Below are 239,876 nucleotides of genomic sequence, written 5' to 3'. Positions count from 1 at the left end.
CTACTCCAAATAAAAGACTCTTATATCCCAGTGCCAAGTTCACAAAGAAACAGAAGTGGTTGTCACAAATTGATCACGCAGTTGACAGCATTGTGTTTATGTTATTTCCACATCCTTCTGCCTTTGTATGTGTGGAGCCCTACAGTGGAAGTTGTCTTTTTTGTTTGCGAACGAGAGTGGTTTCATAGAATTTAAGCTGTAGGCCACATTTAACAGACATCCCACGGTATAAAGTAAAAATCATTTAATTAGCATACGTCTAACAAACAAAGCAGCAGTGTGGCTCCCTCACAGTATACATAAGCTTCTTACAATCAAGGCTCAAAGAGGGTTGATGAAATGTAAATCAACAAGACTAAGAGTCTGCAGCCATGCTAGCCACTCTGTGGGGCTGTACTTAGGCACAGTTTTGCTTTGAGTTAAACAGTAATGTCAGCTCGCTTACATGCTCACAATGACAATGCTAAGATGCTAATGTTTAGCAAAAGTAGACAAATTTAAATCTTGACCTAATGTTGGCAGGAAAAGTCAGGGGATGACCAACATCAGTAGGATTCATCATCTGGAAACCATGAATGTCTGCATGAACATTTGTGCCATACCATCTATAAGATGTTGAGATATTTCACTGGGTAAGTTTGGGAAATTTTGACCTGACTGAGGTGCTAGATGAAAAGTTAAGAGATCACAAAAGTTATTATAATTCATTCTGACTGGAAATTGAATGTGTGTGCCAGATCCAATCCAAATCCAATTCAATCAAATGATTGTCAAGGAATTACCAAAGTCATTAGCATTCATCATCTGGGAACCATGACAGTTTGCACAATATTACATGGGAATCCATCTGACAGGTGTTGAGATATTTCAGTGGTGGACCGACCGACTGTCATTGTCTTTCTGCTCCTTTCACTAAAAACTGTAAAGAAGAAGAAACATTTGAATAAAAACAAAAAGTAAAGTTATTGACTGAATCTGAATAATAATACTGTTGGCATTGAAATTCTATGCTTACTGTTTGTATATTCTGTCCCTATAATTATTGTATCTGCAGGGCCTCTACAAGCATGCATTCACTGAAACAAACATGGCACAGAATCACATACACACACATAGAAACTCTGGTTAATTTGTTGAGAAAGCATTCATTACACTCACCTTGGGCATTAAAGTAAAAATAGCCTGCTTCAATAATTTATGACAAACATTCTTGATTGTTCTCCACAGGCCTTTCTCCTTTTAGACAGCCAGTCTCGGAAAACACAGGTGTAGCAATTGACATTAATAATGGCAGCGTTCCATTTAGTTGTGCTAGTGCCGAGGCTAGAGCAAGTTACAGCAAAGTCTCACAATGAAGTACCTCACAGTCTTTATATCAGTAGCAGCAAAGGCAGTAAAGCATAAGGGACGAAAGAAGAGGGGAATGTATTCAATTCTGTTGTGATAGATTCTCCTCAAAAGTCCAGATTGCATTTTTATTATGCTATCTGCAGTGCAAAAAATCCATAGGCATTGGGTATTTTATAGGCGAGCATCAAAAATTTACCATTCAGCTGGGATGGTCACAGAAGCACAGAAGAACCGATCGCCATCTCCCCCGCTAATAGCTTCTTGTATTGGAAGTTAATTCTCCAATGGAATTAAATTATAAACCATGTCCAAACAAATTACCGTCAAGCCGCAAGCAGGTGCGTTTTTTTGACAGGCTGAGGGCATTAGTAATCTTACGCATGAGCCCTCTCTCCTCTTAGCTCGGGGGGCCCCTGCTTCTAAGTAATACTGCCCCCCCCCCACCCCTCAAATTCCTATTCCAGAAGCCATCGGTGTAGAGGAACACAGGGCAGAGAGGTACTACACTGCAGAGGGATAGATTAATGTGCCATCTGAATGTGGATCTGTAGAGAGCGGGTTTCATCCCTGTCCCAAAAGTCAAAGCAGGAAATATTATCAAACACATCTCACGGGGGGGGATTTACCTGTTAAAACATTTATTCTCACTTTCAATTACAATTTGGTTTCTCATCACAGAGAAGAAAATTACCATGTATGATATTGCCATGGGATATAAAGATAAATTGTACCTGATATCCAGTTTGATATTGCTGAGAAAATAATCCTGATATGAGTAAAAATGTTCAGTGCGCTCTTTTTCCAGTCTTACAGTATTGAGTTTAAGCTCGCCGCATGCGCGAGAGCTACATGATGAATGTAGATTGATAGCAGTCCTTTCCTTCATAGTTCAGATGGAGACAGACTAGTCCTTGCGTTTTCTCCTCTGGGACAACACGCTCCCCAGACATTAACTATTGATCCAGCAGGTTGAAATCAGGAGGAATAAGTGTTTAACTGATAGTCAATGGAACAAGATTCCAGGGGACTCATATGCAAGTCACTCCAATTGGATGTTTTAGTCACAAGCACATGTTTACAAGCTGCTCGTTTTGCACTGTTAATAAAATATACATGTGCTGCTCACTTCACATGCCTGGTCTTAGCTGCTGACTGCTCATGTGACAATCATTATATTGGCTATTTTTGACAACAGTTGGGAAATAAGCCAGATATTTAAGCCTAATGTTCTTTTTGAGGTCCCGGGGAGCCTTTTTAATGGGTTAATGTTGTTTTATCAGCTTGGTACTTCAACATCTTTCCTAATTTTATGAGAATTGCTTATAAACATGATTTTTAATAAATGACATGTTTCAAAAGTCTACAGAAAATAACGTGTTACTTTTGTTTGGAGTCTCAGGGACTCCAGTTGTAAAACATGGCTAAATAAATTGGATTTTCTTATGTTCTATATCTATGACATGATAAATTTTACACAGCACTACCTCTCCAAAATCCAGCTCAATCACAAGAGATCTGAGAGGAAAATCTGTTTGCAGTTTAATTGACCCCAAAGACAAACTTTTGTCAACGTGCAAGCCAAGTTTCAGGCAAAGGGAGCTGTTAACATTTCAATACTTTTTTTGCATTTTGTGTTTTAATGAGGTCAGAAGAAAAGAGAAAAATGTTTCAAGGGAAGAATAAAAACAGTTGAATTAGCAATTAAAAAAAAACATACAGTGGAGTCTGTGGGATCCAACAATAAAGCCAATCTAAAAAAAAAAAAGGGTTAAATATATTCTTATTTCTCCTGCATATGGTCTGAGACATAGCAGAAGGTCTGTAGTCTTGCATCATCTCACTAATGAGCAGAACCCTTTGCAGAGGAATATTTAAAAAAATTCAGGTCATAAGGAATTACATAAGAAAAATCCAACCTTGTCACACAACTATTCCAGGTTAGACAAGTGAATATTAGAGAGATTTTTTTCATCCTTTCTGTATTTTTCAATAAAAAGCAAAAAGCCAACTGTGGAGAGCCACATGAATGCCGGAAGAGGCTCTCATTGAAACAGTACTTTCAGGAGGTGGGGAGAGGTCAATGAAGGCTTTTTTAATTATGATGAACAAAGCTCAGCTTGTCAAGTAAATAAAACATAATGAAAGTGGAAACAGGAGATTCCCTCATGGTCTAATGGAGGCTTGATCCGACTCCATCTGAGAGTTTAAATATTTTTATTTTTTTTCAGACTAATTAGGCTGTGTTGTAAAAGTTTTCAGACAAAATGCATTAGCAGCCAACAGACAAGCATGGAGGAGAGGAAATTTAACATCTCTATTGTTATTCAAAACATGATTCATTTGGTATTTCTCCCGCTCAGCCCCTCTTCTTCAAACAAAACCGACATGTTTGCTCTGCCTCACTGTGATCTTCCATGTAAATATTGTTGTCAGCTAAGCTTGAGCACATTTGCATTCTCACATCCCTCTCATATGTGGCCTTCAGCAATCACAGGAACCCTCCGTCGACTTTGAACTTCATACGGATGCACATGCATACAGTTGCAGGAGAGAAAAGGGGCAAAAGAGAAGCAGAGCGTACATAGTAAACATACTGTATACTCTCCTCCTGGTTGAACCAGTAGACATAATGTACAGTTGGAGGAGGTCAGCGCTAATACTGGCAGACACTGAGAGAAGGAGAAGATTGAACCAGTCAAGGCTTGAACAGGTGGTTATCAGTGGCAGAATCACTTGTGAAAGGAGCTTTTGCCCTTTGATAGAGAGAAGATGAAGGGTGAGGATAAGAAATGGTTATTGATCGATGGTTGCTTTATCTGCCTCAACCCTGATGACCAGACAATGCAATCTTACTTGGTCCAGAAAGGTGCAAAGGTGCTGATGGGTTTTCAGAGTACTTTATTCTCATTTGTACAGTTTATATCATCTCAATTTGGTCTCCGAGATTAGTATTAGTATTCCACCTCATGCCTTTTCTTGCTCTGTGGTTTCACTGGAAAATTAAAATTGTAAGGTATTACTAAAAAAGAGAAACCAAGTGGCCTTGTTAACCTTGAAAAATGGATTGCCTTGTTTTAATTACTTGCAATCATTAAAGCTGCACCAACCAATATTTTGATAGTAAAAACTGAACAGGACAGGAGTTGCTCATACTTACAAACACACAGAATTATCATCCAACTCTGCAGGTCCCCTCAGCTCCACTGAGCATTTTAGCTTCTTTAATTGCGCATTGTTTTGGTTTTGCAGCCCACAACTTCACTGTTTTGGTTCAGTTTCACTGCTCTCATCAACGGTCTCCAGCCTGTTGTTTCCAGCACCACCAAGCAGCTGTTTTCAGCAAGAAAAGCTTTGGTAAACACAACATGCCCAACATACCAAACTAGCTGGTGAACATAGTGGAGCCTTGAGGTGCTTAACAGAGATATCTTTCAGGAGTAGCGGTCTAATAGACCTAACAGGAGAGTGAATATTGGAATTCCTTTCATCAGGTTACCAGAATCGTGACGACAATTGGTAAATCAACTATTTGCTACTTGTTTGTCATATCAGCTTTATGAGTTGATAATATGTCAGTGTTGTGTTTCCAGCTTGTTGCACAGTTCTCAAGGGACCAAAAATAAATGAATACAGGCTTAAACAATTTATCTCCTTAATGAACAAATCTGAGTACAATTTATCTTGTGTAACTTCCCATGGTTGTTTCTCTAATGCAGCACCCTGAACATCTTGTGAGTTGCAGTGCATGAAACATATTTTCTGTTTCATGGATTTACTTTAGCTTCACTGATAAGGACCTGAATCAAAAATATCCTTATTGCCTGGTTGCACTCAGCTATAGCTTAATAAGTGTGATTGCGTGAGCAAAATGCACGGGGCGGATTGCATTTGCATCCCCTAACACATTACCATTCAATAAATAGAAAGCATTGGTATCATGGGAGATGTGTGCTTTATAATGAGAAGCCTCACCGCTGTTCTCAAACGTCCCTATAGCTCACAAAATGCACAAATCTAGATATATACAATCAAGCAGCAGAGACGCACACATGTACATGCACGCACACACACACACACACACACACACACACACACACACACACACACACACACACATACACACATACACAGTCAATGAGTGTGCTGCAATAAAAAGACTCCACTCTCACTTCTCCTCTCTTCAAACAAAGATCATTTTGGGAGCGCTGATGGAATACCCTGAGCCCATGTGGCTTGAGGTGGATATCAATTAAAATGATGTATGGCCCCAGTGTTTTCTAATTGGGACATGGTGATGTATTTAATAACACACATTAGAACCCTAATTAGAAGTAAATTGAGCTGCATCCCATTGTCTACTAATCAACATAGTGGATTGGGTGGATAAATGCCTTCAGTTGGAGGGTCTCTGTGGTCTATAATGCTTACATTTCAAGAGACATCTATTTGTTTTCTCAAGCTCAGCCTGTGCAGCTTGTGCTTCAGCGATGCATTTATTAAGCACTGGGTTGAGCAATTTGTTAGTCACTGAAAAATAATGCTGCATCCTGTGCTCCCTGCGATGCTAAAACTTTATTGGGTTACTTTAAATCACTTTAATACATTTAGAAATAAATAATCATTTCTTTAACAGATGCTGAAATAGATTAATCACCGTTAATCATAACACTCTGTCAGTGTTAAAGCTTAAACACAGTTCTCCTTTAATGATTCAACATGCTGGACTTCTCAGTGTCTGCAGAAGGATTTAGGAAAAAAAAAAAAAAAAAGAAAGAAACACTCCTGATTATGATCATCCCCTCCGTGAAAATCATTTCCACTTGTGTAACCAGGTGATTGCCAATTGTGACTTCATCTGAGAGCGAGAAACAGAGAAGTCAAATCAATCACATTATTAGTCCCAATAAAGCAACAAAACCTTTTCTCTTGGCAGGAAGCGTCTTCCATCACGGATAATTGGAATATGTATACAAAGGATGTCCAAGTAAAAAGGACCATATAACCTTTCCAATGATTTGCAAGTATATGTGCTATTTGAACAAAGGCGGTATTGTAGAATTAGTATGGAAAGTGTCATCATATTTATTTCATACTTGGACAAACACAATCTCTCTTTGTGCTCATTGTACCCCTGAAGGGATCATTGTGAGGAAGAAAATGTCCACTGGAGGTAAAATAAATACCCATATCGCTGGTTTTTGGATAAATAAATGCTTTTGTTCCGTCACAGTAGGACTGTTGCGGACTGGGGAGGTCAGCATACTGTAAATAGTAGTCATACATCCATGCTGACTACAGTGTAAAAATCCCTCTGAGCACATTTTATGGATCGGAGAAACATTTGACAAGCTCTCTGCAATCGGATGTGTCAGTGTAAAGGATTATGTGTTTTATGGGGTCTGGCCCAAGCAGCGGATCTCCTCCTATAAACATGCACTACAATTTAGCCTAAGGTGTGCACTGGAAAGGTTATCCAATCACCCCTTTGAAAGTGCCTCTCAAAATGACTGAATGCCTTGGCCAATGCAACACATGGAGCAGTGCAAACCACAGAGCTTCTATCAGCGACAAAACTGAATGGAACTTTGCATTAAAATATTCCTGGTCATTCCTTATTTCTATGTCTTCTTACACTTTTGTTTTCCCCTCCAAAGCAAAATAACCCACTCTGCATTTCCTCACTTATTCAAGAACGTGAGACAACACACCCACGTATTGATCGCAAATTCACTTGTACTGTATTGGTTATCTATATGGTAATGTAGGGCTGCATGTCTCATTTTATTATTTCATCTTTCTCTGTCTCCTCATTACAACAGTACAGAGCTGTGAACACCTCCTGCGTATCTAGATAAGGCTATTTGAATGGATAACACATTCTCCTCTACATACAAAGGGTTATCTTTAAAAGAGCAAGCCCACCTGCTCCAACAAAGCCATTCATCATTTTGGCTCTGTATTCCTTTGTCTTGGGTGGATAATTAGCATAACTTTGCCAAAGAATCATTTATTTCGAGGCAGAGAGATAGATAGATGGATATTATCTGTCTGACCAGTTAAAATGTCAGGAGCTGTACCATCACCAGATCTGTTTAAAGAGCCACTTAAACATTGAACCACAAAAAGGGGGGCCTCTTTGATTTTGGCCCAATCTTCAGTACCAATTATACTGAAGTCCACAATAGTAGGTTGGCCCTGTACTGTGTTGACATACAGTGTAACCACAGCCAGAATACTCACTGGATGCTTTCTCCCAGCTTTGATTGCCTTCCAGCAACAGTTTTCCTTCCTTCCAGCAATGCAAAAATATTCTGTTGCAAGTACAAGTTCTGTATTCAAAATGCATTTTAATAAAACTGCTTAAAGGATTTGGCTGGTGATTTCCTATATATTTTTTTTACTGTCAAGTAATCTCATCTGCAGAGCCAAACCAATGATTAACTGATCCTACTTACAAGTATTGTGTGTGTATCCAAAGCCTGATATATCTTATTCCTCTGTGCCATGGACCTCCGTTGTTATCCAACTATTAAAAACAAGTCAATGAGCCACACCGCTGTATTGAGTGACATGTTCCTTCACCACAAAGAGTGTGATTATGGTTGTTTGTTTAGAAATGGCTCCATGGAGAAATAAAAGCAATCATGTTTTCATTCTCCAGATTGCATTTTCTGTAAGGCAGACACCACTATGCACATGCGAGAATGTGGTTCTGTTTATAGAGCTTTGCTAGCTTGTTGTGTTACATATCACAACCTCTTGACTTTGTGCTACATTGTAAATTTCTCAAAGAACTTCAGTACAAAGTTGAGAGGTTGTGAAATAGCTCTGTAAATGGAACCGTGTTCCTGCATATGCACAGTGGCGTCTGTCTTACAGGAATTGCTCTCTGGAGAATGAAAATGTGATTATTTTTTATAGTTTTTGGACAACAATAGAGGTCTATGGCAAAGAGGAATGAGATATATCAGGCTTTGGATACACACACAGTACTTGTAAGTAGAATGAGTTCATTGTTGGCTTGGCTCTGCACATGAGATTTAAACTCTTTCTGTTGAAGTATAAAATACCCTGTAATGGAAATACTCAAGTGAAGTACAAGTACCTCAGAACTGTACTTAAATGGCTGCAGTTATATAGCGCTTTCATCCAAAGTGCTTTACAAAGTTTCTGCGGCACCATGAGGTGTCAAACGATTCAGCCAAATAACGTCAAACACCTTACTAGTGCCTACTGAAGACATCTAACATCTGACTAAACCTCTCAACACATGCGAACAATTTACATAGACTCACAATGGAGACACAGGCGTTACACACAGACATAAGTGTTGCGCCTGCAGTGGTTGTTCCATATAGATGTGGCGTTCAAATGAATTGACAGGGTGAATTCACATAACATATGCTGCATCTGATTTGGTGCAACATACTCCACACCTATAGCTGTACATGTAATCTCATATGCACACAAACGCCACATCAACACACTGCACCGTACAGTTTGATAGATAATTAGGCATGCGTATAGGTACACGTTGTGAGTGGAGCGCATGTTACATTTGGCGCACTGCAGCAAATGCCAACACGCCAACACACCTAACTTAGAACTTATATCAAGAAAGCTCATTGGGTTTTCACCACTATTCCACTAAGGAACAGCTCCTCTCTCTCTGTGGCACATAGATGGCAATCATAAACTAATCCGGTAAGATACTGTAAGATACTAAATGAGCAATTCATGGTGGACAGATACATAGTTCTACATAGTTCATTTCCCTGCTACATTCACATTGTATAGCAATTCCTTGAATGCACATGCACTGGCTGGAAGAACTGTACATTAAGTGATAATTATGACTCAATTTGCCTGGATATTTTAACCTTTTAACATCCACTGGCGACCCGCTTAAGCCAGTTGTAAGCAGTAGCATCACACAGTAATGAGTCAAAGCAATTGGCACAATTTGGCCAATTGGAGATAATTGGAGAGGTTCAGGGACAACAGTGACACCACAAACTAAAAACTCCCTAGCTCCCATGAGGTTAGGCCTAGAGGTCTGGAATTTTATACAGATTGAAAAGATGTAGAAGGTATATGGTGTTCTGCATAGTTCTGGCATAAAGCATGTCCTAATTATTGTTATTCAAATATGACTCATTATAGACGAGGACCAAAAATGCTTTTTTGAGCCTTATTTGAACTGATGTAGTTTTGTTTGTGTTTTAGCCACATGCTAAACAAACACATTTCCAGAAACTAGAAGATGTCACTTGTCAAATGAAGCCTAATGCATGCATCATGGCCTTACAGTTCTTCTGTTATAAGCTTTTCCATTTGGGTATGCCAAATAGGCAAAAATTCTATAAAAAGGGTGGATGTTAAAGGGTTAAATGACAAACCAACAAAGACCCCTGCACATTGTCAAGTTAGAGAGACCAACAATATTTATAAACACTGTATTTTAATTTTTCTGGGCATCTCAAACAGAGGACAAGAGCTATTGTGCCCTATTATCTCCAAAGCGGTGGACAACTGTGTTTCCCAGTATAGGTGTGCAGTTGTACATGCACTGTGTCCGCATGCTACATGAGAGTGAGCACCTTTCACAAAAAAGACAAATGCCCCTGTGGAATAGTGCAATAGTGGTGAAAATGCAATGAGCTTTCTTGATATAGGTTAGGCGTGTTGGTGTGTAGGCGTTTGCTGCAGCACAACAAATGTAACATGCACTCCACTGACAACGTGTACCTACAGTATACACATGCCTAGATATCTTTTTCAACAGAGGTGTAGTGTGTTGATGTGGTGTATGCGGTGCAGGTATTGTGTGTTAGTTGGCTTAATCGTTTGACACCTCATATGGCACAACCATCAGGAGAAATTTGGGGTTCAGTATCTTGACCAAGGACTCTTCCACATATGAAGTTGGGGATCGAACCAACGACCTTCTAATTAGTGGACAATCCGCTCTACCTCCTGAGCCACAGCCTCCCAGTATTCTACTTAAGTACAGTAGTTGAGTAAACGCGCTTAGTTACTTTCCACCACTGCTTGAATAAACATGCACTGCACTACACCACAAATCAAGTACAACAGAGCTATTAATGTCAGGCTTGGCCCAGATTTGTGGGTGTAGATTTACACTGAAGTGATAATTCATGCAAAATCACCCAAAGTCTATTACGTATGAGCCCTGTGGACTTGAAAGATGGTTGTATAAAGTTTGTAGATGCTTCTTCTCATAGATTGGAAACTGTGGTCAACTTACATGGTTGAAGAAAACAAAATGTCCAAAGAAACTTCTCAAACAATTCCCGCTGCATAATCCATTTCTTCACTGTCCATCTGTGTGCTCAATGCGTTCCCAACTGTCATGTTTTTGGCTTAATACGCAGCTTCTGTCAGTTCTCACATATGACCTGATGAAGATTATGAGCAGGTGTGTTTGTCAGTTTGAGCACATTATAGAACCCTCCTTCTGCTCCTCGTTTGTCATAACCATTTTATCCCAGCTCACTGTTTTGACATTTTGATACCTTCTTTTCTGCTATAAACTCTCTCTAAACAATTGCAACCACAAATGCAAACTGTACACCCTCCATTCTCTATGAAGACGAAAACTACAAACTTTTTTACAGCAAACTTTCAAGCTCAAAAGACAGATTCTGGCTTGAGCATCACCCCAGCTGTATTGACGATAGCAGCAGGTGATGTCAGTACCTTTCAAAAGGAGCAGGAGAATAATTCCAATGAGTAAAGACACAGCAGTGAACATCCACACAGTTCTGCTTTCTCTGCACATATCTGCATTTTGTGCTCACCTTAGGATTTCGCCTATGGTCAGATGAACGTAATGAGGAGGCAGGTGTAATTACTGAGTTGTGACACAGTCAGTCTTTCTGTGCTTCAGGCCTTGTGCTGGCGGCGGTAAATATAGCTAATTACATCCTCTGCTCCACAGCCTCTTTATCTAAACTCAGCAAGACACAGACCTGCCCACCCAGCACTTCATTACTGTGCACCAACCTAATAGGGACCTGATGTTTTTAACCACCCTCACAAATTGCTCTATAATAGTTGGCAGCATGTTACAAAATGGACAGATGTGCCCTATTTCAATCAGACTTATGTCTCAGAAAACGCAGATAGAAGTACTACATGTTACAACTATTTGTTCAAGGATATCATTGATCTTAGAGGAAAATATCAGTAAGTCTTCATACCAAATATATAAGCATTTTTTTTGATCTGCCACCTCTAAAGTTCAAGGCTTGGTTACGTTTGAGCGATTAAAACTACTTGGTTAAAGTTAGGTTTAAAGTTTAAGTTTGTCTTTGCTTTTTATGGAGGACAGTCATTATTTGCACGCCTACAAAAGGTTGCCGTTCAGGAGAATAAACACATAGGTCATCAACCCTGTCTATTCAGAATTTTATTAATATACTGCTAATTTGCAACAACAAATACATGCCGGCAGGACTATGTTTTTTAATCAACATGATGAGGAAACTTTAATTAATGTATCCAGCAGGTCACAAAATGTTGATACTGAACACATCTGTAAAAAGATTCAGTGACAGTTTATTTTGTTTACTTTTTCTACAATATCCGCTCTTGCAATACGATATCCATTCATAGTAACTAAAGGATATGGTTATGTTTAGGCAACACAAAGCACTTGTTTAAGGTTGGGGAAAGATCATGGTCTTCATTAAATACTTGTCCGTCACTTGAAGCACAAGACCAAATTTGTTTACTTTGTCAATATTTGACAAAAACAATGATATTTCCTTAATTACCTTAAGCAAAGTGTTTTTTGGTATCTAAACCTAACAACACACAGGACTCAGGATGCAAACTCTGGTCTCTGGTGAGAGACGCCCATGATCAAGCCCAAACAGGCTTCCTGTACAGTACAAACATAGCATTCCAGTTGAACATAATATGGCAAAACAAATTAGCATTATATAAACATAATTTCTAGGAGACAGGGTTGAAGTCATAAACAAAAATGACCGATTTCTGTTGAGAACAGTCCAAAAAAATCATCTGCAAAGATAATCATGTATGTTTGAAATGACTGTATAGGAGTGAATTTGCTGAATAAATTAATTGAAAAGTTGCATTTCGAAAAAGCCATTCAAAATGGAATAATAGCTTGCTAGTGAAAGCAAATGTTGTTTAGTCCAGTTTTAGTCCTTAGCTTGATGGTATATTTGCTAGTTTGCTCTTTCTAATGTAAGTGACTGGATATAAATCAAGATGATTCATTTAACTGAAACTCAAACATTTAGTTTCAGGTCATTGCACTGTGCCTCAGAAATCTCACTTATGAATTCAACTTTTCAAAATGACCATATTTTTAAATGAACACACCGATATACGCCTCGCAAATGTATGTGGTTCAAACATACAAAACACCGCCGGTAATGCTGTTCAAATCTGAACCACACAAAATGTCACAAGGTGTAAAATTCTTTCAAAAGACTGCACCAACATTTCCTTGCTTGATAAATGATTTAGCTGACATCACTGGACTCAAGAAACAAGAAAAAAATATCTTGAGTGGCTGACAGGAAATGAATGAAAGGGAAAAAGTCGTGTCTGCCGTCAGCTCTTTTACAGCCCGTCCCAAGGTCAATAGTTCTGCACACAAGGGAGCGCGAGAATGAGGCGGACTGAATTTCACACAGTTCAACTTCTTCATTCTGGCTCACATTATACTGTATGAAAGGAGGATCATCAGGATGACATGGAATTCATTCCCCATAATTCCTCTGTCATATCTGTGATAGAGCACATCTCATTTACAGGAGCTGAGAGAATTAATTTCCGTCTTGATTCAAACCCGGCTGTTGCCTATTTCACACACTTGACTTTTCAACTGAGCCTGAATCCACACAGGCTGGCATTTAATTAAATGGCCATCCAGTACATATGAATTTGCAATGTATATTCAAATTAATCATAAAACTCTCACATACTTTATTTTCCATTACTCGTGTTAAGCAATAATCCATTAATCACATTATTACAGCAATCTAATTACATGTGACAGAGGCGAGCAATGTGTTAATTCAGCAGCTTGGAGGTGTTTGTGTTTAAAGGTCAGGTGTAAACTCGGGCGCCCGCGGGGAGCAAACGCCAGATTTTGCAACTAGAGAGCAACTTTCACAGCCAAGATGTGCAGTACAGTACTCACTGCCTGGCTACTCAAACATGCACCCATGTCATGTTAACGTCAGCGTGTTTGACAGGTTAGGTTGTACAGACTGAGGAGCTCATTGATCGCACTGCGGACACATCTGTGCTGCCAAGTCCACAGATGTGAAGGCTGAGGAGGCATTAGAGAGGTAAACAGGTCCATGGGCAAACAGCGCTCACCGAGCACATGGAAGAAGTGGAACAATAATGAATGGGCACATTTGTAGTCATTGTGTGAAACATCCTCATTTCTCACTCCCTGTGTCATGCTCATTCACATTCCAGCCACACACACACACACACATACATACGTATACCTCTGTGTCTCACACACACTGCTCTATCCCTGCTCTTTCTCTCTTTCTCATTTTCCCTCTCAGCCCTGCCTGACTCCCCGTGGAAACTGGAGGTCATTGGTGTTAGGAGGGGGAGCCGCAGGTTTCAGTGCAAGGGATAGAGAGAGAGAAAGAGAAAAGATACAGGTTCTAACCTTGGAGAATCTCTTTACAGCCCTCACATCAACATACAGCCTAGAGAGCAGCGTTGGTCCTATATGTCTCCTGAAACATATAGAGGAAATGCCACTCACGGTATAATAAAAGCAGCAGGAAAATTACCATTGCTTATCCATATGCAACCATGTCTCCTACAAAATCCATTTTTATACCACTGTTTTGCTTCGATTACATACACTGGCAACATTTTTTGCAGTCCATGATGTGGGACATTCTTACACCAGTGAGGAGTCATAAGGAAGAGATAGGGGAGGGTGGTTGTGTGGAAACCTGGGTTTTTGTCCTGCAAGTTTTGTTAGATTTAACCTCCAAAAACTATCGATTAAGGGTTCAGTAAAGATCACGGTTACAGCACAAGAGTCAGATGTGCTACCACCATCCCGACCTCCACACTCTTACTTTCCATCTTGCTATAGGGCACACTAGTCTCTGCACTTCCAGCACGGCATGTTGATATTGGGTGTAAATCATGGATTCGTATGGATGAATACTGGGCTTGTTTATAATCAACATAAAAAGGAAAAATGTATCTGTGAACTGTTCACTACATTAAAAAAAACTCAAAACATTGTCATTGAAAGTTTGTTTTTTTCAGAATGGTCCAATATCGAAGTCTGGCAACGGCGTAAAAAAACATGAACTGGGTGACATTATGTTGCTTACAAGCATATTCGCCATTGCAAATTACTAGGTGTTAGGGTTGCCATATGGAATAATCATTTTTGGAATACAAAACCTTACTTCATGTAATAGAAAATAAAATAGGGAATTGAGTCTGGAAAGCCGACATTTTAAGCTGCCCACAGTTCTTTCAGAAATGCTGTTTTTTTCTCTTAATCAATGAAACAAAAATCTCCTACTCATTTCACAGTCACAGATCTACATCATTTTATGCTGCGCAGTTGCCGTCTACGAGCACAATGAGTTTGCTTTCCGCTCAAGCAAACACAGACCGGCTTCTTTTACTATTTACTGCGTTTTCACCATTTTCCTCTCTCTCTCTCTCTCTCTCTCTCTCTCTCTCTCTCTCTCTCTGTCTCTCTGTCTCTCTGTCTCTATCCCTCCAGACAGTTGCATTGGTCCCTGCCTCATCTTCATTTGGATCACCCTGTTTGGAAATAAATCACATTCATAGAACACCTGAGCTTGCGATGGGAGCCGGGTGGGATTAGGGTCCCAGGTGGACCAATTCAAATAGCATTCAGTTCCTGCGGTGGGAACACACACTCACACACACACACACACACACACACACACACACACACACACACACACACACACACACACACACACAAACACAAAGGTTATGGTCAATCAAACCCCATGTGCTCATGGGTCACACATACAAACTATAAGCTCCTGCGCACACACACATACATACATACATATTCTCTCTCTCTGTCTCTATCACTCTGTTTCTTTGTTTTGTCTCTCTCTCTCTCTCTCACACACACACACACACATACACGCACTCGCTGTCTCTCTGCCATTCATTAACTGACAGCTCGAGACTCTCCCAGGTGGAATTGGGAGGCAGAGGATTTGCATTTGTATTTCTCCAATATCTCCTCTGCAAGGAGGATCATGGGATCATGGGAGAGGAAAGAAGTGGGCAGGACTGCAGCCGACTGACATTTGTTAAAGACATTAATCTCCTCTTATCTTATTCTTTTTTTGCAATTTGAGAGACAGCTCTTCTACTGTACCTGTTGTCAGTGGCTGTGGGGAAGGGCATTGTTGTTGAGGGGATGATATGTTTGCTCTACCCCATCACATACTGGGAGCAAAACATGCAGTTCAAACCTGAGGTCACACGCATGTGAATAAAGCTGTCCTGGTTAGCTTGGAGCTCACTAGAGACAAAGGGCTGCTGCTGTCACTGTGTTACTGGATATGACTAAGACTAAGATCTCATAGATGCTGGAATTTCTAGTTTGGGAATAAGAGTGCAATGAGCATGAACTTCTATCTGTGAATTTCACTGCTGAGTCATAGTCTGGAGAGAAATCCGACTGTGAGTAAAACCAAAGTTAAAAGATAGATGTTAGACAGGAAGCCAATCTTTATTTTGATCCTCTCTTGCCAAGTTTCTTTTCCCACAGTAAAAACCCCAGCACACTGATCAGAGTCAAACAGTATCTATTGCCTTCAGCAGGTTATACATTAGTTATACAACACCTCAACTTTTGATAGTTGTCCATTTCTGTTACACCGGGTCTATCCGTCTTGGGAAAGTGTATGACTAGTACACACACACACACACATCCATGCATCATTTATCTCCACACCTACGGGACAATAAAAACAAACTTTACAGAGCCTGGCGGGTAAATTTGCATTCACCCTGTCTGCGTACAAAATAATATTAATCAAGGTTACAAACCCAGTATCTCTCTCTCACAGTGCAGCTGTGTAAAATAACTCACCGTACCGCTCTACTGCTTGGCCTTCCTCCTCTGCACATCATTCATACCTTGTGGCCAACAAATACTCAGAGCACCTCACCAAACTTTCAGACAAGTGATTCAAGCTTTGGTTTTGTCTCACCCCATCTAAACAAACAAACAAATCTATCTGTAAATGACCCATGACATGATCCGTGCCAGTTTTTCAAATTAAACAAGTACCATCCGATTCCAGACTGAGCACACCTACACTGTTGAGAGTAATGTGTGGAGGAAATGACCGTCTAGTTATGAGATGACACATCATTTATTGGATTATACCAATAAATGATGACCAGAAAACTTGAAATGTGAATATTTGTGAGTGTGACTTAGAATATAAGACAAGGTTTCACTTATCTGCTTGTAATGAATGCAGGATGGAAGAGGAAAACTGGAAAGATGTGGCTTTTATGCTGTAGGATGGAGATACTGTAACAGTCATAGTTAGATTTCTGTGCAGAACAGAACAGCGCAGAGACAAATAACCTGTGGTCAAGAAACGTACAAGAGCAGCCAGGAGTTAAATAGGAATTTTTCAGTTGGAAGATCTATTCTTGATTTGACACCAAGCTCTACTGAACTGATTTATTCTGTCTGGCACAGGTACAGGAGCTCAAACCCTTGGTGCCACAGCTCAGTTACAGCTGCCATTAATGCTAAAGTGACTCCATTAAGTGACTGGTGTCAGTCTATGGTAAGATTGTTTACTATTCCAGTTGGACCTTTAAGGGGTTTCATTGAGAGTATGGTAGTTAGGAGCCACTGGGAGACATTCAGTGTTCCACAGTCTAACCATATCAACCTCTGATTCATTGCAACTCTGTAGTTTTGTCATTCAGATGATGATAAAAAAAAACACTGACATGATCTAATCTCTAATTTTATGTTTAGGCCCTAACAAGCGCTTAAACACACTCTTATGCTTAAAAATATTGAATGAAATGAGCATATTTTTCACAACATTGAGACCTGACTGGCCAGTAAACACACAAAAAAGCTACTGCCGTCTTAGTGTACAATATGGGATGTGATATGAGACTAGATATTGTCTGGGATTTTGGTTATTTCTCTAAATCCTGATATGGCTTAAATGTTGTCTTTCCTGACCTTGAAGGTTACATTCCGGCTATGTGATGCACTTATCTGAAGCTGAAATGAACTTTAAATTCCTCTGCTTGCTTGTCCTTTTATCCACATTGCTATTTTTTTCTCAGATACAATAACAACCTCCCCGAATATTGTGTGAAAGCATCAATAGTCATTCCCCAAAATAGCATCACATTATCAACATCGAGGTATTGAATCAGAGATGTTGTGTGATATTAATCTCTGCCAGTCGTAAGCCTGGAAGGAGATACTGGAGTGTGTGTCCGTGTGTGTGTGTGTGTGTGGGTGTTCGTGTGTGTATCTGTCCGCAGCTAATCTTGCTTACCACTGGACCCACCAGTCTAATACTTTTTGTGCACATTTATGCTCAAGGACCTCTCGTGGTTGCGGTGATTAACGGGTTTTTTTAAAACCTATTTTATAAAGAGCCAATAGACATTTGCCTAGGTATTTGTCTTTTCATCAGTCCTTGCCCTTTGACAATATGTGTTACAACATAGCAAAATGCATTTCCAGCAATCGGCTAGGCTAAAAACAAGCCTTACCTAGTCTGTTGCAGGCCATATTTTGGCCTTTGTTGTGGTTCAAACATTGACATCCATAGAAAAGTTTGGTCTCATCTGAAACTAGAGCATCTGCAGATTAATTCTATACCCGATATTTTATGATCCACGAAAGTTAGGCACATTATGAGATGAATAACATCCTGTTTTTGCTGGCTTCGACGCCATCTTGTATGTAAAGGAGCCGGTAGGGACAGTAGGAGTGAGATTCAACCATTGGCTGTATATAAATATGTTATATGTTAAATATGTTGTACATTTATGTACAGTCAATGGATTCAACTCTTCTTTGTTTGGGAGGGGAGAGGGAGGTAGGTTTTATTTTGTGTAGTGTGTTATAGATAAGTAACAATGTTTAAGTTGAGAAGTTTGGACTCATCATCCTGTTTATTGTTTCCTTATTAAGTTTATACACTGAGGCAAACCCAGGACGCTTGATTATGATACCATCACACTATTCTATGCATCTTAAAGAAAACTGAGACTTTACAGAAAACACTTCATTAAAAACTTTTCTATTCAGACTGTTTCGAACATGGAATGCCTTATTTTATATTATAGTTAACTGGGATTTTTGATATATATGTTTGCTGATGACTTGTTTGTCTTGTTGTCTTGCTTATATATTTTATTGTTTTTTTTCTTTTACCATGTTTGAAATAAATTAAATAAAAATAGATTGAAATGAATACTATACTATACTATAGAAAAGAAAAAAAAACTTTTCTCAAAACTTTGCAAACTCTGCTGGTTGCATCTGGCAGTTGTAGTGGTATCACAGTAGGTACTTCACCACCCACATGCTTCCAGACACACCTGGCAGAGATTTGCACTCTACTGATTGCACTCTTCTAGTTGATGCTTCTCTGAAATGATGAGACCTTTTTCTCATTCTCTCTCTGCACCCATATTTTCCCCACCATGCCCTTGGTCAAACCTGCCCTGGATATTCAATACAATGTGAATAAGGTTATGCATGTTCAATCATTATGCAGATGCAGTTTCATCATTCACGCAGTGCAATAATTTTCAGGTTAGGAACACAGGTGAACAAGGTGTTGCACCATTTGATGCAACAGGGCTGACGCCTCTCAAAAGAAGTCAGTGCTGAGGGCAAGCTCGCATTCATTAGATGAGGATATTTTCCATCTGTATCAACCTCGTAGCCTTGTATGGAGTCACATTAAGGCTTATTGCGAGGATCACGCTGACACCGCATTAGCTGACAACCGACACAAGGTTAATTGTGAAGACTCAAAACAGAGATAGAATTTTAAAAAAAGATATACTTTAATGGGTGCAACCAGTTGTGTTCCAACAAAAAGGTGTGAAATGTTTTCTTATAGTTTAAGGTACATATTAGTACTTCATAGTTCCCAACATATCAAAACAACACATCATGAGGCGATGAAAGTTGTCTGATCTGTTGTGTTTAGGTTTGGTTAAATTTTGCCTTGCACTCACAAAAAATAAGAAAGTGAAACCTGCACAAACCCAATTCAACAATTGCATGCAAAGGGAGAAATAGAATATGTGTTCTTATTGGAATATTTTCTAATTTGGGGGATTCTGTGAAGTGTGAACTCTCTGAGATGGATTCCTGCAGACAGACAAAACAATCCACTTGTATCCATGTGTTCACCGTCCTTTTCTCTCCTATTTTTAGTTGGATTTTGTTTGAAAATGTTCAAAGTTGCATTGAGTTGTAAAAGGGGGGTACAGCCATCCACAACCACATTACCAGCATGAAGAAGCCGGAGGGGAGAAGCTATTGATTGTGTCACCTTTCCACACGCCCGAGGCTGTGAGGGCTCTTTGTGGGTCCGGCTTTCAGTGGAGGACTCAGGCACTTGTACATGAAAAGATTCAGTGTATAAAGCAGCTGAGGCTTAAGGGGAAAGCTGCACATTGCTACAAACTCTTCTTTTATATCCTGCTGTCTCTCTCCCACTGCTTGTCTCACTCTCTCCATCACTCCTGCCTGTCTCTTACTCATTCTCCTCTACTCACAGTGTTTTTATTAGTTCAGGCCAACAATGTCTGATCCATTTTTTAATTCTTTAATTTGGCAATACTTCTGAGGAATTCTGTCTAAATTCACACACTTGTGGTCATGTAATAGTACAGATAGAAGTGTGTTTTTGGCAATAACACAGAAGGCTGCTGTATATTTTTCTGGGAAGATATGAAGGCAGGGGTTGGCGCTGGTTTCTGTGGCAACAACAGTGCAGCCGATACTGGCCAGATGGAGCTTCAATGGTGCAGTTTTACTGTGAGCAGCAGTGCTGAAGTGGTGCACTCTCACTTCAATTTGCTTTAGGATTGGACCTGTATTGTTCAAAAAATTCCTTTTGTCTATTTCCCTATTACCCTATTGTCAGAGAGGCTAATTGGCTCACTCGAACATGTTTTGCAAAAGCTGGGCAGGTGGTTTCAGGAAAAAAAATGGGGATGAAGCCCATGAGGCCATGTTTATCCTGCCGAGGCTCGAGTCTGCGTTAAAGGCCAGCAATCAGCCTGCAATTATAGTGTAACCTCAGCTAATGGTTCTGAAGAGTCCACTCAAATGCTGTTTACATTGTACACACACTCAGTCAGGTGCCGTGATGTCCGGGTCAAGCTCAATTATGATAGAGACAAATAAAAATGCCAAAACATCCAATCACATGCTGGTAGGTAGGCAATGCAAGTATTTCGGTCTAAAATGGTAGAATTACAGTTTTTTGGGAAAAGAAAAGTCAACTTAATGGCAGATATGCTACTGTCTAACTGTTATTAAAGGAGGTAAAGACTTGACCTGAAGCAAACAGTAGATTTTTTTGCATGTTTTGATGACCTAAAATCAAACATTTTAATGCAAATTATTTCTTTTTCTAATCCCTGACCTGCCTGTGGGCATACAGTCAAAGCAAAAATCCTACTGTGCAGAACTTTATTATTATTCTTGTGAAGATCTATCTTAAAGTTTCTAAAGATGACAACTAAGTCAGGAATTTTGGGAAAATGTGTAGAAAATGACGCATGATGGAATGGTGTATTCATAGAAAACACGCTGATACAGAACATATAATAGGTGATACTGTCAGATAGTGTGGAATAAGATGACTTTTCCAAACTTAAAGATGCTTAAGGGTGGAAAAAACTATGTTGGTCCTCATTCATGCTAATGTCTCAAAGAGAGGAACAAATCAATATGAACTCAAAAAAGCACTGAATCAATGGGGGGAACTGTGGAGCAAAAGATTCAGTCTGCATGTTAAGGAAGGAGATACATGTTAATCCTGGATTGCCGTTGTTTAAATTCTGTTGGACTAATTGGAAATGTTGAAATAACATCACAGACACATGATCAAAGCCATCTGGGATGTTTACTCTGAGCATTATTGGACCCATGGTTCAACCAATTACTTATTATTCTCACTACCTGCTGCAGTTATACAATATTTACACCTTTTTCTTTGTACCTCAGCTAAAATTTGTCTCTACAGTATCACCTCTGCAGAGTCAAAGTGAAAGAGTCTTACTCTGACTCTGCTGATAAGGATTATATTCATCACAGCAATGGATAGCTCATTAATTTTTTTTAGAAATACCATCTGGGGACAACATCAGACCGCAGTGCTACTTGAACAAGGCCAACACACCATAAACTTCCTAATCAACCCAGCGTACACACTCCAACAAAAAACAAACTGTGCTCACATTCGCTTCTATCCTCGTTGGGGCGACGCTGTGAACTCACAAAGCCACTTAAAGTCACAGAGGAAAAGGTCAAGCTGATTGAAGGGAAAACGACCTGGCTCAATGGTACGTGGCTGTGGTAACAAGAGCATTCAGCTGCCTTCTGAGCGTACTGAATTGCATTAGCCACCTTGTCAGGTTGGAGACACAGTCAGTCCACCCACTGACCTGTTGTGTGAGATGTAATTATCCGCTGCAGTTCTTCTGCTGCGTTACAGGTAATTGATGCTTATTTCCTCAGGAAGGGTTGAAATCTGTATTGATTGTCAACTTAAGTAGGCCAAGTTTATCACCTGGCCCCCTTCTTCCTCCCAGAGGGATCAATACAAATTTCACCCAACAACCTCCTTCACCCATCTTCACCGTTCTAAGAACTGAAGGTCCCTCTCATGCTTATCTACTCTCTAATTCACAATGCCTTCATAGCATAGTGCCGCGCCACAAAGCTCTGCTTTAGCTTCTTAACTCGCTGCTCATGAAATCTAATTACAGCCTCACTCACTAATCTGGAATTAATTCACTTTAGATGAAGGTGATTGATAATGGCCCATGGAAAGTCACCTAGGTCGCTCGTCAACAGTCTGACTTCACAGTGAATAAAGGGTTGAACTTGACTGATCAGACCTATATTCCAGAAAACAGTGGATCTACGGGAAATGACTGCGGTGAACCAAAATTATATATTTACAGTATATTTCAGTTTTTTTATATTTAGTTTTCAAAATCCATGTGAAATCCTTTCCTGTCACAGTCCTTGGAGAGTCCAGCCATCCAAACACTACAGCTTTCACATGGTTTCCAGCAGCTTAGCAGCTCTTCCCATCAGTGACTGATAGTGACAGAGATACAATGGAACACACTGAATGTGGGCCATATCCTTTCAGAGAGCCGACAACAATCTAAGATGTAGTATGTGGTTGATGAACACCTCCTCCCCTGTAGAGTAATAACACGCACTGAGCCAGAACCTCAGAGGAAAAAGCCGCAGGGGTGGAGGGTTGAGCATCCCTGTCTGTCTCCAGAATAGAGCCCAAACCAACTGGCTCCATGGGACAGCCTGAGTGCTAAATTATGAGGTAATGATAGCTGGCCTCTCCATTGCTCTGCTCTCCAACATGTGATGCACCTTTTTAAACGTTCTGTTTACCGAAACCTATTTTCTTACTTACCTCCAGTGGTACTGAGCCACACATAGTTTTAGTCTTATTTGTCCAAGTTTTGTGTAATCCATTTCTAAGATTTCTGGCTCCAACTCAATACAGAACAACATGGAGGTGGTGGAACAAAAAAAAAACAATATTGCAACATATCACAATATTTCCACTTGCAATATGTTATTGATACACTGGCGCCAAGTATTGATACATTTTTTTACATAGGTCCACTCAGAATAAATTCAGCTACTTTGGTTTACCACTACCAGAGTGCCACTACCCTCCTCCTCCTCCTCCTCATGGAGGCGTTGAACAGACTGGTGATGGTCAGATGGACGGCAATTGTAGGTGACAACGAAGAAGAAATGCAAGCAAAATAACCAGCCATGAGAAGCTGATGTCAGACTCTCCGTGTCCACCGGAGCTTTGACTGTCACTAGAAGCACATTCATGGCCCTTTGTAAGAGTTTCTTTGTGGTATCCGTGTTGTAGCTCATCTAGTGGCTCTACTACAAGAGGCTCTCTGGTGTGTGTGTTGCTGTGGGGGACTGTCAGTACGTAGCCATAGCCCTGCTGTTTATCATGTTAGCCTGAATATCTTGTAAAGCTCTGAATATAGCACAATTAGTTTTTGCTGGGTCATGTGTTGTGTTTACTGCTAGAGAAAATTAATAAATCTTTGGGTTATCAGCACCACGCCACCTCTCTGAATCTCTTATCAGACTTATTAACACTACCAGCAACTCTGTGAGAGGCACAAACTGAGGCCACAATTAGCAGTGTTGTTATATTTATTCTTGGCGGCACTTCTTTTCTGTGAAACTAATTAACTGTTAATAAACGTTGTACTTATCTGACTATTTCCTGCTCTTTGAAATATTTGTTTTCTTTCTTCTTCAGTTACAGACATTGTGATATATCTTAGATTATTTCTTTATTATATATCATGAATCACAGAATCACCTTTGTTGTGATACATTGTTATAGTGGGAATATCCTGATAGTATTGTATCATGAGTTCATCTGAGATTACCCCCCCATAGTGGAGATGATTGGAATTTCATTTGTTGTGCTCACAGCATTAAATTATATTTTAACAAATTCAACAGCTGCATGTCTTTCAAGAAAGAGTGTCCCTGTTGCTCTAGATAAACCACAAAAAATATGCTTTCATCAGAACTACTTTCTCCTCAAGAAATAGTCCCTTTAGAAACTGTATTGTGAATTATCCTGAGCAACAGGAAGACAGAAACAAGCTGCTATTTAGTTTTCTGAACGTATCCTCATTATAATTATATACAGCCACATAGTTCTCATCAGAGGTAAGACAATTCCAGCCCAATATCATTAGGAATTACATTCATTTTGGACAATTCACACCTCTCGATTTACATCCAATGTCAATGTTCATTCTCAATGGAGGAAGTAACATGCCATAGAGTATATGAAGCAAGGCGTAATGTAAAAGGGCCAGTATGGTTCAACAGAAGGGCTTGTCAGATAATCGAATAGCTTCAGAAATCCCCTCCCCCCACACCTCCTCGATGTCAGAATTGGGGGCGCTATGTCTGACAATTTCTATAACTTACTCAATCCGACATTTACACCCACTTCACGCAGTGATTGGGTTTGAACTCCTCCTTTAAGCCCTTTTTTTTTTTAAAATTCTTTACATAATTATTTTTGTCACATTTTGTGTGTAGGAACAAGTGCAACACTGTAAATGTCTTCCAGGAGATTTGTGCTGTTATCCACGTACCCCCAATTATTGCGTCTCGTCCCTCTCTTTTATAACAGGCTTCTCACTCCACCACAGTGTGGTCATTTGTAACAGTTGTGGAGACCAGGCTTGAGGATGGGGGCCAAATGCCAAATCTGACTTTCATGCAGGAGACCGAAGTTCATGTCCCGTCACAGACCTGCAATTAATGCTGACATTTTTATTAACCCCTAACCTTGACCTAACCCTTCCAAACTTTATCTGCCACAACTGCGATCCCTTCCTAATCTTACCATAATCTTAACCTTAACTGTAGTTGCCAAGTACACATAATGCAGAAAGGTAAAGTCTTAAAAACATTAGCATTGGATGCAGAAAAACGTCATTGAACAGGCTTTTGCAGAATTATCCAATATTGACGTTCTTGCCTGGCGATAGGGTTGACAGTCCAGGTTCAAATCCCACTTTTGGAATTTGCTCATTGGCAACACAAAGTCAACATAAGCACTGATAATGAAACATTATGATTTATCTCTAAATTGTACATTTCAGGTGAAGTTCATAAAACTAATCTTAACTGAGCAATCATGTCTTGATAAACCTAGAAATCTCAATATGTTATAATTGTATGTGTTGTTATTGTCTTGAACTAAACTAACTAAAATCTGTCAACAGAGGCTGTGAAGGTTTGGACTGTAACAGAGAGTTATACTCAGAGCTATCGCCCCCACAGGAAAATTTCTACCTGGAAGCCAAACAACAATCACATACACTCACATACTCTGGCTTTGTCCTGTTCTTGTGCAGATACATATGAGTTTGACAGCCCAACAATGTGCTACACTGCTGTAATCGAAGCCTCAGAGGACCAACATGCTCTTCAGTCAAGAACAGCTCAGGAATTAAAACAGAAAAAAATTACAAAGATAGAAAGATAATGGGAGAAAGGCACCACGTCACACTTCAGATTTAATGGACTCTAATGACTCCATTTAGACACTTCATTTTGCCTCGTTGAATGAATAAAACACAAACTATTTTGGTAAGAGCTTTGAGCAAAGGAGACAAAGCCCAATCACAGCCAATAACAGAGCAGTAACTTCATGACAGTGTAATTACTTTAAAGAGGAAAATGACACTAAAGCAGATGCTTGTGAGGCTAATATCTTTATACAGATGTCCCTGTACAGCCGTATGACCGTTTATTGCAATATTCTGGACAACTATATTAATTTGTCTCAGCAATCATAGTAAAGGGTATTCTGTATAGGTTTTCACTGTTTTAAGGATAAGCATGAATGGATAATGAATGGGTGTTGTGAATGTGTAATTCAATAGGAGGATAAAAGCTGTGATGTCGGCACACTCGGGTTACTTTCAGCTGCTCATTCTGGCCTGACATACATTTGTATTTTTCATCTCTGGAACAAAGACGTGCACTCGATCTCAGGTGTCCTGGGTGAGAATGAGTCAGTATCGCTCTGTCTTCTGTGACAGTGGCAGAAAGGGCTGGAGGGAGGAGAACAAACGCAGGAGTCAGGTGTGACATCTGCAAGATAACAATGATGCGGAGGTATTTTTTAAGAACGACTTCAGGAGTCTCAAATTACAGTCATGTAACTTTGTAGAAAATGAATGAGTTATGAAGCGTGCACACAAAGAAAACCTCTTTTCAAACTAATACAGCACCCCATGCTGAGCAGCACTGTCATGATTTACATGTGTCTCCATTCATATGACTGTGACTGATGAATATGCTTCATTTTCTTTTTTGTTCTCCTTGAGAGTGATCTCTTTGTAATAAATAACGTTTGATTTTTCATCCATAAAAAGTTTTGACTTTTAAAACTTCATGTGGCAGATCCATGTAGATATAATTTAATAAGAAAGATCGGACATCTTCTTGAAGTCAATGAGAGATTCTTGATGTTGAGGGCTTAAAGATCAGAAAAAAGACAGGATCACAGTAATGCTGGGAAGTTTGAGTGTTTTGCCCTGGTATATCCCAGGTAGGGCCTTTAAATTTATAACTTTTGAGTTTTTCACAAGTGTGTATGTTGACAATAGCAGAAATAAAACATGAAGAGATAATTTAATTACTTAAATCAACACACAAAACAATTATTAACAAAGTAGTAGCAAACAAACAAACAAAGTAGCCTAAGCTTTTCTATACAGAAGGTGTTCCAGCTGTGTTTTTCTGTCTCACACAGTTGAGATAGATCTTTCAGATACACATTTTTCAAATCAATACAGCTTTCTGCTGTGGCTGTGTAACAGTTTGCACTGCAAGTAGATTTTCTTTCAGTTCAGTCTTATGCACAGCACTATAGTGATTGTGTGTCACAAAACACAAGTTTGTAGTGCTGAGCACAAAGAGAAAAAACATGTTAGTCACCAACTACACTGCTTAAGGCAAGCTAAACTTTGTCACAGTACTTGAGTGAGTTTGTAACAACATACAGTTGTTATGCTTCAATTTGTATCGCTTGCAGTGTAGATTGTTAACATATAAGTGAAATGGGAGAAGACATTAGTGTCAGACTCAGACTGCGAGGTTGTGGCTATTTCCTTGAAGCAGAACACACCAGTGCAGATCTGGTAAATACCAAACTCGAAATAGTCGCAGCAGAAAAGATTTGCTGACAGATTTGCTGAAAGATTTGATTTTTTGCTAACACTTAACCACTGTGATGTTTGACATTGGAGTGAATCTCTGCTGAACTCTGGAGTTTAGTGTTTATCTGTTTATTTAATCTTGAACTCAAATTGAATCTGCAAAAGAAACATCAAGCTTACCAAGTGGGCATTACAGTGCAGTCTGTATGAGAGGTGGCTACCCTGGGATCTGCGGGAGATTGAATGATTGAGAAGCTTCCTGCTTTCACCTCTTTTTGTCAGTAATGAGGCGAGGGACTCGTCGAGCTGGCAGCCCACTCGGGGTGTGCTGGTGGGCAGGCACCCTTTGATGGCTGCTGATGAGTGGGGAGCGTCCTGAGCCACTGGGGTGAGAGTTGGCAGGATGCAAGGTCTGTCCAGATGGGGTCTCATCTGGCCCTTGCTACCCCCCTCCCCCTAAAGACCGGCTCCCCTCACACAATGGGACAGACCAGCAACAGACTCTCCATCTCAAATCACTCCAAATGAAGATGAGAGGTGCCTGGTACATCTAAAGTATCCCTGATTGCCAGGCATCTCAGAGAGAGATCCATCACTGACATTTAGAGTTTGTCTGATGGCCAGAGATGGAAAGGTTACATTTTAGATGTTTGAAGATGAACTACACAGCAGGGGTGCAGCAGACATAGGAGGGGTAGCAGAATATGAATTGGTGAATATCAACAGACAAATAAAAAGGAGCAAACAAAGACTGAATTCATAGAGAGCTGTGGAAAAGTTATATTCTAGCAGGACAGCACAATGCTAATGGAATATTTCCTTCCCCTCCTGTGCACTGAATATGTCAATTTCCTTATCACCACCTTCTAAATCCCCAAGCTGAAGGTGGAGCTTAAATGCTGGGTGGAAAAAGTGGAATTCCACGACTATAGCCGGCAGCAAGTAATTTTCCTCATCTGGCTGGAGAATAATAAACTACAGAAGAGAAAAAAAACGATCTTAGCATTTTGTTCAAGCCCCATTTGTAAATCTCTCCTCAGACTGGTCTCCCATTTTGCGCATGATAACATCACCAAACAATAGTTGCTGTTTATCAAATTGAGTTTTCTTCACTCACAGTGAAGGGAAAACATCCTCTTCCAGAGGACACTATCATTTCAGCATAAATTGCTGGACAAAAAGCAATTATTGATATGGAAATGTTTTGACCAGTCACAGTAATTGAATTCACAGCTGCAGTGTTTCTTTCCATCATTTACAGTTTTACACTTATAGATCTGGATCCTGGCTTCAACAACTGTCAGAGTAAAGTGGGAAACATCTATTTAGAGGAAACAACACCAGAACTCTCACTGTTAATCTAACTCTTGCTATCGGGGATCGTGATCTCTCAGTCAGAGCTTCATTCTCATCAAAATGTGTTTTCAGCAAACTGTTACATACATTGTCTGGAGATTTGGTGTATTTCAGGATGAAATACCTCCTGAATATAAAGAACAACTGTCTAATTGATATGACATCCAGCATCACTCCCTGAGTGACCAAACATAAAACACAAATGATAATATGAATGCTAAAACAACTCTGGAAAAAAATCACAAAACAAACCTTTATGACATGCTCCATCCATGTCCTTCCCCACCCACTGTGTTTACAAATCAGCACTGCCTCTGTCCACTGGGAACTGCTAGCAGCAATGATTTCCGATGCATAGCAGATCCCTCCACCATCCCTCCTTTGAAAGCCCACACTAATTCCCCTTCCCTGTGCACACTGAGCTAAGCAGGGTTCCCAATGGACCAGGTCTGTGCAGAGCGAGGTTACAGCTGAGCTGACTGGCCAAGCATGGGAGTCAATCAATACAAATCATTGAGAAACCTCCACGAAGAACATGAGGGAAACGCAATCGTAACTGCAGTGTGTGCTTGACTATTATTCCATCCAGTTCAACCGGTTCATCACTCGTGGACACATCACAAACCACAGCATCAAAGATTGTGAAATCAGCTGGTAAAACCCTTAAAGTCTTTAGGTCACACTTTATTTTAGGGTACGCTAATGAGATGTAATAACCCGTACTTTGTATCAAATTAGACAAAAACTAGAAATTTTCTTTAGTAGACAGTAAACAAACAGTTATACCGCAATTAGCACCATACACCTAAATTATGCTGTAATTAGAAACCGCATATAATGCTATATTAGACCCAAAATATACTATACTTAGACACTATTATACCAAATTATACTCTAATTAGAAACCAAATAGGAGGGAAAACACACCCGTGTCTCGTGAGAATACACAACAGTTTCCCTGCAAGAGTTGAGAGCTGGGAATGCTGCTCATAACAGGACCAAGAGGACAGAAACAGTGCAGAAATAGTGCTGTTTGCTTTTAAAGTTTGCTTTTATGTTGGTGTGTATGTTCTATAATGCCCATGTTCATGAAGAGTTAAGTGATTAAGAGCCTCTATTATCCTCACAGAGTTCTGAAGAGGACTGTCAGTGGCTGTTTACATCCTGGAGTTAGCATTAGCATTAGCATTGGGCTGCTTCAGTGCCTCGATGGAAACTGGAGAAAAGTGCATCAGATGGAATTAAAAGAGTTAAGAATTCAAATTGTTAATTATGTACAAGAAGCTGTACTTTTGATGATCATGTTTTTCTGTGTTGTGTATCCAAATAAAATACTGTTGCACATCATCTTAACTAAGATTTGTTTGGTTATATATTATTTATTATCAGGATTATCTTGAAAGTGACACATTGTTAAGATGTATAACAGACATCCGGGTCAGACAGGACGTTGGTTGGACCATTTTAGAACGTAAACCATATTAAAGCAATATCACACTCAAGATCATGCTGTTATACTGAATATCAGCACAGCTGCTGATATTCAGTATAACAGCATGATCTTGAGTGTGATATTGCTTTTATACAACACTTCTACAAGTGCCATTTTTTAGTTAACAGTAATAAGAGACAACAGATTATGATTTGATTGTTTATTTAATCATTTACTTGGCTCCACCGACACAAATAGTTCCGCAACTGGACTGGGACTGGACTGTTGCCAAGCAACACGTAAACATTTTCCCACACACTAGCTTGTATCATGTACATTGATCTATAGGTTTCCATTTATTGTGCAACCAGTGAAATAAGAGTCTGTTGAGAGTATCTTTGGTGGCATGTGTGATCTCGATGACTTAAGAGCTTGATCAGCAACTTTTTAGAGAGTTACTGATGAAGTTTTTTTGCGATTCATTATAAATCACAATTCACATCGTAGTCTCTGTATGTTTATATAAAACATTTCACCTATGATTGCCATGATCTCCACCGCCTCGAGTCCTGTATCAGACAGTTTCTGTATGGCAGTTCCTCTCAGGTTGTGGTTGGCATAAAACATGTGTGTCCCTGTCTCTTTGCACTTCCTAGGTAACATCTGTGACAGCTGGTTTACTCCCAAGGGAACAGCGCTATATCAGAAGCTGTCTGTCACAGCTGTTACCCTCCTGAGCAGCAGAGCGCTTTTGCACCAAGCGGAATTTTGCTCAGGAATTTTTCTAGAGATGCTACTGGGCAGCAGGGAATTTCCTCGCTCCACAAAATATAGCGCCCCTCCGATTTTATCTGTCTCTGCTCAGTGGGTCTTCATGATTTTTTGTGTCTTTGTTGAATGTCATGGTGAAATACTTTGCTCCATTCTCATCACATTTTGGGATGAGTAATTGGTTGAAATAAACCATTACCAAATCTCAGTATTATTTATAAAATAATTTTTCTTTCTCCTTTGGAAGAAATCCATTATTGAAATGTTTCAACAGCGACACCTGCAGGGTATGCAAGAGGGGAAAGGACAGTGTGTGTGAAGTGGTGAGAGAAGAGCAGAGGAGGAAGGGCTCCTGCTGTCCTCCTTAGGACGGGATCTCTTACATCAATTCAATGTGCTTCATTTTTTTCATGCTAATCTGTTATTGGCCAAATCACGTAAAATGACGTTCCAACGGAGGATGTCCTCCCTAACCAATCAACCAGAATACAATATTGAAATCACTTTGGTCCAGTGACTGTTTCCAAATTTCATCTTCAGTTCTCTACCACTGTATGCGGTAAAGCAATGGATAGATTCACACAGTAGCATATTAGAAAAGAAATTATAATGTGCAAATCGTGAACTACTTCGTGAACACATCACTAAAAAATTACATTTCATTTTGAGTCCAGAAATGTGGACTCTTTTCAGAGTCCACATTTCCTTTTTTCAAATTTACGTTTCCCTTTTTTTTTAATAGAACAGTAGATAGGCACTTGCGTTAGCCAACACAACAATTAGCTTGTTGTAGCAGCCCTGAAGGACTATTGAGGGCTGTTGAACTAACAGTAAGAATGGATCTGGACTGGGGGTGCAGCAGCGGCAGGACGCCACCAGGGACTGGATAGAGAGTCCCACTCTGCTGGCGCAGCCTCAGGCCTCACTACCTCAGCTGTCTGGGCTGGACCAATGGCAGAACAACAGTAACGTGCGGAGGCCCAATGTGCTGCTGCTCTGAATTGAACTCCTCTTATCAACAACAGAAAGTTAACAACATAATTTAAATGAAACAACTGGTAGAGTTAGCTTGTTTGTCATTGTTGCTAATGATATCATACTGGTTAACCAGCAGTGACAAAGTTCTGTTAACAAAACAAACAAGATGACCAACAGCTACAAATGCAGTGGGACATTATGAAATGGATACTTCATCTCCATGAAAGAAAGAAGACATCATATAACGTTGGTCAGATACACCTTCTCTCTCTCTGTAACTTTAGTCGCTAATTTCTTTGGGTTTGTTTTCCTCCTGTCCTCCTCAATTTTTTGAGTCACCAGCTGCCACCGTACCAGACCTTGTTCAGTAACCTTTTAAATTATCTGGATTTAGTGTTGCAGAATATTTAAAGATGACCTCGTCTTCAGGTGAAATCGGGGGATTGTGTGTTGTTTAGTCTTTCCCTGCCTTTCTAATATCTTTTACAACAGCTTTGAAAACATTAATAGTTGATATGAATTCTGGGTCCTACATTAAATTCAATGAACGGCTAACTGGCGACTCATTGATATGACAATTTAAACCAGCCTGAAGCCCAAGGTAGCAGCTTATGCTGTAGAGCTCCCCTTTAGTTGTCCGGATGGATCCATAAAACTGCCTCAAGACTGTATTCAGCTCAGTCTTCTTAACAGATGAATGTCGATGTTTATATTTTTGAGACTTAGTCAAGTCTGAAAGCAGTTCAAAGCCCGTGTTGTTTGCCTCAATTGTTAACTCAATTGTTATTTGTGGAAATATGTTCATCTTCACGGTGCAAAGTTTGTTACAATCTAAGATAGATAACGACCATTAATGTAATTAACAGTGTAATGAGAACACCTGTAAAGTGGAGTGATACATCTATAGTTTAAAGTCCCAGTGCTGTTATAGTCTATATCAGCACTCATGGAATGCCTTTTGTTCAAATTACTTGGTCGGAACTAACTGTTGTAAAATAAATTGTTAATCTGGACATATAGGATGTATAAAGCTGCAGAATGCACACTGTGTACATAAACTTCAGCAGAATAGCTGAATGGGCCTGTTTATGATAGTAACGACATATTTCGATATTGCTGTGACGCCCAAAAAGAACGTCCAGCATGGGACCAGCTGAAGAAGGTGCAGCCAAGTAGCAGATATGGGATTTCACTTTATTGTACAGTACAGTTCTGTTGTAATGTGTTGCAAATTACCCTCTAAGAAAGTCCAATAAGGGTTTAACAATGGGAAATAAAGATGCAATGTCCTGACAGCCTACATAGCCTAATGTTTCTGGGGTTGGATAGTGACATGGCATTAAATGGTCTGATGTCTTAACTATTATGGGAGTAAAGTGTCAAGGAAGCGTGTATTAGGCTATTTATTACTACCACAAACTCTACGGGACTCTGGAGAACATCCAGGCTACGAGGGACGTGTGAAGTAGCAGCCAGATGTGACTCAATGTGACCCGATGTGGTTTGACTTTAGTTTACAGTACAGTTTTCTTCTAATGAGCAATAAACGACCCTGTAAGAAAGTGAAACTATGTTACATAAAAGGCCAAATAAATGTATTGTTCTCTGATGGCTCAGTGTTTTGTCAGACTATTATAAAGGATATGCCCGATATAATATGGCATTAAATTTGTCTAATTACAGCCTGTGTTGTTTAAGTCTAAGAAAGCTATGATAGGTCCATATTAGTACAGTATGTGGTTTCTAATTAGAGCATAATTTAGGTGTATGGTGTCTAATTTGGGTATAACTGTGCTTGTTATAAGAACATATTTTTTTCTGGTTTTTGTCTAATTTGATAAAAGTCCGGCTTATTACATCTTATTAGTGTACCATAAAATAAAGTGTGACCAGTCTTTAAATAATAAAGAGCATGTTTAGCACATGATATCGTGATGGTAAAAGTGCCAAAGTAGCAAACGCGTCACTCTTTGATAACAGAACCTCATTATATTATTCACACAAGTAATGACACAAGTCCACAGTGTTGCGGAACTGAGCTCACACAATTAACCTGCTGCCAGAGAATGAAAGTAATCAACCCCAGCGAATCAAAATGTATAATTAAAATGCAAATCCTCAGAGCTCTCTACAACTCTAAATGGATTATTTCAAATTACCTGTCACAAAAAAGTGGCATTAATATTACATCTGCTGCTAACAGTTCTGACATAGAGGGGAGCATGAGTGAGTAAATATTAGACTCTGGAGGAGAATTGTGGATTTCAGGAAGCAATGATTGTGTAGTATATCCATGTATTTATGAATCGCTGCCTATGTGAGCTGAATCTGCTATATTTAGAGTCATTTATTTACTATCTATTGAGAGTTCGACTACTGGAAAACAGATCGTATTTTTAGCACCTAATAATATCAAATAACTATTTAGTATTTGAGAAAAACTACAGTACAGAGAAAAACATTTGATATAAGGCATGTTTAGCATGATAATTGAACTTTAACTGATACAAATTCACCTTGAATATGGTGCTAGTTTTAAACACAATGCTTCAAAAAACAAATTGACTGTTCACCAGCCAAAACATTGATCATTCCACGCTTTGTGTCCCCGCATGTAATGAAAACTAAACAGCACATTAAGTCAGCGACGGACTTCTCAGCCATCTGCTGGTGCTGCGAGTGAATCTGTAGTTTAAACAGAGCAGTGTGGCAGAGCTCGTGTGTCTGTTGTCTCACTGTCTCATGGTGATGATGGGGGAGGGCTGTCTCTTGTGTCATCAATGTCACCGCCGAATTGAAATGAAGCGTGTCTGGGCTTTTGGGGGGGTGGGGGGGTGGCGGGGGGTAGAAAAATTGGGGCATTGCTCATTTTGCTTAGCAGATTATCAAGGGGGGGGGCATTGGAAGGTATTATGAAGAGTGATGAGCAGGAGTAGGAGGATCACTAAGATGTAAAGTGCTTCATCTTGTGCCTCACTGAGCAGTGAAGAGATGGAGGCCAAACAGGTGGTATAACTCTCCATCAGAGACTTCACACAGTCTGAGCATCTTGACTAAAGTCAAGATTCAGACTGTGTGGGCAAGCGTGTATCCACTGATTAGTTCCGCTTGTTCTGTCCATACTGAACTTGAGATGTTGGATACATATCTTGAAATTGCTCAAATTAATTATCATATTACTTTGGACAGCAGAAGTCCAGGGGCGGATTTAGTGATTTGGACATCCCAGGCAGAACACTGTCTTGCTTTATTTTCACCCTTTCTCTAACTGGGAATGTTGGTATTGGCAGTGATAGAAGAAGTACTCAACTATTAATACTGTACAGTAAAAGTAAAAGTCCTGCATTCAAATTTTTACTTAAAAGTGAAGAGTGAAAGAGATGTAATATTAGCACAATATACTTAAATTTAATTAACGTCTGTCAAACTTTTTATATAATGCTGGATAGTTTAATGAATAATATTGCATCATATTGTAATTGTTATATTTTGTGAGTAAAATCTGAATCTGCAACATAACCAGTAACATTTATCTGTCCGGTAAAAGTAGTGGTACAGTGTTTTCCTCTGAAGTAGAATTAAACAGTTGCATCTTTTTTTAAGTGCTTTGGGGACCTTTTTTGGGGTATAAGTTAGAACAGTAACATAATACAAAATTTTTCATATCTAAATATCATAATAAATTAATAGCTGTTTGGGGCCCTTTTAGAAGGAGGCCCCAGGCAGCTGCCTACCTTGCCTAATGGTAAAGTCCTCCCCTGCAGATGTATTGTTTAAGAGGAAAGAATACAAAGAAATGAGAGAATATACCTTTGAAATATACAAAGGGGGACAACTTATCAGTTCTTGGATTCTCTGTTGAATAACTCAGCATTAAGCCACAAAACTTCCTGATCAGAATTTTTAGATAGCGCTTTATGAACAAAATGTGTGTACGGGACAAGAGAGCAGCTACAACACTTAATATTAAGAGAACAAGATTGGACAAACAGCTCGATTCTGTTGGAGGTTGTACACACAGAACATAAATAATATTCTAAAAACTAACAAGTGTGTCATGTGTGCTAACTAACACTGTAAGGCACAAGGCAGTGTTGCCAGTGTTGAATTATAATTATCATATTTTATGTTAATTTAGCACTTTGTATGATCATTTTAAAAACTCAGTGTACAATACTGTAATTGCGAATTGTCATATTTTCATTTTTTTACATATTTTTCCATAATTTTGAGCTGATTTGGAACCTTGCTTATTATTCATTGTATGTCAACTATGTTAATAACATGTTACGGAAGCTAACAACTAATTATCCTAACCCATCCATGCAGAGATATTGTAAGACAGCCACAGTTGTCACTCACAAACTCTTTGTGACTCTTTGTGTATTTCATAACTTTTGTCTTATAGGGTTTAAGTGTAAAACTGTATCCTCAAGTTTTGTTTAGTTTTTTTTCTGATCAAAAATACTACAATTGTAACCTATTAGCTTACATGCTAGGATACATACACGGTGTGTCCTGTAGGCTGTTGTAAAACAAACACTGGTCTGCAGTTCTCAATGTGATGCAGTCTGGATTTCAGTGTACGGCAGTTTGCCCTGAAATACAATAAGTCTGAAGTTTTGTATAGACATTTGTTTCTGAAGCATGTCATCATCTTTAAATGGTTCCTCCCAGCCTGATAAACACTCATGTGTTTTAAACTCTGGCTTTCTGTTAAAAATGTTCAGTCTCCAGGCCCAAGCCAAGAAAGCACTGAGGAAAGGGGACTTTGGATAGCTCCTCCACAGAAAACTCTGTGCTCTTCATGACTGATTTTGCTGTGTAAAATCAGTGGAGTGGTTGTTTAAAGCCCAAATAGGACTTGCAAATTTCTGACTTTGGCAACTCTTTGTGGTTATATCAAAAAAAAAAAAAAAAAAAAAAACGCTGCTCACACTCCAAACTCCATGGATCCAATCTGGGGACACTGAGATGAGTGGACTGAAAAAAACACAAAGACTGTACCAATTTATGATTTTTCTACAAACTAAAATATATGCCATCAGAATAATGAAAAATTCTATAATCACAAAAACATTCTCGGGAACTGTGGGTATTACAGGGGAATAGAGTTTGAAGAAGCTATTAGTGGATTCTCAGAGTCACGGTGCAGCGTTACATGAGAGAGCTGTCTCCTGATGTCTTCTTCATGGGTCCTATACAAAAATCTCCTGCCCTCTTTAATTACTAACCCATCAGGTACAGTGCAGACCTAAAGCATTCTTCACGCCAATCATTATTCCCACTAAATCTACTGGCATTTTAAAGTGCCAGTAATAATTGCCAAGACAGCTCTTGAGATGAAGTGAGTAAATATAGCTAGTGTATGAGTCGACCCGTGAAAGTCTAAGGCTGACAGTGATGTGTGGAACTGTATAACCACGGGCTACTTTTTTTTTTTCCACTGACGACTGAGTCACTAACGATTCAACATCCTCAAGCAAATTGGAATGACTGAAAGAATGACTTATCTATGTATGGGCATGGCTCTCACACCTCGGGGAAGTGAGTCTGCATTAAATTGTTAGTTGTGATTGAAAATAATGCAGTGACTATAAGACACTTCTCTCTGGACAGATGGGTTTTTTTCTTCACCAAGGGCTAACTTGCTACTGCCAAGCAAAGAAGAGGGACACTGTGTACCGTTTGTCTTGCAATGTGTTGTATCTTGTAGAGTTGGAAATCCAGACTATGTTGTAAAGGGAGGCAGGCATGTGTACAGATAAACAGTCAGGCACGGGTGCTAAAATTTGTCTCCTCCAGGCTCTAGTGTGGATTAAAACTGGAGGATGTTATCTTCCTGATGTCCAGACAGGTGGCAAGCAAAGCCTAGAGTTACTCAGCCCCCCACCTGCTTTCGGTAGCCTACTTCAACAGCCTGAGGCAGACTGGAGGACAATGGGCACTTAAGAGCCTGACAGTGACCTGCAGCACCATGTGAGGACAGCAATGAAGGTAAACACACACAAACACACACACACACACACAGACAAGCAAACAAAACCCTCAAGGTTAGCGACCTTATCTTTCTGTGAACAGAGCTGTCCATCTGAGTCCAGCTGTGACGTTGTTTGTCAAGCATTCACTGCTGCTCATATGTTATACTGATCTCTGCATGTATGTTTCATCAATTCCCCTCCCCCAACACACACACACATACACACACACACACACCTTCCTCTATCTGCCCACAACCCCCTGTGGGAGCAAAGATAAGTGAAAGATCTGCACTGCTTATGCTGAAAGCGTTGCCATTTTAGTTTGCATTCAAAGTGATGTTCTCTGCCTCACTGTTTCTCGGCTCTGACATTGAATTAGTTGCCTGAACAGATTGCCTGAACATGGTGATTGGAGCAGCCAACAGTTGGAGATTTCTTCAGCTCTGGCCACATGCATTTCCAGATTTTTGGTACCAAAATTTGTCTTCATGCTGTTACCTATTTCTGGTTCAAAATGGACTTTAAACTGCAATAATTAAGGTCCTGCGGGACAGTTGGAGTTTGACCCTCTTTGGGGTAATGTATGCACATGTTCAGTCAGCCAGATGAAAATGAGGTAGGGGGCCAGCCAGTATGTGCAGCTCATGTCTCCATGTCCCACTGCTAGACTTGCCTCCAGCTGAAGCACTTCCACAGCGCCACTGACATGAAAGTGCTCACTGCCGGGCTGGCAGGGAAGATTATGTTATTACACTGTGTTGATCATTAGTTATGGAGAGGGAGGGATAAGATAAATTAAATGCCGTAAAAATGGATTGAGCGTGCTGCTGTGTAGTGTGTGCAAGGTTTTAATGAGTAATATAGATTATCATAAAGGTAACGATATAGTGTTGATGTAATTAATATTTTATTGAGATTTGAGCAAGAGCCAGAGAAGCAGAACAACCTCATGAATGCAACATGTTAGGCTAAGAAATAATTAGACAGAAATTTAAATATAAGGATACAATGACAAAAAATACATAGTAATAAACCGCAACATCCGTTCCAAATTCAAAAAAATTGCCCAAACAAAAAGTATGAGACTGTCTCAAATTAGTTACTGAGCCACAGATATCCTGATGCCACTTCCTGTGTGCAGCCGTCGTTCCACTAGGTTCTGTAACACAATGCAATCTCTCATTGAGCATTTCTTACATGTTCCAGTCTGCATTACAAGATAAATAAGAATCCACTACAGTGCCTGCTATTAGACACAACAACATTTAAACACAAAAAACTACAGCTCCCATAAAAAAATACCAGAATAGCAGCATATGTACTTACATCATCCTAACTGGGTTTCTTCAACATACATGATAACCACCAACCACCTCTTGTAATGACATTTTTCCACCTTTTTACTGTGGTTGTCATCTCTGCTGTTGACACTGTTGGGTCCTCTCATCTGTTCTGCTGTTATTACAGAAATGTCTGAACTAGCCGTGGCTACTCACCTTATTCAGTCGAACTGCTGACATTTAGCCCACAAGGGTGTGGAAAATGGTGTTTGTTAAAGGCGTCTCAAAAGAGAAATATTTCTAAACTGTACAACTTACTGATGAATAAAGGCACTTTCAGACCGTGAGTGGTTACCATTGCGTGTACTACTTGATTTAGCTCTTTGATTGGATAGCAACGGTGTGTAACTCCACCACCGCCACTACCAGCTATATCTGATTCTAACAACCTGGAACATACGAACCAGGTTGCTACTATCTACCTACCACATTCTCATCCTGCAGCCAAAGAGAGCAGGTTGTAGCTTAAAGCAGTGGCAATGGTTAGTGATATGACACAATTAGTATTTTTGTTTGTTCACTGCTGGTGAAGACGTGTATAGGCTAAGCAGGGAGCTTAAATACCAGCAAAATTAGCTTCTCCATCTTTCGCCCCAGTATTCTTTCTTTGGCTGGCATGGTCACACAGGGAGACATGGAGGCAGGTTGAAAAAAGTCTAGAGAGACACCTGCTCTCTTCTTACTGCCGCCAACCTGGATGTCTTTCCAACTGAAATGAAATTATAAATCCCAACTCAAATCTAAACTTCAGCATCTGAGCAAAAAATGACCAATTTTGCAACGGCTACCTCCTAACTACTTAAAACAAATGTTTGCTGTATAGTAGTCCACCAGGATTTTAATGCTGGACATGACACACACAAACACACTCTACTCCCCTGTCCCCCTGTGGGAGAGTTGGTAATGTTTTACAATAAGGTACACAAAATTGTGCATAGTTATTATTGTCACAGATATTGTCCTTGATAAATTCTGTACATGCTCTCTGTCTTCACTTTATCAGCAACAGTCCTAAATGCTCTTTATGGATTTTATTCATGTGATAAAAGTGAAGTATAACCACGTCACATGTCCAGACTAATGAATTTACAGAAGTAATTACAGTAAGTTTTTAGTAAAGCCAGAGCCTTTGTACCTGAGTTGATCCACATGAAAAGATCTGTGAGGCAAATGTGAAGTGCAAACGGAGGATAAAAGACGTCTGTATTTGCTATACAGTAACCTGCAGGGTGACTTTTTAATACCACCACTCCTCTGCAGTGGATCAGTGGAGATCAAAGGAGAATCTATTAGAATGGGAGTCTAAGAGCAGGAGAAATAGTCCCTGATCAGGACCAGGATCAGAATTATCTTCACTTGACAAGTATATTTCCACTGGTAACAGCCCCTTTATCAGAGGCACTCACCTTTTTGTTCCCAAAGAATGTTAATTTGCAGTTGGTGCAGAAAGAAAGTGGTACAGCAGTCTAACTCTGTGATACACATTGTTAAAGATACAATCAAGAAAACAAAATGACAAAATATTTGAATTTAGGTTGTAGAAAGGACAGTTATTACACCACTTTGGACCAGGATGTGACTGCTGAGATAAATGACTGTAACCACAGTGATGGCATGTAAGATAAATGCTTTGAGATGACAATTTGTGTTTGTTTCAATGTGCTGTTCACAAAGATGACTTTTGATATAAGTGGTTACCAAGGTGGCCAGACCTGCTGCGACCGTCTCTTAAATAGAAGCTGCCATGTACAGACTTTGATGAGAAGATGTGGAAATGAATTAAATAATGAAGTTTTGTCAGTGGAAAATTTTATGTTGGCATGCAGCTGATTTTCATCAGCACTCAGTTTACATATGAGCAAACAATAATAGTGTGATAAATATTTGCAAAATGTTTAAATGTAACCTGCAGATTCACTTATGCACCTTACTAATGTTCATTTCCTAAATCGAGTGATCAGTTAAAACGTCACTAGGTCAAAACAATAGGTTACCTTATTTATTCCTTAAAATTATGAACAATCCAAACCACATTATGCAGTATAAAGCTTCAAATGGACATGGGCAAATATTTCAGGTCATGCAATAATACATACAGATGATCTATTAATGTAGGCGGTGTCAGTTATTAAAATGGACTTTAAAAATATTTTACAGAGGTGCAGCATCATTCTGAAGGTTTAGGATTGTTTGTAGATATCCCATTCAAAACATGTGCTTCAATTCCTTAGTTAAATCATACACACTGTTATATAGGAGCATGTTGATCTGATGGACTTGTCAATGTTGGCTGATAAGACCCCTGAGGTTGGTATCTGTCATCTCTAAGCTGCACTTAAAGATAGAAAGAAGAGACAGATATAGGCCAACGCACTACAGACAGTTCATTGTATCTTCTATTTCTCAAGTAAAAAGAACATCATTCTGCATTTGTCCCAGAAGTTTATAGTCCGTCTAAGCACACAGAGAATAACCGCAGAACAGTTTAAATAGAACAAATGGACAAAATGTAAATAAATCATAACCTCTGTTTTGTACATATTTCATTACATCATGAAGAAGAAAAGCGCCAAAAGTCTGAGCTGCTGAAAATCGTCTACCAAAAAAAAAATCATATCAAGCCCTACTTTTACACATAAAAGGAGCAGAAAAACCTCAAAAGACTGTGAAACTGAAACGCGTACAGAAAAACTATCACAGCTCAGCAAAGCAGACATTTTCCTCTTAAACCAGACACAACAGTTGGCCTCTAAAATGTCATCTGCCTTGAGAGTAAGAACAGACCCAGACATTACAGCATAATTACAATGTCATCTGTCACACATCACTCCGATTGAATCAGTTAATTTCATTGCATTGCACTTATGTACTTTCCTATCAAACCATTAGAAATGTATTGTTTCTGTGTGTAACACTTGATGTCATGGTCACCGCATAGCACAGACAGTAGAAAAACATGGATGTCACCTTATCAAATCACATTCTGAAAGGTATTTTTGAAGCTTCAACACCATTTAAGCTCTTCACAATGTGTAGCATGAGGTAAATAACACAGACCGAAAACAACACTAAAACCTTTACAATGCATAAAATGCAGAAAAACACAATTGTTTTTTGTTTAAAAGGTGTTTAAATGCCACTTATGTTGGAGCTGGAAGTTTTAAATTTGAGCAAAAGAGTAGAGTCTGAACTGAAGTGCCATTTAGAGATTTATAATTAAGTAGCAGAACTTTTAAAAGACACTGGGGTCCAGTCCAGCCAGGCTAGAACTGGCCTAACGTGCTCCATTTTTTTGTTTCAGTTAGCAATCTCATAACTTAGTTTGGGAGACCTGTGAGTGACGCATCACAATAGCCTGTTTTAAATGAAGATGTGGATTTGTTTTTCTGTATTATTCTGGATCATAAAGGGTCAAACTTTGTTTCTCAGATGGAAGAAAGCTGTTTTAGTGACAGTGTTGATGGGAGTTTTGAAAGTTATAGGAGCCTAATTCCTATTTTACAGTTTTTCTTTATTTTTATTTATATGTTGATATTTCATCATATTTGCTTTTATTCCTCATAAATCAAATTTTGTGTGTCTACTCTGAGTAATTAAATCTTATTCATGTGTGTTACTCGTACTGGCAGTTTTACAGCTCTAAACAGGCACTTTAATTTAGCTGCTCGCATATAAAAAAGTCAAAATCAAGTTTATTTGTTAATGGGACAGTGGATTAATAAAGCCTTTTTTAGGAATCAGCAGTTTATCCGTATAAGAAACACAAGTCCACTCAAGCTTTACACTCTACCACATTTGAAACCAACTAAATTTATATCAGAATCCAGAATAACTCCTCATTTCTGATTTGATCTGAGTTGACAGACTGTTTACTTGTTGAGAAAGTACCTTATAATTAGTCTTGGGGTCAAGTACAAGAATTTACATCTAGTCTTTGTTCAGCTTTAAAAGAATGTCAATTATCCAAATCTTAATAGCAGATAAGCAGATTGCAAGTGAGGTCTAGATCTTGAAGTCAATTGACATATAGCTAACTAGAGTAACTAGAGTAATACAATATAGTTTTAAAGATAATAGATTGTGATAGGATTAAAGTTGCTTTAGTAATGTAATATACTGTGTTTTGGTCTGATAAATTTTGAATGACAATTTTATTTGTGACTTCTGCCACGCTAGTGGAGCTTCAATAGATTAGGCTCCATAAACTAAAATCTGTCATTATAATGGAGGGCTTTATGTGTTAATTGTTATCAGCTTACTGATGTGACTATAAGTTATGGGGGTGTGGTAATGAATGGATGTTTCTCTTTACAGGTTTAATTTAGCCCCCCTAAAACTATAAGGGTCATTAAGTCTGAGATCAGGGCAGCGGTCATTAAAGTCATGGGACCCATTAAAGTGGAGAGAGAACCTTTATCAGAATCTCCTTCTCCGCCCTCCCTCCTTCTGCTGCGTGCTCAATGCAGCATGAAGGGAAAACAGTGCTTTATGTGAGCAGCAAGGGCGGCATCATGCATCCTTGCCTTCCGTGGACCTTTTACGGCAACTTCCCCAATTAACTTTAATGGCCAATAATATAATTTTATGTTTTTCACTCTATTTTCTCTATTCCGACTCCTCCATGAATCCATATTACGCTCCTCCGTTCCCTCAGCCTCACGTCCTGCACAGCCAGCTCCTCCGCCTTCATTCTTCTCCTCTTTTTCACCTCTCCAGACCTGCAGTGTCAATGGTTTAAACGGATTGCTCACGCAGCCAGTTAACCTTCTCATCCCATAAAAAGTATAATTGGTTTACTATAGAAAGGAGCCTTTTCCATGCTAGGGATAATCCCTCAGCTTGATTAATGCTTCTCTAATCAATTGGTGTCTGGGAGACCCGCCTCTTCAGTCACATCCTGTAAAGGGGAACAGCTGGCCTTTCTAAAGGTCAGGGAGAGGGGGGTCACCTGGGGTCAGAGGGGCTGATGGATCAAGCAGGGGGTGTCAAACCACTTACACACATTATCAAAACTCCTATGCTATTTTTAGGGAGTTGTCAAGAGTGTGTAAAGTAATCACAGGGTTTATGTTGCATTTCTGTGTGTGTGCATGTGTGTGTGTGTGTGTGCGAGTGTGTGTGTGTGTGTATGCGTGATGTGAATGCATATGCTTTCCCAGTTTTTATGACTCAAAATGGCTCATTGAAAAGCAGCCATTCTGCCAAAGGATTATGATTACAAGGGCAATTGTTAGATTTTTAAGCTGCAGGGGTTTAAGAGTAAGGTTCAGAATTAGAAATTGGTTCATGGGGGGTAAAGGTTAAGTTTAGGTGTAGCGTTGAGGGTGAAGGTTAAGGTCGCAGGGTCAAGGATTGTAATAGGATCTCCTGAAAAGTATATTGCAAGTGTGTATCTATGTGTGTATGTTTACCATGCAGGCACTCCCATGCGAGTTCATGCACATGTGTCAAGTGATAGGAATCTACTCAATCCCTATGTGCCGCACAAAAAAACAATAACAACAACAACGACAAAAAAAAAAAAAAAAGATGGAGGAAAATGCTTTATTGGGATGGAATTGCTCCAAGATGTCTTTTGCAGTGACATCACGCAAAATGAGAAAAGATCCCCGGGTGTATTGCTCTTGTAATTTTCTCTTCAAACAGGACGGGCTATCATCCTCGCAGCCAGCAGTGCTGAGGGGTTTGTGCTCCATTCAGAAGAGATTTGAATAAGACTTGGAAATTGACACAGAGCCCGCTGTGATGTATGAATATCAATGTCACCTCTGACAGAGTAGAATGGCAGACCGGGAAAAATATCAATTCATTATGAGTTTTGGATTGGTGCAAACTATTTTACTTTGAACATACCTGATGTTATTTCCCCCTATGTGCATGATTAGTCTGCATATTCTCTGTGGAACAAACCTGGTGACAATGAAGTTATCTTCACCAAACACTGTAATCAATACACAATTTTACCACTGACAGACACTTAAAGATGACCACGCTGAACAAGATGTCACCCCGAGGACTTTGAATAGTAAATAATGAATCACTACATTAGTACAATGTCTGTTGTATACATTAGCATTCAAAGTGGACATCTAAATTACTTTGAATCTATAAGTGTCACTTGTCACACAGAGAAGATGAATGCTTTTGTCTCGGTAACTCCTGACATTTTTCTCGTGACTTAAAAGAGAAAAAAAACTGACCTTAACTACTGTATGGTGCGCTTTGATAGACTGTTAGGTAAACCAAGAAATGAATGGTACATTAATCTCTTAGGAACCTTGATGCTAATGACTGTAGACTCAAGATGTAACGGAGGCAGTGATGAATTATCGCACCAATCATTTGCCACAGATGTTTTGCAGCTATCAGTTTTCCGCCTATCTCTTATTCTCTGCCTTTCCTACTTTTCAGCCTTTCAACTTTCCTTGGGGTGTCACAGCTGATCGACTGCTGATTTAGTTAAACTTGTAAACAACAGCAGCCATCTGTCTCCATCAACTTTAATAACAGCTCAATGCTTATTCCCTTATTTATAAGAATCCGGAGCTCAGGCAGCAGGCGCTCTGTGTTGGCATAGGGGAAATCGCAGCGCGGCCCATGTTAGTATGCACATACATGCCTCTCCTACACACAGACTCACTGCGACAACACTGCAGTCAGAGATGGGGGGAGATGGTGAAAAGCGAGTGGGGGATGGATAAAGGGTTTGGGGGGGGGGGGGGGTAAGGGGAATAGGAAGAGAGATCTGTTTCTGAATACTCTCAGCATCTCCTTGATGTCAGTGGTTTGGACTCTTATATACAGAAAGAGAGGCATAAATACACACGCCCGACCACACAGCAGATCTTTAATTGGAGAACAGCAAGGTGCACAAAAACAAATATTTCACCCACACACAGGAAAATACAATTGATTTGTAATGGATCTGCAGTGAACTAGTAAGCGAGCCTCTCATTGTGTTGTTTTATTATTAATACTCTTGAGCCAATGGGCTGTGGAATATGCATCGAGTGACCTGCCCTTTCCTCTTCTTATGCTAATCGTCATTGACATTTCCCGCACACAGCACACCCGTCCTGGCCCCTCTGCAGTGGACCAGAAAACCACTGAACATTAGCAACAATAAAATCCCTCAAACGGTGCAATAATCCACCCTGAGACATTACCATACTGGAATTACAGCCGCCCATATGCTGCGACGTTGATCCGGTATCTTTGAAAAGATTTTGTTGTCATCCTAAAGGTTTGACGGTCAGGTATTCTTTGTATGTGAAAGGCTACAGCATTCATCTTCTGCCCATTTATCATCCCTGTCTACTTTTCTCCAGTCCTCCATTCATCTATCCATCCATTCATCTATCCATCCATCAGTTCATATAGCCTTTGTTCCATATGTGGATCCATCTGTCATGGCCTCTGTGATGCCTGTGCTTCTTATATATAGACATCTCATTCCAACCATCCACTTTTTTCAGATTGCTCAAAATACACAATTTTGGTGCAGATGCTATTTTTGTGGAGGGGGGTGGGTTAATGTCAGGGTGCAGAAATGCTTTTGACTGAATTGTCTTTGTAAACCATAATTTTGTGCTTCACTATTACAAAAACCAAGTGGAAAACAATTTGTGCTCCCTGGCTTGCAATTCAGGTAATTCCTCTGATTATATTCGCAGTGCACTTTGTCACCGTGAGTCGAGTCACAAGTTAGCTTGACTGAGGAGTCTCTGTTGGAATTAGAGCCACATTACGTCACTCAGATTGTGTCTGGTGTCTGTTCTCCTGCATCACCAGGAAGCCTGCATCTTGTGGGATGAAAAAAAGCAGAATCATGTGATCAGGTGAGGAACTGTGATTTTCTGGTTCAGAGATCCCACTCCCATCCCATCCACCCCTGCTCCTTTATTTCCTCACTTTGCTGCCAACTCACTGTCTGTTTCTGTAGGTTGAACTTTTAACCAACTAGAATTGGTCTTCTGAGATTTAAAGACTTTCACAGTGAATTTAAATTAAGCTGCTAAGGCAGCAAAACGTGTTAAGTTTCTATGTTGTCAAGGTTTGTCTGCACCAAGTAATACAGCTGCCACAGCCACTGTGTCATTCTTGATCTTATTTGTAAAAACTATTATTTTGTGATCAAAACAAGGGGATCAATGAGTAGACGGAGATGGAATAACAACCGAGCTAATTGGATTTCCTGGCTCCAATACAAGCCAATTAACCTTACACTGAGGCAATTAACAGTGAATGGAGTGGTTCAATATCACAAAAGTGAGGCCCCCAGAAGTTATTTGCAGAATAGTTTATCTCTATTGAGCTGCATGGTGCCAGTCTTATAGCAGGCAATCCACTCAGCCAACGCTGTAACCACCTCTGTACTAACCAGTAAATGTGACCCTGTGCCATGTCATCTTTTAATGATGATTCATGCCGGGCTTTCTGCCCCTGCAGTTGAATACTCCTAACCTCTTTGCATGTTAATGATGACTTTCCTTTCAACTGGGTGCTGTAGGTTCATCTAGGACAAAGAGTAGCGCAAGGGTTTCTACATGCCTCACTGGAGACTCTCTGCAGACCTAGCCGTGATAAACACATGATTAGGGAGACAAATGATATTAGGGCCAATCATCTCCCGCCCACTGTGGCCATTAAAACACCACACAGCAACAATAGATCAGTACTAATTGGATGCAGAATATGACCATAACAACACATTACTCCCATCAATCACTGAGTCTGTCTTTGAGGAGAACTTGAGTTGACCTAATGATTTACATTGTGGCTGTTTCTTGGGGTATTTTTTACAAGTATAAAAGTCATCTTGTCTTTGTATTTTGATTTCTTGGCCTCATATATTGTTTTTTTTTCCGGGTATTTACTTGATATTTAATTTGTATGTGTATGTATGTGTTACATTAGACTAGTGACTTGAAAGTTTTAACTTGAAACATTGATATGCTATTTTGTGGAATATCAGACCATAAATTTCATGTTTTCTGAAAGGGGACATATCATGCTTTTTGTGATTTTCTGTCATTTTTATATTGTTACGCTGTTGAATGTCTGTTAAACATAGTCAAACTTCCAAAACTTGAGGTGAACGTATGTAAAACTGCTCTCTGAAAGTCAAAAGACAGGGCTTCAGCCTGCTCTCAACACTTCATTTGTCACCTCTACTTCCTCCTCGTGATGACATCAGATTGTTTGCGCATGCTCACAAACGGCAAATTTGATTGGATTCAGGCTCAAACATGTGCGGATGTATTTGAGAAGTTTCCATTTTGAGTAAAGAAGAAGTGAAATCCGACCACGACTGTTTACGTAGCCTCCCGAGCCATCTGAAGTCTGCCAAGAGGCAGCTTCCGAGAGCTAACCACTCCGAATAGAGTGGTCTCATTGGGAGGGGGGCATTAAAGCTGCAGAGTGTAGAATTTAGTGGCATCTATTGGAACGGACCTGGCAGAAATGAAATATAATAAATATAAGTATGTTTTCATTAGTGTATAATCCCATGAAAATAAGAATCATTGTGTTTTGTTAAAGGCTGAACTGAGGGGCTGCATAAAGAGCCTGTATATAAATAAGGAGTTTTTTGATTTGTAAATGATGCGAAGATATTCCAGTAGAGCCTCAAAATAAAGATATAGACTTGAAAATGTTAATAATATGTACATATATTGATAGAAACTGATCCTATTGTCAATGTCAGCATTAATAAATTTACAATTTGTTTTTGCTCAAGGTTATGAGGATATTCCCGGTTTGGATAGGAGGCTTGAACTGGTTATAGGCAGGTTTGTATCAACTTTTCTTGTTGATAAAAATCACTTATTTTGGGGTTTGAGATGTGGCTCCCCTTTTTGCTGGTTGATACAGCCTGTGACTTTTGTGCTAAGATATGTTGTTTCATATTGTGAATTTAATGTCCATAACAGAACAGTTATGTCTCTAATAAACTAACAGTGTGCAAAAATTAAACTTCTTCTTTGTCTTGGAATTATCATAAAAACACATTTTTAAACGCCTCAAAAACATTTTTAAAATATACAGCATTGGGCTTTCCAAAAGGATCTGAGTGTGTAGGTGCCTTTGGCAAATCCATCTGTAATCTCTTTCACATTGTGCTGTCTCTCATTAATAACATATCATTTACCACAACACCTTGGTTGATCAAGATGGGATGCGCTCCTTTTGCACTGAGTGGAGACATGCAGTCTGCGTCCTCTGCACTCACTTTTTTTTATTTATTTATTTATTTTTACAGTCAATAAGCTACTTTCTCTTGGAAAATCAATTTGGGTATGCTTGTCACAATCCAAGGCAGGCCAAGGTAAAATGGAAATGATTTGGTGCCAATTGCATATTAATAACTGTATGATACATGTTATAATTTTCAATGCCTACTTGAGACCATTATTACCTAATTATATTTATGTTTCCTTGGATCATTTTATATAAGCTACTAAACCTTCTAACCTTGTAATCATTTATTATAGTTCTTCTAACACTCCCACATGAAGCTGTTCCTGGAAGTTGGTTCGCATCACACCAATTTTGCATCAAAGGAAAATCACACTTTCAGGCATTTGGGGTAGTGATAAGGCTAGAATTGTTTCACAGGTTATTATCAATATAAGGGGCGGGCAGTCTCTAACCCTCAAATGACCTTCTGGTCCCGCAGGAGCGAGGGGGCACTGCCCTCATACCTGCTTCAGTCCATCCACAGACACTATCATCAGGTCACAGGTATAGAGCAATCACCCATCAAATGGAATTGACCAGTGGAGAAAGTATGGGAATTCGATGGCTACACATTGTGATGATGCGTTCACACTTGTGTCAAAAACTTGACAGTCAATTGAGCAGAATCCAATAAAGGTTGAGTCAAGGATGCAATGGCCGCACTGGTTCAGGGGTCAAATAAGAAGTCAAAGTTCCGAGACAGAGGGATTAAAACCTGGATGTGTGTGAAGCAGAAACAAATTGCCATTGGATTATTGACAGGAGAGACCCAGGTTTTCTTATGATTGCTTTGGTGATGGAAGATGGACAAGTCTATTCAGACTGTGCACTGCTGAGTAAAGACTAATGTCAGGAAACAAATCTGGAAGCCATCTGATAGAGGAGGAAGAAACTCATTGACAAACAGCTCAGCAGTAAGACTTTGCAGCAACGACGTGATCTCAGATAAGAGTATCTTAGATTTCACATTTATTACACAGAGACATGAGACTAGCCAACCTTTATTTCCCATGGCATATTTTCACTTGTAGCATCACAAACAATTGTGTGATATCCTGTAAATCTATAAGAGATTTAACAGAAGACATGATGATTTATGATTTGAAATGATTAATTAGTAAAATATAATATGACATGCATGTATTTGGCAGTGTTAGAATAATGTTAACTGTCAATTAATGAGAATCCTATATATACACTGTAAGACCCATAGAGTGATATGTTGATAAGTACCTGACAAAGGCCTGCATGACTTATTATAGGGTCCTATTCATGTACATTTTAGATGTTTATTACATTCTTATACCTTATATCTATAGCTTATATAATACGCGTGTTTAACTTATTTGCAGAATCAGAAATCTCAAAAGATCTTTTTCCAGTTTAAGGGAGCAAAAGAGAGGAAGGGCAGATGGATGAATAGATGGATAGATACTCATAATGGAAAGACTACATTCTCCTGACATATGCCATTTACATGATGTCACTCTTCATGTCTTCAAATAACCAATTATTGGAACATGCCAATGTAAAACTGATATACCTTTTTTGACAGTTATGTAATATATTTCTTTTCAGGCTGCAAGTAATGATTAATTGAAAGAAAATCAACAGTGAAAAAAATGATTAATCATTTACTGTAGTCTATGACATGTCAGAAAATATTGAAAAATGCCCATCACAATTTCCTAGACCCCAAAGTGATGTCTCCAGTTCTCTTGTTTTCTCCAACCAACAGTTCAAAACCAAGAGATACTCTGTTTACAATTATGCAAAACAGAAAAAAAAGAAGAAAATCCTCACATTTGAGAAGCTTGAACCAGGGTTACACTTTACTAAGTCCCTCTATTTAGCATTTATAATCAGTAAGTGGTTTATAACACACTATAGTGTAGTTGTAAGCAGATTAAGTGTTTATTAAACTATAATTAATTAACTATAATTCCTCCTATGGGCACACATGGAGGCTAGTGTGTAATGAATGACAGTTGTATGAATACAATAAACAGTTGTAATAATACAAAATATGTCTTCATAGGAGAAGTTGTACTTGTTGACATATAATGTATATTAATAAACAGCACATTAATCAAATATTATTATATTTGCTTATAACTACATTATAATGTGTTATAAACCATTTATTAAATGCTTATATACTGCTTATAGATACTGAATAGGGGGATTTTCTGTTTATTGACTAATCGGCTCAGCACTATTTCTTTAATTACAGGCAAAACAGTTGTCGGTTAGTTTTTTTTACATTTTTATGACATCATGACTGGATGAAATAAAAAAGAGCAGTCATGTGCACATCCACAAAACCTCAGTGGTATAGGTGCTGGATACAAAAGTCAAAAACCAGCACACTAAATTAAAGATTCCTTTAACTTTTTTTTGCAACATTTTGACAAACTACAGGTCTTTCACAGGCAAAGATCAGATCATTACTGCATGAAACACACGTGTGAGTATATATTTAAATTAACCTGTCCAAGTATGTCCCAGAACATATGACCAAATAAGTCCAATTAATAAAAGGTGACGTGGTCATTACTTTTACTAATTCTATACATGATACATGTTATTTAAAAAAAAACTCTGAAGGAAAAGATGCCATGCAGGAGATGTCCACATTGAAAAGCCAGAGTGTGATACATGTGGTGCAAACAGAATGACTGATAGGATGTCTGCAGGTATGGTGTCAAATTAGATTGGAAGTGTCCATTAATTTGTATGACAGAATGCTCTCCTAGATTGTCAGCATGATCTCACCTATTAGATGACCCACATGAGAAGGGCTGACAGGGGTTGGTTCACTCTTCCATTAACAACTATGTCACATTGAGTAACACAGGATAATACGGCACACAGTTTTACAAAGGAGTCGTACGCTCATGAAATCTTATGGTGTTTAAAAAGCCCTCAGAGTTCTGGCATGCAAAAGTGCTGATCTGGATTCAGTGATGGCTGCCAAATACATCAGTCACTATGCCAAGTCCCAATCCAGCCAAGAGACATACTGTACAAACGATGTTTAGTTAAAAGGAAAAATAAAAGACCATTCTGGGGTTCACTCCTGTTTTAGACAATTAACTGCAAATTGCCAACCATTTTCCAAAACAGTGAGTACTTATATACAGATACAGTCAGTATCCCATAACCCATTTTGTTGCCAGTATTTGTTCGTCAGAGTTACAGTAATGTTTTATGAAAATGCAGTTGCAAGCAGGGATGTTTCCTCAGTAGTTTGGGATCCTTTAATGTGACATGACAACGTTTTAAGGTCATTTATAGAAAGGATTTAGACTTTTTGTGTCATGTGTTGGTTTGTTGCACGAAGAAGGGTTTTAAGAATGAACTAAAGCACATAAAACACTTGTTTTCTGACTTCAATTAACCAAATTATAAATTTTACATTTTATAATATACAAAATAATGTTGCTGATTTGTAGACTGTACTTTTTGTTCCACTGTTCTTTTGTTGATTCAAGCAGATATTTCCAGTTTCTGACTTATAGTGCTGTCCTCACTTTGAAGTGTTGGTAGTACAAGGAGGTTAAGTCTGAAAAGTGAGTTTCTGAAATCTTGAAATCCCAGCAGTGGGCAAAGTAACTGCTGAGTCATTGCTGATGACTTTATCAAATCCCTACTGATTTATTACAGCCATTTGTGCTATAGGACAGTAAAATCTTACTTAATGCACCTTTAAGGTACAACAGTGCTGTAAAAACACCTTAGGGCAATGTTAAATCTTTTATGTGTGTGATTGGGGCACATCCAGCCTCTGCTTTTTCCCCTCGCCTCTCTCAGTCTCACCTTCTGCAGCTATGATTGTGATGACCGTATTTGAAGGGCACTCTCGATGAGTTTATTAGAAACTATCATCAAACAGCACTTAGCTCCAACATCTGACAACTCGCAGGTGAGTAACTCCCTTTAAAATAATAGTTTGTCCTTCAAAAACTAATGCCAAAGGCAGAGATATAGTGCATTATAGTCCAGTGGCATAAAATGTTTTAGTACCCTTCATAAAACAGCGCTTTCTTGTGTGTCCCTCTTTGAAACATCTATTTTTCTTTGGGATCTAATGGGTCTTGTTGGAACTCCTAATTGGCAGTCACTGTACTCACTGTCCTTTGAGCTGCTGCTGCTATAGGGGGGATTTTGAGCGCTCAAACCAGCTTTGAAGTCCTCAAAAGTGAATTCTCTCTTCACTGCTGTGACAGCAGAAACAGCAATGACCAGATGGGATGTATAATTGAATGGGAGAGGTATAAATGGAGCCAGTGTCATAAGTCTACAACACTGTGCTGCGAGTCCACAGGAGTGGCTTCTCATTATTACCGTGGCTAAACTAGCGCCAAAGCCTCCACAAAGACCTACCATGTCACTCAGCTCCTATTCCATATGGACCTTCATGCCTTTGTTAGGGGGTCTGAGCTCTTGATGTTCATAGAGAGAGAGAGACAGAGAGGGAGAGAGAGAGAGGTCTTTCATGTCTTCCCTTCTCATTTCCTTTAAACAAATTCAAATTGTTAATTACTTCTTTTTTTATGCACCACTGGACCACCTTCACAAATTCCAACATTTGACTACCTCAGAGACCTCTGCTAGGGATATGAGTGAGGCTTCCCCCATGTCATCCAATTCTGGCCCCTCCATAGAGGGCATGTCTGTCGGGTTTAGGAGATCCTCAAAGTGTCCCTTCCTCTGCCCGATAATGTCCCCACTCGAGTTGCCTGTTGGTTTGCCAGAACTTCTTTGAGGCCAAACGAAAGTCCCTCTGCACAGCCTCCCTGAACTTCAGCAGCCACCTGAGCTGCCGCGCTTTCGGCTCTATGGTACCCATCTGCTGTTTCAGGAGACCCCTAGGCCAGCCAGGTGCAAAAGGCCTCCTTCACTGCTGGTGTCCACTGGCGTGTTCTTGTGTTGGCACCCCAACAGGCACTGATTACCTTCCGGCCACAACTCTGAGCAGCCGCCTCCACAACTGAGGTCCTGAACAGGGCCCACTCAGATTCCATGTCCTGCACCTCCCCCGGGATGCAGGAGAAATTCCTCCAGAAGCGGGAGTTGAAGACCTCATTAACAGGGGCTTTTGCTATACATTCCCAGTCCACCCTCACTACTCGTTTGGGTCTCCCAGGTGTGTCCGGCAGCCTCCCCTGCCGCCTGATCCAATTCACACCCGCCTGATGCCTCTTACTCTGGGCAACTCCAGAAAAGAAGAGACGATCGATGAAGTGATGATTCTCGGAGGGAATGTTACATTTAAATTTTACATTTTACACAACATTTTAACAAATACAAGTAACTTCACGAAACACAAACTCAGTTGCCTGCAACAGATTCAACCTTCTACATTATGTTCAGGGGGGTTGAAAGAGGCTGTAGTTGGTGGTGCTGTTGAATTATGTTGCATTATACTAAGAAGTACTTTTAATTTTTTGTGTATATGAGAAATAGGTGCAATAAATTACTTTATTTTTAGTTGCACTATACTTTATAAACTGGCAACTTAGTGTATGTAATTGCATCACTGTTTCACTCTAAGAAATGTGATAAATCCTTTGCAACTAATATGTCAAAACATACTGAGGATAACAAAAGACTACAGAGAGTAAGATGCAGGTTGTCTAGTATCTACTGCACATTTTTCACTACTTGACAGCAAACTATGCTCAGGATTACTGTTATTACCAAGGGTCAATGTGCAAACAAAGCATATTCAGCTACGAATGTTCTGTTTAATGCCATCAACAAAAACGTTCACATTTCTCTGCCCTCTACAATATGAATCCATTGACCCTCTTGCTGCGTCTCCTGCAGGAGTAGGTCTTGAGAGTCTGAGAAACAAAAGCTGAGGCGTAGATGGCGGTTCAGCAGATAGGATTAGGCTGCAAGTCTTCAAAGAGGTCCCTCTCCGCCAAAGCTCTTCACTTCAGTCATGCTAATGCTGTTTATTTTTCCTCATTCGTTTCTCTCTCTCTCTCTGTCTCTCTCTCTGTCTCTGTCTCTCTCTCTCTCTCACCTGCCAATAGCGAGGAGGGGTAAAACATCATTTCAACACTAACACTTCACTGAACATACACTGACAGGTGCATATTTACAGAGGGGTTGTTTAATACTGGCCCTCAGAGGGGGCTAGCTTTAATGCAGCATCTTTGCCTGAGGCGAGGCCAAGGAGCCTTCATCCTGACAGTGAACCCCTCCTCTCTGCCTGCAATAAGAGTTTTTTTCCCCTCCATTTCATGTGGGCTTTTATGCTGAAAAACTACCCATGGATTAAAGCAAAAAAAATCTTTAGACTGATTTTTTTTTCAGCCAAGCCATATTCCCCATCTGCAATTTGTAAAACACGTTACAGGTTACATTACTTGATGCCTGCTAAACAAATAACACACTGTAAAATGATGAGATTTCAGCACCACTTCCCACACAACCATTGCTGCTGTTCTCTAATGCAGCCATCTCAAGTTTAAATACTCTAGACCAATAGTGACGCAACTGCAAACTGTCACGATTCTTCACTGCTGAAATAAAATTTCCTTGTGGATTATTCTCAGACAGAAGATACTGTAGCCCGTTGGTCATTGCAAAGTGATTGCTTTCTTCTTCATCCGAGGCTTCTCACTCCTTCCTTGTGAAGTTTGATTTTGATTATACAATCTTGATTAACTTTTTCTATTGCTAATACTATTTCTATAGATTGCTGGACATTAAGAATCTCATAATTTGGGGGATTTTGTCACATTTATAAATCTATATTTTGGTGTTAATCCAATGTCGTAGGCCACTAATATGAATGTGTGCGCGTCTGTCGAGATTTGATTCATCGATCTTCATTCATCTTTAATACATAGTGGGGCTATATTACCATATTACCTTCTTTGGTTGTTTATTGTACATATTATTGTTAAATTGTCAAGAAATTATGTGTATGATTTTCAGTTTGTGGCTTTAATTAGTAACCTAAGAGAACTAGTCTTATAGCAAGAGTAGGATAGACTATTAGGCCAAGTATCAGGTTATCCAATCCATCTCCATTAAAACATAAAGAATTGATAGTAGGCTATGGCACGATTTGTAAACTAATTTAGCTTAAATAAAAGATTATGCCATTATAGCCAATAGCCAACCATATCTGAATTGGACATAGAGAACATCTGTAGACTCTACTAAACTTTGCATTTTGGGATGAAAAGCCAAAGTATGACTACACAAGAGGTAGGGCTGTTATTATCAGAGGATGTTACCACAGAGGTTGTTAAACATAGCCTATAAAGTTATCTGCACAGCTGTCCCCCCCTCCCTTCTTCGGACCAACACTGATCTCATAAATGGACTCTATGGACTCCAAATGACAGAAATCTGTCGTAGCGACAAAGAACTTTAACCCCTGACTACTTCTCTCTCTGTCTCCTTTGCCCTCTCGCGGTCTTTCATGTGAACATGCATTCATACAGGACTCTGGGGAAAATAAACATTTAATCAAAGCCTTTTTTAATACCAATTTATGTCTGTGCTGTCTTCATGAAGCGTTCAGGGAGCTGTTGTCACAAATCAGTCAAATGTGCTCTCTATTACAGTAAATCTAAGAGAGGTTATACGTGTATTATTTTCCTGGTGTCTGTCTCATGACCAGTCGTTTAAAGTTCCACTTGTACATCAATATGAATGTTATTGATCTCTATCTGGGTGCTGAATTTTTTAGCATGTGTTAGCAAATTAATCAACTACCATAAGTCAGTCACTCACAGTGCAGTTTGGGCAGTGAAGTTTCCAGTTAGTCCACCGAGCTGTCAGGCATAGAGAATTGAATGCAAGGCAGCTGACAAGCAATTAATATCAATTACAGGAAGAAAGTGTGTGAATGTGACTTCACCAGACGACTGTAGTTTCCACAGCTATACGTTAGAATACCACATGGCCTCCCTGGCAAATGGAACCCATATATAATCGAGTCCAATGCGCTGTATTTCACACTCCACTAAAGGCGCTTAAAAGCAGGATTTAAGAGTCTCGAAGCCTTAAGTCCCAGCGCAAAAAGCCATCACATGGTTGCCACTGCTATTGCTCTCCTCTTGCAGTCGTGGGCTTTTCTCTTTCAGGAGCACGGTGAATGGGTAAGAGTGACTGGCTTTGTGCACACCGTCTGATAATGGCAACAAAGGGAGGGAAGCAGCCGAGTGAACAAAGCATTATGTAATCAATATCGCTGGTCAGTTGGAACAGAAAGGGGTGTTGATCTGTTGACTGAAGTACTGTTTACATAGATTTTCTTTTCTCACGCTGCAGGTGTCAAAGGAAAAAGTAAGCCAGGAGGAAAATAAGAAGCAACAAAAATGAGAAATATAGTCCAAAGAAAACTCTGAGTTGATTGAAGACACCTTGGAAGGTGCAGGGGCAGCGATCCATGTCACAACAGAGCCAGGTCAAAGCCAATCTTGCTTATCTCTGTAAATTAAAACTGTCGTCTTGAACAATGGGTGGATGATTTCAATTAAATTGTGCAGTGCATGTGGGGAAGATCTCAGGAGTCACTGAAGAACAAACACATGGCTTTATTGCTTTCATATTATTCCCTGCTGAGACTAAAACCTCTGCTGTCCCTGAGGGTCGAGCTAATGCCCTCTGGGCAGAAACAAATGACAAGTCACTGAAATTTGCCAAATACATTGGATATTGTTTTGATCATATAGTGCTTGTGGAAAACCTCTAATTATTAATAATTACAGGTTTAACAGGTTTTTGTATTTGCACTTTTTTTGATTGCGAATATGTGAGGCAGGTAGCATGAAGGTTGACAGTAATGAGTTTTAAAACATAAAACTGAACACATCAGTTGCATTATTAGATCGTAATTTAGTATATGTTTACAGTATATAATGTTTTCATAATACTTTAAACTAAATAACCTTTTCACCTTTTGACTTCCACATTAGTGCACAGGGTGAAATGATAAAATCATCCTTTAAGATCTGATGGTTGGATTGTTGAGTGTTTACCAGTAAATCCTTCCTTACTAATTCAGAGGGCTTCACGCCACTCTTCATACATTGTGTTGACATTACGTTATTAATTTCTGTGATTAATAGTGACATTTTTGCCCTCCATGCTATGAAGGCGATATCTGTGTTGACACACAGAGATACAGGAGAAGGAATTTCTTTTCCATTGTGACTGTAATGATGCCGTTTGCAAACATTTGGAGATGAAAATTAAAATTGGATTGCTGATTTTAAAATGTTGTCACACATTATGTGCACAAATGTTGGGAATGAAATTGCAATTTGATTAACAATTTCAATGGAATGATATCAGCTTTGCACTTAAAATAAAAAGACAAAGATTAACAGTTGAATTTAGGATTTGTTAAAGATGGAAGTAGTGCTTTGTGTGATTACTAATTAAAGCAGCCTTAGTTTTTAGCTGAATAAACCGCTCACCCAAAGATTGACTTAATGAACATTTGGGAGACAAAAAGGCCTCAAACATGTGGTGTGCAAACATGCATACAAATATGTGTGCATGTCGGCAATTATTACTAAGAGCTGAGATCTGATGGTGTGATCTGATGGACTGACCTTTGCTCAGAAAGTGGCAGCTGTCACTCTCTCCAATCATCGGTAACAACTTGACCTTCACAAGATGTCTGTTGTTTAACCACCAGCCCTCCGCTGCTGAGGTTATTTACACGGAAACTATCCTCCGATTTCTTTAAAATTAACCTAAAACTTAAAAAGGTAATCATATCCAAAGGGATGTCATTCTTAAAACTAAGCTCTGCAGTATTTCTAAACTCTTAAATTGCCCTTTCCAGCTGCATTTCTTTAAGTCTAAATGACTGTAAAGGTGATTGGTTTGTTTTCATCCCCATTAGGGTCCAGTGTGTTTGGAGACTTCAATGGATTGTCAGCTGGCCTAATTAAAAGTGATTTCATGGTTGCCACACTTTGGGGGGATTTTAATCTGAAATGCTCCACTGTGCTTATGCAAACGTTCAAAATTAAAAGCATATCCCTTAAAATTAGCTTCATTCGGTTTTTCTCCCCCAAGTTTGAAAGCCTTGCCTTAGGTAAACTGATGTGCCACCCTCTAGTGGAGCTGAACGTTAGCATTTATTCTTCATAATCACATTTGGTTAAAACCTAATTGGCAGAGGCAAGGAGGCATAAATTGAGGGACAACAAAAGCTACAACACATATAATTAGATCAATGCACGCAAAATGAGTCCATGCTATCAGAAATGCATTGAAATAGGATGAAGAGGGTGAAAGAAATTCGAAAAAAAAAAAAAAGTACAAGGTGAGATCAATAACTGGACAAAGAATGAAGACCCCCTAATGTGTCCCACCCTTATGTTAGGTGGAATAACATGTTACATGCCAAGACGAGACGCAGCTCCCATGAAGCATTGCACTTCAGGCTCCTTTTCTCCCATCGCAATTACAAAATAGCACATCAGTTAACTTGCATACATATTCATATCCCATCATGAGGCAGATTCATGACTTTGTGCATCTCTGCAGTGTCTGTGCGGCATACAAGACTGAGTTCCTCCACTGAGGAGGCCTCACACCCTGCAGGCACCATCCCGAACAGAGGAGAAAGAGGAGAAGTGTTGTTGGTGCTTGAGGCCAAGACCCATTTCAGATATCCCAGCTTTGTTTTGAGTGTCACCTGTGTCTCCCTCTGACAATGCCAAGGCCCTTTATAATGAATCCAGACTGCTTATTCTGCCCAGCAAGCCCTTTGATATTGTCCACAGGAGCCTTATACAATAGCTTGATGTTAATTGTGGCTAATAAATCCAGCACCTCCCTCGCGTGTCCATCCTCTCACGCCCAGGCCCGATCTGTGCTTGGAACTTCTTGGATCGCTGCCAGGGAGCAGAGACGCAGCAGTGCAATGAAAAAGCACAGTGGAAGACACACGTACACACTCACACACTCATGTTAATTATTTGTTTAATAAATATGCAATAACTACAGCTCCTAGGGCAATAACAGATCCATCTCGGTGCTGCATGTCTGCACAGCAGTCAGACTGAGTCGGTGTATCCACCCCGTGCAGCACACATACTTTTCCTGAAACTTCTGCAGTAGTTATATTCTCCACTGACTCGATGTTCACATTAGTTACAGACTCTGATGAGAAGCTGGTCTCTTTTTTTTCTGTATTGTTTTGTGGGTTAGCCTAATCCTGATTATCCATGTCCACACATAGCACTGCAGCAGCCCTCTCTCCCTGTCTGTCTGCTCTGCAAATAGCTCAGTTTTTTATCGCCCAAGTCTTTAATCACCCACCAGAGCTTAGATCAAGGGTTTTACAAGGGTGATTATGAAAGTTGGTGAGCAAAAGTACTCCAAAGATGACAGAGATATAGTATATCCCTGATCCTCTATTATAGTGAAACAAGACTATTAAACTCACTTTTTCATCTCTGTTGGTTGATGACACTGCAAATCATCAACAAATATGAGTGAGTGAAAAAAGGGAACTCAAAAATGTGTTTTGTACCTTTGTAAAACTGAGTTTGAAGCACGAAAACTGAATCCCTTGCTGAAATTCACATGCCACTGACAAGTAGTTGATAGATGACAAATAAAAGGTTGAATCCTGTTAGCCAGATGGTCCTTGGACAAAATTCTGCATACCTCCCCTCTAACAGCGGCTGACTTATTTAAAGAAAGTGCTGATTGGGATGTTGGGAAAAGTCTTTATTCACTTCTTGCAGCAAATTGTTTATAGATGTGGTTCAGATTCTCTTCAGCTCATTCCTCACACAACTACTTCTTGCACTGTGCTGACTGTTCAACCACTCGGAGGAAAAGTCTGTTGAGTGGGTGTTTTCGCCTTATCCTGTTAACTCCTGTACAATTTGCTGTGGTTTAGAGTGTCATATTGTACATCGACATAGTTTTCTGTTCAACTTCCATTTGTCAGCAAACACTGATCAACAATTCCTGCAGCTGCTCACAGTAAAACGTCTTCCAGCTAGCAAAATCTCCATTTTTTAAAGTTGTTTCATTGCTGTGCACACAAAAATCACCTACAACCAAACATGAAACATGAACCAAACATAATTTAACAAAGACCATGAAGCATGGAGGTGCCCCTGGAATACTTGTACTGTGAAACTTGCTGCACAGATTGATGCACTTTTCCACCAAGGTTAGCCCCCGAGGGCTAGCTCCAATCAAGCCTGATAAAAGTTGATATCAGGTGCATAACAAGTACTTGAAAAGGAAGCAAGAGCACTAAAACCCTTTGAGGTTTTGAGCGTGTAAGCTACACAATGAAAAGTTGATGTAAATCTCGATTTTTCACTTCATTAGAGGTCAGAAAAACATTCCATCTGTGAGATTCATAGCAAAAAAGACTAAAAATAACTCTAAATAATGGTAAAAGCTACAAACACCATATGTAGCAACATATGTAGCTCTCATCCTGATTCCAAGATTAGCTTGTGGTTTATAGGACTCAACAACTCGGCAGATGACACCTTTTTTCCAGCATGCAGAAGCCATAAGATCAGAGCAGGGCGTGAACTCACCTTTGAGGTGGTGGAAGCTCGTTCTTCCCTCTGCTCAGACGTACATGAGCAGATGTGAAAGGTTGAGCCTTTCAAATGTCAATATTGTTGATGAATTCTGTTTCCTGATTCACAGGTCATGTACTAATACACTGCAACCCAGTGCTGGGCATGCTTGAGATACACTCAGTATAGACTACACCAGATAACTTCTTGTTTCACAATCCCTGAATTGTATTCACCCTCACAGTCCTGCACCTTCAAATGGACACCCTGTGGGTTTGTATTTTCCACTGTTAGACGCTGCCTAAGGTTACTGTTTGCCCTTCGTCTTAGAAGATCCTACACCACAGACATTCATGCAGCTCTTTGTCACAGCGTGATTGAAGAAAATATTTGGGATCTCTCACACATTCTTCTTTCAGGTTGTGCTTTTTTTCCTCCTTCTTTTGGCCATCCACCTCTCTCCAATAACTGCCTATTTTTTTGTGAAGCTCAAACAACCTGAGACTGAGTGCCTGGAGCACCAACTCATCTGGAGTCAGGCCAGAGAGAGACTGAAAGACGGAGAGAAAAGGGAGAAGGAGATAGAAAGAGATGAAGGCAGAGGGAGGGAGTCAGAAAGAGAAAGCGAGAAAGAGAGAGAGGCTGAGTGATGGTTCATTCCCCTTTAGCAGAGCAACTGGGACTGAACCAACATGTTTTACTCCTATTTCTGCAGTGCCTCCTAGTGCAGAAAAACAAATTGCCACAGAGAACCAGGGACAAAAAGAGACAGAAGTCCCTTATTTAGATAATAGAGCGCTTTCAACGATGTGGCAATATGTAAAGCCTGTTCCATGCATGAAGCAAGATCTATAAAGAAATCGTTTTACCCAGTTTGGTGTGGAAGAACATGACTGGCCTACAGAGAGCGCCGACCTCACCTCCATCCAACACCTTTGGGATGAATTTTTGAACACCGTCTGCTATCCAGGCCTTATCACCCATCATCAGTGCCTGACCTCATTAATGCTCATATGGCTGAATGGGAGCAAATCCCTGCAGCCAGGTTCCAAAATCTTGTTGAAAGAAGAGTGGAGGCTGATACAGCAGCAGATTAATACCTCTGGTTTGGGAATGAGATGTTCAACAGCCACATATGGGTGTGATGTTCAGGTGTGTTCATACTTTGTTTGGGCGTGCTCAACATACATTTCCGAATGAACGTGTGTCTAAGTGTTATTAATAAGATTCATCACAAGAAAATGTTTCCATAAAATTATGTTTTCACCATATTAGTCATAACTGCTTATTTCTTTTTCATTACAATTAAATAAGCCACTTCATCCTAAACTCCATGAATGTGGACTGATGAATCATTCCAAATTATAGTGATTTAGCTGTGATTTCTGAGAAAATCTAGTTAGTTAAGGTTCTAGTAATTTGATGATTCATTCAGCTTTAAGCTGAATGAAATCAAAAGGTCCATCCAAAGGTGGTGGAAGGAAGTGAAGTCGGCCCTTAAATTTACCTGAAAAATAATTAATTGGGCTTATTTTAAATGGCATGGTGGATTGTGTATAAATGTCAAACTCTTACCATAATTAATGATGTAACTATCAATTTTATTTGACGAAGGTGAGTTTGGGAGGTGGCTGCTCTCTCTCTAGCATCAGATGAGTCAATGCTTCAGGCACACAGAATCTCAGGTTGTCTGAGCCACAGAAGGAAACTGCGGTGGTATTAGGGAGGGGTATATGAACAACCGGCGAGAGGAAGACAAGAAAGAGGTATGTCTGCGAGACCTCCAAATATTTTCTTCACTCATGCTGCGACAAAAAGCTGCATGAGGATCAGTGGTGTAACAGCTTCTAAGGCAAAGGGCAATCAGAAACTCAGGGCAACCTTGGACAGTGTCTGACAGGAGAAAAAACAAAACCGCAGGGTGTCTGTTTGAAGCTGGAGGAAAGTCAGGACAAATACGCTCCTGCAGAAAAAAAATTTGCAGCTCGTTTATTCTGGACTGAGTTTAACTCAAGTGTGAATAGAGTTACTGTGTGGGTCTGACAAAGGAGTGGATGTTAGCATGTTACCAGGTAGGAAGATGAGGTTCTCGATTAAAGCCACTGTGAGTAGAATTTGAACATTTCTGACTTTGGTGCCCCCCACTGGTCGTTTCAAAAAGGATATTGAGGCAGACAGCAATGCACGCCGCTACTCCCAAAGATCTGACCAGGAGACACAAAATGAATGAGCTTAAAGGGACACTCCAGCAATTTTACACATCAAGATCAGCTTACAGTTGTATATTGTCCTCTGTGTCTTGATATGGAGCTTTCTAAAGTAAGCTTTCGAAAATACCCCTGATGATATAATCAGGGTTATCTGGGTCTTTTTCTACTTTTTAACAGAAAACCTCCATTACAAGCTGGGCGCATGGAGAAAGGCATTCAGGCTTTCCAATGAAAGTTGCTACTGAATTGCATTATGGGAATTGTAGGATGGTTTTGGAGCTTGACCCATACTAGGGACTAAAAGTTAAATCACTGGAGTAGTTCTTTAAAGCAACACAGACTACACAAATTTTCACTGGGGATGTTAAATTTTTTACACATCTGAATATGAATATGAGTAAAAAGGCCACTTTATCAATCAAACAAAGGAACATAATGTTTTTGCTTTTTGTTATACAAAAGATAAACAGCCTATACTTTGCACTTTTCTTCCAAGTTTATCCACTGATGGGACAGAGCTACAAGTCGGAGATGATAAAAGTCAGAAGTTATTGTCACTAAAAGCCTGGAGGAACTGCAGCTTTCTTTGTTTGATCTCAGCTAAGAAATAGTTCAAACATTACTCAGTTACAGAGATGAAACATCACTGACTTCAGTTTAACTGTAGGCCGAACCACATCTCCATGGCAGCAAATTCTATTCATTCAGCAGTTTTAAAGATGTTTTCACGAATGTAACGGCTTTTTGCAGAGCTGATTTTCTCTCTTCAGAGTTGATGTTAGATGTTACATTTGAATTGATGATCAAAAACAAACAACATTAAGGATTTTTCCACAGATCATTTCAGGTTTTACACATTTTTGCAGCCAAAGTGTTTAAGCTGTAGAGAAATACATTTATTTTATATATTCTTGGTTCATTGGTTTGATTGATATTACCATATGGACATTATTGGAAATCAATTTTTACTGTGACAGGACAAAAACAAAGTATCCTCCACAGAATTAGCACTGAATAATTTTAATTAAGCCGGAGCAATTATTTCATTTATGTGATTGGCAGCCTCTCATTAAACAGCACTTAGGACAAACTATTTCATCTGCAGGGGAAGGATCTTTCTTTCTTCCTTTATTTCTGCACACAGCAGCTATTTTTCATTCCAGTAAGTGATGACAGCATGCAGTCATTCGCTGACACAAGGCACAGAGCCTCTCTCACTGACAAAGTGCACCACAACCTTTTACCTCTGCATGTAATTATGCCTCTGGACATGCAACACATTCACTTAACCTAATTAAAGGACGACAAAGACAAATTGTACAATCATGTGCTGACATTTTGTCAGCTGGAAGTACAGTTTAATATTTTCCTGAACAAATATTCTAAAATATGTTGAAGGGCAAATAGTCGTTTCCCTTTGGTCCACTGTTGCATTCTTCAGACTTGTAGCGTCAGCTAATCCAGCTCACTGCTCCAGACTCTGTCAGCACAAGAATGAACCAAGAGGCATTTCTGTCAGCTCCAAAAGCTGGATTACAGTAACAAGAAGATTACCCTTCCAACAACTCCAACAAGCACAAAAACAAAGCTATCACAATGTCACTCAGTGTGTGGTGATTAAGTGTATTCTCTGCTCTCTTGTATTAATACAGTCCTGTGGTTTACATGCCCAAATAACAAAGAATCCCTGTAGTGCAAATTAAGTATATGCTCAGAATACTGCTCTGATTTGTTTCAGAGAAAACCTCCGGACAATTATTTGTTTTCCATCTAATTCCACTGTCTGCTCCGGATGAAGGGAGAGTATTAAACAAACACAGATCTTTTACATTATACAACGGTGTTTCTTCAGGGCGGTGCTGTAATAATGTGATAGCGGACTGTGCACATAGAGGTAGCTACTCTGTCTAACAAACCCCCGGCTGAAGCCCTGTGAGGTGGTGAGAGTGATCGGCTGCTGCTTTCTTCTTCTAGCCACTCATAAATCAAATAATTACATTGTGGTTCTTGAGGGAAGAGAAAAGTTTTCCCATTAGCCAGCACTCATTAACCCACTTCCAAAATGTGCAAATGACTAACTTGAGGGGGCTGTATGGTTATATTTTCTTATCACACTGCCTATTCAAATGTAATACATATTCACCAAAAAGCGTGGTTTACATGCATAATACGAGATCCTGCTCACTGAGAGCAGTAAGCGATCATTTTGTTATCAATATTTTATGGTGTACATCAATTAACCTTGAACTGTCTGCGAATGACAGACAAACGCTCCCTGGTGACTGTGTCAGAGGAAGCACTGTCAAGTCCAGCATGCACTGAGCTGCCATGATTGACAGCATTTTAAGAGCTGCTTTTGAGGGAGTGATCCCACTTCTCTTCTGCAGAAAAAGCGAAACGTCATTCATTTTATAGATACGCTTTTACCAAAGCAGTGAAAGTGATTAGGAGTCGAAGTGAAGGGTCTGCCATATAATAATGATGATTACTACTCAGTGTCTGTGTTTTTTGGGCCATCTATTATATAGTTTTGTTCATGTGATGTATCTTTAAGGATTTTTCTTTCCAAGAAAAAGCTCATACTTGTGCATATTGAAATACCTTGATATTAAAATGAGATCTGGCAGTAAAATCCCAAGGCCAAAAGAGTTGAGGCACTTAATCTTTCATCCTCATCATTTGAAAGACGTTCCTAAGGAAAGCCAGAGGGTACGAGGCACATGAGGTGGTTGCTTGTAGGTCTAACTCCTCAATTTCAAAGATAAATATCACGCTGGGACAAAGCCCTCGTCTCTGCCCTGCCATCACAGGACTGTCAGAAATGTCAGAAGGAATACTTTGGTCCTGTAAAACATGAGACGAAGACAGGACAGGCGGGTGTCTCTGATCACATCCCACCGCTGATTACTGAGGAAGGCAGAGGGATAAGAGCAAAGCCAAGGGTCCCATTGATCACACAGATGCATCATGGACTGGTAAGAGCAAGCAGGGACAGTAAAGTGCCTTCATCTGCTGTTACATACAGCACAACACAGCCTTGTTTACAGCCTGTCACAGCCTGTGCCTGAGGGCTGCACCTCAGGTAGACACACTCTTACTGTATTAGCCTCAAGTCTCACAAAAGCTAAAATATCATCACTTTTATTCGGGGTTAATTTTGGCACCTCATTTAGGCATGTTAGTCATACTTTAGTCATCACTGTGAGTTCTTGTCTAGTTTTAGGCAACAAAAACTTTTTATTTGAATCTCGTATTCTTTGTGTATTTGTATTTTTTTTTATTTCTTCTAAGCATTGTGAGGCTACAGCTGGGGCAATCTTTGATTTGTAACTCTTCAGTAAATACAGTTCATTCCCAAACCATTGTTGTTTGAAGTGAGTGAGCAGAAAAACTCTCTCAATTCTCATTCAAGAAGCTGTATTCATTTGTACTCACTCATTTGTTTAACTAAAATACTATTCACTGTCTGGGTTTAGCAGCTAAAACTAGATGACATCAATATTATTCCTTCAGCAACCATCTAGAGGAAGATTCCCTCAGATAGCCTAAATATGAAAGACAGAAAGTAACATTAATTTAATCTAGTAAAGTAATATGTTAATTAATGGGTTTTATAGTTGGTGTTTTGTTTTGTTTTTTTTGTCTATTTTGCTACCTTTGGACAGAGCAAAGCTAGCTCTCTTTCCACATATTTCCTGTCTTTATACGAAGCTAAGCTAACCAGCTGCTGGTTCTAGTTTCATATTTATCATACAGACATGAGAATGTTATCTATCTTATCATTCAACTCTCTGCAAGAAAGTACATTTTACAGTTAACATGATAATGATATATTAGCTCTAACTTCCCTGTTTGTAAAAGTCGCCTTGCTAGCCTACCTGTTCTCACGGTTTTGTCCCAGGTGTTTTGTTGTCGTGTCTTGTCTAATTTTCAGTGGGACTGTAGATGAATTTAGTCTAATATTTTGTTACCTCCATCCCCTCCAACAACCGGTAATGCCACCTAGGCTTACTGGCAGTGACAAACATTACTGAAATGCAAGATACTGCTTCTTAATGCAAGTTTTGTTTTACTAGTCAGGAGCTAAATTTAATGACTTTGCAGTGTATGCAGGTTGTGGAACAAGACTGTGCATTAAAACAATAATAAGTTCATTCGTCAATTCATCTATCTTTCAGTTTGTTTATTCATTGATATTCATACATTCCATCATAGTTTTTCTTTTCAAATGTTTTTAGTTTTTGTCTCATCTTTGTTGTGGAAACAAACTATTCAAACTAAGCTCAAGCTCTAAGCTGTTTATACAAAACTTTCTTTTTTCAATGCACACATTTGAATGTGGGTACATTTTTATTGTGTAATGTATGAAATCAACCAATTTACAGTTTACAGGTGATGAAATAGAATTTTCTCTTGATATTCTTTCAATTAATCTAAAGTTAAAAACTCAGCTGCTTCATCTGCACTTTGAGTTGTCTGAGCAACGACTTCCAACATTTTTTTTGTGAACTATAAAGCTGAAACCAAACACCTAACAGCAGCACGATTAATAAGATCACAACATTTCTGTGGCTGTTTTAGTGAGTCAGTAAAGGTCCAGAGTGAAGAAAGCCGAATTCTTGGCCAAAAACAGTGAACAGAAGAGCAACTAAGCGAAGTGATATTTCTTAAAGCCTTGAACCCTTTCCAATATCACTCAATTCATGTGACCTTTTCTAGTCGGGGAATAGTTTGCAGAAAATTCCCACGGATTAAGTACAAAATCATTAAAATGGCCACGCTGGCAGGCAGACTGGACACATCAAAATGAGAGCCAAATGTTAAAGCACCTTATGGAGTGTGAAAGGTTAACTGGGGAGGCAGCGGAGAGAGGAAAAACTCAAGCCAGGAAACAAGTAAGTGAGTAACATATTCAGTGTTACACTTGTATTTCTGCACGTATTATTCTGGGGCATCAATATGAAAAGCAAATCAACTGTATGAACTGAATGTACTGCCATGTTTAATTATTATCAAGACCTTCTGACTTAAAACTGCTAAACCATACTAAATTAATAAAAGCACCTGGACTGAGAACCAGTCCAACAGAAAAGGATGATATTTCACAGGCAGCCCTCTGCCTCTCATCTCCACCTGCCTCCTCCAATGGGAACTGACTCCAGTTGCGCGTCTGTGGTCTTGCATCCTGTTTTCCTTGCAGTGAAGTCAGGAGCAGATCCAGATGGTGGCTCCATTAGTGGGAGCAGTGGAGCCACTCTGGCAATGTAAATACCCATGTCACACACCCAATAATTGAAATGGATGATTACAAACTCTCCCTCACTCATTGGCTCCCAGGAAAAAGAACCAGGAATATTTCTATAATTGTCAATGAAGGATGCACTCTGACTGCAGGTCATCATTTTTCCACCAGCAGGTTCCAGTATTTCCCTGAGTTTTCTGAGCTCCAAAATATCACATTCGGCCCTGGAAACTGGGGTTAATACTAGTGTACTGACTCTGGACAGCTCACAGCACTGCTATCAATTTTTCATTTCAGACGACTGACAAGTAGCTCAGTGCTAAAACTACAAACCTCAGCTGTATCTCCCAATGTTAAGCGTAGATCTTCGATCAGATCTGAAAATCATAGATTGCCCGTTTATTTTACTGCAGGAATAAGAAAGAAAAATGTGAGATGAAAAAAAAAAGCCCTTGAAGGATCATAACATAAGTTAGGAAAAACTTTTTATTGCTGAGCTGGAACCAAGTGACTGTAAATGTATATTATCTGTTATTACTTCCCTATTGTGATGCTGCTTGCACAGACATTATAATAAACTTCATAAAGAGGCGCACTGGCCAGACTGCAGCACAGTCAGGACTTTAATATGCTCCACAAATATATAAAACTTCTAAACCGCCTAAAACTTAAAATTGATGACTCATGCGACTGTAAACACATGGGCCTTTATTAAGCGCAGTTAATATTTTAAACAAAGAATATAGGCTAATTTGTTATAAAGGATACAGCTCTCCATTCCTATTTCACAGGGCAACAAAGCAGACCATAACAGATACTAAAGCACAACAAATGTAGTAATTTACTGTTTAAGACATTGTAAGATATCATACTCAGTTATGCAATTTAAGATACATTGGAATGGCCTTTAATGGCCATATTTGTAGAAACAGTGTCTAAGCTTAGATGCAGCAAGATTCTTCTCTTTTTCTTGTTAAAAAAAAAAAAAAAAACAAGAACAAAAAAACAAACAAATGTTGATCTAAGCCATTGTTGATCAGCTGTTACAAGCGTATCTGCTGTTGAACTGCAGATGCCAACATCACATGTAAACTTGCTCAGCAAAGATTAAATTGGCAACAGTAGTATTGGGAGATTAAATATAACACATTCAAAAGAATTCAATATTCAGTGTAATGACCGATACACCTCAGCTGCTGTTTCTTGAACCTCTAAATAACCAACTTTGTTAGCCAATAAAGGGTTGAGTGTGAACTTTCTGAATGCAGGTTTAGTATTCTATTCTACATCTGTTTCCAAAGCAATCAAATTAGAGAGTGGAGCCCTGAAAGGTTTGGTAGTCCACCGTCCCTAAACAACTACTATTTAGGTGCCCACAGGCAAGATGGCCAATAATCATGTTGTAACTATAATATAGTCAAAACATTGTAGTTTTCATACCTAAAATGCAGCCTGGAGTTTGTTCAGATACAGAAACCAGCCTCACACAATTATACATAGGATATATATGTATAGGATTTAATGGCATCTCGGGGTGAGGTTGCAGATTGGAACCAACTGAATACCCCTCCAAGTGTGTCGGAGAACCTACAGTGACTGTGAAACTCACGAAAAATGCAAAAGGCCCTCTCTGGAGCCAGTGTTTGGTTTGTCCGTTCTGGGCTACTGTAGAAACATGGCAGTGCAACATGGCAGGCTCCATGGAAGAGGACCCACTCCCCATGTAGATAGAAAGGGCTCATTCTAAGGTAACAAAATCACAACAATTCTTATTTTCGGTTGATTATGCACTAATGTAAACATAGTCATGAATATTAGATTCCATTTCTGCCAATAGAGCTCCCTAAATCTTACACACTGGTCATTTAACCTTCAGTTATGTTTGTTTCTGCTCTACTGTTGGTCATATGCTCCATCTGTTTACAATTATCACTCTAATGAATGTATGTGATTAAATGAATCAATAAAACAACTGTAGATTACAGTTAAATATACATTCAGGACACTGTATGGCGACATATTTTGTGAATACAACCACAAATTGAGCATAAAATAAACCCCAGAACATTTTTGAAAATGTTGTAATTGGGGACAAATCACTTTGAAAGATATTTTCATGCTTTAGTTTAGTTGTTGTTTAAGTTGGGCACAAAGTCTGCTTTTTTGCTAAAGTTTTTAATCGTGGGTCAAATGGTTGTTTTATGAAGCATAAAAATAGCAGTTTATACAAGCTAAATGAGTTGGATTTCCATTTTAAGTTCTTATCATTTGGCATGTTTTTGGCTTTCTGAGCAGCTAAAATCCAATGATCCTGCACGCTGCTGATGCATGGAGGAAAAGAGGCTATTAATCCTAGCAGAACCTGTCAAGATAAAGCAGAGCTGTGGTGGATTGTGCAGTGCGCTCCCTAAAACTAGAAATTTATTGTTATGGCAATGATTGCTCCCCACGAATCCATCTCCACATTACTTTGAAAGTCACTCAGTTTATATGGTTTAACAGCTTCTGCAGTCAATACACTCAAAGCTCTGCTGCTCACTCTCACCTAGGACAATGAAATACATTTTATCCTTCAAAGTCTGTAAACAAATACATCTTATATAATAAACCTTTGCTGCACTGTTCAGACTGTTTACAAAAAGACAAAAATAGTTTCATTCACACATGCAATTTACAGCAGTACACTGAACGCCACTGCTGACTGGTACAGTAGCACACAGTTAAGGTTTCACTATGCTTCAAACAAACTAGATGGTAAGATGTAAATGGTAAATGGCTGCATTTATATAGCGCTTTTAATGTTTCTGCTGCTCATTTCCACTCATGCACACTTGTTGGGGAGCAATTTGGGGTTCAGTATCTATAAGACGTTAGCATTGTACGTTTCTGCAGCGTTGAATGTCTACATTTCATTGTTGGCCATTATCAGTTGAATAATGATTTTTTATGATGTGACAATGCTGTGGTTAAGGTCTGGTTAGTTATAGGCACAAAAACCACTTGGTTAGGGTTAGGTAAAGATCATGGTTTGGATTAAAATAAGAAAAAAATTTAAAAAATAAAAATGGCTGCAAATGTCTTGAGGTCTCACAAAAAACACCCGGTTTTGTTGGTTGAAATGGGAAGCGGGCATTGGTTTTGAGGTGGTCTTGAACCGTGCTCTCTGCTGATTTCCACCTCCTCCTAATGAGAAAGTCAGCTTATATAGATCTCATGTGAACAACGTCACCCTAGAAATGTTGATATGACAAGAAAAATTACTGACCCCTTAAAAATGCTCACAAGACTGCAAGTGCACTAAAAAGCTACTCAGTCATAATTCAGTCACTACTTTGCAGTCTTAACTTAGTTAGTTCCACCTTTGCTCTGTGTTATAATGTCCCTGATATCTCAGCATACGTGTAACTTCGAATGTGAAACCACCTGCACTTGTATGACCGAGCGTGGTGTTGATTTGACCTTTTCAAAAATGTGACTAGCAATCCCTCTGCGTGACCCCAGCACCAAAAGATCCCTGGACTGGGATTTGTTACCTTGGATACCTGAGCACACACGTTAGATTGACTTCCTGTCATATATTCGGTGTCATGTACCATGTAGTCAAAGATCTCTGTTGAATTCTGTTGATAATATTGTGGCAGAACGCTGCTTAAAGCCACTGCTACGCACGACTATAATGCTTCATATGAGACAATTTATATGATTCTCAACCCATCTATAGTCTTCTGTTGCTGTAATCAAAGTGGTCACAGTTGTGAGGTATTGTGCACCTCCGGTCAGGACGGGTCTGCTTTGTTCTACCTTCTGCTCCTCTGAGCTTCGAGTTTCCATCTGAATCCAGAGCAACTGACGCTCCTCATCCCTGGAACCTCACAGTCAATGACTCCATCAAAGGCCTGACAAAATACAGACAGGCCCCTCTCCATCACTCTCTGCTGTGGTGAAATGAGCTTTGTATCTGTTTGTTCAAGGCGAAGGGGCTTCATGGGCAGTGATGGGACACAAAAGCCGGCCTGTCCCCAGAAACAAATGGCTTGCAACACACCTCATTTTCTTGTCTTTTTTAGTATTATTGAGATTTCTTACACATAAGACAGCCATCAATCATTGTCAAGACTGCATATATTTTCTTTAAACCTGTCAGTTTCACAGACCAAACTAGCAGTGGACTGAAATGGTTCTCAAGATTTTAGTGATTTCTTGAGACTGTCCTTCCAAGAGAAATTACATCAGTTGTTTCAGCAAATGCCCCAAAAGCAACATTTGTTTATGTTCAAGTGACAAAGCCTTCCAGTGGCTATCTAACTTGTTGTGCAATACTTTTTTATTATCTTGTTTTTCTCTTGTTATTTTGTTTTTATCTTGTTTTCTATTGCTGCAGGTCTCTTAGAGTTACCAAACATGATCTTGTTGTATGCCTGCAATGACAAATAAAGTACCTTATCTTATCTTATCTTATCTTATCTTACACTGTAAGAGCATTATGAAGGGATCCCTTAATATGCCAGTATGAACAGGAGGGATAATTACAGCAAGAAAAACCCATTTCAATGTTTATTTGGGCACCTATTTTAAGACAGACATGACAAATTATGAACCTGTCCTTTAACAAAGAAGTAATTTTGACCCAAAGTCATTTTTGTGCCCAAACCTAAACCCTAGTTGTGTCAGATCAGTAAATGTTATTTTACAACAATGATTTGTAATGATTTTGGAGGGCATTGACAAATGATGTAATCCTGTAGACAGGGGTGTCAGATCAGAAAGCAATTACAGAGCAAGTATTTTGTTGTTTGATTAGGAAGTTAGTGGTCTGGTAAATGTCAGGATTGAATGACCTACTTCCTTCATAGACAGTTTTCTTCTACTTTGGAAGAAACTTGTTCTTGTTCTTGCAAGAGCTATCATTCGTCTAAAGCCATCATGTCCATTTCTTTTAGTATATGATTACCAAAATGTAAGTTTATGTAAGAAATTGATTATTTCCAAATATACCCCAAAAGGCCTGTACTCTCAGCATGTAACATGACTCAGTCAATGTTTACCCCTGGACTGGACTGCTTACATTATTCTGTTTGTTTGTCGTATTTTGTGGATGGTTGTGCAACCAGTCTGAAATAGAAGAAACAATCTGCTGCTGCTGTTATGGTTCAGAGAATGAATTATCAAGATTTTTCCACAAAGATGACATCATTTCTCACTCAAACAGGATTAGCTGGCCACTCCAACTCCTTACCCTAATGTTCATGGCAAAGACTGCAATAAAGCACTTCAAATATACTGATAGTGCACTTAAACACACATTGTCTTGTTTGTTTTTCCTGTGAAATGTAAAACCCACTAATGTTTACTTACCAATTACAATAGCCACAACTCCAGGTGGGCACACTTAAACTGAAGAGTGTGATGTTAATTGCCATTTAAATGGCCTCTTTTGCCTGCTAAATTGTTAGACTGCTTATATTCTCTTTAACAAGACTGGTCGTTTGGAAAAGGAGAAATTATTCCACGGTGAGATGTTGCTGAGAGAGAAAGGGCACAATTAGTTTCCCAATCAATTTGCCAGGAAGGGGAGGGAAAAATCAATACTCTGATTATGCATGAGGACGTCATCCGCTTACATTGAGATCAAAGCATCAATGATCTAAGCTGAAGCAACCAGGGATCCATCTATACATGATCCATAAGTCTTGCATGGGGAGGAGAGGATGACGGTGAGACATGTATACAAAAGGATAAATCACAACATGATATGTAAATGGAGACAACTTATCTTTACCCCAGAGCCTATGAAATGATGTTGGCTTTTATTATCTCATTTGTAATCAATATTGTGGAAATTCTCTGTGGAGGCACTTAGAGGTGTCCTTCGGGAGTTCTCGTGTTGGGAAAAGCAAACAGGAAAAAGAGGGAGTGGCCAGGTTTTATCGAAACGACTCTGGGTCAGAGGCAGCTGGTTATAGTGATGTGTTCAAAATGCTAAATACGTACAAAACATACGTCTGCTCCTGAAACTGGGAGTGAACTTGGTCATGTCATTTTCTGGATGGTCAGCTGGGATTCTGGCTATAAGTGAAAGCCACACAAGACTAACATTTACAGAGCAAGCAATCAAAAAGCAGAGACAGACATTCAAATATTCATGAGTTTCAAGAAATCCTGGTCTTGTCTTCTCTCCTTTGAGGTCAAAGGATTAGGATAAAGCCTTAAGATGATGCTCATATCTCTGGATTGTTGCTTTAGCCATTGTTACCCACACGTATGGCATTCAAAATGATAAGCAAAGAAGCACAATAAAACCATGAAAACAATATTTATCTGAGCTTTTTAAATATAAATTACATACCACAGTCAAAATCATTCGGTGCGTTCTGAATGGAGTATCAGAAATCAAGTAAGTCTTATTGGTTTGAATTATGGAGTGAGCCTGAAGAGGACACATTGTTCTGTCCCTTTACTGAGAATGGGAAGCAGCAGAGAGATAAGTAAGTGAGATGAAAGAGCAGTGCACCTGGCAGGTCCACGCTCTAACATCTTTGATCCACCGAGGCAAACATCAAAGGCTCTGTTGGGCGCTTTGTGCGGACGCCAGCCTGCGAAGCACTCACCACTATAAGCACCAATCTACAGCGTAAAGTGCAACTCAACAAGAGGGGAGGCTTAAGAAAGATGGGTTTTCAGCAGCTGAAATAACAACAATTGTGCAGTCTCTCTAAAGCGAAAGTTACTCAGACATGATCAATCCACTGATAATAGGAGTGAAATTTCAGCGCAATTACTGTCAGAGCAATGTGCCCTTAGCAGATTGCATTATTTTAATAGCTTTGAAGAGGTAAAAATCAACCGCGTTTTACAGGAAAGAAGCTGAAATTTGAGAGTCACATAAAGTGCTGTCTTCTTTTTTTCTTATGTTAAATCATAAGGCTGGTGGTATTCCATATTTTTCTTATTGTCTACAAATCTCATGTGCAGAGGCAAACCAACAATGAACTCATCCTACCTACCTATAAGTATTGTGTGTGTATCCAAAGCCTGATATATTGTATTCCTCTGTGCTGTAGACCTCTGTTGTTGTCCAAAAATGATTAAAAACACGTCCGTGAGCCACACCGTTGCACTGGGTGACATGTTCCTTCACTAAGAAGAGTTTTGGGCACATTAGTTTGTTTAGAAACGGCTCCAAAGACTAATAACAGCAATCATGTTTTCAGTCTCTGGAGAGTAGTTCTGTATAAGGCAGACGCCAGTGCGCGTGTGTGGGAATGTGGTTCCGTTTACAGTGCTTCACTAGCTTGTTGTGCTACATATCACAACCTCTTGACTTTATACTACACTGTAAATTTCTCAAAGAACTTCAGGAAGAGGTTGTCATAGTTTTTGGATAACGACTAAGTTCTACGGCACACAGGAATACCATATATCAGGCTTTGGATACACACACAAAATTGTAAGTAGATTAGTTCATTGTTGGTTTCTGCACATGAGATTTGGTCACAAGAAGAAATATATTTTAAAAAATCACTACCCATGTCTTTTGATCATCTTGCAACCCCCCAGATTTATCCTGTGAGCCTTTGGGGGTCCTGACAGAATGCAAAGATAAGAAGATTTTCTTTTTCTTCTGAAACATGTTCAAATATAAATTTGTCAACTGAATTGCTTCCATAAAATTAAAGCCCCCTAAACCTTTTCAAACCTTAAACCTTAAATATTTCTATTTTTAGATGACTAAATTAGCAACAATCAAAGTAAAATTGGGGGTGGACAACATCCTTATTTATCACCTTATTTAACACTCAAAAGCTCATTACTTAATTACACTTTGTGTTTGTGTGTGTTTGTGTGTGTGTGTGGTGAAATCAGATTTGATCAACTTGACTGGCAACTAAAAAACAAGCAAACAACTCCACAATTGTCAAATACAACAAAATCCTGATTGGTACACAGAAGTATACAACATCCCCACAGACAGAAATCTCTGAAATAGAAAAACTGTTTGCAGAAAATTGTGTGATCATGTAGCACCCCATCGCTCAGAGTAAGAAGTTGATTGAGAAAACATGTTTTCACCGCCTTTAAAGCTGTAATTTTTTTAAAATTTAATATTCCCTTATCTGTGTGGAGTATTGTTAAAACACGAAAACTGACAACTGAAAAATGTTGATCGATTCACTTTGATTGAGAGTTACAACTGTGCCAACAAAGCCTGTTCAAAACAGACTAGTGCACTTGTAGTGCACATGCATTTCACACTATCCACATGCCTCCATGTTTCACAACAGCACAAGCCCAGCAGTGAAAAATCAGCCTTCAACACAAGCTGACACTTCATTTAGGTTTTGCAATGGCTGATTCAAACAAACAGCGAGCTTCCAAACAACAACAGCTCCATCGTCTTTGTTTTAGTAAGAAACATAATTTCAATTATGTCTCGCTGCTGGAGACGGTGACAACACTTACAGATTTCAAAGTCTCACGGTGAGATATTACAGCAGTAATTTGGTATGTGGATGCTTTTGTTTGCAAATGTTGAGTGGTTGTATGTCACTTATGAACCTCACAACTTTCTGCTCATGATTATCAAAATGCTAAGTAGATAAAAGCCCTTGTACTGTGAAGATTATGATTTTAGACCACTATTTTTTTACTTAGTGAATGAGTAATACTTTCTCTTTCCCATGGAACTAAAATCTACTGAGGGTGCCCTTTAATAAGGATCCTCATCTCCAAACTGCCCACAGCTGCTCACAGAAGAACTGGGCAGATAGCAGGTGTCAATACCCTCAGCTGTGTGACTGTGGAGCAGAATGTTGGAAAAAAAGAAAAGAAAAACAGCATGGAGGCCCTAACAACCTTGATGAAAAAGATTTTCTAAAAAACACCAAAGATTGATCGGGCTATTTTATAGAGACTACACTAACTAGAATAATCCCACTGGGAGCAGCAGTAAGTCAGGAAGGTGTACATTTAACACCTCAGTTTTTTGTGAGTGCTCATCAAACAGGATGAAAGCGGCCAGTGACCCTGCAGTAAAGCTTGCTGTGTGTAGTTTCTATATACATCAGGCTGAAACTTGCAGTGAAGTTTCAGGTGTAAGCAGAATGAGCTTTTTATAAGCAGCTGTCAACGTGAGGCAAACAGATGTGGTTTATCAAGTGAAATACAATGTCCGCAAGAAACTGAGCTAATTAGATCATGCAATGAGCAGATTGGCAAGATGTTTGACAAGAGATGTGAGAACTTTTTACAACAGTGACAAGGACTCAGAGAGAGCTAATTAAATTGAGTTTTAAAGCCCGTATATTTGAATTTAATTGTCTGTAGCATCTTGCAGAAAGTGTCAATTAATCCAACAATAAACTACACAGAAATCCTGGAGAAAATAGTTTGTTTTCATTGAAATAGCTATTCATGTAACGTGACCGCTGAGCAAATAATGAATGCACAGGTTACACCTGAAGTTTATCTGCCACATTTTATTGAATTTATTCAGTTGGTTTTGTTCAATTTGTTTATGGTTTTGCATTGTTTTCCTCTCAGTGTGATTTAATTAGCTGTGGGAGAACAGAATGAGCTGGTTCACTCAGTGAACGGCTGGAACACCGGCAGTGTTTGGGGAGTAGTTGCACGAGATGTAATTAAACTGGTAAATTTGCATTAAATTTTACAGTCCTCTGGTGGTTGCTCAAGCAAATTCAAATTGTGTTAATATTTTTCATCTTTGCCGGTACTGGAAGCATTATTAACTGATGTAACTACATACAGTTTACGATATTTTTAATGATTGATTCATTGAGCTGATTATTTAGCTGGACATATTTTGTATGTAATTCGCTGTATAGAGAAGCCCTAGGTACTGAGTGAAGGATGCGGGTGAAAAAGAGGAGTTCCCTGAACCAACCACAAATGTTTTCGATGATAAGTGTGTGCAAAATCAATACAGTTTTATTCATGATAAAAAACATATGACTTGTAACCTTGTCAGTCAAAATTCGCTTAAACTTTTCCCCAAAACAACCACAAAAATATCAGTCTAATATCTGTGTTGCATGCTATAACCAGTATCTTTAGTTACATGGAAGATTTGATTTTCATGAGTCAAAATGTATTTTAATGTTGTAATATATCTGGGTATGGTTTGTTAAAAGGGTCTGAACCATGATTATGTTTAAAAACGGCGGAACAGACTGTGAAAAACTGATTTCAAGAAATTGTAGGGATAGACAAAGAGGGCGATATGCAATGCAATATCTGCCAAAGTTGCTGTAAAAAGGTGTGAGGATAACAGAAACTGACATTGTTACAGCTATAACGAGTATATTATCCATTCTGCTCTTAACCCTGACTCAATGAATATAATGTAAAGAAGGCAAAGAATGTTTTCTGCTCCACACATAACTAATTGTCAGATTAGTATATATCCAATCAGCGGAGGGCGTAAATGAGAGGCAAGCCCGCCAGCGGTAGACTTATTGTTACTCCTGAGGACGCCCCACTGATGGGCCGCTCATTGAGCTGCTGAGTAAAAAAAGGCTGACGACTGTCTGTAGTATAATTGGACAAATGAATCAATTACATCAATAGCAAATTACAACATTCATAATTGATCCCTGGACAAATGCAGTATAGATCATCCCAGTGTTCGATAGCCATACCACAATATTCATGTTACACTGAGCATATTCAGGAACTAATTAAATCTCAAAGGAGAGGATCAATGTTTGAAGTAGCATGAGAGAACTATTGATTGCACAACCAAGATCTCTTATACGAGTAATTCAAACTGCACAGGAATGACATTATGTTCACTTTTCTTTTGATAAATTTGTGTCCTCTCCAGAAAATGGTGTTTACATAACAGATAGAGACCATTGCAACAGTATTAAGACAGAATATAAAATATTTTTTGGATAAATATGTCTGTATGTCTAGCTCTAGTTTGTGTGTTATCAGGTAATACCTAATTCGTGTAGCACTGTTTTACCAGCCCCATGAATTAAAATGAAATATCTACTGTGTCTATTGGATCCTTACTGCAAGTTTTCTTATAACTCGGATTAGCTATGAGATTACATTTAGGTATTGGACCGGCACTAAGCACAGCACTGAGGCTTTTCAAGAGCCTTCACTTACAAAAGGAATGTGTCTGTCAGCATGTGGGTTCACTTGACGAATCAATACGATGGACAGCCAGACGAATGCTCATGTCTGGCTGCAGGGACACGACGTTTCTGCCCGAAACTGAGAGTAGTTATGAGGCAGCTTTATGGTTCATCTTGCTCTTATCATGATAAAATATTTGCTGTTTTCTTGTATCCTGAGAAAAACAACAGCTGAGAAATGTCCAGCTTATTGAAGTACTAATCATCCCAGACATCTTAGGGTGTTTTTTAGACAATATTTTTCTCGCTGAAGCATCTCCACATTTCTGCACTACAAGAAAGCAGTAACTACAGAGGCAATAAAATTGAAAGTGTTTTTATGCAATTTTATGGAAATCAGTGTAGAAATATTTTTTAAAAAGGTTGTGATGCATGCATTTAGCCTTTGTAAGCTAATAATTTTACCAAAACCATATAAGCTTATTGCTATACAGCATTCATATTAAGGGTGGAGCCGAATCTAAATACGGTATTCGGATAAGCACAAATAGTGGGTTTTTATGAATATTAATTTCAAACAAACATTTTAAAAATTATTCGTTTTCAGGAATTATTTGTTTTCTGCTGATATCTGTTAAGCTAGTTAGCCTTTAACGGGAGTTACTTTTACATTTTTTTAATCTACAGATAACAGCTGGGGAAAAAATGAAAAGGTAAATTTGGTTTTAGGTTTAGCTAGCAGGTTCAGGCTAGCAGTGGCTGCCTCACTAGCTTTCACTTGATATAGCTTCTTTGGGACACAGAGTGCAGTAAATGTGATGGTGTCCCACAGATTACCAAACTAGCACGCAGATACTGCAGTTTGGCTTGGTTTTAGCTCTATTTGTAGTTACAGCCCATTTTAAAATCTGTTTTCACATAAATTATAGGCGTCATGTCTATGGCATTATTTTTAGATTGCAAAACAGCTTTCAAAAATTCTCAATGAGGCCTAAACGTAATTTAGCAAATCTTTAGTTAATGTGTTTTGCCTTTGTCAAGCAGAATTACTAAATAGCATCAAGGGTTCATCTCAGACAGTGGAAAAAGGTTAAAATCCATTTACAGCTGAAATACGGGTCGTGTCTTTTAAAGCTGCGCTTCCCTTCTGTTCTCCTCTCTGCCTCTGACCTTTTTCTACTGTCCACATCTCACCGCCAGTGGAGAGAGTATTTTGGCCACACTCCATCTCTTCCCAAATGAGGCCAACTGAGGAAGTAAATCAATGTGTTTTTCACCTAGTCATAGGAAACAGCTGTCATGCTGTCGTCTGGTACAGACCTGGGCTGACTTAATGCCAGAGCCGGCTGGGAGAGTCAGCGGGGAGGAGAGAGCTCCCCCTCTGTCTCCGCTCCTACTAAACCCATCACCTGAGTGAATTCCACTTGCCATGCCTTCCAGCTACACTCAAAGCACAGGGATATAAACAAAGAACCAGAGCTGCTCCAGCAGGGTACCTTCCTGGCACGACTGCTATGTTTCAGAATATCGGTAATTAGCCAAGTATCACTTTTATACGTCCTTCGATAAATTTAACTTTCATTCATGCAAATGTTGAAGGTTACAGTTTGCAGGTGAGCGATTTGATATGATGAAATGGTACGAGTCTGTCTGTTCATATAAATGCAAAGACAGGAGAGGTGATTGATAATGAAGTAACGTGATGGAGGGAATGAAATGCTTGAAATTGAAGACACCTGAAATGAGAAGTTGAGAGGTTGAGCTTTCTGTGCAAACCTTTAGCATGTGTTTCATTAGCAGGACCTGACCTTATCTCCCAGGACCAAACCTTATCTCCCACAGATACAGCCAGCATGCATAATAGGAGTAGGGCCTTTGTGCCAAATGCTGCAGGGCAGAGCCCATACCTCTCTCCTGGTACAGACCACCCCCCTGTCTTTTCTCTTTCAAGCCACAGCTGAACACACAAATATACAGACACTCAGGGATGCAGAAAAGTACACACAGAAAGACACTCACCCCCCCGTGTTCAACACCTCCCTTCATGTTGCTCTTTGCTGTCTCTTTTCCCCTCCAGAAGCTGCCTTCCTATGAGTCAGGAGGTGATGTCTGAGACTGTAGCCAGGCTTACATCCTGGAAGAGAGAGACAATGAGATATTTTTTAACACCAGGAAGCAACGAAAACACTGAAATCTCCCCGTCCATCATGGAAATGTATGCACATCACCAAACCTATTCTAATTTACGATTTAATTTTCTGCTAAATGAAATTGTAATTGTTTTAATTAAAGAGATTGTGTGTGTATACACGTGATCACAGTCTGTGTATGTAGAGTATGTGTGTGTGCAGAAAACAAGGTGAGCATCTGTGCAAAGCTGAGAGCCGAGTGGAGGCTACCTGCTCCATATTCATGCGTTTTCCCATATGTGACCCTCCACTGTAAACAAAGAATATTAAACACGGATACTCAGAGGCCACCTAATGAACACATACACATATTACTCACAGTGTAATGAATCGATAGAACTTCCTCTTTCATCAAATATTTATTCAAGTAATATTCCTGAGCCCTTCAAACTGAAACAACTGGAGTTTAACACCAGACCTGCGCGGCCTCAAATCCGGGTTAAACACGGCGACTCATTACAAGGAAAATATAAATCCTTGATTTAATGAAATATATTAAGTCCATCAATCATCCCAAAGCCAGGTGAATTAAATCACTTCAAAACTCATATTTAGAGGGAGCACTGCTTCCTTCAACATTACGATGTAAAGATTTTGCAATATCAGTGCAATACACATTCCAGTTGTCTGTTTTAAAATCCTGCTTCCCTTGACATAGATAAAATATTCTCAGTCTCATCTCCCAATCATCTGTCACTCTGAACACGCAATCTCATTCATCTTCAGGAGATGTGTTAAGAGCCACCTTATGACTATTGTGTACAGTGTGGTTATAGATCATAATGAATACCCCCCACAGGAGTGTAGGGCACCAGCAGAGCTTGACGGCATCATAAGGTAACCAATGCCACTACAGCAGTTATGAAGACTGTAGTAATAGAAAAAAAAAAAGCCTGCTGGGCCCATGAGACCCTTTGTCTCTTTTTCTGGAGTTGAAGCAAACCAGCTGACAGGTCCTATAGCTTCTTGGAAACCTCTGGAAGGCTCTGAAAGCTAAAACACCTTGAAATAGTGACGGACCACAGCTGTCTCCAAGCTCTCCACACACCCGCCCTCACCACCCATCTGCTGGGACACACTCTGCTTTTCAAAGCTCTCCACCTGACTTTTACAGCAAAGGCCAGCAGATAGATTCTGCTTAGTGTGCATCAGAAAGCCTGAGATAGAACCATGAATCCCTGACTGTGACTGTCTACCTGTATCTATGCTTGCGAACTTTACAATTGGCTTTTATTAATTCATCAAACCATTTTGCATGTAAAGAAACTGCAGTGGTACTCACCCCCCACCCCCCAACTTGGCCCTGTCTCAGCTTGAGGACAGACAGCTGTAGGGCTCCCTCTATTGGCCTTTATGCACCTATCTGCACTGGGTCCAGCAGCAGGTTAAAAGGATAAAAGGCTTGTGAGAGTATGTCTGCATGTTTCAGACATTCTGTAAAGTAACATTGTGAAGTTTAAACTGAGCTATTTCCTGTAGATTTCCCTTGTAGCCGCTATATGATGCATGTGAACAGCAAAGGGGATGTGTTTTAAATAAATGCCTGAAGATTAGTGCTGCAACTACCAATTATTTTCATTCTCAATCAGCCTGATGTTTATTTAGTTGATTAACTGATCAACTATTAACTGTATAATTTAGTCTATGAAATTTAAATTGAAAATAGTAAAAAAAAAAAAAAAAGATGGACCCTTCAATTGTCTTGCTTTCTCCGACTTGACAGTCCAAATCCTGAAGATATTCAATATACAATCATACAACACAAAGAAAAGTAGGAAATCCTCACATTTGAGAAGCCGGAAACAGCGAATGTTGGGCATTTTTGACTAAAACAATGACTGAAATGATTAATCGATTATCAAAATAGTTTCCAATTAATTTTCTGTTTATTCCCTAATGGATTAATTAACTAATTGTTTCAGCTCTACTGAAGATAATTCTATGGGCACATTGCATTGATGCAAAACACAACCCATGTGTTTAAAGTTGTTGAGAAATGTTATTAGCACCCTAGTCAGGTGGATAAGAAATAATAATCATACCAAGCCAAAACGCTGTTGTATTAGATCCAGCGTAATAATGAGACTAATATACTGAAAAGACACGCACTGTACAGCCTTTTTAATCTTATAAACTTATGTTTGGTTGACATGAGCTGACCTTTACACTGGCCAGGTAACTCAAGCACTGCGCTCAGCTGATTAGCATTGTTGAATCACCTGAACTGACTGCTGTACCCAGGTTTAATTAGATAACACTATCCCCAACAATTTCCTAATTCATTACTGTTGCCAAGGAGCCAACTTGTGAAACACATTCTCTATGTGATGAATTATTCATGGACTAAAGCAGCAAAGTCATCCATCAACATCAGGGGTAAATACATAAACAAAATTATACAAGTCAGCCTTAAATCTTACTTTAGTCATTTAATGTGCAACCTGTAACACAGGATACTTATTATTCACATTCCAAAGAGGTTGTGGAGCAACTAATATGGATTTAGCAAATTTACCTGGTGCTCATGTAACTCAATTCATTTTCTGGACAGGTACAGAAATTGTAGAGTAGTTGCAGTATTGAATAAGGCTTTTATTGGATGTCACTTACAAAGTCTGTCATGGCAGGATGCATTGCAGAAAGTTTGTGTTGTTTTGTTGTAGCAGCAACAACAGTAACTTTCTCAGTAGGAAAGTGAAGCCGAGGCTCAACTAATAATACCACTGCATGAAGCTAACTTGCCCCGTGAGAGACACCTGATTATTTAGCTCAATCTCAGACTGTCTTGGACCAAAGCCACATCCCTCCAGACAGCAGACATACTATATAAAGCAGCACTACTCCAGTGTGGTTAACACAGTCCACTGTCTCAATCTGTCACTCCAAAGGATAAGATCTGTGCTCCCTGCAGACCCAAAACTCAAGCAGCTACTTTAAAATCCCTGACATATAATCTATAGAGTCCAGATTATGAGTAGATTGGATGTCAGGTTTAGTATTTGATTCTTATGTCAAATTACGGCACCGCTCTGCATCAAGGACTGACAAGAACTGATTTCTTTCATTTTCTCAAGCACACGAGACACCTGGATGAGCAAGCTGATCCTGTGCAAGTACATATTCAGGGCACCTATGTCCATGTCAGGCCAGGAGATTAAACAACACCCATAATAGTCTCACATGCCAAACAAAGTGGTCCGGTGCTCTGTCAACAGCGTGCTGGCCACTGCAGGGGCCGCTGAAATTTCAGATGGGACATATGTTAACCCCCGCAACATACATCTTCTCAAATATTTATGATGTATGTGGAGGGAACCAATGGTAAAGGAAGCAGGGAGGACTTCATAAATAATTGGACTTGGAAAGGTTACATTTAGCATCAGCTGGACAGAACAAAATGTATAAATTAAGCTCAAAAATTGGCAGGGGAGCATTTGTCACCACAACCATGAAGATAACAAATGCATTTATACTGATGCACACAGGCACATGCCTTTATGAGGCCTAACACAAGCGCACAAGAAAATTACACATGTATTTGCATGTAATTTTGAGACAGCTGCTGATTATGCCAGGCATAGAAAATACAGCTAATGTACGCTGTATGTGTTTTTTACTGTAATTTTTGTAGAAAATTACAGCATTCAACAATGTATTTATGTTGCAATACAAAAACACTATTCTGAGTATGAACAAAACTGATTAAATAATAGAATAAACATAAAATTCTAAAAAATAAAAAAAAATACCTGTAAAAATAACATTTTTTTATAATGCAATCGAGATGGTGTAATCTGAGTTAATTATTTCACTATATTCTGAGCACTGAGAGAAGTCACATGGGAATCTTTTGCTCAACGAGCCTCATTTATAAACTGCTCAAACCTGGCTCATTTATCTGTTGAAATTATTCAATAGTACATGCCTCATTAATACAAAAAAGATGACTGCATTCACTTTATTTGTGGCGTTGCAGCATACCACTTAACACCTTTTCCAGCAGCACTATACTGTATATTATTATCATGGCAAACACTTTATATCATCTCCAAAACGCTGTCTTTCTCTTCCTCTGTGCTGTTGCCTCTTCTTGGCTGCTGTTGCTTATTTATGGGTCACATTTGCTATTAAGCTAGTACAACAAGTTTGTCTCAAAAATGACAGTGAAGAGACAGAACTCTGGAGTAACTTTTCATCTACATATTGTCATAAAATAACTCTCTAAAAAGGAGTTCCAGACGGACAGGAAACCATCTCCGACACTTTTCTTTGTTTGACCTTTCCTGCCAGGATGAGCAGGGTCTTTTAAAAGAAATGGAGAGGCGGGAGCTGATGGAGCGATGTCTTTAATGAGGTATGCTGGGGCTGTTGTGTCTCCATTTAATTAGACAATTATGCATCCTCCTACGGAAGAGGGAGCATTCAGGGTCACAGGGGAGGGGCGGGCGGTGCCACAATGCCACCCTGTCACATGCAGAAGTAAGGGGGCTAAATCACAGGTGAGTCCCTCTGGGGCGAGCACAGACCCTGCTCTCCATTTGGGAGCCATTATAGGCTCATCTTATTTAAATTCAGTTCAACTGTCTTAGTCCATCTTCATTCTGTTTTTGATTAGGCTGGTAATTACCATTCCACAAAGACACTGCCAGACACCAATACTAACATTACTGCGATCCAATGGTGTTAAACAGCCTTTCTTCAAAACTTGAACTCTTAAGCAGACATTGACGACAAGAAGCGTGTCCCTCAAAGAAACTAAGATGACAGCTTAACCCCCTGCCAAGTAAACAAAGATTTTTGCAAGCAGGATATTTGAAGCTGCGGCGACATTTCATTCCACCAGTCCCACATGTTACACCAGAGAATTGTAATTACAGATTCACTGCCATCTGGTATCTATGCTTGTCTCTGCCCACTCGTCACCAGTGCCAAAGTAGGCGCCAGTTTCTTCCATGGTGAATTGCTTTAACCTCATGTCTGCTGTCCCAGCGGATGTGTCACTACACTACATGCTCAGGCAGGCAAAACCAAAAGAGCAACACAGTAGGTTTGAGATATACAAGTGAGGTGAAGGTTGAGGTAGCACGGGTCCACTTCTAAAAGGGGCCCATAACTCACACAGATGAATGGTCGGAAATCTCTGCAATTGATGAGACAAAATTCATTTTTGTGATGTATGGAATCCTTCTCTGTGCAGTATTATTTGTACATATGTCAGCACAACTGAATGTCCTCCATTTCCTTTGTTTTGTCTTTTTTTTCTCTCTGGAGATAAGGTGAAAGCAGAGATCAAGGGATTGACTTTACACTAAAACTACATTATTACTGTGAAATACTTAAGGCCCACAAAGCAGAACAGTGCTATTTACAGTGTGTGTTGTCCTTTAAACAAGAGATAGTATTATAAAAAAAGTGATAAAAATCACTAAAAAAGCATATATAGTCAAGGTGAGAATCTGCTGCATTTTGATTAATTTGCCTCCAATCTAAGAAAATCACAGCTGCAAGCTTCCTAGTTGACCATAAATCATCAGCCTCCAATCTTTTCCTGCACATATTCATATGCAATTCAGAAAATCAGCGACATTTCCCAAGGAAGTAGTCACCCAGCAGTGAGCCTGACTGCACATCATTTCTCACACAGTGTAGTTAGAGAATAACAGACAGAAGAAGAAGAAGACAAAAAAACTGAAAGCACTGTCCCGCACGATATCCCAGCATGAGAAACTCTCATTCTCCTTTCTGTATAAGACAATTAATCCATCATTACTCCCGGTTCACTTCTAGTTCAGGCTCAAGACTGATGATGGTGTACAATCTCAGTGTGCCCTATCTGTAAATGAGCGACTACAAGCTGTGTGGATCTGCTCTCCTGGGTTAAAACAGGGAATTTGCTCCATGTACAAAAGCTGTAGCCAGCTGCCTGGAAAGACACATATTTAAATAAGACACAGTGGTGGTGTCATTTATGGTGGCATTATGGCCGAACAGATACATCAGTGCACTCACTCAACAGCTGTTCTCCTCCAAAACAACAAATAGTGATCAATTTCCTATAATAATCAAGCTGAGATATTGCTTTAATGAACATTCGCAGGAGATTATGAAGATTGATTCCTCCGAACACTTAGGCTATTTGAAAGTTTCAAGCGTGCTTAAGTGTTTGAGCTCCTGTTGAACCCTAATCATTTGAAGATTTGAACAAAGGAAATACTTTTATAACTTTTACCCACATGCCTGGTCAACTGGACAATAAAAAAGACTGTTAAATGTTCCACTTAACCTCCTCCCTGCTGCAAACTGATATGAAAGCTGTAGACAACCTGGCATGCACAGGTGTGTCAGTCTTTCTGGCTATAAAACTTTCTGAAGATGGTCTTAGTGAAAGTATTTTTTTTGCCTGAAACTGTTCTTTTTCTTATCAGATCAGAAGATGAACTTACTTTTGAAGGACAATCTGGTTTAATCAATCTGGATGCAAGTTTGTCCACAGGCTCTTTTGTAAAAAGAAAAACAATCTGTTCCACCATCAGGTGCTGGTTGGTTTTATCAAGCAGTAATCCTTTAATTAAATCATCTTTGTCTTTTATGAACATCTTATTATGACTAAACTTGCTGCAAAATCTCACTCGAAATGAGAAAACTGCTCAAATGACAGTAGCAGTGCAGCCACACACTGGGCACACTAGCAGCCACTAGCTAACTGCAAAGTATGGTGGCTAGTGAGGGTCAGTCAGGTGTTGCTGAGTTTTCAGTTAAGAGTCAGTACAGCTGTGAAGGCCAGCAGTAAGATACAGGTAACACATGTGGCTGACTTATGATTCACTGTAAAAACACATAATCTAAACATGTATTTAACTATTTGAGCCCAAATGTTCCCCTTAATTCCTAAAATCTATACGTTTATTCCTCTTGATTCATAGGAAACATTAAACATTTTCAATATTGTCTCAATATCATAGCTGTTGGACTAACACTACATTAGCAGCCATAATCCTAAGCACCACTGAAAATATGTTTAACAGCTTATACCGGTTAGGTCAATGCCATGACTGTGGGAAGCTCCAGCTCCTAATTTCTTACTTTTTTTAGCCACTGCACTCTGAGATGAAAGGGGGCTGCTAAAATCAGTGTTTCAAAAGATGTCTCACATTCTCTTTATTGCAAATAACACAAGAAACTGATACAAACCACTTAGAATCACGTAGAACACAACTAAAGGGAAAACAACTAGCTGCAAGGGTTGAACACAAGTACAAAAGAAAGAAAGAAGAAGAAGAAGTAAGTATCCCTCCACCCCTCCTATATCGGTGAGAAGGAAAATCAATGAAAAACCATTCTTCCGTGTCATCAACCTGATCTGATGACTATCCAGCTCAGAACTGTTAGGACATGAGTGCAAGCATTTTTTATTATATGTTTAACATCTGTTATTATATTTGTTATGTATCTTGTGTTTAGTTTAGTATAGTTAATTTGTTTATTTGACAGGGACAATGCATATTAATTACATTTTTGAAAATAATTTGGCAAATTTTCATCTGTAGTCCCTGAGCACGTACAGAAGATAAAACATTCTCAGTACAAGAAAAGAGCACAATACAATACAATAATACTATACAATAAAACATTCTTGATGCAATAAAAGAGCATAATATCATACAATATAATACAAATTCATGTCTGTGCTGCAAAAAATACTGTCCCTTGAGAAGCTGAAAGACATTGAGAAGCTGAAATTACATTTTTCAAACAGGATTGGTACTTGAAAATGTTGCCACTACGGATACAGTTAATAGTGAGATTGTCAAAACATTTACAGTAATGACATTTCCTTTTAAGTGGCTTCAGAGTTAGATGAAACATTCTGGACAGAATTTTTTTTCACATTATATGTTCTATAGGCTATATGCTGACTCCAGCAGAATATATATATCACCCTTTGTTCTTTCATTAAAATGAAATTGTCACATCTGTGATGCAATTTTTAATGGGTGCATGATAAAACAGAAAAAAAAAAATCTTACATACAATACGTACAATATTTTAAAGTATAATTCAACCTAATATATGTAGTGTGCTTTGGTATTTTGACTTGAATTTAAAGTTTTATCTGCTGAAGTTTGTCTGTGGAGGACTGAAGATGTTAAGCTTTTGAGAGTGCCTTTAATGAGCTGCTGCTAAACTTTGCGAATCAGTAAAAGGACCATTCAATATATGCACATGCTGTCAAGTATAAATACAGCACCTCAGAAATTCTTATCTTAGTGTGGAATAATATTAACTACAAAGAGAATGAAATTTGGTAGAAAAAAGGCACAATCGATCCAACTCTTGTTCCCAGGTTGGTAATAGTGTCAATCCAGCAGGAGTGGTTCCAAATAAAGATTGAGTCCAGTTGGAATCACATGTATTTTTAAACCAGTCCATCAGTCTCCTCTTAGACAGTTCACTGTTGTTATTCCACTCACGTATGATTCAAAGATTCATGTCCCAGAGGCTTTGTGTTGGATACTTTGTGTAGTTTTTTAGCAGTATTATTTTCAGCATTTATATGAGCCACACACACACATACATCATTCATCAGCACCAGGAAGGACTGCATGACCAAATACAGATTATGGATTTCATGTGCTCAAAAACACACAAATACATATACAATAGTTCCTATCCATTGGATAGTTATAAGAGTAATCCATAATCAAAATTTAAATGTTTAGCATAGGACTAAAGCTTTTGTTGCATATGAAATGCTGCATTCATGAATATCAATTTAAGGCAGATCATAAAAAAAAAACGCTAATTTGTTTATCTCTTAGTGGTGCACAGCGATATCCTGAGATTTCACAATAATTCATGAGGGGCTCTGTCTAATCCATTTTGAGCAAAACACCATATGCCAATAAGTGCACGCACACGCGGGGCACCGTCAAGCTCATGTCCAGACTTGATGGATTTGTGTTGATTTTTTTTTTTTTTCTGCTCACAGCTCAAGGTCATGGTTCTCTGTGACTCTGCGTGGCCTCGCGATTCCTGCTGCACACTGTGTTCTCACTGAAGGCCATGCTGTCTCAGCTTTCTGTCCCACAATCTGCAAATGCTGCCCTTGCCCTCTCGACCTCCCAGAGCTCAACCTGTCAACCCGCACACCCCCAGAACCCTGCTGCAGTGCAGCATGGGCGGGGGGGCTTGAGATGGAGAAGATATAGAAATGGAAGAAAAGGTGAAAGAAAGATTGAGAAAAAAAAATGAGAGAGGCAGGAATGGGGCTGTAGAGCAAAAGACAGAAAACAATTTAGAGCGGCAAGAATGGGAGAAGCCAAAGTGCTCAAGATTGAAAGGCCTCTTCCTCTAATTTGCACCGTATTCATCACCTCAGAGGGCAGACACTCTCATATCGCTTTCCATTCACTTCCTCACCCTTGGCTGCAGGTCAAAGGAAAAGGCAATTTCCCCTCAGCCCATCTACAAGCTGCTCCATTCCTCATGGATAAACTGTACTTTTGAAACATGAAGAAGTGAGGGCATTCATCACTAGGCCAGGTCTCCCCTCCCCTCCTCCTCCTCTGCAGGAAAAGCTGGAAGAAGCAAACATGTCTGATTAATAACTTTCTCCTTGTGCAGTTAAAGACCGCTCGGCAGGGCCACTGTCAGTCAAGAGGGGCAGTGTACTGGGCATACTGCCCACCTAATTCGCTTACTGAGCACTGGGCAGCGTGCCCACCTACTGAAGACGCAGAGCAGACTGTCTCAGGCTGTCAGACTTTTATCTTGGAGATCCACCATGCTGGGCCTGCCAATGAAGACACCGGGAGTCTGTTACAGATCCACTCTTAACACTCTCCCACACATCTTCAGCTGGGAAAAGAGGAAGAAATTAGGGCATATGAAAGTCAACAGAACCAGGCAACATACGCCTTGGTTTAAAACAGATGTCAGTACAGAAGAATATGCTTATATGTATGAAGTCAAATGGGTATATATCTTCACTTAGCTATTAACGTAAAAAAAAAAAATAGTTGTAAAAATAACTCAATTACATCGCTGTCAGGGTGGTAAAATACAGATGGCCAACATGCCACAAAAGCTAAAATATGTACACATATGTGCGAACACGGATACAGCCATTCTTCTCTTCTATTGCATCAAATTTCCATCTCTCGCTCACGCACTGAATTCCTCTCTAAAACATCACCTCCACTTCAGAGAGACGGAGAGAAGAGAGAGGGCTGGAAGTAGATGGATGATGATTATTCAGGCACACTCTCTCTTCTCTTTCTCCTCTCTCCATTGATCCCGTCCCATCAGAGAGGCTATAAATATTAATAAGAGGGCTTTGTTTTAGCAACCTGTGTGAAGATCAGAGCACAGAACAATAGAAGTATCTGGACATGTATTTTTTTTTTTTGTCTTTTTTTTTTTTCCAGGCAGACAGGCAGGCAACCTGCAGAGTGTCCTTGGGGGAGGGGAGCCTGGGGGGGGGGAGCCCTGCCTCAGCCCAGCGCCTCGGGCTCAGTGTGTTCAAGTCAAGGGCAGCTCAAGGGGAGCTGCTAATGTGGGAGACCTGGGTCTGGTCCAAATTAGCCATTCACAGGCTGACTTGTGGTCATAGACAAACATTCAGTGTACTGTATAGTAGAAGATACCAAACATTTATATATTTGTGTCAAATTCTGAGCTGCATAAACATTTGTACCACAACAACAAATGAGACACATGAGTCTCTCATTTCCAAATATCTATCTATATTTTTACACTTATTGCTAATGATATTGAGAACGCAGACAGTCTCTGTTTTAACGTGCTTTCGTTTTAAAGCTGAAAAGGGCGAGGCAACCTTTTAACCAGAAGTCTGCCCAACTGAACAATGAAATTTCATTAAGGGTTCAATTTTCCACTGCACCCCCCCCTCATTCCTACAAGAAAAAATAGTTTTAAAAAAACTGTCATCAAAATGTATCAGTTTTTGGTTCATATAACTCAGTTTTACAGTTCTTTAGTTCTTATTTTCTAATATATAATGTCAGAAACTGAATGACATGTCCATCTCTATAATGCTGGTGGACAATGTAAACCCTGGGGACAATGATGGAAATATGTTTCATAGGTTGCATTTTTATTAATATATCAAAACGTTGTCAATAAACCAAAACAAAAATAGAAAGGTTTTAAGGCAGCATAAATCATAAAGAGAGATATCTCAAAACCTCTGCAAATGAAACCAAAACTATCTCCATGACAAGATCACTGCAGGTAAGAGAGAAAATGTTTTTATTTAGTTTGGGTGAACTGACCCTTTAACTCAATTAAATAGAAAACATAAAGAGATAGAATAGGTCAAATATGAGCCTAAGTGAATTTGACCCTCTTTCCCTTTGCAGTGTCATTTAGTGTCTTAGAATAATATGTGTTTGTGTGTTATCTGACCTCCATTTTCTCATCCTGACCTGACTGATAGTGCAAGCGTGTGGGGGTCACAGAGCTCCTACACTTGGTTAAATGTTTTAATGTTGTACCTGACATCATTGTGTTCACAGGTCAGCTAAGGTTGCTAAAAAAAACAAACAAACAACGGTTTGACCCAGGACAAAGAAAGAGAGCTGGTGTCTGAGGGCAGGATAGATCTCTCTGGCTAATGGGAGTTTATGATTTACAGCAGATGTTGGCCAACTCCTTTTCAATCTAGAAACAATACGCGTGACATGGGGCCCATTTCTAGAAGGGAACAAATCGATGATATAGAATGGTGTGGATTTTATGAGAAGTTGGGCTGGCTTGGCTGTGGGGGAATGACTGATGTAAACCATCCAAGCTGATCCACAGAGCACAGGGGCTGCCTGTGTGATGTGTGGAAACAAAGTGAAGCAGGCGTCTGGGTTAGATATTGCTCTATAAAGGGGGGTTGGGTGTGCACAGGGGATTATTCTGATGTTTCTTTTGTTTGTTTTTTCATACAGAAGCTGATTATTATTTTATTGAAACTGCTGAGGAATGACTGCATGTAGTCCCAATCCTTCCCCACCTCTTGTTTTGGAGTCAGCATCAGTTTGGAGAGGCTCTCCAAATAGAGGTAGAATAACCGCTCTACCACTTATGACTTCTTCTTCTTCTTGTGCTGTGTGACTGCAGATTGCATCCAATTAAATTTTGCATTTCCACCCTTCTGGTGTTCATCCTTTTTCTTGAATTATTCACAAGATGTTACGCACAGCTGTGAATGGGAAGGTGTGTCCAAACTTTTGAGTGTTACTGTATGCAAAATAATGACAAAATCTGAGTTCAAAAGTAAAGTGGATGGCTAAACTGTCACTTGACAGAGTAAATTTCTTATTAGACACCACTACTCTTCATGTAAATGTGCAATCAGAAGGGGGAGTGTCGACTGCAAGTGCAAAAGGAAAAAAGAAACAAAAGAGTCTTGTGGCGCACTTGATGAATTCTGCCTCCTACATTGGAAAGAAAGTTTGTTTTTAATGTTAGAAATCATCAGCATGAAGCACATGATGAAATATCATTTATTCACGTTGTTGAAATGAAATGCACTGCCTTGATTTTATACTCAGAGGGGGGAAAAAAAAGATGTGTATGACAATAGCAGTGGGAGGAAATAATCAGGACTCATTAGAGTCCACATGTTATGACAGAGAAGGAAGCCCTAAATCAACAAGCAAAATTAAGAACAGTGGGGTGTTGTGTTGACAGTGTCCAATAGTTTGCAAAAATGTGACACAAATCCCGCAGGGGCAGTGACAAAAAAGAAAATCATTTTACTACCTTCGTTTAAATTTCTCTGCCTTTCTTAACTGAGCTTAATAGAAGAGTTTGGAGACTGCAAGCTCTCATTCAAAAACCAAGAATCACCAGCCAGCAGAAGATAGAGAAAGAAATCAGCAGCACCATGTCCTCCTCTATTGTTCAGACTGTCAGGTTACAAGAGCAGCCAACATGAGACTGACTACACAGCAATGTATACACTTGACCGCTTTGACCATATGGGGGTATTTTTCTTCTCCCTCTTAAAGCCCTTTCGAGAGAACCAGCAAGGTGTGTGCTTGCGTTTCATTTGTTGCGAGCCACTTGAGAGTCTCCAGTATGACCTGTAAACAGGTTTCCCTGCATCCCAGCCAGCAGTGCGCCGGTGTCGCCTGTCTGCAACAGTGCCGAGCCAAGCGTTGTCCATGTCACGCTCCGATAGCTCAATTTAAATGGAAATTGGATGAACTACTTGGAAGTGATCCAGCCATCCAGAACAATTAACCCATATTACTGGCAGACCTTGAAGGAGTAATTTGACTTTGAATGAGAATGGGGAGGGAAGCCTGCTGTGTTTAATACTACTGGAAACAAAATAGCTCCAAGTGCTGAAAATATCCGGTTTGCTGCTTTTGGTAGCAGAGATTTGATGTCAAACTTTGTAAATCCTATTTACAGTATATATTTAAAATGATGTGAGCAGTAAACCATTTCTGGACTAAAAGTACTTCACCAAACAGGATTTAAATTAATGATAATGTTTATTTTCACTCCACTATTTCATTCAAGCAATAATGAAACTTGTATTCAAGTGGTTTCTATTACTGCTCCAGTGGATAGATGGGAGCCCACATGCTTATCTACAGAAGTCACTAATGTGCTGCCGTCTTTAGCTGAAATTTACAACCAGTATTAGAAGCACTGCCAAAAGGATAAAGCTATAGGGTTACTGTACATCTATCTTATTGTCAACAAATTCTATTAAAAGACCAAAAACAAAAAAATCTATTAGTCCGTCTCTCAATACTTTCCAATTCCCCTACCCTGACTATGGCTCTATGACCTAAGCACATTTATTTCTACTGAAGACATAACGCTTACTTTTAACATTTTTAAAAAAAAAAAAATGTTAGGGGTCTGCTTTCCAAGGACTTACAACATTGTAAAAAAATATTTTTTTTTTATTACATTTAGAAAGAATATGTTTCAATATGTTTCCTGTATATGAAAACTGTACATGTGTGTATTCTGCACACTGATTGTTAAAAATACAAGTCACAAATATATACTTTCATTTTTGAAAAAAGTTAAGTAAAACATTACTCACACAGGAGTAAATAATATATTTTGGGGACTATTTCCAGCTACGGATTAATACACATTTGGACTATTACGGCAGCAGGACAGTGTGGGTGCTCATGTTCATTTTGATGAAGCAACATGTTATCCAGTGCGATAGAAGGGCTCACTGATATCTTTTTAACAGTTTTGTAGACGCTGGGACTCTACAGTACAGAGGCTTTGGCTGCACAGATAATACCTTGGATCAAGTCATAGTTGGTTTTGCTCTTTTCATGTGATTTTTTATATGAAAAAGAAAGAAAAAAATAGGGAATATTGCCAGCCTTATCCTTTAAGGTCGTGCTCAAGGGTGACCTTTCTCTTCAGTGATTTTAAAAATAGATACACAAGCATGTGCAGAAGATGCACATGGTTGTGCATCCACTGTGAAGAATCCACCATGACTCATCACAAGTCGATCTATTCGAGTAAATTAACATTAAAAGAAGAACATTCCAGTTGCATTTAGAGATCTAGATATTAAGAGAGGAGCGTAATATATAGAGGATAAAGCTCAGTGACATCTTAATGTTGTAGAAATGGCCGAAGCAGAGCATGACACGATCTCGATATTTAAGGGTTAGTTCACCCAAATTACAAAACACTATTTCACAAGTGTCAGAGATGCATATCTTGCAACTTGGCCAGATAAAACTAAGTTATCTGTATGGCAAGATGCTACTAGGGCTATGTGAGAAACAATACTTTGACTCTGCATCTGAAGCGATAATACAGTTGCTGTTAGGGAAAGCCACTGTTCATGGATTTTCAGCACAAATACCATTCAGACATAAAAAAGCAAATCACAAGTCCTGCTTTTTACTCAACAGTCAATATTTACAATTACATTTTAGAAATCTGGCTAACACAACTGTCTAAATGTGAAAGAAAGAAAAGAATGGTTTGGGGATTGCATGACATTTTCATTCTCTTCCTTTGATCTCTTATTTGCAAAATGTGGCCAAATTGAATCCATGAACATGACTATCTGTATTCTCAATCTGAAGATCAGAAAGAAATGTGAGCAAAAGGTCATTTTTCCTTTCAGATCATTTGGCATTGATTGGATAATCAAGGTTAGACAAATAATTGTAACGAGTATAGCCTTTGAAAGTATGTGATTTGAGATTAAACACACAAACATTTGGCCAGACTGAGAGAAAGACAAATAATGAAACACATACTAATTTTTAGACACAAGTATTGTGTATTCAGAGCAGAGTTTGATCTGAGGAAGGAAGGAGATTGTTCTCCTTACTCCCTTGTCCTTCTTCGGTGTTGACGAGAGAAGGCTGGGAAGGAGGGGGGGGGGGGGGGGGGGGGGGGGACAAAAGCAGCTGAATTCACGGCACTCTGTATGCAGGGGACTCAAGCGTGTTGGACTTTTGAGTCAGTCAGGTAATGGGTGAAATTGTGTCTGCTGCACAGCTTATAAATCGCAGTGCTGGCAGTATTTATCTATGTCTCAGACAATCCTGCTGGGAGATGGGAACGGTGAAATGAGAATCAACAGCCTGCTTCTCCTCCCCTCAGCTCCCGTCAGGTCATTTCACCCCTACCTCTTTGCCTCTCGAAGGCAACATGTGAGGAGAAACTGATAAATATAAAGCAACTTGAAAACCGCCTGCCTCTGCCCTCTGCATTTCACTACAAATCCTCGGGTCATTTTAATGTATTTTGTCCAAACCAAAAAGGGAACTTGGCTTAGCTGCCTTTTTTGCTGAAATTCCATGCAAAGATATGATATGATGAAATGTTTATTCCTCTTTCAAACCACTCCCTGTCCGCCACTACTATATTAAAGGCCATCATCTCTAATCCTCCACTGCGTTTCCACTCAAACTTTGCATATTTCATCTCCCAAATCAGAGGTTTTTTACACTCTGGTGATGGCAGGCCTGCTTTGTAATAAAAGACAGGACAGGAGCTATTTCTAGTCTCCCATCCTAGACAATTACCCTTTGGCTTTGTCTCTTAACAGTCAGACCTTGTTACCACATCTCCAAAGGATAGAATAGAGGGGACAGACATGGTCACAAGGAGAGGGTGGATGAAGAAAAGAGGACAGGAACATAGGGAGGTAACAATAACACGCAATTTCAGACTTCATTGTAATTCCGCTCTCATCTCGGTCCCAAGTGACAAGCAGCGAGCCGCCCAGGATTCTAATCATTCCTGTTGTCAGATTGGTACCCCAAGTGAGATTGAGTTGATTGCTTGAACAAATTTGCAAAGTAACGATGCAATTTGCTGCAGTATGCCTTGGGAGGGTTTGGGGGCATCAGATTGGTGGGGTTCTGTGGAGAGACTTGCAGGAAACCAGGCTGAGAAGTTGTTGTCTTCTTATAAAGATTTGTCTGGAAGTAAATAAATCTCACTGTTGATCATTTCACCTGTAAGACAATAAACCATTTTATATCTGCTTAAGTTTTAAAGGAACAATTGTACACTTATTTGTTTTCTTGCCAAGAGTTAGATGAGAAGATTCACCACTCTTTATGTCCATGTAGATGAGATAGACAGATTAGCATAAAAAGGGAAATAGCTAGCCTGCCAGCACCTCTAAAGCTTACCAATGAACATGTTGTAGGCCTCTCTCATTTGTTTAAAAAAATTTATTTGTGTTTTACGGGAGGTTATGTGCAGGTCTACGCTATTTCTTGGCTGGGCTCAGTGACTTCACCTGTAAGACCACAAATAGTTGTCTTTGCACTTCGGTTTTTGAAAGGATTAAACAAATTAGGTTATAACATGTTCATTTGTGAGCTTTGGAGGTGCTGATGGGGCGGGGGGGTTAACCTCTGGACCAGAGCTGGGTGATATGCTTGGGGTTGATTCACAATTTTTTTTTTTGCCTGCAAAATGCAGGGTTGAAACATCATATTTTTTTATACTGTAGTGCAAGAAGACCTGCACCACCTGCAAGGCTATCATTATACATAAAATGCAGGTTATCCTGCACATCTATTGACTGTCAGTACCAGATGCTTCAAGTAAATAGAGCATGCAAGGACAGACAAAGTAGAATCTGGAAACTGTTGACTCGACTCCCAGCTCTTCAACTCTTGTCACCAGAGATGAAACCTCTTCAATAAACACAAACCAAGAGCCAGTGGTGGAAGAAGTATTCAGATCATTTACGTAAGTTAAAGTACCAGTACTGCACTGTAAAAATACTCCATTTCAAGTAAAAGTTCTGCATAAAAAAACTACTTAAGTAAAAGTATTAGCAGCAAAATGTAATATGTGAGTATTAAAGTAAAATTACCTATTTATATTATTATATATGCCATCATTAGATTATTAATACTGAAGCATCAGTGTGTAAGCAGCATGTTACTGTTGTAGCTGCTGGAGGTGGAGCTAGTTTGAACTACTTTATATACAGTTAGCTAGTTTAGTCCAATGGTTCCCAACATAGGGGTCAGGCCCCTCCAAAGGGTCACCAGATAAATCTGAGGGGTCGTGAGATGATTAATGGAAGAAGAAAGAAGAAGAAACAGAGTACTGATAAACAAATCTGTTCTCAGGTTTTGGAATTTTTCCCTAATCTTTGATTTTTGGGGAAATATTCGATAATTTGAACATTCATTGAAATAAAACCATGTTTAGATTATTAATAGATTTATAGATTTATTTGGTGGAGCTGTTAACAACTCATAGATATCTGAAATGTGACCCCGACTACACACTGCTTTTTGTAAGATATCAAAAGCCAAAAAGTTTGGAAAACACTGATTTCATCTGTTGTGTTGTATTTTAAAGCTTGTTATATTATCCATTGTGTCAAATCAAAAGTAACTAAAGCTGTCAAATAAACGTAGTACAATATTTCCCTCTGAAATATAGCGGAGTGGAAGTATAAAGAAGCATCAAATGGAAATACTCAAGTGAAGTACAAGTACCTCAAAATTGTACAATACTTTAGTAAATGTATTTAGTTACTTTCCACCACTGCCAAGAGTGCAGACCAGTGTGAAGAGTCATTTCTGTCCATCTCATAGATGCGACTGTTAAATTCATTACAAGATAGAGACATCTAGCCCCCTGCAGTCATCAAAGACCCGTAAACAAATATTGCAATAACTTGATTTTCACAATTTAGACATTTTACACATCATGGAAAAAGAAAAATTCTAATCAATTAGATATATCTTCCAGCCCTACTCTGGACAGAGGCAGGCTGGTTGTGTCCCCCTGCCTCCTGTCTTTATGCTAAGCTAAGCTAAACTACTGCTCGGTGTTCATATTTACCTTCTAATATGAGATTGATATCTATCTTATCATCCACTCTCAGCACTTACGTGTCTAACTAACTGCTTTAAAACTCAGAAGACTGATGTGAAATGGTTAATTATTTGGTACTAGACAATCAGTAAATGAACTATTCCAAATTTTGTGTCTGTTACAACCTCTGTAACACTTTGGGAATGTTTCATCCTTATGTATAATGAGATATGTCATTTTCCACTAACTCCAATCATTGGACATTACGGCCCGACAAACCCCAATCATCCCAGGGTATGAATATGAATTGGTTGCTGTCTGTCATCTCAAGTTTAATGATTAAAGACTCCAGTGACATGGTGGTGCACCATATATAAAGACCATTCATTTACAATGTGACAGTTGCTATTCTTCATTGCAATAACTCTATTATGGAATTTGACAATTTTTAATAGAAATGACTGATTGGAGGAGGGAGAGAGGGGGCCAAGATGTGCCTGAAAAGTATATTTGTCTTGAAATAAAAGTGCCAGTGACTTGCCAGTGAATTGTAGCCTACTGAGATCTTAGCGGCAGACTCCAGGCATTTTCATTCATGCATTGTTTGCAAACAAATCTGTGACAAACATCAAAAGATCAATTTTAAGCTTAACAGGTGGGAAGCTCAAAGGAATATTTGTTAGATGACACCTTTTTCCCCCCCTGCATTGCATCTCTCTTTTCTCTCTCAAGAATTCAATAAATATATCATCTGTGCCAAGACTACAAAATACTGACCAGAAGAACTATAATCTATAGTATTGATATAATAATATATCAAGATATCTTCAAATTACAACGATTGCAAAAGTAGCAGGAAAGTCCTCGCACGAAATCTCAGAGAAGTGCAAAACTTAAAAAGCATCTTACATGTTTTTTCCTAATGTCATATCTTTATATTTTATACTTTGTACACATAGTACCCTTGTCTTTATATATTGTATTATGTTTTATTCCAACTAGTAACGTCTGTTTAAGTGCTTTACAGTTAAATAAAGTTTGCTTGAACTTACATTTAGGGCTTTAGCTATAGCATTAAGGACACTGAAATCATGTTTCAATAATTTTTCTGGGTATTAGCTATCTGGGTTTTACAATTAAACAATCTGATAGATGTTTTATGTGCTATTTTAGTCTCAATATATTTAAACTACTACTGCTACTACTGCTGCTTACAAGTTAATAATTAATCATTTCCCCACCAGAGATTTATTCTTAGCAGTGTGGCGAAAGCTTTGAAACAGCTCACCATCCTTAATGTTGGCAAATAACACTTACAGTATTATTAAAACAGTTTACCAAATGAATTAAATTTTAAAAATATTTAAATTTATTTTTTGGTCCTGGTTGAGATTTTCTGGGAGAGCAGGGACATCAATGGGGGGCTGAGTAAACACTGATAAAATATAAACCAAGAAATAATATACTGTAATGCTCCCACTGACCTTTAAATCTAAATTTACCAGTCTTTGACATACAACAATATGATGTATTTCTGAGCCTGTTTAACATGTCATGCATCATCACACGGCGCTGCATGTTACAGCACCACAGAGTAAGTTGAGGCTTCCCTGTAAGATTGGTATGTGTGTTGAACTGTTACTGAACCACCGCTGAGCTGCTGGAATCGCTGGAGGACCACTGGAGAAACGATTATCCAGACACCAGTGGGCTGCTGGCTGCTCCCACCAGCAAAGCAATCACTGTGTTATTTGGGAAAGAATGAATTACTGGACATTTTGAGATTAGGCCGCTTAATCCTCAAATGAATGGCTCAGGGCATTAATAGAGACTATACCAACATTTGTGTGCATCTGTATTGTCTGTCGTATATTCTGTATCGCCTGCTTCTAACATATTTTCTATTCATGTGAATTTGTATGACTGTGTGAGCAGGAATTGTTTTTTCATAAAACTCCCTATAGTAGTAGAATAAAAAAAAATACTATCCGCTCCTTTGGTTTTCCTTTGTAGTTGATCCAACTCTTGGTGTGTGATTTGCTGTGGCCCTTGCCAAAGCTCGGAGCTCTGTGGTGTCGTCCCTGATTACCAAGAAGCAAAGATCTCTGTAGAACCCAAGAGTGAGCAAAACAAAAAAAGCAGCAGACTGTAATGGGTAAGCACTGCTGAAATAAAGGCTGCAAAGAATATGAGAATCCTTATGCGAAGAGGTTTATTCTCGCAATATGAATCAGTCAGAAAAGACTGTGCCCCACAGGGATTTCCATCATCTCTCTCTCAGACCTTGATAGAGGTTTAAGACGGAGCTTGCTCGGGCTCTTTTATCTAGCCTGAGATTGGTGATTAGATTGAAGAGCCCAGCAGAGGAGGCAGAAGTCCTCTCCTCCACACCGAGAGGAAAAGCAATGTTCCACAAGACTACACATTCATTACTCAAAATAAATCTCCATTAAACAAATGCCATATGCATAATTAGGCTATAGGAATAATTATAATTGTGATTAGTTTCTCCATGGACCGACCTATGTAAATTGTGATTGACACCCAGCAAATACTGAGCGCATAAATCAGGCCTCAGTGATACACGGACACACACTGCAGCCCAATAACAAGCATCAGAATACAGGCCACAAAGGGAATTAGGGCATGGGTGGCTGTAAAAACATGCGACCATGGCACATTCATAACCCAAGAAGAGAACTACTGAATGTTTATTGTAAAAATTCAAAGAAATTTCACCGAATATGAGCAATAATCCGCCAAGAGATAGTAAAAATTACCCATGTCCACTCCTGTGATGTAAAACTGGGCAATTTTTGTTTGAAAACACACCAGTCGTATGTTTAACCCATGATGCAACAGGACACACTATACCAGTGGACTTTGATATGTTTAATCTATACAAACAGAAGTCAATCAGTCACCTAGCAGAGGGGTCCCAGTCTCTGTCTTCAAAAGGAAGCGATTATAGCCAGAACCTTGATCTGTCCGACTGCTCCGGGATCCCGCTGGCAGGGCAGAGCTGTTATTCATGTGGCGATGTGGAGCCCATTATTACCAGTCTGCAGCTGCTGTGGATTCCACTTGATGTGCACCTTTCATCTCCAAAGCCATCTCTTAGGGAAACCATAAGAGTACACTCAGTAGAGTGTGGATCTCCGCCAGGTGTGTCTGGTGGCATGTGGGTGGCGAAGCACCTACTGCGACGCCACCACAACTGCCAGACGCAACTGGTGGAGATGTGTAAAGTTTTGAATAAAGTTTTTTTTGTATAGTATTGTCTCAGTTTTCTTTAAGATGCATAGAATAGTGTCAGTGGTGGACTCAGGCTGTCTGAGAGGCAGGAGTGAAAAAATATAAAAGGGTGCTTGATACATTCAATGAGCCGCCATCAGCAGAGAACAACGATGCCTGGTCGGTAAAAAGGCTGCATAACATTTTAAATGTTTATTTCTCATCTGTCATAAAAACATGGAACTATTAACATTTTTAGAATTAGCTTTAAACAGTCTGGTCAGGGAAGCATGAAACTTGGTAAAAATCAAAGGAGAAATCTTTTGGCCATGAGTTTGTAAAGTTAATGACCTTGTTATGGTCAATTGGGAGTCTTCCTTCTCCACATCGGTTTCTAAGCTGGGTCTTAATCAGCTTCAGTTTGGAGAATGATCACTCGACTGATGCAGTTGTCTCTGGCAATGTAGCATATATTTTGAGGAGTTTTGTGTTATTGCAGGGCTACTCAAATGGTTCCCTGTCATAACAGGATACATTTTTTAAAACTTTTTAACATGCCTAGGCAGAGGTTCAAGTTCTACTGGGCAATCCATCTAATTGCTAAAGGCTAATGTAAACATACTTTTATCTCTCTCATCTCCTCCCTGGCTGCCTCTAGCTGCATTTTTCACATCCCTTGGTATTGTCTTCAATGTTCTGTCTCTTCTTGGCATCTTGTAATCACAGGGTAACCTAATGCTAATCTCCCTCTCTACAAGTGCAAGTTAATCCAAGCTAAAGGGTTGTAAACACATTTTGAATAAAGAATACTCTAATGATTTCCTTAAAGATTTTACTACACCACAAACTTGACTCCCAGTTTGCATTAAATATTTAATATCGAGTTAGCTAAGTATGTATCTAGCTAGTTAGCTGCTATCTATCTAGCATATTGTAGCATGTTGTAACAGCTTTGGACAGGCCTAAACATGCAACCAATTTAGAAGTCTACAGTATACATACATTAATAATGCATCTTTGATAAAAATTTAATCCATACACTCGTTTTAACTGCAAAAAGCCTTGCTATCAAACCTTGCTTGTCAAGGTTACAGCTTAGACTGCACTGACCCAAACAATCTAAAGAGGTTGTGACAAACTAGTGAGTAGTACTGTACCAGAATCAACTGAATGGAGTAATGTCAGCCACAACAGCTACATGTTTTTAAGGGTGCTTTATTTCCCTAATGGTCTGCCTACATAAAGGATACATTCATTTCTACCATAATGACCAGTTTACTCCATCGTAAAGGCATCTTACAGGGCAAAGTATCTCATGTTCTTCACTGGAAGGGCACTTCACCATGTTTTTTCTTTCATTGAAAGAGCACCCAATTCTACACTGAAGGGAACCCTAAATGGTATTTTTTCTACTTTTTTTCCACTAGAAGGGCACCCATACAGAACCTGCAGCTCACCCCATTACAACGGCAACTCATAGGGCACTGCATTACATTTTGTGGAGGTACTTTGAAGGGCAGTATCACACGTTCTTCCACTGAAAGGGCAACAATGAGGGCACGTCAGGCTACTTCATCCTGATTTACCCAGAACTCAGACAGCGATTACAGAACTTTGGTAGCTTTTCTCCTTTCTGCGTGCACTCTAGAGGGCATTTTATTATGTTTGCTCTACTCTGGGGGCACCTTAGGGAGCACTTTCACTGTATTTTTTTGAGACAAATTTTCTATGGATGTCAGTTTTGGAGCCATAACAAAATCCAAAATGTGGGCTGCAACAGACTAGGTAAGGGGTGTATTTAGCCTAGCCGATTGCCGTAAATGCCTTTTGCTGTCATAACACATATCATAAAATGGTGAGGACTGATGAAAAGATGAAAGGTTAAGCTTTACTATAGGCTCATAAGGAATTGTGTTATAAAATGTGTTTTTTTTAAAACGTTTTTCACTGCAACCACTAGAGATCCTTAAGCATAGTCATAAATGTGCACAAAAAATATTAGGCTGATAGGTCCAGTTGTTTGCAAGATTAGCTGCGGACAGATGCACACGTCCACGTCCACGTCCACGCACACGTCCACGCACACACACACACACGCACACACACACACACACACACACACACACACACACACACACACACACACAGGGACAGCAGTGCTGATATGAATTGAACAGGTGAATGGGGGGGAGGTTAGCATCTTTTATTCCTGCGCTATGTCTGGCCTGTCAATACATATGGTAAAAACCAATGTCAGCAGGTTTAATGCATATGCAAAAGGACCAGACATGTTATGTGTGGCTTCTTTTACATTTTAATGAAAAAGCTGCAAATGACAGATAAAGCCATTGATAGAAAATGAAAAAAAGCGTGTATGCTATAGGAGACATTTTCAGACTATAGGACCCAAACCTGCCCTTTGGAAACCAATCTCTTCAGATTCACTTGGCTTCACACCAGCCTAAAAACAGCAAAACCTCATCAGTGAGTCATAAGGTATTAAAAGACCACAAGATAAACAGCTATGATATGTTCACATTTATTGTGCAGTGACTTTTATATACATACATTTTATACACCTAATTTACATGAACAGAAATAAATTAATCTGCTAATGTTCTTTAACTCATCTGGCTTTAGTGTTGCCACTGACCGGACACAGCAAACTTTGAAGGAGTAAAAGCACAATAATTCCAAGTGACACATGAGTGACAAGGCAGTAATATGAGTAGTCTAATGTTGATTAGTGTTTATATCTTACACGTATAAAGAGGCAGTTGATAAGAGTTTTAGTGTTCGGTAACTTCTAAAACATTAAAAACATCACTAGGGATCTGTGTCACACTTGTTAACACTCTTCTGAGGATACTTTCATTATAGAAATCATTTTTAAAATAATGATTTGAAAGATAAAGTTTCTAGGAAATGAACGAGTCACAGTGAAAATGACTCAATGCTTATAGCAGGTAGGTGAAATGATTTTAAAAATATTTTCATCTCAGACCATGGCGGTTTAACAACGTTACACACAAGTAACAACTCAAAAACAGTTAACACAAAGTCTCTCTTTAAAAAAAAAAAAAAATCTCAGCATGATGCTATTTGTTTATGGTATTAAGAAATCACTGTTTCAAACATGTATTTTTTGTGTACATGTCTACACATTGCTTTCCACAATATTTTGTTGTAATTTCATTGAGTGATATATCTCCACTGAAAGAATTTCTAATTTGTAAAAAGACACATTTTGATGTGGTTTCGTCTGTATCTGTAGATTTGTTTTTATCGCTTTATAGTGAAGTCAGTTAGCCTGAGGATGTTTATTAAGCAGCTACCAAAGAAATGCCCTGCAGAGGTCAAAGTTACCAAAAATCTTACAAACTGCGTCTTTAATATTAGAGATGACTAGTACTATTGTGCTACATACAGTATTAATCACTTACATATACATAAAGATAAAATACAACTTGGCTAATTAGTGTGTTCTTTATAAAAAGTAAATCTAATAATGTGAAAATCATCTTACTTGTGTACATTTTAGTGTGTTGAAACAATAAAAATACATTAATGGGAGTGGCCACGGCCCACACATCAAAATGTGGCAAGGAAAAAATAAAAATGTAAACCACCGGAGAAGTCTTCTTTAGGTTTCCCATATACACAAACTGTAAATACAAACATTAACCTGCTCTCATCTTCTAAATGTTCTACTGCTAGCTTATGATAAACACTGACACTTACTAGAGTGACATGCCTAGGAAACACGAGAACAACACACCAACCCCAGCCTCCTCTTACCATTAACACAGAGAGAATTTACAGGATACATTGATGGGTCTTAAGCACTAAACTGCTGCAAGCAGCAATAACTCTAAGCTATCAAAACATGCAGCTTGTGGTGAGGTTCTACAGTACTATTCAGTAGTTGGTGGCGGTAAACGGCTGTGTGAAAAACCCAGAGTTTGTATTTCTTATTACTATTATTTCTATCACACCAGAATGATTTTTCATCATGGCTCCATTGTTCCATTAGCCTTGCACCCAATGTAGCCAGACTCTCATTAACACATAATCACATGGCAGCCATCTTATCACCACACCATACAGGAACATCTGTTTATTGCACACTAGCACTGAACTTGCAAATGTTCATGCAGAATGTATGAGAAACACACTACACTCAAATCAGTGGTTGCTCACTATGTGACAGATGACCATACAGCTCTTTGGAAGACTAAAATACATTGTTTGGGAGGGTCGGAGACATATAACTACGTGGCACACTACTGAAGCGTCTACAGCGCTTGTATTACAACCTAAGGTGGTAGAGAGAGGTGCAATGATGTTTTAGAAAAACAACATTAGGATGCTTGACACCATCTGAAAATGACTGCATTACAGTACCTTCTTTAGACAGTAGAAAAGGAGGAGTGTTAGAGATGGTAATTGCACCAAGGAGGAAAAGGGAACGAGACAACTTCTGTGAGAATCTAGCAACCTCTTTTTCAAGCAAATTTTTAGCGTCTTTTAGCATGTAAAATATATTACATCCATATCCAACATTCATAGCATTGTTTCTGTTAAAACACAAAAATAGTTAAGAATCACAGAAAGAATCCCAGCCAAGAAAAAATAGATGCCAGGGTTTCATCTGTTTGGAGATGAGTTTAAAATCGTTGTATAAAGTAAAAGCCCCAAAAAGGAAATAAATGCTATCTTTTCAGTCACACATTTTCCCCCACAAACTACTCCACGCACTAGACTAGCGGCTAGACAAGTGAAACGGTCGTAAGGCGCAACTGTGGCAGAAGGATGAGAGCAGACGTGAGAGTGAGAAGGGATTGTTGTGATGGACCTTGTATTTAATGGACTGTGGATCATCTTCGCTCCGACTCAGGGGGATTGAGAGCCTGACCTGTAGCTCTTAAAGCTGCCCAGGAGACTCTGGACCCCCTTCTTGACACGTCGAGCCACAGAGTCAGAAGGAGGAGTGGGCAGACAGGAGGCTAGGCTAGGTGGACGTGCATCCAAACATTTCTGGTAGCGAAGCTATAAAAAAAAAACACACACACACACCCATAAATGGTCAACCACAGACACTAGACTAAACACAAACACTGGATTCTGCATTTAAACATCTGGGTGAGTTTTGCAAAAATCAATTTGGAACACAAAAAAGAAAAAGTCCTGACAGAATTAAAACACAGAGAATAATGCATATTCAGATATCATTGGCGAGTCCCTTTACATCTCCTGTCTCAAATGTGTGTGTGACTTTCATCTCATGTATTTGTTGATGACTCACCATGCAGGCAGCCTGTACAGCCTCGCTCAGACTGGCAGCATTGGGTTCGCACCAGAACTTGTGGCAGGTGAACTCTCTGGGACCCTCCGCCATGATGAAAGCAAAGGTGTGAACGTCCTTCCCGACACCCATGAAAGACAGGAAACGCACCCTGCACTCTGACAACACCTCTTCATTCTGGAGTAGGAAATATTTAAGATTTTATTAAAGATTCATTTGAATATTTTATATGGTTACTATTTTTACATTTTCACAAATTGTAATATTCATGATGTATCTCCAGCCAAAATACATCTTGGAATTGTGAAGTTTCCAAAAGAAAAAACAGGAAAACATCAATCACAGTTAAAGCACATCTTACCTAAGTTCACCTTTTTAAAGCTATGCAGCTACAGGTAACTTACATAAATCCATGATGCCTAAAATGACCCTGCACTTCATGATGAAACCTTTGCCCCTAATTCACAATCAACACTGTCACCCTCCCGCAGTCCCCAGTCATGTTCAGTTTGTCATCTGTTACCTGTCTGGAGAGTATCGTGAGGGTGGCAGGTGCGACATTCACAGAGACAGGAGCCCATTCGCTTTTATCTTTCTCATTCATTGCTACCTCTAGCGCATCATTGATTATATCCATACCTGAGAAAAACACACACAGAGCACATGATAGGATGCATTAACATTATCATAGCCAATCATAATAATGAAACAAAAAATACAACAACATGCTAAGGCACAAACTGCTTCAGTGATTAAATAAATCATGGCAATATCTGAGCGTTTTTTTCTTACCCACAGGCTTCACCACAGGCCCACTACCAAGGTAATAAACATTAAAGCGCTGGAAGAGTTCATTTTTCGGAGCAGGAAACTCTGTTAAGAAATAAGGCAGCATTGAGTATTCTGTTTCAACAATTTGAACAATAAGTAAAATACAAATATGTAAACCCTTTAAGGTAGTTTGGTTTACCTTCAACAGGGATGACCACAGGTTTACCCGGGTCAGAGTCCAGCCTGCTCACCCCTGGCCTGGTCGCCTTTCTCTCCATCATTATCTAACATCAGAGAAGAAAATATGTGGAAATTACAGGTTAGAATTTTTTTTGTGGATTATAAAAAAAAAGGCATTATGCGGAATACATAATCATACATATTCAAAACAAACAGGAGCTGACCTTTGAACACATTTCATGTAAGCTGGTGGCGATGTTCTTGGCAGGTGAGTCACAACGGAAAACATGACACTTCAGAACCTGGGTCAGGTTGTCTCGAGCCACATAAGCGAAGTCCCTGCAGGTGAAACCAGATTGAAAAGGCTACATTCACATGCTGAATCATTAATACTAGCATAAATGTGTGAGCCAGTTAGTACAAATGTATGCTTACAGGCACATAAAACACACAAACACAGACACAAACACTACAAGAAGTAACAACAGCACAAGACAATCATAAGAAAACACTTTTAAGATAGAATTCATTTGAGTATACCTTTCCCTGTTCAGGTCGGAAAAAGCAGCATGGAAGAAAAAACACGATTGTTAGAATACGGTGATGCAGGTAGGAGACAAAAACAGGACATATCAGGGTTGTTATTAGTCTGTAATGTTCTTCACAATCCAGCAGAGGGCAGCAACATGCATTAAAAACAGCAAACACAAGCCATGGCAGATCCCTGTAAGATCCCCTCCAGACATGTTTTATGAGATATAAAAATACTCTGCTTTGAATAATAATGTGTCAGATTTGGTTTTTCCATTAAAAAAAGTTCAATTACCGGGTTAAAAATTCTTCAAATTACATCTACTCCTTCTACCTCATTAAAAATCCATAATATATGACACACTTGTGTAAGTTGCATACTGGCCTATGATTAGCTTTGCTAAATGTGAATATAAAAGAAATTTTTCCTCCATGACCAATAAAAAGTATGGTTTAGATCTGAGATCAGACATGAAATAAAACTGGCCAATGATATAAAGCAAGCTTTGTTAAAAGCAAACGTAAAACTTGAGTACATAAACAACGTGAAGATCTGGCATCTCTTCTTTGTTTTTGTCTGGTGGATACTGACCTGCCATTGTCTCGGCCTACACCCCAAACACGGATGCTGCCAATTGGCTGAGCATGAAGCAGTGTCTGGCCCAGTGGGTCGATCAAGTTCATGGTGTCATTCTCCAGCACCATCAGCATATCCTTTCCCTGTCAAAACACACACTCTCTTAGTATGAGTGGTCTGACTTAAAAGACAGGGTCAGACATCACCGATGGCCCGCAGCCAGTAAAAGTTTATGCGGGGCAAGTTGTCTGTCACTTCTGATTGGCGGTCACTGGTCCGCCAATCAGAGTCATGGGTAAGTCTCTTCGAAAAAGAAAGTAACCCAGCCACAGAGAAGCACCTGCAGCACGTCGCTCTTCACGCTTGATGGAAAAGACGCACTGTTTCCAGGACAGAGAAGCACTGTGGGCGGTTCGAGCCTCAGCCCAGTGGAGTAAGAGGTAGCTCACGTGCCTGCTAACATGTATGTTATACGTGTGAGTGTGTGTGTGTGTGTAATGTTACCGACACTAGATAGTCACCTCAGCTTGTGTTGTTTTCTGTTGATGTACCAGCTGCACCAAACTCAGCTGTGGTTGGATCTTATTTGTGCCGTGTACCTCACTAAGGCAGCGTGTTGTGTAACCAGCTGTTGTAGAGCAAGTGTACCATGCACATAATGGTAATTTAATTGCTCTTTGTAGCTCTGTGTTTCTGTTGCTGCTATGAATAACTACTTCGGACTTTGGAGAGGGACGGCGCTTTTTGTCCCAGCTCATATACACTCAGCTAGATTTAACCCTTTTGTATTACCGTCTGTCTGGCCTGCCACTGGACAGCGAGCTGTGGGGCTGAAAACGCAGTTTTTGTCCTTTCATTGTTATTTCAAAAACAACGTCTCTGCCTTTGTGTGTTTCGAATGCTTTTTACAGTTTTGACAGGGTTACTAAAATGTAATTCCTTGTTGATGCAGTTATAATTACAGTTACAGGCTGAAACTCATTTTTAAAACAATCCTAATGAATTCCCCTTTTACCCAGAATCCCCTTATAGAAAAGGACACTATAAGGAGAATGTGCTTAATTTCATATTTTGCATATTTGTATAATATATCAATATTACATATCCATAACTAAAGGGAAATAACTAAATCTAAAAGGGAACTTCACTGTTGTGCGTCTTATGTTTGCAATGAATAAATCACCAAAATTGTGGAGAAAAAAGTTATTTTCATTTTTTGGCTGACGGGCCAGTGAAAATACACAAGGGGCCAGTAAAACTCTGATCTACTGACCAAGTGGGCTGGCAGGGGAAAAAAATTACATTGGACCCTGAAAGATCTTGCCTATTTTTACTACTTGAGATAATTTCCAAACTCCAGTATAAGTTTTGACAGAGAAACTTTTCAGAACAGCTTAAAAAAATACCTGGAAACGGTGGTTGGCAATAACAAAAGATTTTAGTGTTATTCAAGTACTATTATAAAATACAATGAAACTGTGTGAGCGTCTGAGTGTGAATTTAAAACATTACAGGAAGTATCACTCAAGTGTCTGTGTAATTCAGTAAAAATCATCTCACCTCTCCCCAGATCCCAGCGGTGTCGTGAAGGTTGTGTTTGTGATAAGAGAGCTGTCTGATGCAGTTATTGACAGCGACGCTGCTCTTGCCTGGCGCCATGTCCTCCTCAGACATCTCTACCCAGCCCAAGGAGCGCACTGCAAAGCACTAACAGAACAAAAGATGGAGAACAGTAATGTTAGGAAACAGGTCATTTAGGAGTCTTTTATTACACACTTCGTTTTGCTGGCAACTCCATTACTGAGTAAATGCTTGCTTGGCAAAAACATGCAAATACAACAAGAAAAACAATCCCACTTATGGCTTTATTGCTCAGGGTGCACAAAAAGTGCAAAAATAAATCAACTGCTATTCCAGCACTATTCATATGTACGAGAACATTCATTCCACAACACAAAAAAAACCAAACTTCAAGTGTTTTTGCTTTTTCCAGTGCCTGATTGGAAGGAGCTAGTATATAAAATATAAAATAATTTCACTCTCTGCTTGTTCCGAGCAGTTTTCAACTCCAGTTCTGACGCCAGTTGTTCTTTTCAAGAGTAGCAGCAGTAATTTTCATACTCAATCTGGTTTTGAGCCCACAATTTACTCTCAACATAGTCTAGAAATCCAACAGGAAATACCAATTTACCTTAGTCTCTAAATCTGTGCAGAGTGGAGCGAGCTTCTCTTCTTCATCAGACTGGGAGCAATTGTAGCTAAAGGATAGAAGAGAAAAAGAACAGAAAATGAGAATAAGAACAGGTGGAAACTAAAGAAAACCAAATACTACCTAATAACTAATTAAATGACTGTAACACTACATACTTTAAGTTGATGGATGCATAGCGTAGAGTTGCCCCTTCAAACTCCTTCAGACTTTGATCAGATGCAACCTCTCCCTCCTCCTAAAGAAACAGATTAGAAGAAAAACAAATAGTGATGAGTTACAAATGGAAACTACATTTTACAGCATAGGCTGAGAGTGAGACATCTCACCATTCAGTTAACCTGACTAATGAAAAATATTTTGGTCAAATGATCATGTACCAATAAGACATTAAGGGTCCTGAAATAGTGGACCATGTGAATTTGAGTTCAGATATCATCAGCTGTTACTGGCTTATCACAGACATCAGATTCTCTGTGTATGTATATATGTTAAAAAACAAAGATCCACAACTATTTTTGTTGCCTTCAAGATGTGGAATTATATACCAATTAGGGATGTCAACGGTTAACCATCAAGAATATTTTAGACCGCATGTTACGCATGTCAGTCTATATATTCATTTGCATACACACTCTGCTAACGGCTAGACAATTATGGTGTAAAACCAACTCATATATGGAGTGTTTTATTGTGGGTTGTTTGTAGCATTAATGTTGCTATGCTAGCGAGTGTCTTAAAGTCTGTATAGTGAGTGTGTTAGAGTCAGTCAGCACTGAAAATGTTTCGTTAGTCCAGTTTAACCTGCAGAAACCTGGAGTTTCTGAAGGCTCGAGTAACGTGTTTTTCTGTCACGGAGGAAATAAATTCATGATGAGTGAAATGAGTCCAATGCGTCTTCCAGTGTCTCTACTGCAGAGAACGGAATATGTCGAGCTGCCAAATACCGCTGTCACAGATGATAAGGAGTCTTATAAATGCTAACTGCCGGAGAAAATAATTTTAGACCGCTTCCAAGAGCCTGGCAGGAGAGTGTGTGAGTCTGTAACTATACTATGATGTAAATTATATTCAAAAAGTAACCTTATTTTTCCGGTCGTCTTATAAGAGTCGCCTTATTCATATTATTATTTATATTTGTACCTCAAGCCTGAGTACGTTATGCCATCGAGAGCTACTGTGACTAAACACATTGAAAAATACTTTGAGGAGAGGGATGAGCTAAAAGTCAAGCTAGCTCTGACCACGGGACAGCTCTCACAAATGAAAGCTACATCACAACTTTTCCTAAAAATTAACCTGTTAGTTACCGGTATGGGTATTGATCTGTCAAAGCAAAATTAACCGACTGTCATCCCTAAAAACCAATTCATCTCCTCTCTAGTGTGCAAGCAAAACATCATTCTTGGCGTGACTTGCCTTCCACAGCTCTCCTTCACCTGCTCCTTCGTCTGTGCCAGAAAGGTTAGCCCAAGATTCCTGGAAAATTTAACAGTAGTTTTAATATCTACAGTCTCACATGTCAGTATCTCTATCCAAGCAAAATGTGCATTAGACCTCACCTCATGCTCCTCACATGGTGTAGTCTCCAGGGACATAGTGGACGACATCATGGAGTCACCAACTTTACCCAGAGGTGAAGGAGGCTCCCATTGGGTGGTGCCTGTGGGGATGTGCCAGTAGTATGTGCCCGATGTATCTCGCACCCTCATCCAGCCTGAGGGGAGGTCTGTGTCAGTCTCAAAAGCACTGGAGTCCCAGAAGGACTCTAAGAGGCGAGAAGAAAAGGAGAGACAAAAAAGAAAAGTTGCTCCAGGTCTGGTTTAAAAAGGAGAAAGAAAAACACTCTGACCATGACAGAAGAAACATAAACAAAAAGGAAGAAACAGGAACACCACTTTCAAATTGAAACACTAAATTCTTAAAATTAGGTCACCTTGGCCAGCCAACAGTCTATCTTCTTAACTTTCTTTCAGTAAGTAAAGATATCTTTGGTTGGTTCAACTCATTTTATAATAGTTATATATATATATATATATATATATATATATATATATATATATATATATATATATATATATATATTCCTTCTTATCAACTAACCGCTGAAGGAGAGAACTGGTTTAAACAACATCCTTGAAGGAAAAATTCATAATTTCTGCTTGTTCCAACAAACTATGAAACACCTAGTGTTGCATTTGTTAAGTTGTTTCACCTCATAGATGTTGGTTTGAGGCAAAAATGTCATAAACAGACCAGATAACTTAAATATTACAGAAGTGATTACATGAAACGTCATTGGCATCAACAAGAGGTTCAACCAGACGCACCAAATCAACATTTTTCAATAAGAGATCATGGAGATTGTCTCCAATGCTCAGTTTTTACATTCCATCATACAGAAAGTTATAATAACAATACAATAGCTACATAATACTGCAGATTTTATGTTTATTACATGTTTGCAGACTATTGGATTTCTTCTGTAATCACTAAATGTTTAGAAAAGCCATGTGCATAATATGGGCCTTTTCACATTAAGTTTAAAACAAATAATTATTTAAAGTTAAAATTTAGAGTCTCAACTCTGAAAGATATGCTATTTACTCACACAACCCTTTCACCCAAATATTTGCAATAGAAGCAATTTAAACCTCCACACCTCCAAACTGTGACTCATGGGTGTAAAAAAAAGATTTATTATACCAGACATGTGTGGCTTAGACGTCAGCCCATTGTTCTTCTATTTACCTTTGTTGCCATTTGGAGAGCTGTCAGCTGTGTTGTCCTGAGACACCGTGGGCCAGCTGGACTCTTCATCACTCGGTGTCCCGTTCATGTTGGAGAACAAGAGACAGGCATTCCTTCCAACAACACTGCCCTCTCTCTGAGTCTCCATATTACTCTGTTTTACAGCCCCTTTCTCTCCTCTGGTGTCACCTGATGTCTCTTCATCCTCCTCTGACTTCTCCTCCTTTTCTGTATTATCCTCTTCTCTCTCTTTCTCCTTTTCTTCTGTGGACTCCAGAGTTTCGATGAGAAGCGGCTCATTAAGGATGTTTTTGGACTCCTCCTGGCTGAGACCAGGTGTCATTGCTATTTTGGGAGACTTGGTTTGCTCCTCATTTCCCTGTTGTTCTTCCTGAGTGGTGTTCTGATGTGGGAAGTCCTCCTTGTTCCCATTCTGGCTGATATTGCAGTTGTGGTCCTGGTCCTGCTGGTTCTCGGCTACTTTCCGCAGCTGGTTCTGGCCTTCCTTTACCCACTTGGCATTGTTGCCTGTGGACTCCTGGTCGCACCAGTGGCTGCTGTCATTCAGCTTGTTCTTTAACTCTTCATCTTGCTTTTGTTTATTCACAACATATGACATATCTTCATCGTCATGGCCACCCATGGTAACTTTCCATGCAACTGCTCTGATTGAGAGAGATGTTGAGATTTATTAGCATTGCCGTCAGCAGGCTAGCAAATAAGAGGCTAACGTTAGCTTGTTTTGACTTTACCTTGTCAGAGTTACAGAATAAGAGCTGCAATTGCTGGGTATGATAGTATTACGCAATGTTAAGTAAGTCGCAACTGCAAATAAAAGCTTAAGTTGACGAAACTATACAGCAAAAAGCAAGATTTCGAGCTGAAGACTAAAGTCTGTTTCGCATTCGTCTATTCCGGGTCGCTAACAACTGCCGTTACTTTCACTGTTGGATTTTTCGGACGAATGTGAAACGAACTTCAGCAGCTTCACCTTCCATTTGCCAACACGACCTTTTTCTCTTTTGATATTGAGCTCAATATAGAACGAATCAGGAGCTCAGTGCATCATTATAGATTCAGTAGACCGGTTTTTAACAAAAAATACATTCTAAACCCACACTGCGTGCTAAAACACAGCGATATTAATCGAATACCATCGCCGCAGCTGGATCTAACGGGCACCATCCACCATCATCACCGTCGTCATCTTGGCTAGGCTAACGCTAGCTCCACGGCTAGCTAGCAAGCTAACGTTGCCAAACAAGAAAATCAAAGCGAACTTAGCTTAAGTGACAGTGATTCATCAAGCTTATGTTAAAAATGTCGACTTACCAGGTCCACCAAACCCCCTGTTTTCGAGATATGCTGAACTATGCGAGCTAACTACATATTTCCATAAATCGTGTTCTGGGTGGTGGTTTCTGTCAGTGGGCTCGACTGGTGATGGAGGGCGAACCTGCGTCACGGATTAACGTCACGCCCAGAGCCCACTGCTGCCAGTCAGGAAGGGAAAAACAGGAAAGTTTTGGACAATATTGATCCGGCTCTGTTTGCTATGATTAAATTAATCTAATTTAATATTATATATAATGCATAGCTTCCGTGCCAACAGTAATATTTACATAGTCTGGTACGTGCAACAAATAGCAACATATACAGACATTTCGTAAAAAAAGTAGATATAGAATTGTTATAGGCATTTATCAAAGAAAAATAAAATAAAAAGGAGCACTGTCTCCAGCAGTCCAAGAAGGGTCTTGAATTAATTTAATTTAGATTGATTCTGAACGGTAATTAAAACCACTTACATAGAAAAGAGATTGAAAAATAGTGCTTTTATATGAATAATAATAATAATAAATTATAATAATATATTGAATTTGTACTGCTCTTTTCATTTATAGTGAAACTCAAAGTGCTACAGTATTAATAACACAGAACACACAACATGAAGAAAATTGTGATAAGAGATAAGATGAAAAAGCCTTCCTAAATAGAAAGGTTTTTAGGCCTTTTTTGAGAATCTGGGGTCTGAGCTGCCCTCAGATGGTTAGGTTGCTCCACAAGCATGGTGCAGTAGCACAGAAGGCCCCATGGTGCGGAGCTTAGTACTGGTGGCCCTGAGGAGCAAGCTTCTGGCAGATCTGAGGGTACAGTTGGACGTTTGTGGTGTGATCTGTTCCAGTAGGTAGGAAGGCGCATGTCTGTTAATGGATTTGTATGTGAGCAGCAGGACTTTGTAGTCAATCCTGAAGGAGACAGGGAGCCAGTGCAATGAAAACAGTATTGATGTTGTATGTTTGTGTTTTTGCACTCTCATCAGGATCCTGGCAGTGCTGTTTTGAATGTACTGAAGCCTCTGGATGCTCCTGCCAGGGATCCCTGTGAAGAGCTGCATTGCAGTAGTCCAGTCTTGAGGAGATAAAGGCGTGGACAAGTTTCACTGCATCTGACAGGGTTAGAGAGGGGCAGATTTGGAGATGTTTTTGAGATGGTAGAAAGAGGCTTTGCACAGATGTGTTATATGGTCATCAAAAGTAAGCTGAAGGTCAAACCTTACACCCAGATTATTGACTGAGGAGGAAAGAGGGATGTCCTGGCTGTCAAATGTGAGATGAATTACGGGGGATGACTGAATCTGGTGTGGAGCGCCAATAAGCAGAGCTTCAGTTTTGCTGCTATTTAACTGGAGGAAATTTTAAGACAGGTGCTGAGGTGTGACATGGCTGCAGAAGGGCTTGAGGCAGTTTTGATGTAAAGCTGGGTATCGTCAGCATAGCAATTATAAGACATCCCATGTCTGATGATGACACGTCCAAGGGGAAGCATGTAGGGCCAAGATAGTGAAATCAAACTAGCTTAAAAAATTTGCATGGGTAGGCTATTATATAAAAATATTTTAGCAAACAAATAAGATGTTCAACTGTTGATCTTTAAACTGCAAACTACCCATTGCTTGTGGTTTACATTTTTTTGAACAAACTGTCTTTGCTTTTGGAGCGATGATGGAAAGGTATAATAATTACTTAATTAAATTGTAGGAGCTATTGAATATATCTTTAACTTTTAACTTTAACAGGTGATGGAAAATGTTCAAATCTAAGTATATTTTTCATCAACTTTTTATAGTATATATGTACTGTATATTCTCTATGGCCATCAGTCAGGCAGGGCAACAGATATATTTCCTGTAGAACATTTATACCTTTTCTGTCGCTTATTTGACAGAGACTCAACCCAAACAAAAAATATTGTAAAAACATCCACACTCACCCAAATATCAGTGGTATTATTATTACTATTGTTGTACCAATATGGATGTTGGTTTTTAATACTGATATTTTGCCTGTCTTACTCATTTGGAAGGCTTACAGTTTTTTACAATTCCCACTATAAATTCACACAGTCAGGATGCCCATACTTTTCCTTTTTAATATACTTATATATAAATACATACATTTGTATAAGTCATTCTTGATTTTGGCTTCAACCTGTGATTCAGCACAAACAAGCACAAGCTGGTGGAGGCACGGAAACAATGCACGTAGGAAAAAAAAACAACACATGACACTGATCATAAAGGCAAATTAAAGTAAGAAGTAATCTAGAGGACGCAAACAATAAAAAAAATAAGTCAGGAAACAATATGAAAGTTTGCAGGATGTTAATATCATCCCATTAATGTCCCAGTCACCTTCTGTTGGCAGCAGCTTCTGATGTAGATTAGAAAATTGGGAGGAAAGACAGTCCCCATGCTCAACAACAAAACAACAAATTAAAACTGTACCAATGATATATTAATGCAGTATTCATTCCTGATACTGCAAGGAAAACAAGGTACTACATGTTGTATACCATTGCCAGTATTCAACATGAAAATAACACTTTTAGATATCTAGGAACGGAGGCTGGCTATACTCTTTGAATAGTACAGGTAACAGAATTCAAACCAATCAAATCAGTATACATTTTAAAGGGAAAGTAATGAAAATAAACTGGATTACAATAAGACATTTGAGTAATCTAGTCAATTACATTACATTATTACAATTAACAGGAGAAAATCAGCAATCTGCAATGCTTTTTGAAAGCAATCTTCCCAAAATTGCAATAATAAATCAACACTGACATTTTTTGCTGCACAGAAAAAAAATGTTTGGCCAGTTTTGGTTCGTTCGTTGTCAGCAGGTTGTACAGGATACGGTTAGGGGACGAAAGCTCAAGACAGGCCAAGCTTTACACATCACTACACAGCCAAGCTGAATAGCAAAACACGGTTAAGTCCTCTCATGGAAACCACTTATTCATATACAGTTTCTCAATAATCTTACATGTTTAAATGCTTTGTTTTAGATTTCTCATGCTTGCCATTTTGCATACAATTTGCTGCCAACACAACAAACTTCCCCACGAGACAAGCTGTGGGTTAATATGTTATTTCTTTTATTAGCATTATAGGGGACCAGTTTCCTTATAGTGTGACTTTCTAATAGTGAGCCCATTCCAGATACAACTTAGGCTGTAAATCCACTGAAGCAATGCCGCAGACCATCATGCCGACCTCCACAGGTTATTCAGTCACTTGAAGATTGTATTTACCGTAGTCCACCTCTTTACAGTTAAGAAGATGAACAGTCAATATTTAGCTCCTGTGAAGGCTGTATCAGTGGAAAAAAATGGAGGACACAAATAAAAACGTGATATCACATTGGAAAAAAAAAAGAAGAAAAAAAAACAATATAAAAAGACTTCTGCTGAATTCATCTCAGAAGCTACAGTGGCGTTGAATGCAGCGGTAGAGTAAGAGTTTAAGGCAATACTGGTAAGCACCACACCACCATATCAGAGTGATATCTGCGATAAGATATCCGGTAATTCGACGGTTTAATAAAGGAGGGCACAGAAGGTTTTTCACTTGTCTTGCATTTTTTCCAGAATTGGCACAATCATGTCAAATTTGGGCCTCTTTGCTGGGTCTTCGTTCATGCATATCTTCATGAGCTTGCAAATGTGGGGCGAGATGCCGGGCGGGATAGTGGGCCTCAAACCCTCCAAGGCGACCTAAAGGCAAAAACAGACAGACAATAGGTTCCGTTGAGAAGATATTATTAAACCAAAACAATAATGAATAATAGCTTATTTTGCCAAGCCTCCACTGCAAGCTTTTACTACTCAGTTGGGTGATCTAATGAGCAGTAGCCCTCCTAACCTTCATGCCGATCTCCATGTTGGACAGGTCAGCAAAGGGCACCTCTCTGGTCACCAACTCCCATAGCAGGACAGCAAAGCTCCACATGTCTGCTGAGCGACGGTTGATCTCTTCGGGCTTCTTCTGCAAGGCTGAGCGTCACAAAGAGCAACAAGTGAAGGTCACACAGAGGAAACACACAACAGACACTGCCTCCAGCTAAAAGCCCTTCAGTACAAAAATCTCCTCTAAAGCACAGTAATACAAAAATACTTTAATATGAATATGAATATATACGTTAATATGAAGCTGCGGTGTTTACATCACAGAACTGGGTCAATCTCATGTAGGTTACAACTCAATATGAGTCACAAACACATCCACTTGTTCCTGTGAACTTCAGTAGACATCAAAAAGCATTATCCTAAGAAAATGTATTTACATTTTGTGTTTACTAAGTGGCTTTGTGGCACCGTGTGGCACTTGGCAGAGACAGGAGATTTCAGGAATTGATCAAAGTAGTGCTTGATAACCATAGTGACAGTAGAGTCTTGTGGGCGTTTTGTCTGTGATCTAGCAGATACATGTTGCTATGGAAACTGAATGTCATGAATAAAGTAATAAAGTGAAAGACTTATTTTTGACACGATGTAGTTCATCTCACAATAACAGCTAAGCAGGAAACAGTTAAAAAGAGGGCAACTGAAAAAGGAAAATTTGGGTCAATTCTGTTTATAAATATACTTTTGCAATATACCTCAACATACTGAAATGTAGATGAGCTGTTATGCAGAGACTGAGGCTCGGAAAAAAAACCTTGATCTTGTGATATTGATATGCAGTATATCATAGATCTGTTTATATAGTACAAATCACAAGTCAGTTAGCTGACGTTGCATGATCATTTGTACTAGAGCTGTAATTTTTTTTTAGCTGGCGTTCCCTCTGTAAGAAGGAAAACTGTTATTTCCATTTCTTCCAATAAGTGATGCATTAAACTAATAATTGTTTATGTATAAATCATGATGGGCATGTTGTTTCTTCTATTGGATTATACATCATATTAAAGATTACATTTTACTACATGTTTTAAACTTGAAAGGCAAGCAACATGCAAAGCGTATATATTATATTATATATATTACATTTGACTTTTCTTGTTAAACACTCTTTCCATCAGCTGCAGCTATGAAGTTACAGGGTGTAAATGTGGCAAAGACATCCTTCACCTTAGTCAAATCTGTGCATTTGTGTCTTTTCAAAAGCATTGCTCTCTCTGCTCTCAATTTCATGGCTCACTACCCGCTATATAATGTGTGGAGGTTCTTTCTATGGTTGTTTGATAGCAACAAATCTCCTGCAGTCACCACCTTCATGCTCCACACACTGCTTTGTTGTTACTGTTTGTTCCTCTGCTGCAAAAAATCACAAATATGTGAGCGCCACCTTGCACAGTGTTTGCAGAGTTCTCTGGTTATTTTCTCATTTTGTAATCAGTTTATGTTTCCAACATGCTTGGATTTCAGTCTATCTCTTGGGGACATCAGCTGTAGATTACATTTGGCTCCGCTACAGTCTAGAGTTCCCCTTATCCATCATTCACGCTCGAGCTTGTGTGGCTTCAGCTGTCACTTTGGATCTGTGCTGTGTAAGTGATGCCTACCCTCAGGGGCTACCCATGCGGGCGAGTACATCCTGCCAGGACACTGGAAGGAAAACTTGACGTCTGCCATGCTGATCCTGGCTGTCATGTCTTCATCTATCTGTGGAAACATGAAACATTGAGTGAAATGTCACTTTTAAGTGTAAAGGACATCACTTCCTGCTTGTGCAGTGTCTGTGTTTTTTTAGGCAACACAATTTCCTTTGATCGGTCAGGTGTTATATACACAACAATTGCAGGCATGGCGTTGCGACCGAAAGTTCTTCTTACCATAACGCTCTTGCTGTTGAGATAGTGGCGAGGGATCATAGGTTCAAGTGTGTGTAAGAAGCCCATTCCAGAGGCGATGTCCAGAGCAAACTTCACCGCCTGCGTCTGGTCTACCACGAAGTCTGACAGCGGGATGAGGAACAAATAATAACAGGTTTCAGCTGAACTGACAAGCACCACATAACAGGGTGTCAGTGAAATTGCTACTGTACAGAAAGTGATGGCAACATAATGACAAACGCTCAAGTGTAATAAATCACAAATCCCTTCAATCCACCTAAACCGGTGACAAGTACGGACTTTGTGACCAGAGTAGAAGTACTCACTGGTGCCTTCATGCAGCACGTTGTAGAGGGAGCCATAAGGCATCCAGTGTGTGATGATGATGGGGTGAGGGGCGGGAGGAGACTGACATGCTCCCACCATGGGTAGGACATTCGGGTGGGAAAATATCCTGGGATTGAGCCCCAAGTGGGAGGGACGGGGGAGAGAGGCAGACAGACAGACAGACAAAAAGAGGCAAATCCACACAGGATTCGACATAAAAAAGGAGGTTTGTGTGAGATGCGACCCCCCCAAAAAAAGAAATACATACAAATACATAAAGTTTGGTTCAACGCAATGCAAACAGACAAATGAGTGACCACAACATCACAGAACATATATAAACTGAATCAAGTTGTGAATTAAATAATAACCTGAGTTTGGGATACTCCTCGTTGAAGTCTCTGCTTTTCCTTGTGGTCCAGTCACGAATCTTTAACACCTTAACAACAATTTCATTTCCTTGCCAGCGCCCTTGCCACAACTACAGATGAGAAATAAATATAGAAAAAGTTAAGTATATGACGTGTACCTTATTACAGATCATCAGCAGTTCTGCATGAACATTCAATGCAATAAAAAAGCGTAAGTACAAGGTACCTCTCCAGACTGGTTCTCATTTATTTTAGCCAGGAGAGAGAGCTGTTTGTAGTCGATGCCTGCATGTTTGTTCAAAGTGCCATTGCCTAAAAACAAAAGATTGAGTCAAAAGGAAAGTTCAAACAAAACACTCATTATTCATGTGAAATTTTGCGGAACATGCAGATGGAAAAGCGGTGGGATTTAAAATTGTTTGGGAGGCCAACATGGAACATTTCTCCCCCCCTTAATGCAGCACTCTGACAAAATCAAATAATGGAAACTAGTCAGCTGATGCATGTCTTTGGGACTCACGGGGTCGAGTTCTGGTGGTGCCTTTCCAGAAAGTGTCCTTGAAGGGAATTTTAGTCAAGTTCTGTCCCAATTTCTCTGCTTTTTCTGGGTGATGGAGAGATAGATTGAGAAGAGGAAATAAACACAAAAAAATGACTCGTTGATACAGAGATGCATTTAAAACTAGAAGTAGAATAATCAGCTGTAACGGGCGGGTGGGATACCTCTGAGAAGATCCCGCAGGTGAGGTTTGGCTTTGTCCAGGGGAGTTTCCCCATATTTGTTACAGATGCTCACCTGGGCCCCGTTAGTCACAAGGTCCTGAGAAAGAGGAAAGATTGCTGTCAGCCAAATTTCAAACAGTTTATCCTGACAGGAATTACACATCAATGGAGAAGCTTCCTCTGTCACACCACCAGGGGGCGCACTGACCTCAGCCACTTCGTCTTGGCCCCAGAAGCAGGCATAATGCAGTGGTGTGTTCCCGTGTTCATTGGCTGCATTAGTGTCTGCTTTGCACTGGATCAGCTGAAAGAGAAGCAGAAACAAAGGATTATATGCAAAAAATCAGGCTGGTCAGATCTTGTTTTGGCTGTATACAGGGATGAGTGTTAATGCTGCCAAGAAAAATGATGGAAGTTTGTCTTGCCTGTGGGCACATACCAGAGGTATTCAGACATGCCTAATATTAAACTCAATGACTGCCTGGCAGCAATTCTAAATGAGACACCCTGCAGCAGATGCCTCGTATTATGACATAGGGGTACTGTGGGCTGCAATGAGATACAAGATATCAGAGATAGTCTGCATACTTTTTTTCTACTTTACCAACAAGATCTGCTGTTTTATAAAACTGAATACATTCATTTTATGACAAAGTTGAAGTCTGCTTGACTCACTGAATGCCTCTTAAAAAGCCACAGAGGAGCACTGCAGGTGATTTCTTTTATGCTCTACATAGCCTGTCAGTGAATGAAGCCCTATATTGAATGGTTGGTTTCATTGGACCTATAGATGATGCAAAAGCATTAAAGGACAATTAATTATTATTTAAATTGGCCAAGAAATGTGCATTAGCCATTCCCTGGATAAGTGAAGATTATACGAACATTATCGCTTCTTTCAGAAAATAAATGGACTGACCTCTTTACAACATCTCTAGCAGTAAGCAAGTTTTACAGTCATACTCATACAGCAGCCATTAAAACATTGATTTTACCCTCCACACTGACAAATTACCAAGCGCTCCCTTCAACTTGGAATAGCTGATTGTGGAAGTGCAAGAACAGACACGACTTGTATTTGGTGTGTTCGCGTGACATCATTTTAGGTTTCATAATATCCTGTGATTATGAAGCAAAGTTAAAGAGATACTCGCTGTGGAGTTACAGAAACTCCGTAGAAACTAGAACCTTGTGCGGCGTCAACGTGTACATTCAAATGTTTGCACGAGCCCTACCTTTCCCACGATGTCGCGATGTCCGTGGCTGGCGGCCAGGTGCAGAGGCGTGTCGTCTCCGCGGTTCATGACGTTGATGCGAGCCCCTCTCATGATGAGCATGTCCACCACACTGGAGCGGCCCTCCCTGCATGCCCAGTGAAGAGGACTGAAGCCGTGGTCGTCTCTATGGTTGAGAGAGAGGGGCCATTTATATTCAGCACAGGTTGCATGAAAGCCTTCAGCAAAGCAAAGATTAACTGAACAAGCAGGAAAACAGGCTAAGTATTTCTTGAGGGAGACGAAAGTACACCAACAACCTCAGGACCCTGGGTTATCATCATAAAGTTCTTCCCTACAGACAGCTCGGTGGTACAAACTAGGAGCAATTCATCAATATTCATTTTGCTCCGACAATCACAGTATCACTTTTTTTTAATATTAATTCAGCTGTTTTTTCCCTTTTCAATAACAAAAACATCTAATGCATTTGAATCTGAGCACCTTTGAGGAGGCTTCAGTTAATAAGCTTTAGAAATCTTTTATGAAATAACAGCATTGTTTTAGGCTATTCAGAGCTGTACAGATCAGCTGTGGGACTGCATAATGAAGAATTTGTTCATTTGTACTTCAGTCAATATTCTCCCAACTAAAAAAAAAAAAAAAGGGAAGTTGATGCGACTGAAAACAACAGCTAACAGGCCTCTGGCACTCATCATTCCTCTTTGTCTCAGTGACACTGGCAGGGACACATGTAGGACAGTGGCCTCGATTACATGACAGAGGAGTGACTGATGGCCGACCTCCTCGGAGAAAAAGAGATAAAGACCGAAAGATTAAGACACAGCATGAGCTGAGTGACAGAGAGTCAATCAGGAAAAGGCTGAAGGGAAAAAAAACAAAACAAAACAAAATAGTAGGCCGAGCGTTCGCCGCAGTCCTTATAAGGCCCAGTGAGACTTCCTTTAGCGGTGCTGCACATGCATACACTCCAGCTGCTGTGTGTGTGTGTGATTGTGTCATTCTTCATTTCTCGACCCTGTGCCTGACTGCGGTCCCCCTCCTCCCCTCTTTATGAAGTTTCCTCCCTCATCCTCTCCCACTCGGCTCCAGTAAAACAGCTGGACTTTGCTGGTGATATATTCCACTTTCCATTCACTCTCCCCGTTCCATGTGGCCTTTACTGTTTGTGCCAAGATACTGCAGAATCCTAGAGTTAATAACGTTAGGCGCTTGCTCTGAAATTATGAGTAGGCAGACAGCATAATAATGTGATCTGAGAACTGAGGGAGTATTATGAATCTGGAGGACTCTGAACCCTTTGACCCCCCCAAGCCCTCAATTCACTGGTTTGTATTAACACATCCTGCAGCGCTCTGCTCCGAACAGCATCAACAGACCCACAGAGACCCTCAGTCCCACAACACATATCTATCTGTGCATCTGGGTGACCTGCTGCAGTCACACCAGATCTGCTCAGGGTGCAATTTCCTCTCAGACCAAAAAGGGCAAAATCCTAAAAAGTAATTAGCCAAAGTTTATGAGAGTAGAAATCCCCACAGACTCACTCCTATGATTTTATTAGTTTCTGTGTAAAGCTGGAGTCTGTTTCAAGGAGAATGAAGAAATATGACAAAGTTACTGGCTGAATTATGCAGACGCAAGAATGCACATATAAACAGTCTGATTTTATCTGACCATCTGCACAAAACAACGGTTCACTCTCATGACTGATGAAAAATAACCTGCTATGAAATTATGAGACAAGATCCAAAGCAGCAGTAGCAGCAGTAAATATGCAGTAAGGAATTAAAAAAACTTTGTTTCAGCAGTTTTGTGTTTCCTATAAATAGAAAATGAAAAGTAGCAAAGCTCAAACAGTCTAGTCCGTTTGAAAAATAATATGATCCAGCATAATTTGATTACAGGTGTTGCTCACACGTTGTGCTTGCACAGAAGATGATGCATACAGATTCATTTAGCATCATCAACAAGTTAGCAGGCATTTGTGAGGATTTTTGAATCCGACTTTAAAATGAGTGAAAACAACGCAAGAAACGATTCAAATGAAGAATCATGTTTGTAAACATTAAGTTATCAAAAAGAATATGAAGAGCATAAACAGGTACTCTTTCTTTCTTTCTTTCTTGAGAAATTATATAACCTCTTAATTACCACAATGCACGTATTAAGGCTGCAACTAACAATTATTTTCATTCAGAGCTGCAACGATTAGTTGATTAATCGATTAGTTGTCGACTATTTCGCCAACTATTTTGCTAATCGATTGATAATTTAGTACTTTTTCTATGATTCCAGCTTCTCAAATGTGAATATCTTTGGGTTGTGGACTGTTGTGGATAAAGGAAGACGTCACCTTGCACTTTGGGAAACAGTGATCAACATTTTTTACCATTTTCTGACATTTTAAACAACTTATAGGTTCATTGTGGAAAAAAAAAATTGACGGATTAATTGATAAGGAAAATAATCAGTGGACTTGGACACTGCAGCCCTATTTTCATTATTGATTGATCTGTTGATTATTTTCTCAATTAATCGACTAGTCCAATTGGGCTATAAAACGTCCAAGCAAAAAAAAAAAAAAAAAAGGGCTCTCATCCACATAAAACTGATAAAAACGTAGCATTGGTGAGACTCGGCTCTCTGGTTTCTGCGTGTATTTCTATTCAGAGGCACTTTTTATAGGATTGATTTTCTCTTTAAGCTAGCTTCATCCACACAACCCAGAGGCAACTGAATGCCAGGGTTTTCTCCTGCTCACCCCCTCCTCACTGGCTGCGGTAATTTATTTCAGGCACTTCCACCTGCCAACAGCACTCAGTTTGGCAGACGGAAAAGCCCGAGGAAGAGCCGCTGTCTGCACCCTGTACTGTGTGTCTCTGGCCCGACATCCACGCCAGGTCACATAACGAGCCTCAGATGACGGGAAAACAAATTTACAGAAACATAACACCGATGAAAAAAAACATTAACTGAAGAAGATAATAAGTTCCCCCCAGATGTTTTATGTTAGAAGCAGGACTTTCGCTTTTATTGGCATTTAAGTGGTCGGTGCAACGTTGTTTTTACACTGGAGAATCTAGGGTTGCTTTTCTTTAATATCTTATAGAGCTGCAATGATAAGTCCATCGACAGAAAATTAATCAGCGAATAATCCTTTTAGTCATTTATTAAACAAAAATGCCAAACATTTGCTGGTTGCTGCCTTTTGAATGTGATCATTTGATTCTTTTCTGCGTCATACATGATAGTAAATGTTCACAACTTGATGATTTTATAGACAAAATGATTCATCGAGATAATAATCAGCAGATTTAGTTAGTTGCAGCTTTAATCTGTTACCTTATGAAGAGTCAATGGAACAACTTGCTTCCAACAATTATCTAGAATAAAGCCACAATTATCAATTCTCATTATTAATTCATCTGACAATGATTTCATCAATTGATTAACTGTTTAGTCTATAAAATGTCAGAAAATAGTAAAAAGCCCGAGTTCTGTTTGTTGGGCTAAATTCTTTAGTCCAACAAACAGTGCAAAAAACCCAAAAAGGAATTCAAAGTACTATCATAGAATACAAAAAAAAAAAAGATCATTTCCAGTTTTCTAATCAGTTAATCGTTAACCCTTCAGCACTAATCTAGAGAGTGTAAAAGTGAAAGTGAAAGTATAGAGATTACAATGAACGTGTTCATACTGAAGCCTGTCGACCGCTGTCTGCTGGCCCCGTCACCCTGACAGGCTCATACCACCGCCCTGACCAAAAAGGTTAAATATAAAATCTGTATTCACTCTGTAAATCTACCTCCTCCCCAAACAACCAGCCTCAAACTAAACAACAAAAATAACTGCTGCCCTCCTGCCCGGAACTATCCTGAGAGAAGAAGAAGTGAAACACTTCAACTATCATTCACACATGTACAAGGTCACCGAATCCACCATTACACACTCGTGGGCCGAAGAAAACACCGAAGCAGAGGACTAAAGTCGTCTATTTGAGATCAAACAACATAAATGAGGCACTTTGAGGAGTAGGAGTCAGGCACGGGGACTCAAAACTGTAAACTTTGTGATGAGCGCAATTTTCATTCAATTTTAATTAAATCGCCCTAAATTGTTGAGAACCGCCGGCTGATTTCACACATGAAACCGTCTGTAACCCTTCCAGCACAGCAGCGGAGTAAATTACAGTTAAAAGACCGGAGACGACGGGAAGAAGTTCACAAAGACTAAATTCTAAACTTTGCAATTAACTCTTGTGAACTGGGAGGAAATATTGAGGGGGAAATGAGTGTGGAGCTATCTAATACCGCCGGGAGACGAATACCGGAAACACATAAGAGGAGGAGGAGGGGGTAGGGTGCTATGCCTTTCTGTGCATTCCTCTTTAGAAAAAATTCACTATTAGGACACACACACACACACACACACACACAAAGATTCTCTGTCTCGTCACACATAACTCTCCCAGTCCTGCCCACTACAATAATCTCCTCCCTCTCTCATATTTGGTAGGTGGTAGAGGGTTCCCCTGAGGCCTGCGTGTTATTCCTTGTAAGGAGATTCAGCATTCCACTACTACTCTTTGTCTCGGAGTTATATCAGCGTAAACACACTGTCATCGAGGAGCGCGATGAAATATTTCAGTGAAGCGCCGACAGACTGAGATATAGTGAGTTTACTGAGATGTAGGAGGGGGAGAAATTACAAAGTCATGCCTTTTCCGCAAAAAAAAAAAAAAAAAAAAGCGAGAATACATGCGTTTCACCCGCTGGGGAAGATATATCAGCCGGAAAAGGGAACTTGACATGCAATCAGCTAATGGACAAGTCACATGTGGGAGATGTATTTCCCCCACATCGGCTCCATGCGAACATACAGTCTCACATCAATGGTGAAAATGAATCAAAAAGAGGAAAACAGAGAAAAGAAGAAGAAGTCAATGCAGACATTAAAAAAAAAGAGAAAAGAAAAATCCCCTTTATTTTTCTGCACAAACATCCTGCTGAGAATTGAATAAACAGACCAGCTAATAAAAGACTATTTGGTATACTGCATCGGCTGATTTGGTACTTACTCATAGAACTAGTAGTTTATTATTATATTTTAATAACAATTTTTGAAATGTTAAATGTTGTAATAAAGATAAAAATCCCTCTTTTATCTTGACAGAAAAAAAAACTGCCTCAAACTAAACACATTATTGATCAAATTCAGGCAGTTTTCTCTTCTCAGCCAAAATAAATATGTAATATATTTATGAAATGATAAATACTTCACTTCTGGATGTTATCAAAGTCACATCTATTAAACAAAACCATAAACCATTTTCTCACCATTCTTGTGTGTGTGTGACCAGCACATCACTAGTTGAACTTTTCAACAGCAGAGAGGAAATAGAGGAAAAAAAAGCCTTTCTGTTTTTTCAAACCGCTGCTGGTTTCTTTGGAGTTATTAAAAACAATCCAAGTAGTTGTTGTTCATCCTTCTTACCACACATACTCGAAAACACAGGAATAAAAACAAAATGAGAGAAGCTCAAGGTTCATAGTCATCATAGTGAAACAGATGAATTTATTCCCTTGTTGTTTGCTCTGAAAACAAATACCAGAACTCTACATCTGGGACAGAAGAATCCAAAAGAGGCACTTCCCGGGTGGCCATCATTTATTGCCAAGTTTTCCTTTAAAGAGTCAGCTGAGGATAGAGAAGAAGCTCAGGACTGACTGATGATCTGCGATGATGTATGTGTTGTAAACATGTCAAACGTTACAGAAGCCTGCAGTTTTCTCTGCACCTTGATTAACCCACAGCCTTTTTTTTTTTTTTTTCTCCTGACTTTAATTGCAGCAGCAACTGCAAGCGTGACAAACTCCACCATCGCAGCGAGCTTCCTGTCCCGAGATCATGCTTTGAATTATTCCGCTGGCATTCTGGACATAAACATGTGCCCTCAAGGAAGTGGGTTCAATCTCAGGCCACGATCTCGCTGGGGACTAACAAGACCGGCTCTCAGCCAGCATCAGAAAATGGGTTTTTTGAGAATGCGATGACTCTGCAGTGTAACTTTTATTTCCTTGAGATTCTAATCGACGTTATATAGCATCACAATTTTATGTTGCGCAGGTAAGTACGAATGTGCCGAAGTGAACGTTAAGCTAGTCTGTAAGGCTCTGTATGAACTTTATGATGATTCCTCAGTGTGTGTTGATATTACCGACAAGAAAATACACATAATAAACTTTGGCTCACCCTTGGTTGAGGTCATTCTCTGTATTGTCCAACCATAAGCGAACTGCCACCGCATTGCCTTCCCGGCACTGTGTGAAGATATCATCCATTTTAGCTGGTGTGTTATTCTTATTCTTCTCTTCTTAAGGTGCACCTGCGAGAGTCGATGCAGAAGTGAAGCGAGACAGGTGAGAGAGGCGGCCCGAGGGGTTCAGCAGGGTCCCGGCCAGCATCAGTCCCTCATCTGGGGCAGTGAGGGACACAATCAAGAGAGCCTGGATGGCACTCGCACAACCCTGGAAGACGGACACATAAAAAGGGAAAGTTGCTCAGTTAAAACATATGTTTTATCAGTTCTAGACCTGTTTATCCTCTCACATATACTTTCTTATCGGACCTGACAGAGGAAAGGCAACCAAGAAAGCTGGTATTGAGCAACTTTGTCCACCTTAGTAATACTGGGTGGGTATGCAGCTCATTTCGTCGTGACTCACAACACTTGGCTGTGACTAGCACCCTGTGCACCAGGGTAGAGTCATATTTTAATATTGTGTCATGAAAAAGTTTGCTTCTTCTCGGTGACTTACTAAATATTTGACTGTGAAAACCGTAACTAAATACACTAGATAAAGGGAGAGAGTGCACAGTTTCATTAATAATACACCAAACGTCCCTTTTTATATTCACATTATTCAGCACAATCTGAACTATGATGATTTTTGGGATGCATGGAAAGTATAGCCTAATTGTGGAAGTTGTTAAAGAGATTACTGAGGACAACAGACTGTGACCATGATAACAAATGTGGCATGACACCAGCAAAATAACTGGAACCATATTTTTCTATTTTTTTAAATGTATTTATTTTTTTACATTTTACAGACCAGTAATTAATTAATTAATTGATTAATAGTTTCATCAGTTTTGGAAATACCAGTTAGTTGCAGCCCTAAAGACAAGAGATAGAGACCACAGACAGGAATAGTAGCTTGACACATTCATTTCCTCTTCACATTTCACAGTCGTAACTATGGTGATGTAAGTAAGCAAGCGAGTATTCGGATAATCACTTATTTTAAAGCTAATTTTCCAGGCATAAGTACTAAACATTGCGTCGTTCCAGCTTCTGAATCGTGAGGGTTTTCTGCTTTTCTGTTTTATAATCATGAAACTGACAATCATAGGACTGTTCGATGGACGAGACAAGACATTTGAACATTTCATCTTGGGTTCTGAGGAAATTGTGATGTACATTTTCCACTCTTTCTAAACATTTTACCTACAAGTAATTGATTTATTGTTTAACAGATTCATCAGTTTTGGAAATAACAGTTAGTTGCAGCCCCAAACACAACAGATAAAGACCACAGAGAGAAAATGTAGCTTGACACATTCATTTCCTCTTCATATTTCACAGTTGTAACTATGGTGATGTAAATGTTTTGAGGGCTAAACGCTGTAAGAAAAAGACATAACTCTAAGATTTTTTTAAAGACATGACAAAGGCCAACAAGTTGTGACAGGAATAACAAATATGACATGACACCAGCAAAAAAAACAAAACAAACTGGAATCACAATTAGAGCTGAAACGATACGTCAATGAATAGATGAGTCAATTAACAGAAAATTAATCTGCAACTATTCTGATAATCACTTATTTTAAAGCTAATTTTCCAGGCATAAGCACTAAACAGTTCCAGCTTCTGAATTGTGAGGGTTTTCTGCTTTTCTCTGTTTTATAATCATGAAACTGACAATCATAGGACTGTTCGTTGGACGAGGCAAAACATTTGAACATTTCATCTTGGGTTCTGAGGAAATTGCAATGTACATTTTCCACTCTTTCTAAACATTATACCTACAAGTAATTGATTTATTGTTTAACAGATTAATCAGTAATGGAAATAACAGTTAGTTGCAGCCCTAAACACAAGAGATTCAGAGAAAATGCAGACCGACACAATCGTTTCCCCTTCATATTTCACAGTCTTATCTATGGTTAAATGTTTTGTGGGCTACATACTGTTAAAAAAACAAAAACATAACTCTAAGAGCTTCTATAGACATGACAAAAGCCAACAAGTTGTGACAGGAATAAAAAAAAAAAGTGGTATGACAGTTTTACCTCTTGAATGCAATCTGCATGAATGAAGGGAAACATTACTAACCTGTTGTTTGAATAAGCCAAGCAAACACAAGTGAGGATCACATAACTAAGGCTGCATTCAACTTGACATTAGTCAAATACAATCAAACTTTGTAAAGCAGTGTGATTTGATCCTGGAGTGAACATTACATTACAGTAATGAGCTCATCGTTATCACTTCACTGCCTACAGCTAGCTACAACTAGCTAACGCAGGAGAATAGCTCATTTAACATAGCTGGTTAACCCTTCAACTCCTGGCAGTACCACCGGATGCTTTCATTATACTAAAAAATTAAAAATGGACTCGATTAGCTCCACACATTAGCTAGCATCCTCTAGTTGACAAAATGAAACACGGGCAGGTTTTGCTAACAAGCTAGCCGCGAACTGTCTTCGTTTCTCTAATTTTTTGACGCTGACTGACTGAGAAGAACACTAAAAAACATCATTACGTGGTTTAAACACATCAAACTAGAAAAGGTGTTAGCTTACCGGATATATCAGCCTGGTGTCTCGTGTTGTGCAGTTAAGACACAGTACAAGTTATGTTATCTCCAGTGGATTGCATTGAGTGGGACGTCCACACCCTCACCGCCGTCAGGACGTACGTGGTAACGTTGAGTGGAGGAAGAGGACGTGCTGCCTCCTACAGGCGGCAGAGAGAACTGCATCAAGGCAAAATATTCACTGCCTCAGGTTATGGTTTTTGTCAAAGGATTTTTTTATACCTTACATACTTTTCAGGTCAAGTTTGATCCATTTGAGAGCAGTAAAACACCCTAAACACCTTTCACCTATCCATCTATAAACACCTATCTATCTATCAAATTCAAGTAAGCTTTATTGGCATGACAGATCAGAAACCTGTATTGCCAAAGCAGTACAGAAAATTAGAAACATGGACAGATGATTGATTAATAATTATCCAATAATATGTAAATATCAACCATAATATTAAATACAATATAATAAATGCCTTTTTTTTCCTTGTCTTTTTTTACAGATGTAATCACATAGAAACGCATACTACAGAGCTCGTTTCTCTCAGAGTATGACAAGATTTAACATATTTTGCAGCTATTACTGCACATTGACTTGCACTAGGGCATTCCTGAGGGTTGGGAAGGTGGATAAACTCAGGATATATATGATTTATTTTTTCAAAGAAAACCTCCCTCAAATCCTTATATTTGTCACAGAATAATAGGAAGTGAGATACTGTCTCCACCCCTCTTTTATGACAAAGTGAACACAGTCTGGCCTCCCTATCTATCTATCTATCTATCTATCTATCTATCTATCTATCTAAAATTACCCAGAATATCCAAACATGTAAATATTTCATTTTATTTTGTGCAGCTTGACCTGAATTTATTCATAAATTCAAAACTCACCGTTCTCATGTCCTAAATGGTAAATCATCCTAAAACACAATATACATTATATTGTGCAATACACTCTATCCTATGATATATTAAAACAATTACTATACTATGTTGGATTGTAAACTGAATATATAATAAACTAATATTACAATTACAATTAAAAATACAGTTGAAATAATTTGTTTTTTCAGAACCAGGATTTAAAAACCAAAACAATGTTAGATGAAACAAAAAAGTGTCAAGACAAAAGCTAAGCTAAACTATCTGAACTGGGTGCATTGAACCTTGAGGACAGGACAATTAAATGATAAAACATGATATATACTACATCAAGAAGGCCTGTAGGGTTATTAAAGACTCCAGCCACCCCAAGTAATGTTTCACCTGCTATCATCTAACAAGCTATACTGCAGCCTCTAGACCTGGACCAGCAGGCTCTGGGACAGCTTTTTCCACCAGGCCACCAGGCTTATGAACGATGGATACTGACGGCCTGCAGCTTGCCTGTTGTCAAACACATATATACATTACATAAGCACACATATATGTACGTACACATATAATATATACATAAAGCAAACACACTAAACACATACACAGATATAATCATACCCACCTTAATTTCATAATTTAATCATAATTTTTAGTGCCACTTTGTACATACTGTATGTGTGTCTTACCTATAATATATGAATAAATATGAGTAGGTTGTTGCATCCAAATTCATTTATTTGAATGTGGAACATCTGGCTGTTGATTAAATATGTTTTAATTTCCCAATGAAACCCCAAGTATGGGTTTTTCAATATCCAGAAAAGTGTTTGTCAAAGGGGGCCTCTTTGAAAAATTACAGACACAAAGAATTAGGATAAGTTATTAGTTTTGTCTGCATTCTCATTGGTTTGTTAATCCAGTTATTTATTTGTTTCTTTCTTTCATTTCCTGATTAATTCATACTGATCCATCATGTTAATTACAGGATGGAAGCTATAAAGTTTGGAGCAAACCAGGATTTCTTCAGAAATCCTACAGAAATACTACCATCACTACCACTACTACTACTACTACTACTACTACTAATAATAATAATAATAATAATAATAATAATAATAATAATAATAATAATATAGTTCTTAGTAGTATCATGGTTTAAGTTATATAAATGATAGTTTTCAATGAAATGAACAAACCCTGAATAAAAACAGAAAATTGTGGCGCATCTCTCCTTTATATTTGTAGTTTCCATCAGCTCCACGAAAAACTTCATGTCCCATACGCCTCTGACGTGCTTGCGTCATCAACATGCGCACGTAGCTCTGTTTTGCTTCCTTCGCGCACATGAAACAACCCAACGTGGCTTGTGCGAGTTACTAGAAATTCCTGCAGTAATGTCAAAATCACTGAAGTTAAATGTTCACTGAAGAAAACATTTTTTATAAAACACCACCTGCAGCTAAACGAGCCGTTTAGCACGTGAATCAACTGGTTTAGTCGCCTCAGGGTCTGACTGGTGAGTAGCTGAATTAAGTTAGCTGTTAGCGTGTTGATAGTAAAGCATGTACTCTGACAGGGGTTTCTCAACATCTGTCAAACATGTATTACTTACATATGTGTGTGTATGTTCTCTACAGTTCTCGGGCAATCATGTTTAATGAAGATGAAGACTGGAATGACGAACCAGACGCTCAAATCCTGAGTAAAACTGTCCTCAAAAACACTCAGAAGGAGAACAGCAGCACCAATGTCAAGGTATCTATAAAAATGAGTTTAGTTACCTGCTGCAGGAAGGTTGTATTGATATCAAGGCTGCGCAGTTTATCCATACTATCTATGATTTAAACATAATGGCTTTATTTAGTGTTCTTAGTTGTACAAATCCACAATACAATCAAGATTTCTGTCAGAAATGTGTTCGTGAATCAATTCTAGTCTGTGATGGAGAGTCAGACTATTTAACAGCTGATTGTTTGTGACCAAGTTTTTATTGAAAATGTTCCGTCCCAGGGAATAGACAGACATGGAAACATTTCATGTGCTGCAGTTACATAGAATACATAGATTACCAAAGACTGAATTAACAGACATTAACATACATTCAGATAGAAAAGTGCAGATATACGAATATATGACTGTGCAGAAGTATTACGCACTGAAAGTAAAATGAGGATGCTTTCAAAAATAATGCCATGAATAGTTTTTATTTATCAATTAACCACGCTTTGCCTTCTTTCGATTTAGGTGTCTCAGTTACTTCTGTCTCTTCATGTAATCCCAGACTGACTCCATGATGTTGAGATCAGGGCTCTGTGGGGACTATACCATCTGTTGCAGGACTCCTTGTTCTTTTTGTCACTGAAGATAGTTCTTAATGACTCTGGTTGTATGTTCGGGGTCATGCTGCTAAATAAATTTGGGACCAATCAGACGCCTCCCTGATGGTATTGCATGATGGATAAGAATGTAAACATCTAAAGTGCCTGAAACTTGCACAGATGTAAAAGTGTTACTTTCCAAAGCTAATTTAGCACCATAACAACTAAAATCCAATCCAAAACACTTGAAAACACTAAAAACTAGTCAATGCAGTTTTTAACACATGAAGTCACATAAAAAATGAGAGTGACACCACATCAATATTGGATGGTCCTCTGCCTATTTGTATACAGTATTGCTGTATTTCACAGTCCAACATTAGGCCACGCATTTCAGCTAAAAGTCTAATTATATAAACATCTTATATTCCTCTTATCAGTCAAAGGTTGTTGGAAAAAAGAGCCTGCTGCGGACCCTGCAGACACTGGGATCAGTACCTGAGTGGAAGAGCGACGACCGTCAGCAGGACAGCGACAGTGAGACGGAAACAGCCCCAACACACAGTAAGAAGAAGAAGAAAAGAAGGAAAAAGAGAAAACATGCAGCAACATCAGGAGAGCAGGAGGAGAACGGTGACTTAGATCATTGCGTCACGGAGGAGAAAACTGAAACAAAGAAAAGAAAGAAAGACAAGAAATTTGGTGAGTAACAAACTGGGTGATGGAGCACATCTTCATGTGTACAGTCAGTGTTACTATGAGAAATTATGAATCAGATAAAAGATCTGCACTCTGCACTGCTGTAAATGGTTCCTATAAATTTAACGGAACACATTTTGATCTCACAGAGATCTTTTTTATGCCTCCACGCTGGCGAGAGCCGTGGCCGAAGGCATTTGGTTTTCGATTGTCCGTCCGTCGGTCCCATTCTTGTGAACGCGATGTCTCAGGAACACATTGAGGGAATTTTTTCAGATTTGGTACAAAGAGTCCACTTGGACTCAAGGATGAACTGATTGGATTTTGGTGGTCAAAGGTCAAGGTCACTGTGACCAAAATACGTTTTTGTCTGTAATTGAAGACGTCATATGACAAAGTTTCACACAAATGTCTAACAGGATAAAATGATGAAGCTGATCTTGAGCTTCAGGTGATTATCATAGCACCATGTGACAAAGCTCTCTATCAGTCCTCTGTACTCCTCTGTGAAAATAGTCTCTAAGATCATTTCTATTTCGCCAAAAAATACACTTAATACCTTTTTTTAAAATTCTTTCAAAGTCTTCACTACAAATATTATATGAGTCTGAACAGACATGGATGTAAACTGCAACTTAACCGGTTGGTGGAGGCATGCAACCGCAAGGCAGTATTTCTAATTTTAAATTTGCGCTGATGTTTTGTCCATTTTTTCCCCTGAAGTCAAATATTTTTTAATCTAAAAGTGTTTGGATACGCTGACTCTTCTCTCTGGTTCACTGCGTGAAGTTTATAAGTTGTGTTCTTTCTTTCTAATAGGGGCCCCGAAGGCAAAAACCACATCTGCAGACGAGGCAAATGGAGAAGCAATCATAAAATCTGCAGACAAACCGGAGAACAAAGACAAACTAAGCAGAAAGCAGTGGAAAAGCAAAATGAAGAACAAAAGGAAATGTAAAAATAAATACCGGCAGAATAAGCCTGACGAGGAAGTAAACAAAGCAGAATCTGCAGATAAACAAACACCAAAGGAAGAAGTTACACCAGATTCATATAGCGACAACAGAAACAGTGAAAAAACACCGACCCAGACAGAAACCCAGAAACAGAAAACAGGGAAGACACGTAAACCACAGAAAAGGAAAAACACCGAAGAGGAGACTGACATATGTGGCACATCAGAAGCACAAACACGCATAGAAGAAAAGCAGCTGACTGAAAAAGAGAAAAAAACAAAGAGCAGCAATATTGGAAAGGGTGCAACTGAATCTTTTAATAACATAACAGAACAGAAAGTGGAAATCAAAAATGAGCAGCAGCACCAATCGCCCGCAAAAAAACTGAAACCTGAGCTGAGCAAAGAACAGAGTGTGAAAAGAGAGCAGCTGCGTAAACTTCTCAACAGCCAGGAAACGAAGCAGCGAGAGAGTCCCGCGGAGCAGAAAGAGGAGCCGATAGCACCGGAGGAAGAGGTGAAACAGGACCGCTCTTCCTCCCTCAGGTTCCGCATGGAGCAGCGCTTGGAGTCTGCTCGTTTCCGCTACATTAATGAAGTTTTGTACAGCACGTCCAGCGGCGAGGCAAAGCGTATGTTCCACCAGGATCCGCAGGCGTTCTCAATTTACCACAGGGGATACACGGCACAGGTTGAGAGGTGGCCAGCCAACCCTGTGGATGCAATCATCTCTTACATTAAGCAAAAGTGAGATATCTGAAAGTCACTGTGATATGTTGCATAAAATTTATATTTTCGATTGCTTAAGGTTCTTTGAGGAATGAGGTAGAGATATTTTATTTCTCAGTTCATAAAATCAAGAAAAAAGTTTAAATTTGAGCATAGAAGTTCATTTATGACCTTTGGGAACAGAAAAAGAAAAAAAAAACAAACTCAAAGATCCACTTACTAGGTTTTTTGAGCTTTCCACTGCACCCCATGGTCTTCTTCAACGAAAGGAACCAGCTCAGGTGTCCATACATGACCAAAATGTCAAACTTTGGTCACTTGATAACAAGTAATTAAAGTCTCACACTTACATGTTGGCAATGTTAGGACACCTGAGCTAGTTGTATTCATTGAAGGAGACCATGAGGTGTGGTTGAAAGCTCTTAAAAGCCAGTAAGTAGACCTTTGAGCTTAGATTATGCTGGTACACCTAAAATTTGCAAGTGTGAAATTAAGAGTTGAAACATTTCTACTGCTAGTATGCCTGGAAGTGTTTCTGAACACCTTGCATTTTCATCTCATTTTATGGCGTCATAAAGCGGCACATAGATCGTGACAAAAATAAGAAAAGACACAAAATGCCAATAAATATAAGTTACTGATTGTAATATAGGAAATAAACTGCAAGGTAACTTCAGATATGAATATACAATCAGCTCCTCTGGCACCTCAAAGACAACATGAGTAGACACAGTAACTGACACAGCACACACACACAAGCAGACAGGGGCCGTCACTATGGTAACATTTAATTTAACATATAAATTACCCATTTAGAATGATTTCTTACCAGCATGCTGTATCTAAGGAAAACAAAAGCAGTACTTTAAAACACAAACGTAAAAGAAAATAATTATAGTACACCAGCTCAATAATTGATTTTAAACAGAGCCCTTTGCATTCATAAACAGTGTGTTGCCTAGTTACACCTCTAGAAGTGCAAGTTAAATCTCAGCCCTCTCCCAAGCCGTTAACAAGTCCATCTCTGCACAGTGGACGTTTAATGAATTCTTCATCAGGCTGTTGTGAAAAGATGTTTGATGGTGTTATGAGCTGGTTGTGTGTAGATAATAGCTGGCTTTTTATTTAAGGGTGAAAGTGCACTATCCTCTGATTTAAAACACGTCCACTGATTTGTTTCAGACCTGCCTCTCAAGTTGTTGCAGACTTCGGCTGTGGCGACTGCAAGATCGCCCGCAGTGTGAAGAACAAAGTGCACAGCTTCGATTTGGCAGCCGCCTGTGATCTTGTTACAGTGTGTGATATGGCCAACGTGAGTGTGTGTTGTAGTTTTTTTTTCTATCTTCTAATGAGTGTACACAACCTCTGTGATGAAATGAAACTCTGTCTCTCTGTTCCCGCAGGTCCCACTTAGAGACAGGTCTGTGGACATCGCTGTGTTCTGCCTTTCTCTCATGGGGACCAACCTGGCAGATTTTCTGGCAGAGGCCAATCGTGTCTTAAAGATGGGGTAAAAGATGTAATATTGATTCAGTATAGGTGTGTTTAGTTTTGTATATATCATTGTATGTTTGTGTAACTGTTCTGCGCAATTATCGTAGGGGTGTCCTTCAAATAGCAGAAGTGGCGAGTAGATTCGACAACGTGCGCAGCTTCACCACTGCACTGGCAAATCTGGGATTCAAGTTGGTGTCCAAGGTGAGGAAATATACAATATGACATGTCAGTGACCATGTTTACAGGCACTAAAAATTACTTTATTTGTTAACCAAAAATACCTTTATTAATATTAAACATCTTAATTTTTTGATTTTGTTTCCAGCTGGATAATCTTGATTTAAAAAAAGGTATAATACAACAACATTTTATATGATTAGAAATAACGTATCATTTATTTCTTCTTTTAAGAGGTCAGTTGCTCAAAGAGAGAGTTAGTAGCTGGCATTACACCTTTTGTCATTTATAGCATGTGGCTGCTGTGGGCAGGAAACCTCAGGTAAATGAGAATACTCAGTAAGCTGGTTTATTCTTGACAAGGAAACACAGTTAGATGCATCAAAGGTTCATGTAAACAACTCAAATCTAAATAAGACTTGAACCTCACTGGGGCCCGAGAACACAGTACCGACCCCGAAATTTGTTTCTGTCATGCCTCCATTTGTAAGCTGAAGCATTTCTCACAAGTCAGATTCATATGCCTTTTTCACAGCAGACATGCACAGGTAGAACTAATAACATGTATCGCGACCCAGTGTGGGCACCACTATTCTCACCTGTATTTGTATGTAATCAGTGTTTAATTTTGTGTTTCTATGTGCTTTTTATTTAGGATACAGAGAACAGTCATTTCTACTCCTTTGAATGTGTGAAGACGGCAGATGCTCCAGAAAATGTCAAGAAATTTGGACTGCAGCTCAAACCCTGTTTGTACAAGAAGAGATGAGCACTTGAAAGGACTTCATAAAATTGTCTGTGTGATATTTTATCTCACATATTTTTTCTTTTGGGATCACATTTTTTTTGAAGTATCATAGTCAATTGATACTGTTTGAAGCATCTGTACACTTGAATTATTTACATTGTACATGTTTTTTCATGTAATACAAAGCTCTGCAGTCATGTGCCATCAATGCCCAAGTACGTTTCCTTCCTAAGCAAACACCAGTTAGGGTGATTTCATTGATTGGTACCATTGTTTCTGGTATCTGGCTATGTTTCAGCAGATAAAGCAGACTGTCTACTGATAGCTGTTAAATTCCTGGCTCCTCCTGTCAACACTGAGCCACAAGTTGCTCCTGACGGTTTGATTGATGCCTTGCATGTAAGCTCACATGTGAGTGTGTGTGAATGATTGATGATTGAGAGGGAAATTATTATTATTACTGTATTAAGTGTTATACAGTATAAATGCAGTCCATTTATGTGCTGATCAGCTTTTTGTGGTGTTTGATTGGAATGAAATGGATGGCATACTGGAGGCAGCCCACTAATTTAGTCAGTTTTACAAAAATAAGTAAATGTTAAGATTTTCATATGAAAAAATACTGAAAAAATGTGTTATGATTCTGAAATATACATTTTCAAAAAATGAATCATTCTGCTGTCTGATAAGTATTTCTTATGGAGCTCAAGGCCTCATAATTCTACTAATTTAGTTTTATTGGTCAGGTACATTGTGACATTATGGCTTTGATACACTGAAAATTACTCCTTCGTTAGAGAACATATAATGAACTCTTCAGAAACTCAAAAGCAGATGGATGGTAGAAAATTCCAACGTAAAGTCCACAAAGAACACTAGTTTATGTGGTGACAATAGGCTTATTCACTCATCTGTTTGTGTAATCATTTACCACAAGAGGGCGTAGTAACACTGCTGCAACCTGATGTGGGTGGATGATCTGGAGATGAATCTTTCTGCATCTGGATTATACATTGTATAAAAATGCATTTATAGAGTTACTCCTGTTGTCACACCAGATGGTTGTCACTAATTTAGCCGAACAAAAATATCAAAAAGGCAGCTGATGAGTTAAGTCACTCTACTGTACTCCACTGTCATCTCTACTGTATTAGGGATGAAGGTACAGTAATAAGTTGTTGGATGCAAACTGGACAAAACAAAAAACATGGAAATAATTTATATTTCAATGACTTTATTGACAAATACTGAAAACAAAAAAATACATCTGAAAATACAATGTGTATAAAGACAGTACAAAATTCAAGTAAGATGAATAAGTGCAATAGTTTCTCATTTATAATCATTAATGCCTGTCAATTATAAAAAATAAAAAAACAAAAAAACTTCACAGGTCGGGATGTTTCAGTACATAAACAAAGAATCCTCTCACTTTACATGCTTCCTCAGCTGTACAAGTTACATACAAATACACTTAAATCATAATGCTGCAGTGCCAGTAGCCTTCATACTATACTGTATGTTCTTGCACAATGAAAAGCTGAATGTTTCATACAAAAAAGCCCTGCAAAGCGCTTTTATCTTCACACCGTACTCTTGACGTCAATGACTATGGCGTAACTGACCAGCTGCGTGAATTCCTTACAGTCTTTCTCTGTCACTGCTGCTGGTTTCTTCCCCTCAGGAGAGCCAGGCTCCTGCATCAGAGTTGTCAAGGCTGACGAAGACTCCTTCCTCTGAATTATAGAGTGAGTGCAGCAGCAAGAGAAAAAGAAGGATAGAAAAAAAACAGGTAGAGAAGCTGTTAATTTTGGCTTCTATATTCGCATAATAATACAGCGAAGTAAAACCAGAGAAGCAAAGATGAAATTATAATGAAAAACTGAATTTATGAACAGATTTCTGAAGGAAAAGTTGCATGTTAACAGAATTGAGTCGTACCTTATGTTGTGTCTCCTGATATCTTTTGCTGTAAAACAAAACACAATTGTATTGATTATTTGAATAACCCTATTTATCAATCACTGAGTTTTGGGGGTCGTAGGCATGAAAAACACACTAGATGGCACTGTGACTTAATTTGATACACTGAGTGAATTCAAATAGGCAAACTGCAGGAGAGGATTTATCATGCGACAGGAATATCAATAGAGACGAGTGGTGACCTGAGTCCTCATCATTGATCTCTGATGTCAGAAGCAGAAGCTCACATTGTACATTATGACCCCAGTGACAACACCAATGAAGACCTGCTGCTGTCAAAAAGTGTCTCCCTCACTGAAGGGTTGGGGGTGGTTGATGTTAGTCCCAAAATAGCTTTCCTCCCGGGGAGTCATGTTTTCTTGTGTACACTGTTGTACGCTCTGTGACTGACCTTCCCAAATTAGCCTGACAGGACCCTCCCACTGGGAAAGGGGATAATGGGGTAGAGGCTCTGTCAACCAATGGCACCTTGACCAAATGTTCTGACCGGAGAGGCAGGCCTATTGAAATAGTCTCCGGACCTCTGTTATGCGCCTTTATTCACAGCGAAGCCTGATCCAATCCTGACAAAACATTCTCGAGAGATTTGGCACTAGAGTGGAAATGTGGAAACTTCTGTAGGCAGAAACCATAAACAGTTGAAGGATCGTGACAGATATCCCACATCAGTCGTAAAAGACCAGTAACTCACTGATGTTTTCCAGCAGCAATAAGATTAAGAGATGGATTTGTGGATTTTTCTCATTGATGAAAAGTAGTTCGAATTTCATTGTACTAATAATTTCCAACCATGTGGACTTTCCCGACCTTTTACCTTTATTTTTGCAAGGTGACATTGGTGATAGAGGGCCAAATAAAAGAAGTCTGCTGCTGAAATAGCCAGAAGAAACATTGCTAAAAGGCAGACCAGGAAACTGGAAAATAAATCTGTTATTCTGAAAGACAGAGGAAACATTTTCTGGCTGTCTGCAAGCAGGGCTGTTGTGGCAAAGGCACCTGTCTGCTTCAGCCACATAGCTTCCTGTTTGTGAATAACTGCACGATACCGGGGTTTAGGTGAGTTGGGTTAACAATCCGCACATCCTGTTTGTCTCGTATCGTACGGCGGTGCCAGTGTTGCCCTCATTTGCTCGTCAATAGTTCACCCTCCGAGCTGCAGCAACCTGTCACCTGTGGAGACATTTAACTCACCAGAACACCCAGAGAATGACAATGAGGATGAGAAGGATGGCCGAGGCCGAAGACATGCAGATCACGGTCAACAGTCCTGCAACACACACAGCACAAAAAATATTAAACAAATGTCTCAGCAAACCTCATATTGAAACTGATAACAAACCTCAGCATGTTGTTATGATCACAACATTTTGCGATATTACTAATATAGAAGGAGAGTATAACATTACCAAACAGTCTGTCCTCGCTCATAATCTCCACTTGAATGTTGACTGCGGCTGTGTGATGATAGAAGGACGCCCGGCAGGTGTACAGTCCTTCATCCTGCTCTGTGAGCTCTGACTGGAAGACCATTGCAACCCCTTCCATTTTCACAAATGAGCCATCACTCCTGAAACAAAACTGACTTTCAAATGAATTTGTCATAAGATTCATGTCAGAGATATGCAGTATACGGTGTTTGAAGAAGTGTTTAGGTCCTTCACTTAAAGTAGTAATACAACAATGTAAAAATCTAAATTTTGCTTGAGTGAAACTGCAGTATAAGTATCAAATGTAAAAGTATTATTTATGCAGAATGACTTCTTTCATATAGCCCTGTCCCAAAAGATGATATATTTTTTTGTCTTTTTGCACAAGATATTATATTGTGCACCAATAAATACATATATTACATTAGTGGGTTATTGTTTGGGTTATTATTTGTTAATTATTTGATGTGTATGTAAGCAGCATTTTAATGTAGCTGGTTGAGGTGGAGCTAATTTAAATGATTTTTTAAACTGTTGGGTTGTTCAGACCGGACCAGGACTGTGTGGGCATGTTAGACCAGACTTCATTGACCTCACTTTACACGTTTTTTTTTATTGTACAGAAACATCGGTTTCTGTACAATAAACTGTGTTTACAGGTGTTTACTCAAAAGAGATCAGGAAGGATACAGTACCTTTGACACTTGAGGTTATATTCTGGCACATTGCCATCAACTTGCAGCAGTACTCTCTGGTTGTGATGATTATCTTTGAGTGTCAGTCTGTGTATGATAGGTTCACCACCGTAGCGGCTTTGCAGAGGCGTCGTGTGGTTCAGGACTCTCACAGAGGAGATATCTGTGGGAGAGTCAGTTGGAGGAAACTTGTAGTTTGCAGATTTCAAGCATTGGTTTTTATGTGGGTTTTTTTTTTTTTGTTTCTAGAATGCACTCACAGTATCTGGGGATATGAATGGTCTTCCTCTTTGTGAGCCCATGTTCAAATTGATACACACAGGTCAGGTCCTGCCCCTCATGAAGGGCCAGAGGAAACTGATAAGTCAGCCTAACTTTCAGGGCGCGCCCTTCATACTCTGAGTGCAGAGACGTTTGGCCTTTGGCATTTTCAAGGACCCAGTTGAGGTTAGCCCCGACACCCTCCCCGCTGCAGGCACACACTGCCAGCCAGAGAGGAGAGTCCTGCTGTCTCACTACAGACACACTCAGCAGACGGGCTCCTGAAAGAAGACGAGGGGTGACAGGAAGGAGTTGAACAGCTGTGCAAGTTTGTGTGTGTCACAGAAAGAAATATTTTTAAGAAAGAAATTACGTACTGTGCACTGGAATGTGTATTGTGTTTTTCTCAGGCGCTTCCAAGCTCGGATGCTCCACCATGCAGGTCAAATTCTGACCAGAATACAAAGAAGACAGGAAATGCACAGAGCTATGGGCCGAAACCAAACCATCAGCCTGGACTTGAGTCTCCGTCAGGTGACTGATGCTGTTGTTGCTGTCACTGTTTCCAACATGCCAGGTTATGGTTGCTGCAGGGGCAACACTGTCCACAGAGCAGTCCACCTTTGTGTACTCGTCACCATCTCTCCACTCAGTGCTGGAGTTGAGGGTGATGTTTGGGCGAGCTGTGTGGGAAAGAGAAGTCAAACTACAGGGAATGAATGGCTGCTTTTAGAAAAAGATAAAAATCTATGGTGCGCTAACATGGCCAAATATGTCTGCTACTCAGACAAAATTATCCATAGCTTGATTTGTTGAACATACCGCAAAGAGGGAGTTTTATGCTTCTGTTCTCTGGCTCCTCAAATGCAGGGTGATTTATCACACACTCTGCAGTGAGTTCCCAAAGCGAGCAGGCAGGGAGGAGTAAAACTCCCCTGACAGAATGGCTTCCATTATGGGAAGTGAAATTGAACCAAGAGACTCCAGACACACCCTCTGGTAGAAGCCAGGACATGTTGGCTGCAGGAACAGCATCAGCTGCTGAGCACTCAATCAGACTGCGTCCATCTTCAGTCTGCAAATCAACTCTTATTGTGGGTGGAACTGAGAGAAAGAATGCAGAGAGCAGGCTCCACATAAATGTTTCATATTCAGAAAATGTAGAAAATTCAAAGTGTATTCACGAAAGTCTTTAAAGAAACACCTGCAAAGAGTTGCACCTACCACGCTTAACTGTGATGTTAAACTGCAGCGTTGCGTTGTAACGGTGATAGGAGGTGACACATTCATAGACGCCAGCATGCTGATGTTCCACAGGACCCTGAATGGTGAGGCTGCTGCTACCCAGCTTCACGCCCTCAGGCAAGGGCCCATCATCTCTAGAGGGAAAAAAATAGCAGAAATAAAAGCAAACTTCATGTTTTAGTTGTCATGTTTTCACAGTATTCAAATATTACAAATAAAATCTCTAAATCTGGTCCCTGCAGTCTATCACTTGTGGTTCTGTGCCACCAAACCTAATACCACATCCTCTACAGGGTATGTAGGTTGTCTCAGTCTGTATGTAAATGATGTGAAAAAAATATTGATGCTACTTGTCTCTGTAAAACTCACATATTTTACCCTCATACTATTCTTCACTGTTTCCATGAGAAAAAGAATAGAAACATTGATAACAAAGCCAAAATAGAGAATAAAGTTGGCAGATTTCAGCTCAGTCTCATCTTTGCAGTGATCCACGCAACACAGATGCAAATAATGTAACTAAAGACATAGAAATGTAAATTAGACTACGAGTCTGCACCTATGCTAGCAAGGCTGTACTTAGGCAATGGTGCTTTGAGCTAATGGATGCTAACATGCTGATGTTTAACAGGTACATTGTTGGCTATGTTCACCATCTACACGAACAAAATAAGAACTGAGTACAAGTACAGCTGAGGTGGACAGGAATTGCATTTGTTTGCAGGTATTTGGTCACAAACCAGTGTTGGACAAATTGAAGTTTTGACCTGATGATGGCGCAAGAGAAGTTAAAGGATCACCAAAGTCATTACAAGTTATCCTGAGGGAAACATGTATGCCTGTACCAAATTTTGAGGCAATCCATCCAAAAGTTGTTGAGATATTTCAGTCTGGACCAAAGTGATGGACTGACCAACTGGCATTGCCATCCCTTGACTTATGCTGCTAACATGGTTAATAATTGATCACATTAGTGCATGAAAGCAAACTGAAATCAAGACATTTGTCTAAATATCACATATTTCTTACTTTTTGCAAGTAATACTGTAACGTGGCACATTTCCAATGACCTCCAGGTCGATAACAGTGTCACTCTGTCCTTCCTTCAGCTCTAAAGACTCAGCAGCTTGGATATGATCACTGTTTTTTCCCACCCTTGCAGACAACTGAACTCCTGACAAATCTGCAGGAAAAAAAGAACATTTCTGTTTTCTGTAACTTTCACCTCATGAGCATCAGAACACTTTTCCATGTGAGGCAGTGATAGTACTCACAAAATGATGGCAGCGTTATGACTCGTGTCTCCTTGTGTGTAAATTTGGGGTGGTCAAACACACAGGTGACGTTGCGCCCCTCAAACACTGTTGCAGGGAGGTGGAAAGAGATTGTTTGTGTCTGTGAGTCTGTGTCATTCACTATCTCCAGCTTCTCGGTGTTCAAAGCCAAAGAGATGTCAGTGTCAGGTCTCCCTCCAGATGAAATGCAAGAGACCACCCAGAACTCACTTCCTCCTTGTTGTACCATCTCTGCTTTAATGGTCACATTTGGCCTCACTGTGGAGCAAGAAGAAAGGCGAGAAGCGTTATTCTTTCACAAGGTCTAATGTCTTTTCCAGCAAATTAAAAAGTCAGATAGCAAGTAGAGACTCTGGGTGTTTTTGTTAAATAGGAAGCCGGGGCCGGATGAGCTGAATGTTAGTTAAACACAGGCCATAAGGGGCTTCTCCTTGGGTTCTGGAGAGTGCTGACTTAGGCTTATCACCTGTCCCATCTGTTGGCAAGGCTCCAGCTGAGAGCAGATGTCTGGCCCAGCTGCTGCCCAACCAAAGCTGAGAGAACCGCAGACTTTAATACAGGGAATCATCAGAGATCAGAGTCTATTATCAAATACATAAAAGTTGTGGTGTCATGCAATAGCCAGCTATCCCTAATGAGTAGGAGAAGTGAGCTAACACTTCATAATAGCTCGGGTGCCAGAGAGGGGTATTTACGATTAAAGTGACTTAAAGTACTTGGGCTTCAAATATTCCATCTGTTAACACCTTAAGTTATGTGTGGATTTAACCGCTGCAGTTAGAAAACTACTGGCTCATGCTAATAGGACTTAATAACAGTGATCATGTTTGCAGTCTCAGGAGAGTAATTCTGTGTAAGACTTCTGCCCACGTGCGGGAACACAGTTCCATTTACAGCTTGTTGTGCTACATATCACAACCTCTTGACTTATGTACTGAAGTTCTTTGAGAAATTATCAATGTTGCACAAAATTGAGGTTGTGTTATGTAGCACAACAAGCTAATGAAGCACTATAAATGGAGCCGCATTCCCATGCATGCTCAGCGGCGTCTGCATTACAAAGAACTACTCTCATGAGACTGCAAATGTGGTCGCTATTATTAGTCTTTGGAGCCATTTCTAAACAAACTACCATGACCGTAATCTGTGAAGGAGCATGTCAACCAGTGGAGCGGTGTGTTTTTAATAGTTTTTGAACAACAATGGAGGTCTACGGCACGGGGGAATACAATATATTAACTTTGAATACAAACACAATACTTGTAAGTAGATCAATTCATTGTTGGTTCGGCTCTGCACATCAGATTTGTTGACAGTAATACAAAGATAGAAAATTGCCAGCCTTATCCTTTAAGTGCACACAAATAAACAATAACTGAGAAAAATCAAATGCACAAATGAATAAACTAGTAAACTCACAAAAAACTACAAAAACAAAAACAAAACAAAAACTCTTATTGAACTGTTAGTTCAAGGCAGCCAATATGTAGCCTCTGACCACTAGGGGGCATTTCAAGAACAATTTTGCATTTTTCTGCAGTGAGTGTAATCTAGTTTAGTATGGTGGCATAACAAGAGCATTTAAAGGTTGATGACCCATTTGAAACAACCACCAAATTGCATGCTGCACTGTATGTGTTATGATATTGATATTAATTAGTTACTTAGTTGTTTCTACATTATGGTGTTCTATATGTTTAATACTAGTGAAAGAGTGCATTCCCACATTAATGCTTTGCATTGTGCAATGTAATTTATGGTCTGTCACTGTGTATGTGGAGCAGAGTGAGAGGGAACAGCCAGTGTGAAAAATCAGAAGCAGACAGTAAGTGTGCTGAGTCATTATGCATGATCATAAAACTATGATACAGTACATACAGTTATATGTCACCTCCAGACAACACAGATGTAAAAACACAACACTCAGCTGTGAATGTGAGCATACCGTAGGTTTCCACCCTCACTGTAGTGAGTTTGGGGTTAGGGAGGGTTGGGTGTTGGACCACACACGTCACACTGTCGTCGTCCAGGTGGTGAGTGGGGAAGCGGAGGATGCTGCTCAGGGTCAAGGTGCCGTTTGAGTGAAGCGTTTCACTTGTCTCCACAACAAAGGGGTAATCTGAGGGAGAAACGCCATCGACCAACCAACTGATCTGAGGTGTGGGCCTGCCACCGACAGCAGAGCATGACACCGACTGGTAGTGAGTGCCGTTGATAGTCTCTGCATTCACCAGCGTGTGTATATCAGGCCTGGCTGTCAATGAATGGACAAGTGAAAGTGTTATCCTCTTTAAATGATGTAGGCATGTCTTGGGTCAGAGATGCATTATCTCTGCAAGCTTCATTAAAATTGGACTGCTGGTGTTGTAGCAGTTATGACCTTTTTGAGTTTTAAATCTCATCAGGCTGATTTTTTAAAACAGAGGTAAATGGGGAAAAAAGGAAAACAAATGCATTATTCATTCTGGCTTACCTACTACAGTAAGGATTACACTGTCAGAAACATCTTCTTCATTTGATGAAAACTCACAGATGTATTCTCCCTCTGCCTCCACACCGGAGACCCTCATCTTAACTGTGAGGTTGGTGAGAGAGTCTGGATATGAGAAACTCTCGTCGTAGCAAAATGTCTTATTTTCAGCTAAAAATCCTACCAGTCGCCTGGCCTTAACTTTAGAATTAGCAATAATCTGCCGTTTCCACTGGGCGTTGATGATCTCGCTCTCCCCCAGATAGCTACAGCTCAGGTACACGTCTTCTCCCAAGACTCCTGTGACGTTTTTTGTGATCTCAAGAATCTGCTCTTCACCTGGACCAGACAAAAAGAAAACACAATGTTCAGTAATAATGAGAGGTCATAAGTTCACCTGAATGGTCCTAGAATTGCAAACACTAGCAAAGCAGAATTGTCTTGAGGGGAGGAATGTGATTGTTCCCGTTCCTGAGAGGATGGACAGCATGCTGATGGATGTCCATTGTTGTGCCTGTGAAAGGGGTTTCTGCACATCCCATTGTCTTTCACAAGTTAAGTGAAACTGTGATGGATGAGACTGACTACCAGGGTCAGTGGTTATGAGATTCTCAGTCATTTTATCATGATTAGCACTTGCCAATGACTAATCAATATAAACAAGAGTCTACAGCTATGCTAGCAGCTTCAGGCTGTCCTTTATTGGCACAGAGATATGTAGAGCTAAATGGTAATGTCACAAATGTTAACACACTCATAATGACAATAATGTTTAGCACATATAATGTTGACCATCTTAGTTTAGCTCAGTTTACAACTGTGGCTGGTGGGAATGTCATTAGTTCAACTTTGATTTATTTAGTCATAAATCAAAGTGTTGGACAATTATTTTGACCAGATGATGGCGCTAGATGAAGAGTCAGAGGATCACCAAAGTTATTACAATTCATCATCAGGGGAACATGAATGTGTGCATCAAATTTCATGACATTCCAACAAATAGGCCAGTTGTTGGGGTATTTGACTAAGAACCATAAATGCCAACCTCACGCTGGCAGAAAAGTCAGGGTATCACCAAACTCATTATGATTCGTCATCTGGAAACCATGACTGTCTGAACAAAATCAACATTAATCCATCTGGTATTAGGTAGAAATTTTTGATCTGCTGGTGGTACTGGATGAAAGGTTAAATGATCACCATTTATTAGGTATCATCATCTGGGGATCATGAATGTCTGTATTAAATCTCATGGCAGTTTATCCCTAACACCACACTGCTTATGTGGCTAAAACCACAAAGCTGCAAGCCTAAAAATGATGTGAATGTTATATGCAAGAGCAAATTATTGTAGCCGCTTCCTAATGCTCCTCACAGGGCTAAAGACAGGAACTGGACTTTATGTGCACAGTGACATTTGACAAATGTAGCCGTCTCCTTGCTTGGTGTATATTTAATAGAGGACTCCATTATGTTAACGAAATGAAAACAGTCCAAAAGTTACGCCCTGATCCACACTCAGACACCAGTGACCTGTTCCGGAGAACTCAGCCATGATTAGGGGAGGTTTCAGAGGGAAGGACATTTAATAGAAGCTGACATGTTTTAGCACTTGCAGAGGGACAGTGTACAGACTCCAATGCATACCAAATCCCTTTCATCCTGCCTCCTCTGCTGACTTTATCAAAGTGCACAGTTTGCTCCATCAGCCGGTTGAAGCCGGGAGCTTTTATTCCGCTTTAGATACATGATGAGTTAAATGATGACAGCTTGGTGCGCTGCTTCATGAAAAACCATTGAACATACAGTCAGCTGCTGCAGTCTAAACTAAATTGTTTGCATCAAAAACAGTTGAAGCAGAGATGCTGTGAGTCTAACTATATATCACAGCAAATGGAAACAATGTGGAGAGTCTCCAAAGCCATTTAAGAGGGAAGGATGGAGAGGGAGAGGAAAAAATATGCTGTATCAGTTCAATTATGCCTAGTGGGTTCATAATTCATTTGCCCTTGCAGGTTATTGCCAAAATAAATGTCAGCCAAACGTGGAAAAGGCACACCTTAAGGATACAAACTAAGTAATAACTGAGAAGAAAATCGTCAGCCACTGCATCATATTTCCTGAGCCCCACGGGCTTCTTTTCTCACCAGACAGCAACTACAGTATACCAGTCTTTCTTTGCAGACTGGGGATGTGGTAAACAAATAAAAGACTCTTGATCTTAAAAAGACAGAGCTTTTTCACAGATTTCAACTTTCATCTCCAGCTGGAAGTCCTAGTGATTGCAGAAACAAAGACGCTGTGAGGATTTACCTCACACTGAACCCGTAACAATACGGGGGATCTCTAAATAAGTGTAGTTTGCATTGGGTTTTCCCCTCACACGCACAAAAAACCCTGTAACAACTCTAATAACTTAAAAGTGTCCTTTTTTCCAACTTTAAAAGGCTGTAAAGAAACTAATGTGGTTTCAGGTGACACCACTGATCAGTAATAATGAACTAACTGCCAGAGTGACAACACCAACATGCTATCAGTAATATACTTCAGATATAGCTGTCATTTAGTTAGTTCAAAATGCATACACAATGCTTCAAAATGTGACTTTAATGCCTGTGAGCATTTTAGGAATCACTTATGAAAACCATAGCTGCACAGTTTGGTGCAAATGCCACAGGTTAAACAAGACCTTGAGGGCCAGTAAAATAAGCTCATAAACAGCTGACAGTCACAGATGGATTATAACCATGTAGACTTACCCAGAATTTCCAAGCAGTGAGCAACATTTAGGACAAGACCCAAAATCAACAGCCATGAGCATCCCATGATGGTGTCACTGAGTGAAATAAAGTTTGATCAACCGACTCTATGCACGACAGAAAGGTATTTAAAGTGTATGTGTTCTCTGTGGTTATGGTTAGAGGTGCACACACCCTGCAGCTGACTCTTACGTCGTACATATGCCTTTGTGCGTGCATGTTTGTCACCACTTATGCACCCACATACTGTGTATGCTCACACACACACACACACACAGGTTTACTTAAGTCACTTTTGGGGTATTTACATAGACTTATATTCATTTCCTTGAGACTTACCCTAACCCTAACTCTAACCACTACTTGCCTAACCCTAGCCCTTATCCTAACCATAACCACTGACCCAAAAATCAGTGTTTTACCAATTGGGGACATGTCTTTTGTCCCCAGTTGCACGAGCTGTCCCAGTTAACTGGTCTTAAGTCTGGTTTGTGTCCCTGAGAGTGACTAAAGTCATAGCACAAACACACACACACACACACACACACACACACACCCACACACACACACACACACACACACGACAGCTGTTTGTAAAACCACTTCTTCCTCTTGCTTTCTGAAATAATAATTGGGCTTCCGAGTGTCACAGTTGATGAGTTGTCAGATGCCCACAGCTTGTGTTGTCCAAGTCATCATGCAGGATGTGTCTGTTCAGTCACTCAGCCACCTCATATAGCAGGGCGCCTTGGGTAGTGGTAAAGCCATGCATCATTCATACCATCTCATCCCTGCGGGGGCCCACATAGACTGCCCATCTGCAAGGCAAGCTTGCTGCTGCTCATGCGCTGCTGTTTGGGAAATCACTCACTTCTGGGCATTATTTTATGACATAGTGCATCTCTAATTCACTTAGAAGCTGTGTTTTTTTCATTCAGACGTATTTGCTGAGCACGATTTGTCACAGTAGGAGCCTTCGCGGAAAACTGCAAACAGAAACAAATGTGGATGAGAAAGAATTTTTGCAGGGGTTCAGCATTGCACAGCAATTTTAAGTCTGTTTCATGTGAGGTTGCTTTCTTTTATTTCCTGTTGAAGTTGATCAGTTTCAATGTTGAGTCATTGTGGCCACACAAGGATGACAGTGAATGAAATGACCTGACAAAATAAAGTAAAAAAATTGCTACCAACACACTTGGTGGTGTGCGGTTTGTAACGGTTTTTTTGAATTGTATGATATGAAACTGGCAGTCGTGAGACGTTTTGTAGCCTGTGGAAGTAGGTTTTACAAAAAATCGTTGTTCCTGTTTCATACTCCGTCTCTCTGTCTCTCTTTCATATACACACACACAGCAAGTCAATCTTCAGGATGGCTTATAGTGTAAAAACATCCTTTGAAAAGCCTGAAGTGCTTTTTTATTTGCACACATGCAAATTCGTGCTCAATTTTATTCCTCTATTGCATCTTTCTTTGCACCCTAACAGGCCAGGACCTTTAAATATACTTTAAATGCAGAAGTTAGACCCCTTTTGTTGGTGAAGGATCAAACTCAGATATTTCATCCCTCTAAGTTACTTATTCATGCATATTTCACCCTGAATTTCATATTAAATCTTTGAAGGGGCTTTTGAGGAGTGTTAACCGAGAAAAAAAATGATACCTATTAATCTTCTCTTGAATTATAGTGTTCAGTAACACTGCCATTAGATGAAAGGAAGCATATCAGGATGTTTTTTTCTTCACATCTACAAATCACACAAGATCAGCTTCCGAGCCACACGGACAGATGAGAGAGGTTTTGTCGGCATGATCTAAGCGAGATTAAAGCCTTATTACTTCCAGTCTGCTCTCTGACTTGATTGTGTGGATGATCATATCTCCGGAAGGTAAAACGCAACTCAGTTTATTATAGAAATTACATGCAACATTTGATTTTGAGGGCAAACATCTGACACGTGATCACATGAACATGGAGCTGGAGGCAATTTTTCTAGCTAATTAAATTACCTGAAGTGGTTATTCCCTAAAGGTATAGGCGGAGGTGGATTGGCGTTTGGAGAGAGAGAGTCTGGAAACTTTCAGTCCTTTCCGGGTGTGCCCTACTGTCTGTGAGCTAATGTATTTTACTGAAAACCAATTGTTAACATTTCACAGACAAGGTATTTATAGATTTCACAGATGTACAATTGGCGTCCCTTTCACCTTGCTGTCTTTCTCTTTTCGCTTTCTCTATGGACATTCAGTTGGAAAAGGGTAGTTGGTGATCAGCCAGTAATAATGTGCCTGTAAAAGGTTGCGTGGAAACCTACTTAACTCTGTGGAACCTTATCATCACTTTCTTCAGAGGGAGGAAAATCACTGATCATCTGCACCATCTCTTCCTGCTGTTATTCATTTACAGCAGAATTATCACCAAACCCCCCAGCCCTCACACTAACACACACACACACACACACACACACACACACACACACATGCACACACTTTCACAGATTCCACTCTGACACTAAAATTGATGGATGTAGCACTTTCAATCTGAGTCACATCGCAGTATTATCTTGTGAAACTGCTGGCACTCATGTAAAAAGAGAAATAATGATATAGGACATCAGAGATCAGCAGCATCAGTATGTGCGTCACTTTCTCAGGTCTGAATATCTATCAATCTGATGGCGGATATAGCACTCATATTTGAGAAGATGAAACAGTCTGGTTGGCAAGGCCTCTCTTTGCAGCATCCTCGGATGGGAAGCAAATAGACATGAAGTGAAAAGAGAGGTTTAAAGGTTTAAAGGTGAAGTTTGACAATTTGAGAAATACGCTTATTTGCTTTCTTGCAGAGTTAGATGAGAAGACCTATCACTCTTTTGTCTAGCTGTTCAATATGAAGCTAGAGCCGGCACCCGATTAGCTTATTTGAGCAGAAATACTGGAAACAGGAGGAAACAGCTAGCCTGGCTCTGTCCAAAGTTTAAAAAACAAACTAGCAGCACCTCAAAAGGTCATTATCAACATGTTATACCTCAAACACTGAAGTGTAAAAAAAAGTGTAAAAAGGAAGTCACTGTGTGACAAATAGTCTGGCACATAATCTCTTTTAAAACAGTAATGTTCCGTTTTTACACTTCGGGTTTTCGTTTGGATAAAACAAACAAGATATGACAAGTTAATTAGTGAACTTTAGAAGTGCTTCAGGTTGATTTTGTTTCCTTTGGACAGAGCCAGACTAGCTGTTCCCCTTGTTTCCAGTCTTTGTGCTAAGCTAAGCTAACCAGCTGCAGGCTTTAGCTTTATATTTACTGTACAAATAATAGAGTGGTTTTATGCTGTGGTGGAAGAAGACATGATTTACTGAAGTAAAAATAGTAGTGCCACAATGTAAAAATACTCTGTTACAAGAAAAGTCCTGCACTTAAAGTTATACTAAAAGTAAAAAGTAAGTAAGTATGGAAGTATCATCAGCCAAATGTACTTAAAAAGTCAAAAGTACTCATAGAGCATTGCATATTCAATTATTGGATTATTTCTAATGATGAATTAACATGTAAGCAGCATTTCAGTGTTGTAGCTGGTCAAGGTGGGTCTCAATTTAATTGCTCTATGTTGTGCTGAGTTGTTTAATGCATTCTTTATAAACTGATCATATATTTTTCATGTAAATTAAAACCTGCAAAGTAGTTATTATAGATGTCAGATGAATGTGGAGGAGTAAAATATATAGTATTAAGTTGCATAAAATGGAAGTACTGAGGTAAACTACAACCTTAAAATTGTACTTTTATTGTTTTATTGTAGTTTTAAACTTTATTTTATTAACGAATTAATGCATTAATAGTTTTTGCATATTTAATGTCACTTTTATCATCTTTTGTTTTTGCTGTATTAGTTTGTCAGTCATCTAAGGTAAATGAAAGGTGGTTGATTGGTTGGCTGATAGTACTTTCTGCAGACAAACAAGTGCTTTGAAGTGCACAACAGTGTGTTGAAGAGGTGCTGACCACAAAGACACAACTACACAAAACTTTAAACACTTCTAATGTAGAATAGGATGCAACATTTCAACAGCAACAACTTTTAAACATCATAATGTACTGTATGCACTCACAAGCTGACATTCATTCACAAAACATCCTGACCTTGTTTTTAAGAGCACATAATGGTTACTGATGCATTTTAACAGCTCCTATAAAACATTATACATCCATAATGCATCATAATCATCTCATGAATGTTTATGACTTGTTGTCTGAAAGCCTTCTAAAGTCACATTACTTTTCATTCTTTTCAAATCCATCACTCAATATTATGACCTTACCCAAAAAGAACAATGGAAAAGTTGCAATTTAATATGGTTTGTCTGGGACGGCATGAAATTTCACTGAGCACATCACTTGTGATTCTTGAAGAATCATATGTTTCTAGATGCACCTTTCCTGTGTCTGTAGAATAAGATGACTAATACTGAAACACTAGTTCATAAAATTTCTTACAGTCAGGAAACATCTGAAAAGTTATCAAACACATTCACACAGTATAGAGTACAAAGATGCAACTGTAAGCATGAGTGAGTAAAAATGGAATAAAAGCTCCTTTTTGTAGATAGAAAGCTTTCAAGGGACAAAAACAACTCCTACTGCAACTTCTTGTATTGTTCTCTGTGAGTCATAATGTCTCTGATCAATCTCTCCTTGTTTGATGCCCCAGAGTGCTTTAACGGTTGAGGATGTTGAGTGCTTAATGGTTATTTAGTCAGTGGAAATTACTCAAACAGTGATGTGGAAGTCTTGAAGATGATGCATCTGATGTTCAGGTCATGAGTCATTTATGTAGTTCAACAGTTGAGGCAGTACTGCTGAGTGCTTAATGGTTATTTAGTTGATGGAAATGAGAGGTAAGAGTGGAGAGGCAAATAGGCCGATCTGATCATTACAGTAAGTAGTGGATGAAGCAGGAATGAGAGTTTGTGATAAATGACTCCGCTTTGAATTACGTTTCAGGGAAGTACAGTCCTTTGTTTTCCCAAACAGAAAGAAGTCCTGCCAGCTGAACTGGGCTCTGAGGCGAAGCTTTGGTGGCTCATGTGAGGACGGCAGGATTAGTCTCGTTCCAGGGGTGAAAATCGAGCTGCTGGCAGAGCATCAAATGAGAATGTAAGTGAAATGGACAGCAGATGGTTCTGGTTCGTGCACCGGTTGTTTGGGACATGCTGAGAATGGCTAGGCCTTTGCACCCCTCCAGACCTGGCACCCATCCTGCCTTCCCCCTCCACAGGACTCTTCAGCGAGCAGACTGTGAGCGTGCACTAATGCTGCATGTACAAATCCAATCAGGAGACGGCGAGTTACTGAGGCTCATCCAAGGAAATGATGCCATTTACTGAAAAAAAGTCTCAATAAGGCCCAAAAGCGAGACCTCATTCGCCTGAAGCATGTGGACGCTTTTCTGTTATGATACACAATCAATTTAGGGAGTAACATTTAAACTATGCTTACTCTTTAGTTCATGGACCGCAACCTTGTTGTTTTTGTGAAACAGAAAGGCCACACCTCAGTAACCACTTCCAGTAGTGGCCATGTAAAAAGGCTGATCAGCGGTTACGTTGCTGGGTTTTGAAACGGAAATTTTCTCATCCTTATTTTTTTGTCATTCGAGACCTTCAAATTTGACATGCTAGGTGCATATGTTTGTAGGTTCTTTAAATGGAAACACCCACTTGGTCATTAGCAAAAAAGCAGTGACATGGGTTAGAGCCAGAGCACTGATACCCCACCCCTCACCACACACACACACGTAGTTTGCTGACAGTGTCTTTCTAACATACTCACTTGCTGTAAGTTAGAGAACGAAAAATCGCCCAGATATACTATGAGCGATGTTGCAGAGCTGAGTCTGAGTGTGTGAGATATAAATATTGTAAATATAACTGAACCGGATGGAGTGGAGGTACAGCTGCTGAGTGCCGGGAGCTCTGGAGGAGAGAGCTGAGAGCACAGCTGGAGCCCCGGGACAAATAACACCTCTGATCCAGAGCCATTTACTGGCGGGGGGAGAGCAGCAGCAACAGTGTGTGCTCCGTCTGTGTGTGTATGTTAGCACGTTCAGCAGAGCAGCAGCAACAGTGTGTGCTCAGTCAGTCTCTGTGGCCACTGGTATGGATGGGCGGATCGATATTGTGGGATTCATACTTTGATGCTCATAAGCCACTCTTTTGGTATCAATTCCTTTAACAAAAATTGATAGTACATTATATAAATACTAAACGTTTGTGCCAATAAACAGCCCTGACATATTGAGCTGGCCTGTGTCCCATGACTGTGGACAGCTGCACACACTTCTGCGTGGAGTGGTGCTACTTTTCACCTATAGATAAAAAGTACAGCAAGATGCACTATTTCTGACAAGAAAGTGCCACAAAGCAGCAACATGAGTAACCTCTTCAAACATTTAAAAACAACACATTATGAAAGTTATAATGAGGCTGAACAAAAAGACCCTCCATCCGACAAAAGATGTTGCAGGAGAGTTTTCAGAGATGCAAAGCGTATCCAGGTAGCACCGAGATTAGTTGTTTCCTCTGCCAAAGAATTTGGCGGAGGTTATGTTTTTAATATTAAACTAATAGAATTAAATAATTCAGATAATTCAAATAATTGCAGAAACCTACGTCAGGTCATGAGGGAAAAAGTTTTTAGAAGGGCTTGGGAAAACAGCATTTTGACACTAAAATATATGTTCTTTGACCAAAATTTGAATTTTCAGATTTGAGTACATATGGAACACTAATGTAAAGCTACAGAATGATATAAAAACCTCAAAAACTCAACGCATAATAATGTACCCGCCCTTTAACAATTGGATCAATGACTATGTGTTATATGAAAGGTGTTGCTCATAGTAACAAATCCACAGATCATCATCATTGAACTCTGCACTTCCCCTCAGCTCAATGGAGCTTTTTAGCATCTTTCAGCTCATTGTTTTGGTTTTCACACCCCACAACTTTACTTTACTGTTTCGGTTCAGTCTCACTGCTGCAGCTTTCAAAACTTACTTGTCTTGTCGCTTAGGTGTTCCTAATATTTTGTCCACTCCATTAACATATATGAGGGAGGGGGGGGGGGCAAAATATTAGGAACACTTTCCACTATAATGCACTCCAGTACACCATCATCACCCACTATGACCTCAATAATAACCATAAAGTAGAATTATTGCCTTTCAGACAATGTCAACAAAAACTGAAAATGTATAAGCTTTGTAAATGTTGAATTTATGGCAGAGCTGTTGTATTGCATTGCATTAGATTGCACAGGTGTTCCTAATGAAATGACCGGTGAGTGTATATCTTCCTGTCAAAGTTAAAGGAAGGATCATAAAATAATAGAAAAAGTGCTGATTGACCTTTACCTTAACTTCTACTATCCCCCCTTCTGTTAAACACAGTTTTAATTTTCTGTTAGATGTTAGTGTGCTGCAGAAGTATTCGTGACAACGTTACACACTGTGGAAGATGAAATATTACTTATTGCCGTTTGGAGACGCCTACCGCAAGAAGTAATAAATGAGTTAAAGATGTTGCTTTCGTTGACAGCAGGCTCTTAATTAAAGCAGTGTGCAATAATGAGAGTTCACCTCCTCTCAAGCATGCACTGCACTAAACTCAGCTGACACAACAGAAAATTCACATGCAACCTTAGACCTGGGGGACAAATTACACTGGCACCGGCCAGGCAGGGACTGTGCAGCAAGGCGAGCAGCAAATCAATACAGGTTTATAGACCTGAATCATGCCTAAATGTTCCTTCTCAGCCCTGCTACATTCATTCATCTTTCTGTCTTATGGCTGCTCTGGAGAGGAGAGAGGCGACTGCTGTGATGCAGATCATTACACTCTTCCCTCCATTAGTTGATGTGAAGACTCTATTCTGACTGTTGGGTTTGGTTTTATAGTTGTTATGAATCCATTCTGCATTTCTCAGTGTAAAGCTTCAAGTCACAAATGTAAAAGAGGAAAAGTACCTGATGCAAAAATTTGTGCCACAAGTCTGTGTTATGAATTTCAGAACTTTCAGAACAAAACTCATGGCTGCCATCTATAGGCGGAATTGATAATTAATTAGAATTTTGATGCAAAAGAGAGGATTCATACAATAACAGGTACACACAAATAAAGATTATACAGCAAAAAAACATGCATTTATGTACAAAAAGATACAAAACACTCCAGATTAATGGAGAAGTCATGTTTTTGAAACACAGACATAAGCAACTACTTTCCACACTTGTTTCTCTGTCATTTAGTGCTTCTCCAACCTCAGCGAGACAATTTGCATCTCATCTCGCACACCGATGGCAGGGGAGCTGCCACGCAAAGCACTGGCCTGGACACTGAGAACAATTTGGGGTTCAGTATCTTGCTCGAGGACACTTTGACATGTGGACAGCAGGAGCCGGGATCAAACCACCAACCCTGAAATTGATGGACGAGCCACAGCCGCCACCTGCGTTGATATTCTGTAGTGCAGTGTCGACTTAATTTGAACTCCTCTCTACATTTCATATTGTTGGTGTCATTGATTAGATCAAATCTAATTAACCCTAAATCAGCAAAGCATATGTATTCTGTAAATAATTAAAAGCCTCTTCTAATGATAAAGTCAGCTCCTGAGGTGAGTTGCAGCCAGTATGAGCAGTCATGAACCACACAGGGAACCACACACACACACACACACACACACACCGAAGACGGGGGCCCTCAGAAATCCCTGTGGCGCCTCTTGTGTACGCAATGACTGCTCAACCAGTGCATTCCTGCAGCACACTGTAGTGTAGGCCTGCCCATGTTCACACAGGTTTCTACACAATGACAACAGAATCTAAAGGGGCATTCCCACACGTTTAGCCTCTAACAGGAGATATTGTATCTGCAGGGTGTTATCAATACACACAGATTCTTTTCAGCCAGGAGGTGTCTTTGGTGTCCCTGAGTGACCGCTCCCTCTGCCTCTGCCATCACACAGCGTGACCTTTGTTTTACCTACACTGACTCAGCATTTGCCGCTTATGTGAAGTGATTATGCTGCCGGTGACGCCCAGTGGGTGTGAGAGGCATTTGTCAAGGATCAGTCCAACATCCCCTTAACTGCATTTTAAAAGCCTGAAAAAGCCTGCAGCCATAAATTCTGACCAGACCTCTGACTGATCAGAGGCTGATTGATTCGTCTAATGGGTGGAAGTTAACAATGAGCAATATGTTTTACCATACACAAGTTTTTCTCTAAGTAACACTTTGTTATTTTGTGAGCTGTCACTCGGATTTAAAAGAGACAGAGGGCAGAATTCTCATCAACAGTCCATTAATGTTATTAAAAATCAGAGTTGCCATTTGTTGCATCATTATTTTTCAGTTTGACATTGTGTTTGTGTAAGCCGTTTTCTGTTTTGGAGAAGGGGTTATTCAGCCCTAAACAATCAGTAGTGAGTGATGGTGATTTGTCGGATTTACATTTCAGTTTTTGTGCTAAATAAACAAAAAAGATATAATGTGTTGATTAATGAGCTTTAGAAGTGCTGTCATGACTGGCGAATAAAGGGGAAAGTTATTTACTTACAAAAACATAAATTAAATGTCTAAGGAGTATGTGGAAGTCAGTGGCGTAAGTGAGTGGATGTGTGGGGAGTGCAAAGTGTGAATGTTGGTAGGAGAAAATGATAAGGGAATCAATCAAAGCGCATGAGGAGAGACTCTCTAAGAGGACTAAGGTGGCAGCCATTATAATGACTGGCAGCAGTGGGCCCAGGTGCTCCCAGTCAGCCCAAATGAACTGCCTGCCCACCAATTTTATGTACCTGCAACAGAAAAATGAAGCACAACACAATCAAATAGACCAGAGGGCTGTTACAGTGCTGGTAGGGGGAGTTTGTAACCTCATTACGTCCGATGGAGCCAGGTTAGGTGTTTCACCCCCGTTTCCAGTGCTCATGCTAAACTAAGCTATCAAATTGGTATCAATTTTCTCATCAAACTTTCAGTGACAAAGTGAATAAGCTTAATTTTGCAAGAAATCAAGGATGTTGGCAGCAAGTCAGAGGTCTGGAAATAGCAGGCAACATTAATAATTAATCTCTTAAAAGTTCCTTTTTGCTCTATTGCACTAATCTGATTTAATCTTTGCTGCAAGAAGTCTTATCCGGGCACAGATGTATTTATTTGAATCCTCTGCTGAATGAAAGACAAGGAAAAAGAATGTGGACCCACCATCTGAATAAATATGAGTTTTGGCATCCCATTAGAGACAGGTAGCAGGATGATTACAGCCACTAAAACCCTACATAGGGTCATACTCCTCAGTCAAACAATTACACCTCTGGACCTTCCTAAATTTGCTTTACCTTATAAGATATTCTTGTCTGTAATTAGATTTTGTTCATGCCGGGGTCAGAGGGTCATTTTGAGCTCAAAACCTCACATGTAGAGTGAACACATGATACAGGAGGTAAGGTTAATACATGAGAGTCAGGTTTCAGTGACTCAGGTCCACAGTGTCTGAAATGGATCTGTATTAAGGAAACTGAAGTCATCAATAGGTTTCACATTTTCTATATTAAGTGGCTGCATTGAGTTTTTGAGATGGTCTGTCACTGCTGCAGGGATTGTTAATGTATAGATTCTGCAAAATGAGGAAAATAGGTATTTTTTTCCTCCTCAAAAGTTCACAGAGGGAGAAAAAATCTTTAAATTAGTCAAATGTTCATTTCAACTGATTAAAAATAATTGATCCATTATTCTTAAAAAATTGTTTTTTAAATAATAGAACTATTTGAAATATTAGGAAATACACACATTTGATTATTTGTGGAAAGTGAGACGAGTGTGAAAACCGGTATCAATCTTCTCATCTAACTCTCGGCAAGAGAGTAACATATTTCTCAACATGTCGACCTTCTCCTTTAAGAAACACAGCATGTAAAACAGTAAAGGACACTGCAAAGGCCACTTGTTTGTTTTGAAAAGTTCACTAAAACCAGCTGTGAGATAATGTCTAAACCCAGAGACACACTTTCTGCACAAAGCTGCAACTACCTCGCCAACGTAAACAAAGCCTGACCATACTGTAGTGACCTCTGTCCCCCAGTGGTGTCTTGGTTTGCTTGAGATGCACTCCCTCATTATAACACACATAACCGTCTCCCGCTATATAATTACTGACTCACAACTTCCCAATAGCTGGTTAATGACATCAAAAATGTTGGACGAGAAAAGAGAAATGAGCTCAACTTCTATTTTCAGATTTACATTCCACTTAATAATATTGAGGGGGGGGTTTGAGAGGTTTTTGTCTGTAAAGTTGGTCTGACTGGAGCCAGACGCAGGGGCCAGACAGTTTTATTGCATTGTGGGATTACTCGCTGGCTGAAATGAAAGTGTATCGTCACGGCTACCAGACCCCTGATCCCCGCTGCTGCAGGAGGGCCACTGCATGACCTCTAAAGGTAACACAGCCTGGGGAAAATTTCATACAAGAGCAAACATGTAGCCTATACCCTGGCCAAAAGAGGAATGCCCCATGACTTTTTGTTCTGATATCACCACAGGAGACCCCCGGAAATTCAGCTAATTAGGACACAGAAGAGCCCACACTGTGCAGAATAATGTGGAGTTCAAATCAGGTGAGATTTTGTTTACTTATAATTAAACTATTCTGGTAAAACTGCTCTGATAATAAATAATAATAACAAATATACAACATGCCAATACACCAAATAACATAGGAATTAATACCAGAAAGTCTCTTGAGGTACATTATCTCAGGGGCATGAAAAAAAGCATGACTTATAATTTATTTAACACAGATACATTCCTCATTTAGCATTGTTTCAATGTGTTGTTTTAATGCCTGATATGCATTCTTGGAGGAAATATTCAGATCTAAGTAAAAGTAACAATACCATGCTGTAAAAATAAAAATTCAGCATCGAAAATGCTTTTTTAAAGTATCTAAGTAACATTAGCAAAATGTTGGTAAATTATCAAAAGTATTCAATGGAGAAAGTCTCATGTGAGTGTTAAATATATATTAATATAATATTATTCATTGATTATTACTGATGCATTAATGTGTAAGTAGCATTTTAACATTGTAGATGGTTTGAGATGGAACTGATATTAACTAGTTTTACTGTACGTACTGTTGTGAAACCACTTCTTTATCGATGCATTCTATTATATCGAAAAGCAGAACAAACACCTTCCGTGATGCTTCTTTGAACAGCCTTACAAAGAATCTGAGAGGAACTGAGAATATTGATATTTTTAAACATAGACTAAGACCAGACTATCTGTTTAGTGTGGCTCTTATGTAGTGTCTGATTATTTTATAGTTTTATGGTTCTTAATGCTTTTATTGTTCATTATTTTTTTAAATTAATATTTCACAGTTTTATCTATTTAATTTTATAATTTGCTTTTGACTTGTGCCTTTTATTGCTTGTATTTTCTTGTATTTTAACTTCTCTCTTACCATTTACTTATCCTATATTGTTGTCTTATTCAATAAATTCTTTTAAAGTAGGTTTTATTAAAACTTTCATTTTTAGTTTTATTTACATTTTGTCACCTTGTTTTAATTTTCATAATTACTTGTATCTTGGTATCCCAATACGTACATCCTGTAAGCATTTGAATTGCATTTGACTTTTATGACAGGTGTTATATAAATAAAGTTTGATTGACTGATATGTTTTGTGTGTTAAAGCTTTCATACAAAGCTTACAACTGTCAGATGAATGTACTGTGAAAGTACAATATTTCTCTCTGGAGTGGAGTAGAAGTGTAAAGTAGCATAAAAGAGTAAAGTACAAATACCTCAAAATTGCACTTAAGTACAGTACTTGAGTAAATGCTGTTAGTTACATTCCAGCACTGCTGATATGAAGGCAGCATTTCCAAATAAGGTTTATCTTGTAAGTTATTCCAAGTCAAGAACGCAAAGTATGTAAATGCAGTTTTGCCAAGTTCAGAACTGGAGATATTGCAGATTGTAAATGATCTGGGATGATAGCTGTTAGAAACAAGAAGAAACATTTCACAGAGGTGGACAGAAAGCTTAACAAAAATGTCTTGAAAGAATAAAAGATACATACTGTGATGACCCCTGTCATCTTGGGGCTTTGCTACTTATTCACCTGTCTGTTTGCTCTGCAGGTGGCTCATTACCTCAACTGGGAGCACCTGGCACCAGTGTTCCCAGGGAATAAAGCCTGGCTGCAGCTTGCAGGCTGTGTCACTCTCCTCTGACTGCTTGTGGCTGCTGTTGTGTGCAGCTCTCTGTTCTCCCCTGCAGTTACTTGCTTTGGTTTGGTTTAGTTATATTTCCTTAGTTTAGTTATGTTTTGCTTTCTTGCATTTTACAACACTCACACACACACACATATCTTACACCCATACACACCATACACCACTGGCGCTATTAATATCCACACCCCAAGCTTTAAAGGTATAATATGTAATTATTCCACATTAAAATGTCTAAAAACAACTAGACCTATGTTATACATTTTGTTGAGTTGTGTTCTTACATTATCCCAAATGTTTCCAACAATTTTCAAACCCAGAGAAATCTGTAATTTAATCAAAGTAACGGACCGTTTCATTTGGTCGCATGTCAATGGCGTCATATCTCCTCAACCAAAGAGTAAACCCGCATGAGATGCATATGGCGGCGCTGTGTTTGTCCGCTACAATGGCGTCTACCAAAGAGTAACTTACACAAATACAAGATAATACATCGGCGTTGTAGTTGTTCCACAGAAAAAATTGACTTTTATTCAGTTTTAAGCCACATTTTCATGATAAATTTAAGTCATTTTTAACTGTATCTTTTAGCCGGAAGAAGGATTTTAGTCATTGGACGTCTGGATCTTAAGTTATCAGAGAAATAAACTGGACAAACATTAACAGCAGCTCAGCTAACAGCCCCATCCAGGAAGTCCGGTGGTCACCAAACATCGTCAGAGAAATATTGATTTTTTAGGTGAAACAGCTTTAATTAGTATTTTTAACAATTTTAATCTGCATGTACGTTTGTTTTTGGAGAGGAGTGGACCTCCTCAGCTCCCAGGAGAAACTGGCCAAACGTCTGGATCTGACGTTATAAGAGAAATACACCGAACAAGTGTTAGCAGCAGCTCGGCTAACAGCCCGTATCAGACGTCCAGTGGTCGCCATACATCGTCGGAGAAACACAGCTTTTTTAGGTGAAACAGCTTTATTCAGTGTTTTTACCTGTAATCACCAGGTCCATTTGTTCTGGAGAGGAGGAGACCTCTGCGGGTAATTCGGCTGGTAAAAACATCCTGAACGATTAACACTGGAGTAATCCTATCCCGGTGAAGCTGGTTATTTAACAACGAAGACAACAACTCCCATGATCCCTTGCTACTTCACACCGTCACCACACTCCGTCTTTTGTTATTGTTTTGATTGAGAGACCCCTAGTGGCTGAAATTACATATTGTGTGTTTAATTACATCTATTTACTTCTTTAATTTGGCTTAATTTGGTTTAATAAAGTTTCTTTTGTTAAATGTTGTCATGACCAGGATCGTTTTGGTATTTTTAATTCATCCACTTAAGAATTAAAGTGATGAGGTCATGATCCAAATTTAAAGTAAGTAGTTTTATTAAAACACCAAACAGCTAAACACAACTCGACATGGTATAAATGAACTGTATATACAAATATACAACAGAAAGAGAAGGCAAAACAGCTCTATTACAGTAGTTTAGGTTTGTATATGTATCAATCTGGCAAAAGAATTTGGATTTGGTATGGCTGTTTAACAGCACAGGGGAGGAAGTCTACACAGTAAATGGGACTGCCTGGTCGGCCTGTCCGTCTCTGAACAGTTGGATCACGAGATTTGGAGCAAGATTTTTTATTGCTAAATCTGCAAAACATTTATTGAAACAAAAATAAAAAATCTAATATAAGTTTGAGTTTGGTTAATAATGTAAGTATAGAAAGTTGTTATGTTCCAAGATACTTGTGTGAGAAAAGGTTTTCTAATCGAAGTACATCTAGTGTTAGCAAGGTTTTGTACAAAATAGGTATGGTTTCTTGAAAATGTCAGATTTGTGTTAATTTAAATGGGTAAAATGATAATTGAGGCGTGTGAAAGGCAGTTTAGGGGTTGGTTTTAGTTTGATTTAGATTGGTGATGACTGTATAGGTAAATATATCATCTGCAAACAAATGAATATCCTCTGACTGAATCTTCATTAAATAACTTTATAAAAATGAAACAGAGGAGCTGCCAAGAGAGAACCTTGTGGCACACCTTCTGCGATCTTTAGGACTTCAGACTAATAGTTGTCAACATAAACACTGTTTTCTGTCTAAAGGATCATTTCTGTACCAGTGTCTTTACCAAAACCAATTTGGCTTATTTACTATAATTAAATGTGATTCTGTGCATATTTTTCACCAAACTGTGGGGTGAGGCTGAAGCAATAAAGTCACGTTTGAAGCCTGGCATTACAGGAGGAAGTAAAGGTCAAAGGTGAACATGTGTATCCTTATTCCCGCTCACACCATCACACCTTCTTACTTGTGGAACCGGACCTTCTCTTCATTTCTGGTCCTCTTCCAAGTAACCAACCCCCCTCACCCCCAACTTTTTCATCCAAACAGCAAGCACTAACATGTGATTGGTCAGCGGGGAACAACTTGGGATCATTACTGCCAATAAACCCGAGTGTGCATGAAGGTTCAGTCTGACAGGAGGGATAAAGGTGGAAAAAAGGTGTAATTTGTTGGAAATCCATCTCATCCTGACACCAAGTGGAGAGCAGGATGAGGCCGTTGCTGCTTTTATCTAACAATCCAGAAATGAAATGAAATTTAATCAACCTTTATTTTCCCTCCTGCTGGCAGAGACGCTGGAAATGTTCTGTTTTGCTTTCAGTTTTCGGTCTTCTCTGCGGGGGCAGCAGCCTCCAACTCCTGACCGTCGCAGCGTGAAACAGTGCTGGCCAGTGTTAAGTCTCAGTAATTAAGACTTCACGCTGTTCGACTTTAAAAGCTCCTAAATGGGCCTCCCGCAGCCCCCCGACCCTCCCTGTTGAAAGTAATTTATTCGATTTGACGTGAGTTGTGCTTCACCTCATCCTCGCCTCTCCCGCAACACACGCCTGTGTTGAGGAAGAACAATAGAGTTCCTCTCCTCCTTTTGTCTGTATTTGCTTTTGTCTTCCCCACTTCGCTATATGATCATGGTTGTGTTTAATTAAGTCACAAGTGCCTCGCTTTAAAAGAGAGCTCAGATGATTAGGAAGTCAAGTGGTCAATCAGGAAACTATTGTAAAAAGACACAAAAGTCCAAGACAAAGAGAGGCACTTCCTCTCTGCCATACTAGGACGATCTTCTGGGGTGATGAATTATTGTTGCTTTTCAATCCATTATACCCTAAAAGATCCAGTGAGCTTCTTAGTTTGGTTCAGTTTGTTTTTAATGTTGCTCGCAGGATGGCAGTGTCAGTCAGTCGGTCTGCCACTTTGGTTCAGACTGAAATATTTTAATAACTATCAGATGAATTGACATGAAATTTTGTGCAGACATTCACATTCCCCAGAGGATGAATCTCACTGACTTTTTCTATAGCTCTACCATGTGGTTGACATTTATGGTTTTTATTGAAACTTCTGGATGCATTGGCAGGAAATTAGGTACAGATATCAACAATGCGCAGAGGACGAATCATAGAGATTTTGGTGATCTCCTTATTATTAATGTAGCCCCAGCCTCAGCATTTGCCAGATGGATTGGCACACATGTTGCACAGACAGTCATGATACCCAGAGTGAAAATCCTAGTGTGTTGGTGAACCCTTGACTTTCCCTCTAGCGCCACCATGAGGTTGAAATTTGTGGTTTAAAGTAAAATGTCTCAAAAATGGATTGCCATGCAATTTAATGCAAACTATAGTGATCTTCTGACCTTACATTTAGAACTTGTATAATACATTTCATCTAGAAAATGTCCAATACTGGCTTATATATCGTAATAGTTGGGTTTTCTTTACTTCACAATGAGTATTGCAGCCTCACAGAGCTGCTAGTTTGACTGCACACTCTTAATCATGTTTTATTTGTGTAACTGCTTAGTTAAAATCTGAGAGTAGAAATAACAAAAAAACAAAAACAAAACTCAAACAAAACAAAATAACACGTTTCAAGAATGCACACAAAATGCACAAAAGACAACTTAGTAAGTGGAGTATATGTGTTCAAAATTAGAAAAAACAATATGTCTGATAAAAGAAAACAAGCAACATTATTCAGTAAGATAATAATTATATAATAATAACAATAATATGGCATGATATGACTATATAAATCAGAAAATGAATGGAGTTGTACTTCGAAGAATACAGGCCTCTATCTGCTTTAGATATGGGAAAGCTCTGTCTACCTCTGCAATAAGTCAGAGCAATAAATCAGATATGTTAAGGCCGCGCTGATATTGTTGTAGCAGAAAAGCACATGTTCTGACTGTAAGCCCGAGCCCTGGTGATACATCATCCAGCCGAACAGCTGAGTGTGACAGGCTCATCTGTCCCAGTCAGGAAAGGTCTCCCTGTTAGATAAAAGACTGAGAGGTGGGCAGCAAACACAAGTAAGAGCTAAAGTGATGATAAAACATTATAAAACCTAAACTAGCCGACTGATTAGTAATAAGCTGAGCTTGCCAGGGCTTACAGTAATGTGAGGTGAAGGTTTATGACCACTCATCTGCTCCAAGGACTCGGAACTAACAACAACAGCCTCCAGTGGTGGTCTGCTGGCTGCTGAGCTCTGACAGCACACACTGAGGCAGGCAGCAGTCACATATGAACGTGCACAAATGTTCACAGTTGGTGGCAGCAGAGCAGAGAGTGGCTGGCCGGCCCGGCTGTCAGACTGCATCCAAACAACCCGAGCCCAACTGTTCACGGGAAGCATGCAGAGTATCAGACGCAGGGAGTGTCAGATTAGATGCTGTTTCTTGGGCCTTGTAGTAGTTGTGGGCTGACAGACAGACACAGGCAGGTGAAGGAAACAGAGCTTTAACACTAAAAATAACAAGGGAGGTCTCAGAGGACAGCAGGCATGCAGACAGACAGATAGGCAGACAGACAAAAAGACAGACAGAAATCCCTGTAAGTGATCGATGGTGGGCTTTTTTTTTACTACTTTGTAATGCCAGAAAACATTTGCATTGCATTGCTGTCGGAGGCATGGAACCACGTAATGTCAAAGAAAAATGAGAGCAATGCAATTTGAGGGCAACAAGGGGGATTTATAAGAGCATTCAGAGCCCGAGAGGTCACATAAAAGACCAAGAAATCATTTAGTTCAAGTGAAAGCTTTTCCAACCATAACAGCAATATTATAATACATTATATGTATAATATGTTCAGGACCATAAGAAGAAATAATGAGGTCCACATCACTCCAGTGCACAGATTTGTCATGTTTTATTTAGTCAGTTAACTTACTGTATCAGCTATATTTTATTTTATATCTTCTGTAAATGTTACTTACCAACATGAAGGTCTAAACGCTGAAGTATTAGGCTTATTTAGGTGTATTTACCTTTTCTTTGATCAAAAAACTTATCTTATCAGACTACATATTATTTTCACAAAACTTTTCATTTAACATTGATGCATAGACCAGTCATGTATAATATGTTTAGTAAAAAAAAAGGATGAAAATGTGTATATTCTGCAATGAGTACTTCATTAATTTATTTTCTGTTGACCAGAAGGTGTCAAATTGAAGTATATCGAGTCTGAACAGGGTCTGTCAGTCAATGAGTTCAGACTGAAATATCCAAACAACTATTGAATGGATTGCCATGAAATTTGATACAAATACGCCATCATCAAGTATAAATATAAACAATAATAAAACTAATGGCATTCTCATCAGGCTTAGCTTAGTCTTAACTGTATAATATAAACTTCCTCAGGCACTTCATATATTTTTCTAACTTAAAGATGCAGGACCTCTCCATCTCTAGCTGTATTCGAATTGGTTCTGTACAACTGTGTGTTGTTGTTTCTGTTTATATACCCTGAGGACATTTCCCAGGGAACATTGCATTGTTTTGTAGGGATTAAAATTCACTGAAGATTATATCTGCTCCAGCACTGCAGAACAATGACGGGGGACGTGGGGGTCTCCCTGTCACAGCCCGTAAGATGGCTGCCCACCCATTCTGATCAGAGCCTGTAGCATGCCATGAGCCCAATTAGAGCCTGATCCATAAGAAAAACTTGGAGCCTTGTATGTAAAACTCATGTAATGGTGTGCCCTTTACTCTCCAACAGCTGCCTGTGTCATCAGTGGGCAGCAGCGATGGTCAGTCTGCCAAAAGGAAGAACGATCCTATGGATATTTTCTTACCATCCTCAATTCCCAATCGGTATGTTTATACCTTATTTATTAGGCCCCAGAGAAAACCACTCTGTTATCCCAGTTTAATTTCATATTGTGCAATAAGATATGCTGCTCTCAGTACTTTTCTTTAAACTGTCTCTGGAAAATTTTCTGAGTCAGCACAGAGAAACGCAGCCTCACAGTGCTTCAGCAGCAAGCTTTTCCACGGCAGCAGAGCGGGCTGGGAAAAGCACACGGGATCTGTGAATGGCCCCCAGTGCAATCTAGAGTAACAATGTGGCTCATCGATGAAAACCTTCATTGTCTTTGCTCGCTGTCTCAGAGGAGTCGCTGCACAAAGGGGTTTTTGTCCCCGTGCCCAACCTCTCGTCTTTGTCAAAAGTACGCCCATCTATACTACAAACAAGTCAAATTTACTGCTGAGAGGTGAAGTATATGTAGGATGGTTTGTGTGATGATTCAGATAAAAAGCAGTGAGCTTTTTATGAGAGAATGTTCCTTTGCTTCTGCCTGTGACAGAAAGAAAAGCCTACAGGAAGGCATTTCTGAGATCAACACTGCAGCACAACGCAGATAATTAAGACTACTTACATTATGCCTGTCACGTTGGTGATATACTGCGTCATCCAAATCCTCCATTGTACATCAGTATAGTAACCCTGTATTTGTGGCCTGTAAATCACAAAAGGCAGAGTGAAACAGTAGCTTACAAACAGTCAAACCAGAGGCCACAGGCTTTTTCCAGTGTTATGCTGCACGGTTTCTTACAAAGGCAAGAACAAAGAATGGAAGATATTTTCTTTTGTCTGTTTGCCTTTGTGTTGTTTGGACTTTGTAGGTATGTGTGGATGTGTTAAACATTCTTTCATTTACTGCTTTACTTTGCTCATTTGTTTGGAAAAAAAAAGAACAGAGGAATTTTTTAAAAACACAAAACAAAGAATGAAAAGCCATGCGTGGCCTAAGATTAGGTCATCATATAAAATTACCTCTCTCCCAACAAATTAACCCAAACAGCATACGGAGGTGGGCCACTTCAGGTGATGATGCGCCTTCTTCTGGCCCAGACAAAATGGATGTGAGCCTGAAATGGCCCACATATAAAATAGCAAATATGGTAGAAATATCCCAAATCAAATGTGGGCCTTTTTTGGCAAAGATGTGGTGCTCTCAGGTATGTGTATTCTTGATGTGGGCCAGTTCTGGTTTATTTGGTTTGTTCTTGGTTGACATACGGCATCGTAATGGCTTGCTTGTGGCCCAGATCTGGGAAACAGGAGCGGATTGCCTAAGTGCATCATTCCACGCAGTATATGGGCCAGATGAAAGTGCCGAAAGTAGCAAAATTATTTGTATTTTGTATTTGAATAACAGAAAAAAAATCCTCTTTTTATTTTTACTACACTTATAATTTTAGGATATTTAAGTGTCAACTATTCTTCAATAACCTACTCTAACCCCAGTCTCCCAGACCACGGACATCTGTGCTGACCAGTCAGCCACAGCTCAGCTCCCAACCTACGTGCTGTTATTTGAATGTTGTCTTTTCTTCCGGAAAACAACATTTTAAAAATATTTGCATGAAATAAATATTCATAAAAAAACAAGGTCCAAAATGTATGTATGCATGGGCTCATTGGGAGAGGAGGAGGTTTAAAGAGACAGAAGCTAAAACGGCCTGTTTCAGACAGAGGCTGAACTGAGGGGCTGCATAAAGGGCCATTATAAGATAAATAAGGAGTAAATCATGCATATTCCAGTAAAGCCCCAGAATATAAATATAGTTCTGGAAATATGCATGATACGTCCCCTTTAAGAGTCTACAGCCATAGCTTTGTGAGGCTGTACTTTGGCACAGGGGCACTTTAGTTAGCATGCTAACATTTGCTAATTGGCAATAAACACCAAGCACAGCTGAGGTGATGGGAATGTCATGTTTTACAGGTATTTGGTCATAAACCAAAGTATCAGACAATTCAAAATTGGCACTAGAGTAAAAAGTTATGGATCACCAGTTATTAAAATGAGAGAGACATGAATATGTGTACAAAATGTCATGAAAATCCATCTAATAGTTGAGATATGTTAGTCTGGATCAAAGTGGTGAAACAACTAAGCAACTTTACCATTCCTATAGTCACGCCACTAGCATGGCTAAAATAGAAATAGAAAGAATAACCGGACTGCGCACTGAGACGAGATAATCTAAAATCAGCTTCTCCTTTGTAAAGAGAAACAAAAACAACGGCCAATGCCTCTGACTCAGAGAGATTTCTTTTTCATAGTGTCTCAGCCACAGGTGGCTGCGGCCCTGAAGCCTCACACACTTCACACCGAGAAGAGGGGCAGTGAGACCGCAGGCCATGTGACAACATTTTTGTTGTAACTGCTCCGCACTCTCCCACCCTCTGCAGCATTTCATTATTTCCAAACCCATGAGCTCAAACAATTTGTCTGTTCAGCTCAGTCAGCTGTGGCCTTTGATGTGAGCTCCCCGCTGCTGTGGTCGTGTTCATTAGCTAACAATCAGTGTTTTTGGAGAGTAGGCGGTGGGAGCACAAAACAGAAGTGGCTACCTCTCTCTCGTCTTCAGTCTGAATGAATAAAAGCATGAAAAGTAAAAAAAAACAAAAAAAAAAACAAAACAAATTGCACACTGCTGATACGCAGAAGAAAACAGGATTTCTTTTACAAGAATAGTTTCTAAAGGTTAAATTTTGATGCCGAAGTCCATCTCCACGTTAACGTCTTTGGGTGGGGGCTTTAAAGAATGTTGAAAGGACCCGCTGCTGTTTTACGAGGTAACAAAACACATTTTGCTGACGGATTCATTAAGTGTGAAAAAATGCCCCTTGCAGCCATCTGCCAAAACTTAAGAAGGAAAAAGGAGAGGTAACCCAAGCCCACCAACACAGCATTATTTACCCATACTGCCTGCACAAACATGCAGATGGTAGCAGTGATGGATTAGGCCGGGGTTATCCCAGTCAGGCAACACCGTGATAATAGAGTGAGTGCTTTTGGGCCAGGGTGACGTGGACGCTGGAGTGATGAAAGTGAAGTCCAAGAAGGGAGTTTACTGGCCAACATGCCATAGAGGATTAAGTATCTGGTTTCTCCTCCTGCTCTTAATCTGGACTGGAGGGAATGATTGTCACTTTCCTAAACAACATACATTGATAGTGTTCATGGCACTTCCAAAGCCAGGTTAACGCTGGGGATTAAACACAGGCACTTAGAGTGGGAGGGCCTGGATTAGGGATGCCATTGTAAATTCCTTTGTAAATGTTTTGAGGGCATGATTTCAGCATGACAAATTCACAATATTTAACCAGACACATCTTGCTCTCTGAGGGCTGCAGGGTGACACGAGGTAGCTGTGGGTGGTCAGCAACCCTCCAGTCAGCACAGGTGTGACAAAAACTCACTCGTTTTTCCCTGAACCGGTGATGAAGAGGGTGCTGAGTTAGACAGGATGGGGAGTTGCGTGAAATGGGTTACCGTCACAGGTGTGGACAGTCCAAGTGGCTGAAGATGACAATGACTGATGGCCACTGGCCCTAAAAGAGACAAATGTCTTCACTTTATCTGTGGGGGAGAAGAGGCACTCTCTTTAAATCTATCTTATATCATCTTGATAACTCATCAACTAACCTGTCCTGTTATTTTTCTGATTTATTGATTCTTTATTTAGTCAATAAAATGTCAGAAAATGACTCCAAAGTCATGAGGTGATGCTTAGTTCACTTTTTTGTCCAAGAAATGGCCCAAAACACAAAGTGACTGAATTCACTATGATATGAAACAGAAAAAAGCAGCAAACCCTCATATTTGGAAAGATAGAACCAGCAAATGTTTTATATTTTTTGTAACAGGCTAAATGAATAATTACTTCAATCAAAATAGTTAATTTTCTGTCGATCAACTGATGCTTCCTTCTTGAAGCTGGAAATATCCATCCATCCATCCATTTCCCACCATTTACCTTGGACATATTGGTCTGACAACAATTCTTAACTAAAGGGCAACTAACTAGATTTCTTCTGGTGGTTTCAGCTGCATCTCATGACCTTTATCAGTTGGTGGAGCTTGCTTAATTGTCATTGAGATGGTTAAGTTGTCATCTCATAGCCTAAAAATGTAATTTTAGTCATTATTGATTGGTTATTGATGGTGGCTATCACTAGAGGCAAGGAAAAAATCTAGTAAGAAGGCCTTGAGTTAATAATTTATGTAACTGATGGGTTATTCAATTTACTAGTCCAGCTTTTAACTTGCAATCCTGACTTGATAGTAGCTGTGACATTATATATTTTTGAAAATTTTGTAAAATGAGGTGATGTGGCTAAAAAAGTCACAAAAATAATACTGAAAAAAAAAAGCAAAGAATGAGATAACCCTCACCAATACTGACTGAAAGACACTTGAGAAGATATTTTCTCATCACTATAAACTAAAGCCTAAAAATAAACGCTAAGTTGAATGAAGAATCAAGTGCTGTGACGATCTTAAAGGGATACGATTTTACACATCAAAGTCTGTTTACAGGTCTTGCGGATAAGAAGTACTCCCAATTAAAGGGGACATATTATGCTTCTTGTGACTTTCTGTTATTTATTTCATTTCATAATGTCGGATATCTATGTTAAACATAGTCAAAGTTCCCAAACTTGAAGTTAAGGTATGTAGAAATGCTCCATTCACATCAAACTCTAAATGCTTTGTTGGCTACTTTTTTTCTACCTTGTCAACGAGCTGACGTTAGATCATCGTCAGAGCATGCCCATAAACAGCCGTCCATTACATCCTTTACATTTCAAGTAAAGAACAACAGAAAGTAGTGAAACCCTACTACTACTGTTGGTTGCATGGTTTGTTGACATCACCTCCGGAGCTGGCGAAAGTCTTCTAAGAGTTGAGCAATCACAACAGAATGGGCTCATTAAAGAGACAGGATCTAAAACAGCCTGTTTCAGACAGGCTGAACAGAGGGGCTGTGTAAAGGGCCAGTATAAGACAAATAACAAGTTTTTTTTTAACTGTATATCATGTAAAACGATTCCAGCCAAGCCCCAGATTAAAAATATAGACCTGTAAATGTGCATAATATGTTCCCTTTAAACAACTAAATACGTTGTTGACCATGTGCACTCCAGAACAACACATAGGGGTGTTTTCCAATCTGGCTGATGTGAATGCTGAAGTGAACGCTCTGGTTCAGGTCTGATTAGGTTCAGGCACAAAAACCAGGGGGTTTAATCATGATCTTTAGGGAAAGATCATGGTTTAGGTCAAAATTATCACTTTGTTAAGGTTAGAGAAACATGTTGTGTGAGTTAAAAATAGGCGACCTGCGTCGTCAGGCTACAATAACCACAGGGTTAAGGTTAGGGGATGATCGTAGTTATGGTTTTTTAAAAACTATCCAGGCTTGTTTGGAAATGTGAGACTCGTGGGTGGAAACGGGAAACGAATAGCAGTCTCCTCAAGTAGCAAAGTCCACTGTTGGGTCGATGAAAAAAGTGATGTCCCTTGAGCCAGTCAGGACTGAAGACTACAAAGTCTGAAAATGTAAAACATCTGTGGGTGTGGAGTTAGAGTGAGGTTAGACCTTTGTAGCTTCCTCCTCATCTCTGCTGAAGGCTAGTGTTGCTCAAGGCTACATTAGCCGTCACTAACAAAACACATCTGAATCTGTACAGCCAAGTCGAGTTGGATTGTGGGTAATGTAGGCACCTAGTTTTGACAAGGAAGACATATGCGTGGCATAAAAAAGACATTATCTCTTCAGCTGCATACATTTTGATCCTCTTCTATTAAACTGTCTACCATATGTCTAATATGGGAATGCAGTACTCTTTTTAACAGAAAACTATTTATATAGACATTGTACAGGTTTTTTTGTCTCTTATTTTAGGTATTGTACCTATTTTAAGTTGTTTTTGTAATTCTGTCCACCTCATATCTATCTATCTATCATCATCATCATATTTACACATACTCATCCAGTGAGGCTATGTAACTTTTGAAAGAAATGACTTAATCTTTCTTACATCCAGTACACTGTATATTGCAAATACAGCCTTGCTTGTTCTGATATGACCAGACATCAGTCAGTTTGCTTCTATTTTCTTCTTGTGCTACCGTTACACTACATTTTAGTGTTTATTTTACAGTTTAAACGTTTGTTTTAATCACAAAAATGAAACACAAAGAACCTCAACTGGAGACATGTTTATTATTTCTGGTTTGTGGCTCAGTCAGGTCGCCTCTAGAGTGACAGACCAAAGAGAATCTTTAGAAATGAAGGGAAATCGTGCCATTATCTTGTCATTGTGGCTGCAGCGGTCAACGAACTTGTCACACTGAAGAAAAAGGAAGATGTCATCTCTGAAAGCAGAATGTCAGGACACATGTGAGTGCAATAATGGTGGTCTTTTATTGCAAACAAAAGGAACAAACTACAATCTACCGCACTTTCATCGCTGATTCCTGTGAGACATCAATCATTCAAAGAACAGCATACAAAATAATTGGTCAGAAACTCTCCAGAACAAATATAAAATGCAGTGAAAACAGGATTGCTCTCTATGTATCATGAGACAAGAGCTCCTCAAACGCTCGTAAGATAAACTAATACTCTGTGAAAATTACAGACCTCATACAAAAAATAAGATTTTTTTTTTCAATAATAATAAAAAAACAGCCAGCATATATACAGGACAATAATATTTTCTATGAATCTGGCTTGCCTAAATTCCCAGTGAAACCTTACTTATTATGATTTTCTCAGTAACTAACTCGTTACATGTGTCCATTCAAAATGTATAAGGCATGACAATCAACCTTTTGTCTAATTTGATGTTTTTGATAACAGCAATTCTTAAATATCCAGATGGAAGACATTTTTAAAAGGACCAGTCAGTCCTCCTCTCTAGTGATATTAGTAGCCTTTACTTTAATCCTTTCAGTAATTGTCATATTTTAAAGTTTCTGTGCATTGCTCAGCCCATCTAAGGCACCAACTATTCAGTAGGGGACTCCAGAACAAACTGTACATGAACTTATAAATCAAACGTCCGCTGAGATGTCAGCTGATCCTACGCTAACCTATTAGCATTATGTACATGTATATAAACATTAGTGATGAGAAATAATGAGCATAGTAGGCGGCGAATAACTTAATTTACATGCAGCCGGCTGGTGAGTGACCAAAACGGATCCGAAAAGGATAAAGAACATTCATCACTTCAGCTCATTATGCTTTTGTCAAACAGTCTTTAGAGATAAAGCAGAGGCAGATAAAAAGATCATTCTTTCCCTGGAATTTAAAAGCGGAGTTGGAGCGACTTTGCCAAATACAAAAAAAAAAAAAAACAAGCTGACAGCTATGAATCAGCCAAATAAGAAAATGTGTGCATGCAGACACGGATGTGCTATATATCACCGAGTTAGAGCACTTAGTTGCCAAGTGTGATGAGAAAAAAATAAAAGTTAATTAAAAAGCTCAAGGTTTGAGGTGAGGACTGCTCTTTGAATATGGGCTGCAGAGAGCAGATGTATGGTGCCGGGTGCGTGTGTGCGACGATGAGAGTAAGAGCGAGCTCAAGAGATTAAAGTAGTTTATTCTCAGACTTCTTAAACCTTCGACCAAAAGCTCTGGCAGAGCCGTGTGGGAAAACAAGGGTGGAGAAGGGTTAAAAAAAAAAAAAAAAAAAAAGTGCACCCACAGTCTATAAAACCCCAATAAGACACAAGGAAACCTCAAAATATACCTCCCTTCCCGTTCAGATCATAATGTAATACCCATATATTGTGCCTTGTTCTAGCTACACCCTGATTGATTGAGCAGGGATCCTTCCCAAAAAGGGTATGTTTTTCCTTTCCTGTGCGGCTTTGCAGAGGCCACTTTGATCCATGTATCATTCCTGAGGAAACAACACTCCCCCCCCCTCCTCCCCCTCCCCAAAAAAGCACTAAGTAGAAAAGTGCAAGGTCAAATCAAGCAGTGAGAGATGAGATCACTGATGATGTCAACTCTTTTGTTTCAACTTAATGTCACTGGGTTTGTTGTTTGTAGGGAAGAAAAAAAATAGTATATCCCTTGGAGAGCCATTACACAGACAGCTCTAACCTAGAGGGTTCTTAAACCAATTTTTTCACTTTGTGGATTAAATTTCTACTTTCCATGATGGCTGTGTATCCTCAGAGGAATTGCTGAGGAGCCAAACCTCAACTTAAGCCCGTTCTGTGATCAGTAGTGATGTCAGCCGCTCACAATGTTTCCAACTGTGTCGTAAGGTATTGGGATAATCATCCATCCAACACATGCAAACTGAAGCTTATTAATGCTTCTTTTTCTGCGCCGCCCTTTCAACAAGTATTTTGCTTATTTACCATCATAAATAACGACTGCGGAGTGTCGAGCGGGAGCAGTGAAAATGTCGGTGGTTTATGGAGCCGCATAACTTCAGATGATGACAGCTGGGATCGTCACATCTGGTATTTATAACACATCGCTTTGATCCCGCTTTTAAAATAAAAAACTATAATGACCAATTGGTGTTAGTCTTCCAGACAGAAAATCAGAGGATACAGAGGAGGCAAAATGGAAAAGGCAGCGATATAGCCTGTTATCATGGCGAGGTGGAGAAGTCGAGGGCTCGGTTGGCTTCTTTTTGATGTTTGCTGACAACTGTAATAGCGGAGTTGTGCTTTTTCACAGCGAGAATGTGACTGAGTTTACACATTTCAATACTGATGATAGTGTATTTGGTTAACGACAGCGATATGTGTAAAATAAATACGTTAAACTGAAGCTGAAAGTAAAATTACTCTGTCTGGTTTACCATTTCATGAATAATTTACAGAAGATATTGCAAGTTTGCCAAAGCCACTGAAGAACCACTGAGCAAAATTTTAGAAGGGGCAGTGTTTTTTTTTGTAACACACTTGCATCAGTCAGCTTGCTTTTCCCTCTGTAATTCTCCCTTTTAAACATGTGACTTTCCCTTTAACTTAATGATACTTTGTTCTTCTTTTTAAATCATGCAATATAACTTGCTTTAAATACTTGTTGCAGCCATGATGAACACCTGTATGAAAATGCTGTAAGCAATCAAGAGACCGTTTTCAAAATGCCACAGAAGTTGTGAGGTTTTATGTCAGTCAGGGATATAAATACTTCACTAACAAGGGTCTGAACACCTGACCTGTGACCTGTGTGACAGACAGGTGCACGAACATACAAGCAGAATACAAAACCTCATTCACATCAGTCGAAACTTCACCGTATGCCAAAGCCTCTTGAGCCTGCGCAGATAATATCAATGAGGCATTCCAGCGTATTTTGTAGCTCCGTGAAATGCTACAAAAGTGGTAACACAATCCACAAACAAGTCCTTAAGGTTAAGTGGTTACAATCAAGGCAGAGCAGTATTGTTCAAAGCGCTCGTTGTGAAACTGAGCTGAGAAATTGTATTCATCCTTTAACTGAAATGAAACAACCTTTAATGATACTTATATCTGTCACTTGTTAAATTATTCTCAGTCAGTCATTTGTCCGTTTTTTTTTTCCTCCCCTTTCCTCACACATACCATTCCCTGCGTGAGATCACAGATCCGTCCATGTGGGACACATAGTCGCTGTCTGTACCATTGTCATAGCAGTCCTCCGGGAGGTAGGGGGAGCCGTTGTTCACTATGGGGCTGTGCACTGGAGGCCCGCAGGGGTGCATGTTTTGGGTGTTGTAGTGATCAGGGTAGTAGTTTCCCTCCGTGAGGCCCCTGTGGCCCTCCCCCCTGTCGACCCAGTCGTCCCTGTCCTTGCGCTCAGGGGTGTAGTCGGGGTAAATGATGTCTCCACCCAGTTTGGGTTTAAGCTCCTGGCTGCCTTTGCTCGTCTTGTCCCCGTAAACCTCCTGCAGCTCATGTGGCTGCAGCACGTCCAGCTGAGACTCCTTCTGCATGTCGGAGGGTCCCAGGTACTGCTTGGTGTAGTAGTCCCCTCTGAAGGTTCTGCGCTGGCGCATGAAGCATGCCCCACCCAGGATCAACAGGAGGATCAGGAACAGGACTCCACCCACCGCCCCGCCAACTATAGTGCCCAGGCTGCTGTCAGGTAAGGAGGCCAGGGTCGGGGAGGTGAACGGGGCTCTCCGCTGGTCTGCAGCGGTGCCGGTTCCAGAGGTGTCGTGCAGCAGGGATGCGGTGGTGCTGGGGGTGGTCGTGGTAGGGGGAGGATCTGCAGAGTGAACAAGTGATGAGAAGATTAAACGAAAGAGGAAGGACGGCAGATGGACTGAGAAGTCATAAAAAAAAAAGAAAGACTGCACTTTATGTTCTGTAACGAATGACAAAGCAAGTGTGAATGGTTCTTAGATTAATTTATAACAACAATGTGCGCTGTTAGAGCAGAGACATGCCTCTCGTGAGACCAAAGAATCTATTAAAACTGTGCTGTAGAGCAAAAAGGGGGAAATGAGAGGGGCAGGAGGAGGTTAAGTGCAAAAAGTCATCGTGTGTGAGCATGAGAGAGACAAAGGAGGAGACAGAGAGGGAGAGAAGGACAGAGGATATGCACTCATGAGCATCTGACTGAGTGTGATTAGCTCTCCCCCCCTTTCTTTCTAAACCCTGCTGTGGGGAAGTCATGTGAGAAGATGAAACACTGTGATCGATGTGAGGTTCCTGCATCTGATTTGTCCTCCGGTGGCTGGCGTTTGTGATAGCAGCCAGAGCCAGAGACGGGTTTGCGCGGAGCTCAAGGTCAGGATAAGTGTCTCCATTCTGACCTGCAGCCTCTGGGGCTGAGAGCAGCCTGATACCACTCGTCGATCTCTGCAACAACACATCAAAGGCCTGACTACAAAGCAATATGACTCGTATTAACAGAGGTCTGCATCTCCGGGAGGTTTTTAGGTACTAGTTATCAAAAACCGGAATCCCTGTAGAGCTATAATGATTTCCACAATTTGTGTAACTGACTAAGAATCTAATTACTTGCAATTATATACTGTGTGTGTGTGTGCCTGAAGGATCAAGGATAATGGAGACAGATCAAGGTCAGTGAACTGATATACTGGCAATCACCTCCTTCGTCAGTCACTATCAATCCCACCCTAGAGGGGGACATTTTAAGCTCTCGTAGGTTATGAGCATCTGCAAACATGTAGCCGATCATCTGAGAGATGAGCAGCCAAAAACCACAAGGCCACAGGGACAACTGGGAATGTGAAACAGCTACACCAAGCAGTCACGGCGGGGGAGGGACTGTAGCTGCGCTCAACCTGGCTATCTCTACGGGGGGAAGAGAGGCGAGAGGCCGCATGCCCAATTCTTAATATTTGACAAGAGAGGCAAGATAATTGCTCAGTGCAATTCCTTCCTGGACAGGATGTCAGCTGTGCTTTCGTTTGGAGCAGGATTCCAAACCGGGCCTGTAAACAGATGGAGCCTGACAGCCTTTTTTTTGGGGCTTCTCCAACTCTTTCCTCTCGACAGTGAGAAACGACAAGAACTGTGTGTGTTAGCCGAAAACGTGTCCAAGAGCAGCAGTTGCTTTGTTTGGAAAAGGATTAAAAGGAGCAGAGGAAAAATGAAAATAAAAAGAGATGCCGAGTTCTCAGGATCCACACCCTAACTTTACAATGATGAACTCAAGTAGCAAAGCACGGACAGACACAGGAAGCAGACAGGAGTTGTTTAGTACGCTGTGAGTTTTCTGGTGAAGATTTATGTCAATAAATAACCAACATTTAACAAATCAGAGTCAGGAGACCTCCTCTGGATGATTGTGGGAGGTCCTCTGTCAGACACACAGCTTTAATTTACTGTATGGAATGCTGGCCAACTGTTTTAAGAGTAAAATATACTGTTTAATAACACATTTTATGGGTTATATTCAAACTCCTGTGTTCTGCAAATCTGCGAACACAATTCATTATGTCCCTCTGTGAAACTTGACCTTAAACAAAACAAAGAAAAAGGCTACATGGGTGCATAGTTTGCTGAACCAGCAGGGGTAAACACTCTCTTCCTTATCTGAGAGATCTAATGTTTCCAAAACCACAATACTGGAAACGTTTGGTACTGATACTCTTCATCTGCACTCCGTGCTCCTCTGTTGCCAGGAATGTGTGAAAGTGGATCTGGGCAGGGACATTTATATGGAGACTTAACTCTGCTAGAAGTGTTGAACTGAGGGTGATCATACTGGGAGGGTAATCTTACTTCAAATAAGCCCGACGAATGTCAAGAAGAACATGGAGATTCAACTTAACTAGCAATTAAAGATCATGAATACAAGTGAGCAGATGGTAAAATCAAAAAGTACCTTGTACCCAGAACTTTACATCTTTACTGCGGAGACCGATGTCGTTCGTCACTTCGCAGCGGTAAACTCCGGAGTCATTGCGCTCCAACGGGCGAATGAAAGCAAAGGTGTTGTTCGAGATCTCAACACCTTCGGGCATCGATCCATCCAACCTGTGCAAAAACGATATATTACAGTGTGAAGAGCCGCATACAAAACCTCAAAGTATACACGTTGTTGTGTTGTAATGTATGAGACATCATTTGAAAAACCAAACGTGACTTGCAATGACATCACTGCTCTGCCGGTTCAGCTGGCCTGTTGCGACTATAATATGATCACATGACTGTGATAATTCGAGCTGACTGCAGTTCCATCAGTCAAATGAAAGCTTTCTACATGAAGACAAAGTTTTAACATCTGGAAAACAAAAGAAAATAAAGAGCTTGGCTCTCTAGACTTTACTAGTACTGTCAGCTCAAATGAGACCATATTTCTCCTTTTCAAAGCAAGATGATGACAAAGAGCTGCCAATAGGCCAGTGTTGCTCTGATGCATGAACTGTTTGGAATCTTTTATTTATAGCAGGGAGTCTTCCCGATGGGTGCAGCCGTGCATTCGACAGCTCCAGTGTCCAGGCTTCAAAGCTATGCTCTAGGTAATTATAGACAGTCGCTTCTTCGCTGCTTCATTTAAGTTTGTTTAAACACAGTTGAGATCTGTGCAACTGGACCGAACAGCAGCTGATCTGTCATGTAATATTAGTGATAACATTAGTCACTCAGAAAATGTACATCTTTTGGTTATTTTGATGATCAACAAAACAAATGCACACGCAGAAAGCTCCAGTTATATATTCTAAAAAGTCAGGACTACAGCTGGATCATATACAAAAAAAATAATTCATTATCTCCAGGAAGTTGCATTTCAGTCCACCAAATCTGAGCAACAGCAACAAGTATTTCTCTCCTCTCTGAAGGACGCAGCCCCTTAATCAAGCTGTAGACTCAAGAAGTCCATATTTAGATGTATGTAGCTCAGGTGGCCTATAAGGTGCAGCTCTGAATGGATTGTTCAAATAGTGCTGTTTCATTGCATATCAAGTTATTTTCCAAGATACCCACCCATACAAGCCTTATTATCTAACAATTAAAACAATAACAAACTGAATTTCAGCCAAGAAACTCCTTAGAGAAAGGAGTCAGACTTTGAAAAAAAAACATGACTCTGTATTTCCAGTGAGAAGTTGAGGTTTTCCTTCATCACTTCAATCCAGTGAGGTTTGTTTTGGAGCCAACGTTGAGTCACCATTAGAGAAACAGCATCTTGAAACACTTCTGCATTAGCTTTATGTGTTTGTGGTTACTTGATATCACTGCATGTTATGGATTCAAATCATAACATAGTCTCCGACGCAGCTATCTCTCCTCAGCTACGGGACGACAACAACTTCTGAGACGGTTATTTGATCTGAGAGTTTTTCCACATCAAAGTAGTTTTTGGAGGGATACTGACCTGGTCCATGTGAAGTGATGGGCACGTGGGTTGGCTTTGGCACCACAGACGAATTTCACATTTTCTTGTCCCACATACCAATTTTTGTCGATTCCTATTATTGATACTATCGGTGCGACTGTAAAACAAATTTAAACAAAAAGTTAAAATGTTGAAAAAATAAATTGCATCATTTACAAAGAACAGAAACATTTTTTTTTTTATCTGCTGCAACAAGGTAAAACACTATGGGCTTAATAATCAGTCATTACGATCCAGGGCAGCCTGATGACAAATGAGCTTTTCCAGAAGGAACAAAGTGTGCATTATAAGCACAGTAGCGATGACAAAAACAAAGGCTTTACAGGACTGCGGCAGGGTACAGGATCTGCTGGTGAATGCAAGCCAAGAGAACAAACGAATGACCCTGGGTCGGTGGAAAGTTAGAAAATGACAGACTCACTCATACAGTAGATGTACTGCAGCCAATAATACACTCCACTGCCTCACCATGACAAAGAAAAAAAAAACAAAAGGAAGCAGTAGGAGTCCTAAATGAACCCAACACATGCCACTGTAATAAAACACAGCAAACACTGACTTAGATATCCAATTTTTCATTTTGATTTCTCTGGAGGACAAATGAGGAACTCATTACTGCACACAGGAAGAAGCCTCTGCTCATGTTGTCCGCTGACCCTTTTCATACAGTTCAACGTTGAAATTGTGCTTCTTTTGCACTTAAAATCCCTTGCCTCTGCGTTTGACATGATTTATTGAACTGGAAAGCCTCTCCTCCTGTATAACCCTTGTTTTTTTTTTTTCCTGCCTCTCTCCATCCGCTGCCCCTCCAGCAGCCTCCTGCTACTTGTGTTGCTGCTGAGGCCTGATCAATATTTCATAAAATACCTTCATTAGCCTGCACTCACACAGTCCAAACAGAGGCTAACCCTAGGTACCACTCGCCAGGGAAGTATGCATCAATGATTATAACATTAAGATGAGTCTTAAATGGCTCTTTTATGGGTGAGGGAGTAGAGGTAGTGAGCAGGCTATTCATAAATCAAGCTATCAGCACGGGGTAATATCGCTAAGATATACTGTACCTCTCTCAGGGCTGACAATTTAAAGCTTTAATAATCATTATTTTCTTAGATATTGTGATTATGACTATACATCTTGGTTATTTCAGGAACTAATTTATTTTGCTCTGTTCTTGACTGACAACAGTGGAAATTCAAAATTTCAATAGTGATTTCTGTATACTGCATAACTGTACGCAATTAGTCGAGCAGCCCAATACAAAGTCGTGAAAAACAATTTGGTGCAGTTGGTGAAACAGACGGGATGATACCACAAAATCCCCCCGGACTAAAATTTGATTTGATTTATATCTATCGAAACATTTTGAGTTGGAGTTTAAAGGATAAGATTCTATATTTTTCTTACTGTTATCAAATCCCACTTAAAGACCAAAACCAACAATGTGTTTGTCTGTCTTTCAATATTACTTCTCTGCTCTGTCTGTGGCACTCAGCCCCAAGCAGCCCATTCCTTCCTACTAAAGACATAAATCTTTAAAAACAGAGCATGAATATATACTTTCATACCTAAGAAAACATTGCATTTGTTGTACATTTGTTGGGGACAGTGGGCATAGTGTGCTAGTGAGTATTTACACCAGCAGGATGGAGTTTGAGGAATTGACTCAAAATAAACTGCAGTGTCCGGGTTCATCATAATGAAGAGATATGTCATACAGCCACAGTACATGTACACAAAGTATACAAAACACACCCACATCTTTCTTGTTCTGATTCTGAGTGGAAAATACTGTGACTGTGATTTCTGCCTCCCAAGGACTCGCAACATTGTTAAGTGCCTCCTTTAAAGTTTCCATTTCATTACATTATGAAAAGAACAACACTGAGCAGAACGTGTTCTTCTGTACTTGATGAAAAGCCAATTTTTATTACTTTTCCTAAAGCAATAAAATAGAAATTTGAAAGGTAGCACTTAATGTTATGAGTCGATTGTTTGGACAACAATGGAGGCCTGTGACACAAAGGAGTTACATCCGGCTTCAGTGACACAGGCAACACTTAGGTTCGAGTAGGTTCAAGTCATTGTTGGTTTTGCTGTTTTCATGAGATTTGTTGACAATACGAAAAAAAATACATCACCAGCCTCATTCTTTAAGTTGTAAGAAAAGATAGGAACTGTATAATTCAACACTTACAGTGGACATTTAGCGTGTAGGGTATGCGGAACTCTGTTTGCAGGGCCGGGTGCCGCACCACGCAGGTGAGCGTCTTCCCCTGGCCGTAGCTCTGCGGCTGCCACAAGTAGCGCACGTGTACGGTGGTAGTGCCGTTGAGCTCATCCTGACTGCGGTTCTCACTTCTCCCCTTCAGCTCCGTCTCCCAGAACACCTCAGCGGCTGGACGGCCTTGCTCCGCTCTGCAGGTGGCTACCAGCGACTCGTTCCCGCCGTCTAGCAGAGCCGTGGGGCCGGCGGACACGAACACCTTTGGCTCCACTGTGTGAGGGAGAGCGAAGAGGGGGAGAAAATATTAGTAAATGAATATCGATCTTATTGTATACGTATATGAATAAATAATGTCCATCAGACATGTAGACAAGTGTATGGACTGAAGGAAGTGGCCTCAGTACACTTAACTGCCAGAGAGAGCAGATTGACGTCTTCCATTTCACATGTATGCATTAAAAATTGATGAAGCATGCTAGTCAATCATATGGAGGCATTTCAGTGGAGACTCTTTATTGTTGTGTGTCAACTGTCAAACATATAGTGTGTTTGAGAAAGCATCTATTGGTCGTACTGTATGGATCTGACAAAAGCATATAAGTGCGTAAACTATGCATATGACTTTGGGGGGAAAAACCCTGAACAAAGCAGAATCCGAGGTGGTCAGCACAGTGGTGTGTTTGTGTTTGACTGTATGTTGCTGGAAGATGAGAAGCTAAATTACTGTACACTTCTGCTTTAGAGCTGTGGTAATGTTACACTGGCTTTCTGAGAATAATAGGAGGTTTCGACATAACAGAGAAGCAAAACAGATCCATGAAAGAGGGATGTGGCCAAAATGACGCAGCCCTCTCTACCTGCGACACAAAGCAGTAAAGCAATTTATCCTACATTATTAACGTATGAGGGCCTGTTTAATAATCACAACCTGTCAGAAACGACACTTGGGGAGAGTTCAGCGAGCAAAAGGAGGATAAAGGGCGGTCCAGATACAAAAGAGAGTCTGTTGAGGGAGAGAAAGGCCACGTCGGAGAGAAGGCACAGTAAACTGGCTACACAGGTTACACGAGACACTGATACCAAGCTGATTTTCCATTTTCATCATTGCTTCCACTACTTGTACCATTCCTAGCCTTTCCCTCAGTCTTGTGTTCATTTTTTCCCTTTTTTCCTCCTACATCTCTGTCCCTCTTAAAAGAGCACTAACAGCTGTTCCACTTACTGCAATGGTGACAGTTTTAAAGGCGGCACGTGGAGGCACACACTGATCTAATCCACAAGACAAGGCCATCACCTTTAAGACATCTGCCACCCTCCTCCTCCCCTGCCGAGCACCGACTACAAATTCAAATAACTTCTGGCACCCCTTCTCCCAAAAATAACCTGGCGTCTCCTGTATCCAGCACATGGGCGGGGACGCGGTCCTCAGTCATCCACCTCACATTCTTCACTCACTTCTCTCTGCCCCTCCTCACAGGCATCCGACTATAAACAGTAGCTGCTCTATGTTTGGAGGCGAGCTGGCTGAACCTTCAGAAAGACTAAATCAGAGAGACGTGTTAATTTGGAGTCGCTGTCAGGAAGGGAGGGGAGCGCTGTGGATGAGTGGGAATGCTTTAGGGGAAAGGGTAACGATTTGCCTTCAGCAAACTGGCTGCATTGGCCCTTTCTCGCTAACATACACGCAGCTCTATATATGCACACTGAACACTGACGTCAGAGCGGGAACCCCTATAAAGAATGTTCAATGATTAGACATCATGTTTTGGACATTTTTACTAAGAAATATATCAACAAAAAACCTATAAGATGGCAGTTTTTATTGTTTAAAGCATCACTTTAGTATGATGATAGTTTAGGAATTAGCAGCCACATTTTATGTTATAGATTTCGGATGCTGTGATGCACAAAGCTGTTGATGATAAACAACAAAGATTCAACGCTGTCGAGCACCAAAACAGGATTTTAGTAAGAAAACCGTTAGCTAAGGCTCGCCTCATTAGCTGAATTAGTAAAGCATGAGATTGTAGAACATTGAATATAGCTTGCTGTCATATTCTATGCAGAAAATACAGCATTATTTGAGAAGACTGAGAAGAGAAATGAACAACAGAAACACTTTGATGCTCTTCTTCTCTTTTGGGCTTTCATGAGTAAGCAACTCTTGATATCTCTGTGTGGCTGATTTTTCAATTTTATGACTCAGCAAAAAAAAAAGAGCTGCATTATTGGCCACATGAATGAGCAGACAACTTTCCAAAATAAGAAGAAAAAAGAAAGCTGTTCATAGTGTGAGGATGAAGTTTGAATGCTTGTATTCATATGTAGTTGGAGAATTATCTGCAGCAGTGCTGTTTGTCATTAACATCAACCTTGTCAACTGAGCGTGTGTCTATGTTTTGTTTTTAAGAAAGTCGATTATTGTTCAGCAGATTTCCCATAAACCTGTCAGCAGTATAAAACAAAAGGTCATTCTAATTCATTCAGTGTGCATGTACTTCTCTCCTCTGCTTCCTTCCTATTGCTTACTGGTTGGGACTTTTGGCTAACGTACTGTCGCACACTTCCTCCTTAAGAGTTTCTTAAATGCTTGAGCCTTTTTTATCAGTAGTTGCAGACACACAGATGAAAAAGAAAGGAAGAAAGCTGTGAGCCAACAACGGGCGGGTGACAAATTAAAGGAAAAACCAACATGAACTGTCTCACTGAGGTGTTGAGCCACGACGTGCCGCCGGAGATCTGGTGACTATGAAGGCCGTAGCCTATGATTCACATCATTTTCACGCTAATCATACCACTCAGTGAGCCCTCGTGCCCTTGTGAAAGTAACATGAAAGATTATGGGTTTATCGTTTATTGCTATATTGTGTGCTTTTTTTCTTTACTGTTGTACTACATGTCTCTGTCATGGGAAACTGTACATGTGCGCTGGAGCTTGTGAAAGCATGATGTTGAACTCTGAACGCTGCCTTATATAAAGATGTTCTTATCTTATGTGCCATTTCCTAATTAAGCAGGTTAAGCTTTAGCTAGTTTAGCTTGTTTTTTCAGAGAGGTTAGTTGACTTATGTAAGCAGTAGGACAACCAATCGTTTAAGACTCTCATGTTCTTTGGAACTATGAAAAAAAAAAAATCACTATACCTCTCATTCCCTTGAGATGGTAGACTCCTGTGTTGGAAGGTTATGTCTCCATATATAGTCATAATATATTCATCTTCAGCCCTCAATGCTTGTGGGTGTTTGTTTCTTGAGTGCTAAGTATTTGCAGGCAATTTCCACAACACCCTGTGAATTGGGGCATTGTCATCCTGTCATCATTGTCATCATGGAAGAGAGACCACTCCCATCAGGATAGAGATGTTTCATCCTAGGATAAAGTTGATCACTCAGAACAGCTTTGTATTGATTGACCCTTTCTCCTAAGGGAAGGATCACTAGTCTAGTTTCTCGTCTCCCTCTCTGGAGGGACCTAAACCATGCCAGCAAAATGCCACCCACAGCATAAGAGAGCCACCAGATCCCCTCGCTGTAGGGGCCAAGCATTCAGGCCTGTACCGTTCTCTTGGCGTACACCACACATACACTTGCCCACTTGTCAAGCATATGGTGAAGGATGACTCATCTGACCATATCACTTTTTCCACATCTCTGTAGACCAGTGCCTGTCTTTTGCACCGCTGAACTCTCGAATGTGAATTCATCTTTGTAATGAGGGGTTTATGCACTGCCACCCTACTATAATATCCCTCTCTATGCAATTGTCGACGAACTGTTCTTGCTGACATTGACATTCTCAGTCACCTGAGGAAGAGTTGCTCTTCTGTTTTACCTTACATATCGCACCAATGCCCAAGAATCAAAGTCATCAAATGTGCACTGTCGACCATAATTTCCGACCCTATTTAATGAGATATTTCCCATGGATCTAAATGCAGATGTCATTTTAGTCTCTGTTCCTATTGAAACACTAGCCAGTCGAGCAGTCTTTGTGACTCAAGCTCCTGCTATCCGTGCCCCGACACTGAACCCTCTTTCAAAGTCACTTGGATCTTTTTCTCTTGCCACCTTGATACAAAATCAGAATCAGCTGGGCCTGCTCGGTATTTTTCTACATGCCACAGAGCATGATTGGATGTTGATTGCTTAATTGTACCATGCAGTGTACCTGTGTGGAAGCATCTGCATTCATTATGTTTCTCCACTCAATTATTCAGGTTTTTCCTTTAATTCTTCACAAGTCAATCCTGTCAAACAGTTAAATCAGTATCACAAATGTCTTGTGATACTGATTTAACTGTAATGCTGTTATTGACAACGTTTCTATAAAGTGTGATGTCAACTGCACCTGGTAACTGTTATGATGTTTATCGTGACTTCATGGGTTTGAGCCTTTTGTCATTGCTTTGGTTCAGTTCATTTGAAAGGAATGAAAATGAAGTCAAGTGCTCTGTCATAAATCTCAAAGTATAAATATGGATCAAAACTGTGAATTATGAGCTGGAAAAAAACAACTGAAACTGAAACAAATACACACCGAATAACCAAGAACAATATGTTAATCAAATCTGGTTTTACATTAATATATTCTCCAGAATGTTTCCGGATGCCGCTGTTGCACCTTGTTCTCTCTCTAAACAGTCTTGTGAAAAAGGTACAAGTCAACCCAAAACAAAGCAGAGATGAGAAAGCACTTTCTCACTGCAGCCTTGGGAATTTGAATCTGCTGAGCTGAGGTCTTGTAATTGTAAGAAAAATACCCTATGGGATAACCTAATTCCCACATGTCATGTATCAAATTGCCCAGAACATACATTTCTACTATAATCACACCCTAATTACATCTGAATTGTAAAGAAGGCCTAAGCATGTGTTTGTGAATGGGTGTGTGTATATATGTGTGTGTTAGTGTGAAAAAAACCACACCTGAGAAGCTGCTCAGAGAGGAGAGCAAGGTGTAATTGAACTCTGTGAGGTCCCAGACACTGTGGCTGTCACAGCAGCACTTAATGTACCACTCATTAGTCATCAGAGTCTCCTTCGGTCTCTGGGGGGGAGACGAGAAACTACTGCCTATAGTGCAGTCTCCTCTCAGCACTGCCTGAGTGCAATCTAACCACCCATTTAGGCCTTGAAACATGCTCTGCCCAGAGAGAAAGTTCAACACTCATGGCTCTCAGAGAGGAGGGGCTACTGTGTCCATACAGTGCAGAATATGGATGTACACATGACTGCACAGACTGTATAACATCATGTATGCAATACCCTGGGAAATCAAAAATAAAAAAGTTTTCACTCATATAATTAGCAATAAATAAAGTCTTTTTTTACATTTATTACATACTGTGTGGCCAAGTTTTCTTTGCTTTTTGTTGGAGTTATCACAGAAAGGCAACCAAAAGCACCCCAAAGTATAGTATTTTTTTAATACACGTTTTACACTGCAGATTGCAGAGTGTACCATCTGCTTGTTCATTGCTCCTCCTGAGAGCTTTACAAATGCTGATAACTTAGCCTGAGAAACACAGAGCCCAAGTTTTAGCGACAATTACTGGGGCTGAGGATGAAGAGGGCACAACCGACAACAACCTTCACTACCTAAAGGAAAATAGCTGCATATTGTACCATTAAGAATAGCGCTATATATATGAAACTTTTCCATGCAGCTTGGTTGAATGTAACCGAATTTCATGAGAGTTACTGTGCATCACACCCTACAATTAACTTGTTGTTGCATGCAACTTAATTGCAATACATTGGGACTGTCCGTACTTTCTACATTCTGTTTATGTGTTTGCACAAGTACATGCTGTAGTCTGCAACTTGCATGAATATGTAATGGGCTTTACTGAGGAATGATGAAAGATTTCTAAGAAGAAATTATATTGACAAAATATATAAAAGAAGTGACAAAGCACTTTTTTTAGGGTGAGTGACAGTGCAGTGAGTAAGATGAGTGGGACCACACCGCAGCAACGTAAACAGCTGCAGATTCCTACTGAGATTTAAATGTACATGGCATCTGTCCAGGTAGTTATTTTAAAGCTAGGTGGATTCAGGGAGTACTATTCCTGCTGGGCAAACACTTAGTGGCTCAATCACGACCAATGATGTCCTGCTTTGAAAAGTAAGATTAAAGACAGCACGAGGAAGCACTCAACACGATGAAGATGAAAGTGACACAGGTCTACTTTACCTAATACATTAACGTAGGCTGATGCTTGTGTATTTCCCAGAGGAAATGTCGCCACTTTGCAGGTGTACGACCCGACATCTGCGAAGCCGACTCCTTGAAGGATAATGGTGGCGTCTCGTATGGAGGGGGAGACGAAGGAGATGCGCTTGGAGTACTCTTGAGAGATGGAGATTCCTAATTCGGGGTTGAACACTGCCAAGGTAATGGTGCCTGAAGGGAGACGACGTTCCCAGGAACTCTGTGTGAGACTGAGGTTGGAGCCCACCTCTATTCTGCAGCCCAGTGTGATGTCCTTCCCCAGCACCGCGTTCACTTTCTCAGGAACAATCACCTGGTTACTGCTCACACCTGCCGAGACAAAAGGATAGAGATTAGATTCGAATAAACAATGGGAACACACCATTGTTGCAGCTATAATTAAACTTGATTCAAAGATTACAGTTTTTGTTCTCTGGTGTCTGGCGGTGAATTAAAATCTAGATGATAGGAATAACATGTAGGTACAGGACTATTTTCTCCTGAAGTCGTATTATATGGTTTTGCAAGAAAAACGTGGATTATAACGTCAATGAAAATGTGGTTTTCTACATGAGAAAATCATGAAATAGATTGCAATGTTATGATTGTGCTCTTTTTCTTCATCTTTTGAAGATCAGGACACAGAGCGGAGAACAGGGCTGTTCCTCTGCAATGACATGCTGTCAGTGATTTAAGGACCTTGTTTCCCTGGAATGTACATACACAAGAGAACAAACATTTGTCTTTTTTGTAATACTCCTCAACAATTTGAGCCACTATGTCCTACTGCAGTAGCTCTCCTCCTCACCATGACATGTCATTTTTTTTTTAAATGTTAAAATTAAATTGCTGGGAATGTGTCTCATAGAGGTCTGGATACTGCTCTGTCACAATAGCTTACTCCTGTGACGGCTAAAACACCACTGAGGCAGACATGCTGACAACAGACAAGATGATGTGAGCGAGGGTGTAAAAAAAAAAAAAACACAACCTGCTTCTCTGGAGTGTCATGTAGTCGAGGATAGTCATGTTGATGCTGGGATATAGGAGAGTGGTGTATCCTGATGTGATACGGTGCGTCTAACTGCACTGATGCGCATGTTACTGGGATTACATTTGTTTTATTGTTACTAGTGCCAACTGAAAGAACCATACACCAAAAATATTAGGTTTTCCTTATTACAACCTCAAATTTTGCTCCCTATATCAAAGCAGTCGTCCAACTTATATTCTTATTAAAGTCTTGATTATCTTTCTACAAGCTGCAGTCATGAATTCATTCCCCTCACTCATCGTCAATATTACTAGTCCTCCCATAGTCACACTAACATCCATTATTTATTTCAGACACGTTATTCCTCGGGTTGAAAAAAAGACCAGACTTCATCTGTGCCACTCTGCTTTCCCTCTTAATAAGCAACACACATTCACCGCAGGACACTCAGACTGTCCCTTTTGCTAATTATCAGAGCACCTTTCAAGCAGGAAAGAAAAAAAACAACTCTGGACCGAGATGAAACAAAACGTGGAATTTGATGGTTTTATTCCTTCTTTTTATGAGGCCCTTAATTTCACTTAAGCCCACCGCAGGTTTTTCTTCTTTTTTGAGGATGATAGAGTTATTTTTAAGTAATGCAACATGTAAACTCTGTTTAGTACATTTAAGGCTCCTTTGATGGCTGTAAATTATTAATGTCCTGAAGTCTAAGACAAGATGAGCACGTGACACGAGCGAACAATCACGCTTCGACTTAAATAAAGAGAAAGACATCAACGTTAAAGATGATGTGATTTCATGTTAATAATGTGAGGACTATATGTTACAGTTGATGGCAAAAAAATTACCAGCTTTGTGGGAATGAATACAGTATCTTGGAAAACTAACCTGAAATAAATCCTAAATTACAGGTTATGGCTGCAGCTCTGAATGGAATAAAAAAATCCATCATAGGCTCAGGTTTTTTTGTGAGCACAATAACACATGAGTCATTGATAGAAACGCTTGAACACTTAAAAAAAAGAGTCTATACAAGGATTTACAACACTGGTCAAGACTGAATTGTAGAGTAAATTCACATTAAACCTTGTGAAAGTGCTTATTTTATAGGTAACGTGTAAAAAGGCTGATTTCATTCAAAATATTCAAACCATACATCTCAGCTTTCTTGACATGGTTGCAGTCAAGAGTAAGCTATATTTGGGAGCCATAAATTTCCACTTTGTACGTAGTCTCGGATGTGTATGGAGTAAAGCTTATAAAAGTGGTCCTCTGGCTGATATTTTGAGTCTTTGGCATGAATGCGAGCGGTAAGCCACAGCAATGCTATCTTGGTTTGTGAGGAATATAGCCAAGGAGGCTGAGGCTCCTTGTGCTCCATTACGTCCCCTGTAATTTCAGTGATTACACACACACACACACACACACACACACACACACACACACACACACACACACACACACACACACACGGTTTCTCTCTTCCAAAATAAGGAATAAGTGTGTGATCTTATGTCTAAGAGTCAGGCATTTTGTTTGAATGGCTGTTGGATCCTAAATGTATGTTGCATTGTGTTGTGAAGTTTCCTGCTGTGCTATAATACTCGGGCAGGGTTTCCGCCAGAAAACTTGTTAGACCCAAGGGGCAGGACAGGGGGGCGCAGAGCACGAGTCTGGCCCGAAGTTGTCGTTAACTTCAGGGCTAACCCCCTTCACCTCAGCTGGGTGGCGAGCAAGATAGGGGAACTTGGCTAACACGTTTTAGTTTTAATAAACATCTTAAAAATGCATTTTAAAAAAGAATTCTCCGATGCTTCGGCCCAGCTGGGAGTCAACTTAGGCCCAGCGGCCCACTGGGCTCGCAATACACTGGCGGAAACCCTGCTCGGGCTTTCCTGTTTGTTTTTTCCTCTGCTCAGCCTGACCCACATTTTCAAAATATTTTCCTTGTATTTCTTGACTTACTGTTTAAACTAATCTGCACTGTATTTAGGCTTTTAACCTATTAACCTAAAGCATTTAATTCGGGCTGCCTTATATGCCATTCACTTGGAAAAGTCGCATCTCTCCACAATAATTTAGGGATCCGTTTACATCTTTTTTTTCCCCCACTGTTGATTCATGAGCTGGTCTAAAAAAACCCTCACACTGCTATAATGCACTTTGCAGTGCATGTGTTGCCCAGTGTTTGCATTGCGTCTGCCAGAGTCCTCTGGGTGCACTGGTGTGGGGGAGAATCAGGGTCAGAGCTGTGTACGTTACGCATTCTCTACTTCACAGCAATCTCAGTTGACATGACAGCTGTTTGTTGTCACCTCACCAGTGCACCTTGGTTGTTCTACTTGACAAAATATAACAAAATTATACCATAGTGACAAAAGCTTGACTGTGAAGTAAATATTTACAAATAGACTGTACGTATATAATTGGTACAAGAATACAGATGCAAGAATAATATATCTGCAGTAGATGACTGATACAAATCCTCATGCAGCACCGGTTGCCTGTGTAATAAACTAACATGCTTGGCATGCATGACATTGTGTTGATGCATGCAGATTGCAGACACGTGTCTCAGACCAGGCCTCTTCCGAACATGCTCCACATACTGCAGCTACCTGACACGACACTCCAACTGCTACCGTACGTAGTTTGTCTATCTCACTGTGTCAGCTTTCAGGCCTGTCAAAGCATACGAAGAAACTGGACTCCATCCGTGCTATGTTCTGTTTGTTTTACAGTGAGCATTTGGGACTAAGTAGGAAAGCAGGGAGAGAAAGGGGGGAGTGCTTAAAGTGGGCTCCACCCTTACCGTTAGGGGAGGAGGCGAGACAGATGGCCTCTGCATGGGATACCTACAGCCAGGAGGAGAGTGGGGAAACTTGGCACCGCTAGCAGAGACCATGAAGAACACGGCCAGCGCTCGCAAACTAGAGCAGTGTGAAATATTACCTAAAATACTGCAGGCAAATGAAATGTAAACAGTGTGTTAGAAAAAGCTGTCATGCTGTTTCATCAAGGAAATAGGCATACAGCTGCAGAGCTCAAGACCGTCATTAGTTTCATTACTGGTTATCCGTCTTAACCAGCAAACCAACAATGTTCAGAATTTTAATGCGATTCACAGGAAAAACTATATTTCGGTTATGCTGCGTCACTGTTTTAATGTTCTGCAACCCATTTAGTTGACTCAAAATGTGACACCCTGCCCCGAAGAACAGGAACTGCCCTTGCCTGCAAAAGTTAACTAGACTGAAGAGGAGTAGGCTGCACTTTTGCCCCTTTTTCCTTGAGAAACCCAAGGAAAGAATGAACTCATGGGAAGGATATGCCTGCCCTTTGAAGAAATGCTTCATATTTGTTTCTCTCCCTCCTGACATCACTAATTGCGACAAGCTGCTCGAAAGACGCAATGCTAAATCAAAACCTTCCTCTTTGCCTGGCAACTAGCTTAAACACTCCACGTAGGCCGCTTGATGAGCCAAAATCTCCACCTACTCAGACCTGACCTAGCTTCAGTCCTGACCTCCCAGAGGAGGCTGTCTCCTGGCTGGAGATCCTTTCAGTGAAGCCTGCAATGCATGTCAGAACTGCGTGAGACAAGAGGGATCCGAGGCCAGAAACATTCATAAGCAGCAACAAAATAGACAATATGTCATGTTCATGTAGACAAACTCCATGCATAGATTATCATGTCAAACAGCACTCATGAGGGACTGATCTAAAGACCTCACAGGAGAAGAATGCAGACATGAGATCTGTGCAGCAGGGAGTGTGGTTTAGGACTACAGCAAGAGGAAACGCTGAATGCTCAGCATTCAGAAATGAATGAGGACACAAAGCAAGAAATAGGGCAGCTATTGAGAGGAAATTCAGGGATGAGGTGGACGGAGGAGAAACTGTGTGAACTATCATTTTTACAAATTCCTATGAGTACATGACAGGCAATGAGTCTGACAGATTGTTCTGTTTACACAGACTTGAAAGTTTCTGCTTTTTATATCTTTGGCTATTGCCTCTATTAGTTATGATAACATTGCTCTTACTGAAGCAATGGTTGAGATCTGGGAACGCAGCAACAAAGCTACAACCAAGTCCAACCGGGCACAAAATATGATCAGACAGGTTGTCAACAAGCCAACAGTTTAGCAAGATTATCTAAGCCAAGTTAGCACACTCGTAATGTTGATTATTACCCCTCATTGCACAGGAAAACTGGGTGTACTATGCAGAACTACATAAGTGCAGTAGGTCAAAGTTGAACCAGGAATCGGGTCTATAAACTGGGATGGATGATTACAACAGAAGGTTTGGGTCACTATTTTACCATCCACCTTTGTTTTATCTCCCAAATAAGTTTGGTTAACCAGGTGGTTTATTTAAATCCTGAATCATCATCTGATTGTTAAAGTTTCTTGCCCCGTCGAACCACTTACTTTGGAGAATGCAATGTTATTACTGACAGAAAGGATGTCCAGACCTACAAACATGAGATCCAAGTTATACTGAACTAGAATTTTGGGGGATTAAACTTGGCATTAAACACTCTCTCCTCGTTAACATTTAACTACTGCAGCAAAACTGACTCTGCCCTGTTTAGTGACATCATACTGAAGATTTACAGGTAGTGGGCAAAAAGTTTAGGGTGGGTCTGGCTGTTTCTGTCACTCTCCAAAGTGCTAGCCTAGACTTAACACTCTTTCTCGCTTCAGTAATTTTCAAATGTGTGTAGGAGGTAGGTTCGGGCTGAAGGGCAGTGTCTCATCACTGTTTAATGAGTTCAGCAATTCACACTCCTTCCAGGCACTAAAGTCCCTTAGTCCAGTGTGGCCCAATGGCAACATTAGCTGACTATTAAACTTCCATCTGATTGTCAAGGTCACATTTCAAAACGTCCATTAACACACTTTCTGTGCTGGATAACAAACCGTTTTTATCATCTGAAAAACTCTGCCAACCTCACACAGAGCAGCACCCAAACTGAATCCAATAAATGACTGATGAAGTGATTTAGTCGTAAAATAATCAATTATTCAATGGAATTTAAGAGCCCAAAACAACAACATCAACAAATCCTGACCTGGTCCAAGCTCTCCAAGAAGAAAAGCAAAAAAAAATAGTTAAAGAGTAAGTAAGTTTGAGAAAAGCAATGGAGATTGACCTTCCTACTTTTTCTGAGTCATCTGTGCCTTTAAACACTGCAAACTCAATGGAGTCAATAGGCAACGTAAAGCCATTTGTTTGGTATTGTTACCACCTAAAGAGGAAAAAAAAACAAATCACACAATGCCTATATGCGTAACACAGCCTTTGCACTATTGTGAGGCTTATAACTCTGACCCGATCAGTTAAAGACAGGATAGGCTAAGTGGTTTATGTTTTATAGCACGTCTTTATCGTAAGGAATATTTGTGCAGTGTGACAAAAACATTAGTCTCTACACCAACTCTAATCTACCCCCTTCCTTCCTAGCATTGTATCCTGTGAGGGTGTGAGGTTTTTTCAGTGGGCTAATTCATGGTGGAGACAAACACAGGCTGACAGGCCTTTAAAAAGAGGCGGGCGGGCCTCATTCACATGTCACTGTCCTCTTCAAAAACCTTTTCTCTTTCCTCCCCCATAGCGGTGGGGACTTCTGTGCCCTTCTCGTCCGAGTCACATTTGATTAAAGATCGGTGCTTAAAAGAAAAACATCAATACTGTTGACAAACAAAGCGTCAGGATAGGTTGCAACCTCTCTTCAGAGTCAACTGCAGCTACAGTTGTAGGTCTTGTGAAGGACAATGTCTGCCACTGTGTACCAAAGAAACACAAACATTCCTACAGCGTCCCGCCTTATTGTGTGGGACTTGTTATTGTTTGATGTGTGGGTTTGTGGTATTTTTAGTTATGTGCACACAATGCTATGGACTGAAAGATGGCAGTTATTTTGTTTTTCCACGCAGGTAGATTAGGCTATGTGTGAGAAAACATGCAATTATGGAATAGCAGAGACCATTTGCAAAAGGCACAGGCTGTTACAGGAGGCAAGAAAAGGCATTTTTCAATCTGCCTTGATAGTCTTTCTCAATTAGAGCTTAAGTGTATGACATCCCTGACATGTTATTGCTAATAGAGAGTGCACAACAACTGACATCACACCACAGTGTTGTTGAAAATTGCACTGCGGAAGTGCTGCAAACCACTCTTGTACTTTTTTTTAGGTGGCCGAGTGTTCTCAGAAACTCCTTTTCTTGTCTAAAAAAAGTTGACAGCCACAAATTGTTAAGACATTTCCTATATAAACCAGTTAGCCTTGTTTAATTAATTTCAGTAAATTATTCACAGCATCTCCTAAAATCTACTGTCAAGCCAAACAAAGGCAGCACTGACAGGCCATCTGGTGCTGACATGAAAGTCTAAGTCTCTACAACAGCCTCATAATAAAAGATTAACTGTTGAACATTTGCTTGACTTTGCCTCACTGCAGTTCCACCCCTCCTGAAAAGACACCACCCACCAACATGTCCTACACAACTGTGCTCCCAAACATTTTGGGAGAGAGCAGAGAAATGCAGTCTCCTTAACAATGATCAAGTGTACACCCAGAAATGTGCAATATAAACACACTTATGAACCAGATGCCATTTCAGAATGATACATTGTGCTTAAGCACAGGCTGATTCACCAAATTCAAACAACTTAGTTTGGAAAATACTGTAATTTTCTGATATAAAATCTTATAAACCTAAACATAATTTTCTTTCATTAGGACAGAAATAGATCTGGCCCATGTTGGGTGGGGGTGGGTGGGACTTTGCAGACAAGAGAGGAAGGGCTCTCTACTAATCACAGACTCCACTGCCCTTGACTGAGTCTAAATGGGCTACTGTACTTTCATTAGGCTGATCTAACATAATGGAAACATAGTTTCCCACATGCCACAGAGACCCCAGAGGGAACGAGACTGTTTTTCTTTAAAATGATTCCCATGATTGTCCAATTTTAGATTTCTTGCACGACGCCTTTATCTGCCAACAACATGTATTTTTCAAGGATTTACAGTGTGTCAGTGACTATCACATGTAGGCTACACATACTGCATATTTATTATCTGGAACTAACATAGATGTCTTTTATATTATTGGTGTAAAAGAGACGAAGCTAATGGTACTCATGGGTGGTGAACAACAAAATTTTATATAACCACACCATTATATCCAACAGGACAAGTATGACAGACTACGAGTGAACAATCGTCAGTTAAAAAAACTGTATTTGAACATATTTATCGCCCTTTTTATTGATACAAGAAAAAAGAAACTCTATTTGCTATGTCTAGTCAATGTTTTCTCTTTCTCTTTCTCTTGGTTGACTGTTTTGAGGCAGCAGCGTTGAGGGGGGGGGGGGCAAAACTCTGGAGAGACTCAGCAGTTCAGCACTTCTCTGTTTAGGAGTGGCTGAGATTGACACTAAAATGAGAATAGCTGGTCCACCTTAAAGGTCAGTCACCTTAAGTGAGCCTGGTCAGTTTAGGCTAACCCATTGTTGCTAACTTCAGGGCTAACCCCCTTCAGTCTTCCAGCAGTTGGGGAAACAACAGATGTGACTTTTCTTCATTTTGAGGACCTGCAGCATTTATTAACTGATACACTATAGCCTGTACTGTACATTTAGTGCCAGACTGACAACTTACTATTAACCTTTTCCTCTGATCTGCTCGTATTCACCGTCACTTTTCTGCCGCACGCTGTCTGCACTCGCTCAACCACACACACAATACGCACTCATTATGCACTGCCCTATTCCTTAAAGTCTATGTAAAGCAATAATAAATGTGTTCTGAGTTTTTCACACCACAGAAAAATGTCTTATTAACCACCCAGCCAAATTTGATTGATTAAAAAAGATTGCAGAATATAAAATAAGTTTCAAAATCGTGGAAAAACAAGCAGTATTCTGAACAGCCTGAGCCTCTGACAAATGCTCATGCCGAACTCCCTTAAAAAATATAAAATTTAAAATAGGCCTTGTTTGTTGTGTAAGACAAGCAACATGGATGATATTTCAAAAATAAAGTAATGCTAGTAAAGTAATGTTTAATTCAGCACATATTTTGTAGGTAAATGTGGACTTACTTCAGTAAAAATGTAACTTATATGAGTAGTTAACATGCGATCCATCATTATTATGTTAAATTGTCGTTTTTTTCAATGAAGTTCGATAACAACATTACTTCTTCACTGAGAAGCACTGGCAAGGGGCTGAATGTAGCAGCCACAGGAGTACCAAAAGCACCGGAGTAGCGTCTGCAACGCAGACACGGAGGCAGCGAAGGTGACACTGAACAGAGTGGCAGCCACATAAGCGTGGCTCCTGCAGCAGTGCTGCACCAGCAGCAGGCATGGATATATCCTCTGGGTGAACTGGAGCTTTAATACTGACTCTGCTTGTCAACAGATGCTTCAGCTGGGTTTGAAATGACACCTTGAGCACTATCATTGACCGAAAATGGCCCCATTCACCACTAACAGCTACTACCATGACACTGGCGGCTATCAACCCGGCTACGCCGGCCAGGACAGAGTGTAAACAAACGGGGCAAGAGAGGAGTGCTAAGGGCTATGAAAAGACTAACTCCTCATCGGCTATCCCTACCCAGCATTTCCCTTGCCAATGTATGGTCTCCGGTGAACAACATGTATGAACTGCCAATGCAGATCACCACTCATAAAAGGATTATGGACTGCATCGTCATGATTTTTACGGAAACATGCTACATCCTCAGGGCAGATATAACAGTTAATGACCCTGGTAAGACCAGAGGGATGTGGGGGACTGTGCATTTATGTCAACAAAGCTCGATGCACAGACAATGCAATTATCAAGAGGCACTGCTCTGCTAAACTAGAATATCTCACAGTTAACTGTAGACCTTTCTATCTGCGCAGAGAGTTTACATCTACTGTTTCGACTGCAGCATACATCCCCCCGGATGCTAATGCTAAGCCTGCAATGAAAGAATTGCATGCTGCCATTAGCAAACAACAGACTCCACACCCAGCTGATGCTAAGGTGCTCTAGTTATTATATAGTGTTAGGGGAGGGGTCGGGCTAGTCACCCCTCTATGTCATGGATCCAGAAATGGTGACAAGCAGTTTAATGGTCTAACTCCACAATTCAGAAGTACATAGTTCACAGTCTTTTCACAGCTCATTGATATTAATGATCGTTTGAAATTTTAGCAGCAGTGCTCATAATTCTGCAGCGGCGCACAAATATAGGGGAAACTGCTGCTAGTACTTTGAAATTTGTCAGCACATAGGTTGAATAGTGACAGAAGAGAGTAGGTGCAATGCAGGTTTAAGTGACATTATTTGTGCAAATTCAAATTCACTTGCTTGTGTTTATTTAATACTATATATTGTTAAAATAACTAATATACATGGATTTGGGGAATAAAGGCAACATCACCTGTAAAAAACACAAGCAGCAATATAGAGTTAGAATAGGGAGTTACATGTTTTGCTATAGGTTATAGATACTATTTGAATTAGTCTTAGTTAGGCTTTGCTGTTTTACTAATATTTTTGTTTTTTGATTTGCCAAAACGTTTCGAGGTTCGAAGCAGCTTCTTCCATAGAATATGGATGCGATATTGATTGAGTAATGTGCTTTGGGCTTTCTCAAGCAATCAACACCGCTGCACATGTCAGCAATCACCACTTCACGACAGGGGAGGAAGTAAAGCAGCCCAACAAAAACCTCTGTGCTGTGTGTATCCAGTGGTCAATAAAAACAGTAGTTTGGTTAGTGTGGCATTCCACCAGCATTATCCTGGTCAGAGGGAAGTTCATTTTCCTGGCACACCCACTTTTCCCGGCACCAACTCTCACCCTGTTTCTGCAACAGATTAAAGTGGCACTCTTGATTTACACTTACCACCCACTCTGAACAGTGGGAGCAAAGAGATTTGGTGCACAGGTCACTTGGGACACATAGTTTAAATAAAAATATCACAGCTGACATCTATAGTGACCTCAAAGAAAGCCACAGGTACATATATTTGACAACATACCAGGCGAAACCTTTAGCCCACTCCTCTATGATGACATTTTACGCCCTACATCCTGTGCAACCACTGTATCTCTCAACTTTATTCAAAGGAAGAACATTGACAAAATGTCAAAAGGAAGTCAGGTCTGTATTAGTGATATATACTGGCCAGAAATGAGAGAAGTCCATCCCTTTCTAAATCTACAATGTCCACAGAGATTCAATTTGCTAAAAGACTAAAAAAGCCAGCAAAAAAAACATCCAAGTGTATTTTTCTGAGACTTAGGTTACATGTCTGATTTGACATGGTGTTCCCATAATATGAAGCTCACTTGGATTTAAAAGACCAATATTCTGAGAACATAAAAGGCAGTTGTACCCCATTTATTGTTGGTCTAACAGCTCTGGGCTATAAGATGCAATGCAATCCATGCAATATCTGATATTCCAACATTGTTTTTCCACCCTAAATAGAACTGGCCACTTGTTTTGTTATGATCCTTTTCACAATCCAAGTAGAGGCAAAAATAGCAACCACATTGAACTATCATGTTTGTCAGCAGTGAGCAGTAATCTATGACTCTTCCAAAGTGTGACAGAGCAGCTAAGCTGTTAAAAAAGATAGCAGACTGTATGTTTTATCTTCTTTCATCAATACTAAACTGTAACTAATAACTAATCAAAAATGGGTAGTGTATTCAGCTTTACAGTCAATTTGAAAATAAAGAGAGCATCAGCAACTAAAACAGAAGCATGGAAAGTTAAGTATGGGGGGGTAATGTGGACATGTGAGGTGTAGCAAGGATGGAAGGGCAATATAGGATAATTTGGCTGAATACATGCAGGGATATAGTTGTACAAAGTCCTATTCAAGACATTACTGCAATATATTTGCATCAAGGACCAGAGCTGCCTAACAAGCTAAATCAGGGAACTCCAAGTTAGGGGACAAGCCTTTTTTCCAGGGTACAAATTGCATGAAGGACCACTCCTTAAATCCTAATACAGCTTTGTCACAGACAAACAGTCTGCATTTAGTGATGTAAGTGTTCCTGACTGAAATACAGGAATGAACTGCACCCTCACTAACAAGAGATTGGCTGGCTGATTCGACTGCTTTGGACTGTCACTCATGAGCAAGTCCATTATAGTAAATAATGCATGCAGTGAACATTTCCTGCTCAGTTATGGTTTTGGACCTGTTATCTCGGGATAATAAATGCTATGCTTTCTGTGTTTCCACTGCTTCATTCAGTTGCGTGTACAAATGGTTATTTGTTGATAAGCCTTAACAGAAGCTTCCCCTCAAATAGCGAAGACTAGATCAACTTTGCAGGAAGAGATTAAAACTGTTATTAACAAAAGCCACGACTGTGGTTGACTGACTTTGCTGAAATTGCCCAAATATCTTGAGCCAAAAGTCTCTTTTTGTTCTAAACACATATCACAGATTTGGAGACTAAATAAACACAGTGCTTAGAACTAGGATGTGGGTTTGTGTAATACTGACAGCACGCTACCAAATTCAGATGGCTTCACATCCAGGCTGGACACAGAGGGCAGATGAAGTATCCAAGTTGCAGGTGTGACAAAAGCAATGAGAGATTCGTTCCATCAGTGACAGCATACTGCATGTCATTGGTAAATGAGACAACACCACTGATATCCCACAGACTACAGTCAGCATGGCCCAGTATTTGACTGGTGGGTGTAAATAATCTCCCACTTGGGTGGTAGGGGTGTGTCAATGTATACAACTGACTGTGTGCTCATCTCAAACATTATAACCACCTGACAGCTGAATGAGTGAAACAAATAAGGCTCGGAGGGTGAAAAGCAGCCACACCTGTTTCCCATAACCCCGGTGCACTTCTCCTGGGGTATTCAACTGCTGACTGTGCACATCCTGCATGTATACCTCTTTAATATAGACTGTGAAGCCACAGTGTATCCAAGTGACCCTAACCTCGGGCACATACTGTGATCTGCTCTTTCAGGGGAAAACCTTGACTGCTGAAAACAGCAGGCAAAAAAGGGTTTTAAAGGTTTCTCTCTGTTCATTCACAGTAGGTAATTAACCATGGAAATATCTGGAAGCCATTTATACAGCGCAGTTTCCTATGACTCAGTGATTGAAACAGTCAGTTCCTGTCTATGCTAGATTTACTCAGTAAAGACATACAAGCTAAGGCACATTGAAAAAATAGCTAATATTAGCATTTTTTATGTATTTTTCTGCCTTTTCCTCCCAATTTTGAATGGTTAATTACCCATGCACTGTGGTCCTAATGACTGCCAACTCTCAATGTTGGCCTAGGGAGGAAGTAGACACAAAATAATTGATACTACCAGAAGCACTGTGAATGGGTTGGGTTAAAGGCAAAGGCTAGCGTGATTCTATATTTGTGTCATTGTCATTAAATCCCATGCAAAGACCAAAATCAACATACATTAGTCTGTCTCTCAATACTTTCCAATTTCCCAACCCTGTCTGTGGCCCTCAGCATCACAAATATAAAGGGTTTTTTTGTTTTTTTTAAAAAGCCAAGTTATTTCCTAAAACAGTGGGCTACAATACAACAGTGTGGCTAACTGATGTGTTTTTAATAGTTTCTAGACAACTATGGAGGTCTGTGGCACCTAGGAATAAACTCTATCAGGCTTTGGCTACACAGACAATTCTTATTAGTAGGATCAATACATTGTTGGTTTTAGTCTTGTCATGAGATTTCTTGACAATAAGAACCAGTCTCAGGTACAGTAAAGGCCTTGAGATGTTAAGTTTAGGTTTAAAATTGAAAATGACTCTATTAGAGTTTAGAGAAGGGCTGTAACTAACGCCTACTTTGATTATTGATCAATCTGCCGAATAATCAAATCCTCACATTTAAGAGGCTGCAACCAGCAAATACTTGGCAGTTATGCAAATCTAGTTAAGATTACAGCTGACTGGGGTTAGATTAGGTGAAGGTTTATGTTTATGGTGAGAATACAGATGAAAGTTCAGTCTCTGCCCATTACTGCAGTGGGACTCATAAGAATGCAATTTAGACGGCCACATGTTTTCTACAATCCACATGGAGTCACCAAGCACTTTTTTCTTTTAAGACAGGAGCTGCACTGAGAGGGCATATCTCCCATAGTTCACTCTACCGCACTGTTTCATTATAATGATCTGAGGCACAGCTTGAAGCTCAATTTGACCACTCACATAAGAACCCCCAGTTACAAAGTATTACGCATTTTCACTTCCTAATTTAATAGATTTTATCTGTCACATTTTATGAACAGCAATAAACACATTCAGAAATCTCTGTTTATTAGCCTGAATGCTACTAGACAAGTGAGTTAAATTATGAAACTGGTTACTGGAGACGGTCCTAAATGGACCAGTCATTGATGCTCATTCCTATTGAAAGCAGTGAACTGAAAGTGATCTACAACTGACTGCGGTGTCACAGACATTATTGTCCTCTTATTTATTGCAGTTACAGCCACGTCCAGAGATAAGCCAAAACTGGAAGTTACAGCTCTGAATTCACTAATGGACCACCGGGGAACAGCTCGCCCTACAGAGCCTCTGACAGTCACATCTGTCGGGGGAAGAGGAAGCAAAGAGTGGAGTCAACAGAAGCTGGTGACCACAGCCTGCTCCCTGAACCCCACACACTGCCACCATGTCCCACAATAAAGCAGCCCACTCATCTGCTGATGGCTTTCCTTCAAAAGGAAAACACAGCATGCATTTAATGTGGAGGGGTTTTCAGTCTGCTGCCTCACAACTGAGATTTGAGATCAAATAAGAGGATCGGATGAATGTAACAGCTGCGACCCACAGATGTGCATCCAAATGCTAAAAACTTACATTTAAGTCAATTCTTGCGTAAAATTCCAACAGCAAATAACCAGTGGGGATAATAAACCCCAGCCCTCACCCAAAGTTTGCCATATGGTGATGTATTTTGTCACTGGATTACAAGTCAGTATACTTTTCTAAGTTATGTTTAACAATATCCAATCATCATTTGGAAAAAAACATGGTAAAATATCAAGTGAGTCAAGTAAAATTCATTATCACAGCAAGTTTATGTCTCTACATACATGTATATAACACAAATTTTGTGTTCAAATTGACGATAACATTAAATGATCGCCTCCTCCAAACAAAAGGTCACAAAGAGTAGCCTGACCTGATCTGCCCTTCGTCATACAGTGACAAATCTGTAACTGTTTGGATTTTCAACGACGAACGTACTTTTTCTTAAACTACATCTCGTTGCTAATTAATAACCACTGAAGCACATTAACCTCTATATGGACCAAATTTTGCTCTGTCAGTGCACTGCTTTTTCAAATCTATTTCTGTTTTGAGTCTGTAATTTCGGTGGCTCCATTACTACATTATTTATTTAGATTGTGAATCATGCAACCCCAAGAGAAGAAACCACAAAACTATGGTCTTCAATTACAGACCTCACAGCCCATAGCCACGCCTTAAATGAATCCCCTCCTCACAACCCCTGTCTACACTACAGGGCATCAGAAAATGACACAGTCAAGAAAACTGACATCAAAACTGTTTGTGTCACTATGTCCTAAGTCACTAAGAACATCTGTGTTACGCTAAACACACAACAGAACGCCCAGGCCGCATGGGCTCCAACCATATGCTACTGACGGAAAAAAAAAAAACTGCACAGATTTTTGTTCCAAACACAACACCTGGAGATTCTGCTGGTTAGTTTGTCCTCTGTATTAATAATCTGTGAATTTGGTTGTTGAGGTAATTGGTCTGAATGTGAACCTGCATACACATGGCACCGAACAGCACATGTTTGGAAGCTAATCAGCTTAGTTTACAAGAGTGCATTGTTTATCAGTTCTCTGTGTTGATTTATGAACCAGTGTTTTGTGGTTACAGACTGAAAAGTATGATGTGAAGACAGCTGTGCAAAAGTATGCAAGTGCGTGTGTGCGTGTGTGTGTCTGTGTGCGTGTGTTTAAGCAATACAGAGATGACACCAGCGGCAGCAGTAGAGATACGACAGACTAAAGCCAGCTCCAGAAATTAACGTGGCCAATATATCACAGATGTTATGGACATATACTGCATGTTGACCGATAAATTTCAGGAAATAGCAGCGCAGAGGTGCCAAAGATGTGTTTGATAATAAATATCTTGCTTACAATTCTGTAGAAAACAAAAATGTTTCATTGTGTTTATATGAAAAATATGGAGATCAGAAGATATATCGTCACTGGACTGTCAAATGTTGATATTGGCCACAAAAATCCAGTATAGACTGTGCTACACAAGCTCCACTACACTTTCAGCACTACTTTAGTAATCAGGAATCTGATCAACAGAAAATCAATTGTTTGGAGTCCTTTTTTTGTGTTAAAATGTAAAAAAATTACATAGTTCTTGTTCTCAAATGTGAATGTTTACTAGTTACCTTAGTTCTTCTTTGATTATAAAGTGAATATCTTTGGGTTTTGGACTGTAGATCAAACAAAATAAGGCATTTGAAGGCATCACCTTGGCCTCTGAGGAAACATTGTTTTCTGATGTTTTATAGACCACGCAATTAATCGATTAATCAAGTAAATAATCAGAAGATTATACAATTAACTATTAATTGCAGCCCTATTAGTATAGGCTTTCTGTATTTGTTATATGGAAAATGTTTATGCTCCTTTTTTTTTTTAGAAACTGCTACTGCAAATCTGAAAAGTTTTTAATTGACCTTCAGGTAAAAAAAAAAGGTGCATTCCTAGGCAGTATTTACTTTTCTATCCATCTGTCTCTTCTTTTGTCTTTGCAGGCCTGTCATCTATTGTAATCCCAGCTCAGTATAGGGATACAGCAAAGCTCTCCAGCTGCACCACTCGGGTCGGTGTGAAGACTGCAAGGGGCTCCGGCTGGCATGCAGCCCAACTGCAGGTCAATACTTCCAGAGACTCTGCGACTGCAGTGCCTCCCTCGAAATATGTCTTCATTTCCCCTGCCACCCCTCACGCCCAAAGCGCAGGAGCCTGCTCAGCCTCCCTTCTCCTGTATCACATAACGTTTATCCCCCCCCCCATCTGTAACCAACCACTTGGCAAACTTTTCACAAAAGAACCATAAGACACCCAGAATGCCCTTTCTCGTTTCTATTTTGGTACACCACGAATCACTGGTGCCTCTCAATGAATTGCTGGCCATATGAGTGGGAGAAACCAGACGGTATTTCCCCTTCACTCTCTGAGTAATGTTAGCTATGATGTGACACACTGGAAGTAATGTTAGCTAGAAAATGTGCGCATAATTACCAACTAATCAGTGCCGCGCTTAAAGTTATCTCCTGTCCCGTGTAGTCATTTGGGCTGAACATTTCATTGAGTTAGCTTGTGTGTAATAAGCAGTTTCTCTCTGTTGTAGAGACATTAACATTAACTATTGTTGGTGACGTTAAAGGAGTTGAAGTCAAATGGGAAAGGCGAGCGAGGTTTAGCTAACGGTGAACCGACGCCAGCAGCTACTTTCCTAACGACGTAATGTTAGGATAACTGTCCAAAGGCAAGAACCGTTAGCTTAAACAAAGCTAGCCGGCTTTCATCGGAACATATCCCACTTCAATAAAGCAAGGACTAGCCGGTTTTGGCCGTATTGTATCGGTGACTAACGGTGGACAGCACTGCGAGCAGCTCCGCCGCAACTTCTTTGAATGGCCTCAAAAAAAAGAAGTGTGTGCGAAATGACAAAGAAACCCATAACTCACAGGTAAGTCCGTATAAGGTGAGAAGTGATGTTAAAAGTCGCAGTCCGTTTGATGGCAAAGTCCTCCTGAGCGGTGATCTTTTCTCCATGATTCCTTTCTGTCTGTGTGCGCTTTGGCACTGTCGGATCCGTCCCTGCTCTCTCTGCTGGCTGCTGGCTCGTGCTTCTGGTGGAGCTGCTCTCCATAGCGACCGATCCGCGTGGGCTGTACCACTCCTGCAAGACAACAAACAGACACACACGCAGCCTACGCACGCACGCACGCACACGTCCCAATCATTCCCCATTCTCAGTTTGCTAATGTACAATTTTGGGGTACTTGTACTTTATTTGAGTATGTCCTGTTGATGCTACTTTATACTTCCACTCCTCTACATTTCAGAGGGAAATATTGTACTTTCTACTCCACTACATTTATTTGACAGCTTTAAGTTCCCTTTCAGATGGAGATTTGACACAATGAATAATATGACAAGCTTTTAAAATACAACACATTGTTAAAGATTAAACCAGTGGTTTCCAGCCTTTTTGGCTCTTGATATCTTACAAAAAGCAGTGTGTAGTCGAGGTCACATTTCAGATGTCTGTGACAGCTCCACCAAATAGTGATTTTTCCCTCTGAACTTCTCACATGATTTTATTTCAATAAATGTTCCAATGATCCCATATTTCACCAAAACTCAACGATCAGAGAAAAATTCCAAAACCTGAAAACAGATCTGTGTATCAGAACTTTGTTTTTTCTTCTTTCCTCTCCCATTAATCATCTCACGACCCCTCATCTATATCCGGTGACCCTTTGGAGGGGCCTAGCCCCTAGGTTGGAAACCACTTGACTGAATTAGCCAACTGTATAAGTAGTTCAAACTAGCTCCACCTCCAGCAGCTACAACAGTAACATGCTGCTTACACACTGATGCTTTAGTATTAGTTATCTAATGATGTCATATATAATAATACAAAGGAGTACTTTTATTTTAATACTTTAAGTACACTTTGCTGCTAATACTTATGTACTTTTACTTAAGTAGGATTTTTCATGCAGGACTTTTACTTGTAATGGAGTATTTTTACAGTGCTGTATTGGTACTTTGACTTAAGTAAAGCATCTGAATACTTCTTCCACCAGTGATGGTAACTTAGCGGTACATCTGTTGAAGTAGTAACAGTAGTGATGCTACATAAAGTGGAAGAAGTAGGGCAGTAAAAAAGAGGAAGTTGAAGAAATAGAGATTGCTTAAATAGATTCACATACTGGATCCTCATGCATATTGCTTCCTGAAAATATTTGAGAGGACTTTTGCTGTTAAGTAGGACCAAGGCTGGATTATCATTAACCACTGACAGGTGAAGTGAATAACATTGATTATCTCATTATGATGGCACCTGTCAAGGGGTGGGATATATTAGGCAGCAAGTGAACTGTCAATTCTTGAAGTTGATGTGTTGGAAACAGGAAAAATGGGAAAGTGTAAGGATCTGAGTGACTTTGACATGGCCTGAATTGTGATGGCTAGACGACTGGATCAGAGCATCTCCAAAACTGCAGGTCTTGTGGGGTGTTCCTGGAATGCGGTGGTTTGTACCTATCAAAACTGGTCCAAGGAAGGACAACCAGTGAACTGGCAACAGGGTCATGGGTGCCCAAGGCTCATTGATGCGCATGGGGAACAAAGACTAGCCTCTCTGGTCTGATCACACAGAAGAGGTACTGTAGCACAATTTGCTGAAGTGCCCATGCTGACCCCTGTCCACTGCTGAAATTGCCCACGATGGGCATGTGAGCATCAGAACTGGACCATGGCAAAATGGAGGAAGATCGCCTGGTCTGATGAATCAAAGTTTCTTTTACATCATGTGGACAGCCGGGTGCCTGAGTGTTGTTTACCCGGTGAAGAGATGGCACCAGGATACACTCTGGGAAGAAGGAAAGCCAGCGGAGGCAGTGTGATGCTCTGGGCAATGTTCTGCGGGGAAACCTTGGGTCCTGGCATTCATGTGGATGTTACTTTGACACGTACCACCTACCTAAACAGTGTTGCAGACCAAGTACACCTCTTCATGGCAAAGGTATTCCCTGATGGCAGTGGGCTCTTTCAACAGGATAATGCACCCTGCCACACTGCAAAAATTGATCAGGAATGGTTTGAGGAACATGACAAAGAGTTGAAAGTGTTGCCTTGGCCTCCAAATTCCCCAGATCTCAATCCAATCAAGCATCTGTGGGATGTGCTGGAAAAACAAGTCCAATCCATGGAGGCCCCACCTCACAACTTACAGGACCTAAAGGACCTGCTGCTAACATCTTGGTGCCAGATACCAGAGGACACCTTCAGAGGTCTTGTGGAGTCCATGCCTCGACGGGTCAGAGCTGTTTTGGTGGCACGAGGGGTACCTACACAATATTAGGCATGTGGTTTTAATGTTCAGATCAGTGTATACTTTTATTATTTCAGTTTATATTGCACTTACAATACATTATGCATATCCTTAAATAAAATTGTGCTTAATCAGATTACTGCAAATTAATTACTAGTTACTTATACAGACACAATATGCAGAAAGTGAGAGAAATAAGGGGGTCAGTAGGAGCGCACGGCTCATTTTTGCCCCAGGCCCTTACAGGGTTAATCTGACCCTTGAGAGGACTGAGTACATAAGTGGATAGCTGTTAATTATTTACATGGGGATTATAGAAAAGTCTAACATTGTGTGGATAAGTAGAGGATCCTTTTATTCCCAAGAAACACTTTTAAGATCCAGCATACTAAACTGAAACCATTAATTGTACAAATAAATGTTTTAATCATGATTATCTTCTTCATGGCAGTGACTGAACAGATGAAGTCTCCTTGAGTGAGACACTGAATCTTTATCTGTTTTCGGCAGGCCTCATGGGTTTTTGTGAGGAGACTTGCAACTGTCACACTGTGGTTACACTGTCATCTCTCAAACCACTTAACCCACTCTACTTTATATTGTTTCATGTGCAGTTTTCTAATTGTTTGCCGATATAACTGTTGTTTTTCAGTCTACACATTTGGAAGAGCTTGCAGACTCCCATCGCAGGTTCAATCGATTAGAATGCGGCTACCATTTAAAGCCACAGCTATTATCACGTCATGCTAAGTAGAGTAAAAATATAGAATTATACACGTTTTTTGAGCCTATTAAGACATAATAGGCATATTTATCGTCAATTGGAAGAAACCACTAAACAGACCTAAGTCTACCTAAATGAGCAGACAACTAACATGATGATGACAGTCTGTGATGATGGTAACCAGTGTTATAAAAGTGTGGTGAAAACAAGGAAGTGAATGTGAAAGTTAATATAAACTCCAGGAAAACAGCTGCTGAAGGACAAAGAAGTCACATGCAACCAAAGCATCATTGATTTCCGTGTTTGAAAATGTGTTTTCTCACCAGCTTCAGAACAGGAACACTGTGACTATACTGTCCTAAAACAATGTGGTAATGAAACTCTTTCTTGCATTGTTCATCTTCTTTGAGATAATTACAGCTTTTAGACTGACACATTCAGGAATCCAGCGTTGTGTGCAGCACAGTGTTATTATCATGCACTGTACTGTACCTTGAACAGACAAACTTGCTCCCTCAGCAGTTTTAGACATCATATTTATTCACTGAAGATAAGCAAAAAAATGCTTGTTTCAATATGGTACGCTCATGCTGAGATACCTATTTCATTCTTCTGTGACGTCTTCATAGCCTGTATTAGCTCTGAGTCCTCATCAGGGGACATGAACTCTGCAGGGCTCTTCCATCTCCTTCAAAATTGAACCTGCTCCCTCTCCAGCGCTACAGCTCAGCTTCACTGTGATTAAAGCATGACCCATGATGTGTCACCACACTATACCCCCTGCCTTTATACCCTCTGGTGGTTTATTTATATCCTCAAAGAGCTATAAATCCCCAGGTGAAAGTGCTGCCCTTTTCACCAATCAATCTCCCCTCCTGGGCACTTTGCATCGCAACAGAAAAGTCAGTGCAACGAGGAGGCTCATGTATTTATGACATGATAAATCACATCTTATTTTCTTCCACAAAACATTTAATGTGTTAATAATGCCACCAATTTGGGTGAAGCAGCTTCAGTTCAACTTTTTCACACCATTGGCATAGATAGTTGAGCTGCATAAATGCTGCATAAATACTCAAACCCCCTCAGTAGCACTAAATAGTTTATGAGCATTTATGGCCCATGACCTTTGTAATTGTGGTTACCTCATTGAGGGTTTATGCTGCAAAAATACTTCCCTGTAAGCATTATTACGTTTTCTTCCAGGCAGGCAATGCTGCACTGGCACCACCTCCCCTGTGACCAGTGGGTGCACATCCACACAGACTGTCTGGGACATTTGGTTTTACAGTCTGTGAAAACAGCCTTTGTTAAACACAACATTCCTCTCTAGTCACACTGGTGAGCCAGTCCTTGCACACCTCAAACCTCCCTCCCTCCCCCCTCCCATCGCCACACTCATGGTCTCATCTCCTGCCAAGGCTTGACCATCTAGAGCAAGGAGAGGTCACCTTGCTGCTGACACTACACTATTGTGTTTGCAGCTCCACATAGGTCTTCCCCATAATGAGCTCTGTCTGAAATGACCCTCTGCAGTGCACAGTGACCTTTGGAAGGCATACGTGAAGACAATTAAAGCAGCTTACCTGTCACCTCGCATATTTACACTACTAAAGGATAAGATTCTACACTGTGTAGATTTGGAATAGACTTGTAGGTTAGGTGTGCGTGTTCAACTTTCTCAAATACTTTATCAGTGTACAATTTACTGTGAAGGAAAGCACATAGGTGAGAGCAAACTGGCATAAATGGACTACATGTTAATGTAAGTTTACAATATAGTCTCATTAAGAGATCTCCAACAATGTAGGGTTTCAATTTAATCACAATCACCAAACAAAATAGTATGGATCAGATCTGTTGGAATAAAAAAAAGAGACAGACAGTTTAGATATGAAAGTGCAAATGCAAGGAATCCAACTGAAGTGATACAAATTAAAAATGTATTGCAATGTATTTATATCGCCATCTGCTGGAATAAAGCAAACAAAACCAGGCAAGTTATAACAGAATAACTAAGTGATTTCCTGTCCGTGTGAAGTCCTTTAAATAGAAAACTATCCAAATTTATAAAATATATTCTTGTTTTCCTCATATTTGTCTCAAAAAAACATCATGATCCAACCAGTTTTCTTTTTAAACAAACAGCACACAGCTTTGTTTTCTCTTCTGTCATAGTGTGGAAAGAGGTGACGCTGTAGATGATGTGATGACAGGGGGAGTGAGAAACAGTCTAAAAGCTCTACAGAAGGCAGTCAAGGTACGGGTAATTTGCAGTGAAGGTAGAGTTGTTGAGTGAAAAAGAGAGATACAAACAACAAGTAAAACAACACCACCTGCAAAGATATTCTCAGAAGATGTGAGTGGGAATCATTGGGGAATTGGTTCAATAACACTAACAGTAACATGCAAAAATGAATGTGGTACCTCCAACTGAATGATCGAATTTCACAATTACAGAGTTATTTAGCCAACTGTGTGGTGTCTCCGGGTTTTACGCTATTTACGAAGCAGATTCTGGTCACTTCAGCAAACAGAGCGTTTTCCAAGATGACCACAGAGGACGTTCTGTTCACATAGTTGGCACAAACACCTCTCATGTACGATATCCGATCACACCAACAATTAAATCCAAACAAATCTGAGATATGCTGTTTTCAAACTCATCCTTTGGCAACCTTATGAAATGGAAACATTGTTTTGCATCTATTTTTAGCATCGGTTAAAAATGTTTTTCAGTCATTTACATCCACTTGATGTTACAAAAGACTAGCCTGAGCAAGCTACATTTCATTTTCTGGTGGTATTGTGCAAACAGACAAAGAAAAATAAAGTTTTGTGCATTCGATCAATACCTTTCCTTTATTATAATCAATTTTGATAAAACATAAACACAATTGAGTCTGATGCTGGTCAAGTCAAAACACAATACACATACAACACAGTCTTCTATGCTGCAGAAAGTTGATTACCATTCATTTCAAAACATCAAAACCAAACAAAGTGCTGAAATAAAGAGATGTGTCTGCATTATTTGATGTGAACATATACATTTGAACACAATCTAAGAATGAGACATGTAGTATGTTGCAGACATTGTAGAGGTGATAGAAACGTACTCAGATGTCATGGTTGTTGTGGTAGTGGTCGGCGAAAGCCATGTTACTTTGAAGGCATATAAACAATTTTTAGGCTTTCCCCTATCTTCTGATACCTCTGGGTATTTGTTTCAGTCCTCTCGGAGATATGCCTCAGGCATGTCTTCCTCATCATTATTACTCTCTAAGGAGGCAGCGTGTTGAGACATCCGTTCAACCTCCATCACTTTAGTCTCAGCCAACTTCTTATCTGCGTCTTGTGAGAGTTTCCGTGCTTCTTCCACCTGGGATTGGGCCACCTGAATGTTTGTCTGCACTGTGATGGACGCCTGCTCAGCTCCTGGGAACACACACGTACAAACGCACATTTTTTTGTCAAACTGCTGAGAAAGTTTAAGGGTTGACATAACACCACCTCAAGTTCAGACATTAGACGCAGGCACTCCTGTCCGTCATCTCCGTTTTGTTTTACACAAAGCCCTACCGAGTGACAGCAAATGATCCGTACACTGTCCAAAGTGTAATACTGACAGCAGCTGAATAGGAACAGGCGCAAGCAGTAGTGTATAAAGCTTTGAGGAGATTATACACAGCCACATGCTTTAATTCATCATAACAAGAGCCCTGAGAAAACCTGCCTCCACCCTTCAACCATGACATCCAGAACCATTCAATCACACAGCCGTATAACATGCAGACATTTTCTTTTTGCGCACCTGACGTGTACGCAGCCTCAGCTGCTGTTTCACACAACTTGACGGCGTTGACCCAGGTTGACTCGAAACGCCTGCATTCATCTTGTCTGTCACTAACCTGTCAGGACAGAGAGAATAACATAAAACACAAACAGCTCTGCTGCAGGTCCGCTGTCATATTTATGGTGTGGCGATAAGTACATGAGCACAAAAATTGATTGCTAAGTTCAGGTTTGTTTCAAACAACCTTTCTCCAAACATGACAACACAAACTAACCTCCGCTCGCTGGCCAATGATCACTTGCCAGATGGAATCCTCCTCTGCTGCAGTCAGTTTTCCCAGGGAGGCTACATAGCGTCTTTGGAGAGCAACGAGTGTGTGCACAGCCTGTTAGGAAACAGAGGGAGAACATATGCAGTCATTCACATTTAAAATTGTGAACTATGGAGGCAGAGCAGCATAGAGGGTGATTTTCTGGGGGATGGACAATTTTCAAAGCATAATATGAAACTTAAGAGAAAAAAAAAGCTGAAAACTGTTCACTGAGGTCTGTAGATTATCGCTGATGATCCTGGAATGAAATGTTTTTTATGCTCTGAGCACCACAAATAAAATGTTCACATCTTTTGTATTGCAGTGGCAGCAGAAATCTAAGAAATGGAGATTTTAAAGTCATGCCCAATAAAACCAAAATTCTTCATGTCTATCACTTAAGTTAAGTGGGAACAAAATTACATGTTTTGTGTGATTTGGGCCTTTAAAGAGACATGACTGTGACAGATCTGTAACAGCTTTCACTGTGGTTTGCATACAGTGCCAACATTTCCATCAACTCGTCTCTACACTACATTCTGCAGCACCAGAACATGGACAGACTTTTGCTTTTGCTTGATAAACATCATCAGGAGCTAGGAAATTAAAGGAAACTGAAGTTGTTTACATGACTTTGAGAGGATTAGGTTCTGGTATGTGTTTAAGTTCTCTCTTGCAAACAGTTTATGCACCGTCAGCCTTGTGGATACAACTGTTGTTTCATAACACCTCTACCTGCTCCTGCTTTAAAGGCAGAACTGAAAGTTTCAAACAGCAAATACACCTCCTGTGGCATTTATTTGAGTACACTTATTCTCATAAAACAAGAAAAATCACCATATTTGCCAAGAAGCCATGACAGCTCATTTACTTTTTCCAATAGATTTAAAAAAAATCGAGCTGCCACAAGCACCACTGGCCCAGTTTTATACATATTTAATCTAATAACATTCAAGACATCCTCCATTACTTCTTGCTGTGTACAGCTCAGTGTCATCACGTCACATTGTGTAAATTTTAGCAGATTGTGTGGAGGATTAATGGATGAGATTGTTTACTATACATGCAGTACTTGGCAAATAAACTTCTTGAATCTGCATATGGTCATCCTAGTATCTAGGGAAAATGTTTAACACAAGATGAAAACTTACCTTTGAATACTCTGTGATGGCATCTATGAGTGCTAAGGTGGTCTGAGAGAGAAAAGTGCTCGAACTGCCTGTAACCAGAGAGGCTGCTCGTCTGATAAGAGAATCATGAGAAAGATTATCCACCTGCCAAAGAAACAGAATGTATGAATAAACAGTTTCACAATACACATTAGTGATACAGAACGCTTCGGTTATTTATTATATGCATTACCTGTGTGAAAGGGACAGCACAGAGCCCACCGCCCACGGTTAGAGATGCTATACTGGTGTACAGAATATTTGTCCATTTTCCCAGTTTGTGGACTGCAGGTTTCCTGCTGCTGAACAGGACACGAGAAGAACTCCTGTAGACAATAAACAGGGTACAACTTTATTTACAGGTCCCTTAATTTTACACTAATTTCCTGGAAATTTTCTGAGTAATTTGCAGGTATTTAACAATACGTTTTTAGGACTTTTATAGAAAGGGTGGTGCAATTTGGTACAAATTATAAGAAAAAAAAAACAGGGAAAAAAAGTATTAAGTTGGTTTAGTTTTTAAGTACAAACTCATTATATTTGGGTTCATTTGTAGTTGTTAATTTGCATAAATTCTTAATAAATTAGATTTACATAGATTAGCATATTACGCTCTTTCTTATTACATGCTAATATGCTAATATAACGAGAGTCTAATTTATTAAGAATTTTTGCACATTAATAACTACAAATGAACACAAATATAATGAGTTGGCACTTACCAACAAAACCAAACTATTATTTTTTTTAGGAAATTTTACAGTAAGTGTGGTGCAATTTGGTAGAAATTATGAGAAAAAAACAAAAAAGTGTTAAGTTGGTTTAGTTGTTAAGTGCCCACTCATTAAATTTGGGTTCATATGTAGTTTGAAAAAATTCTTAATAAATTAGACTCAATATATAAGCATATTAGGATGTTTCTTACAGAGTTTTAAAGGAATAATCTAATATGCTAATATATTGTTTGACATAAAACTACACACAGAAAACTAAGTAATTTCTGTCTGTTAAAGAATTGTTGCGAGTCTAATTTGTTAAGAATTTATGCAAATTAACAACTACGTATGAACCCAAATATGAGTTTGTACTTACCAACTACACCAACTAAACACTGTTGTTTGTTTGTTTATTATAATTTGTACCAAATTGCACCAAACTTTCTGTAAAATGTCCTAAAAATAATTGTTAAATACCTGTAAATTAGTCAGAAAACTTTCAGGAAATTAATATGAAATTAAGGGGCCTTTGAAGTTAAGCGTTACCTATAAAAACGTGTTTATAATTAGTTTTTGACAAGACTACGACATGTTAAATCCAGAGATTTTATATTACAGCTCTGAACTGCTGTCTGTGCTCGCTAACTAACAACGGAGGTTAGCTTCAAAATATATTCAACTGTGCCGTAATTTACTTTTCGTCTTGCATATCTATGTGATGCTCTACAATCCAGAAAACGTGTACATATTGATCATTTTAGACAGTAAAAAGGTAGGTTTAAGGTGTGCACTGACAACTTCCGGTTATCGTTGCTAGTACTGATATCGAACAAAACATCCTCATTCATCAATGTTAAAGTCGACTGTGACATTTCATTCTTACGACACAGTTAGCGTAGTATACCATGCTTAAAAGAAATCACAAACTTTACCAATATAACGTTATCTTACTGTAGTACCTTAAGAAATTGAGGCAACCCGCCCACCTCCGGAGCGCTGCCATGTCGGTCCGCACAATAAAATGTTCCTCTCACTGGTCAAAGGTTCCTTTGCTTCTTTTTCTTCTCCGGGTTTTAACGGCAGCTTGCATCCTTGGTGTTGCATTACCGCCATCTTCTGGACTTAGTTAACTCCTACAGTGTCCGGTTTGTCAGATTTTTCCTATCAATCCTGTTTGATAAGAAAGCAGCTGACCAGGCACTTCCTGCCCCTGTTAGCCCTGATCTTTTCAGTCCCTCCATCATGTCCTTCTTAGTAATTTGGTAATTTTTCTATATCCTCCCCTATTTCTCTTAATATCTACTCTATTTTGTATTGCATGTAGTTGTCTTCCTCTTATCTCCTGATCACAGTGCTGCTGCCACTCTTTATTGATTTTTTTCCCATGCAAAACCCTTTCCCTCTGCTTTTGAAAGTTTAACTGGAGTGTCTATGTTTTGTTTTATTTTTTTAACAGCTTGTTTGGCTAGTTTGTCCACTCTCTCATTACCCACAATGCCTATGTTCACAGGAACCCAAATGAGTGTGACCACGGTGCCTTGTTTTATTACTCGTGAGTGTATTTCCAGTAGGGGTGCATTCCAATACTCATACTACCATACTATTTAGTATTCCAGAAAAAGATTTAGTATGTCCCTATATATAGTATGTCATATGCAGTATGCCAAAAGTACTAGGATGTCCTACTATCCAGTTGCATTTTGCAGTATGCAAGCCAGCATGTTTTTCTGGTTATTCTGGTCTACAATCCTCTGCACGGCGGAAGATACGTCACATCGACTGAGCCGCCGAGAGAGCACAGAGCAATGACAGTGCATTGACGATGACAAATGAAGTAGTATGTCCCAATTATATGTATACAGCATGCATACTGCATTCAACAGTATGTACTAAAAGTAAAAAGTAGAAGTATACAATTCGGAACGCAGTAGTTTTCCTTTGCTGCTGCACCTGCTTCATCTTCTTCTTCATCCTTGAGGTTAATTGGTGGTTGGCAAACAACAAATTGGTGCATTACTGCCACCAATTAGTATGCAGTTTGGATCAGAATTTCTAGTATTTGCAATATCTCAATCAAATTAGTTAGTCTAAGTTACTGAAATAGGATTCAATAACACTAATTTCTTGAGTTCTTATGTAGAATTTCTATTAGATTAAAGTGTACTTTTATCTCTAAGGTTTTGAATCAAGTGCCAGTGTAGCTGGTGTAGTGTAGCTGCTCTACTGTTTCTTCTTGCCCACAATATTCACATCTGCCTGTATTATGTTTACCTATTTTGAATAGTGTACTGTCTAGTCCACTGTGTCCAAATCCAAGTCTTGATATTATTGTTTCCTCTCTCCTGTTCCTTCCTGCACACCTCATTTCTCCCACTTTCCTTTGAACTCTGTAAAACCATCATCCTTTCCTCTCTTCCTCCAATGACTTTTGCCACCTTTCCTTCAATCTCTGCTTAATAATGCTCTCGATTTCTGTCTTGCTGAAGCTAACTGCCAAATGAATGTGATTATTTTTTGTGGCCTCCTTTGCAACCTTATCTGCCATTTCATTTCCTCTGATACCAATATGTACTGGTACCCGTAAAAATATTACTGTAAGACCCATCATTGGAATTCTGTATAATGTTTGTTGTACTTCTATCAAAATGTCTGGTCTGCTGTCTGAATGACTGTACTGTAAACTGGCTAGTGATGAGCTTGAATCTGAAAAAATGATTGCTCTCAGTGGTCTTGTATATCCTCTATCATACTGCACCTTCTAAATGTCATGTCGATTAAAGCTGGAGTACTTATGAAGGAGAAAGACTTGGATTTTCTGGTAAACACCTTATTCATTGATAAATAATTAAAGGTTAAGACCCATATCAGTGAATGGAAGAATGGACTCAAACTATTTGCAAAATCTCTTCAGTTCATGACGGAGAGAAACACCCCAAAACCTTTTTCTTTATTAGATTTGTTTATGCTGCTTGAATAGGACCCTCACTCTCAATTTTTTGTTTTATTTTTGTCTTTGGTGCTGTTTCAACACTGATGTACGTTTTGTATTGTTGAAATATGCCATAAAGGTTTGTATTTGAATCTCGGAGAGTTTTTTTTTAAAAAAAAGTAATTTTGTTATAAACCTAAACTGCAGTCTGTTCAACATCACCTGTCATGTCGAGGGTTTTTTTGTAGGGACCTGGCAACATTTCAGTGTGCAAAATGCACTTAGGCCTGTGCATTTGACGATTTCTACAGAGGGAAACACAGATATTATGTCCAGATGCAGAATCTGCTTTCTCTCTCTCATTTTCCCTGTGTAGTTGTGTGTTTCAGGGCATCATACCTCAAAGAGAAATGAGGGCAGTTTAATGCTTTTTTCATTTTACATTCCAATCATTGAAGGATAAAGCAATTACAATCTCCCTGTGAACACAAATTGAATGAATGAATTAAAATGAGAGTGAATTAAAGGTGAGTTGTAATGATGGCAGAGGATTGAAAGGGACTACTGATGACAGAGGAGGCAAATGTGAGTTGTGTGTGGTGCTAGTAACATAATATTTTTCTCAGTCATACTACGAGATCACAAGACATAAGGAAGCACTGTGTCAGCTGTGGAAACCTTCAGGTTTCTGGGATCTACAATCTCCCAGGACCTGAAGTGGGAGTCCAACATCAACACTATCATTAAAAAGGCCCAGCAGAGGGTGTACTGCGCCAGCTCAGGAAGTTCAACCTTCCTCAGGAGCTGCTGATCCAGTTTTGAGTCTGTTGAGTCATTGAGCCTGTTTTCTGCACATCCATCACTGTCTGGTTTGGGTTGGCCGCCAAACAAGACAGGAGTCAGACCTCTAGATTCAGGAAACAGGCAGGGAAAATCACTGCAGACCTCTCACACCCTGGACATAACCTGTTCCAACTTCCCCCCTCTGGTAGGCGCCACAGAGCCCTGTACACCAAAACTACCAGACACGGGAACAGTTTCTTCCCACACACCATCACTCTGATGAGCAGTTACCTTAGTCACTAAAACCTCTGCTGTACCTCCAAGCTATATGTGTTAATTTCAGTTTAAAATACAAAATGTGCAATAACATGTGCATATAATCCACTACTGTTAATTATATATTTGAGGAGGCTGTATATATACTGTGCATAACCACCTACTGTATATATATAAAGTAACATCATTTTTTATCCATACAATATTTATTTCAGCACTCTTTGATTCTTCACACCTTTGCACTATTTGTATCCAATAGAGAGAGAACAGTTTCACCTGTATATAGACACTCTATGTTGTTGTCCACTTGTTGTTTCTACATGTTTCAATTTTTCAATTCAATTTCTTTATCTATATAGCGCCAAATTACAACAAAAGTCATCTCAGGGTACTTTTCACATAGAGCAGGTCCAGATCGTACTCTGTAATTTAAAGAGACCTAACATTTCCCCCATGAGCAAGTACTTGGCGACAACGGCAAGGAAAAGCCCTCCTTTAACGGGAAGAAACCTCACGCAGAACCGGGCTCTAGGTGGGCGGCCATCTGCCTTGACCGGTTGGGTTGAGAGAGGAAGAAAGAGAGAGAGAGGGGGAAGGACAGAGAAGCAGAATAACAGCAATAATGACAATAACAATAGTAATAATAGAGATATGACTAGCAATAGCAAATAGCAGCAATAGCCAGAGAAAACACCAACAGGACGACGCCAGTATCCCGGCACTACTCCTGCAGTGAAGGCTCACAGCCTGGAACCCGGGGTTTCCTGCGAGATGAGAAAGCACAAAAAACTCCAGGGAAGAAGCCAAATTAATAACATGCATTAATGGTACATGAATGCATACAGATGGAGAGGAGGAGGAGGAGAGAGGAGCTCAGTGCATCATGGGAAGTCCACTGGCAGTCTAGGCCTATAGCAGCATAACTAAGGGCTGATCCAAGGCAAGCCTGGTCAGCCCTAATTATAAGCTTTATCAAAAAGCTTAAGCCTGATAGCTGAAGGTTCTGCCTCCCATTCTACTTTTGGAGAAACTAGGAACCACGAGTAAGCCTTCATTCTGGCAGCGCAGTGTTCTATTGGGATAATACGGTACTATGAGCTCTTTAAGATTTGATGGTGCCTGACCATTAAGGGCTTTGTAGATGAGGAGAAGGATTTTAAATTCTATTCTGGATTTTACAGGGAGCCAATGCAGCAAAACTAAAATAGGATTAATATGACCTCTTTTTCTAGTTTTTGTTGGTACACATTCAGCTGCATTCTGCACCAGCTGGAGACTCTGTGTTTGTGTTTGTGTACACATACTTGGCCAATAAAGCTGATTCTGAGATTCAGCTAAAGGAGGTGTTTCAAGATTATTATATATAACTCAGTGGGGTGTATCATATTTATCTAAAACAGTATTTTATTCAAAATATCTGTTTACGCAACATGAGACATTGTAGTCTGGCCTTTAATGATTAGCACTTCTCTGCAGCGCCAGGAAACATTGAAAGTTATATTTGAGTGCAGGGTTCAACAATATATTTTATAAGAGCTCTGTAAAGTCATAAAAGTGCTGGCGATGATACAGATTTTTTTTCTAGTTGACTGCAAAAAACTATGTAGCCAAGTATTAAATGTTAAATATAAGATAACAGCATAAAATAATGAAAATAACACAAATATGTACAGACATAGTACATAGACATAGTGACCATTTAAAGCACAACTAATGTGTTTAATGTAACATGCAAGGGGCATATGTTACATAAGCAATCATTGAAAAAAGTAACATTCATGTGATAGTCTGTCCAAATAATAATTGATTTGCATGCACATTTGTTCCAAAGTTCTGTGTTGTGTTTTGTGTCAGGAGTAATTGACAAATAAGTCTAACTATGTTTCCCTCTTTTTTTTCAGCACTGACTCAATTGGGGAAGTGAGTCCTTGCATCTACTGTATACTCCAGTGTCCAGTGTGTAAACGCAGCACGGTAGCATAGCACCATAAGCTACACTACTGGCATGAATCAACAAAGGGCAGTGTGGTAGTTGAAAGGTCTGCAAGGTCATAGGCTCAATATGAAACAGCCTGGTTATTGACTAAATTCTTCATTATTCTGCATTATAATAAAGTTATTTTTGCCACACGTCAAATTAAGATGTGAGTTATAACTACACTACTAAAACTGATTTTATTTAACTATAGTTTCTTATATATCAGAAACTGGAACATATTTTAATATAAATTCTGACAATATTAAATTCAAACATTTCTGTATCAGTAGTACTTTTATTCAAGATTGTTTTGTAAACTTTTAGGAGGTGTATTCATTAAGAACAGACATCAACAGAGTAGTCTTTAAATAATTAATGATGCCATTAACCATCACTTGTAATTAGTTTCACTGGAGTTCATTATTGCACACAAGAATACACATAGCTGGCTAATTATCATCATCATTACATTCAAGAAAACATGATCACATGAAGAAAAACAAGCCAAGACTTTGGACAAGCAATAATCCCTCATGATATTCGAAAGTTAACTATCAGAAGTTGATGACTGTGCAGGCCACATACTGAACACAGCTGTGCATTTACATTACAAATATACTATATTTTTTTGATGTGTGTGTGATTAAGCACATTATAAATACTTATTGTAAAGTAGTATAGACCTTCCTGATTTGTTCGTTTATTACATTTCCATTCAATTCACACAATTTTGCATCAAAGATCAGAGGAGGAAAAAAATGAAATTTGAACATTAAAAACAAGCATCACATACAATACAAATCACTTACATTAAATAGTAACACAAATGCAGACATGCATATATACTGTATATTATATATGTATGTATGTACATGTTAAAAACTCCAATTCTCATAAAATACAAATAGCTGCTACACCACACGAATATCATATGTGCAGCTTAATAGGATTTAGGGCATTATGAGCTACAGGTTCTTTACTGTCTCCAAACTGCCTACATTTATATGTGAAAGTCCTTATTGCTGCATAACAAATGGGTATATGTGGACGGTGTTCAAACATTCATTCATTTCAATAAGGCCGCAACAAAGCTCAGCGAGGGTCTTCAGCAAAAGATGCAGTGATGTCTGGCAAAAAAGTTGAACATGGCTCAATTTTGCCACAGTACAATGCAACATCATCCAACAACACTGGTAGGGCTGCAACTAGAAATTATTTTCATTATCAGTTAATCGATTAGTCTTTTGGTCCATAAAATCTCAGAAAATGGTGAAAAATGTCAATCAATGTTTCCCAAAGCATGAGATGACGTCCTCAAATGTCTTCTTTTGTCCCAACCAACAGTCCACAACACAAATATATTTAGTTTACTGTCATAAACACATTACTTCTCACATCACATTCGAGAAACTGGAATCAGAGAATGTAGACATATTTTCTTTAAAAATCACTCAAAACAATTAATTGATTATTATCTATATGTGCTTAAAGTCACATCATAGTGTGCAGAAAAGAATTAATTGAACACAATGTACAATTGTACAATTAATGCACCTGAGGCTTAAAATAAATTCTTACTTAGTATCTTATCTGATTATCATTGTATACTGCAGGTGTGTTTATATAAGTCATATTGGGTATCTGCATTACATTTTAGCACAATGATAATAGCCTGAGTCAAACTAAAAGAAAAAATAATAAAAACAGGGGCTTGCTGTGTTTTATTTACTGTTTTGTTGAACGGTAGCTGAGAACTGATTAAAGGAGCCCAACTACTGCTATAACTCAAAACTTTTTTCCATCATTCAGTGTGTCTAATTGAAGGTAGCCACCAGTATGAGAAACATTTTTAGTGAGTAGTGATGACGACATCGAGGTGAAAAGCTAAAGGTGTTGTTATTCTCCTCGGTTTCTCTCAGATGGCTGAATCAGCATTAACTTCTGTCTTGGGAACTGTGTGCCATGATGCCACGTTAGTGCTGGGAAGGTTTGGCAAACTGAAGTAACTGATGTCCTTTGACTGTATGTGAGATACCATAGATGTATATTGTGTTTCCTCTGGTGAAAGTAAACTTCAGCTGCAGCTGTGATGCTTTAAAAAATGTTGATCTTATTATAGCAAGTGTTTCAGTTTCAGAATATGTTGACAGACACAGTTTAGATAATGACACATAATTTCTTGATTTCAGCTCTGTCTTCAGATCCAAATGGTCTGTATTCTGTATTTAGTTACAATACTGTTGATATATAATATAAACAAAAATGATGGACTTATTGTCTCATAAAGAATAGTTGCAGTGTAGAACAGTGTTGTGTGAGCTTGGTGAAACTGAGAATGAGGTTAAAGAATAGTTACAGTTGCAACCTTATGTGAAGTATAATTTAAACAAAAGACAAAGATCCTTATGTGCACAGTTACATTCAGGACTATTACCATTTGCCCTAGAGACCAGCACGTTTAATTCCACTCCAGAGGAGGACAGACTTTGTTGTATGAGCTCAGTGAAACTGAGAATGAGGTTCATTTTTTGTTTTACTGTCCTGTCTACGAGGAGGTAAAGGATGTAGTTTTAAGTAAAATGTCCTCCATTTATGTTGATTTCTTTGGGCTGGATGATTATGAAAAACTTGAGTTGTGCTTCAGGAAGAGAATCTTTTTTGTAGCAGATTTTATTTGCCAAGCTTGTAAGAGACGGCAGGATATTTTGTTGAAGACTGAGCTGTATAATAATCTATAAATTTGTAATGAAATTAAATGTCTGACAACAGCAACTATTATTTAGGTGTCTTGTAAACCCACAAGGGTTGGGCACTTTGTGTGCATGACACGAAAATAAAAGAAAATCAGTCAATCAATCAATATTGAAATATATGGCTGATAATAACTCACTGGTTGGTGGTCAACCCTTATTGCGAAAGCTCAATTATCGGGTCATTTTAGTTCAGGTTTTGGTGACATTGTTCCTTTATATCAACTTTCTGCTGATCACAACCTTTTTTATGAAGCATTTCTTCTACACAACCATGCGCTACATCTTCTTTGCTAATACATTACTGTCTGACTGTCTGATTTTAATTTTGACAAATACCTTGCTGATCATGAGCTATTTTCCTTTTACTATACAGACGTGGTTGTGTCTTATTATATACATTGTTTTATCTCTGTACACTTTCGTCACACCAGTTACTCTGACAGCAATGACACTGGAGCGCTTTGTGGCCATTTGCATGCCCCTGCGGCATGCAGAGCTGTGTTCCACACGCAGAGCCCTGCACTGCATCCTCATCATTCACAGCCTCAGCTCCATACCCTGCATTGTTTTTCTCTCTGTCTTCTTTGCATCTGCTACCCACAGCTTCTACACCCAGGACAGAATATGCTCTGTGGAGGCGTTCACAATTCACAGGTGGCAGGGTCATCTTAGGTCAGCTATAAGTCAGTTTTACTTCTCTATCATGTTTATAACCATTGTGATCTCCTATATTAAAATAATGAAAGTGGCCAAAGCTGCATCAGGAGAGAATAAAAAGTCAACATGGAAAGGGCTCAGGACAGTTATTCTTCATGCTTTCCAGCTGCTCCTCTGTCTCATCCAGTTATGGTGCCCTGTCATAGAAGCTGCTATACTTCAGATTGATTTCATGTTGTACATTGATGTCAGATACTTTAACTACATTACTTTTATTCTTGTTCCAAGATGTCTGAGTCCTCTCATTTATGGCCTCAGAGATGACAAGTTTTTTCTTGCACTGAAATATTATGCTCTCTGTGGCTTGTACAAGAAAAAATCTTATGATTTTTCCTCTTGATAAATTAAAATCACCATTCTGTTTATGTCATATACAGTTTATTGCATTGCATCATGAACGTATCTTATTCATTCAGTTTCTCAGTATGTGTTCACACGGTCACATGGTCTGTTTCTTGTTATGAGCATAACTGTGATTACATTGCTCTGATGGACACACTGTTCAACCATTAATGCCAAATTGAATATTTTTTTGCATTTATTTAGATTGTATTGACATCATGTAGTCCACAACTGGTTAATCCACCATGCAGTTGAAGGCCTCCTTTTGCACATTTCTGGAATGAGATAGTTTCAAAATGTCTTAGGTGATGTCTGTGACCTCAATGTGAAGAGTTTTGTAATTCTGCTGTGGCCTGTTTTACTTTCTGTAGACTACTTGTGTGGTTTGTTTGTCATTTGTGTTATGGTTCAATAAAAAGCTAATCACAAAAGAAGTCTAATGATTTGAACAATTTAAGCCACCACTTAAATTAAACATCCGGTTACATATTTCCTGAAAGAAGCAGCTTTGTTTTGATATTAAAATAATCTGTGCTTTGCATTCGTAAACACCAAAGCACACTGCTGGATTAATAATAATAATAAACTATATCAGGACATTCCCTTTGTCACTATCTATAGGATGGTGACAAAGGGAATGTCTTAGTCACAAAACACTAAAGTAGTGACTGTTATGTGAGCCACTGAAGCACTGCTAGCCTGTTAGCAGGGAAAAGTGGATGACAATGTCAACAAAGAGAGAGTATACCTTTTATTTACTTTGAAGAAGATAGAGGTCATATGACAAAAACAAGATGAAGAATTAATACATTCGTACATCAACTGTACAAAGATCAACCATCTCTTCTAATCAAACAGTAAATTAAAAGACAGTGTTTAAATTCAATTAATTCAATTTTCAGTTTTTGTTGACATTGTCAGAAAGGTGATAAGCAATATTACACAAGATGGTGTGTTTTACTGTCATTACTGGCATGACAGTGATGCAGTCAGGAATGAGGTGCTTGCACCGAGTTCTGTAAGCATCACCCTGAGGGGGTGTACAAAATATGTATAGGCTTGGTAAAAGTAGAATTTATGGCAGAGCTTACATTAGATTGCACAGGTGTTCCTTATAAAGTGCTTGGTGAGTGCATGTTTCGCTGTGAAAGCCAGTCTTGGTAGGTACAGTTAGGGATTCAGAAAGCAGACGTGAAACCCAGCAAAACCATCTGAGGTGAGCGACACTCCATCCACAGCTGTCTTCTCTGGTGTCTCACAAGCTCTCTACTCTGGTCCTCTGGAAAGTTTGTAATAAAAGAAAATGTTTTGTTATGTTTAAAACAGATGTCTTAAATAAATATGATAAATGTTCATATGATGGCCCAGGACCAAATTTGGACCAATGGCCCTGGACAAAAACTGCTAGCTACATAGGTAATTGTTTAATTAAGCCAAATTCCACATCCATGGGCCAGTTAAGTATATTTACGGTAATTATTTTCATTCTCTCATTCAACCCACAACCCAACTCGATTCGATTCAATATTGATACGGTTAGGTGTATTTCAGTTACAACACCAATTTTGCTTGGACATTAAAGAGATTCTCAGAGAACTAATGTGTAAATTGTACAAGGGACCCTCTTAAATGCATTATTAAAAGTCATTAATGTTTATATTAAGAATTTACCTCAAAGCAGTTACATTGATGTACTTTTTATGTGTTAGCTTGGTTAGCCGTGAGCTCTGTTAGCCATTAGCTCTGTTAGCTGTTTGAAATATTATCTGTGAAATATGACATACTGAAGTTGCAGGGGTGCACCTCTGGGGGTATGGAGACAGTTATGTAACAAGGTCCGGGACGTTTTACCCTTAAAGGACCTAAAAACTTTTTTCTCATTCAGTTTCTTTCTATAATCGATGAGGTCCTACATCTGTTAAAGTTTGAACAGTTTTATTTATTTTTGAGATTTCTGTATTTGTGGGTTTGTTTGTGCTTTTCTCACTGGTTTGACATGGGTGGGGCTCTGATAGAAAAACGTGATGTCATGTATTTTGGTGCACCAATCAGCAATGTTAAGCAACATTTCAATCAGAATTTGATGACAGTTGAGGGGTTGTTATCTTATGTTGCTAGGCAACTGTCAATCAAGTCTGATCAAACCATGCCCATACAGTCCTGATGAAACAGATTTCTTCAGCATTTCCCTTTTAATAAATAATAATTAAGTATATTTTCTTCTTTCTTAACTTTAACTTAAATATTTTCTCATTTAGTCATACAGACTTAATGTAATGAAGAAATACTTTGCATTTGAAACCAAGTTTTCAGGGGCTTTAACACATAAATATCCGGTAAAGCTAAAGGTAAAGGTTGTGCATTGTCCTCTTCTGTCTTCTTCTTTGATAGTGGAGCAGTTATGCTAAATAAGCCACAGGAAAGAATCATGTGTTGCATGATGTTTTGAACTCTGTGTTGTTTTGGTGCTGGTTGCAATTAAGTACAAAAAATGGTAATACAAGCATGTTGATCATAGTTTTGATAATACTGAATTCTTACAAAAATTGTCATACAAATAAAAAGTTTTCCAACTATTGTGTCATCCATTTTCACTCAGAGCCCAAATCAGCAGAGGATAGTTTAAATAATTAATGAGCCTATTACACCTCACCATTAATGAGTTTCACAGGAGTTTAGTCACCAAACGAGAATAGTGATGATCAGCTAATTTGCATCACAGTTCTGTTTGCAGTCTAAATCCACATGGAGGAAATCAAACCATGACTTCAGAGTGCCACCATCAGTGCAACAAAGACAGCAATCCAAAACCTTTAACTATCCAAAATCCCAAGAAGTTTCATCATTGGCATGGTGTCCAAGAGTTCAACTCTGACTTATCACTCTTACAGTAGCTATGCACACACACAGATTTTCTATGTAGTGAGGGACCTGCATTTCAAACCAGTCATATCCAGATAAGTGGTTTAGATAATACAGCCAAACTGTGGTTGTTTAAAACCTTGTCCTGTTGAACACTTTGAACTTAATTTCCCTTGAATCAATGATTTGTGCGCACAAATTAAGAAACAATCTGCTACATTGTAAAAAAGTAATGGCAACGAAAACCCATTGTGTTTACTATCCTAAACCTAAAAAACAGCGTTGTCCAAAGCATTTCATTTAAATTTTGTGTTTTTTTGGTAATAGATGGTGCACATGTAACTATTAACCATCAAAGTACAAAAAAAGTCAAAACAACATCCAATGTAGCATCAACACCATGGGCATCAGCCTGGGCATTCCAGGCTGTAGCCCTGAAGATTTTTTCTTTAACACTGAATAATTCTCCACAGCAGTTTATCACTAAAGATTACAGTGTTGTAATTTTGTATTTTCAGTGACAGGAATGGACGCAAGACTGGTCGACCAATCAGAGAGGGTTTATAGGAAATATGTGGAAATATTCATGTCTCATTGGCTGACAGGTCTTTGTGAATTCTTCAATTGACGGGGTTACTATGCCAAATGCTAAGGAAAAAAATGGATAAAAATGGATATACGAAGATTTTTTACCGGTAAAGGGGTTGAAGCTGAGGCAGTGGCACAAACATCCTCCGAATCAGGAAAACAAGGTCTGTAAATGTCCTTAGGAATTCCGGGTTACGTGAACATGATATGAGCAGAGCATAAGTTATATACAGCTAACGTACTTTGCATTGCACAGCTAAACCATTAGCAATGATAGCTTAGTTGTGCCTCCCCTTGGCTAGCGACACGAAACTACTCTAGTGTTGTGTTAGATAGCTAAAAAGTTTTATATTATATAGGTCTGGTAGTCTTAAAAACAGTTTTCCTACCTGTACCATTGAGGTGGAAATTGTGGTTCATATCAAGTAGGTCCATTAGCAATGATTTTGCAACCAAATTATGAAAGTTTACTCTTAGTATTTGGTACTCTTACTTAGTTACTTTGAGTAGTTAGCCGTTTTCAACTCTCATTCATGAAATTGCCATTGTATTATGGGTTTTGAGGATTTTCCATCATGTAGGCCTAATAATAATGATAGTAGGTATCTGATATGACTCATTTAGGTTTGAGACATTTGAGTGGCTGGAATGTGCAGATTATATTGTAAATCAAATCCAAACCCCTTCTGTCTCCAATTTTCACATTATCTAAGAAATGTGTAACCCTCACATGCCCTTGCAAGAAAACAAGACTAGGTTCAAACCTAGTATATGGCTGGACTGTGTATGGTCAATGTGCGAAATTCTGGCCAGTTTGTTAAAGGGATAGTCAGTGTTAGGGTCTATAATGTCAATTCCTAGATATTAAATGTTCATCTGCAATTTTCTGCAGTGGTCCAGGAAATATTTGTTGTTAAAATGTACTGAAGTAGCATATCACATAATATGGTTAAGCTACATTTGAGTAATATAAAACATTATAAATGCATTGATTGTTATTTAGGGTACTTTAAGTGTGTGCTCTCCCTCATGCCACTGGTGCAAGGATAGCTGTTTTCTCTCCTACTCTGCAAGCTAATCATTTAATCAACTAATTGTTGCAGCTCTCCATCCAGTGAGAGTAACTTGTAACATTGATGGCATTATTTTACTGTTTACATCATAAAATATATGTACACTATGAGCACATCAGTGGCTTAAAGTAAATGAGGAGCAGCAAGATCTTTGAAAAGGGTGTCGACATAAAGTAGTAAAGTATTTCAGTGCTAAGTAATATTTTGTTGTAGGTACTTAATACTAAAAACATAATACCTCTTAACAGGCATTAAAAATCTATATGTGCTCAAAGCCACATCATAGTGTGCAGAAAAGTATTAAACATTATATTAGTTAATGCATCTGAGGGTTAAAATAAAGTGTGACTTAGTATCTGATTATCTAAGACATTGTATACTGCCAGTGTGTTTATATTAGGGATGTGCAGAGGGCCCAGTATTTGTATTTGTATCTGTATTTGTACAGGCAGCAAAATTATTTGTATTTGTATTCAAATAAAAGTGGAAAGAGGCTTAAAAATCCTATTTTTGTTTTTATTATGCTTTTAGTTCTCTTTCATAATATTCGTTTCAGTGTCTCACTATGGGATGCACGCCTTACTAATGGAGGCTTAAATTCCTCACACCAGAGGTGATGGAGACTCCAGGGCCCGTCCCCTTTCGCTGTAGAAGTAAGATTTCAAGCAAAGGCACACACCAGATCTACTCGAGCTGCCTTTGGCTGAAACATGCCTGGCTAGCTATCAATGTTCCCAGCTTGTGTCAACACTGCGCTGTGTTCACCGTCAAAGGTCTCCACAGATGGCTAGCCTGCCAAGCTAGCTTGTCTGAACACGACCCCTACCTCCCCACCAGCGACCACCTGGTTGAAAGCGGAGGGGAGAGGGAAGTCACTGTGGGGGTTACACTGGCAGCTAACATCAGCTGGAGCTCACGGCTGGACCTGGCTCCGGTTCCCCCACCAGAGGAGGACGTTCTGGAATTGGACTATGGAGAAGGTGAAGATGACGCCTCAGATATCCTCATATCAGAGGATGACGAGGAGGACGGCATTTTCATCACTCCACCGCCTCTCTGGATGGAGATGAGAGCAGCACACCAGCTTCTCCTCTCCCCAGCTCGGACATGCTCGATGTGTGTAGTGTGTAGATGCGCTGCAGACCGACTGGCCATCCCCTGGCCTGCTGTCGTAACGGAGACCACCAGATCCCGCTACGAGGGGAAGAAGTTGCCCTTGGCTAAGAGTGCGACAAAGCAGGGCCAGGGTATGCCTCCGATGGAACCACTTGTTGCGGCCCATCTTCACCCGCAGCTGTCAACAATGTCCTCGAGGAGCCATACACAGCCGTCTAAGTCTGACCAGTTTCAGTCAGCCTTGACTGAGAAGGCTCACAAAGTGGCAGCGCTTTCGGCCAGAACGCTTAATGTCCTCTCCATGTTCAAGGCATACCATGCCGAGATATGCAAGGATTTTGCGCGGACA

The 239,876-nt window shown here is 39.6% G+C and overlaps 7 protein-coding genes and 1 long non-coding RNA gene across 15 annotated transcripts; 2 read left to right on the top strand and 6 right to left on the bottom strand.

Moving 5' to 3' along the window:
- Positions 1–289: 289 nt before the first annotated feature.
- Positions 290–89,494, bottom strand: LOC121899257. Of its 3 annotated transcripts, none has more exons than XR_006096661.1 (3): positions 89,252–89,494; positions 82,639–82,753; positions 290–919 (listed from the first exon to the last, which is right to left on the bottom strand). It is a non-coding gene; the product is annotated as an uncharacterized LOC121899257 (long non-coding RNA). The 3 variants fall into 3 exon arrangements; XR_006096662.1 differs by lacking the exon at positions 290–919 and adding an exon at positions 38,928–39,097; XR_006096660.1 differs by lacking the exon at positions 290–919 and adding an exon at positions 65,571–65,755.
- Positions 89,495–106,886: 17,392 nt separating this feature from the next.
- apbb1 (amyloid beta (A4) precursor protein-binding, family B, member 1 (Fe65)) lies at positions 106,887–118,127 on the bottom strand. Of its 3 annotated transcripts, none has more exons than XM_042414468.1 (15): positions 118,020–118,127; positions 116,688–117,352; positions 115,499–115,704; positions 115,356–115,415; positions 114,095–114,174; positions 113,919–113,985; positions 113,288–113,434; positions 111,743–111,870; positions 111,160–111,165; positions 110,844–110,958; positions 110,639–110,723; positions 110,461–110,541; positions 110,192–110,307; positions 109,669–109,845; positions 106,887–109,412 (listed from the first exon to the last, which is right to left on the bottom strand). In XM_042414468.1, exons 2-15 carry the CDS (start codon positions 117,328–117,330, stop codon positions 109,257–109,259), a joined length of 2,067 nt encoding a protein of 688 aa, XP_042270402.1. In that variant the 5' UTR covers positions 117,331–117,352; positions 118,020–118,127; the 3' UTR covers positions 106,887–109,256. The 3 variants fall into 3 exon arrangements, with proteins under 3 accessions (XP_042270402.1, XP_042270403.1, XP_042270404.1); XM_042414469.1 differs by having other exon boundaries at positions 116,688–117,347; positions 118,020–118,124; XM_042414470.1 differs by lacking the exon at positions 111,160–111,165.
- Positions 118,128–120,093: 1,966 nt separating this feature from the next.
- Positions 120,094–135,466, bottom strand: LOC121899381 (integrin-linked protein kinase). The gene is made up of 13 exons (XM_042415149.1): positions 135,341–135,466; positions 132,720–132,994; positions 126,465–126,630; positions 125,438–125,533; positions 125,230–125,326; positions 125,027–125,110; positions 124,733–124,818; positions 124,507–124,616; positions 124,135–124,262; positions 123,809–123,930; positions 123,539–123,638; positions 121,897–122,027; positions 120,094–121,748 (listed from the first exon to the last, which is right to left on the bottom strand). Exons 2-13 carry the CDS (start codon positions 132,806–132,808, stop codon positions 121,599–121,601), a joined length of 1,359 nt encoding a protein of 452 aa, XP_042271083.1. The 5' UTR covers positions 132,809–132,994; positions 135,341–135,466; the 3' UTR covers positions 120,094–121,598.
- A 2,067-nt stretch (positions 135,467–137,533) lies between these two features.
- Positions 137,534–143,413, top strand: rrp8 (ribosomal RNA processing 8). The gene is made up of 8 exons (XM_042415118.1): positions 137,534–137,743; positions 137,865–137,982; positions 138,986–139,247; positions 140,064–140,946; positions 142,111–142,240; positions 142,332–142,438; positions 142,530–142,626; positions 143,258–143,413. Exons 2-8 carry the CDS (start codon positions 137,878–137,880, stop codon positions 143,369–143,371), a joined length of 1,698 nt encoding a protein of 565 aa, XP_042271052.1. The 5' UTR covers positions 137,534–137,743; positions 137,865–137,877; the 3' UTR covers positions 143,372–143,413.
- A 101-nt stretch (positions 143,414–143,514) lies between these two features.
- si:ch211-149e23.4 lies at positions 143,515–169,802 on the bottom strand. Of its 4 annotated transcripts, XM_042415116.1 has the most exons (15): positions 155,486–155,647; positions 152,730–153,065; positions 152,202–152,510; positions 150,467–150,514; positions 150,236–150,322; positions 149,991–150,144; positions 148,941–149,095; positions 148,539–148,820; positions 148,094–148,399; positions 147,716–147,997; positions 147,456–147,618; positions 146,740–146,900; positions 146,525–146,600; positions 145,292–145,319; positions 143,515–145,086 (listed from the first exon to the last, which is right to left on the bottom strand). In XM_042415116.1, exons 1-15 carry the CDS (start codon positions 155,550–155,552, stop codon positions 144,934–144,936), a joined length of 2,607 nt encoding a protein of 868 aa, XP_042271050.1. In that variant the 5' UTR covers positions 155,553–155,647; the 3' UTR covers positions 143,515–144,933. The 4 variants fall into 4 exon arrangements, with proteins under 4 accessions (XP_042271050.1, XP_042271049.1, XP_042271048.1 ...); XM_042415115.1 differs by lacking the exon at positions 155,486–155,647 and adding an exon at positions 169,771–169,802 and having other exon boundaries at positions 150,236–150,514; XM_042415114.1 differs by lacking the exon at positions 155,486–155,647 and adding an exon at positions 168,672–168,739 and having other exon boundaries at positions 150,236–150,514.
- An 11,549-nt stretch (positions 169,803–181,351) lies between these two features.
- nectin3a (nectin cell adhesion molecule 3a) lies at positions 181,352–215,302 on the bottom strand. The gene is made up of 6 exons (XM_042414763.1): positions 215,018–215,302; positions 197,203–197,550; positions 190,978–191,277; positions 188,760–188,877; positions 187,266–187,417; positions 181,352–185,174 (listed from the first exon to the last, which is right to left on the bottom strand). The coding sequence occupies exons 1-6, from the start codon at positions 215,103–215,105 to the stop codon at positions 184,519–184,521; spliced, it is 1,662 nt and encodes a 553-aa protein (XP_042270697.1). The 5' UTR covers positions 215,106–215,302; the 3' UTR covers positions 181,352–184,518.
- A 5,656-nt stretch (positions 215,303–220,958) lies between these two features.
- LOC121898843 (diablo homolog, mitochondrial-like) lies at positions 220,959–225,168 on the bottom strand. Its single transcript, XM_042414302.1, has 6 exons — positions 225,070–225,168; positions 223,588–223,720; positions 223,377–223,499; positions 222,190–222,300; positions 221,934–222,030; positions 220,959–221,557 (listed from the first exon to the last, which is right to left on the bottom strand). The coding sequence occupies exons 1-6, from the start codon at positions 225,111–225,113 to the stop codon at positions 221,349–221,351; spliced, it is 717 nt and encodes a 238-aa protein (XP_042270236.1). The 5' UTR covers positions 225,114–225,168; the 3' UTR covers positions 220,959–221,348.
- A 7,722-nt stretch (positions 225,169–232,890) lies between these two features.
- LOC121898987 (odorant receptor 131-2-like) lies at positions 232,891–233,886 on the top strand. Its single transcript, XM_042414530.1, has one exon. The coding sequence runs from the start codon at positions 232,948–232,950 to the stop codon at positions 233,884–233,886; it is 939 nt and encodes a 312-aa protein (XP_042270464.1). The 5' UTR covers positions 232,891–232,947.
- Positions 233,887–239,876: the final 5,990 nt, after the last annotated feature.

This window comes from Thunnus maccoyii, chromosome 6, assembly GCF_910596095.1.
Source record: "Thunnus maccoyii chromosome 6, fThuMac1.1, whole genome shotgun sequence".
NCBI lineage: Eukaryota > Metazoa > Chordata > Actinopteri > Scombriformes > Scombridae > Thunnus > Thunnus maccoyii.
The sequence above is the reverse complement of the archived record's forward strand: the minus strand, read 5'-3'. Positions and strand labels throughout refer to the sequence as shown.

Excerpts from the sequence above, each read along its gene's own strand:
- si:ch211-149e23.4 (XM_042415113.1), bottom strand. The coding sequence starts at position 155,552 with ATGGGATGCTCATGGCTGTTGATTTTGGGTCTTGTCCTAAATGTTGCT. Across the intron at positions 150,515-152,201 it reads AGTGAGGGTGGAAACCTACG|TGAGGCCAAATGTGACCATT; the intron begins GTATGCTCACAT and ends CTTGCTCCACAG. Across the intron at positions 147,998-148,093 it reads AATACACATTCCAGTGCACA|GAGCCCGTCTGCTGAGTGTG; the intron begins GTACGTAATTTC and ends GTCTTCTTTCAG.
- apbb1 (XM_042414468.1), bottom strand. The coding sequence starts at position 117,330 with ATGGGTGGCCATGACGATGAAGATATGTCATATGTTGTGAATAAACAA. Across the intron at positions 115,705-116,687 it reads CTCTCCAAATGGCAACAAAG|AGTCCTTCTGGGACTCCAGT; the intron begins GTAAATAGAAGA and ends CTCGCCTCTTAG. Across the intron at positions 115,416-115,498 it reads CACCATGTGAGGAGCATGAG|GAATCTTGGGCTAACCTTTC; the intron begins GTGAGGTCTAAT and ends TAAATTTTCCAG.
- LOC121898987 (XM_042414530.1), top strand. The coding sequence starts at position 232,948 with ATGGCTGATAATAACTCACTGGTTGGTGGTCAACCCTTATTGCGAAAG.
- LOC121898843 (XM_042414302.1), bottom strand. The coding sequence starts at position 225,113 with ATGGCAGCGCTCCGGAGGTGGGCGGGTTGCCTCAATTTCTTAAG. Across the intron at positions 222,301-223,376 it reads CCATCACAGAGTATTCAAAG|GCTGTGCACACACTCGTTGC; the intron begins GTAAGTTTTCAT and ends GTTTCCTAACAG. Across the intron at positions 221,558-221,933 it reads TGAGGCTGCGTACACGTCAG|GAGCTGAGCAGGCGTCCATC; the intron begins GTGCGCAAAAAG and ends GTGTGTTCCCAG.
- nectin3a (XM_042414763.1), bottom strand. The coding sequence starts at position 215,105 with ATGGAGAAAAGATCACCGCTCAGGAGGACTTTGCCATCAAACGGACTG. Across the intron at positions 197,551-215,017 it reads CACCTTATACGGACTTACCT|GTGTGAGCAGTAACCAGGTG; the intron begins GTGAGTTATGGG and ends TTGTCTCGGCAG. Across the intron at positions 188,878-190,977 it reads CTACACGCTAAATGTCCACT|TCGCACCGATAGTATCAATA; the intron begins GTAAGTGTTGAA and ends TTTGTTTTACAG.
- LOC121899381 (XM_042415149.1), bottom strand. The coding sequence starts at position 132,808 with ATGGATGATATCTTCACACAGTGCCGGGAAGGCAATGCGGTGGCAGTT. Across the intron at positions 124,819-125,026 it reads CACCACCAGAACTCGACCCC|GCAATGGCACTTTGAACAAA; the intron begins GTGAGTCCCAAA and ends TTTTGTTTTTAG. Across the intron at positions 124,617-124,732 it reads ATGAGAACCAGTCTGGAGAG|TTGTGGCAAGGGCGCTGGCA; the intron begins GTACCTTGTACT and ends TCTCATCTGTAG.
- rrp8 (XM_042415118.1), top strand. The coding sequence starts at position 137,878 with ATGTTTAATGAAGATGAAGACTGGAATGACGAACCAGACGCTCAAATC. Across the intron at positions 137,983-138,985 it reads ACAGCAGCACCAATGTCAAG|TCAAAGGTTGTTGGAAAAAA; the intron begins GTATCTATAAAA and ends TCCTCTTATCAG. Across the intron at positions 142,241-142,331 it reads CAGTGTGTGATATGGCCAAC|GTCCCACTTAGAGACAGGTC; the intron begins GTGAGTGTGTGT and ends CTGTTCCCGCAG.